General features: G+C 33.3%; 1 non-coding gene and 1 pseudogene across 1 annotated transcript; both read left to right on the forward strand.

Annotated features, from left to right (window-relative positions):
* Positions 1-15,159: 15,159 nt before the first annotated feature.
* Positions 15,160-15,299, forward strand: LOC120883853 (U4 spliceosomal RNA). Its single transcript, XR_005726034.1, has one exon. It is a non-coding gene; the product is annotated as a U4 spliceosomal RNA (small nuclear RNA).
* Positions 15,300-28,777: 13,478 nt separating this feature from the next.
* LOC101967229 (cell death-inducing p53-target protein 1 pseudogene) lies at positions 28,778-183,198 on the forward strand (annotated as a pseudogene).
* The last annotated feature ends 105,160 nt before the right edge of the window (positions 183,199-288,358 follow it).

The raw sequence follows: 288,358 nt of genomic DNA on the forward strand, positions 1-288,358 counted from the left end.
TAAAACACCCAACAATATGCTGCCTCCAAGAGACTCATCTCATAGAAAAAGACATCCACAGACTGAAGGTGAAAAGTTGGGGAAAATCATACCACTCACATGGACTGCAGAATGAAGCAGGGGTTTCCATCATTATATCAAATAAAGTAGACTTCAAACTAAAGTCAATCAAATAAGCTAAAGAAGGATTCCACATACTGATCATGGGAACCATATACCAACAAGACTTAAAAATCATAAATAGATATGCTCCAAACAATGAAGCATCTACATTCATCAAACAAACTCTTCTCAAGTTCAAGAGTCAAACAGACCACAACACAATAATTTGGGGTGACTTTAACACATCTCTTTCATCACTAGATAGATCTTCCAAACAAAAGCTGAACAAAGAAACAATAAAACTCAATACTACAATCAATAACTTAGACTTAACTGACATATATAGAATATTTCATCCTTCAACGAGAGAATACACTTTTTCTCAGCAGCACATGGAAAATTCTCTAAAATAGACCATATACTATGCCACAAAGCAACTCTTACAAATATAAAAATTCAGCGATATTACCCTGTATTCTATGAGATCATAATGGAATAAAATTAAAAATCAATGACAAAATAATAAGAAATAAAATGCACTCTAACATTTGGAGACTAAATAATATGCTATTAAATAAACAATAGGTTTCATAAAGTTCACTTTTGAAATTCAAACTGTAAGGGTATACTTGAAATATTGTCAAAATCCAAAAATTCAAAACCAGAAATATTTTCTACAAAAAAATCCATTGAATTAAATGCAAATTAAAAACCTCCCATTTTTTCACTGTATTTTGTCAATCTGGGTGAAACCTTCTGTGGAATGACATGTAAAAGGGCAAATTTTATCTGTATCATAATCCTAAGCCTTGATCCCAATTTGGGGTGACTTTAACACATCTCTTTTTCTGTAAACACTTGGCCCAACATATCACTTAAAATTTACACTGCACTTGATGGGTTTGGTTATTTATCTCACTATTTGTCTGTACTTTGGTTTTTTTTTGGGGGGGGGTTCCAATATTTAAATTGTTTTTAAGTAAAGAGTAGACATCGTTTTATTTATCTTTTTCATTATTTCATTTGTTTTTACTTGGCTTTTTTTGGTGTACTCTTTCAAATTGAGGAGGTCATCTTTATGCAATGGGAAATTTTCAACTTCTCACCTTGTTCTATAGTTTTTAGAATATCTTTGAGTGGCTGTCATTCACATACAGATCACCTTTCCATTGGTCTTTGAAGACTAAGATCACCAAAACTAGTTTGTTTTGTCAAAATATAAAGGTGTGGGGCTGGGGATGTAGGTCAGCATACTTACCTATCATGTGTGAGACCCTGAGTTCAAATCTCAGCACTGTAAAACAAAACAAACAAACAAAAAAATTGGAGATAAGCTTTACGAATAATGTTATTGATTTTGGCATCACCCAAATCCATGTAACTTTTTTTTTTCCTAGTCTTCACATTACTTTGACTAGACATATTGAGACCAGTTTTCCTATGCTCCCCAGCAACCACGCTGGATTGATATCTAGTGGAAACTAACTGTTATCATTATGTCTCTGAGCTCCCTTTTTGACTCCAAACCTCTCCATCATCTACACTCTAGTCCTTCAGAGGAACTATTAATTTATGATCTGGAGGGAAAACCTGCTTTATATCAATCAAAAATTCAAATTCATTTCTGTAATGATGACATGAGATACTTCACAGACCCATTCCCTAGGGAAACATCATAATTGATAAAAGTTAGTTTTAGAAGAAACTTCATTTTAAGTATATGGAAATTGTCCTAAGAACATATAGCAAAGGAAAAAAATAATTATTCAACAAAGTCTATTAGTAGCAGTGGGAATCTATGGCACTTGAGACTCAAATCTATTTTTTTTTCTTTCTCCTTAACCTGAGTCTACAGGTGCTGGAAGCTCCACTTTGGCAGACATGGCCAACAGACCGGGTCCTTCTTGCCCAAACATCTCCTTAGAAGGTTTAGGTCACTAGAATTTTTCACCCCATATTTCTCCATATTTTAGAGGCTATATTTTTTGATGTAGACAGCTAAGAAATTGGAGGCACCCTTCCTGTATGCAGAACAGAGTCTGCCTAAGGCTCTATCCCCAGCATGTGAAGCCAAGAATACTGAGGGCAATTATTACCCTGTTCCCTGACTGCTCATATATGAAAGCTTCATACTGGAGAGCAAAGTAGAAACCAGAAGCTCCTATCTCTGCTTCACATCCTGCTTGTAAAGGAAGCATGCACACTAAGAGAAGCAGAATATCATCTGCCCAGGTTGAGAGGCGGACCATAGAATTGACAGCTTGGAAGATCTCTGCAAGGGAACTGACTTTATTTGGAATAGAGTGTGGGTAATTTCAAGTTTAGAGTTATAATCACAAACAATTGAGATTTTCCTGGTAAGCATTCAAGGGGAAGCTGGGAGCTCCCAAACAACAAATTAACCCACATGCCAGCTATTTTAGCAGAGAAAATAAAGGAAGGGGAAGTGGGAAAAATCCTTGTGTACACAAATAACTTGTGTACATTGAATAACTTGTGTACATTGGTGGGGGGGTGGGGGGGTGACGAATAACTTGTGTACATTGATACAGCAGGAGTGGGTGCCGTTTATTGTAGGACAACAGAGGTATTTATACATTTTGCACAGCTTATCTTAATTAGCATAAACTAGATACATCAGTCAACCAATAAGGAATCTCCACACTTAATGGCTCGCTTTTGTTACTTCTCAAACCACTCTCTCTGGCATTTTGCCAGGCACCATCCAGACTTGTTTACAAACTCTAACATTCCCCTGGCAAAATACCAGGTGTTATTTTGACTTGTTTACAGACCTTAACAGGAACTCAGGCAGCAGGAATGCCCTATTCCCAGCAGCAATAAACTTAAACCTCGAACTTCCCTAAAACCACATTGTCTTAAACCGGGAATGCCTTAAACCCAAATTGTCTTAAACCTGGATACTTCCTAAAACCTGCAGGATACACCCTAATCCTGGATCCACCCTGGTCCTTGAGCAGGGTTACCTTTCTCAAAGACACATGCAATGTCCAAGGCAAGTCCATTTAACATGGGGTACGCTGGCAAGGAAATTTCGATGCATCATTCCTACTTGGCAATGGCCCTCAGCAGTTTGTCAAATGTCTATGTGAATGAGAGTAAGAAATTATTCTCTCCTCTCCCAGACAACACACAGAGGTTTTAACTAAAGAATAAGTTTCAGAAGGTTTTAACTAAAGAATAAGTTTCAGCACTTGTCTGAAGAAATGAGAAATAGAACCAGGCAGAACTCAAACCAAGCTAGGCATAAACTCTAACAAAATGTAATAGATAATGACAATAGGAATTCTATTTTTAGGAAATAGAAGCTGGCAAGAATAAGCTAAGGGTTTAATTCACTTTGCTATGACTTCATCAAGAATTGAATGAAGCTGTATAGCATCAAATCTATGCTACTCAAAGCAAGGTCTGCAGACAGTGCCTGTTTTCAGCAAATCTCAACCACAAAGCTCTTGGTCTCACAATGAGTGTTTGATAACTCTATGGAACAGTAGTGTAGCAACAATGTCTATTGAATTTAATAGTTGAAAACTTTTACATTTATGTCTTCTAAGAATCCTCTAGTTGTTTAATTTTGCAAAGGGATTAATGCATAAAACCAATATCCAAGACAAAAGGAAAAAGGAAAGAAAAGGCACAAATATTTTAACCATAGATTTCTTGTATAGCACCTACCTAAAATTTATTGGACTATCCTAGGAACAGATGGTCAAGAGAGAAAGGCAGTTTATTTGGTGTCATATGTTATTCCACATATATAAAGATTTAATTTCTTCTAGTATGGTTTATAAGTATTTTAAAAATGCATAATGATTTCCTCTAACAAAATGTAGATAAACATTTTCCAATCTCTATTCCTGAAAGTTCACCAAACAGAAACAATTGCCAATTCATCAAACACTAGAAATCATTTCAATCTGAACACCTTTGCTTCACACATTTTTAAATATTACCAAAAGTGAATACTTTTGAATTTTTCATTAAGGAGTGAAATCATTAGACTTTTTGCAAATGAACACGTGCTTTTATTCAGGAGTATGATCATCAGAATGACTTTAGATGGTACATGTTTTGTAACTATATAATAACAATTTATTTAGAAGTTCTTGAGAATCTGAGATGGTTTAAAATAGAGTAATTGAGTTAAACTGTAATCATCTTTCAGTCTAGAGTTTCAGATTAACTTATTCTTAATTATAGCCTTTCGAGCACCTCATTATTGCTTCATAATAATTTTGACAAGAAATGATGATTTAGTAGCTTTCAGCTAAAAATATGTGTGTGAATTTAATGTGCTTGTGAATGATAAACTTGCAAAGATTACTGGAGCTACACATTAAAGTAAGCTTCTATAAATAAATGCTGTCAGTGCATTGCTTTAAAGTCACACACAAATATTTTAAAATAATAAGATATTCAAAATTTCAAACCATTTTATTGAGTACTAAAATTCTTATCTCCTTCAAACTTTTTAACAACGAATGAGATTTAAAATAGAAAATAAAATACACCAGAGACAAGGATGTTTAATCAGTGGAGAAGTAGGTATCAAATCCAGTTAAAATAGCAGTCAGCTATCAAGAATACAAGTAACAATAAATGTTTTTAAGGATATAGGGGAAAAAGTTTCACTTATACACTACTGGTGGGATGGCAAATTGGTACAACCAATCTGGAAAGCAGTATGGAGATCCCTCAAAAAAATTGGAATGGAGCCACCATTTGATCCAATAATTCCATTCCTCAGCATATATCCAAAGGACTGAAAATCAGCATACTATAAGTGACACAGCCATAACAATGTTTATAGCAGCTCAATTCAGAATAGTGAAACTATGGAACCAACCTAGGTGCCCCTCAATAGATGATGGATAAAGAAGAGGTGGTATGTATACACAATGAAATATTACTCAGCCATTAAAAAGAAATTAAGGCATTTGCCAATAAATAGATGGAACTGGAGAGTATCCTGATAAATGAAATAAGCTAATCCCCAAAAGCAAATGCTAAGTGTTCTCTCTGCTGTGCAGTTGCTAGCCCACAATGTGAGGGGAGAGGATAATAGTGCATTACATTAGACAAAAGGAAATGAAGGGAAGGGAGGGGAGATGGGAATACAAAAGACAGCAGAATGAGTCAGATATAACTTTCCTATGTTCATATATCAACATATGACTAGTATAACTCCATAACATGTAAAGCCACAAGAATATACTCTATGTATATTTAATATGTCAAAATATGTCCTGTAAAAGTATGAAGAAAAAATTTAGAAAATAAAAATTAAAAAGAATGAAGCTTCAATTCAGAAATTTTATTCTAATTTTCTTGCTGCTAACACTTTGCATGAGCTTGAGATTCTTCACTCTATCTTTTAAATAAAGGATCTTGAGTCAAATAATTTGTTTGTAAAATTCAAGCCTAAAATTAGTCAATAGTAATGCCATATTTGTGATTAAAATTTTTACAAATGATGTTACATTTTTGTTACTTACTTAAGTTTAAAATATTTTTCCACATTCTTGGCAATGTTTTGAAGAATATAGATTTATCAATTTGTATAATACTGATGATCAGCAAAAAAAAGATAAGCAAATATAAAGGCAAACTATGTCATTCAAAAATCTCATATTCCTATTTGGTATTCAAAATAAATAAATTAACAGTTATTATACATAAATGTTGCATCATTATTTGATCAATTTTTAACTATTTTAATTATAAATTAGTTTTGTATGTTGTCATACAATTGTGAAAACTTAAAATTGGAAAAGATTGGCAAATCCCATTTATTTGTGCCTTTTAAATCTCTCTTACTTTATTCTAAGTTTAGAAAAGCTCTTTAACAAATGAGCCATTTGTAAAAGAATACCTTTTCAAAATATAGCTGTTTCTCTACTTATTTCTGCAAATAATTCTTCATGTGAAATGTTCCAAAATCTTTAAATTCCATTAGTTTCACAATTCTAATAAATATTAATATTTAGTGGAGATTTCCACTGAAAGCAATTGTGTAGAAATGTAAGTAGACTTCAGAATTATTTAATGCTATTTCCTTATGATGTTTTTTGGGGGGTTATTGATTTTGTCATTTGACCTTCAGTATAATTTCCCTATTTAGGCTCTCCTACTGCAGTGTCAAGAAGCCAGTTTTAAAACATTTGGGAATATGTTGATTTATAAGGTGTTAGATTTCAAAAGATATTTAAAAGGCCAAAATGTTTCATCAGAAGAGTTTTAGAGCTGATAAACCAATTCAGCAAAGTAGCAGGAAGCAAAATCAACATTCAAAAAAACAATAGCTTTTGTAAACTCAATAATGAATCTGCTAAGAAAGAAATCAGGAAAACAATTCCACTTACAATAACCTCAAGAAGAAAACAAAACAAACACCTTGGAATAGATCTAATCAAGGATATGAAAGACCTCAAGAATGAAAATTATAGAACCCTGAAGAAAGAAACCGAAGAAAATCTTAGAAGATGAAAACACCCAACATTGTTCTTGAATATGCAGAATTCATATTGTCCAAAGGTCCACATTACCAAAACTATTCTACAAATTTAATGACATCCCATTAATATGTCAATTACATTATTCATAGAATTAGAAAAAAAATCCTAAAATTTATGTGGAAGAATTAAAAGACCCAGAATAACCAAGCAGTTCTGAGCCGAAAGGCAATGCTGGATGTATAGCAATTCTTTTTTTTTTTTTTTTTAAGAGAGAGAGAGAGAGAGAGAGAGAGAGAGAGAATTTTTTAAATATATATATTCTTTTTTTTTTTTTTTTTTTTTTTTTTTTTTTAGTTTCTGGCGGACATAACATCTTTGTTTGTATGTGGTGCTGAGGATCAAACCCAGGCTGCACACATGCCAGGCGAGGGCACTACCGCTTGAGCCACATCCCCAGCCCAATACATCGAAATTCTTGATCTCAAATTGTACTACAGAGCTATGGTAAACCCAAACCGCATGATGTTGGCATAAAAACAGACACAAAGACCACTGAATAGATTAGAAGAACGGAGACAAATTCACATAAATAAAGTCATCTGGTCCCTGGCAAAGATGTCAAAAACATGTTGGAGACTAGGTAGCCTTTTTAACAAATGGTGCTGGGTAAACTGGATATCCAAATGTGGAAGAACAAAACCAGATACCTTCCATGGCCATTCTGCTCTCATACACGACCATTCATCAGAAAATCCAGTGATGGGTGATGGGAGAATGACAAAAGACAATCAGATACATACATAGAGAGAAAGCTGAGGTCAGGTGAGACATCACTCTCTGATGGAGGATGATGATCCAGATATAGTACACCATGTTTATTATATAGGCTTTATCAAAAGATTATTTGTGGAAAAGTTTCAGCAAAGCAGGCAATCTGAAGGACACAGGACTGGTGAGACATTAGGATTATCTCGTACTAAGATGTCTTTATCATTGGGAGCTGGTGCCTGAGCTCAAGGTCCCAACTGATAGCTCTGAGCTTTTGCGTACTCTCCTCAGACTGGTATTAGCATAGGAACCAGGACATCTTGACCTGCACCTTTGCACAGGAAGTTCTCAGTGCAAACACAGCTATGAAGCAATCAGAAGCCATGCTTGAAGTAACTGTTTTCACAGATACCTATCTCTCACCCTGCACAAAAATCAGTCCCCATTGGATCCAAGATCTGGGATTAGATCAGAAACATTGCAACTGCTAGAATAAAGCATAAGGTCAACGTTGCAACAATTTGGCACAGTCACTGACTTCCTCAATAAAATTCTTAAAACTCGAGACATAAAACTGAAAATCAATAAGTGGAATGGCATCAAGTTAAAGCAGCAAAGAAACAAGAGTGCTATGAGAAAACCTACAGAATGGGAGAAAATCTTTGCCAGCTGCTCTTCCAATAGGGGATTAATATTCAGAACACATAAAGACTTTAAAAAACTAACACCCCCCTCAAAAAAAATCAAATAACTCAATCAAGAAATAGGCAAATGATTCATACAGGCCTTTCCCAGAAGAAGAAATACAATGGCCACAAAATATATCAAAAAATTTTCAATATCCTTAGCAATCATAGAAATGCAAATCAAAACTACACCAAGATTTCATATCACTCCTGTTAGAATGACAATTATCAAGAATACAAATAAAATATTTTTGGCTTGGATATGGGGTAAAAGGTACATTTACACATTGCTGATGTGACTGCAGATTGGCACAAGCACTCTGGAAAGCAGTGTGAAGGTTCCTCAGAAGAATAGGAATGGAAGCACAATATGACCCAGGTATGGTATGTACAATGAGTATTTATCCAAAAGAACTAAAAGCAGAAAACTATAGTGATCATTACAGACCAAAGTTTATAGTAGTGCAACTCACAATAGCCAAGTTGTGACTCATCAGTGGATGAATGGACAAAGGAAATGTGATATATACCCACAATGGAGTTTTATTCAGCCACAAGAAGAATGAAATAATGTCATTTGCTGGTAATTGGAAGGAACTGGAAAACATCATGCTAAAAGAAATAAGCCAGACCCAGAAAATTGAATGTTATCTCTTACATATTCAAGAAGAGATCACATGAAAATAGAAGGGAGACAGGGCAGAGGAAGTAGATCAAGAGGAGGTAAGAGGGGTGAGTGAGAAGAAGGAAAGGGCAACAAGATCTACAGAATTTGCTATGTCTACGTATAAACATACTGCAATGAATTCTGATTCTATATGGATTGTATAACATTAATAAAAATAATAACAGTGACAGAAGGGAGATCAGTAAAGTAGTGTAGAGCATGTGGTTCAAGGAAGGGAGGTGGGTACGGAATGGAAATATAAGATCAATCAAATTATGTTCAGTGCATAATGAATCCCACTATTAAGTGTAATCATAATAAAACAAGAAAAAACGATTTAAAAAATAACCTACTAAGAGTAAAATAAAACTGAAAAAAGATTAGAAATAAGATTAATTTGGTAATTCAGTTTATATATGCCTATGTAACTAATATTCTATATAACTAATATTAGTATATTTTATACAGCTAATACATATTGTTGACTTAGTTTAAATTCTCTATAAATAAGCAACTGTCTTTTATATTTAAAGAACTTACTAAGTGGGGAGAACTGGAAACTGATTTTATGACTAATATCTTCTTTTCACTCAGATGATTCTTGTTGATAGATATTTCAGGCTAGAAAAAAATGAATTTTAATAATATTCATAGGTTGAAAATATTACATTCATTGTAGTTTTGAATTTTGAAATTTCACATTTTTAAGAAACCTTGCTAAAATCTATATATAGGACCTAATATGACTCTCCCATATCACCATTCTCTACACTTTTTTTTTTTTTTTTTTTTACAGAAACTCCTATTTCACAGAAGGTCAGGCTCAATCTGATAGAAAGTATAGTTTTGACAACACTCTTTGAGATGGAATTCTATATTTTTTCACATTAAATTTTTAGCCAAGGGAATTCTTTTGTTCAATATTCACCACTGCTTTGTTTGTTTTCTTTAATCTGTTGCACTGGATTTTGCCATTTTTATGCTTTTTTCAACCTTTATACCTCTACATATCCAATATTTGTGCATATCCAGAATAATTTGTATTTTTTTTAATTTTAGGGAAGAAAATTGATGGTATAACTTCTGTGGTGGTTATGTATCAGACAACATAACTGTATTGATATCTGCAAATGCATTATTTCTGAGTGAGGGCATTTGTATATGATATTAGCATTTGAACTGATAGACTGAATTACACACCTGGCCTCTCCAGTGTGGGCAGGCATCATCCAATGTGTTGAGAATATGAATAGAACAAAGTGGGAAAGAGAAGACAAATTTGGTCTCTTTGCCTGTGACATTAGTCTTCTCTAATGTTTATACTGGGATTTACAAAACTAGTATTCCAGTTCTCAGGTCTTTGAACTAGGACTTTAATTATACCATCTGCTTTCCTGGGACACCAGCTTGCATAATAGTGCGTCAGTTCTTCTACACTATATACTTCAATAAAGAATTGTACATAGTATGAAGAATGGATATAGACAGAAATATATTATATTCATTCTGTTTCTTTGGAGAACTTGAATACATCCTCTGAGGATGATTCTGCATTTTAATCAAATCTCTGTCTTTCAAATACTCTGAACATTTTCTGGACTATTTTCCCTTAAGCAACACTTACGACTGAATTTAAATATATTGTATCAAGCAGTGCAAGCAGAATACTTATTGAAAGTAATTCCTCCTCTTTGCCATTAATTTTTGCTTCTAACAACCTATTGATCGTCATTATGTAGAATTGCCTGGGAATGATCAGTAATCAGAGACGCATATTGCCAGTACAGGAAGGAGAATCCAACCTCCAAATTCTAAAATGTGAAGACTTAATTCAGTTCATGACCTGAAGTTACTTTCTCCAGCTGCTGTTTCCAGATATCTCCAGAGACCAGGAGGCAGAGAATGGTATACAAACCTGGACACCTGACCTATAAATAATTAGAATAAAACAGAAGTGTGAGCAAAAATTCTCAACATAAATTATTAACTGTTAACATAGTAAACAGCACCTGAGGCCTGCCCTTCCAACAGCTTAATTCTCCTGGCTCTCTGAACCATCCCTGTCCCCAACAAATGCCAGATGCTGCTTTCCTGAAGCACACTTGTGCTCTCTTTCAAGTGATTTAAACAAAGAAACAATAAAAAAGTCTCTAAATTAATATATCAGAGTAACTTGAATAAAGATGTTCTAAAAATCCTTGCCTGAATTTCAAAAGTTCTATTCTTAATTTCTTCTTATGATACTTACAATTTTTCTGAAATAGTGCTAAAAGTTAAAAAGTCTTCAAGAGAATATACATGCTATGTAATGGAACGCTGCATGTGCCAGAAGTGTAATTGTTAAACATACCTTTACATGTGTAACTTGGAATTTACTATAGCTGATTTTTTAAAAACTTCTTTTCTAAAACCAGACAAAATAACAGTAAGAAACATGACTATGCCAACGTATAAAATATTTTTGTGTTTATTTATTCTTCATAATATTTTTGTGGGATGTTATTACTATAATCTATAGGAAAATGAACTAGTATCTAGAGAATAGAGACTAACAAGGTCACAAAATATGATGTTTAATATTATGTGTGAATTTGACCAGGCCACAGGATGATCAGATACTTGAGACACTGTTCATAGTGTTTCTATGAGGGAGTTTATGGAAGAGATTAACATTTGAATGGTCCTCTCTAATGTGGGTGAACTTCATCCAAAATCAGCTGAAGGTCTGAGAAGGGCAGAAAGGTTAATCCTTCACTGAGCAAGAGAGAATTTATTCTGCCTCACTGATTTCAAATGGGAACATTTTATTCCTACCTTCAGACTAAAACTAATGCATCTGTACTTCCTGGGTCTAGATCCTGTTGGCCTTTTAACTAGAACCACAACCACCAGTTTCCCTGGTTCCTAGAGTGTATGAATTACTCTGCAGAACTTGGGACTTATCAACTTGTGAGAGCCAATTCCTTATAATATCTATGTGCCTACTACAACCTACCTTCTGTGGCCCTGCATTGAGCACTTTACCTCTGCCACCAGGGGATTGGAAAATGTACCAAACAGACATCTTGATTCATGCTCAAGACTGTCCTTCCTTCTCCCAGAGTCCCTTCATTTTCTCTTCCACCACCCTCCACCTGGGCCCAAGAGAAAAGGCTTTTGATTATATGACCATTGCATTGTATAACCAGTGTTGCAATAGCTATGTTGCTGTCTCACTCTTTCCACTTGTAAAATGAGTAATGATAGTATTGATAGGGTGTTTTGGGATTCCAGGAGGCAGAAATAGAAGTAAAGTCACACAAGAAATTTGTCATAGATTTTATAGGAGACCACTTGGGGAACAAACATACTTCTTTCTTGCTATTTTAATAAATGATAGTAATATATCACAGGCTATGAAGACTCCTCTCATTCTGTATCTGTGTCTTTCCTGTCTTTTATCTCCCCCCAATATATATATTTTTATATATAGTTTCCACATAGTAAGGATAAATTGGTACTAGAACAACACAAACTAAAGCTCATGTGTTTTGGTACCAAAACCCATGATTTCCCATCCTACCACTATTCCTTCAAAGTCACTGCTTCGCCTTTTATCAGGACATACAGAAGTACAAACAAATCCCAAGACCTGTCACAGAATCTTCTCCTACATGAATTATGTGATATTGATCTGACTGGAAAATATAATGATAAAAAGACCTTAAAATTTTATCATTTTCCTCCTAACTCAGATGGCCCAACTATTGTGACCCTTTTTATATTCTTCTAATATCCAAGCTCATTCCTGAATTCATTTTCATTAGCCATATCTGCTGCTTAAATTTCTCCATTGCTTGATATTAATTTGTTTGGCCCCATTGTACCATCTAGATTTCCTTGACCCTGTCACCTGTCTAGAGACATTATCCCAGATGTTTAAAAATCACCAGTAATTCTCTATGCAATAAGTGATTATAATTCACTACTTAGCTTTTTTAATATTTATTTTTAGTTATCGGTGGACACAACATCTTTGTATGTGGTGCTGAGGATCGAACCCAGGCTGCACACATGCCAGGCGAGCACGCTACCGCTTGAGTCACATCCCCAGCCCTTTAGATTTTATTATTATTTGAATTTTTGGTTTTATATGTTTAATTACTCCTGTAACTTCTAAATAACCCATACCTTTTGGTTTTGTTAACGACTTTCTTTTCTGCATTTAAATAAATTTTCAGTCCATACTTGCAAGGTCAGCAAATGCAACCTTTCCTATAATATTTCTCAGCAATTAAACCGACTCTTCATTTTTTTTCCTGTGTTGTGGATTGACTCCAGGACCTCAAGCATGCTAGGTAAGTACTCTGCCACTGAACTGCTCCCCCAACTCTGACTCCTCAATTATTCTAATAAGTTCATATTGTGAAAAATTAAACCATCTCATAAATCTTAGTATTACAATTTCTGTTTTAAAAAGAAGCTGCTCCCAACTCCACTTGAAAAATATAACATCTTCCTCAGAGGGGCAGAGGATGGAGCTAATCATGCTTCCTAATCTGGAGCTGTCTGCTTTAATGGCAAAATTAATTGTCTTAGAGGTTGGACGCTTCCTTCTACTAGCTTCCTTCTGTGGGCCAGTGGGAATAACTGTGGAACAATTTCTGGAAATTTTGGATTAATCTGTAGAAAGTTGATGTTATAAGGTGTTGTTAAAAAAATAGAATAACTACCTTGCAATTAAAGGTCAGAGAAAGATATTGTCAAAGAGAAACTCACTAAAGTGATTTTTATCCCAGGCTGTCTGTGGGATGCACAGGGCATTGATGTTTTAGGAACAACATCAGAAGCTTCAAATGTGAGCGATGGGGTATGGATATAGATATAGACTACATTAAAATAATCCATCAGTCACTAAAGGAATAATTATGTCAATTTCCAAAATTTGCTGCCCAAGAAGAAGGGAAGGTTTATTATAATAATTGTCTGAAACTTTTAGCTTTCCAAAAAGCTATTTATGAGACACGCAAAGAACAACAACGAAAAATATACAAGAATAAATTCAGGCAAAAGAAATTGCCTGTAAGGGTGCCTAGATGTTGGGTTTAACAGGTAATGACTTCAAAATACCCATTATAAATATGTTCAAATAAGTGAAGAAAATTATGTTGATAGAGTAGTAGAAGGAAGGTATGATGACGTCTCATCAAATAGAGAATGTGAAAAAAGGGATAGTGATCACAGAAATGACCAAGTGGAAATTCTGGAGGTGAAAAGCCTGATGACTTAAATGATTCACTTAAGTGGATCAACAGTGGATTCAAAGTTACAGGAAAAAAATTAAAACATTCAAAACATAGATTGATGGAAATTATGCAGTTAAAAGAATAGAGAAAAGAGAAGAAAAATGAACAGAGACTCAGAGAAATGTGGGGTGCCGTAAATCATACTAATTAATATACGTGTAATGAGATTCCTTTAGAAGAATGAAAAAAGGATCTAAGAACTATTTTAAACATGTTGAAAATTCCCCAACTTGATGAAATACATGAATATGTATATTCAAGAAGCTCAGGTAACACTGAGATAAAGAATGAAAAGGTGTTCTTGATAAATGTAAAGATATTCATGCCCAAGGGGTAGAAGACCTAATATTATTAAAACGGCAATTCTACCCACATTGGTCTATAGTGTAATGCAATCCCTGTCAGAATCCCTGCTTCCTTCTTTGTAGAAATTTCTAAGTGGGTTCTCAATTCATGTGGCAACTCAAGAGACATGGGATAGTAAAAAAATTGGAAAGAAGAACAAAGTTGGATTACTCACAGTTCCTAAGTTCAAAAGTTACTATAAAACTACAATAATAAAAAAACAGTGTGATGTTGAAATAAGAATAGATATTTTGATCAATGAAGTATAATTGGCAGTTAAGAAATAAAAATAATATGCCATATGTATTAATTGGGTAAGTGTGCATACATAATATACAAATAAAATGTTATATATGTAATATGTATTATATGTGTAATACATATAACAATATTAAATGGAATGTAATATATTATATACACACATATATAATTAATTGATTGGGGGGAAAGGGGTACCAGGGATTGAACTCAGGGCACTGAGTTCACTGAGCCACATCCCCAGACCTATTTTGTATTTTTTTTAGAGACAGAATCTCACTGAGTTGCTTGGCACCTCACCACTGATGAGGCTGGCTTTGAACTCACTATCCTCCTGTCTCAGCCTCCTGAGCCACTGGGATAACAGGTGTGTGCCACTACCCCCATTGATTAATTGATTTTAGACAAGAGTAGCAGATCTATTCAATGGGAAAAGAATGGTATTTTCAATAAATGGTGTTATGAAACTGGATAGACACATGCAAAAAAAAGAAAACTGGATATTCACTGGACCCTTACCTCATACATACAAAATAAACTCAAAATGGATCAAAGACAAAATTATGAGAACCAGTTTTGCACAGTGGCAGTATCATAGCTGGTGAGGTTTATCCAAGGCACAATTATTGCTAATCGAAAATTTTTCCAATACCCAGTCATGACGACTTGAAATATAGTTGGCATTGGCAATTTTTGCAAGTCTCTAAGGAGACTGAATTTTACAAAAAACATATGAAAACCAAAACTATAAATCCTTCAGAAGGAAATATAGTGGTAAATCTTTCAATATTTTTTTTTAGTTTTGACCACAATATAGGGATGAATAAAATAAAACCTGGAAAAACTGGTATCAACAAAATCAACACTGTAGACACCATGAACATGCTTCCCTACAGAACATACAAAAATGACCGATAAACATGTGGAAATAGGCTAAGCATCATTGGTCACCATGGCAATGCAAATCAAAACCACAAGGAACCACCTCATATAGTCCTATTAAATGTATCTAAAAATGTACAAATAATAAAAAATTCTTATTAATATGTAGAGAAAATTGAAATCTCATAAACTACTGATACAAATGTAAAGTGATACAGCCACTTCAAAAAACAGTCAGACAATTTTTCAAAAAAAGTTATACATAATGAGTTATCATTTGACCTAGCAATTGCACTTCTAAAAAAACCCATTTTGCTCAGGTTACACATGTGAGAAATTCAGGAAAGAAATACAGGTGTAATTGGTTGGGAATTTCAGTGTGGTAGTCAATTTCTTAGTTAAATTTAGTTAATTTCTTTCTGTGATAGTTTGTTCTGCTTCAAAACTTATTAAAATGTTGTTCCTTATTTCTTAATGTTGAAGGAAGATTAAAAATATTTTAAAATCCAAAACTCTAAATATACTTTATTTATCACTCACAGGCCAATTACAAATATTTTCCAAGATTTATAACCTAAGATCAAACTGTGTACTGAAAACTTGTATTAACTCTTGAGCATGCCAATATTCTATTAATAGGGGGAAAACAGGACAGGTAAATTTAACTCAGCTATGAGATTGTAGATATTTATATCTATCAAAAGCTTAATTCAAATTAAGAACATGAATAGGTATTCACTTAAATAAACACAGTTATATATCTTTGTTTATTTTTTTTGACAGACAAAATTTAAAAATCTAATTTCATGATGTTATAAGCTATTATAGTATAGATTAACAATGTAATATTTTTGCTAGCATTTCACATACAAGAGATAAGCGTCCTCCTATAATCTAGTCCCTTGAAAGAGAAAATAAACACCTCTCATCCTCTGCCTCTGGTTAGTTTTTCTTATACTCAGGCAGGACCTTACCATGTGGCTGTTCTTATACATTATACCTACAAAAATTTCCATGTAGATTTTCCTGGAATTTGTGCTTACTGGCATTTTATGATAAACTATAGAACCTTATCAATTTATAAACTGCTTGACTGTTTTTACATTATTTCAACTAACATTGAATTCCCCACATTTGCTTTTAGCCAGTAATACATCTATCTATCTATCTATCTATCTATCTATCTATCTATCTATCTATCTATCTATCTGTCTATCTATCATCTCTCACTGAGAAGTTTTTCCAGAGCCTTGGATCTTGGTTTTCAGGTTCTGACTAGTACCTTCCTAGAGTTTGAAAACAAATCTACCAATCTTAAGGTAAGGCACTGTGGTTCACACATACACTTGACTATTTCCTTAGTAGTTGCTCATCAAGTCAGAATCTTCTTGAACCTACTCATTAGATTCTAAGAATTTCCAAGTATAATTTAGTACAAATGCTACTAAGTACATCATGGTGCCTTCTTTGTATATTTTGTGCAGCTAGATTCCAATTTTTTCATTCAATGTTAGTCACTGTGCTAATAAAATAAATGCAGAGATGAATAAAACACTTCTGTGCCTTAGGGAGCTTAGAGTATATAATAGAGGAAGTTATGCAATTGTACTACAATGTGAAATACTGTACCCTAGTAACTATAGACTACCCACAGGGAAAAGCCTATATTATTTGCTTGCTAGCTGAGTGATTTTAAACAAATCAAACTCTATTCAAAATTACAAACTCATGGTAAGCTTTTGTTAATATTTATGGTTACCACAGTTAGAAAATGTCTTAATGGCACTGAAATCTCAAAATATGAGGGAATGGGGGTAGATTAAAATAAGTATATATAAAATTTATATATGCATATTAGATATAATTTATCACTAAATATAAATGAAAATAATTATATATATATAAGTATGTATGTTACAGATTTAATTATTTATAATTATTTTCAATCTACCTTTAATGACAAGATAATAAAATATATTAATAAAAGTTGTATTCTCAGTATAATCTAACTAGGTTTTCTTGGTGGCAGTAGTACTAGGGATTGAACTCAAGGGCACTTGACCACTGAGTCACATCCCCAGCCCTACTTTTTGTATTTTATTTAGAGACAGGGTCTTATTGAGTTGCTTAGTGCCTTGCTAAGTTACTAAGGCTGACTTTGAACTTGAGATCCTCCTGCCTTAGCCTCCTGAGTTCCTGGGATTATAGGCATGCACTGCCAGGTCTGGCTCTAACTAGGTTTTAATTGGTTGATTTCTCCTTATATTGAAACTGTTTTTCCATCTAGATTTAGCTTATAGACTAATATTGTTTTCCCTCTCATTTGATGTTTGTTTATTTTCTCTGACAGCTATTATGAATAAATCAGTTATAAATCAGTTACTTCCAAAAAATATTTTTAAATTTTGAAGTATAAGATATCTTCTCATAGTATTTATTATTATAACTCATATTTAATAACTTGTAAGTACTCTGAAAATGTTACTAAAATTATTTCAAAAAATAGAAAAGGATTATAAAGAACAGATTGAAGTTGAGAATTTCATTGAAGGTTTTTGACTTAAAAACAAAAAAATGAAAAAAATAGGTTTAAATGATATGATACAAACAATATTTATCTTAAGCTTCTGGGAAACAGACACATATTTAGGATTTATAGACATGGGTCAACATTGATATCAGGTTAGAATATTTCATATATTGTTTAATCTTTTCCTTTCCTTTGAAAAGAAAAGCAAGGTTTGGAGGACAGTGAAAATAGAATCCACCACTAAAATCTCCTCCTCCAGCAAAAAGAGAATGGGGAAAAAAAAAAAGAAAATCGTTGTACTTCAACTCAAGGTAATGCTTCCTTTTTATCACTTGTCTTTTTGGGGAAAAAATGTAATAACTGTTTCGATTTCTTTAGCTTTGAATAAAAGCTCAATCTTCTCTAATGTTCTTCCTGAAACTCTTGTGAAGATCAATAATACTCTTCTCCCAATCAAAACTCAAAGGTCAAGTTTCAGTTTTTATTTTTGTTAGAGTTCCACACTCAGGACACTTGAGTTGCACACTGTCATCACTTTTATTTTATGGTCTCCATGGTGACGTTCCTTCTATGTATTATTTTACCAACATGTTTGCCATTCTTTATTTCTTTTATGGATCAGCACAGTTCAGATACATAGAGCCACTCATACCTAGTAAGCCTTGCTTCTACTTCTTTTTTGGCAATGTACTTCTCTCTATGCCCTAACTCAAATGGCAGTTAAGTTTTTTTAAAATATTTTTTTAAAATTTTTTTTTAGGTGGACACAACATCTTTATTTCATTTTGATGTGGTGTTGAGGATGGAACCCAGTGCCCCGTGCATGCCAGGTGAGCACACTATCACTTGAGCCACATCCCCAGCCCAAGCAGTTAAGTTTTCACTACTTACTTTTTTTGTGTTTGTTTGCGTGCTTTGTTTCCTAGAATTCTGCAGCATTTAGAAATATTTCTGCAATAGCAGTTATAATGAAATTATAATACAATGATGTTTTTATATCTCCAGAATCTAATACAATTGCTGTCACATAAAATGTTATTTGAAGGTTGAGTCAGATTGACTAATGACTCAACTAGCTTACTGTGATGTACATCTTTTATCTGGTTCTCTAGATCTATTTTCTACCTGTCTCCACCTTACTAGGTAGCCATATGGTTTATATCAGTAGGCTCTCTTCACCTCTGACTTTCAGGTGGCGATTGGCAGATTAGAGGAAAAGAAGTGAGTATGATCAGGGTACTTATTCCATTTAACTGCTACTCAACTCAGTTTCCTTCTATAGAGTCACTGTAGTCTGGTGGTGACCTTTATTGGAAACCAGGTTCCTCCAGGAACCATTTCAGTATCCTTGGGCTGGGGGAATCATAAGCCATCTATGATTTTCTAATTGTCCTTACCCAAAGAGAAAGTACAATTTCTTGCATCTGTGTAACAGCAAGGAGTTTTACAACTTGAAACAAGGCTCCCAACAGAGTCTGGCTCCTATGCTCTCACACAGATTAAGAGATCAAAGATAAGGATGCTGTCTTCCTTGTTTGCTTATCAAAAAGTTGGCCCACAGGCCCTTAAAGTGGATAGTTCCCTCACTATTACATATAATCCACTAATAAATACATAATAAAAAGAAATTATTTTGCACGTTAAAAAAGCAAGTGTTCTAATGTATATGCCCTGAGAACATTGAATTTAGAAGAAAAGAAGATAAGGTATCTTTTTAATTAAACCATCTGGACCCTGTCAGGATCTATGTGAGCAGGAAGTCAGGGGCAGGAGGCAGGAAAAAGCCTGAGAGAAGTTTAGTCAAGCCAAGGGATATATTAGATCTGTCTTGGACAGCAGAATTTAGCCAGTAGGAAAGTAAAAAGGACTCACTCATTGGAGAGGATGCTTTATGCAAAGGCCATGAGGAAGCAAATGATAGAAGAGTGGTCAGTCTAAAGCACAGAGGGAGAAGAACGAGAATTTTGAGAAGTGAGGTCAATGGAAAATCATAAAGTCTACAAGGGTATTTAAATATAATCTAGTTTAGCTAATTAAAAGGTAATTTAAAAACTAATGGAGGCACATATGTGACACAGAAGCTAAACCAGAAAAAGAAAAGGTGTCATTGAAGCTAAGAAAAAAACATTTTATTAATAAAATAACCAGTACTAAGGTGATGGATTAGCAACCACTGTACATGTAGCAATTAAAAGTTTATACTGTGCCTTTAAGGCATGAATCTTAATAGAGTACAGCAGATAGAAATTAGATTGTAAAGAGTTGATGAAATGAGTGAGTGGGAGTTGACAATGTAAAAGCAGACCATTTTATGGAACGTTAAAGAGGTTCAGCAATAGAGAAAGATAAAACATTGTGAATCATTTTGTTGAGTGGAGATTTTAGAAATATTTCTGTACTGATACTCACTAGGTAGGTTTGGCTATTTGAGATTTTCTCTCTTCATTCAGTCTCGCCTGGTGAATAAAGGCAAAATTTCTCATAACACATAAGTTCACTTCACATGATTTTATGCTATCCTTATCCTGACTTATTGGTTGTATTTATAACATTTCTTCAGGAATCTATTTGAGCCAACCGAGAACTTCCCATCAAAACTATTACTCAAACTTCCAGAGGAAAATTTTAGTTATTTAACCCTCTATGTTTCTCAGAGCCGAAGAATGGATAAGGATAATATGCTAAGCTTCAAGTTCCCACTGGCAATCTGAAAATATCATTTCCACAAAACTACAATTATGGAACTAATGTCTTAACCTTTCAGTGGAGATGTGACTGACAGGTAAAAACACTAATTTGGAGGCACAAACAATATGTTGAGCTGTAGGATTTTAGAAAGTTAGTGGAACAGGGACTACCAGAGGGAGAAAGGAAATGAAATAGATGAGGATCCCTCTAAAGACGATCCTCTTTAGAGAGGGATTTTGTGACTATGCAATGCAGGCCATGGAAAACCCAGGGTCTTGTAGATGCTGCTGTTTGAAATGTTTCAAGGTGCTTCCAGAAGGTGTATAAATGATAAGTACATTAGTTATATAGATTTATTGAGATAAATAATTATCTTTTGTCTTTGGGATATGTTCTACAACCGCCATACATTTATGTTAGAGTACAGCATATATTTTTGAAAGAATTTTATACTGTTTTATCTCAGAAAGTCATTTTTTTCACTCTGTATATAGCTTTGAATTTTGTTTTTCAATGAAACATTTTATGTATATGTATTACTTTATCTCAAACCCTTTTATTAATTGACAACTAAGCTTAGTAATATTGATTATAATAGATTATAACTTGGTTAGATTGTAATAAAGTGAACAATAAAATTGTCTGTAAACATTTTTTTAAAAATTTTTAAATTTATATATGACAGCAGAATGCATTACAATTCTTAATATAGAGAGCACATTTTTTCATATCTCTGGTTGTATACATAGTATATTCTTAAAAATAAAGTACACTGAAGACTAATAAGTACCATACTATTTACTGATAACTAAAAACATATAAGTGGTAAAACTTGCTCATAAGACACTTTTTTTTTTAACCACGGATGATTAATGTGTTTCTCTTCAGTGAACAATTATAGTGTAGAATGAGTACTCAACATACTTGCAAATAGAACAAAATAATATGAACACTTAAAATCGTATGCAGACTATTTGTTATGAAATTGATAGGATAAGATTTAAAAGCCTTAAATGAATTTTGCATTTTGGGGGTTATAAAAAAAATAGCAAAATAAGTACTATATTTAAAGTTTCTCATATAGAATTTCTAGTTCATCAGTATTTCAATTTTCTAGTTCTATCACAAGGAAATAAACCCTTCCAAACTAAGCTCAGTGATGAAGTCAACATACACCAATTATATCTTAGAAATATATGCATATTTTGCATAAATATCTGCGTTACATGAACCAGGCTAGGATAACTACTTAAATGATCCCTCCAAATTTCTGAAGGTAGAAAAATAAAAATTTCTTCCTCATTTATGTGAAGGTCTGTACGTTTGTTTCTTCTTGGGTGGCCCTGATTGGCAACTTTTTGACTCCGAAGGATTCCACTCTATGTTATATCTGCTATCTTCTAGGGCCACAGGATAATAATAATGTGTTGAATATTGGTTTTTGGTTGGATCTGGGAGTGTACATAACACATTCCTTAAAACAGAAATTTATTTTGTCACTCTCACTAGCAAACACCATAAGGAATGTACTTAGGTATGTCTAGTAAGCAGGAGAAACTCAGATATTAATTCATTTAATCAACCTCCATCACAGTAAGAAAACACATCTTTCTTATTACCATTTTATAAATATGAATTATCTTTTGTTGAGACTCATATTCAATGTAAAAGAATTTTGAAGATATTATTTTTATTACACAGTGAGGAATTTAAAGTAAATAATTTAGCTGCAATAATATAATGAGTGGATTTATATTCAATATCTAAATGCATAAGTTCTGTGGTACATTCTACATTCCCATGTAGTAAAATGGAGTGGCACTAAAATACAAGAGTATGCATTTGGGTCACCAAATAAAGCATATTTATCATCTGTATTTATGCAGAATATTATATTTTAAAATCAGATGGTAAAAATAATCAGGGTCAACATAGATAAAGGTATTATAAAAGAAAGGAGAAATCAAAATTTGATCCACACTACTATTCAAATTTGTCTTCATTTTGTTGAAATTAAATTCCCATTAAGCAGTCTAGTAATGCATTAAAATATTCTTATTCATTTTTTCAATAAATATCCTTGGTACTAATCCCCAAAAATACTTTTTTTTTGATCCCTGCTTATCATTTAATGAAACTTTCATTGTTAGTAATATGTTGGCCCATCTTTCATGTTGAACTATTGTTATACCTATACTGTCTTTTCTTCTGCCCATGAAGTCTGTCAAAATGCAAATAGCTTTCTCTGACCATAAGTACAGTAACATTAGCCTGGCTCCTTTTTACACAAAACCACCAAAATATCTGTTGACAGCTATTCTTGGGGTCTGTGCACGGAATGGAAACTTCAGAACCTTTCAGGGCTCACAGTTTTTCTCTCTGTAGCACAGGAATCATTTAACAGTAGGTGACATTTTTGGCAATGTATAATTAAAGGGCCTGTTTTAGCAAAATTGCACCCTGTGTAACACATTAAAAGGTGTGTGTGTTGGGGGGTAGGTATAACAGGCATTGGTGTTCAATTTAGACCGTAGCATAGAATGAACACAATTGAGAGCTTGATTATTTTGGCTGTGGTTCATAGAGTCATATTAAGCAAAATAAATCACTATGTTTCTACATTTTCAGGTGATGGATCAATAAGCTAATTAAAAGTATCTTTCCTTTCTTCTTTGGCTAATTGAGAGTAGAGAAGAAAATAAATGGGTTCACCACAGGATAAAAACAGAGGTCACTACTTAATTTAGATTTGAGCATTACCTTTCCAAGGTTATTGATATTTGGTTCATAGGAGAATAAAAAATGGAGAAATTAAGTGAATCAGATTTTCACTCTTCTGAACACATATGCTATAATTCAGATTCATGGGATATAATGGATATTAAAAACAGGGTAACTTTAGATCAATGGGGCTTTCATGTTAGATCATATTTTTACAGAATCATGTTAAGAAAGTTATGCTCTTCTCCATTCTCCAGTACTGTATAAAGGCAATCCTTAGAAAACTTCATTTAAAAAAATAAATTAGAGATGACAGATGTGTTGCATTTCTGACAACTGTACATTCTATTATGCAATAAAAACATAACATGATACATTTGTTTCATGGTCATTGCCTCTACTATTAACTGTTATCTCTTATTCCTGTCTGAATTTCTATCACTATTGATTACCTTTGCCTACTCATGAAATGTATATAAAAGAAATTATACATACACATTTGGGAAAAGAATTTCTGTCTATGCTTTTCTTAGTGACAGTTATCAATTTTGTGACAAGCAACTGCACTTCAGTTATTTTCATTGATTTAAAGCATTTCATCATGTGGCTATATAAAGTATTTTGATAAACATATTAAGTATCTTGCTAGGTATAGTCATTCATAAGCAATCACTACCTTACAAAATATAAATCTGGTTAGCCTCAGTAAATAATGTTGATTTTCCAGAAGGATTATAGCAAGCCACATTCCTACCATAAGTATATCAGAGTTTTATATCTTCACTAACATTTTCAATTGTCATTATTTTATGTGTTAATAATTCCAGTAAGTGTATGGTATCATTTCATTGTTGTTTCAATTTGGGGGTTTTTGATAAGTGACATTGATTATCTTTCCATTTGTTTACACATCATTTCAATTGCCTTTATTTGAACTAACTGCCCCAGTCTTTAGCCAATATTTCTTTGTGTTATCTATCTTGATACTGTTGATCTGAAATACTTTTTTCTTGTTTTCTCAATAATTGCCATTTATATATGTGCATATACACACATATTTACATAGAATCTCTCCATGATTTGTCTTTCAAGTTATTAATGTTTTTTGAGATGCAGAAATTTAATTAATTAATTAAATTGAATAAGTTTCAATATGTTCAATTGACAATTTTGCTTTTGTGGGATTAATTTTTTGTGTAATATCATAACTGTGTGTATATGTGTGTGATTCTACACTCTATATTCTGTTCTGTGAATCACTTTATTTGTGTCAAAGTCTCAGTACTTACATTGAAATGAGATGAAGATGAAATACTTGGTGGTGTAAGTTATCTAACACCACACTTGTTTGATTATTACTGGTCTTTTGCATTTTCATGCATATTAGAAAATCATTGTGCTAATTTTCATAAAACTAGTGGGAATTTGTTTTTAATTACATTAAATCTTTACATCAGTATGCAGAAAATAAGCTTATTTATAATCTCTTCCCCTTTGAATCCATTATTATTCTATATTCCTAATTAGTCTCTGATTTCTTCCAAAAATTTTTGTAGGTTGTTTTGCTTCATTTTGTTCATAGACCTCTTGCAAGATTTTGTTTAATTTCTGGGTATTTGATGTATTTATTCTGTTGTAACTACTATCCTCTAATCTTTTTTTCAGTTTGTATCTGGTGTTTTTGATCTCTTCAATTTGTGTTATACATTTTTTCTCTTTGATTATTTTTGTAAGATATTACATGATTTTATTAACACAAAATCTCAAGTCTATAATTTGTGAACTGGTCTGCCTCATGTTTTTTATGATTTTAAATTTTTACTGCTGCTTTTTAAATGTTATTTCTATATTCACTATGTTTAATTTCTCTCCTTTGGTTCTAACTTCTCAAACTACTTTAGAAAACCCAATGTTTTTATATCATAATTTCTTTTATATAATTCTATAAATCCACTCCCTACTGTTTCAGTTGTTTTCTATACTTTTATGTATTATGCTTTCTTGATATTTTAGAATATTTTCTAATTTCCATTGTGATTTCTTCTTTGGCTAATGGCTTATTCAGAGTGTAGTCTCTAGGCAGTTGACAATGTTCTATTTATCATTTTGGATTTGTTTGTAATCTTTTAAATTTCATCTTTTTTGTTTGTTTTTATAGCTTTCTTGAAGTACAATTCATATACAGTAAATGGCACATATTTAAAACAGACAATTGCAAGTTATTACATATTTATACCTCTGTGAACAATGTACAATAAAGATAATAAATACATCAATAAATGAGAAAGTAAGTTGAATTAATTCATATCATAAAATACCATAAAGTATTGACCTCTCTGTTTCTGGACAGAGTCAGAATATGTCAATAGAAAATTGGATAGAGGGTTCTATATTTCTGTATAAGTATTCTTTGTTTCTCTTTTCTTTTATGAAAGTCATTCAGTTAGCAGATGATTAGTAGATGGAAGATTTAGATAGGGAGTAGACAAATTCTCAAAATGTCTGCTTTTTGCTTAGGATCATAAAATTTATTTTGTTATTTTTATTTCTCTTAAAAAAGATTTTTCAATTCCTTTACTTCTGTAAAGGATTGGATTCTTTTCTGACCTCTCCTCTCTCTTCTAATTCAATAATTTTAGAATTTGGTAAAAAATATGCTTATTTTGTTGTGTTTTCTCTCTGCAGGTAGTATAGAATAGCTGAGAGAACAATGTGTATTTTTTTATTTGTATATGACAGTGGAATGCACTACAATTCTTATTATACACATAGAGCACATTTTTTCATATCTCTGGTTGGATACAAAGTATATTCACACCACTTTGTGTCTTCATACCTGTACTTTGGATAATAATGATCATCACATTCCACCATCATTTCTAACCCCATGCCCCCTCCCTTTCCCTCCCACCCCTCTGCCGGTTCCTCTATTCCTCCCACGCAGGTAAATGGATGGAATTAGAGAAGATAGTGCTAAGTGAAGTTAGCTAATCCCAAAACACCAAATGCCCAAATGTTTTATTTGATATAAGGAAGCTGATTCATAGTGGGATAGGAAGAGGGAACATGGGAGGAATAATGTGTATTTCATAAACATGTTTTATTTAACATGTAATTTATACTTCCACAACTCACTTCTCTCACCTCTGTCACCAGTGGTCTCTAAACCATGTCTCTAGAGATGAACTTGGACTTGTGACTGCAGCAGGTCAACTCTTTCCCCCTCCCCAGCTCTCTCCCACATGGTCTGTGCTGCATCTTCCTTTGTGCTCCTCTGTTCAGTATTCGCCCTCTTCTCTATTACCTTTCCTTCTTTCTCTGTAGGTTATCATCTCTCATCTGATGATTTCCCCTTCTATCTTCTTAATTCCAAGATAAAGCCATTTTATTACCTCATTATCAAGGTTCTGAAAGGAAGATTAAACTCCTACATGTTGTCCACTATATTCAACAACAACAACAAAAAAACTTGACTTTAGTTAAGAATTCAATAAACTGTCATCTAATACTGAACTGCCAATGAACCCTGTTTCCTAATTACTCTATCTTCTTCAAAAGAAGCATCTCCTACCTGAACGTTTTTTTTTTTTCTGACCAAATGTTCAGTGCTTCCATGTGTTTTTTAATCTGACCAAGTTTCCTCAATGCACTCAAACTTATTTTTTTTTCTTTACAGTGGGTGAGTCAGGTTCATAAAATACTTCTTTCCTTTGAAAACACCTGAACCTCTTAACATTGGTCTTTAAAAAAACTGGAGAGCTTTACTATTTTTATATATTTCTTTAGGAGAGAATTCATGGTTAATTATCTGTTGTCTTAGCTTTTCATCACTGTGACTAAAATACCCGATGAAAAAACATCTTAGAGGAGGAAAAATTGACTTTGTGCTCATGGTTTCAGAGGTCAGTGTGTGGTGTGCTGACTCCCTGGTTCTGAATCTGAAGTGAAAAAAAAGAAACAACCTTATGGTGGAAAGATACAACAGAGGAAAGCAGTTTCATTTCATACCAGGAAACAGAGAGGGAAGAAGCCAGGAAAGATGTAAGTCACCTTCACACCCCAATGACTCACTTCCTCTAGCCACACCCAACAGGCTGAGAGTTAGCCCATTCAAACTACTAATCCATCAACTTGATTAATTCATTATGAGTTTGCAGTTCTCATAATCCAATCTTTTCACCTCTGAACATTGTTACATTGCCTAACTCCTGAGATCTTTGGAAGACTTTTTTTTTTAGACACAAACAATAACGCCTACATAATATTTATATTTTAAGTGAACATTTGTTAAGTAATAAATTTTTAATGGCATAGAAAAGCAATTTTCAGCTTTAAAATCCCGTGTGATTTAGTTAAATTCTCCAAGGATTACTAGTTTATCACATTTTACACAGATGTAAGCACACTAAAAAATATGTTGATTTATCTTAGAGCTTCATTCAACTTCTGTCAGTGTTTAACATAGAAGTAGATAGCAAAATATGGGAAGCTAGTAAAGTGAAAGGCATAAGTGGTGAGATGTGCAAGGTATTAAGCCTGATGACTAGACAGTATGGCTTATAACACACTGTAGTTGTGCTTCAGAATTTTCTCAGTGTGTGACGAATTAAAATAATTTTTAAAGACTTGAAAATAAATAAACAAAAGTAAATATGGACTTTAAGATAACTTTGACAAAAATCTTCAATCCTAGATCACACATGCTAAAATTGAGATAGTGATCGCTATTTCTTATGCTTTGGAATAAAAAGAACATTTGTTTGTTTAGACTCAGCTCTGTATACTTGTTTTAGCTAGCTTTTTCACAAGAACAATGTTAGAGGAGGAAAAGTTTATTTGGGGGTGCTAGTTTTCAGAGGTCTCAATCCAGCCTGCACCATTCCTTGGGCTCAAAAGTGAGGCAGAACATCATGATGGAAGTTTATGGCAGAGGAAAGCAGCTCACATGATGATCACGAAGCAGAGAGGTACTCCACTCAGTAGATACAAAGATATATATATACCAAGGGAACACCCACAATGACCCACCTCTTCCAGCTGCACCCTAGGGACCTTCAATTGCCATCTAATTAATCCCATCAGAGGCTTGGCTCACGATTGAGTTAAGGCTCTCAAAATCCTATCATTTTTTCCTCTAAACTTTATTGCATTGTCTTACATGTAAGCTTCTGGGGGATACCTGATATGTAAATTGTAACAACACTTGATCAAATTACATTTGAAATTGATAGAAGAGGCTCCAAACAGGTTTTAATGAGTCAAAATAACAACATGGTAATTAAAAATCAGTTCTAGCGAATACTGGAGTTATTCATTCTACTTAATTGTTGTATAATACTCGAATTAGAGGACTCTGAAGATGGCGGCAAATGGAGTGCATCACCCCCATGTACCGCATCACTGTGCGGGTGAATGATGAATTAGAACACCCAAAAGCTATCTTGTTAGGAATTTCCAGCGAGATTGGGGTACACCAGAACCTAGAGGAAGGATTTCCATTGCCCGAGGATCAGTTACTGGGGCTCAACTGTGAGTGATGTGTCCTCATGGAGGGTCAAGCTGCTTATTCAGTGACTTGCCCCTCTGCTAGAGACTTCCAAATTCATTCTATGAGGCCAACATCACCCTGATCCCAAAACCAGACAAAGACACTTCAAAGAAAGAAAACTACAGACCAATATCTCTAATGAACATAGATGCAAAAATCCTCAATAAAATCCTGGCGAATCGAATACAAAAGCATATCAAAAAAATGGTGCACCAAGATCAAGTAGGATTCATCCCTGGGATGCAAGGATGGTTCAATATACGGAAATCAATAAATGTTATTCACCACATCAATAGACTTAAAGATAAGAACCATATGATCATCTCGATAGACACAGAAAAAGCATTCAACAAAGTACAGCATCCCTTTATGTTCAAAACATTAGAAAAACTAGGGATAACAGGAACTTACCTTGACATTTTAAAAGCTGTCTATGCTAAACCTCAGGCTAGCATTATTCTGAATGGAGAAAAACTGAAGGCATTCCCTCTAAAATCTGGAACAAGACAGGGATACCCTCTATCACCACTTCTATTCAATATAGTTCTTGAAACACTGGCCAGAGCAATTAGACAGACAAATGAAATTAAAGGCATAAAAATAGAAAAAGAAGAACTTAAATTATCACTATTTGCAGAAGACATGATTCTATACCTAGAAGACCCAAAAGGGTCTACAAAGAAACTACTAGAACTAATAAATGAATTCAGCAAAGTGGCAGGATATCAAATCAACACACATAAATCAAAGGCATTCCTGTATATCAGCGACAAATCTTCTGAAATGGAAATGAGGACAACCACCCCATTCACAATATCCTCAAAAAAAAAAAATACTTGGGAATCAACCTAACAAAAGAGGTGAAAGATTTATACAATGAAAACTACAGAACCCTAAAGAGAGAAATAGAAGAAGGCCTTAGAAGATGGAAAAATATACCCTGTTCATGGATAGGAAGAACTAACATCATCAAAATGACAATATTACCCAAAGTTCTCTATAGGTTCAATGCAATGTCAATCAATAGGAAAGGTAGCAGAATACAACAGTTACTAATAGGGCATTATGTAAAATTGAGGATGTGTAACCGACGTGATTCTGCAATTTGCATTTGGGGTAAAAATTGGGAGTTCATAACCCACTTCAATCTAATGTATGAAATATGATATGTCAAGAGCTTTGTAATGTTGTGAACAACCAATAAAAAACAAAGAAAAAAATCCCAAGGGCATTTCTTGTAGAAATAGATAAAGCAATTATGAAATTCATATGGAAAAACAAAAGACCCAGAATAGCAAAAGGAATTCTAAGCAGGAAGTATGAGTCAGGTGGTATAGCGATACCAGATTTCAAACTATACTACAGATCAATAGTAACAAAAACAGCATGGTACTGGTACCAAAACAGGCGGGTGGACCAATGGTACAGAATAGAAGACACAGAGACCAATCCACAAAATTACAACTATCTTATATTTGATAAAGGGGCCAAAAGCATGCAATGGAGAAAGGATAGCATCTTCAACAAATGGTACTGGGAAAACTGGAAATCCATATGCAACAAAATGAAACTGAAACCCCTCCTCTCGTCATGCACAAAAGTTAACACAAAATGGATCAAAGAGCTTGATATCAAATCAGAGACTCTGCGCCTGATAGAAGAAAAAGTTGGCTCCTATCTACATATTGTTGGGTTGGGCTCCAAATTCCTTAATAGGACACCCATAGCACAAGAGTTAATAATTAGAATCAACAAATGGGACTTACTCAAACTAAAATGTTTTTCTCAGCAAGAGAAACAATGAGAGAGGTAAATAGGGAGCCTACATCATGGGAACAAATTTTTACTCCTCACACTTCAGATAGAGCCCTAATATCCAGAGTATACAAAGAACTCAAAAAACTAGACAATAAGTTAACAAATAACCCAATCAACAAATGGGCCAAAGACCTGAACAGACACTTCTCAGAGGAGGACATATAATCAATCAACAAGTACATGAAAAAAATGCTCACCATCTCTAGCAGTCAGAGAAATGCAAATCAAAACCACCCTAAGATAACATCTCACTCCAGTAAGATTGGCAGCCATTATAAAGTCAAACAACAACAAGTGCTGGCGAGGATGTGGGGAAAAGGGTACTCTTGTACATTGCTGGTGGGACTGCAAATTGGTGTGGCCAATTTGGAAAGCTGTATGGAGATTCCTGGGAAAGCTGGGAACGGAACCACCATTTGACCCAGCTATTGCCCTTCTTGGACTATTCCCTGAAGACCTTAAAAGAGCATTCTACAGGGATACTGCCACATCGATGTTCATAGCAGCACAATTCACAATAGCTAGACTGTGGAACCAACCCAGATGCCCTTCAATAGATGAATGGATAAAAAAAATGTGGCATTTATACACAATGGAGTACTATGCAGCACTAAAAAATGACAAAATCATGGAATTTGCAGGGAAATGGATGGCATTAGAACAGATTATGCTAAGTGAAGCTAGCCAATCCCTAAAAAACAAATGCCAAATGTCTTCTTTGATATAAAGAGAGCAACTAAGAACAGAGCAGGGAGGAAGAGCAAGAGGAAAAGACTAACATTAAACAGAGACATGAGGTGGGAGGAAAAGGAAGAGACAAGGGAAATTGCATGGAAATGGAAGGAGACCCTCATTGTTATACAAAATTACATATATGAGGTTGTGAGGGGAATGGGGAACAAAACAAGGAGAGAAATATAATACTCACATTAAATGAAAAAGGCTTTCAAAATTTTATGATTTATCATAGTAAGGCTTATAAAGCACTGTTAGGAAAAATAAATTTTAAAAAATATTATTTAAGTTCACATATGTATAATGATCTATTGAGAATATAATTTGTGAATTATATGTACATATTTAAAATATAATTTTATGTACTATGATTTAAATTAATCAAATTATATTATGTACATGTACAAATATGCCATGATGAAACACACCATCCTGTATCATTAACATGTACCAATCAAAACTAAAATAAATAAAAAATAATTCTAATTTTTAATGATTATTTTTATTAAAATAAATTAGAATTATTGGGAAATTATTTGATCTCATTGTTAGGATACATCTAATTATAAATTATAATAATTTTAATACTTAACTATTAGTAAACTACCATGCAAACTCTGTGTTAGAAACACTTTGAATGCAAAATTGTATTTAGTTCTTGTGAACAAGTATTTTAACATGTCCATTTTTCACATAAGAAAGCTGAGTTTTTGATCTACTAAAGTGCTCTTATGAGATCACTAAACTAGTAAATGAGCAGTTGGAAATTTGGTTGTAAATGTCCTGAGAATGAGTACAAGATGTACCAATTCAGGTAAAAGTTTTTTAAGAAGAATTCACTTTTTTTTCTCAGCATTTAAAACTTTATTTTACAAATATATATTTCACAACCATAATTGTCATCCTTTTCTTTTAAAATCTCTAGGTCTTAGTAATATAGTTTTCCAAATACAGAACCTGACATTGCTTTCAAAGCATAGGGGTGCCTGGATCTAAGAGGCTGCATATTATTAGATCGAATCCTCAGGAACAAATTTTATTTTAGATTTTATGTTACCTATGTGTTAAGAGTTGCATTTGAATCCTGATATCCAAGGTATCGTGTTCATGTTAAAGGATTGCTACTGTTAATATTCTGAAAGTGTTGTTTCTCTCTGTTCTAATTATGAACCTTTATTTTTTTTCTTCTGTTAAATATAGAGGCTAAACCTGTTTTAAGAGTAGGCTATATCCAAGTGAGATGTTATGGAATATCCCTTAATTCTTGCCATTCTTTTTTCCTGTGTCCTTCCACTAGGTTGCCCATAATCCAAGTAAAATTCTTGTTTCACCACTAAAGAATATTCACACTACTGCTCATTATCTAGTATATTGCTTTCAATTTACTCAGTACTTGTACATCCTTGGTATTGCTACATAGATGGCTTGTTAATTCATACCACTGCCCGTCAAAAGCCTTCAGAAAACATTTGGGCTACTATACTCACAATGCTAGCATAATATAAAGAGTGATTTTGTGTGTTGATTTCCAAGAACTCTAACATGTTAACAGAAAATTGGAGACCTTCAAATGCTATCAGTTTCACCTGAATAAAAATGAAAGGATTGAATTGATTACACCGACTGTACTAATTATTATCTTAAATTTTAAAATTCTTGGGACTGTGAGATTTTAAGATATATTTTTCTGTTAAGAAATTACTTATATGATAATTCTCAACTATTTCCTCTATCCTCTATCTGTGAATCTTCTCTTTCACTGATACAATTTCTTGTACCTTACAATTGATACTTCTCTCTCTTTGCAAACACATGTTTGGAATATGATAAGGGTTGGAGGAAGATATAAGTGCTGTGAATAGCAACTCCATCACTGTTCAAAACTTCTTTGATGATTCACCTAAAAAAAACAGTCTCTGAGACTGGGTTGGTAGCCAAGAGTTTATTTGGTAGTGTTTTGGAGGAAAACACTTATGTGAGAAAGGGGAATTGAAACAATCATTTTTTTTTTTCAGAGCTTCTGAGCTGTGACATCATTTGGTCTTTGACATCAGAGGGTATGTACCTATTAAAACCTCCATAAGATCAGTCAGTAAGCTAGTTGCCCTGGGAGGCCCATTCCTTTTGCTCCAGAAAATTTCTGGAGAGGAACAAAGCCCAAAAATCTCAGTGAGGCCTTCATTCTAAGGAGAATCTGAACAGCACACTTCAGTGTTCACCACAATCTTTAAAGGGCATATTTGAAAGCAATAAGTATGCATATGCTTACTTATATATCTTTGATTAGGGCTTTCACATTGTTTTAAAAGTCAAACTTCTCAGATCTTTCTCTAAGCTTCAGTGTTCATTATTTACTCTCAAAACACATGGGAGAATTTTGCTTATTCCTAATATGTATTTATATGCTTTTAGTCAATCAGGAGGCTAGACAAATGTGAAGAAAAATGGAACACTGAATAAATAAATAACAAAATATATTCAAGACTTGGCTAAGATGAATGTCAATTTTAAATTTTAATAATCCTTTAAATATAAAAAAATAATATAAATTATCTGAAACGTTAAGCAAGTCTTTTCTCAAGTATCTCTTCATCTTCTAACACATATGTAGATGAAAAAGAATATAGATGGAACTTTATAATCAAGAACAATGACTAAATAACATTATATAAAATAGATACTCTCTTTTTAACTATTAAAATCTAGTTGAATTTTGACTAAGAATTTAGGCAAAATAAATTAACATGTCATAAAGGAAATATTTACAAACCTCTATTTTTTCCATATGAAACAAGTTTGGGTCCAAAATATTGAATTCTATGATCTATTCAGAAATAATTTAAACAAGTTCTCCCAGAGCAACAAGAACTTTAAAAAGCATTCAGAAGCACCTGTTAGTAACTGTGATCATTCATTGAATGTTTGTCAGAAACTGCTGTGTACTCAAAAAATGTATCATATCATTTAATTCTCACTACAGGTCACAAAAGCAACTCTATTAAACTTACTTATCAGATGAGAAATCAGAGATTTAAGAGAGTGTGATGGAGTTTCTCAAATTAAAAAGATGAAAAGAAGAAAGATTAAGAAACAACTTTTAATTTGGATGGATCTTCCTACTAACATCATGCTATGGAGTTGAACAAAATTGGTAGTCTCTCAGATGGAATTTGAGTACTAAACAGTCAGCATTTATGTAGTGATGATCATTCCTAAGTATTAGATATATGATTAACATATACTCCCAGGAAAGGAAAAGAACAACAAAGTTGATGCAAAAAATATTTCAAGTATGTTTGGATTATAATTGTTTAAAGAAATATGTATTTTTAAACTGTAGGACATTAATAGAGTAATATGCATTGTAAACACATTAGAGACTCTGGAATGAAAGGTGACTACTAATAATTATGGCCAATTTTGTTTTTAATTGGCCAACCCTCCGTACTCATTTCTTTAGGATACATTTCAGATTATTCTGTGATGTTTTATTAGAGATAAATATCCACCTCAGAAGATCAAGTACACTCAAGTCCTAACTAAAAAATGACAGTATTTTCATTATGTATCACTGCAAAGAGTAAAAGGCACAAAGCAAAGAAAATAATTAAAAAATTAGGAAGTTTAACTGCATTTAATTAGGAAACTCAACATATACTGAATTCAGTATAAATAAAATTATTCCACTTGGACACATCCCAATATCTTGCTACTTGTCACACCAACTGTATTCGTTTTCAAAGGCTGCCATATAAAATGCTTAATTCATTTTGTCTCATCATCCCAGATGTGTGAAACCCAAAATCTTAAATTAAGCAACATCCATACTATTTATGTTAACTTTGAATTTCACTGATTATTATGTTTACAGGATTTATAATTTGGGAATTAGTGGGTAAAACAAAAAAAAATGTATTTTCTTACTGTCCTACAGACCAGCATGACAAGATCAAAATGTCACATCAAAATGTCAAGAGGGCCCCTCTTGACTTAGAGATGACTGCCTCCTTGTGTAATCACAGAGATCTTTTCTTTGTGCTCATGCATCTTGATACTCTTTCTCTTTATAATAAAGACATCAAACCTTATGATTAGGGGCCCACTCCCATGACCTCATTGAAACTTAACTGTCTCTTTAAAGCTTTCTGTCATCAAAAGTAGTCATGTAGGGAGCTAGAACTATAATTCAATTCAATCTATAATACCAGTGAATCCAACAATCTAAGACTCTTCACTAAAATAATCTGCAGATTTCGTCAAGGTGAGACTTTGGAAGGCTATAAGGATTTTAGGGAAGAAGATGAAATTACAGCACAAGATCAGCATAAGAGACGTGAGTAGCAGTCCCTTAAGATAGGAGAAACAGGAAAGTAGTAACGTAAAGTCAAGTCAAAAGAAGGATGTGCCGATGATCTTACATAACTAGATAAGAAAATGGTAAGGTCTAAGATTTTAGCCAAACCACTCATCACTGGCACAGATCATGGTATGGACACCATGTAACTGATACTCATAGGAAAAAAAAAAAAAAACAATAGTCTGAATAGAATCTAAGGTATAATTCTTGTTAGTTGAATTCATGACTCTGGCAAAGGGCACTAGCAACAACTTAATACCTATTCAGTGCCTTTCTGAGAAGGGTAGTTTTTCTAAGTTCTTTCCTGCCAGATCAGCTTTCCTAAGGTGCCATCAAAATGGAATCTTGCTGAGGGAGTGAAATGGGAATAAAAAGCAAATAATTGCACAAATTGTCTGTTATGTTTTCAAAATGATGTGTCCCCTAGAATCTCATGTGTGATGCAATGCAAGAACGTTTACATGAATGTTTGGATTATAAAAGGTTTAACATAATCAGTGCATTAATCCCCTAATAGGGATTAATTTGGTGGAAACTGTAGGCAGGTAGGATGTGACTAGATGAGGTAGGTCCCTGGGAGTATGCCTTTGGGGTTTGGATTTTGTACTTGAGGGGAGTGTGCTTGCTTGTTTCTCTCTCTCTCTCTCCCTCTCCCTCTCCCTCTCCCTCTCCTTCTCCCTCTCCCTCTCCCTCTCTCCAAAGTCCTGAACCACTTTCCTCCAACACACTTCTGCCATGAGGTTCTGCCTCACTTTGAGCCCAAAGGAATGGACCCAGCTATCTGGATTGAGCATTCTGAAACCATCCCCCCCCCCAATAACTTTTTCTACTCTAATTGTTCTTCTCAGGTATTTTGGTCACAGCAGTGAAAAAGCTGACTAAAACACTGACTTTGAAGGATATCTTAAATTATGAAATGGGGTGGGTAGAAGGTCTAAAATGAAGAACGAAGAGGAAAAATGCAGATCATATTATTCTAAACAACTACCAGGATTAAATTCTGATTTCCACACACATTCAGTTTCCTTTATACTTTGCTGATAACTCCTGGAGATTGTTTCCATATTACTTTCTATTTTCCTATTTCCGAAAAGAATGATTATCACATTTACATGGAAAAATCATCATTGAAAGCATGTACTAGCCTTTTTCAAAAATATATAATCATAAGTAAGGGATGTTTGCATATTAGATAGTCTCCATTAGTCTAATTACTTTTTCAAACAAAATCACTGCAAAAGATATGTTAGCTAATAGAGATAAACACTCTGAAAAAAAATCAAGATGTTCTTGTGAGCAAATATCATATTACTATTAGAAGCAGTTTTTCAGTTAACTTCATTAAGAGTATTTTCAGTTAACATAAATATTTTTGAGTTTCAAAGTCTGGTCAAAATTATGTGAATTTTCCTAAAGTTGAAAGCGTATGTAAGGTTATTTTGTAGGAAACTATTTAGGTTAAAACTACAAAACTATGACTACTGGCTATGCACAAAGATTAGTGAAAATATAATTCACTAAATATCCCTGGGGAACAAAGCTACCCTAGTTAATTTCACATCTCATTGCTATTTTTAGTCTGACATTTTGATTATTAAACATTTCTTTTCAGCATAGGAAAAGAATAAATTATTTTATCTTTATATTAAAGTAGACTGATCATAAGCATTTGATAAATCACAGTATCTCTTCAAACAGGAACCAATGATATAGTATAGTGAGAAAATTTTGAGACAATTTAATATTAAGATACATAAAAGTGATACTTTTATTATTTTTAGAATCTTATTAAAATTCCTATTTAGTTTTCTTGGGCTTTGATCATCTTCTTATTTTCATAAAATATTACAGAAAATGTAGCCTTAATGGAAATACATTGCTTAAAGGCTCAATGAATTTGAAAATTTTTAAATCATATGTAGATCATAATATATATTTAACTAGATTCTTATTATTTTATTCCAATTTGTCAACTCCAAAGCATTTTAGCCATATATCTTTGTCATCTGAAAAGCTTCTCATGCACTAGTCATACACATTTTTCAATCTTTCATACTTCACAATCCCTTCAGCATTTAAAATTCTCTTTAAATACATTGATGCTTCTTGATATTCATTTTTACATTTTAATTTTGTGTGAATCAAATTTTTAAATTAAAATGTTAGATTGATTTAAAAGCTATGATCATTTTGTACTATTTCTGCCTTTTTTCCTCATTCTAAATGACAGTCAACAGTTATCATTATCAAATCTGACTTTTTGAGGATGTTCTGTTCATTGCTTTCTTCTCATTTAATCTTATTACATAGCAGACATTCATTTTTAGAGCAACTAGATTTAAAATAATAATGGAATTCCATTCAAGGCTTCCATTTTCAATAAAAAAGGAATCATTCTCCTAGAAATGTTTTTCATGCAAACAGGAATTCCATTTATAGCCTATGCAGTCACAATTCAGTTAAAAGTTGCTCAAAAAGTTGCACTTCCACTTTGAATTTTATTAACAAACATATTGCTTTACCAAGTGGTCTTCAGAAATTTAATTTAGAGGAACCTGTGCTTTCAAAAACCCAAAAGAAAAAAAATATTGTAACAAAAATATATAAATACATTTATGAAGATACATTGCTTTTTATAAAATATTTTTATCTCACTTATAATATTTTTATGCTGAGATACCTAACTCATTCAAATTCTCTGCCATATACCCCAATTCATACAGCTCTGCCTAGATGCATACAGACAGACACACATACACACACAACCACACACACATGCACCCCAAAAGAGGTTCATGTATACATGTAGGTAAATGCACACACCTTTTTCCAAGTATTTATATTTGGCTACAAATTTTATTACTCCTTCTACTAACTGTTATGGATATGAAGAATTTATGTTTGCTTTTTATGTATACTTCAACCCCTTCCATAAAAAAATCTTTTATAAAAAATACATTAAAAACGCCTAGAAAAGTGCCTCTCATGTGATGGGCAAGATCTTTACAATAAAAACAACAAAATAAATTCTATTAGCAAAAAACTCAAAATAAATGGAAGAACATACCATTTCAATGAATTGAAAGAGTAAGATTACAAATGTCAATTCTCTCCAATTTTATACATGCATGTGTGGGTGTGCAAAATGACATCCAAAAAAAAGATTGATTTTCTTTTTTTTCTGAAATTGACAAAGTGATTATAAAATTTGTATGTAAATATAGAGTCAAGAATAGTTACAAAAAAACTACCAAATAATTAAAATGGTATGTTAATCCTGTTGTAGACATAATTGCTAAAGAGCAGACTAAGAGTCCAGAAAAGGACTCATGTACACATATATGACTACAAGTTTTATGAAAAAGTGGCAGTGTGAATGAATAAACAATCTTTTCAATAAAATGTGCTGTGCTGAATCACTGACCAAGCATATGGGGAAAAAGTATATAATGACTCTTAAACTTATCATCGTACACAAAATTAAATTTCAAGTGGATTGTAGATACTCATGGGAAAATAAAACAATACAGGTTACATAGAGAAAATAACACACACACACACACACACACACAGCTATGTTCAGAGTTAGTAAGATTTTCTTAATCAAGACACAGAAAGTGCTAATTATCCAAAGGAACACTTATAAACAGGATTTTATTAAAATTAAAATTTTCTATTTTACAAAAAATCTCAAGCAAAAGAAAATAATTTCACATAATTTTATAGAGAAGACATTTGCATTATAAATATATAACAAAGAAACTGTATCTAAAATGTATAAAGAACTACTATCAATCATTACAAAACATGCTTACACCAAGATCCATGCACACTGATCCACATCTGCAATGGTAAAGCTTGGCACAACTTACTTATAGAGGAGGCAGTATCTGAAAAAAGATGTTAGGTAGCAGTTAGACATGAGCAGTGAGTCAGAAGAGAAAATACTTAGTACAGAACAAGTCAGTCAACCACCCTGTCTCAGTTGTACCTCAACCGAGGTACAAGATGGTCTGACAAGATGGCTATTTCAGGAATCTTGCTTCATCTCAGACCTATAAACCATGTCTCTTACAATAGGAAGAAAGATAAATTCAGAGGGGTAAAATCAAAGGAAAAGGATATGCTTACTCAAAAGGGCCTACATGCAAAGTCGTCTTAAGTAAGGTGCTTAACAACTTAAAGATTCCCAGACCTAAGAAACTGAGATGATTAAGATCAGAGTCCACTGACCATAAATTCTGCAAAACCAGTTTCAGTTAGGACCTGTCATCCAGGCTGAGATACCCAAGAATTGTCTTTAGGTTGTTAGCTAACAGTCTGTCAATCCAGAGCCTAGAGGTTATACGTCAGTGAGATCCTTCAACTGTCTCCCTCCTGTTACATTACTCACCAAATGACCTTTGGTCTGCAGGGAAAATTTAGGCCTGAAATGCCAATTAAAAAATGAACACAAAGTACTCTGAGGGGGCTTGCTGATTTTTGTGACTCTTACATAGTCCAGATACCAGAACTCAGGAAGATAAGGATAATTCTTCCTATCCATAAAATCTGTAAAAGCAGATTTTGGTTAGAACAGGTCAGCATGGGACAAAGTAACCTAGAATTCTCTTGAACTCTAGGAACTTAAAAATCTGATATCATCCCGCTGCCAGTCAAAATCAAGGGAAAGACTTGAGAAAGACTCTCTGGAAACTTTCCTGGGACCCCCTAATAAAACGAGAAGGTCAGAGAGGCACACTGTCCTTCTCCTTTCTGAGTGGACACCATTCCTCACTGGCTTCCTTGAGAGTGTCCCTTTTACCCCTTTCCTGCCCCTTCTTATAAACTCATACCTGTCACTCTGAGCAAAATCTTTCTGGTATGATTGCAAGAATCAGAGTTTGAAGGGGTTCTCTGCACTGCCTCAGTTTCATGTACTGCCACAGCCCTCTATCACTTCCTACTCCAACTCTTTTTGTTAAAAGCTGGGACACAAAGTGAGTAGTTGTCCTCTCCAGAGGACCCACTATCTTCCTTGTATGGCAGTGTTTTCTCTCCCTTCTTATTTCTTGTTTAATAATAAACTTTATTATAATCTTACTATGTCTTGTATCTTGCTTGAAATCATCTCATGTAAAGACACAGAGCCCAGAACACAATGCAGTTTCTGCTAAGATCTTATCATGGTATTATTCTTTCTGTAATCAGAAAGGAGCATTGCCAAGAATACAAGTGAGTGATAAAAATCACATAAAACAACATGGGGCATTTACTCAGAGTCAATTTATTAGACAAATGCTCATAGCAATATGACACAAATTGTAATTATTTGCATGCTTGCTAGCTTGCTAATTAGCCAATGCCAGGTGTGGCTTTTGTGGTATTCTCCTTGGGGCTCCACCCACAAACCTTGTGAAAATTGTGATAGTATTCCAGATGTCACCAGTCCCACCCTGGGGGAAGAGGCTAGACTGCAATGCACTTACTCCTCCAGAAATATTCAAACTCAAATTGGTGGAAATACAGATTTTATTCAAACTCAGCTTTGAAGAAATATAGAAAAAACTTGTTTTGCTTCAAAAGTTCCATCCTTCAAACTCCTTGAAGTTAAGTAGAAATATTGAAGGAGAAAAAGCAACACAGAGAAGGGCAGGGAGCAATTTTCACTTTTGGCTTCTTTGGTGCTTATTAGAGTGGGGGACTGCAACCCCTCCCCCCAGCCTCTACTCTTCATATAAGAAAGCTATTCCCAACTTCAAAGGGAGGGAGAGAATTCAGAATGTTTCACCAGGACACTTAGTAAAGTTTAATATATTTGCAGGGAAGAAAAGAAAAGCAGGTATTAATACAGATCTTATTGCATCTTCAAAATTCCAATTTCTTTGTTCTCTGATTCTATTTAAAAAAACTATATTCACAGAGATATTTGAAATTGAAATACTTCAATGTGATATAACCTAAAAAAGAAGATTTGTACACATCAGAGAAGAACACAAACAAAGCATATGAAACATATTCAACAACATTAGTCATCAGAGAAATTCAAATTAATATTACAAGGCACTTTTACCATGAACTCACTAGAAATATTATAATATTTAAAAGGCTCACAATATGAAGTCTTCTCAAGGATGAGAATGACTGCAATTCTTATGTGTCTCTGATGGGAGAAAAGTGTGGTGCTATCCACTAAGAAAAATCACATGAACAGTGTTGAATATCCACATTCCTTATATCTCAACAATTGTATTTCTAGGTATATACTCTACAGAATGGGTACTGACCTTTCCTAAAGACAGGTATCAAAATGACCACCTTAGCATTATTTGTAATAGCCCCAAACTGTAATAACTTGAATGTTCATTAATAGATGAATGAATAAACAAATACATTTTAAGGTATTCATACTATTAAAAATTGAATACTTTTATTTCGTAAGGTTGAAAATATTGAAAATGAATATATGCTTTTAGAAACAAAAATAGCCCTTACATTTATACTGTGGGTAGTCACTAGTGATGAAAGAGAGTGTGAGCATGCCTCATGGGCGTCTAGTTGCATAATGTTTCTTGATTAAGTGTTGTGTTTAAGATAATTCATCTCTCTTTATATTAGAGTTGGCTCAGTTTGTATATATGTGCAAACCTCAATAAAAATAAACAAAAAAATTTGATACTCAATTTGTACTCTGTAACCTTTTCAAAGTAGAAGTTGGGATTTGAAGAGTACAACTTGGACCTCTTTTCTTTTATAAACCTCTCAATATTTATTTTAAATTATATTACATATATATGAGTACAATATGACATTTTGATATATGTATTATTATGATTTGGGTCTGGAATGTCCACTAAAAAACTCATTGGTTGAGAGCATAATGTCCCAATGCAGTAAGGTTCAGAAACGGTGCTTACTTACTTGTGCTAAAACTAGATCTTGAACCTGGTTTCATCTTAAGCCATGTAAACATGGTTGCTTTTCTCAACCATATCAAAAAAGACACATTTACACCTAACTGTGTAACACAATGTTTGATTGTTATGATACATTCTTTAAATCCAGATGCTTCATAATTTCAGTAATACTGAAATAATCTAAACTTTCTTGATTGCTGAATGCTTTACAAATACGAAAGTATGCATTAATTCAATTAACAAATAAAAATGGTACAAAATATCTAGAGCTTTCAGAAAAAACAGAAGGAGCATGGGGTATATTTAAATATAGGTTTATTAATAATTGGAAAATAGAATGAAAACTAAATATAGAATATTAGAATTTTTCTTCCTTTTCTCTGAGATATACTGTTTGCCTACAGGTGCTAATTTTAAAAAAATAAATTGTATTGGGAGCTCAGAGTGTAGCTCAGTGATAGAGAATATACATAGCATTCATGAGGTTCAGGGTTCTAACTCCAGCATGAAAGTAAGGAAGGAAGGAAGGAAGGAAAGAAGGAAGAAAGGAAAGGAGGTAAAAGGTAGAGAGAGAGAAAGTGGTTGTGTATACTTGAGGTTTACAACATGATATGATGGGATAGAGGAAGATATAGGTCAAAGAATACACACACTAATTGGAGTTTTCATATAGTGCAATATTAGAGATGTATGACAAAAAGTTGCCTAACTTAAAATCTTAAGAGAATTATGAAAATGCACATATATTACTATGTTTACTAGGACATTACCTGAAATATCAATGTCATTTTGTTTGATGGTAATAATTTCAGTGTACTTGTTAAAGAGACTAAATCTGGTAAGAGTAGGAACACTGACAATTTCATTGACACGAGGAAATTTCTTTATAATAGATTTTTATGACATTAATGCCAATTTTGTGGAGGACTTGCTTTTGAAAACATTTTCCAAGGTTTTCTTTGCCTGTAACACACAATTAATTAAGAATTCAAGACAGTGCACTGCCCTTGTGTATTCGACATATGCTGTACATGGTTCCTGGGTGACTTTGCTGAACAAGTTTTATAAAGTTGTTGCAGTGTATTTTCTTTGCCAAAAGAAAAAACATAATGCTTCAGTAGTGTTATTTTAAGGACATCATTTTAAAGTTAGTCCCATTCCTAATGGAAAAACCTTTCACAATGCAACAGTAGCCTCATTGAGATAAGGCTAAAAATATCAAGTGCAAAGTACCAAGATGAATCCGGCTCTGTGAAGCATTTAATAACATGAAAAATGTAAAATGTATTTTTGGAAATAGCTTTATAAAATGTACCCTGAGGGGAAATGACCAGATGGCAAGAAGATGAAGGGATATAATTAACAGATGTCATATACTATTATCCCATGTAGGGTTAGATAATATTTGCATAAATCAAGGGTCTTCTAAATCAAGCCAAATATCAAAAATTTAAATTAATACAATGTCCTGACAAATGTAGAAAGGCAAAAAATTTCTTTCCTTTTATGTACTATCATACGGAAATCTTTCTGTACTCTCTTCCCTACTAATAAATGTAGGGGACTTCTCTATATATTGCATTTCTCTTTATATTGCCTTTGGCCCATGAAGAGAAGACAAACTCAGGCAAGGCAATCAACATTTCAAAATATGCCCAAACCCTGAAAAAAGTGGTACCAATATCTGTCTTTAATTTATAGAGTTGAATATAGAGGAACTATTGTAAACAAATTGAGACTATATATATATATATATATATATATATATATATATATGAGACTACATATATATATATATATGTGTGTGTGTGTGTGTGTGTGTGTGTGTGTGTGTGTGTGTGTGTGTGTGTATCTGAAAATGCTTGCAGTAAACTGCTATAAAAAATTAAGAATTATCTGGATATGTTGGTGCCTGCCTATAGAACCAGCAGCTTGGGAGGCTGAAGCAGGAAAACAGCCAGGATGATGCCAGTCTCAGCAACTTAACAAGGCCATAAGCAATTTAGCAAGAGATCTTGTCTCAAAAAATAAAAAGGGTTAGGGATGATTGCTCAGTGGTAAAAGCATTCCCCTAGGTTTGATTCCCCAGTATCTAAATAAATAAACAAATAAAGAATAGCAGGAAAATAACTAGGATTCAGATCTTGGGAAGATATATTCTCTTAGGGCTTAAAAAAATCACTGTATTAAGTAGTAGTTACAATACATTTCCCAGATGTAAGTCACCCCACTCAAATCAAAATATAGGAATCCCATCTCTGTAGTTGGTGAGCTTACCTCACCCTTGTCCTAGGCAATCACAGATATATCACCATCAGTTCATTTTGCCTGTTCAAGAATTTTATATAAAGAAAACCACACAGTATTGACCTTGTAGCTAGCTTCTTTTACTCAACATAATATTAATGACAATACAATGGCATGGATATGTTTGAACTACAGGTTACAGATGCTGCCTTGTCATAAAAGTCTAAAGTCAACTATCTAAATTTTAGGAAACTAGAAAAATAACAAACTAAACCCAAAGTGAGCAGAGAAAATACATATTTTTAAACCCCCAAATTAATGAGACACAAAAAAGAAATCCAGTAACATTACTGAAGCTAAAATTTTTTTAAATGTCTGGGAGTGAAAAGTGGGGCTACTCTTGCCTTAATCCCTTGGCTTCCAGATCCATGAACTTTTCTTGTTGGCAAGGCAGAGGCAAATAGAAGTCTACAGTTTACTGAATGTAACATGACGTAAAGCACATCACTACAGAATATTGTCCTGGAGTAAGTGTTTCGATTGTGCCTTTTTTAGGCCATTCCAATGCTTCATTAAAACAAATGTCTAATTTTTCCCTTAAAAAAAGCATAATGCTAATGAGATTCACCATACTATGATATAGTAATTGTTCATTTTTATTTATGAGTTGATTTCTACTGTATGTCTACAACACATTTTTAAAAATCCATTTCTTGTTAAGGAATATTTATGTTGTTTTTAGGTTATTTTAAATTGTGTTTTAGTAAAACTTCATGAACATTCATACAGAAAAAAGTATTTCTGCAGATACATTTGTGTTTCTCTTGGATAAATACTTAGGAATAAAAAGACTGTGTCTTCTACCTTACATTTATTTATGATAAATGAAAATATAAAGCCACACAAAAAAACATTCCCATGCTAATATTCATAGTGGCTTATTTTTTTAAATTTTCTTTGATCTTGAGGATGAGACTGAATACTAATGGATGGGGCAGGTGTTGTCTTTCCTTGTGTAGAAGATTGATGATTCCATGGTGGAATATCCATGAACAAGTTTACCATGGTGAGAGAAGTGAGAGTGAGAAGATAGAGGGAGGATTTATGCCTGCTTCTGTGGTTTTCATGTGTCAACTTAGGTTCTGAGACCCACAAATCTGAAGTGCCTATGGGGTGGGGCTGGGGGAAGAAACTATGCCCTTTAGGTCTGTTCTGATGTGGAGGCTGGCTAGGCACAATCAGCCTCAGCTGTTCCTAGAGTGGCAGTGGCAGTGATAGAGTCAGATCAGGTGTTAATCTGGAGAAGTAGAAGCAAAGGAATCTGCTGATCTGCAAAGGACAAATCTGCTCAACAGTCATGCAGCAAGGGTCAGCAAATATCAAGGAGTGATGGAAAAAAGAAATCTCTTTGGAGCCTTGCATTTAGAGAAAGCCTCACAGACAACTGGAGAAACAATTCTTTTTTTAGATTTCTGATATGTTAGCCTTGGAGGCTCATAATTTAATAATTTTAAAATAAAAATTATATATATTCTCATTTTGTTGTCACCAATTAAGGACTGCTATAGGAATTAATTTGTTCTTGTTGATTTAAGTACTTCATATAATCTGGACCCATAATACAAGAACTTACCAATATTAATCTAAAACTAATCTACTCGGAACATATTCCTATTGCATAATTCTGTTAGATCTGTTCAGCTTGGGAACGTCTGAGAATATTAATAGTGAATATCTGTTGAAATATTTTTACAATGCAGTCATATTTAGTTATATGAGGCTATAACCACAATTTTCAAATTTTATTTTTTTTCCATATATTACTCTATTATAATAATAAAAAATACTGAGGTGTCCTGTGTGTCAGTGGGACTAATGTTTCATCTGGAAATTCTCTTTTCTTGTCTTAGGGGATCTTACTACGTTTCTTCATTAAGAATTCCTGTTAGAATAATTGCTTATTATTTCAGCAGAATTGAAGTCAAATATTGCAGACAGACATTACAGTTAAAAATTTTGAGTAGGACTTAACCATGCTATTACACCCACAAGGTAACTGAGAAAAAGAAATCCATTCCAGTCCTATCTGAATTGGCACACTAAATTACAGATGTAGAATGTAAAAAATAATATGGTTCCATCCTTTTTCTTTAAGCAGGTATAATTTAATTTTAATTTTGGCTCTTCCTCTGTCATACAAAGATCACCACACCTTAGAATAGCAGTGTCTCCTCCATAATTATAACTGGTACATTTCAAATCACAAAACCGTAACAAAGGGTGTCCTTGTACATGTCTCTGTAGAGTATAGGTTATCGCTGGCCATGCAGGCTTACCTCCCACTCTTAACACTGAGCCATGGATAACTAAAAATGCTCCTTTAATATCTGGCTGCCATAATAGCTTTACAGACAAGGTATTTTTGAGGTTTGAGAACTGGCCAGAAGTCTTTATTTAAACCAAAGTACCTTCCTTCTAATTGCTGCTTGCCAGGGAGCAATTGTCTGCATCTCTTTATCAATGTCTGCTTACTTCAGTGCTGCATTTGAAATATGCTAAAAACTTCCTCTCTTATTTATACATGTGTCTCTTCCATTGTTGTTATATAACTTCCTTGAACATTGGTCTTTCCTATAGTGTGTCTTTACTAGACACACATCACAAAATGTGCCACACTTAATATGAATTATTCAATAATTTGCATTTGATTTTACATCATTGTCTCTATTGAAAGTAGACGTCACATCAAAACTAAGGATGCAATTCATTATTTACATTTGTTAAATGATGTTTGCTCCTTATTCTCATTTCAATTTTAGAAGGAGATTTGAATTTTCTAATAATATATTGAAGTGAAAGGGGGAAAAAAAAACTCAATTATAGATGTTACATTTGGATCACCGAGAACAATGATGGAAACAGAACAATGCTCCGTATTGTAGAGAGGCACAGTCAGATCTTTGGAGAAAAAGAGAACATGAGAAATATATGACACTCCCAAACCTTTCTCCTGGAGATCAGCTGTGGTCTTTGCATAGTTTTCTTTCTAAAAGAAAGAAAATAAGCTACAATATTTAGGTCATTTCAGATATCCTTAGTATTATGATTATCTTGACGAGAATTGAGAAGGCTAGACATTTTACTTACAGTAAATTGTGTCATCTCAAAAATTAAATCCTTATGAACTCTAATATACTTTTGAAAGCCTGTTGAAAACAAAACACCCATCAAACTCAAAGTCCTGTGGGAGACTCTTTGTGGTCTCATCTGACTTAGATTTCCTCTGTTTCATTTTTAGCATCATGAAAATGGACTCTTTTTCCCTCTGAGCCAGCAATGCTTGACACATAGGAGCTCGGTTCCTCCCATGCCTCCACCTTCCCATTCCTCCACTGAGTGCCAGGCCAGCTGTGGCCAGCCCACCCACTTCAATGCCCTCAGTTCTAACATGGCTTCTGGGCTGTTTCCACCCTGGGTGTACTATTTTCCTTCCTTCCATTTCCTTACTTCATTCCTCTGTCTTTCCTCTTTTGGTTTTCTTATAAATTCTCAGGTAAAGATCTACCATGGCATGTTTTACATTGTAGGATAACTGTTCTTTTGAAAGAGCTAAAAGAAACTTTGAGACATAATTGGATCTTATTTGAATATTAATCTCCCATTCCTTTCATATTCCCGACACACAGCTGAAAACTAGAAATCACTTGTTGAATAAATGGGATTATATCCAAAAGGCTAGTAGTTCAATTTTATGTTGTTATACCAAGACTTTTCAATCTGAAAAACACTCTATAGTGTTCCTGTGATGTTGCTAAACTATAAGCTATTAATTTAATATTAAATTGGAACAAGGTGACATGCTGTCATCTGTAAATGTGAAACATTGCTTAACAACATTATGAAGGAAAGGGAGAAGGGGTGAGATTTCACACTGTACCATGATATTATACCATCTCGAATCTTCCTATCAAAGAATTTGTCATACTTGATGCTGTCCCCTTTTTTTCTGATAACACATTAGAGAAGCTTAGTGAATCCTTAAGAATACCTGTTCCTTTAGAACCCAGGTGGAATGCCTGAACTTCTAAATTGGTAGAACTTAAAATGTGAATCATAGAATAATATCTAAAAATCTATAGTTTTAGGCAATGTATTCAAAATATAAAGTTTAAAAATACTATAATATTTGGGTAATGGAGAGGAAATAATATCAAATGTAATCAAGATTCTTAAACTTGGCATCTTTTACCTTGCAAAGCAATAGTCCTTTGTATGTAACTGAATATCACTTGAAAATATTTTGGCATAATTTGACTTATAAAACAAAAAGTATCATGATTTCTAGAATTAAATGTAATAAAACTTTTGTGATTTGGTGTTCATTTATTCATAAGATATTCACAGAAAAATAAAGTCATGTCTTTGTAGCTGAGAAATACTGAGCTTAGACTATAGCTGGGAAATGCATAAGTAAAAAAATGAGTATACAAGTTAAAATAGTTAAACATATATATTAGTTAACATATGTGAAACAAAGATCTTCAAAAGGAAGACTCTATTAGGAAATTCAAAAACTCTTTCATTTTCCCCAAAATCAGCTTATTTACATTTGTTTTACACTAAACACAGATTTATTTTGCCTACATAGCGATAGGATAATCGGAACAAATAAAATATTTAAATAAGTCAATATGTTCTGCTCTTGTTGAAATATTTGGAAAAACACCTGTTGTTTATAGAGAAGGTGTGATTAAAATCAATTACTAAATAATTAAGTGAAATTAACTCAAGATTATTAACTCCTGTTTCAAATAGAAAGATAAATTGCCTTCAAAATGAAAGAGAAATTGGCAATAAAATAATTGTATTATGTCAAGTTTAGAGGAGCCAGCTGAATACATAATTCAAAATGTTGTGTGTTGTACAAGTTAGCCCTAATTGGAAATACAAAATGAAGATAAATCCCAGTGGTAGTGAAAAGCATTCAGTGCTTTGATCCTCTTGTTTCTCTCTGATGTGGCTGTTAATTAAGGACCTACTAGTCAAGGTGCGATAGGATGAAGAAAAGATAATCAGAAACACATAGAAAAAGGTGGGGCCAGGCAAGACACTACTCTCTCATGGAGAAGCAGTGACCCAGAGCTAGCTCAGCACATTTATTATATAGGTTTTGTCATCAAAAAGATATTTGTGAGAATGTTTCAGAAAAGCAGACAGACTTGAAGGTCACAGTGAAACTTGTGAGACATTGAAGTCATCTTGTTATGGCCAGAATTCTCTATTCCCAAGTGTGGATGCCTGAACTCAAGTTCCTGACTGATAACTCGGAGCCTTTGCACAGAGTTTCCTTGGGCCAGTGTCAACACAGCAACTGGGCCATCTTGATCTGCACTTTTGCACAGGCAGTGACCAGCACAAACACAGCCACAAGAAATTCAGAAAGACCACAATTAATTCAAATCACATCTCTCCACAGTTCAGGATATAGGCATGACATCTTATAGGGAAAAAAAAATCTTAGGCTTACATCAAAGGCAAAATTCAAAAAAGAAGGTAGAAAGAAAGGGCAAAGCATGAGAGAAATTTGCTTCACCAAAATAGACATATCTCAGCCCTAAAACATGAAGAAAAGAGGAAGATGAAAACAGTACCAGAAATCCTGGTGACTAGAAAAGTCACATAGCACTGGGCTATCCTTTTCAACTCTGCACACAGCATAACTATCTGGTCTGCAACAGATTCTGCAAGGAAACAAGAAATTATGAAAAATATTTGTGTTTATGCTCTGGTATTACTACAGTAAGAAAGGGGTGGGAAATACACATTTCTATAGGTTTAAACTACACAGGCACCCCTGGAGATGGGTAACTGACTAAATTCCCTCATTCAATGAAATTTTAAGGATAGAAAATTTGGCCAAAGAGTCAAGAATCAAATGTATTTTCACCTTTAAGGAAACAATTAAATTGTTATCATTTGAAGTAAATTCACTATGAATATATTTTTCAAATGAAATGCTGCTCTCTAAGAATGCGACTACCATGAACAAATATGCATGATTTTCCCTTGTCAACCATTGAAACCTAACATAAAATCAAGCAGCTGTTAATCTTGTTTTTGTGATTTTACTTCTTTCTATTTCATTTATTTCTGGGTAATTAACTTCACTGCAACTGTAACCCTCATTTTGTATAAAAATTTTGTGGAAAATAAATCAAGTTCAGAGTTTCTTGATTCCAGAGGTACCATTTCAGTTCCTGAACTTTTGGTCCATTACGTCACCATGATTATTCTAACCAAGGTTACCTACAGCTTCCAGGTCACTAAAGGCAAAGAACACAATATGTTCTTTGAAGAACTTGAACTTTTTAAAGCACCTTTACTGAGGTCCAGTTTTCCTGTTCATATTTTTGGGCACATGGGGAAATGTTCTCCTATGTATTGTTACCTGCTTTCTAATCTATTAAATATCCTTGTCCATTGGTATGCCATAATGAGTATCTTCTCTCTTCATATTCTCTGGTTAGCTTCCTATGGACCAAATTTTCTGATTGTTTAAAATGTTACTGATTAAACCCAGCATTTATTTTAGAATGAAAGTCAGCTATCAATATTTGTGCTTTGCATTTGTAAGTCATTATGTTATGGGTCAGTCTATATGGACAATGACCAAACAGACTCCATTTTGCCCTGAGACTCATCATGTAAGAAATGCTTCTCCCATGGGAAAGCCTGGTCTCTGTACCCATTAATAGTTACCTAGCATAACATGCTTGACAACACAAAATAGCAATTCTTATACAATGTAAAAATGTTCTCTCTTTGGTTCCCATTTTTCTTGGACAATGTACCCTGTCAGAATTGATTGTCTAGACGTTAGTAACCATTCTTTCACTTGTACTCAACTAGGGACATTTTGGTCCACTCTCTTTTCTGCTTATGATCTTAGGTCTCATGACATTTATTTATGGTTTTGAATCATAGCAACAGCCACTTATGCTTTAAAATGATTTTGGACTACAAAAGGTGTACTCAAACCTTGGGAGGGGGTTGAAGGGTGTAGACTGGAGCCTACCCCTTGTTTTTGTGATTTTATCACAAAAACAAGGGGTAGGCCTGCCAGCTAGTGAATCCAGACCTCCAGCAGGTGAATAAAGTTTCCATCTCCTGCTTTTAGATGCATTTGGTGATTTATTGCAATCTTGCTTTAAAAATTACAATCCATATATGAGAAAAATCGTAATTTAAGTGTATGAAAAATTGACTGTTTAATATATAAAGCAATTTGCAACACGTTAAAAATAATAAACACAGGCCTTAAATAAAACTGGATTTAAAATTTAAAATGCTATTAATGAGTCATTTAAAGAACACACTTGGTTTAAATTAGCAATTTTAAAGCTCTGAAACAAATATAATGCCATCCTTTACAATATTGAAACATATTTATAATTTAAAATGTGTTAATATTCATCATTTGAATGATATTTTCAATAGAATCATGTCCATCTTATTTTTATAAAACAGGTTTGACTGGCTAATTGTTACTTTTAAGCATTTGAAGAAAAAGTAATTACAACATTTATAGATAAAATATGTAGTAAGTGCTTTAATGTCACATCAATAATAATCAAACCTTTAGAAAATATGAATGCCCTACAAATAAGATTATTTAATAAATAACCATGCTCAATTTATATATAAATACATAATTGGAAATAAAATACTTCTCCAGAGTAGAATAGTTTCAAACACTTTTAACCTTAAACCTTTTCTAGAAAACAATCTTAATTAGAGCAATTAAGAAAACGAAAGTTTAATTGCTTTTGTTCAAGCTTTATTTAAGAATTAGATATCCCTAAATGTGAAATAATATGCAAAGCATATGTGCAGAAACACTGAGCTCTGCAGAGACAGTTTCATTTTGTAAATGATTAGTTAATATCCAAAATTAATCATATGCTAATATTTTTGTAACAGACCCACTAGTTATTTTTACCTATTGCACTAATTGCTTCAATGATGTACCTCTTCTTTGAATAAATATTTTCATGAATTCACATTAAATAATATTTTGTTTTTCACTGAGTGGAATATACCAATTTAAGTAATGTGCATTAATAATTTTAATATTATATTTATGTGTTAATTGTATTTTATAGTTTTATAATGAAATAATGTATACTAAATACAGTATGAGGTCATATTTTAATAATATGATTGGAAAAGAAATCATCCCTCAGGGGCAAATTTGTAATTGAGACAAAATGATGAATGTCCTAGGGGTTCATCAAAAATGAAATAATCTTTTCAGAGTTGTTGATCCAACTGCCATCAACATTTTTAATATGAAACTTTATTACTTTTTTGATCTAAAGTCTATCTGCCTTTTTGTCTCACCATCTATTCTGTCTTGAGTTTTTTCTACTTTATTTTCAAAATTAGAAAATAAAACTAGACTTCTAGAGTCAGATAAAATTAAGTGAAGCTAGATAATGCATTTCATTTGTTGTAGAACATGAAGTGCAAGTACAAACGAAGATATTTGATTATATCTTCATACTGAACATTTACCTACAGATTTCAATGGTGTTAAATTTTAACATGTTGGAGATGTGTGTTCTTAACATTGCCACTGTTTCAAGGATTTTTTGAAGAATGTTCTGAAATGAAAATATGCCAATGCTTCCATTTTGCTTATAAAAATGTCTGTTCTTGTGAATCTTTTCCTCATTCACACTGAAAGAAATTTCTGGTAATATGATTAATGAGTATTAATCATAAGTACATTGAGAATATAAAGCATAACAATAACTGACACCATAACCAAAAAAAAACTTTCAAAAGTTTAAGTTTTCTATAAATACTTTTCTTTTTCTTATAGAGAGTAAATCTTAAACATATTAATGTAGTTTGATTTTTCCACTAAATACAGTGACTCCCCCTTCCTTATTGCATGTCTGTTTCTTTATTACACTAACATCCTTGGCAATATTTTCAATTAATTGCTTGGATAATTTCTTATTCATAGCATTGGAGAACCAAAGAAAGTGCATATTTTAAAGTTTTTCATGTACTTTGTTCTGTTGAAAGCTTGTTACCTTTCTCAGAGTCATCAGCCATGGATAAGAACACATGGTACCATATTGAATTCCAAAATATGTACTGTCAGATTTTTAATATTATTTAACTAGTCTATTTGCTTTATTAATATGCAATAAACTGCTGAGTAAAGACTATTTTTTCCTGGCTTTATTGGTATAGCTAATTCAATGACTTTTCCCTACATCAATTGTTTTCTCAATATACAGTCACCTAATATTCTGGTAATAAGCCTCATATTTTATTATATGTAGTTATTTTTGAAGCCAAAATTTTATTTAGAAATTTTTGCATTTATCATCATTCTTGATATTAGTATGTAGATTTTGTAAATTGATCTATTTCCTTATCTAGAATTTTGGGCTGTGCTTGTATTAGACAAAAACCATAGTAGCCATCTATAAAAAGACAACCTCAGAACATCCAGAACTTAGTCTCTGAGTTAGTGAAAGTCAACATGCAGATGTTTCTGGTTTAAAGGCTGTACAGGGCAGTTCCTTTAAACTCATGAATTCAATCTTCTTTTATTCTGTGAAGTTACTCTCTTCTAAACTTGGCCTTCATGTTTGACATATCAGGGTGCAGAGCAGCATGGGTTATTGTGCAAAGAAGTTTTGGCAAGCCCGAGAAAACATAGACTTGTCCTAACATTGTTGACTGAAACAAGAACATGACCACAGCAAAACTTTAAGAGATTGGTAGAATCAAATGTTTCTGTGGCCAGGGGAAAGGAGACTGGATGAATCAGCATCTAAATAATTTCTAGGGTTTTTTTTTAACATTGTTTCATATATTGAATTGGGAACCATTTAGCTGAAGAGTTCACATACTGTGATAATTATCTACTAGTAGGTATGAAATATTTCAATTCATTGAATTTTTATTGGACCAAGACTTTGTTAAGAAAATTTTTTTTCCTGTATCTATTTTTCTTCATTCCCCTAAGGAAATATTGAAAGTTCTTATCTTCTATAAGAATGAAGCATTTTTCACATAGGAATTGATTTTTAAATGTTAAAGATTCACTGTATATTGTTATTTCCTCTTCCTTTTAACTTTTAATGTTAGTGCTTTTTAATCTGACTTTCTATGCTTATATTAAAATTAGATTAAGAATGATTATTCTGACTTTCAATTTTTCAATTCTTTAATTGTATCATATATTTATAACTTTTTGTTCACATGAATAATTTGAATGAGTTAATTGATATCAAAATCAGAGTAATTTTAGATACAGGAGCTTAGAAATATAAAGACCAACCATATGAGTTTGTAGATAAGAATAATGAGACTTAAATAATCTCAGCCTGTACTCAGATCATGAAGGTAATAGCTGAGAGGGCTGTTAATAGCTTCCTTCCATTGCAATTTGAACTCTTAACATGTTGACATTTGTTTCAACATCTAAAATATTGATGATACTATTTCAATATAAATTATCTTAAAAATAACTCTATTTCTTCATGGAATTTTTAACATCCTACATAGAGTTTAACATTTTAGTTTTCTATATGATAATGTATAGTTTTGCTGTCTGCCTTAACAGTGAGGTCTTTTTTCCTTTCCCACTGGGAGAAAGTAAAAGTCTACAATCTTCTTTGTGACCTGTGGTCAAATTTGAAGCAGTTTCTGGCTCATAGCCTAAAGTCATTCATGGCCATAAAATATACATTTAAATAATTGTACTTTTAAATATGTATTTTACATGTCATATGATGATAAAACCCTTGTAGTGTACCTATTTTTTAATCACAAAAACAAGAGGCTGGATCTATTTCCTGATGGTGTTCAAGCATTTTGATCAATGAATTAATGAAGTATATTAATAAATTGGTTTTTCTGGAATTTGATAAATATGTGAACACGAGTTTGTTAAGTCACTGACAATTCATTTTTAGTATACTATGGTAGTAGTTTTACTTTTTTTTTTTTGATGGTACTAGGGGTCAAGTCCAGGGACTCACATATACTAGGTGAATGCTCTACCATTGAAGTACATCCTCAGTCCTGTGACAGTAGTTTTAAATAGGCTCAAATAGCCTTAGACAGTGTATAAATCCCTCAAGAAATATTTCTAAATATATTTATTTGCATTTTAAAAATTCTGTAAAAAGTTAAGATCAAGTAATGTATATTACTTTACAATTACACTTTCAAGTTTTTATGTCTATCATCACAAAGGAAATTCATTAATGCAATGTTACTAGTTGAATGATGGTGTTTATTTATGAATAATATGGAACTTATTATATACATATTAAAGAGGAAAACCCAATGTCTCCTAACATCAATTTAATGGAATTAATGAATAGAATACAGTTAGACATTCTAAAGTAGAAGAAAGATATTACTCAAATGACAAATAATAAATTATTTCTTCGGTATGCAGATATAAAGTTAATGCTTCAAATGACTAAATATAAGTACAACTAAAATAAATTCTGTCTGAAAACAGCATTTATGCAACTAGAAAATATATCAAATTTAATAAAAAATGATACAATTAAGGAGAGTAAAATTCAAATTTACACATTAAGTCATATGACAAGTATTGTTTTGATAAACTTGAACCTCTGTGCACAATAATTACAACACTGACAGCTTTTGCAGATGTGCTTTGGAGTTGTCTTGCACATCAGCATGGGCTGTGTAAAACTTCAATTTCCTTCTACTTTTCACTTATTTCAGCTACCCAGGTGTCATGGACCTCAATTACAGGAATAAAGCAGAAAGAGTCACAATTTCAACATGTATAAAAGGAGATATTTTGCTACTGCAAGGAAAATGGATGCGGGTGGTAGCAGTAATACCACAGTGGGATTTAATTTTACTTTGATTTTTAGCACTTGAATAGATTTGCCTATGCTGGCACATGTGGTAAGTCTAATAAGTTGTTTAATAAATAAGTGTTCCTCATATTTGGGGTAAATACAAAATTTAAAACAATTGATAAACTGAGAAATTATGTGTTTAAACTCTGTGATAAAAACTTTAAATCAGTTCATTAAAATAACGACATATTAGGTTTAATATAAAAGTGGTTATTGGCTCTGGATTTGAATAAGTATGGAAATACTTCAATATTTTTTTTAAAGAGAGAGTGAGAGAAGAGAGAGAGAGAGAGAATTTTTTAATATTTATTTTTTAGTTCTTGGCAGACACAACATCTTTGTTGGTATGTGGTGCTGAGGATAGAACCCGGGCCGCACGCACGCCAGGCGAGCGCGCTACCGCTTGAGCCACATCCCCAGCCCAATACTTCAATATTTTATCTGAGTGAAGTTTAAAAATCAGCGCTTTAATTATACAAGTAGCTATTTGAAAAAAAGATTGCAGGAGACCTCAAAACAAAGCAGAAATCAGACAGAGCTTAATAGGTTTTTCTGTATATAGAAAATTTATCCAAGTTAAAAGAAAATTGCCTTCTAAAAGGCTATCTATAGCATGGAGTTTTTTGTAAATTCCAAGAGAATCTAAGTGGTAAGAGCTGGCTGGCAGAATCTAGACATCCAAATGACTTTTTTCTCTTCTTGATTTTTCTCAAAAGTTTGTAAAAAGAGAAACTCAGTAGATTAAAGAAACAGAAATTCATATTTTTTCACCTTGAATCTCATTACTTTGGGATGATCTAAGTTGCAAAGGTACTCATTAAAAGGTTAATATAAAATAAATTTATATACTTGCCTATATAAATATACACTTAGATGCTATGTAAATATATGAATGCATTGATTTATGAATATATTTATTGTTTCCCAAAATTTTATCATAGAAAAGTTTCAAAAATTAATGTTAAAGGAACTTAGTTATCGAAGAACACAAATTAGCTTTGCTACAATAATTACTTAGTTTGTAACCTTCTTTATTATATGTAACTCTTATCTATAATGAGGAAGCATTCCCATATTATTTTTTTTTAAGTATATTTTCCTGGAGCCCCTGTTTATTGTCATGTTGTAGGTGCATGAAAATACATGTTACATGGAAACAGAGAGTGCACAGAACTCTGAATTCAGAGACTGGTAGTCTGAAGTTTAATTCAGTTTTATACTTGTTTACTCCAAGATGCTGGCCTTTTAGATTCTTCATCTCTTCTACTTTACTGGGCTAATGTAAGAATTCATGGAAAATATAAATTTCCTTTTGTGAGTTGTGGCTGGTATTGAAACATAACATGTACTCTGGGGCCCATATTACTTAAAAGTATTCTTTCAATGGTATACAGGACAACTCTTATCTTAAAAAGCTTAGAAATGAAGGTGATTAATAAAAATCAATGTCAATCAAACTTAAGCACATTAATTATTTTAAAGAAAGTAAAATTACTAATTTCATAAATTCTAGAAATTATATCTCAGTAAATAACTACTCTATATTTCTTATGTTGTAGGGATAGATGAGGCAAGACACCCAAGACAGCAGAAAACAGTTTTATTTGGCTGTAGCCGGGTTCAGAGAGCACAGCTTTTGCTGTAATCAATTAATCTCCTGAACCCCGAGTTCAGGTAGTTTCAGAGTTTTATACCTAGTATGTAAGGGGAGGGGCTCAGAAGTTCACAGTCTGCAGAAGTTCACATAAAACCTGCTTTTCTTCTTCTTTTTTTTTTTTTTTCTTTCACTGTTTTGGGCAAGTTAACCATTCAAGGAGAACATACCATGAAGTCCAATTGGCAACTTCTTTTATCTTAAAAATGTAGACATCTCTGTGAAGCCCAGTTCAAGGCCAGAGGCCTTGTTTGCACATTTTTGCAAACTACTATACTGGATACATTTGTGAAAAACTAGTAAGGAAGTGTCCAGCACCTGGAGTGCTGATTTCTTTCCGGCCAGTGGCAAAGTAAGACAAGGAAGTTTATCTACATTGAACTCTTTTGCAGAGACTCTTTTGCTGACAGTCCTAAAATCAGTCATGGTGAAGATTTCTGGAGAAGACCCAGTTAAGACTTTCTTGTGGAGAAAGGGGGTGCCACTACACTTAAGAATTAATTTCTCTGGCCAAGTCCTCTGTTTTTCTTTTTGTGTCTCAAAAGCCCCACTTCAGACAGTAGTTTTGCTTTTCACTGACTCCTTGTATTTAAATGATTTTAGGATGGCAGTTCTTTTTAGTGTTTTTTCACAACCTCAGGGAAATTTTATTGAGTATTAATTGCTGCTAGATGATTATCTGATCAGCAGATTGTCTGATGAATAGTTAGACAATATTAAATGCCCATCTATATTAATTTTCCCAAAAGATTAAAAGAAAATATCTTTTACTTACTATATATTAAAAATGTTTCCAGATTGGCCTTAGGACAAAACTACATTTCGAGGTTCAGACAATAGTGACTTACCTCTTTAAAACCTCAATTTTAAGATATATTAATACCTACTTCCCAGCATCATTTCAAAGATTAAAGATAACTATGTGAAATATCTTTGCCAAAGTTTAGATGCTATAGAAGAACAAATATTCCCAAAATACAAAGATTAAATCTGACATTTGTGTGTTAAATAAATTCAATGCCTGGAAAATTCAAGCAGAAATAATAAACCAAAATTTCCCATGTATAACACTTTCTTTTTGTACATAGATCATATTGTAAGAAAGATAGAGTAGGTATTTTAGGTTCAGTTTTTTAATCTTTGTTTTGATATTAAGTTAAGTATCACAGGTCACAAGGTAAGTGCAGGGGCTAGAGTCTTGACATGGTTCTTTTTTTATGACATGGTTATTAATAGCACATCAGAATTTCTTTCTATTTCTCAAAGAGATTTTTGATAGATTTTTTTGTATCTAGAATAACATTTAAATAAACCAAAATAAGGATGGAGTCTGTAATAAAAATAATTTTATTCTACTTTCTTTTTTTAAGTCCCACCAAAAAAAAGAGCAAAAAATATTCCATGTTTACAGAAATAATTAAACCATTACTGCAAATCACAATGTGAAGAATACCCACAATATGCTGTAAAATAAATACACACAAGAAAAAAAGAAATTTAGAAGAAATTCATGGCTCTACAATCTCTGAAAGTGACCCAGAACTCAAAGTCATATTTCTGATACCCTTTTAGTATGATGGGACATAGTGACACAGGGAAAGCCATGGAGGAGTAAGAGTGCCCCCTCCCCCTCAACCCCCAGTCTCATCATGCAGGACAGAGGAAAATACAGAACTGAGAGAGTGAACATGTGCTGTCACCTGGAGCCCAGATAGGTTACAATATTTCCAAGTCCACAAAGTTAGTAATTGAAGATGGCAAGATTGGAACCTAGACAGGCTGGTTCCTGAATCAGAGCATTTCTCCTTATGTACTTTTGATCTCTGAAAGGTGTACCTCTCTGTTTTAAGTGACCCAGAACAGTGTTTACCATTTTTATGCCACCACCTGTGCACAATATGACACATTGTACATTTTGCCTAGGCATAATTACCCTCTGCTGAAGACAGATCATTTATCTTCTCTAGCATTGCTACTTTACTTCTCTCATCTTTGCACTGAGTTTTGTCCTACTGCAAACTGTAAATTCAAGCCTCCTCTACTAAAAACAGCAAAAAAGACAAACAAAACAAAACAAAAACAACCAAGCAAGCAAAACCCTTCCTATTATGTTTTCATTCCATGCATAGCTGTTTGTTTTTTTTTCCTCTTACACTCTAAATCACAATCCCTACCAATTCTCTTTCTAAGTTCAGTCTTTGTGACTAGTCACACTGTCACTGCCTACAACATTCCTTGTTTTAATTATTTCTGCATAGTGCATCATTTTTATTGTTAATGGACCTTTATTTTATGTATGAATTTATTTATATGTGGTGCTGAGAATCAAACCCAGTGTCTCACACATGCTAGGCAAGTGCTTTACCATGGAGCCACAACACTAGCCCTGCACAGTGCATCTTGAAGCATAATCATATACATTCTTGACATTTCCTTGGTCTATCTTTATATCTATCCAGTCAAAACAACAACAACAACAAATTACTTCCAGAAGAATTAGGTTTTATAACAAAGATGCAAAGAAAGCAAAACTTCAGACTTGAATTTTAAATTAGTTTCCTGATACTGATAGATATGAAATTTAAATTTTGGAAAAAGAAATATTTTAAAGACATTGATTTAAAAACAACAACAACAACAATACTTTGAAGAACACAGAAAAAGTTTGTTTAACAGACTGAATAAATTGGTCTTATTAAAAATAAATAGAGAAAGTTGCAGTTGATTTTCTTAAGGAAAAAATTGAGATTGTGCAGTGGCTACTTTGTGTCTTCGGATTAATTTTGTGTTGTAGTCGACTTTGACAGATGTAGACTATGACAGTCCTGCTTATTTTCAGGCTCCATTACATGCTGTATCAATTTTCATTCTTTTGCTTTAAGCCAATGGTTGTCTCTGCCTCTAAAGTGGAATTTCTTGTAAAAAATATAAAGTTGGTTTTGTTTTTCAATTCATTCTACCAACCTATGTCATTTAATGAAGAGTTGAAGGCATTTATATTCTATTTTATTGTAGAAAGATATTTATTAATTCCTGCCATTTTTATGTATTTATAATGTTAATTTGGTTCTATTTTGCATTTACTTAGCTACCCTTCAAAGGAGATTTGTGTATTTCTGAGCTCAATTTTTTTTTTCTTCTTCTCTGTGTTGAATTTCCTTAAGTATTTTCCGTAGTGCTGACTTTGTAGTCATGGATTCTATCCAGTTCTGCTTATTTTGGAAGGTTTTTATTTCTCCTTTGATTCTGATGTGTAGTAGTACTTGATAAAGCAAATATTTTCTTTCAGGCCTTGGTACACATCATTCCAAGCCATCCTGGACTTTAGAGTCTGTGTTGAAATACTGAAAATAATTCTGATGGGAGCTTGATTCTAACTCTCATCTGACATTTTTTTTTCTCTTAAAACTTTTAAAATTCTACCCTTGATATGTACGTTAGGCATTTTACTTATAATGTATCATGAATAAATTCTTTTTTGATCTTTTGTATTTGAGATTCTGAAGGCATCCTGCATGTGGATGTTTATCTCATTCTTATGGTTTAATTTTTTTTTTCTGTCATTATGTCATTATTTCCCTGGAGAGGTTATTCATGCCCTTAGCCTACATCTCACAACCCTCTTCAATTTCCAAATTCTTAAATTTGGTCTCTTAAGGTTGTCCCAGAGTGTGTGTATATTCTGGTCATGATTATTTATTTTCTCTAACACTCTCTGCATGTTCACCTTGTCTTCCACTATGAGATTCTGTCTTCAGCATGGCCTACTCTATACAAACACTTTCAATTGAAACATTTATTTGATTTGTTGTGTCTTTCATTTCAGAAATTTGTGTTTGGCTCTTTTTTAATATCTTTATTTCCTGATTGAATTTCTCATTCATATCATGTACTGGCTTTCTTATTTCATTCACGTGTGTTTCCCTGTGTTCTCTTGGAATTCATTGATCATTTTAAAATCATTCCTCTGAATTCTTTATCTGACATTTCACTTACTTCAATATCTTTGGGTTCAGTTGCTGCTGTATTACAAACTTAGGAAGTATCGTGTAACTCTTTTTTTTCATATTACTTGTATTCCTGTATTGAGTTTTATGCATTTGTTAGAATGGATTTCTCTTCCTCTGTTATATTTGGCCTTTTTATGGCAAAGACTTCTCTTGCAAATGTAGTCTAGAGTAACCTAAATTGAGACCCTTCAGAAATGTGATATCCACAGTCCTTATGATAATTTTTTTCGATTTTACTACATATAGAAGTGGATTTGCTACATATAGAAGTGGATGTCTAGGTCATTCCTATGGCCTTTTTTTTTAATCTTTAGAACTCTTTTTATTAATGTATTTCTGAAGTGTGACTTTGTATGGTTAGTTTTTATGTGGAACAAATTGCCCTCTGTCTTGGCTAGATTTAGTTCAACAGCAGTCTCTACCCTGTGAACTTTTAGTGATCCTATAAATTCTCAGCATCTCACAGAAAAGGAGGAAAAAAACAATAGTAACAACTGAAGCAAATAATATGCAGTATTATAATCAATATCTGGTGTCTACTATGATATCTACCACACTGACATAAAAAAAAATGTTGGTCCACAAGTACCAACAGCAGAAACAAGCAGTCCTGAGATAGATTTGGCATAAAAGTAAATAGCTGTGTCAACTATTTCATTCACAGTACTAAAACTTTAGTAAAATGAATGGTGGATACAGGAGTTACATAAACTAAATAGTTCTAAAATGTGATAAAAATACAGTTCATTAACAGAAAAGAAAATGTGATACGAAGGAAAAGGTAATACAGAATGTTTAAAATGTGAACAGACAGAATGCACAAGACATATAACCAGTGATGACTACAAAGAAGAAGTAAAAAAATAGAAAAAAAATACAGGGGTAAAAAGAGAAGAAGAAAATTTGGCTCTTATTGGGAGAAGAAAGAAGAGTAAGAGAAATCAGAGAAAGAAAGTAGAACAAAATAAAACCAAAATAAACTAACAAAAACCCCTTAATCCTTAACAGATAAGACATAGAAACATAACTATTAAAAAAAGAAAAAAGAAACTATTAAGCCAAGGAGTGGGATAGTTGTTTCAAATGGTGGTTCCATTACAAGTTTTCTAAGGAAGCTCCATACTGCTTTCCATATTGGCTGCACCATTTTGCAGTCCCACCAGCAATGTATGAGTATGCCTTTTTCCCCACATCCTCGCCGACATTTGTTGTTCTCTGTACTCTTAATAGCTGACATTCTGACTAGAGTGAGATGAAATCTTCGAGTAGTTTTGATTTGCATTTCTCTAATAGCTAGAAATGTTGAACACTTTTTCATATATTTGTTGATTGATTGTATATCATCTTCTGAGAAGTGTCTGTTCAGTTCCTTGCCCCATTTATTGATTGAGTTATTCATTATTTTGGTGTTTAGCTTTTTGAGTTATTTTATACCCTAGAGATTAGTGTTCTATCTGATGTACAAGTGGAAAACAATTGCTCCCAAGCTGTGGGCTATCTATTTACCTCATTGATTGTTTACCCAAAGGACATAAAACAGCATACTACAGGAACACAGCCACATCAATGTTTATTGAAGCACAATTCAAAATAGCTAAACTGTTGAGCCAACCTAGATGCCCATCAGTAAATGAATGATGGGCAGAGTGAGATAGAGAGAGAACATGAACTTGCAAGTGCAAGGACTGAGGATAGTTAACCTCTTCTTTTTTGTTGCCCATCAAATTTCCAGATGGAGTATCCAAAAACTGAAACTTCTTAAAATTGCTCTCAGATTCCTGTCTTACCAGTACAAGGTAGGACAGAATGGAAAGTACCCACAATTGAAGTTTTGTCTGAACATGCCAGATCAATCAATGTTCTCCCAGGGTGGGGATGGTGCAAGGTTCAAAGAGGAGAATTCTGATGGCTGGGGCTCAGGCCTTAGGGACTTTGTTAGGTGGTATTTTTTTCTGGAGAGATTAGATAATACAATCCTGGTACTAGGCAGATAGAGATCTCTGTTGAGAGTCTGGATGTCAGGGACCTCCCAAGAATTCTAATTGCAGAGAATGGGAACCAATCCACCACAGATCTCACACACTCCTTTCTGCCCACAAATACAACCTTCTCAGGCTTGGTTCCTGAGTTATATTCACATTCACCTATTCAGTTTCTGGACCCCCTTCAGCTAACCATGTGAGTCATCATACTCAAAGGGAAAGTGAGTTGTAGTCCCCTCTATATTTCTGACTTTAATATCCCTGGATACAGTTTTCTCTGTGCCTCTTTACTCATGTTCTGCTAGGTACACTCTAGGCCAAACAATAGGCCCTTATTCAGAAAGCATGGCAATGTTTGCTGTCATCTTCTGGGTTTCTGCAGCAGAAAATTGCAGCCATGGCCTCTTTAACATGGCTTCTCTCTCTGCTTTCTGCTTCCCAATTGGGAAGCTCAGAGCTCTTTTCAGATGCCAGTCTGCTGTGCAGCCTCTGAGTCAGCTAATTTCTGGCTGCTTTTCTGACCTGCAGATTTTTCAAGGCCAAATTTGCCTCTTATATTTTTGTAGGTAACATCACTCCCTTCTGTGTTGAATCAGTGCCACTGATGCTGTTGCAACTGGCATGGCTCCAATGACCTCTTTCTTGTTCTTTGTTCAATGCACCCAAATTTCTGAATCTCTAAGAGACTCTGAGTGTCCTATATTGCGTTTCAGTGAATTCCCTCTTTCACTCACTGACCTGGCTAAGAAGCAGTACTCCCACTGCCTGAATCTTAAGTCATGGAGCAACTGGAAATGCAGTCTTTGTTTAACCTGCCATCTTAAATCTCCTAACATAAACTTCTTTTAGAAAAATGATAATAAAAAATGAAATTCAGCATCAGGCAATTTTATTTAAAATCAGAATATTTATTGTTAAATGACTTTTTTCTGGTTATTAATTTGATATTTGATATGCGTTTTTTGGTCCATATTCTTTCTGTAAAAGAACAATTTTATCTGAAAATTTAAATAAAAATTAAACAACCATATAATTTTTCTTCTAAATTATAAGCTTGTTGTGTTCCTATTTTTTTTTTAAGATTTTAAATTGCTATCCTGCTTCAATTTAAAACTTTGAGGTATATTTGTGAGTAAATAATCTCTACTGGGAGTTTTGAATATATCTATATATCTATATATCCACACCTCTCTCTCTCTCTCTCTCTCTCTCTCTCTCTCTCTCTTTATATATATATATATATATATATATACATATATATATATAAAAATCCAGTTTTAGCATTATTATACTATATATTTTATAATGCTGCTCTCAATAAAAAAAATGGTAATTTCAGGCAAATATTTGCTTACATTTCTTCAAACTAAACAAGCTATGAGAGCAGAAAATAGAACATTTGTGTAAAGAGTGGTGAGTATGAAGGAAGTTTGAAAGATAATCAGTAGCCTCCAAACCTATTTTTACTGTGCAGATAATGAATTTAATGGTCCACAGTGTTACTGGTTTGGCATGTTGGCTTCTTTCTCCTACTCATTTATTATTAATCAATTCAACAAATATTTTCTTAGTGAATACCAAGCAAAGATCCCTGTTAGAAGTCTAAAATGCACTATTATGGAAAAGCAGTTTTTTCCAGCTTTTGCTGGCATTTAAAATCTCAGGGACACTGGTTAAATATGACAGATTTGGTCTTTATAATCAAGAATCAGACAGAGTTGTGATTGATAGGTAGAGACAAACCATTAAGAATCATCTAATTAGTAATTGTGAAAATGACAATGCAGAAGAAATATGTAGACATACACACTCATCACAGAGATGCCTCTTTTAGAGGGGGCTTCTTTGAGAAAATGATATTTGAATAGAGATCTGAAGGATGACTAGAGATTGTTAATTGGAATCATGAGGTAGCCAGCCTTAAAGATGAAATAGCTTAGTGAAAAGCATCAGGCAGAAAAAAAAGGCATAATGTTGCTTGAAATTATAATAGGTTATTGTTGAAGAATACCAAGGTCAGACTCTGTGGAGTTGTATAGGACATGTGAAGAATTTTTATTTTTGTCAATTTAATTTAGAAGACACTGAGAGTTTAAGGAGGGAAATTATATGATGTATTTTAAAAATTGTGTTTGTATTCATGAATGATCATTCTGACTACACTGTGAAAAATAATTGGGCTGTTGAAAACATGATAGGACTCATAAACAGCATCTGAGTGAGATACTTAAGTATCAGGTAAGAGATGGTGTGTTCGAATTAAATTGTAACATGATAATTGTGGACTCAAAGTTAGGAAAAAAGGCTAGAGTGTGTTGCTGATTGACACAGCATGCTAAGACCTGAACTCTGAAATTATTTCTACTTTTCACACACACACACACACACACACACACACACACACACACACACACAAAAGACTTAATCCAATGTTTAACTTTTTCTAAGCTGTTAGATCTCACCTGCTGGACATATTTGCATTTTCTAGGGAATTTACTGAAACAGTTTCTCAAAATCAGGTCCATGTTAGACTTGTTCAAATCATAACTTTATATCACTACTTAATTTGGTCTTCTGAAAATTAACTTACCTCAAATATCTTTTTTCTGGCTATGAAATACCTCATAACATATGACTTTAGTCGTTTTTCATTTCTATCCACATAAATAGACTGAATTTTTTATGAAATAATTTAATAAAAACATACAACTTCCCATGTTAGGAGAGTATTTTCCTACACATATGTAGAAAACAATGGACACCATAGTTGGTTGTTAGTCTTAATCATGAACCTAGTGTCTCATTTCTCCTAATAAACTTAATGGTAGTAAATTCACAATTCAGAATTGCTCCCCGCAAATATGATAGATTACCATGTTATGGGCATAGAGAATTACTCAGAATGATTATCCTTACAATCCAATCTTGGTGACCTGTTCTTCCAGTGACCTTGCACAATCTGCTCTTACTGAATGTTTTCTCTGATATAAGGTGACTGACTCATAGTGGGGTAGGGAGGGGGAGCATGGAAGGAATAGACAAACTCTAGATAGGGCATAGGGGTGGGAGGGGAAGAGAGAAGGAAGGGAATTAGCAATGATGGTGGAATGCGATGGACATCATTATCCAAAGTACATGTATGAAGACATGAATTGGCATGAACATACTTTATATACAAAGATATGAAAAATTGTGCTCTATATGTGTAATAAGAATTGTAATGCATTAGGCTGTTGTGTATTTAAAAATAAAATCAATTAAAAAGTAAAAATAAACACATTTCTATATTGAAAAAAATAAAAAAAAAGAATGATTGCCTTTACAATTCAGTCTTGGTGACCTGTTCTTCCAATGACCATGTACAATCTGCTCCTCCTGGTGATTCCTGAACATACAAAACTTGTTCTTGACTTAGAACTTCTGAACCAGCTGTTTCCTCTGCCACAATGCACTTTTGCCAGATCCTCTTTTGCTTCTTTGTTTTGTTATATTCAAATTTCCATTTAAGATCACCCCACCATGCATCTGATAATATCTTTATTATCTGACATCACTCTGTAACTACTCATTTACTTTTTAATCTATAGCATTAATCAGAACGTGATATTATTGAAAATTTTCACATTTTACTTGCTTACTATAAAATGGTGAATAATTCAGCCCTGCTCCCTTTCTATGTCCTAATCCCTGAAATCTCTTACTCTTACCTTACCTGGTAAGGGAATTTTGCAATGGTGATTAGGTAATATTTTAAGCTGATGTTATTCTAAATTATTCATGTGGACATTGTGTAGTCACAAGGGTTCCTATAAGATAGAGGTGGGAAGACCAGTGGTGGTAGTAGCAGATGTGATAATGGAGCCAAAGGTTGAAATGATATGTGGAGGATCCTAAGCTCACTTATTCAGCTTCAAAACCAAGGTTCTACCTTGATGTTAGACTTCTAATCTCAAAACTTATAAAAGCATAAATGTATGTTAAGTCAATAAATTTGTAGTAATTTGTTATAACAGTGATAGGAAACTAACACACTTATTTATACCTCCTCAACAAGAATATAGACTTGAAGAAATTAAGGATTTTGTCTTGTTTACCACTACCTTAATGTTCAAAGTGAATAACTAATAACCATTTTCAAAATTATATAAGAATTAAAATCCTAAATACATTGAATCTAGTATACTTCAAACACAAACATGCCCATACATACACACATACATCATGGATAGATAGATAGATAGATAGATAGATAGATAGATAGATAGATAGATATAGATAGATAGACAGACATTACACTTGGTTAATTAAATGCAAGTCTAAAATATATTTAAAAAACAGTTAAGCCTCTTATAGTCCTTAGAATTGTCCCAAGAATGAGTCAAGGTAAGAAATATTAATTTAGTATAATAAATATACCCTAGTCCATTGAATGTGTCATTCAAGTTGATGAACCTCTACACCAGCATCTATTGCTCCATGTTGCAGTATGGTTGAAATAAAGGCAAAATGGCTATTTTGAAGATGAAAGCATGCTTTACTTCTTGAAAGAAAATAGAAAAAAGAAAAGAAAAGAAAAGCCCTTTGTAACTTAGCTAGTGTTGTAATAAGCAATAGGTGACTCAGCATTTGTCAGCCTCTGACTTTTAGGGTGAAACAGCAAATAATCCTAAATCACTGATGAGCAGGCAAATGTTATCTCACCATGATTGCATGATGAGCAGGATTACAATTGTAGCCAGCCAGGAGCTCAACTATTGTGGTCTGCCCTGGCCTGCCACCTACAATGGTATCCTGGCAACCCTGAATGTTTCATTCAAGCCAGAAGGCTTGTAATAGTCCTACTTTGGATTTTAGAGTGAGATTGTGATGTGGGATTTGTTTGGAATTGAAATAAAAAGGCCATTATCAAATGTAATTCAGATGCTCATATCACTAAGTGGTTTTATCTTGCTAGTTACACACTGCAGTTCCCTTTGTGCACTTGTTATATAAAGAGGATAATCTTCAGCTTCTCCCCTTGCCAAATGAATTCCTTACCTACACTGATGATGAGATTTCCTAGTCCTCCAATGTATTCAGCTATTAAAATAGAATAGCAAATGCTGGAAATTTACATAGAAGCTGATCAGCAGTGTTCATTTTTAGAATAGCTAGGATTCCAAAAAGAGATGCTGGGGAGTTGCAATCTGCCATTTTTGTACTTGAAAGAAAGGCCCACTCATTCAACCAGTAGAAATGAGAAATCATGGAACAATCATGTTCTTTAAATCTCATGGTCAAAAATTTTATGTGTGTTTTATTTTATGGAAAAATAACACTCATGAGCAATTAAAATCCCTTTGTTGTTTATTTAGTTATAACATTTTAAACAAAGTTTGTACAGATAAAACTCATGCCAGGCACGGTGGCACATTCCTGTAATCCCAGAGGCTCAGGAGGCTAAGGCAGGAGGATCACGAGTTCAAAAACAGCCTCAGCAAAAGTGAGGCACTAAGCAACTCAGTGAGACCCTGTCTCTAAATAAAATATAAAAAAGGACTGAGGATGTGCCTTAGTGGTCTAGTGATCCTGAGATCATCCCAAGTAACCAAAAACAAACAAAAAACAAAACAAAAAACACCTCATCACATTTAGTTTAAACATCTAGGAGAGATCAAACAATAATTTGTAAAGAGAACATTGCCAAGAAATCTGAAAATCATAGTATGGTTAATAAGCATTTTGGGAAATATGACAATCAGATCTTGAGACTGATTTAACACTTGGGTTGATTTAGGATATTTCCAACTTTATTCAAGGTTACTTCTAAAAATGAAGCTTCTCTCAACTTGGAAACTATCATATAACAACCAAATTACTTGTAATTATAGTAACCATTTCTATGTTTAGTTCCATTTCTCTCTTTAGATTTAAATATTGGATTCAAACTTTTATGTAGTAAACACTTTTCCAAATTAAATTTAAATACACACTTAAGATGAGAATTCTTTTTTACTTGTTTTTCTTATCTGATTTTTAGGAAGTGCTAGTTGTTTATGGTCAATTGGATTTGAACATTTTCATAAACTTATTTAAGCTGGGAATGATGGTAATAATGGTATAGGTCTATAATCTCAGCTTCTTGGGAGACTGAGGCAATAGAATCTCAAATTCAGCCTAGGCAACTTAATGAGATCTTCTGTCAAAATAATTTTTTTTAAAAGGACTGAGGGTGTAGCTCAGTAGTAACACACCTGCACCTGCATACTTTGTACAATACCCTGGATTCAATTCAAGGAGCTGTAACTAAATAAAAATATTTAAATGCGTTGAATATAATTTCTACTTTATAGCTTAAAAAACTGAGACAGCAAGTTTTCTAAACATGGTGGGATAAAGACTTTTGAAATCCTCTTATAAAAGCAGGAAGGACACCACTGAGGGTTTTCTAAATCAGATTATTCGGAACTTTGCAATGGATCAGAGGGTCAAAACAATCTGGTGAAATTTTAAGTAAGAATGAATAAAAAAAAATCTTGACTAGAGCAGCAAGGTTTGCTTTATTTTATGAGTTATTTCCATACCCTGTCTGCAATATCATAGAAGCTTAAAAACAGTTCCATAATCATGATGAAAACCCAAGTCCATCAGCCACTATAGGTGGCAGAACAGAATTGGAGCTCCAGGATAATGCTATTCCCAGATAGTAGCCTTTAATTTACCTAATAGTTTCCTAAAAATTCTCACTTGTGAGTCATGTTTTAATTTAATTTGACTCACATCAAGTTTGTCCAGTATATCCTCTTCTGGGGATGACCATTGAAAACAAATATCCACAATAACATAACATTACAAGTTTATGAGGTGGCAATATGAATTGTAGCAGATAAGAAGCTGATAAAAACAGTTAAAAGGAAAACTTGGAGAATGAGAAGACTTTGTGGGGCTTAGCAAAATTCTAAGATAGTCTTTGCATTTAGGGAGTCATTAACATGCAGAACCCTGTGTATAAACACTGCTTTGCAAATGCTCACAAAAAACAAAATGCTGGAGAAGACTTTTTCCTTTCACTTCTGGTCAACATGAAGGGTGAACATAAATGAGAAAGGCAGACTCATGTCTTTATAGCAAGTACTAAATGCATTTACTTAGGCATGAAAAACTTATCCCAGCATGTAAATAGAGCCCATGGGCAAGGATTATTTGATGAAAAATAATAATTTTGCAAAGACTGACTATAGTAATAGAAGAAAATCTTTTCTAATTATTATTTGATTAAGATACTTGAGACAAAAGTGGATCATTTACAATGGTGAAAGGATCAATTCATTGAGATCTCATAATAATTATGACAATCTAATTAGTTAACAATTAAACTCAAACGCACATGAAGCAAAAATGGTGGATATAAAAAGAGAACTAGTTCAATAATAATAGTTGTTTATTTCAATACCCCACCATCAATAATAAATGGAAAAAAGAACCCAGACATAGAATCAGTAAGCAAATAGATTACACAACTTCAATAATACTACAAGACAACATGTACAAGCAAAGCCTTTAAAACTCCTAGAAAAAAATAGATATAAATTTTCAGAACCTTGAATTAGTTTCCTAAATACAACATCCAAGATAACACGAAAATAATTTAATTGATAAAATAAAAATATAGGTCAAATGAACTTCATCAAAATTAAACTTTTGTACATCAAAAGACACTATTAACAATGTAGAGACAACCCACATAATATAAGAAAATATTTGTACAATATTTATCTAATAAGAGAGTGGTATCAATAATGGGTAAAAAATTTAGTGATAAAAAGAAAAACAACTTAATCAAAATTGGGCAAAATATCAGGGGTGTTTCATCAAAAAGATAACAAGTAACCAATAAGTTCATGAAAATGTTCTCAACAATAGTCAAAACTATAATGAGATACCATTTCCCATCACCCAGGATAGCTATAACAGAAATCATAAACAATAACAAATGTTGGAAAGGATGTGGAATAATTGGAATACTAGTAGGTTCCACATGAGAATTTAACAATCTACAATGCTATGGAATAGTTTGTTGGATTCTTAATGAGATAAACATAGAAATATCATATGACTCAACCAATTTCATTATTGTGAATCTGTACAAGTTAATTGAGAACATAAATTTATATCTAAAATAATGAATATTCTAATGTTCATTGAATCATTATTTATAATAGCCATAAAATAGGAATGACCCAAATGTCTGTAAAATACTAAATGGAAAAACAAAATGTAGTGTATCCATACAACATATTAAAAGGTACTACCTATCAATATATGCTACAACATGGAAGAGCATTTGAAATTACATGCTCCTTGAAAGAAACCATACACAAGACAGCATGCATTACATCATCCTATTCATGAAATGTCCAGGACAGGCAAATGCATGAGGACATGTATCTGATTAGTAGTTCTCACTACTGTGGGGATGAAGAAAAAGGGGTTTTGTACTGAGTACTAATAAGTACAGTACCTCTTTTGAATTATTAAAAATGTTCTAGAATTATGCATGTGAGGCTTTTACAACTTTGTAAATATACTAAAACTACTCAATTTTATACTTGGAAGGATGAATTTCATAGTATGCAAATTTTATCAATCTTGTTTTAAAGAAACCAAGCCTGTGATTATAACCTTAAAATAGCTCTTTTTTTTTCCAGCAGTAAAATTTAATTTCAAAATTGAAAAGGGAGAAAAAAGAATTTAAGTTCAAAATTATACCTATTAGCACAAAAAAAGATAAACCCAATGCAATATAATCAAGTTTTTATTTGTCTTTACAGCTGCTACATTAGGAATAAATAGAGAAAGTTTTGGCACCAGATAAAATTGAACATGTCATCTGATATCACTTCTTCTCAATTTCCTCATTTGTAAAAGGGAAGCTGTTTTACTTGACAGAGTTTATTTGTTTTTAGATATGGAAAAATGCACTTATTGCACTTAACATGCGATATAGAATAAACTCAAAATTAGTTACTATTATTGTTATAATCATTGCTTTTGTTTTAGTACCTAAATATTTTTAAAACTTTGCTTGACTAATTCCTTGGTGGATTAGAAACCTTGTTTTAATTGATTTTAGACACTTATGTTGGATTAGTCCTGTAACACAATATTGTAATACTTATAGTTGAAGAGAAATATGCCATGTTTTCAATTCCATTCTCAAAAAATTAAAAGAAATAAAAAAGAGAGGCAATAAAAAGTGGTCTACTTCACACTTCAATAGAGACACTTCACAATAATAAATGGAAGTGGTTTGGGGTTCAGAGTACTCTTCTGAAGTACCCATTTAAAATTTAATAACACTGCTGCATTTCTCTAGTTAATTTACAGAAGTATAAAGTCATGACACATGTTTGGTGTTTCCTGTTGCAGTGGAGCTTCCAAAATTAAAAATAGATATTGTAAGCTGATTCTAATTGACAGTGTCTTCATTGTACTTTCAAACTTTTCCAACTATGGACATATTTTTCTCAAATACCAGTGATACTTTCTCCAAAAAAAATAGTGAATAAATACATTAAAAATGACAATAATAATTTCTTTCTGATTAAGTAGACTTATCGATGTGCAGGGTCGTCAGTTGGAGATCATGGAACATCAAAACATTCAGGTAGAAAGTACAGGCAACTAATAGATAATAAGTACAGTACTTCTTTTTCAATTATAAGAATGTTCTGGAACATCGCATGAAAAATAAATCTATAAAGTTGCATGAAAAAATGAAGGCTTGGACATGTTTTAAAAATGCACTTCATACATTTAGGTCAAAAAATTTGGCACAATTGTTTATTTCTCACCTTAATTGTACATTTTTCCTATGTCTATATTATAGTTTTATGAACATACTTACCTACATATCAGAAGTTGATACCAAACATTTGTCGAAATTTTTCGTTCTGCATAGGTGGACTGTATTTCAATTTTTGTGGAAAACTAGATTAGATAATCATTTAACCCACTTGTGTGAAAGGTACTGATATTGACCTTTAAATTTTCTATTTGACAATTTGAATGTTATTATTTATAGTAGTATTGGTTTATTTGTGATGAGTGTTAAGCAGCTATACTCATAATAGACTCTTAAGACATAACAAAATATTTACAAATTTGCAGTCTGACAAAAGTACTCTAATGTAATTTTCCAGAGGAATTGTTTTGAAGAAAGCTGTTATTGAAAAGTTAAGTTTATTAACATCAACCATTTTTTTTTAGTTCAAATTCAGCTGCACCAATTGTACTTTTACAAGATTCACTCATTGCAACTCAGGCAGTCCAATAGTTAGAAAACTTCATAAAAACAGAAGTGATTAAGTCCCTGCCAGCCTCAAGCATCCCTGTCTAACAGATACACCCGAATCGAATTTCTCTCACGGATATGGACTGTTAATTAGACTCTAGAAGGAAATGGAACTCATACTATTACAAAAAGTCATAGACACAAATCTGTGCTAAATGCAGACAAATTTATTACTGACCGATGCAAATATAACAAATCCTAATTATTTGAAGTTTAGGCCTATTTAATCATAGAACAGATGATCAAATGTTCTCTCTCCCTCTCTCTCTCTCTCTCTCTCTCTCTCTCTCTCTCTCTCTCTCTTTCTCTCTATTTCACACACACACACACACACACACACACACACATCATCTTCATAGAAAACTAACTTTTATAGTAATATTCAAATATCAATTTCTGGTCTGGGTAAAGTGGCAGACAGTTCATATCCAAATTTAGCTATAGTGGTATTATACAATTGCAATTTTTTATTTTGTTCTTTTGTAAAACATCAAAAGCTTGTTCAACTTCCTCCTTTAACCTACCACACTTTACTTTAGAAAAATGATTTCATATATCAGCAACTAGAGTGGCCAGATTTGTGTGAGTGTGCTGAAGTCCTACAATCAAAGAACCAATTAAATGACACCTGGGTTGGTCCCACACATTTTATTACTTATCTTCTACTTACTCTTCAGCAATATATGTTTTCTAGAAATTACTGCATGCACCTTCATGCTCCTAGACTTTCTTTTAAACCAGTTACTTTTGCTTTTCATTTCTTCTTTAAAGTGCTATCCACTTGCAACTGAGTAGTTCCTGACCTGTTAGTTTATTAACTGTTAATAATTGCTTTTCTTCTTTGAATTAACATATATTGTTAAAGTTGTTTTTTATGTGCACAATTTCTGTCAAAATTTATCTTTTACAAATAATACGTGAAAAGGAACAGCATGTGACATTTCTATGAATACTGCTAGAATCTGTGAAATATTATTAGTGAAGATACACACTCTGAGTGTAGGCCATGAATTGAAAAGCAAAACTGTCAGTGTGAAACATCATTACCACTAGAAAACTTAGAAAACATGGCATACCACTCTTTGGCACTCAAGCTCAGCCTTAGATGTCCACAAATTAAGCTTTTTGATGTGATTTATATGTCTTTGATTTGTCACTCAGATTATGTAGCTATGGTATATTTTGTTTCTTTGGCCAAGGAGATGAAATTCTTCCTTTCATTAACTGAGTTAACTAATATACAATTATTGATCACATATTGTATGCCAGTCACTATATTTGACTAAGGGAAAGTATTTGAATAAGATCCATATTCTAAACTTTTGAAATTCAAAATCTTTCTGGAGTGGACTGAGATGTGAACATATAACTTTCATATAAAACAATTTTTAAAGTGCTGCCATTGAAGGAAGCCCAAGGGTCAGAGGTTTACATAGAAGTATGTGTTTTTGAATACGCAATGTTATATGTCAGAGATTTCTTTTTTGTGGGGAAGGTCCATAACCTCTCTTTTTTTGGAGAGATGGTTACCATGGATTGAACTCAGGGACACTCAACCATTGAGCCACATCCTCAGCCCTATTTTGCAGGGGTCTCAGTGCATTGCTTAGTGCCTTGCTTTTGCTGAGGCTGGCTTTGAACTCAGGATCCTCCTGCCTCAGTCTCCTGAGCCTGTAGGATTACAGTTGTATGCCACCATGCACAAGCTAAAACCTCTTGTTTAGTAGAAAAATACAGATTAGAAGATCACAGGTAAAGAGGAAAGGAGGAAAGCGGGAAGGCTACTGTTTAATGCAAAAAGAGTTTTGGTTTGAAAAGTGAAGAAGTCGTGGAGATGAATGTGGTGATGGTTGTACAACAATGTAGATCTATTAAATGTCACTAACTGTGACTTACAAATGGTTAATATGGATCATCTGATATTGTGCAAAAATTTGATCAAAATAAAAACATGAAATAATAATTTGTTTAAAAAACGTGAAACTGGGGTAACTATACTGTTCTGCAATATTGTGAAAATAACTTTCCTACAAAGTTTTATACTTCTGATAGGCTAAGCACTAGAGGCAAGAAATTAAATAGCCAGAAGCCACAGATTTAATCATTAAAAGTAATGTAATGAAATAGTAATGTAATGAAATAATGATTCTCACAAAATTACATATTCTGAAAATACAATGTTATAATTATATCGATTTTCATATGAAAGCGTATTTAAACCTCAAGAGAAATGAAAGATTTCTTTAAGCTTAGATAAATGAGCAAGCCACGTGGAGCACAGGGTTCGTCAGTTTTAATAATTGCAAAGTTTAATGTTAATTATTTTAATCCAACAATTAGAAAGTATAAATGTAAATATTGTGGCAAATATAAAATGTAAGTAACAACATTGAAATAGTTATTGCTTTTGTTGGTCACTAAATTTTGACCATTTTTTAATTTTTAGAATTATACTACAGAATTTTAATTCTGAAAAGTCCACAGCTATCCAAAGAGTCCTTGTAAATGGAAGTCATTAACCATAGGAAGAAAAATATTATTTTAATATGGCTTTGCCATTTAACTTTTTTTTTTTTGACACAACCAAGGCAGTTTTAATATCTAGGCAGGTCTTTGGCAGTCTGATTTTGAAGATCTGAAACACAGTAGAATAATAAAAACTCAACATTTTTTTAAAAAATATATTTTACTACAAATATATAAGAGATCATGGCCATTTGTTTCTTTAATCCATTCAAGTTCTGGCTGACTGTGATTTCTTGGTGATCATGCATACTTGAAAAATTATAATCCTAGGACTAAAGAAGAGTAACCAAGAAAGAACAAACTTGAAAGGATAGACTCCTGCCCAAAGCTCAGTGAAAAGGCACCATTTCAGCTCAGCATGTCATTGCCAACGTCAGAACTGGTGTAGGTCCCTGGGAAAGCAGGAAACAATCCTTGAGGGAACAGACAAGCTGCTGCCAGAGCAGAAGGGCAGTGTAGCTGTGCCCCCACAAAGAAAGTGATCACCAGACTGGCTAGGGCTGTAAGTTTTTCTCTGAGGGGTCTTGTATTTCCATGTTGTTAATCGGGGTAAATCACCTCCCCAAATCCCCACACTCAAAGCAAGAGCTCCTCTTCTTAAATGTTCCTGTGTACCTTCTCCTGAGAGGGTTTGCATCATGGTCATTGGATACACTAATGTCCATTATTGCAGATCAAGTATTGAACAGTGAATTTGCAGCCAAGAAGTAACGCAATGACAACAGGTGCAGTTTTTTTTCCTCTTAGTGTTTTACAATCAATCCTACAGATCTGTCAGATCTCAAAAAATGTATATGTCTCAGGTTCAGGTTTAATAACAACCATGTAAATCATGATTATTATAAATCATCATTTCTCAAATTTTACCTTGCATTGAAATCACCTGGAAGAAGTATTTTTTCAAAAACAAATGATCCTGGCCTGTGTATTTATCTAAAAATGAATATGAATCCAACTTCCTTTATTCCCTACTATAACACTTATTTATATTTTTGCTTCTACATATTCTGGTGCAAAAGAAACAAATTATGAAATAAAATGGCAATGTTCTTATAAAGCCGGTCTCTTTAATTTCTGTTGATTTCCTTTTACTCATTTATTAACTGACTTCGATGATCCTGGGATTATGCTAGGGAATGGAGACAAAATGATAGGAAAATAGGAACATGCTCTGCCCTTAAGTAGTTTTTATTGTGGCAAAAGCATTCATCATGGAGGGAGAATATTGTTTTTAGATTGCTTGGCTATGGCACCTTTGCTTTCAGGACAAAAACACATCAGGAGATGAATATGCCAAAAGGCTATTTTTTTTGATTCAAGAAGGGAAGAGGTAGATAAAAAGAGAAAGAAGAGAGATGATAATTATGAAAAAGAGAGGTAATTCCAAAGTACAACCTAATTCAGAAATGAACAAAGGACTTGAATAGATATTTCTCCAAAGAAGCTGTATAAATGGCCAATTAGCACATGGAGTGATGTTCAGCTGCACTAATAATTAGGGAAATGCAAATCAAAGTACAATGAGAAACCACTTAACACATATTAGAATTGCTATTCACAACACACAGAAAATAGCAAGTGTATGCAAGGTTGTGGAGAAACTAGAACACTTACATACTTCTGAAGAGAAAGTCAAACGGTGCAACCACTAATGGAAAATATTATGGCAGTCCCTCAAAATATTAAAATGTCATTACCTTATGATCCCATGATGTTCTTTATTTGCAGGGGCTGAAACAAGAGAACCATGCGATTGTCTACCAGTGAATGAGTGGATAAGAAAAATGTATTGTGTGTTCATACATAGAAGTATCAATGTAAATTTTTTAAAAAAGAGGAATTTTCCTTAACTTTGCACTTTTAGGAAGGGATGAAGCCAGGATTTGCTTGTAGGGCTGTCTGGGTCCAGAACCTGCTTCCTCATGTCTCTGTTGCACTGCATAAATAAATTAATACTATTAGTGTAACATTCAGATTAACTAGAGACAGATTTTTCAGATTCTCCCAAATGAATTACTTTGTGGTTTAATAGTTCTTACAGGAGAGAGAGAGAGAGAGAGAGAGAGAGAGAGAGAGAGAGAGAGAGAGAGAGAGAGAGATAACATAGTGAAGATTAGGCAAGTTAAGGAGGTTTGCTCCAAAGAAAAATCCCCTATTTAAAGAAAAGTTTTCAAAATCAAAAGGTTCAGATATTAACTACAGCTCCAAATGATGGGCAAAAGTCATGATGCATACATAACTCCTTCTAGAATCATCCTGCTTATTTACTGAATCAAAATGGGACATTCCTTCATTCATAGAAGGATTATGCCATTAATATATAAAGTTGGGGCATCTACTAGTAAAGGTGCCTGTTGGCCACTTACTAAGGTAGAGTGGTGGTGAACAAAACAGATCAGATTCTTGCTTTCATGAGACTTTCAGTGTAGATAATGTGGTATTAGAGTTAATACTAGTGTTATGGGCATTGGATCCTGGAGGCCCTTATCATAAAGAGAGGGACCTATAAATGTAGAAGGTTTTATGTACCTTCCCTGAGAAATTTGAACAATTTTTACAATGCTTCAAAGTCTTTGATTCTTTATCTATGAATCTACTAATAAATATTGTTTATTGTTATTATTTTTCAGATATACAAATACCTTGAATAAGGTATACCCAGTTGTAACTCAAGTGTAAATCATGGTTATTATAAATTATTATTTTTGGAGCTTTATCTTGCATTGGAATTACCTAGAAGAAGTGTTTTTCAAAAACAAAACAAAAACAGATGGCAGTGTCTCACCTGATTCAGAGAAAGACCTGAGAATTTTCATTTTAACAGTTGCATCTCATGCTAATGCTGATCAAGAGATCACACTGTGCACTACTGTTCTAATAACAATTGCATTCCTTTGTTAAAGATCAATTTAACCATGAGAATGCAGATTCTGGTCAGGAGGAGGGATCATATAATGGGAGACTACAAGGAACAATTTCTTTACTGTTAAGTTTGACACCCAAGAACACAAACACATTGTTTTGCTTGTCTTTGTAGCCATCTTCTTGTAAGGACGTGAATCAAAGCCTGAATGACATGCCAGTAAGCCAGGAATGGTAGAGTAGAAAGATTACACTAATCTTGGAGATTTTCTACATTTGTACTCCTTGTTTTAAATGTACTTATTGTTAAAAAAAAAAAAGAGAGAGAGAGAGAGTGATAGAAAAAGAGAAACAATTCCAGTGTAATATTTTAAGACTATTTGAGACCAAGAGACAGATTCAGCAATTGCCACAGAAGAGATAATTTTAGATGTTTTTGAGAGACACTAAATAATTTAAGTACAATTTACTATATATGAATGCTTTTATTCTGAAAGGTTTAAAATTTTCATTTTTTAAAAAATTACTGAGTTATTCTAGAAAGATGGATTAATTTGAGTTCACTCAAGTATAGTCTAGTTGCCTAATATAAGGACAAAAAGTTATGCAAATAAATTCATAAGAAGAATGATTATTATTACAAAGAAGTGTATGGAACACTATGAAACAACACAAAGACTTTGCCTAGTTTGAATAATCAGAAAAACATTTCCTGGAGTCTTTATTCAGCTAGATTAATTTGGAATTAACTTTGGCAAAGGCATGGTAGATCAGCTATTTAGGGAAGAGAATTCTGGTTATAGAAAAGAGTTAGATGAAGAGAAAATATCTTTTCTGAATAGAAATTTTAACTGGTAGATTTTTATCCTCAATTAGTTTGCCCTCCCGCATCATAAAAAATAATATACATACAGATAATTGTGTACCTCCTATACAAATATGATAATAGAGCAGGGTCTCAAATCTACAGTTTACTCTTTGTACACTTAATTCTCCTTTTGTCTGTGTAATTTGTTTTTATTTACATCATTATTATTTTAGATGTTAAATATTTAAAATTGAATTTTTCCCATAGCAAGTTAAATTTAAAATGCACTAATAATCTACTTATCTCACATCATATGCATATAACTACTAATTCTTGAAATTCATTGTTTTTCTATATTATGTGCTAATATAGAATAAATTCAATTTTTGTTAGTATTTTAATTTTAAAAATAAGGTCACTATATTCTAACAAGTTTTTCTTTTTTCATTTTTCTGTTTAATTTTCTTCAGGCAATTATTGCCAGAATATGTTGAAATGTTTCATCACTGAAGGTAAAATTTTGGCTTCATAAACATGTAACATGGATGGAAGAAAGAAAAGAAAAGAAAAGGGTAGGAAAGACAGGGAAAGGAAGAAAAGGAAGGAAGGAAGGAAGGAAGGAAGGAAGGAAGGAAGGAAGGAAGGAAGGAAGGGAGGAAGGAAGGAAGGAAGGAAGAAAAGGAGGGAACAAAAAATAGCTGGGCATGCTGGTACATGCCTGTAATCCAGAGGCTCCAGAGGCTGAGAAAGGAGTATCAGAGGATCACAAGTTCAAAGCCAGCCTCAGCAAATTATCAAGGCACTAAGCAATTCAGTGAGACCCTGCGTCTAAATAAAATACAAAATAGGGATGGGGATGTAGCTTAGTGGTTGAGTGTCCCTGAGTTCAATTCCTGGTACCAAAATAAATAAATAAATAAATAAAAATTAGCAAATATGGTTGTCGCATCAAAGATATTGGTGTCATTATCTTTAATAAAAGAAAAAGCAATAAATTTGCACACACGAAAAGGGAAATTTTTCCTTTAGTCCTTGTGCATATATATAAATACATAATTACATTTAAAAATCTTACCTTTCCATTTAAACATTTATTTAAATTGTTTTTGGCAGGCATTTAAAAGAACATGAAAAATGAATAAAATTTATAAAACTGGCACATGGGATGAATATGTTGTTCACATGATTATAAGACAAAATGTCTTTTTTTTTTCTCTTAAAGGTAAACAGTAAAGCTTTTGAAATAAGGTTACTGGTAGACACATCTGTCCACTCCAGTCTATATTTCTTCAGAGAAACAGAGCATAGCTTATTGCTTAATCAGATGCCAGAAGAAAATCTTTATATTAAGACTTTTATACAAGATAAAAATGGATAATTTTAGCTTTTGTTAGAAAGCAATTTTTTATTGCATTGACATGTTCCATTTATTTTTATGGTCTAAAAATGTCCCCAACTCTAATTTAAAACAAATCCCATTAAATAACTATGACACAATCTTATGAGAAGTAATGAGAAAAAAAATTATTCAAGGCTCTTAAACACTGATGATAACACATTTTTGAATGACAACTTGCAGACTATTTGACTTGAAAATTTTACATATATTCCTTTGTATTTATCTGTATAACTTCAAGGTCAAATAATATGACTTAAAAATTTGAGGTCTAGTTTATTTTTTCCTGCAGGTAATCCATGAATGTAAACATACAAAGGTTCTTACCTTAGTACGTAGAAATGGAAGAGGTGATAAATTCAGAGGGTTTCTGGATCTTTTGTGTTTACACTGCATATTTATTTTAAAATTGTCTAGTATATTTAGTTTATTTTTCTTCTATTGGGAATTCCTTATAAAATAAATTGCTAATATCAATTTATTTTAGAAAATGCAACCTAAATACAGTTTTTGTAAAATTTATTTATTTATTCTAGTTTGTTATATATGACAGCAGAGTGCATTTCAATTCATAGTACACATATAGAGCACTATTTGTGTGTGTGTGTGTTTCTGGTTGTACACAAAGTAGAGTCACACCATTCATGTCTTCATACATGAACTTGGGGTAATGATGTCCATCTCATTCCACCATATTTCCTACCCTCTCTGCCTCCTCCTAAATACAGTTTTATTATTTCACATTTTAATTATAAAAAGTGAATGAATTCATGATATTATATAAAAACTCCCAAACACTTAAGAAATCCATCAAAATGCCTTCCTACTTTAGAACATAATTAAACATATGCAAAATTTGCCATTATATTTATCAACACTGCTTATCATTTTACTATATCTAAGAAGCAAACTTCAACATTTTAATTCCTATAATTAGAGAAAATTTTTTACATAGTTTCAAAATATATTTCATATGATAAAGAATGATTTGTGGAAAATAATGCCTGTGTTTTTTTTCCTTCCTTCCTTTCTTTCTTTGTTTTTCTTTTTTTGTTTATTTGTTTTTGTACCAAGAATTTAATCCAGAGTGGCTTAACCACTGAATCACATCCCAAGCCGTTTAAAATACTTTATTTTGAGACAGGGTCTTTCTGGATTCTTTAGAGCTTCACTAAGTTGGTGAAGCGGGCTTCGAACTTGTGATGCACCTACCACAGCCTCCCAAACCTCTGGTATTGTAAGTATACATCACCATGCTCAGCTGAATTTCTATAATTTTGAAGACTAATAAATTAGAGCATTTATTTTGTTTTAGCAAAATTCCTGTTACTGTAAACAAGCTATGAATCAAGGCTAACCATTGTAATAGACTATTATTCAAAAGAATTAAACCTATTATCTAATATTACTGTGAAAGAAGGCCATATTACATAGACCTTAGATTTTTATCTCCATTTTTAGGGCATCCATTTTAATTTAATGCATAAAGATACAAACATTTTGGGCATGTTAGAAATTTTCCTTCAAATGCCTCTCTAACTCATATTTCATATGTAGCTCATTTTTTGTTTGCCCTATCATCAGAAGTTAAATTTATAAAAGTAATGACTTTTATTCATGAATATGGATTACTATACTCTAACTCATTATTCAGATACATAATAAGTAAATTGTGATTGTCTTTGTGAAGCATAACTTCATTCATATATTATACTTGAAAATAAACTTAACACTTATGTATTATGCATTTTGTTGGACACTAAGGCTACTTTCTAAAACTTGCTCATTTGTTTCTTAAGTCAGAAATAATAGTAATGAAGCAAGAGGGAAGAGGAAATAACTGTATTCAAATATATTTAAATACTTTTACTTTCCAGACATACTCTTTTAGTCTATGATATTTTACAAATAAAATTCAAGCCAAAGTTCCCCTTAGATTATTCACATTATATTATCTGTATATCACCTGGATCTCACAGCCTTGTAAAGGTGATGCTTATTCTCCCAGTGGAAAAACTAAAAGCAACATCTAAGGCAATAATTCTCATTGGAGGCAATTATAGATCATAGGGGACACTGGTTAATATCTAGAGACATTTTTGGTCTCAACTGGGGTTGCTACTGGTATTTAGTGGGCAGAGAAGCACAATGTTGATAAATACCCTAAACTGCCCAGACGTACCCCATAGCAAAGAATTTTCTGGCTCAAAATAAATATTAGTAACCTTGATCAAAATGTCTTGATCTAGAAGTCATTTAGTGAATTTAAATATACTTATTGTTGAATCTGACTTAAGTATTTTTCTGTAAGTTCCTAATTTGAAAAGTGTATATGTGTTTTTATACTTGGCAAACTCATCAGATACAGTAAAATTTTCAATGTCACCAAATTGGTAAATTAAATTAATGATTTCTAGTTAAAATATCTAATCAATAATTTAATTTTCCTTAAATAGATCATAAAGATTGGCAGAGAAAATATCTGAAAAGATCAAGCTCTCATCTCTAAGGAAATGAGTGGAATTTCTTAACTGTATTAAGAAACAGCAGTAATGGCTTCCCCCAGACCTGGACTGACACAAGCAGTATAGTTTGAACCAAACTGAAGGAAGATATCAGACATTAACAGAAATTCCCTGTCATGATACCAGAGAGAATAAATGGAGGCATGTTGTGGAAATTTTGGAAAACCAAAGCCCCGAGTCCTGTTTGCAAGACAATTCTGGAGAGCCAGAGTTGGAGTTTGCAGCATACTTGTTGTTCAAAACTGTCCATCATCCTACCACACCGCCCTCTCCCATAGCTTCTACCTTCCTGTTCTGTAAAAATTAGAAAGCAAAGAAACATGTTGTGAGTTCACTATAGTTAGAGTTCTAGGTGTGATTTAAGTTTTATCATCAGATGTTTTAATGTGAGATCGGAATTGGAATCTTAGTTAAAATAAGGGGGAAAAAGAGAGGTAGGGAGAGGAAAGAGGAAGAGGAGGAAGGAGGAGAAGAAAGTGGAACGGAGAAGAGAGATGAGCTAAGGAAAGGACAGGAGAGGAGAGAAATAATACAAGAGGCAATTCATCCACTTCTCTGGCAAGTGAGTGTGTAGAGATTCCAAAGCCAGCATTTCTTGTGGTTATTTCCTGATGCTTTGATTTCAGAGTATAATTAAACTGATGGGAACCTGTGGCTGCCAGTTGGTGCACCAGATCAGTCAACCTCAATTTTGGGTTTTCACGTGGTAGAGTATATTAATGTATTGTGTATTACCATGTTTTTATGAAAGGTAGACAAAATATGGAAACAACCTAAATGCTCAAGAGTAGGTCACTTTAATAAATAAATATGCATACATAGAATTTATTTATGTTCACTCATTGAAATAATTTAGATCTGTACTCATTGTCCATGAGAGATGAGTATTCAGATATTCAGGCATTCATTCAGTTAACAAATATTCATTAAACACATACTGTGTACTTGACAATATTAATGGCAAAATAAAAATATCTCCATTCATCACATAAATTACTGTTTATTAAACCAGGACATACACTTAAATGGAAAAAAATGTTATAAAATATGAATAACAAGGATCTAGTTTTAAAAACATGAATTTTCATATTCATGGTAAAAATATCTAGGAGGTTTTTATTAAATATTAATAGAGGATGTTTTTGTACAATGTGGAAAAACGTTACTACTTTATAGCAATATTCTGCTTGATTTTTGTAGGATTTCTTGCGTCATATTTTTTATTGCTTTTATAAGTAGCAGAATAAATGAGTTCCATGTTTAAAATGAAATAATTTAGGTATTGTGAAATATAAATCTTTCACCTCATGTCTAACTTGATAGATACTTTAATGACAATTCTTATTTTATATTTAATGCATGCAAAATCTCTCTCCTTACATGTATATCATGTTTTACATATTTATTACTGATGAAATGAATATGATGTCTTTCTAAGTTGCAAAGGAATCAAAAAGAATCAGCCAAACACAACCAGGAACATGTCATGAAAATGCGATTTCTTCCAAATGGTTAATATTTGTGGAACATTTACAATATGCAAAAATTGATACCAATTAAATAGCCATCAACACAATACATTAGATCCAAAACTTCTTATCACTTTACACATCTATATTGTCCAGAGAACATAAGTACTTTATCTAGCATGTATAGCTACAAGCATGATAGAGATAAATTTGAAAGTTTTATAAGCCATTAATCCATGTTTAAAATACCCTTTTACTTATCTATTACTTTTATGTAACTTGGTCCTTCAAAATTATCTTCTAAAAATTTTTCCTTAAAAATGGGAGAATACTAATAAAATTCTTTCAATGCTCTCAATACTAATTAGAACCCTAAAGAGAGAAGTAGAAGAAGATCTTAGAAGATGGAAAAATATACCCTGTTCATCCATAGGCATAGCTAACATCATCAAAATGTCGATATTACCAAAAGTTCTCTATAGGTTTAATGCGATGCCAATCAAAATCCCAACAGCATTTCTTGTAGAAATAGATAAAGCAATCATGAAATTCATATGGAAAAATAAAAGACCCAGAATAGCAAAAGCAATTCTAAGCAGGAAGTGTGAATCACACGGTATAGCTATACCAGATTTCAAACTATATTACAGAGCAATAGTAACAAAAACAGCATGGTACTGGTACCAAAACAGGCAGGTAGACCAATGGTACAGAATAGAGGACACAGAGACTAATCCACAAAGTTACAACTATCTTATATTTGATAAAGGGGCTTAAAAGCATGCAATGGAGGAAGGATAGCATCTTCAACAAATGGTGCTGGGAAAACTGGAAACCCATTTGCAACAAAATGAAACTGAATCCCCTCCTCTCACCATGCACAAAAGTTAACTCAAAATGGATCAAGGAGCTTGATATCAAATCAGAGACTCTGCGTCTGATAGAAGAAAAAGTTGGCTCCGATCTACATATTGTGGGGTTGGGCTCCAAATTCCTTAATAGAACACCCATAGCACAAGAGTTGATAACAAGAATCAACAAATGGGACCTACTTAAACTAAAAAGTTTTTTCTCAGCAAGAGAAACAATAAGAGAGGTAAATAGGAAGCCTACATCCTGGGAACAAATTTTTACTCCTCACACTTCAGATAGAGCCCTAATATCCAGAGTATACAAAGAACTCAAAAAATTAGACAATAAGATAACAAATAACCCAATCAACAAATGGGCCAAGTACCTGAACAGACACTTCTCAGAGGAGGACATACAATCAATCAACAAGTACATGAAAAAATGCTCACCATCTCTAGGAGTCAGAGAAATGCAAATCAAAACCACCCTAAGATACCATCTCATTCCAGTAAGATTGGCAGCCACTATGAAGTCAAACAACAACAAGTGCTGGCGAGGATGTGGGGAAAAGGGTACTCTTGTACATTGCTGGTGGGACTGCAAATTGGTGCGGCCAATTTGGAAAGCTGTATGGAGATTCCTGGGAAAGCTGGGAATGGAACCACCATTTGACCCAGCTATTGCTCTTCTCGGACTATTCCCTGAAGACCTTAAAAGAGCGTACTACAGGGATACTGCCACATCGATGTTCATAGCAACACAATTCACAATAGCTAGACTGTGGAACCAACCCAGATGCCCTTCAATAGATGAATGGATAAAAAATATGTGGCATTTATACAGCATGGAGTATTATGCAGCACTAAAAAATGACAAAATCATGGAATTTGCAGGGAAATGGATGGCACTAGAACAGATTATGCTAAGTGAAGCAAGCCAATCCCTAAAAAACAAATGCCAAATGTCTTCTTTAATATAATGAGAGCAACTAAGAACAGAGCAGGGAGGAAGAGTAGGAGGAAATGATTAACATTAAACAGAGACATGAGGTAGGAGGGAAAGGGAGAGAAAAGGGAAATAGCATGGAAATGGAAGGTGACCCTCATTGTTATACAAAATTACATATAGGAGGTTGTGAGGGGAATGGGAAAATAAACAAAGAGAGAAATGAATTACAGTAGATGGGGTAGAGAGAGAAGATGGGAGGGGAGGGGAGGGGGGATAGTAGAGGATAGGAAAGGTAGCAGAATACAACAGTCACTAATATGGCATTATGTAAAAATGTGGATGTGTAACCTATGTGATTCTGCAATCTGTATTTGGGGTAAAAATGGGAGTTCATAACCCACTTGAATCTAATGTATGAAATATGATATGTCAAGAGCTTTGTAATGTTTTGAACAACCAATAAAAAAAAGAAAAAAAGATTTACATTAGAACTTGATTTGTCTGGCCACAGTATATTGAAGAGGCATAAACTGACTTTAGACATATTTGTTTGTATTGTGTTTCACACCTGAATTTAGTGGATTTGATGCATGATAATCTACAGCTGGCTGGGAAATCTTTCTGCTTGCCATTAACAAAGTCATATAATCACATCTGTTTTATAGATAATTATTTCTTTCCTCCATAGAAAAACATTCTTGTTTTGGAACTTCTATTTTACCACTTTGGTAGTAAAAAAGAATAATAAACAAAGAGGTATCCGGTAATAATATCTGAAGGCTACTATATAACTTTAGCAATATCTTGTGATGAATAAAGAATAAATTTGTCTTTTCTCCATAACTTCTAAGTAGCTTCTTGCTTATAATTGCTGTGTAGTTCTTATCCTTTGAAGGAAAGTTAATGATTGAAAGTTACCATCCTATTAGCCAAGTGATTGATGTTAGATAATTATATTGTGAAAGACATCTGTTACAAATAAAAGCCTTCGTATTTTCACCAGTTTAGCACTCATTCAAAATAATGCAATAGAATGTTACATCCCAAATGATATTATTCACACTTTGTTTTATCACGAAAACACCATGTAAGAGAGCAAAGGTGGCAGGGAGATAATGAAGAATGCTAGTGTTAAACATGAATGTGGTCATATTTTGCAGAATTTAGAATAATACTAAATAGATATCATGTAGCTCTAAAGCGAAGGCAACCAGTAAGCTTCAAGCATAAGATACAGAGAAGATGAATCATTATGAGTTCCAAACATATATATACCATTCTCCAATGTAGAAATATGCCATATATGAGAAGTAAGAGAGAATAAATAGAATGGGTTGTATCCCTGTGTCAAATATTTTTCACACAGTTGGAATAAAGAAGTATGAGAGAAGGTGTTATATGAGCTAAACTTTATGGATTCATAGGGTTTTGTCAAACTAAGGATGAAAAATGGATAATTCCAGAAGGAGGAACTCAAGTAAAGTATGCAAAGGTGATGTGACCATTTGACAAATTCTCAGAAAACTTTGTATTCTGGTGAAGCTAACATGAAGAGTATTTGGCAGTCATAGGTAAGAGATATGCTATAAAATTCAAATAATCAGATACACTTTAGAAAGATATCCAGGCAGTGGTTTGGAGGGAGGAATAAGAACAAAGGATCAAGGAACATTTGAGTCAATGCAGGAATCGAAGTGACAGATGAGTGTGTGCAGTGTGCCAAGGAGGCTGAGTTGGGAGCATAGGTAAAAGGAAAGGTATGAGGGTAAATCATCATCAAAGGTCCACAACTGGTGGGGAGAGATATGGAAACAAGCAAATTCAGCTTTGAAAAGGGAGTTCTGCTTAAAACTTTGTTGTGCTTCGAACTTTCATCCACACGTCTTTATGAGATAGCATCATTCCTGACTTTTAGGTTATATGACCGAAAACGCAGACATTGAGAAGTTTAGGCTCCCTCTAGAATCAAATTCAAAAACAATATACATCATTTTACTTTGCTTCCTTTTTCTAAAAATATAGAATAGCTTAGATAGATTTAATATAGCCATAAAAATTCTAGAAAATTCTTTTTCTTCATTCTAATTTATATCTATAATTATTAATTATCCTTCTTAACTATTTATATTTTATCTGTTTATATCTTTAGCATAACTCTAAAAGTGAGATAAATTATGACCTTAGCTTTTGCATAGAATTTATTCAATGTAGCAGTTTTATTGTTTTATACCTGATATACAAAGAGACATCTAATCTGTTCCATTTTCCAATCCAGTTTCTATTGGCTCTATATGACTCCTTGTCTAGTTTGGACACCAATGTTGAAAACTTCTGAAATACCCTAACAAACATTCTGTATATCCTGGTTCCAACATAAACTATTGCTACTCCCCAAATTACCAAAACTATACCCCTGCTTCTCTCCTCATGTTTCATAGAATGTATAATATACATAATAATTATGTATAATTATTTGCTTCCTCCATAGAAAAACATTCTTATTTTGGAACTTCTATTTTACTACTTTGGTAGTAAAAAATAATAATAAACAAAGAGGAACCTGGTGATAATATCTGAAGGCTATTATATAACTTTAGCAATAACTTATATAACTTATTATATTATATTATATTATATAACTTAAGCAACAAAGGGCAGTTTAGAGTCAATCTATTAAAAGCTCATAACATTTCATCTTGATTATAGCCTTGTTATAGCTTGAAATGTTGATAGTTTTCAATCTATCTAAAAGATTCTTAGCCTTGAATATATAAAGTAATATCTCAGTTATTAAATTGCTATTATCAATGTCAATAATAATTAATGTTTGGTATTTGTTAGGTGTCAAAGAGTGTTCTAAATGCTTTGTATGCATTATGCTATTTAACCACACAGTGAGTACATTATTACTATGCTTATCATGCAGCTGGAGCCACAGAGATTTAGACATTAAACAAATAGAACTTAAAATCATACATACCTGAAACTACAATTAATGGTTATATTATCCTATAATTATCTTATAGCCAAGGATCCCATAAAAAGCCCTTACCACAGAGCATAGTAAAAAGTAGGAAATAATTTTGTTTTAACGGGATATCATAGTTGCTTACATATAAAAGTCAATACAAAGATTTTGAAGAAAAATACAAGAAATTTTAAAAATTGGATTATTACTTGAAGGATACATGTATAATTGTGCTTTTAAAAAATAAAAGCCAATGGTTATAATTATTTGTATTTTCCTTTATTTACCCAAGAAGACCTTAAAGTGATATAATAGATTTTGCATGTCTATAAAGGATTACCTCTTAAGTAAGGTAGAAAACAAACCTTTTAAGCAGCAGATTCTATAGTTCATCAAAACCTAGAAAATAGGGGGGCAATGTGGCGTGATTAATTCATAAGAAAGAGTAGAAGAAACTATAAAGAGAGCTGTGTCACAGAAGATGGTGTGGTACTCTCCAATGTGAATGAATAATCAAAAGCAAGAGCATCTGCAAGGAGCCAGGGCCTATGGAACTTTGAAGATCTTCGTTCTGACAAGCCTTGCAATATGAACAGTCTTCCCTCTTATATTTTCAAACAGAATGAACTATCTGCCCGGAGAGACCCTACTGCAATAAATCAGGCTGACAATTTGTAGGAATAAAGTAAACTCTAGGCCCCCTTCAGGACTACTGGGAGGGGGAAAAAAGAGATAAATATTTGATTCAGTTGCCATATTGAAGCAGTGACTAGAGAACAAGGCAGGCTCCCCCTAGAAGAAAGATATTAGGGAAACAGCAATAACCCTTGAGCTCAGGAGAGAAGGGGAACTGTCAGACTGAACTAGAAACTAACTGGGCACTCTTCTTCCTAATCACTCAGTTTTTGGTTCTAAAAAAAGCACAAGTTCAATGATAAGGAAACATCAGGAGGAAAATAAAATTGGGAAGAAACAACATTGGATGGATGGACATTTCACAAAATCAGTTTTCATGTAAAGATAGGATTTCTTTCAATAAGACCACATGGATGTAATTTAGTTCAAGGAAATCACACAATATACCAATATCCTCAGTAAAAATGAGCAAATCACACTGAAAATTTTGTTTCTTTCTTTTTTGGGGGTGGGGTTAGGAGGGGTTGAATTCAGGGGCACTTGACCACTGAGCCACATTCCCAGTCCTATTTTCTATTTTATTTGGAGAAAGGGTCTCACTGAGTTGCTTAGTGCCTCACTTTTGCTGAAGGTGTCTTTGAACTCACCATCTTCCTGCCTCAGTCCCACAAGCCGCTGAGATTACAGGCATGTGCCACCATGCCCCAATGCACCAGGCAAGAAAAAAAATTTAAAAATATTTAATAGAAAAAATAAAATGAACATGGCTGAATATCAGCTTAGTAAATTGGAAGGTTTGAGAGTTTTACCTGAATGATAAGTCACAGGTGAAGTGACAGAATGCATGAGAAGTAAATGAAGAAAAATGAAAAGATGTATCCACATGTCCCAAGTTTCATCTACAAAATTTATCAAGGAGAAATTTATCAAAAGGAGGGTACAGAGAGAATGAGAAGAGTAAGATAAAATCACAGCTTAATAAATTTCCCTGAATTGCAAAAAGATAATTTTCAGGTTGAAAGGGTTCATAAGTCTCTAATAAAAAAATAAATAAAACAGGAAAAAAACTACTTATCATGTTTTAATGAAACAAATGTAGAATATCTTTGTCAAGTTTCAAGCTTTAAAAAGAAAAAAGCAACAAAAATTCTTGATATAATATTTTATCAGTGCTAAAAAACAATGACAACCTGCAAAAAAAAAAAATTTTAAACCTATCATTCTGGATAGGAAAGGTAGCAGAATACAACAATTACTAATTGGGCATTATGTAAAATTGTGGATGTATAACCGACGTGATTCTGCAATCTGCATTTGGGGTAAAATTGGGAGTTCATAACCCACTTCAATCTAATGTATGAAATATGATATGTCAAGAGCTTTGTAATGTTGTGAACAACCAATAAAAAAATAAAAAAAAAATAAACAAAAAAAACCCTATCATTCTATGCCCCAAACACTATCATTACAGTATAAACTCCAAAATATCCTTGATAAATTCCTGATATAATTCATAGATGATAAATTGATAGAAGCAGAAGCCAATTCTAAAGAAATTGTGATATATAAAACATTGTTGGGGTAAATAAGGCAAAACATAATTGTATCTAAGCAACTATTTTTAAAGTTACACATTAAATATAAAACAATATCGGGGCTTGTCATGAGAAAGGAACAACTTAAAAGAGGAATATTAACAGTATAATAGATAAATGAAAGTAGACTTGATGACACAATTCTTTAAATGAAAACGAGAAATACTTTAGTTAATTAAAGTTTAAATACTTTCAGTAAATCAGACAATAATAAAGACTATTTGCATTTTTGTGGGGGTGGGGGGGACTACTAGGGATTGAACCCAGGGACATTTGACCACTGAGCCACATCTCCAGTCCTATTTTGTATTTTATTTAGAAACAGGGTCTCACTGAATTGCTTAGCACCTGGTTTTTGATGAGGCTAGCTTTGAATGCGCCTCCTGAGCCATTGGGATTACAGGCATGGGCTCATCATTTGCATTTTAAAGTAAAATAATGAAATGAATAAGGAACATTTTGAGAAGTAAAAGAGAAAATGTAAAATTTCATATTCATCCTGATAGACTTAATTTAGTTTCTCTCCAATAATGACAAATCAAGCATTCAATAAACAAGAAAAATAGCCCATAATTAATAAACACCCTCAAAGAAACAGTATTTTCAAACTTCACATATTAGGCAACACAAGAAATCCCAACTATTTTTGGTAACTTAAGAATTCTGCATACCACATTACTTAACAAAAATGGAATAATTCACAATATAAAATAAAATATAGTATAAAAGTATATTCACTAATAAATTCTCTTGTATTTTTTAAATTAACATGACATTTATGATAATTTAGAACTAAAAGCAATTGTAATTTTTTTCTTAGCATAGCTATGAAATATAGTCAAAATAGCTCTAAGGTAAAATGATGAAAATAAGTCAAAATTAATAAATTTAAAATAAAAGTTTAGGTTTGATCGGGTAATTTAAAAACAATTTTGTCTACAAAACATAATTAAATACACAAGGCTAGGTGAAACAAGCCAGGTATAGAGAGATATGTACTGCATCATCTTACTCATATGAAGAATCTAAAATAGTCACACTTATAGAATAGGGAGAACCATCGCCACCAAGGCCTAGCAGGGAGCTGGAAGGTAGACTGTTGTACATAATCTTCAAATTAAAAAAAAAAAAAAAAAAAAGAACCTGAGGAATTTAAGATACAAGTGTTTTTAAACTTATTTGCAGACACTATTAGAAATTACATTTAGCTGAAATAAATTAATTAATAAGCTTTTTCCCATTAGACCCAAACAGCAGATTTAAAGCACTGGATTTATTCTATTACTCAGTATGTGCTGAATGTCTGTTATGTACATACATACTAACATGCTAAGCTCATTTTGTGCCAGAATCCTTGATTGACTTTCATGTGGTTGAAATCACAAACTGAAACAAACACTTCACTGATTTTTAACATGCACTAGTAAAGATCTGGATTGCAGTGCTTGTGATCTCTTAATAAGCTGTTAATGTAGCAGTCAGACATTTTGACTGTCTTCTAAGACAAAGAGAAAACAAATAAATGATGGAAAACTTCTGCTTAATAGTGTTTTTATTACCCTGCATCCAGTGTGTTGAAAGATATATTTTCTTGAGAACAATATTCTTTAGAAAACATTCCCCTTTATGCCTTATTGGTCAAATGATTCCAAAACATGTTTTTATAACTAGATTAAAAAGTTTCAAAAATTGTTAGCCTGTTGGATAGCATCATATCAGAAAATATATACCATATACAGCAGTATATATATATATATATATGAAAGTTTTGATCTTATTAGAAATTTTGAATCAAGTTAGATAACTCAGAAGAAGAGTCTGAGAAATATATGAGCACTGGATTTGAGAAAAAAAATTTAGTGGATATTATTGAAAACAAGATAAAGATTCAATTGTTCTCCTCTGTGTATCTCCGTAGAACAGGAAAACTTATCAAGAAACTTCAAGGAAAAAACAAAAAATTCCATTGAGAATTTAGTTGTCCTATTCCCATCATGCCCTTTTCATCTAGAGTAGCTCACAATGCATCCAATTGTTCAAATTTATTTATGAAAATAAAAATATTTGCACAAATTAATTGAAAACCAGTAACAGAAGAAAACTTATTTTCCCTTTGAACAGTATAATATATATGTTATCTATATAAAGTATAAATATACACATATATAAACTGAAAAAAAAATTTGGAAAATGTCATTACAATTTTATGTATTAATTAGAGTACTAAATACTGGGATATAAAATTCAATAAGCTATAAATCACCTCTGCCTTTAAGATGTAAACAGCTTAAAGCAAGTTAAAAGTAAAAATAAAATTTAATATTAACTAAATGTTAAAATATGAGCTGCTAAGTTAGATTCACGGAGGGCTCATGAAACTATGGGGAAACCTGAAGGATAAGTAGAAGTTATCCAGGATAAGAGAAATGGGGAAGGTGTAGAATGTAAACAGGACAGGTTAGAGAACTACTTCCTGGAAAGTTTTATCAGATATGCAGGGATTGCATATCTTAATATCTCAACTAAAAAGTCATCCAAGAATTCTGTAGGTTTGATCTCCATGATCTGAATGAAAAACAGCCCAATCATTAAAAAGCCTTAATTTGGACACTTCCCATCCTCCGTTGATTGCAATGGCTGCTATCTTCTCACGCCACTGCAATACAGATCTTTTTCCAGGGCATCTTTTTCAGTGCAAATTAATCTTGCCTTAGAAGGCCACACAGACCATTTAATATCTGTCCTTAAGAAAGTGTCTTGGCTTCAACATTAACATTCTTACTGTGATATACACAACGGGCCAGGCCATTACTTCATGGTATCCAATATTTTGTGTTTTGTTTTGTTTTGCATTAAAGGGCATTAAATCCAAGACCTCTGGCACTCTGGGCAAATGTTCTACCACTAAGCTTCATACCCAGCCCAGCTTTATCTGATTTTTCAGTTATTTTTTTTTCTAAGCTTTGCACGAAACCTGCATTACAATTACAGTGGAAAGAGAATGTATTACTATGTCACTTTACTGGCAATGTTTTTCCACCCTTATATTCTTTCCCAGATTTTCCATCATTTACTCATTTGTTCAAATGTGAACTTAGTGACTCTCTACACTAGGCCGGGTACTGTATTTATTATTGAGGATATCAAATGCTGGGCAAGGTGACACATACCTGTAATCCTAGTGGCTTGGGAGACTGAGACAGGAGGATCAAGAGTTCAAAGCCAGACTTAGCAACAATGAGGCACTAAGCAACTCAGTGAGACTCTGTCTCTAAATAAAATACAAAATAGGGCTAGGGATGTGGCTCAGTGGTTGAGTGCCCCTGAGTTCAATCCCCAGTAACAACAACAACAAAAAAGATATCAAATATTAGGATTGGCCAAAGACATAGAACAAACAGGGTCAAATGAGAACAATAGACAAGTGAACTAAAACCTATAATGCAATATAGTATTTCAACAATTTTTCATGCTTAAAACTTTGTAAATTTCCTACGAAATAAAACTTTTCTTGAAATATTGCATTGAACTGAAATCCTGTTTCCCTTTTTCTGCTACAATACTTTGTTAGTATCTCCATTAGGATACTTATTTCTTTTTTACATTAAAATATATTATTATTATTATTTTTTTTTTATTCAGTGAATGGTTCACTGTCTCATGTGTGCTAGATGTTTCCTGTATGCCCCCTACTGGCTTACAAATTCTTCAAGGATAAAATTCTGTGTCCTATCTTTATGTCACCAGAGGCTAGAATAAGTGTAATACTGTTTTCTGATTCTATAAATACATACTGTAAGTACAGCATTAGAAAAGGATGACATAAGAATATTAGTCAACAAAGTTATATAAGAACAAATACTAGGTTAAATTTCCTGTTACAAATATCATGTTCAGAAAAACAGATGACATTCACATACTAGTCTCTGAATGAAACTGTACCTAATATATTGTGTCTAATTTTGGGTTTTATAACTTAGGAGCCAAGTTGAAAAAATGAAGTATGTGCAAAAGTACATAAAATCCTGAAGCTTTGTGATAGGTAATGGGAGAAGAGTTGGAAAACTAGAAAAGTAGAAAATGTTTATCTATAGACAAAGAAGCTTGATGGGAGAGAGACGGGAGACATTACATTTTTAAATTTTACATATTAATTGGGAATGAAATTCTACTTTTAATGAAAAATACATAATGGAGAGGTAAAGTGAGATTTTGATTTTTAAAAAAAAATACATAGAATCTATCTGCTGAAGAAGAGTTCTTTGAAAGTATTCCTACAGAGGTTGGATAAACTTTGAACTGGAATTCTACAATTGCAGTGTTGTTGGAGAAGCAAGATACTGGACTGGATGTTTTATTTCTAGGACTCCTTTTCAAGTTAGAAGCCTAGAATAATTAATATATCAAGCTATACTCTAATTTTCTATTGTTCTTTTCATTCTTTTCTACAATTTTATTGTTTTCACTAGAAAGAATATATGAGCAAATATATATTTAATGTTTGTGCTAACTAATATTTTACAATGTATATTTTTGAAGCATAGATTTTCAAAGGTAAAAATATTTTCTAGTACCATTCATAAAATTAACAAGTAATTAACAAGTACTTTTTATGAGTAGTTATAATAAATTGCAGTAATGCCTAAATTTTTAAAATCAGTCATAGTTGAAAGTACAATTTGATTTCACATATAATTTCTTTCTTAATATAAGTACAAGTCTAATTGTAGAGATTAGGTACAAAATTAAATAACAAATCTGTGTATGACCTCAAATACTGCATTTATTTGTTGATCTCCTTGATATTCTTTCTACTCTTAGTGATGATATTTATCACATTTATATGATGTCAAGACACAGTAATTTTAAACAGGACTAGAAATATTTTAAATATTCCATATATTTTTATTTTTGTGATACAGGACATTAACATATTTGGTGGACAGAATGAATAGAAAGCCATGAAGAGCAAAGAAAAATCAGAGATAATGAGAGAAACGGCATAATAAAGACATCTGCAAGAGTGTTTCAAAACTCCACAGGAGGAGAAACCCACTGAGTGATTATGATAATTGCTGTAGGCCAGGTACCAGCCTTGAGCCCCAATTTTTTTCTCTCTATAGCAAGGATATTGGTAAATTATCTGAAAGTTCTCTTTGAACTCTAAACAAGAATTTTATAAAATTTCCTATGTATTCACCATCAAATAAAAAGCATCTTAAATGCTTTGAGAAATAGGCATACTTTCCTGAAATGAAAGGAAAGATCCAGCTGCTGTGGCTTTGAGAATATACATCAGCTCTCAATTATGCAGTTTGGGGAATATCCATTACTTTTATTTATCTCTAGTCTTTCCCTTGCCCACTTTTCAGTCATTTCACTGCTTATTAAGACCAAAGGGCTTGTAAGGCATAAACCATGTGGGAAATTGAAATCAGCAACTGTTGCTTTATTCAGTTCTTCTAAAAACATAAGACTATAAAATAAATTAAAACGAAGCTTTAGAATGAACCAAAGGATTCTTCTTCTCATTACTGTAGATAATTAAGATTTTGCCATTAAAACTGAAGAACATTTTAGTGAGAGTTTCCTTTTTGATACCTAATGACACCCATTAAAATTTTGAAATACAGCAATAATTATAATTATTATCAATGCATTTAATCATTAGAATTGTGTATAATATTAGTATTAGTCCCTAAAGAAAGCCATGCATTAAAGATTGATTATATTTGAATCTTTAAGAAGTTGGATCAAGGTAATCAAACAAAGAATTCATTGTAAAAAAACCTGATTTCATCTGAATGTTATAGTATATTATAGGGAGATAAGTTATCTAAATAAATATACAGATATAATAGTGAGTGATAAAAGTAGTTAGTGATGAGTCCAATTATTTTGCAAGTGTATTTCAGGAGTATAGTAACAAACTCAACAAAGAAATGAAATATGCTAATATTATTCATGAGCTTGTATGTATAGGAAGCCATAATATAATTTTGTTATATTTTGTTTTTTATAAAGTAAACTTTGGATTGGTGAAACATTTTATGTTGATATAATTCAAATGTTCTTTAATAGCACTTAAGGAATAATAAGTGTTATTGTTATTAACAATAATTAAGAAATACTTAATAATAAGTGTTATTGTTATTAACAATAATTAAGAAATACTTAAGTGCAATAAGAATAATAATGTTTTAAAATGAGAAGTCATTAAACTTTTTGAATGATCTTTGTATGATACCAGTAACATCTAAAATATCTGTATATATAATATTTCTAAACTTCTACTTCCTACAATGATCACATAATGTCTGAATATCCTCTACATAAGTCTATTCTTCTTCTCTTTGTATTCCATGAGATTTCTTTTTATCTTGAGTAGTATTGAATTTTGACACATACATTCTCTGTATTATGGTAGATTGCATTTTACAAAAATGGTAGCAAAAATATTTCATATCCAGACTATTTTTTCTGGTGACAAATTCCTTCAGCTCTTGTTGATATGACAAATATATTTATGTTACCTTCATTTTTTTTACCATTATATATCTTTATTTATTTTTTTATTGGTGCATCTGAAATATACAGAATGGTGGGTTTCATTGTATCATATTTGTACATACGTCAAAAGGACTGTATTAGAATGAATTATATTTCATGCCTTTACAAATATGTAATAGTATATTCTATTGTCAGGCATAACTAAAAATAACCAATAAAATTTCAGTAAAAGAAATGAGCCACCTAAATGCTCAGTGATAAAATATTTTCTATATACAGATCCATATGAGGAGAGAATATACCATCATAAAAATGATGCTGTGAAAGATAACATCTTCTAGGAAAATACTCAAGATAAATTGCTAAGTACTAAGATGGAGGTCACTGAACATGTTGAATCTAATACTGCTCTTGTAAAAATTACATTTTTATGTATGTATTAAAATAGACTGAAATAAAAAAGAAATGCACCATGAATACAAACATACTAAATGTAAGAAAATCATCAATGAAATATCATCGTTAATAAAAAACACATTATGATCAATTTCACTGTCCTTGTCCTCTCCATCTTCCTTGTCATCTCCAATTCTTCCCGTCCCTCACCCTCATGGTCTCCCTTCCACTTTCATCCTTTTTACTTTCTCTCTAGCTTCCACAAATAAGAAAACACATAATACATTTCTCTCTGTGTCTGACTTATAATACACAAAATCATGATTTCCAGTTCCATGCATTTTCCTGCAGCAAATGATATAATTTCATTCTTCTTGATGACTAAGTAAAACTGCATTGTGTATATAAACCACATTTTCTTTATCTATTTGTCTCTTGATAGAGATCTATTCATCTCGTGATAGACATGGAGGCTTATTTCATAACTTTGCTATTGTGAATTATGCTAAAATAAACAAGGATATGCATGTATATCTAAAGAATGCTGACTTGAGGAGCTAGGTTATGGCTCAGTGATTGAGCACTTGCCTACCATGTGTGAAGCACTGGATTCAATTTACTCATATAAATAAATGAGTAAAGAGATCCATCCACAACTAATATATTTTAAAAATTTAAAAAATAAAAGAATGATGACTTAAGTTCTTTTTGATAAGTACCAAAGAATGGTATACCTGTGTTATATGCTATTTCTATTTTTAGTTCTTTTGAGGTAGCTTCATACTGATTCCATAGAATTATTTACATTCCCACCAAAAGTGTTTAAGAATTGCTCCCTCCAACCCTGCATCTTTGCCAGAATTTATTGTTATCTGCATTCTTGGTGATTGCCATTCTAATTGGAATAAGATGAAATCTCAAAATAATTTTGATCTACATTTGCATCATGGCTAAATATGTTGAAAATTGTTCATGTAATTATTGGCCTTCTTTACCTTTATTCATCAGGATTATCTTTCTAGCTAATTGTTTTGGCGTTGTTTGAGTGACTATTTTCTTTCATCATTAAAATACATTGTGTTGCCATCTTTTAATCTTTGCTATTTCTAATAAGAAACTAATAATCACTTTGAACATTGCACCTTTTTATTAATGTTTTTACCTCTTGCTACTCTAAAGACTTCTTTTACCTTTGAATTTAGTCATTTGATTACAATGTGCCTATGTGTAAGTTTTCTTTACATTTATTCTTTTTTGTAGTTTACCAAGCTTATTTGATTTGAAGTTTGTGTTTTGCATAATGGATATGGCATTTTGTCCATTATTTCCTCAAATAGGTTATTCTTCCCAAATCACATTCACTTTTCTTTGTAGGATTCTTCATATCTGTCTTCAATCTTTTATTTTTGTCTTCATTGTTTAGAATGGATAATTGATTTGTATTTAGGACTAAAGACCTTTCTTCCACAATGACTAATTTTATCTTGTATTTCTCTAGTAAATGTTTTATTTTAGTTATTTTATTTTCCAGGTCTAGAATTTTTTTTTACATACTTAATTCCTATTTTTCTGCTGAAGATCACTTTCTGTAGACTCAGTAAGTAATAGTGCCCTTTAATTCTTATGACATATTTTTAAAACTTTTTCATGTATGCATAATGAAAGTTTTTGTCTTTTACATCCAAAATGGACAATCTTGTTTTTATTATTTATTTTGTTTGATGATTTTTTCTTAATTATGGATCATTTTTCATTTATATGTTTTTAAAATAGTTTTAATAGAATATTAGGCATTATAAATATGTTATTATCTCTAGATTATTTCATTTTTCAACAAAATATTTTGATTGTGGTTTATCAGAAAGTAAAATTATTGTGTATCTTCAAGTACTTGTTAGGGATTATTTTTATGCTTTGTTAGTATGTCTATGGAAAATCAAAATTGGGAGAAACTCAGACTCCACATGCTATCTTTTCTGGAGATTTTGTCAGAGCTTGGTTTTATATTCTGTTTTGGACAGATTACTACGAATATATTGTGTTAGTGTGTGGTGCTTACTCTTAAGACATGTATGGTGTCTTAGAAGTATGGTGTCTCAATTAGATATCATAATAGTAAAATGTTAATGAGTTCTTTCTACTCTGACATAGACAAAACTATATTTCCTAGCATTTTTCCCCCTGCACTGCTCTACTGCTAAAATATCCATTTTAGGCTCAATCCTATAGCAGAAGACCATCCTATAGTGGTGTTATCCTGTATATATGTGATTCAGGATCCAACCATGGAATCATCTACTTCAAAATGACTACTGAGCTCCATCTCTGTGGATTTTCCTGATATTCCTATAGGTTCTAGACACTTGAACTGCTCTTAATTCTAATCTTGGTTGCTTGAGTTTAGCTGGACAACTTGTTTTGCATTAACTCCAGCTTTCTGTAGTATGGTCAAGAAACTGTCCACAAGAGGAAAGCTGATTGATCAGGTGGATTATTTCTTGAATTTCTCTCTCAAAGATTACAGGTTTTTGCTGTTTTTACTGCATGAAAACCATTGTCTTATTTATTATTGTCCCAGTTTTAGGTGTATTTGAGCTTATAGAAACTGTCTGCTACAAATTTGTTCATCGTGGACAAAACAGGGAGGGCATTTTTCCTTTGTCCAGCAGCTTTAGATGGACTCCATTATAGGCTCAAATATTAGTGTCAAAAATATCATGTCTGGCATCTACAATCGATTTTGAATATCTACAATTGAAATTAAGCAAAGGGTTGTTGAAGAGAACCAGAGCTAAAAAAAATACTTAAAATATCAAGGACAAATATTATTATTCAGAAACTGTTGCAATGGAAGAAAAGAGACCTCAGTTTAGAATTGTGCTCCATTCTAAGAAAGAAAAGCGGGGGCGGGGAGGTGAGGGGGAGGGAACAGTGGAACTTTATAAAAAAGAAGCAGGGTTGGAATAGGGTTGGATTAAGGATGTCAAGAATACAAATTTTCTTTTTTTATTCTTTGTACTTTTTCTCTTGCTGGGTTTAAAAATTTTGCTTCGTGGACTTAACAGCATTCTTGCCGAATGCATGCCTGACAAGGGTGGATGATTTTGTTTTAACTGATTTAACAGAATTCTTATAGCAACTGTGCTATGCACACCCAGCAAAGATGGGGTCAAGATCCAGAAGAGATCTCAATACGTTAATATTTGCTCAAGGAGAGAGTCATTGTCAGGCTCTAGACTTTAGAAATGTATTACAAGAATGAACATTATGCTTTCATTTTGATTTAATTTTCTAGAGTATTATTGCCTTTTGAGCATTAACATTTCTGAAATAAGGTTACAACTAAATACAGAAGTGTATATTTAATGTTACAGGCTTTTGTTTCCTGAAAAATGAAATATCTCAATATATTATAAAATTGATATTTTTTATAATGTGATACTTTTCAATTCATGTCTCTTTTATTGTGCTTAACATAATATCCTCAGACTCATTTATATTATAGAAAATAGTAATATCTACTTCACTAAAAATTAAACCCCTATCTCTCACCATGTATAAAATTGATATTTTTATAGGATTATGAAAATGTGGTATTTATCCAGTATCATAAACTTTTTTTTTACTCCACTGATATTGTATGTAATGCTTAGACGTCACAAAGGTTCTCATCATGTAATATAATAAATACTTGTCTATTGAGGAAAATAAACATTTAACTCATTTTATAAATGTGTCCTTTTTATCAAGTGAGAATAGTAAACACAGTAAACAGTTAATGACACTGTCATTAGAGTGATGGAGAACAACCTTTACATCTTTTATCTGATGAGTCTCTCTTAAGGCATATATTACCATCTTACAAAGATTATTCAATAATTCTAAGTACTATAAGTGATGCATGAATAATCTTGTTCTTTCTAAGATTATGATTAGAATAGAATATAATATTATTTGGGCAAAATAGTAGTTGATACTCAAAAGCTCAATATATATTTAATTGCAATGTTAAGAACAAGCTTTGATAGTATTATTCAACAATGTATAAAAGTGTATTTTAAATTTTTTAAGAATCACAGCAGTATAGATGTTTATTAATGCTTCATGCCTGCATCCATGGAAAAATACATAAGATAATCTGTACCTTAAAATAGTACAATTCCCTGAAAGCATGACTTGTCATCACTTCTCCCTCTGTAATCTACTTATTAAAAGATGTCCCTCTGTCCAGAAATATTTTTGTCTCTGCACTTTTAGATGCTTACCTGGACCAGTACTTTCTTTCTACTGTGTTTGCAATATATCTGATACCTTCTTATAAGTGAGAATGTTTCTGGGCAGAGGACTAGGAACACCAGTATCTGGTCTAGGTGCTGTACTGCAGAGGTGGAGTTTGCCTAGAAAAGAAAAAAAAAAAAGAAAGGAGCATATGAATAATAGAACTCACAAAGGATTAAAGACAAGTTCAGCAACTAGCAACTAGAAATCAGTTCTAAAGAAAAGTGAGGGCTAGAAAAACTCCTGAGACAATGTAACAAGTTATAGACTGGAGAGCCTTTTATAAATCGCCAGTGGCCGAGCTCTAGGTCAGGTAGAGGGATGAGAAGGGCCCTGAGCTAGCCAGACAACTCAAGCATGTGGTAGATTTAGGAAAAGGGTAAAATGATTAGCAGTACAAGGTACTGAGGAATGTTTCACTCATTTCTTAGTAAGAGACACATTAAAGAACAGGACACAAATGAAAAATTAAACTTTGTGGGTCTTGAGAGAACACAAAGGGAAATGCTTCAAGGGAATGCATTCTGTTTTGAGCAAAAAAAAAAAAAGAAAGAAAAGCTTAATTGCTGTTAACTAATAAGACTGGGACTGAAAAAGAAAAGATTAAACTTAGTGGAGCATATTTATAATTTATAACAATGTATTATATGCTTTTGGCCTAAAAGACGTTGGTTTGGTTTTGGTTTTAAAATTTTAAATATGTACCTCACCATTCTCTTCAATATTCATTCTAGTTTATGAATTAGCTAGTCAATGAATGGGCCTCACTTTACTTCTAATCCTGTAGCTCATGTTAATGTGGATTTCCAGTTTGACACACGCTAATTTCAGTAGCTGCAAATATCCTGATACCTTCCTCCCTACCCTAAATGCTCCATTTCCTACCCCACTCCTCATAAGCATTTACTTCTCTTCTATCCTCTTCTAGGATCCTTGAACATCATTTTCTCAATTACTTCTGTCCCTATAAACTAAAACAAGAAACATTTTTATTCATTTGTTATAATTTTTTAATTTGATTTTTGTTTTCCTTAGACAATTTTTGCTTTAGGCATTACTACACAGACCATCCTGGGCTAAGATAAATTAACATGGAAATGGAGAGGAAAAAAAAGAGAGAGAAAGAAAAAAAACCTGGAAAATAGAACACAAATAGATTTCTCAGTAAATTTTTCTGGCCTTCCTATTTGCTTTGGTTTCTGAAAGCAAATCTCCTCTTTCTTCTCTATTACTACAAACACCTCTTCACTACAGATGCTATGATGTGTGCGGTCTTTTCACAACAAACAGTTTAATTCTCCAGTAGACGTTACGGGGTATCCAATGACTTAATCAAAATCTGACACTAATTTGAGTTAGCACTGACTCCACAGATTAAGGGCTCAGTCCCACAAGATTCTGCTTCCCTGCCCTTCAGATACCAGTTGTAAACCCAGATTGTTTGTAATTTATGTTCCTGATCCACTGGCTGTAATTTGGAGGTTCCCCTTGCCCCTCCTCAGGATCTATATTTTGCTAAAACAACTCAAATAAATCAGAAAAATGGTATACTTACTAGATTACTGGTTTACTTACTATAAAAGATTAAAATTTAGGGGCAGCCAATATGAGAGGCATAAGACAAAGAATGGGAGAGTGAACCCAACTTCCTTGTCCCCTCTGAACACACTAACCTCCCAGAATCTCCATGCATCAGTAACTGGAAGCTCTCCAAATCTCACCCTTTTGGGTTTCTGTGGAGGCCTCAATAGGCCATGGGTGATTATGTCATTGGTCTTTAGTAATTAAGTCAATCTCCTGCCCCTCTCCTCACCCCAGATGTAGAGGAAGGATGATGCCAGAAGTTCCATCCCTCCAATCACATAGTTCCTTCCCCTGGCAACAAGCTCCCAGTCCATCCTGGCTTTCCAAACATCATTTCATCAACATATACTCAGGTGTGGTTGAAAGGGATGGATCAATGAAGGACTAACACCACATTTCCTGCTCTTCTGTTCATCACAAATTTTATTTGCCTTTCTCTTTTCATTCTTGGGGAATTCCTCAATCTGGACTTTTGAAAATGAAAATGGAGTCATGTTCTCTGTTTTCTGTTATTTACTCTGTTAAGTGATTTTTTTTAAAAAAAAATAAATGCATCAATAAGAATTTTCAATAGTGATTTTTTTTTCCTCCCAAAATTTTTAGTGGATTCACCGACATCTGGAAATTTGTTGAGATGATACAAACAACTATAGAAATCTTTCCCCTGTTTATTTCTGTTTCTTTATGAGGATAATCTTTAGTTGTTCTTATAACTTACTCTCTTTAGAATGTTTATATATGACTGATATTTTTTTGTCTGTGCTTATTCTTTCAGAGGGAAGTGTCTCTCATAATTAAGAAAGTACTTTAAGAGTTACTATGGTTGTAGTTTAAAACTTAGAGAAAGAGGAAGGAGGAAGGGAAGGGTTACATTGTCAGCATTCTCTTGTTGGTAATTGGAACTATGCTTTCTGTGAAGCACAGAGGCATAGAGAAAGAATTCCTCAGAGAAGAGTGTGGTGATGGAAGAACAGTCACTGTTTGGGAGATTTAGTGTGAGAGCTGAAGCTGTGCTTGGGGCAACACTCTCCTCCAGCCTGGCACATCTGATCTTGTGGAGAGCCTGCCTGAGCAATAACCCCATTCCCTAGGGCTCCCTGTGCCTCTGAAGAGAGAGGTTCAGTGAAAACACATTGCAGCCTCTTTTTGGTGCCAACATGCACTCTGCATTCATCTGCCCTAATTTGATTTATAGCCAGTGGATGAGGCTCACAGGTGACAAACAACCTAGGTTGGTGATTGGAATCTAAAGCGGAGGCTCACAGAATCTCATGGGATGAAGCCCTTAATCTGTGAGGTCTGTGCTAACTCAAGTTAGTGTCGCAATTGATTTAAAATCATCAGAGACCCAGTCAGTGTCTACCAGACACTGAGCTAAATTCTTGTTGAATAAATCCCTCCTGCCTGACTTTGCCATGGCCACCCTTTAATTCTGGTGCCTGACTCTCTAATCTGGGACATTTTTCAGATTCTATTAAACCAATTCCAAGTGAGCTTTTCCATTGAAATCATGCCACAGACTTACTAGTATTTCCAATTCCTTCCTCCTACATCCAATTCCTCTGTATTATATATTGAGAATAACTTCATATATTTTGTGATTTCAATGAGAATTTTAAAGAAAGGGAACTTAAATACATTGGTTGAAGTCATCAACTTGAAATGGTGGCTTTTCCTTTATTCCAGCAGAGCATATCTCTCACTTACAAAAAGTAAGAAATTGAAGTTTGACAGCACCTTTGAATTTCTTATCATGTTCTCTGGAATAATGAAATGGCTTCACAGAGCTGTGGAGTGTGTGTGTGTGTGTGTGTGTGTGTGTGTGTGTGTGTGTGTTAAAATCCCACATAAATGCAAAGACCAAGTATTCATCAAATTGAAATATTCTCTTTTGCATAACTTGCATAATGATTTGCAGTTTTCAGGAGATATCTACATACTCAAAAAATAGGAGAAGACAGAAAAATGAAAAACTCCTCATTAGAACTGTATTTCTGATTTCTGTTTTCATATTCAAGTATATAAAAAGAAAAAATACTTAAATTATTTATAAAACTATATATTTATATTGATTAAACCCTGTTATTTATAGTAAACCACTTAAACTTAATGTGTTGATTAATATTCTTTCCTCACAGAATAATTAACAATTATGGCTAATTTAAAACTCCACATGGGGCTGGGGATGTGGCTCAAGCGGTAGCGCGCTCCCCTGGCATGCGTGCGGCCCGGGTTCGATCCTCAGCACCACATACCAACAAAGATGTTGTGTCCGCCGAGAACTAAAAAATAAATATTAAAAATTCTCTCTCTCTCTCTCTCTCTCTCTCTCTCTCTCTCTCTCTCTCTCTCCCCTCTCTCACTCTCTAAAAAATAAAAATAAAAAATAAAACTCCACAGTTTCAGCATACTACTTGGAAATAAAATATATATGGGGTCTTACATGCTTGAATGTCTTGTTTAAATACATAGTTGGGTTGAACTGACTAGCTGATGTCTGTTTTTGATTGTCTATAGCAGTAGAGTGTTTGAAGTTAGTGACTATTCTTTACTTCCCTTTTCTATAGTTGAATAAGCAAGATTCAATTTATTGCTCAACTGTGTTTAAAGATCGTCAATTTTTTAGATGACATTTGCACCTTACTTTTATAAATCATCTATTGTTCTTGCTTTGGGGCATTTATGCAGACTTACCACCATATTATTACCAATCTATATTTTGGTAAATAAACATCGATGCCACTATGTTACCAGAAAATTGCAAGAATAATTGATTGTGTATTTGCTTATAATTTCAAGTACATTTTATTTTTCTCAATATCATATATTTCTACAAAGAAAACAAAGAGGAGCAATTTGGTATAGATTTGTCTGTAAGATAAATGTATTGAATATCTAGTATATATTAGGTACATTTATAGTTGAAATGTTGGAGAGTCATTTATTGTTTGGCCCCTGCCTTCAGAAAATTCATTTTGTTCTTATATAGAAAGACTATAGTGTGTTGATTAAAAGAGGCACTAACATTAAGCATGATACTATAAACAGTGAAGTTGTTTTATGGAAATTGTAAAGGACATGAAAAAACAAATGTAACAGGTGCAGTAAGTCTTTTATATTAAGATAGCTTCAAGAATCAAACTAAGGGGAAGAGAAGATGAAATACTGGGGAACAAATGATATTGGTCAAATCATATTGTCACATGTGTGTTATATGAGTATGTAACAAGGAATTCCACTATTTGTACAACTATAATGCACCAATAAAAAATATGAAAAGAAAAAAAAATATATATATATCTTCACAGTAAGGATAAAAATTCTGTTTGTTTTTACAAGTATAATGAGTTTCAAATGGATAAAAGGTTGAAGGAGGGATATTCAAGAGTAAGGATAATCAACTTGAAAAAACAAAGGCAAGAGAGAACTCAGTGAGAGATTGCCCACAAAAGGGAATATATGATAATGAAAAAATTAAAGGAATGCAAAAATTCTCAATTAAGAAGGGAAAATGTGGTTTAATTTTTATAAACATAAACACTACTTATAAATCTGTTTATTAAATAATTTCTTATATTCAGTGTTCCACTATTAAAATAAACTTTCTATACTGAAAAACTAAAGCTACAGAGATTTTAAAATATATCTTAAATATAATTCTGATTTGAATAAAGGCAAATTTGTAGATGACCTCTCAGTCAGAGGTAGCAGTGGATGAAGCACAAAGTATTGATATATGAATACAGATGAACTAGCAAAATAGAAAGTCCACCAATAAATTTGCTAACATAGGGAAACTCATTAAGTAAAAATGGGTTATTTCAAATAACTGGGGCAAAGATTGATTTAATAAATGAAAGGAAAGGGCTATGGATGTGGCTCAGTGCTAAAGTACTTGCCTGTCATGTATGAGGCCCTGGTTTTGATTCCCAGCACCAAAAATAAAAAATACAAAATAAAAATAGACTGTGCATCAAGCCGGGGGGCACGGAGAAGGCGGGCATGGAGGTTTTGCTTGTGGGTCACCAGACCGAGCTCTGGACACAGCACAAGGTCACCCCAGCATCCCCCACCTCACCAAACATCTGACCCAGGAAATAGAATCCATCTTGGAAAAACTTACTTGCCACCTATTGGTGAGCATGGCTATCAGCGCGGTTCTGCGGCTGATCAGGTCCTGGTTTCCAACTCCCTCACCCCCAGATGTGATAATTCAAAACTTTTCTAACAATCTTTTAGGGGTGTGTGGCTATCAACACGGAACTGCAACTGTACAGGCACCTGGTTTCCAACTCAGAGAAAATAAGAGCAGGGAGGCTCCAGGTAGAAGTTCAAGCCCTCTCACACTGGCTACCTCCACCATCCTGAGGGCAGAGACTCAAGTTTGGAATAGACAACACCACCTACTGGAAGAAAAGAAAAGAGATTTTTGAGAGATTTTTGTTGTTGTTGTTGTTTTGTTTTTTTCTCTCTTCTCACTTTCTTCTCAGCAGCACATGGATTCTTCTCAAAAATAGAGCATATATTATACCACAGGGCAACTCTTAGCAAATACAAAGGAGTAGAGATACTACCATGCATTTTATCTGATCATAATGGAATGAAATTGGAAATCAATAATAAAAGAACGAAAATAAATTCCTACATCACATGGATAATGAACAATATACTAGTGAATGAACAACCAAAACTAAAAGTTGGTTCTTTGAAAAAATAAATAAAATTGACAGACCCTTAGCCATGCTAACAAAGAGAAGAAGAGAGAGAAGCCAAATTACGAGCATATGTGATGAAAAAGACAATATCACAACAGACACTTCAGAAATACAGAAGATAATTTGAAATTATTTTGAAACATTACACTCTAATAAAATAGAAGATAGTAAAGCCATTGATAAATTCCTAAAGTCATATGACCTGCCCAGATTGAGTCAGGAAGATATACACAACTTAAACAGACCAATATCAAGTGAGAAAATAGAAGAAGCCATCAAAAGAATACCAACCAAGAAAAGTCCAGGGCCAGACAGATATAGAGCTGAGTTTTACAAGACCTTCAAAGAAGAACTAATACCAGTACTCTTCAATGTATTTCAGGAAATAGAAAAAGAGGGAGTACTTCCAAAATAAAAATAAATAAATAGCATTGGGACAAATGATAGCCACTTAAACAAAATGCAATTGAATCCATAAATCACACCACAAATAATAATAAATTCCAAACAGATCACATATAAAATGGATAATATAAAACCATAAAAACTGGATTAATTCTTTTAAAACCTAGGAATAGGAATTTTTCTAATAATAACTCAATATTAAATGCAACAAAACAAAAAAAATTGGTAAATTTAAATAAATAATATCAAATACTTTTTATATGGCAATAAACACAATAAGCAACCTCAAAAGATAAATAAGGGCAAGGTTCACCAGTGCACTCCTGTAATTCCAAACTATTTGGGAGGTTTACGCAAAAGGACTACAAATTCAAGGCCAGCCTAGATAACTCAACAAAACTCTGTTTCAAAACAAAAAATAAAAAGGGCTCGTTTGTGGCTCAGTGATAGCAAAACCCTGAGGTCAATTCCTAGAGCCAAAAGGAAAAATAAAAAGAAAAAATTAAGTAAGGGGAAATACACACCATATACCTCACTAACAAAGGGCTTGATTAAAAAGGAACACTTAAATTGCATGGCAAAAACACTGGATATCCAACAATCCAATAGAAAAATAGGCAAAATACCTGAATAGACAAATTTTTACATAATTCATATTTATAGGTACTTAAATGTAAGTACAAATGTCCAAATTTACACACTAGAAGAGAAAGGCAGAGAAAAGTTATAATTACATACCATTTCTTACATCCTGTTGGCATAAATGAAAACTAATAGCATGTTAAGTTAGTGAGTATAAGGGAACTAGCACGTGTTGTATATTGCAATGTGTTTAAAGATCCACTTAGGCATGTGAACTTTTTAGAGTTTGAGGTTTCAGCAACTCATGAGGGGGGCATCACAGGACCATAGGCAGTTCATTGTTCTGCTGAGCAAGTGAGGGTAAAGCATTTTATAAGGTTGCTGTGGGATCAAGACAAAGAAAAGATATTTCATTAAACCGTAAGATCCCTGATTAGAGATTAGTTTGGTGGTTTCCTTTTACTATTTACATTGAGTTGACATCAGATGATTTATGTAAGCACCAAAGACACTTGAGCTATTTCAGTTTAATAGTTTCCCAATTAATTTTTTAAAGAGTGCTCTCCTTTTGATCAACCTCTCATTTATGAGAGATTAATCAAAACTTGGGTGTAACCTATCATGATCCATCATGGCTTGTCTCAGTATAGAACTCATAATTTATGACATCAGGCTCATTGAAGAAATTTTACTTCTCCTTTTTGTCATTATAAGTGTAATGAGACCCTCTAACATATTATTGAAGGTTGCAAATATGCAGTATAGACCCTTGAGAAATGGTGGCACATCCAGGAGAATACAATGACGATATCAGGAAGATAGTGATATGGATAAATGTGCATGTGTATGCACTGTGTGTATGTGTGTGTGTGTGTGTGTGTGTGTGTGTGTGTGTGTGTTCTCAAGTTTTATTTGATGAGCAAAGCTGAAAGAAATAACAATCTAGTAGTACACATGTAAATAATATCTGGCATTAGGAGAAAAATCCATAGAAAAATAGTTAATTTATTGTCTGAAACAGGAGAAAAAAATCCTAGATCACTTTTTTATGCCAAAAACATAAGAAAAAAAATTACAGGAGTTATCTCAAAAGGGGTGAGCTTGAATGAACTTCCACTGACCCAATCTGGACTCTTTGAGTTGTAAATTCAAAAGAAAGTAGTAAATTGAAAGTAGTACTGTTGAATAAAATAAAGTATAAAATCAAATAAAGTATCAGTCTATACTGAAAATCAGACAGACAGACACACCATGAAGGAAAATGTTCTCTTATAAGATAATATTAGCTAATACACATAATAAATGACAGAAAATTGCTATTTGAAACTGTATGGCATTGTTTAATTCAAACAAGCAAGATTATTGGATTCAAAATGTGTGATCAAAATTTTGATGATGGACAATATATTACTGTAGTCATAAATTATCTTTCCATAAATTAGTTATTAAGTATAAGAAGAAAAATAGTAGCTTGACTATAGCAACCCTGATTGGATCCTAGTTATCCAAATGTTCAAAGTTAATATTATCAATATCCAAACAAAACTTTATCTTATCTTGGCTAATTTGATGTACTGAGGAGGACATATTACTCCAGTGGTATTTCATCCCAAATGCATTATCTGAATCTCATCATGAGACAAAAATTGAGAGACGGTATTTGCTTCCTGTTGTTGTTATAACAATCTACCACATTCTTAGTGATTTAAAACAATATAAATTTATTACCTCATGGTTTTGAGATATAAAATCTGAAATGTGTCTAATGGAGATAAAATCAAGGTATCAGCAGAGCTGTGTTCCCCTGAAAGTTATAGTGGAGAATCTGCTTGCTTCTCTTTTCCAGCTTTTAGAGACTGCCTGTATTTCTTGATATATAACACTTTCTTCTCTTTTCAAACTAGTAGTGTATCTTGAAACCCTTCTCTCACCCATCTTCATCCTTTTCTTCCTCTTCCATCTCTCTTCCTATTAACAAATATCCTGTTTTGACAATTATATTCTTGCATCCTTTTATAAGTTTCTTTGTGGATATGTTGAGCTTACTCAGGTAATATCAAATAATCTTCCTTTTTGTGATTCTAAATTTAACTTCATCTGCAAAATCACATTTTCTCTGTAGGAGAACACAGTCATGTTTTTTCAAGAATAAGTAGGTAGAAATCTCCATGAGGCTATTTTTTTATGTCTGCAAAAGGCACATTTCAAAACACCCCATTTTACCTAAACAAATGTCAATGTCATGTAACTGAAATAAGTCTGACAGTTCAAATTATATATATTAAAATAGATTACAAATTCACAAAAACTAAAATCAGCTCATGATCCTGGACCAGATAAAAATTACTATAAAATGTTACTAGGATAATTAATAGAGGTTAAATAATGAAACTGAGTCTTTAAGCAAATGTCATTCTTCTCAAGAAAAAAAATATCATTGATATGTTTAGAAATACACCTTTTTGTCATATAATTTAAGTATCTAGCATAGGCTAATTATGAAGTAAAGAGAATATTATTTCGCTCACAGTTTTGGAGGTTCAGTGTCCAAGTCAGGTGGCCCTATCAGTTTGCCGCTGGTGATGGCAGCAGATGGCAGAATTTCATGTAGAATCAAATGTTCACATCTCAAATTGGAGCAGGGAGAAATGAGGTGGAGCCAAACTCAGTGTTTTATAGCAATCTTCTCATAGAAACCACCAAGGATGCCAGAAAAACTACCTTTCAAGGGTACACACCAGGTTATCTGAAGACCTGCCACAAGGCTGCTGTCCTGAAGGCTCCACATATAAAGGTAGAACATGAGCACAAATGTGGCCAAATATCAACAACTGACAAATCTACTAAGTGGAGGCAAAAGGTATTTGATAGGTTCTAGTTATTTTTTTTTTTGTATATTTAAAGTCATATCCAAAGAGGACAATATAAAATGTAGTTCCCAAAAGATCTCTCACATTGTGATCTTATTGTCTAAGCTCTTCATTATAAGCACATACATTAACAGGAAAATGAGTAGCAGAATGAATGAATGAATGAATAAATAAATAAATAAATAAATAAGGCTCGGGTAGTAAGAAATTAGAGCCAATGATCTCACTGTAAATATCTTTAAAAAAAGTTACATTCAAGTACAAGGAGATGTTGTTAATTAGGAATTTAAACTCAGTGATAAAATTGAGCTTCTTTCAGGGCTCCAGAGTATTTAAGATTTTTTTTTCTTTTTTAGCAGTAGTGGGTAACATGATCAGCAAGTAATGACTAAGACATCAGAGTACATGAGAAATTGGAAGAAAATTAACTTGGGAATTTGGTAGCTAAGGGAACTTGAAACATTTTGTGTGGCTTTTATAACATTCTAATTTTGAGATTTTTGAGAATTAAAACTGGGATATTAGCTTGGAGAGGAAGAGATACAGACTTTCTCCAACAAAGGAGCCTATAGAAATTGATAACAAGCATACAGAAAGGCAAAGAGAAAGATGAAAACAAAGAGTAATAGAACATTTCTATTTGATTTTTTTTTCAGTTGGATAACTAAGGATATAATGAATACTATGACAAGGAAATTGGCATATGAATATGTGAAGACTCTGGCATAATAAATCTGACTAAGTAATAAGATAAACAATGATGATTGTAGATTTAATACTAGATCTCAGTAGTCAGACACAAAAAAATTTGAGTTATGAAACTTCTTTATCAGAAGAAACCTACTAACTCTGGTACCCCACAGTAACACTGAACTAAGAGCTTTTTTATGTTATGGAAATATGGAAAAATCTAATATGGTAAGTAGAGAGAGATATCTATTTTAACTTAATCTATTTCCATACTTACGCAGCAGTAAACTGTGTGACTTTCCAATTTCCATTTCCTTTCAAGATAAAATGGATTTTTGTATGTGTAATCTTTTTCTAATTTTATCAGATACTGTTATTTTAAGGCAATGTAACAGATCTATTTTAGTGATGATATAATTGTAATTTTAGAACTTGTGTGAAAATTCACTTCTAAATCATAAAAATCACATTCAAATCATCATCAGTAATTCCTCTGGGTACTTTTAAGAAAAAAAAATCATTCATTCCATTCTTCAAATATACAGTACAAATCTTCTTATGTTAATGGGTTTTGCAAAACTGATGTTTATAACTCACAAGTATTCTACAGCATTTTATCTTCTTTTTTATATTGTCAAGATGTACAACTCTTTTAAAGTGCTTCCAGTTAAAAAATTCCCTTCTTTCCTACATCATCTACACTTACACTACCTAAAGACAATGAACTGTACTTCACTGGATCCTGTATTTGTGTAGCCTGCTTTTGAAAAATAGCCCTCATTATCACAGAAAATATTTATGAATCCCCTTGTAAAACATTCAATATTACATGAAGTAGACAGTCATCTAAGAGATTAAGTATGGTATATTTGTTTCCTTTTCTTTCTATAACAAATAACAACAAAATTAAGGCCTTGAGACATTGAAAATTTATACATTTACAGTTCTAGAAACTAGAAATCTAAAAACAAGTTGTTGGTCTGAGCCTGCAGCATGGTGGTAAAGTACTTGCTTGGTATATATGACGTCCAAGGTTCAATATTCAGCACCCCTCAAAGAATTGAAAACAAAAAATAAATTAAAAAATTAGATGTGACAACAAGACTGTATTTCTCTTATGAGCTTTACAAACAATCTGTTATCTTATGTTTTCCAGCTTCTAGAATCACTCAAAATCTTTGGCTCATAGCCCTCTCTATTCTCAAAGCCCATCCTTCTGACTTCTGCTTCCTTTATTCCCACTCCTACTTATGCCTTTGATCTTCTTAATTCCTTCCTATGAGTAGCTGGTAATGACATTGAGCCCTTTTAGATAATTCAAAATAATTGCTACATCTCAGTACTCTAATATAATCACATAATCAATGTCCCTTTTGCCATGAAAGTAACTTAGTCACAAATTCTGAGGTTTAGAAGGTGGACACCTTCAAGAGGCCATTATTCTGTTTATTACAGAGCAAATGAGAAAAATATCTTGCCACTGCCCCACAAATTTGTTAGGTGGCTGTCATGAGAATAAACTGAGAATTTTATGACTCCAAAATTAATCCCTACACTATGTTACCTTCCCAAGTTGGCCTTATGTCCTTATCCTTATTAAAAATTTCACTGCATTAAAACTTCCAATGTAAGTGCCATGAATTATACATACTTAACATACTGGAGGCTACAGAAATAGAAACAGCATAAGGATACCTGTTTTACTCCTTCAAAGTAATTTAGGCATATACTATTTCTCTATAAAACTTGGTAAGTGTTCATATTTTTACTTTTTTTTTCCAGACATATCAAATATAGACTACAGAACTGGATTGTTTGAGAAGGTTCCTGAAGATGGCAAATGGCAGCTAGGTAGCAATTTCTGATCTCCTTATAACACAGAAAGAAGGAAGTGAAAGGAGAACTTATCTGAAAGTTAGATGACCAAAAAATGTTCTAAAATGCAATATTACAATATCTGAGACCTGAAGATTGGTTACTGGAGTAGAAAATAGGTGGTTACTGGAGTAGAAAATGAGCACAACCCTCCCAAAACAGGGTTGGGGAGGGGGCCAGGGAAAGAGAGGGGGGCAGGGGAGAAAGAAATCATATAAGCTCACCCCCTTAACAACATCTGGAATGAAAGGCAGAAAAAAATAAAGCATAACAGGAACTGTGGTGTCCTTGAAGTGGATCAAGCAGCTTAAAACCAAAAGGAAAGCAGAAAAGGATATCGGGCTCTGCAGCCATTTTGTGGACCCCACAGTTGACCAGTTACCCCTTAAATCAATACAGACTTCTTTCTATCTCCAGCAGCAAATTAAACAAGAGGGCGAACCCCTGCAGTGAGATATCTTAATAAAATCTATCTAAAAAGAACTTTTAGAGGGATCCCTATTAGACAAAATTCACCAAAACCTTCTCCCCCTCATCACAAACAAGGGGAGCAGGGTGGAACAAACCCACAATGGGAAGTGCTCACCAATTCAGCTATATAGGACATCTGAGGAAAGAGACAGTGAAAATACTGCAGTTCTTAGCATTAGAAGTAAGAGCTCATATCCAAATGGCAATGCATTTTGGCCCCTCGCAGAGGAAAGGGAAAAGGGGAGCTACCAGCACTGCTGCTGCCATCTACTGATGCTGGGGTGAGTCAAGGCAGGAAGCTACATGATTCCTAAGAAAACTAGAGGATCTGTCACCCGATCATGGCTTTGGTCCATGTGAGGTCCCTAGGGCCTATCCCAGAGGTATGTGCCCTGGATATACAGTAGTATAGAGGGAGAGTTCCCAGATCACAGCAGCAGCTGGAATAAGGCCATGATGAGAAATTGTCTGAGACCCTGGTTAGCTTAACAGGAACATGCCCAGATCTTTACCATAGCCAGCAGGCAGTCAGTCAAGGTGGAAAATTGCTTGGGTCCAAGGCAGTAGACAGCAATAACCCCTAGCCTCATCCAGCTCCCAACCTGACACTTGTTCGTAACTGTTGAGTGTTAGGACACTGTTTGGATACTGACTAGACCCTCCTTCAATCACAGTCAGTAGAGGAAGTTGGCACCCACCATTCATAACCTGTGGCAGTGGGAGCTAGAACTCAGATGAACCAGCTGAGCCTTTTTACTCAGTAGTAAGGACAATATCTCAGTGAGCTGCATCAGCCAAAGATAACATTCCTGCAACACAGATCACACACAGAGAATCCACACCCACAGGTTCTGTGTTTTTTGACAGCCATTAGATTCTACACCACTGTGAAAATGATCCTGTACAGGAGAATGGTTACACAGTTACCCATAGCAATCACAATGACAATTCAGAACCCTGCATCCTAAACTCCGAAACACAACAGAAACAACCAACAGGCACAATAAGAAGCCAACCACAAGGTTCTGAGCTGACAAACCAGAACCGGCAGGTGAGATGTCCATAGTAGCTGAGGGAGTGACTACTATGTCCCAGCATCTCTGGAGGAAATCAAAGCCAATGAATGATGAATATCTTCTAAATGTTTCAAATCCTAATGAAATCCAAGTCAAGAATTGACAAGAAGTTTTGTTACTTTGAAATGGTTTACTATAAATAACTATCATCAATTTTGAGTGTATGTATCACTCTTTATCTTGATTGATCGTTGTTAAAAAGTAGACAATATTGTACCTTCAATACATTTGAATATATTGCTTCTAATAATTTAAAACATTGATTGACATCATTCTATCTTTTTTTTACCTTCAGTTTATACTAGCTTTCTTTATTCCCCCTATTATATCCTCTGTTACTATTTCAAATTCCTATCCATCTTTTTCTTCTTTTTACATTGGTATACATTATTTTTCTATATTTTTCTTTTTTCTTTCTTTTATCTGATCTTTCTTCTCTCTTCTTTCTGCCCTCATATAATGTTATAGCAAATTGCTATATTTAGTAACTAGTTGATTTACCTGTTCCAGAACTTTACTATAAGTTTATACCTGGAATAGAGAAGCTGTAAAGAATAATATCAACAAGTTTTTCGTTTTTTTCATAAGGTTGAATAGTATAATGATTGGCTCTGAAGTGATTGTAGTAAATATGGTTGAGTAGCTTCTCTTAAAGTGCTGTTGATACCAGGATTGGCAGTATACTTCAGATAAAGTATCAATATCTGAATATTTGATCAATATAGGTATCTCCCTATAATAGAATAGCACTAAATATAAATAATCTAATCTCTTTAATTTAAAGAGATAGGTTGGCAGATGGGATGGAAAAATACAAGACCCAAAAATATGTTTTTTGAAAGAGACTCACTTTACAAAAACAACCACAGTATAAACTTTAAAAATGGAAAGATATTACCATGCAAATGGTACCTGTAAAGAAACAGGAGTAACTATTTTCATATCAGATAAAGTGGACTTCAAACCAAAATTAAACAGAACAAAGAAGGGCACATCATACTGGTTAATGTAATTATCCAACAGTAAGATATAATAATAGTAAATATTTATGTCCCAAACAACTGTGCACCTATGCACATAAAAAAAAACTCTTCTCAATTTTAATGATCAAATATAACACAACTTCACACACCTCTCTCACCACTAGATACATCATCCAGACACAAAGTAGAGGATTCATCAGAATAAAAAAAATACTATTAATCAAATGGATCTAACAGATATCTATAGACTATTTCATCCATCAATGATTGAGTTAACTTTCTACCCAGTAGTATATTCAACATTGTCTAAAATGTATCATATTTTATTTCATAAAGCAAATATGAACAAAAAAGGAGATAATTCCTTTATCCCATCAGATCCTAATAGCATTAAATTAGAAACCAATGACAGGTTAAAAAAAAAAAACAAAAACGGGCTGGGGAATGTGGCTCAAGTGGTAGCATGCTCGCCTAGCATGCACGAGGCACTGAGTTCAATTCTCAGCACCACATAAAAATAAAATAAAAATATTGTGTCCATCTAAAACTAAAAAATAAATATTTTAAAAAAACCACTAACACATGGAGTTTAACAATACACACTTGAATATGAAGAGATAGCAGAAGAAATCAAGGGAGAAACAAAACATTCCTCAAAACAAATGAGATTAATGACACAACTTATCAAAATCTCTATACAGTAAGAAGGCAATTTTAAGAGAAAAGGGTATAGCATTGAGTTTATACATTCAAAAAGAGGTAAAAAAAACTAAAATGAGGATCAAAATCAATGAAGTTAAAAATTTAAAAAAATACATAGGATCAAGGAAATAAAGAGTTGGTATTTTTGAAAGAATAAATATAATTGATGAATTATTAGCCAAACTAACCAAAAGAAAGAAAAACTCAAATTAACAAAATTAGGAATGAAATGGAAAATATCATTAGAGATACTAAATACCAGAAACCCACCAGAAACTGTTTTGAAATTTATGCTTCAATGGTTAGAAAATCTTGATGATATTGACAAATCCCTATTGACATAGGCCCTATACAAATTGAATGATGAAGATATAGAAAACTTAAAAGGATCAATATCAAGTAATGAAAGTGAAGCAGATATCTACAGCTTTCCAACAAAGAAAATCCAAGAATTAGTTGGATTGTCAGCTGAGTTCTACTGGGTTTTTAAAGAAGTACTAATACCAATCCTCCTCAAAATATATCATAAAATAGAAAAAAAAGAGAACATTCCCAAATTCTCTCTATTAAGCCAGTATCACCTTAAAACTAAAATCAGACAAAGACATGTCAAGGAAAGAAATCTTTAAATCAATATCCTTAATGAAAATAGATGCAAAATATCTTGATAAAATACTGGCAAACTGCATATAAAAACACATTAAGAAGATTGTGTACTGTGGTCAATTGAGTTTCATCCCAGGGATGCAAGGTAGGTTCAACATGGAAATCAATAAATGTAATTCACACATAAACACTGTTAGGGACAGATTACATCAATAGATATAGAAAAGGCATTTTATAAAGTCCAAGACCCATTCATGATAAAAAATCCAGAGAAACTAGGGATAAAAGGAACTTACCTCAACATTTTAAGGGTTATATATGACAAACACAAGATCAACATCATAATGAATAGAGAAAAATGCAAATCGTTTCCTCTAAAAACAGTAATACAACAAAATGTCATTACCATACTATTCCACATTGCCCTTGAAACTCTAGCAAGAGCCATCAGGCAAGAGAAAAAAAATTACAGGAATACAAACAGGAAAAGAAGAGCTCAAATTATGTTTTCTGATGACATGATTGTATACTTAAAATACCCCCCAAAACTCCACCTGACTTATAGATGAGTTGATAAATTTAGTAAAGTAGAAAACAAAATTGATATGCATAAATCAATTTCTTTCCTATACTTTAATAATGATTCTGTTAGAAATGCGATTAGGAAAACTATTTCTTTCACAATAATTTAAAAATTAATTATTAATCTAACAAAGGAGGTGAAGGACCTCTACAATAAAAATTATATAATGCTGAAGAAAGAAATTGAAGAAGACCTTAGAAGATGGAAACACCCTCATGTTCTTGGACAGGTAGAATTAATATTGCCAAAGTGGTATGCTACCAAAAGCATTATAGAGACTCAATGTGAACCCCATCAAAATCCAATGACAAATCCTTTGACAAAATAGAAAGAGCAGTTGTAGAATTCATTTGGAAAAACAAGAGACCTAGAATACCTAAAACAATCCTGAAGAGAAAGAGGGATGCTGAAGGCATCACAACTCCAGACCTGAAATTACACTATAGAGCTGTAGGAACAAAAATAGCATGGTACTGGCACCAAAACAGACATGAAGACAACTGGCATATAGAACAGAAGATACAAAGGCAAACCCACATGAATACAGTTATCTGATACTAGACAAAGGTGCCAAAATAGTCATTGGAAAAAAAAAGACAGCTTTTTTAAAAAATGGTGCTGAAAAACTGGAAATTCCTTTGTAGAAGAATAAAACTTGACCTGTATTTCTCACCTTGCATAAAGTCAAGTCAAAATGGACCAAAGACCTTAGAATTAGAATACAAACTCTGCAACTGCTAGAAAAAAATGTAGACCCAACATTCCAGTGTGTAGGCATAGGAACCAACTTCCTTAACAAGACTCCTAAAGTGTAAGGAATAAAGTAAAAAATCAGTAAGTGGGATGTGATCAAATTGTAAAGGTTTATCAAAGGAAAGGAAACAAAAAAATATGAATAGATTCTACACTTACTCTTTAGGGCATTAATATCAAGAATATATAAAGAACTAAAAAAATTAACATGGAAAAAACAAATAACCCAATTAATAAATGAGCAAAAGAACCAAACAGACACTTTTCAAAACAATAAATAAAAAATGAAGAACAAATATATCAAAATATGTTCAACATCTCTAGCAATTAGGGAAATGCAAATTAAGACCACATTGAGATTTCAAGCCACTCCCATCAGACTGGCATGTTCTTGGACAGGCAGAATTAAAAAAGTACACTCGTACCTTGCTGGTGGGACTGCACATCAGTGCAACCATTAGAATAATGAAAGTATTTGCTGTTAAATACATGGACCTGGAGACTATAATGCTAAATGAAATAAGCCAAACCCTAAAATTCAAAGATTGACTGTATTGTCTGAGATGCAGTATCTAGTCCAAAATAAGAAAAAAGAGAGAGGAAATGAGGCAGAGAGGGAGAAAAAGGAGTTGATTTCACCAATACAGAACAAAATCTATGGAGCAGACAATGGGAATTGAGGGGGGAGAGAGGAGGGAAAGGATAAGAAAAGAACATTAGAATCAATCTCACCTAAATTTTCTAAGTACACATATGAATATGCCAGAATGAATTTCAACATCATGTATATCCACAAGACATTGCTTTAAAAAGATACCGTAAGTAAACAGCAGAAAGATCAGTAGAGTAGATGGAATGGAACAGGAGGACAGAGGAAGAGAGGAAAGGGGGATGTATTGGGGACTTAATTAGGGAAAATTATATTTCATGCTTTTATAAATATGTCAAAATGATTGCAGAATCACGTCGGTTACACATCCACAATTTTACATAATGCCCTATTAGTAATTGTTGTATTCTGCTACCTTTCCATTTGGGGTAAAATTGGGAGTTCATAACCCACTTCAATCTAATGTATGAAATATGATATGTCAAGAGCTTTGTAATGTTGTGAACAACCAATAAAAAAAATAATTAAATAAATAAATATGTCAAAATGAGTCTTAATGTTATGTATAACTAAAAATACTCAATTAAAAAGTAGATAATGTTTTTAAGAAATGAAGGAATGGAGATGCAGTTCAGTGTAGAACACTTGCCTAATATGTGCAAAGTCTTAGCTTTGGTCCCCAGCACCACAAACACACAAATAAAAATACCAAATACTTCCTTTATCATATTTTTCCTCACTTATATTTTCATTTATAGGCTGTATGCTGTGAACTTCTACAGCCTATATTCATGTGAAAACCTTAAAAATATATTCAAAATATAAGATATATTTCAGAGCAATGTGTACCCACTTCAAAGTTTTTTTATGAGCTATCTTAAAGAACTGTTTTATCTGATATGTAAATCATATAAAATTTACATAAATAACTGATGTAAATAACAAAGCCAATGCAATGGACTATGAAACTCTTCCAAAATAGAGTAGTTGGTAATTGTCATGAATTTCTTAGTCATTGTGTCTATGTACTTTTGCTGCTATTAAAATTTCTGCATGTTTAGTTGAATTTCAGTTCTAAAAATCAAGAATCTCAATATAATAATGATTTTAAAAACATAAGCAAAACTGATATCTATAAAAGAAGGGGATTTCCAAATACTTTTTAGAATAGCCACAAAACACCTCCAAATAATATTTATTGGAAATTTAAGTTAGAAATTAATCTTTATAAAGAAGAAATATTTTACTTTATAGAGAAGTTAATAAAATTGAGCTTTTAGTTCTCAGCTTCTAGCATTTTGTTCTTTGTTTTGATATGCTCACCTAAAACATTCTAATCTTATTTAATAAAAAAGTAGGTCCCTACCATAGTCTATATGCTATGTTGCACTTGATAATTATAAATTTGTGATTGATAATAGTGCCTTCTAAAATGTCAGGATATTTCTTGGTACCAAGCCCAATCTTTCATTTTCAATACTGGTTGTGGAAAGAACCCTTTAATTGCCAGTGAGAATTTATTCCATGAATTGATGAATGCACATGTGTTCTGATATTTTATGTCCTAGTAGAATCATTGCTAAACATGGTTTGCCAACACAGACCTGTTTCAAATAAATGGAAGCAGTTTTAAAGGCTCACTTATTTTTCCTTTGTCATCATTTAAAAAAAAATTTCTTACAGCAACAAATTCCTAGTACTTCGTTTCTATTTTCTAATTGTTTTTATGAAGACATGCCAATGTGAACTGACATGGTATGATATTGAAGGTTCTTGATGGCTTCTTTAATAAAAAAATTAGAAGTAGATGAAATCCTGTAATTAATTTTGAATAGGAGAAAATGCTTATCATTTTATCTGCAAGAATAAGAAGTAAGTTGAAAATATCTCTTGGATTTGATACAAATAATCTCAATTGAACATCATGTTATAGTAGCTCTGTTCTGTATTATTTTAACAATGTTATAATTCAGCTTCCCACCATTTTTCAAATAAGTTTAGTGCATCAAAATAATCAGATATAATATGGAGCTTTCCTGAATACGAACAGAAAATAGCTATGCAATATGATACTTAATTTGCTCACATTTTCTATAGTTGTTGAGTTCTTAGACATTATGTTCCATATATAGATAAACATGGCTCTTATTAGAGTCTGAATCAGGACAAACCAGAAAACTTTTTTTCTGCATTGAGTAAACACTTCCAGGCTATTTTTAAACTTTAACTTACTATATTTTTATTTTCTAGAAAAAGGTTTGAGTAAAATAACTATCAGAAGCATGTGCTCAAATATAGTACAGTTACAAATTAATTTGTTTCATAATATGGTAATCAAAGGACAATACAATAATTCTTAGGAAAAATTCTTACATTGCTTCTACATGCATTTACAGAATTAAGTAATTTCTAGGTGTGGATGCATTGTAAAAAATACTCCAGTTAATTTTTCTAACACATGATTTTTTCCCATACATAATATTTACTGATAAAGCACTCTAAGTAACTCACTTTTTATGTTTAAATAATTTAAATATGATTCAGATACTCTATAATAGTTTTTGCCAGGAGATCAATTGACAATTTCTGAGTGAATATATTATAAGGACATTTAATAAAAATTATATTTTTAATAATAACAGCTAGTTACTAATAATCAGCAGTTTCTATGTGCTCAATATTATAATAAATACTGATATTTTCCAATAAAGCTTTAATGTTTTCTTCATCTTCTAGATTCATATATTGAAGAGTGAGGAATTTAACCTGACTAGTCAGATTACATAGGTTACTTAATTGTGTACATATTTTTGACTAGTTGTTACAATTGTAGCAATTTTTTTAGGTACACTAGAGCATGCCTGTAATCCCAGGGATTTGGGAAGATGAGGCAGGACAACTGCAAGTATGAAGACAGCCTGAGCAACATGGTAACACTCCCTCTCAAAATAAATATATTTTTTTAAACTTAGCCATTCAAAGAGTGGTGACTGTGATGAAAACAGGGTTCATAAACTCTCATCCTAAACTCATCAATTAAAGGCTTCATGATATTTAAAGGGAACCACATTTCACAAGGTTAATATCTTTTTTCTGTGAGACTCAAAACAAAACCTCATTTTAACAGATATTTATGGACTAGTTTGTTAGTCACTATGCTGGCTATTTTGTGTCTAAGTGAGTTTGAACTGATATAATCAAGTACCACAGAACGTGTCACTCATAAACAACAGAAATCTCTCACGGTTCCACAGAGCAGAAGTCTGAGATCAGGATGCCAGTCACCCTTGAGACAGTTTCTAGTTCTACATTACATCCAAAATGGCTGAAGCTTGTGGTGAGTGATAGCTTCATTGAGTGACAGCATTTTTCCTATCTAGGAAAATGGACTCCCCACATTCCCGTGACTTCTTTATTATTATTATTATTATTTGTTCTAATTAGTTATACATTATAGTAGAATGCATTTTGACACATTGTATACAAATGGAGCATAACTCCTCTGTCTGTACTTGGTTCTGAGTCAGACCAGTAGTGTAATCATACATGTTATAGGGCAATAGTGTCTGTCTGATTTTACCATCCTTCCCATCCCAACTGCCCCACCCCTTCCCTCACTCCACTCTGCAGAATCCAATGTTCCTTCATTCTTTCCAAACCCACCCCACCCACCCACACTATGCATCTGCCTCTGCTTATCAAAGAAAACATTTGGCCTTTGGTTTGGGGGTTTGTCTTATTTCCCTTAGCATGATATTCTCTAGTTCTATCTATTTATCTGAAAATGCCATAATTTCATTCTCCTTTAAGGCTGAATAATATTCCATTGTATATGCATACCACATTATCTTTATCCACTCATCTGTTGAAGGGCTAGGTTGGTTCCATATTTAGCTAATGTGAATTGTGCTATAAACATTGATGTAGCTGCGTCACTGTAGTATGCTTATTTTAAGTTCTCTAATTATAAACTGAGGAGTGGGATAGCTGGGTCAAATTGTGGTTCCATTTTCAGTTTCTCAAAGAGTCTCCATATTGCTTTCCACAGTGTTTGCATCAATTTGCAGTCCCACCAGAAATGTATGAGTACACTTTTTTCCCCACATCCTTGCTAACACTTATTGTTGCTTGAATTATTAATAATTGTAATTCTGACTAGAATTCGATGAAATCTTAGAGAAGTTTTGATTTGCATTTCTCAAATTACTGGAGATGTTCAACTTTTTTTCATATATTTGTTAGTCAATTGCATTTTTTCTTCTGTAAAGTGTCTGTTAAGATCCTCACACCATTTATTGTTTGGATTGTTTGTTTTTTGGGTGTTAGTTTTTTTGAGTTTTTTTTTTTAATATATACTGGAGATTAGTGCTTGCTATCTGATGTGTGTGGGGTAAAGATTTTCTCCCATTCTATATGCTCTCTCTTCACATTATTGATTGTTTCTTTTTTTAGTTTGAATCCTGGAAAAATCAGAAATCCATATGTAGCAAAATAAAATTAAACCCCTATCTCTCACTCTGTGCAAAATTCAACTCAAAGTAGATCACAGACTTAGGCACTAGAACAGAGACCCTGTGCCTAACAGAAAATAAAGTAGGCTAATTTTTATCATGTTGGCTTAGTACCTAACTTCTATAACAAGACTCCTAAAGTGAAAGATATGAAATTAAGAATCAATGTAATTTTGATTTTCATTTCTCTGATTGCTAGGGATATTGAAATTTTTTAAATATATTTTTGGACATTTGTATTTCTTACTTTGAGAAGTCTCTCTTTAGTTCTGTTTCCAATTTGTTGATTTCCTTTTCTATTTTTCTTTTTTTTTTGGTGTAATCATTTTGGGGGTTTCTTTATATTTTCTGGATATTTATACCCTGTCAGAGAAGCAAGTAGCAACAATCTTTTCCTATTCCACAAGCCCTCTCCTCATCCTCTCATTTGCTTTCCTGTGCACAAGCTTTTTAATTTAATGGCATTCCACTTATTGATTCTTGGTGTTATTTCTTGAGTTTTTAGGGTCTTATTAAGGCAATTGGTGCCTGCACCAATTTGTTGGAGTTTTGTGCCTTTGTTTTCTTCCAGTAATTAGAAAGTTTCTGGTCCAATTCCAAGACTTTGAACCACTTTTAGTTGATTTTTGTGCAGCATGAAAGATAGGAATCTAGTTTTATTCTTCTACGAATGAATATTCAGTTTTCACAGTATCAGTTTATTCTTTTAAAAAAGGTCATCCTAATCCAATGTAAATATTTGGCACCTTTGTCAAGTTGCAGTGACTGTATCTGTTGGATTTATCTCTTTGTCTTATAGTCTAGTCCATTCAGTTTCACATCTGTTTTAGTTACAACATCTGATATTTTTGTTACTATAGTTGTGTACTATAATTTGAGATCAGGTATTGTAATGCCTCTAGCATCACTCTTCTTGCTCATACATAAAAATTCTTAAGAGTTAAATGAGAGCTTAGATAAAACATACCAAAGTCTCTGGAACACTATGAAGGCAGTGCTAAGTGGAAAGTGGAAAGTTCATTACATTGAGCTCATTCATTAAAAAAAGAAAAGTCAACAAATAAATGACCTGACATTACATCTCAAAGCCCTAGAAAAAGAAGAAAAGATCAACACCAAAATTAATACAAGAAAGTAATTAAAATCAAGGCTGAAATCAGTGAAATTGAAACAAACAAATGAACAAAAAAAGCAATTGAAAAAATTAACAAAACAAAAAGCTACTTCTTTAAACTTAAAGTTGGTAAACCCTTAGCCACCTGAACAAAAAGAAGGAGAGAGAAAACTCAAATTACTAGAATTCATGATAAAAAAGGAAATATCAGTACAGATACCACTGAAATACAGAAGATAATTAGAAACTGCTTTGAAAATTTATACTCCAGGGCTGGGTTGTGGTTCACTGCGAGCGCACTCACCTAGCACATTCGAGGGCCTGGGTTTGATCCTCAGCACTACATAATAGTAAATAAATAAATAAATATATTGTGTCCGACTACAACTAAAAAAAAATAAATATTAAAAAAAAGAAATCTGGGTGGGAGATGGGGCTCAAGTGGTAGCGCGCTCGCCTGGCATGAGTACGGCCTGGGTTCGATCCTCAGCACCACATACAAACAAAGATGTTGTGTTGGCCTGAAACTAAAAAATTAATGTTAAAAAAATTCCCCCCCTCTCTCTTTCTCTCTTTAAAAAAAAAGAAAATCTTACTCCAATAAAATAGAAAATATCAAAGACACCAATAAATCTCAAGAGGAATATGAGCTGTCCAAACTGAATCATGAGGACATAAACAATTTAAGCAGACCTATTTTGAGCAATGAAATAGAAGATGCCATCAAAAGCCTATCAACCAAGAAAAGCTCTGAACCAGAATGATTCTCAGCTGAGTTCTAGAAGACCTACAAAGAAGAATTAATACCAATACTCCTCAAATTATTCCATGAAACAAAAAAGGAGGGAACACTTCCAAACTCATTCAATGAGGCTAGTATCATTCTGATGCCTAAGCCAGACAAAGACAAATCAAGGAAAGAAAACTTCAGACTAATGTCCCTGATGAACATAGATGCAAAAATTCCCAATAACATTCTGGCAAATCACATACAAAAACATATTGAAAAGATATTGTATCATGATCAAGTGGGGTACATTCCAGGGATTGAACATCCAGGGATTGGGTCAACATACAGAAATCAATAAACATAATTAATCACATCAATAAACATAAAGATAAAAATCATATGATTATCTCAATAGAAGCAGAAAAAGTATTTTATAAAATATAATACCCTTTTATGTTCAGAACACTAGAAAAACTAGGGATAGGAGGAAAATAACTCAACATTGTAAAAGCTTTCTTTGCTCAGCCCAAGGACAAAATTATTAAAAATGAAGAAAGACTGGAGGCATTCCCTCTAAGTACTGGCACAAGACAGGGATGCCCTCTCTTACCACTCCTATTTAACATAGTCCTTTAAACTCTGGCCAGATCAATTAAAGAGATGAAAGGAATTAAAAGGATATGAGCAGGAAAAGAAGAATTCAAACTATCACTATTTGCCAAAGACATGCCTCTATACTTAGAGGCTATAAAAAACTCCACCAGAAAATTTCTAGAATTAATAAATGAATTCAGAAAAAAGCAGGATATAAAATCAAGACCCATAAATCAAATTAATTCCTTTACATAAAAAACACTTGGAAATAAATCTAACAAAAAAGGAGAAAGATCTATACAATGAAAACTACAGAACCCTGAAGAAAGGCATTGGAGAAGATCTTAGAAGATGGAAAGATCTCCCGTGTTCTTGGATAGTAAGAATTAATAATGTCAAAATGGCCATACTACCAAAAACATTTAATGAATACAATCAACCTTCCTCATTAAACTAGAAAAAGCAATCATGAAATTCTTTTGGAAAAATAAGAGACCCTCTACTATCTCCTGTAATTCATTTCTCCCCCTTGTAATTTTTTCCCTTTCCCCTCACTTCCTCTTGTATGTAATTTTGTATACCCCTGAGGGTCTCCTTCCATTTCCATGCAATTTCCCTTCTCTCTCCCTTTCCCTCCCACCTCTCATCCCTGTTTAATGTTAATCTTCTTCTCATGCTCTTCCTCCCTTCTCTGTTCTTAGTTACTCTGTTATATCAAAGAAGACATTTGGCATTTGTTTTTTAGGGATTGACTAGCTTCACTTAGCATAATCTGCCCTAATGCCATCCATTTCCCTGCAAATTCTATAGGAAAGGCAGCAGAATACAACAGACACCAGTATGGCAATATGTAAATCAATGGATGTGTAACCGATGTGATTCTGCAATATGTATACGGGGTAAAAATGGGAGTTCATAACCCACTTGAATCAAAGTGTGAAATATGATATATCAAGAACTATGTAATGTTTTGGACAACCAACAATAAAAATTAAAAAAAAAAAAAGAAAAATAAGAGACCCAGAATAGCCAAAACAATTCTTAGCAAGATAGTAAAGCAATGAACTAAAGATAGTATCACAACAGCAGACCTTAAACTATAGTACAGAGATATAGTAACAAAAATGGCTTGTATTGGCACCAAAATAGACATGTAGACCAATGATACAGAATAGGAGATATGGAAAAAATCCACATAAATACAGTTATCTCATACTAGAGAAAGGCACCTACAACATACATTGGAGCAAAGATAGCCTCTACAACAAATGGTGCTGGGAAAACGGGAAATCCATACACAGCAAAATGAAATTAAACCACTCTCTCTCACCATGCAGAAAGCTCAACTCAAAGTGGATCAAGAATCTACAAATTAGACCAGAGTCCTACACCTAATAGAAGAAAAATTAGGCCCAAATTTTCCTGATGTTGGATTAGGTCCTGACTCCCTTAACCATATTACTAAAGCACAAAAATAAAATCAAGAATTAATAAATGGGATAGATTTGAACTAAAAAGCTTCTTCTCAGCAAAGGAAACAATCAATAACATGAAGACGGTGCCCACAGAGTGGGAGAACATCTTTATTACACACACTTCAGATAGAGCACAAGTCTCCAGGGTATATAGATAACTCAAAAAACTTAGCACAAAATAAATAGGTAAATAAATAACCCAATCAATAAATGGGCTAAGGAACTTAGCAGACACTTCTCAGAAGAAGAAATACAATTGATCAACAAGCATATAAAAATTTTCATCATCTCTAGCAATTAGAGAAATGCAAATCAAACTACTCTAAGATTTCACCTCACTCCAGTCAGAATGGGAATTATCAAGAATACAAGCAATAATAAGTGTTGAAAAGTATGTGGCGAAAAAGGTATACTCCTACATTGCTCATGGGACTTCAAATTGGTGCAACCATTATGGAAAGCAGTATGGAGATTCCTTAGAAAACTTGAAATGAACCACCATTTGCCCAGCTATCCCACTCCTCCAGGTATACATAAAGGACTTAAAATTAGCATACTATAGTGACACAGCCACATCAATGTTCATAGCAGCTCTATTCATAATAGTTAAACTGTGGAACCAACCCAGATGCCCTTCAACAGATGAATGAATAAAGAAACTGTGGTACATATACACAATGGAATGCCATATTATTTAGCCTTTAAGGAGAATAAAATTATGTCATTTGCAGGTAAATGGATGGAGTTGGAGAATATCATGATAAGCAAAATAAACCAATCCCCCCAAAAAACAAAGGTCAAATATTTTCTCTGATTAGTGGATTCTGACCCATAATGGTGTGTGTGTTGAGGGGTGGGGAGAGGTGGGCGAATGGAGAAACTTTGATTGAGCAAAGGCGAGGGAGGGAAAAGAATGGGGAATGGGGATAGAAATGATGGAGATAGGAGATGAACAATTTTACCCTAGGTACATATATGACTGTACCTGTGGTATGATTCTACATAGTGTACAAGCAGAGAAATTAAAAGCTGTGCTCCATTTGTGTATAATGAATTGAAATACATTCTGCTATCATGTATAACTAATTAGAACCAATAAAAAATAATTCATATGGAATTCAAGCATATAAAAGAATGTTCAAACTCTCTCATAATTAGAAAAAATATATGAATTCATTTTAATATCATTACTCTCATTACTCACCTATTGGCCAGGCAGAAAAGTAAAAGCACAACTTCCTATTGTATTGGAAAAGCTATGATAACACAGTCATGTTCTTATATTGTTGGTGAAAATGAAAACTACTAAAATTGGAGATATCTGGCAAAAATACAAATGCACTTATCTTTTGAATCAGTAGCCTGATTGCTCAGAAATGGTACTATGATATGCCTAGAAATATATATATATATATATATATATATCCAATAGGTTTTTCACTGAATTGCTTTTAATTGAAAACTTTTTAAAAGTCTAAATACACTTTTCTAGAAGAGTAGTTGAATAAATTGTGGTTTACCTATATAAAAGAGTATCACCTGATTGTAAAAATAATGAGGGGTTCTCTATCAATTAATTTGGCATTTCTTTCAGATTCTATGACTGGATGCAGAAGAGTATATATAATATGTTATCATTTGTGTAAGAAGAAATAGAACATAAGGAAAAAATGTTAATACACATATATAAACTCATTTGTGCAAAGCAAGCCCAGGAAAGTTGAACAAGAAATGAGATTGGTTATTTACTGGGGCTATAAGGGATAATCATGTAAAAAAGAAAAAAATTAGGAATTGAGTAGCAGGAATGAGAAGAGGTTACCACTATGATGTACTTCATGTAGCCAATACTATATGAAAGAGGAAATATGTTACATCCTCTCTAATAAGTAGTTTAAGTCAATCAGGATGTGGTGAGAAACTAAAATGGAACACACAGCAAAAAATTCAACTTGTGTTTAAAATAGATTATATCATAAAACTGCAGGAGATAAAGAATACATCATAGTAAAAAGCAAATGAATTTTGTCCCCAAGGGATTTATAGTTTTATAAAATTAAGCTTCTCAATAAAGGCTTCAAAAAATGAAATGATTAGTTCTTTCTTATTCAAAGTAGCCTTAGACCATGTTTGATACAGAGAATATGCTCAACAAATGGATGAATAAACGAACAATTTAAAATAAAGGTTATTATATCTTCATGTTAGCATGGTTTTTAATGGTATGTAATTTTGCTCCCCAGGACAAAGGTTTTGGTTGTTTCAGCTGCTGCCATCTGATGAGATGCTTCTGACATCTAGAGTGTGCTACTTTGTCTACTGATAAACATCTCAGAAAATATTATGTAAAATTATCCATCAAACAAAGAATTATCCATCCCCAAATGTCAAAACTTCCAATGCTGAGAAGCTCTGATTTAAATCAAGTACAATTGTGATAACTAATTATCCATTAATGAAAATCAAAACTTTTCAAAAGTATATGAAAAATGAGTATTCAATATAGTCCTTTAACTAATATAAACAGATGCAAGTGTTATCTTAAAATAATGTATATGAAATCTAAGAGAGCAAGGATAATTGCACTGATCTTGAATACTGTGAACTAAACAATCCTTTCTATTATTTCACTATTGTGGGGAAAATCATAGATATTAAGTCAGGTTTGCCCAACATCTGATCAGAGAACTATATATTCTCTTTTTAGAAGTGAAAATATCTTTTAAAAGCTCATCAAACACTCTAATTATTCTTTGTTCTACACAAAAATTACCCACAGCTTCCTACAGAAAACAAGGATGCAGATGTTGCTTTTACACTTAGCCAGATGATTTTGTTAAACCAAATTGTACATTCAAATGTATGTTTCAGTCTCTTCCCTTCCTTATGGCTACAGCTTTTTAAGTTCTAGATTAACAATTTTGTATAAAATATAAGCTAAGAAATGAGCTTGGAATATTACATTAAAATCAACTCAAGGAAAGCATTATAATTTTTATGAAGAGTAGTCATGTCTCCTAAAGTCTATTTTTCTGGTTTTCTTTCTTTTTTTTTAACATATACACGATACTAACTATCTTTCTCAAATGAAATTTCTGGAAGTTCAGAAGATATTGAATTCAGAGTGTACAGCATTTCACCACCTTTAATGTCTTCTAATGTAAAGAAGACTTCATTATTCCCTAGCAGAATAATTTCTAACAGAATAATTATTCCCTACCACCTGATCATGTCAGTTATCCATGGGAATTAAGGGACTCACTGAACCTCAGATATAGTCTCTATGATTACATGCCAACAAAATATTCTATATCATTTTCCAAGTAACACAAAAATAGTTTATCATTTCACTTTTAAGCATAAAATAATTTTTGAGTTTTTCATAATTCTCAAGTAGCTTAGTTATAAGTAGAATGGTCCGAAAAGCATTCACCTAGGTAATTCATAGGACTTGAAGGCAAATAGATTGTTTACTTACTAGTATACTCCTGTACGATGACAAAAGGGGCATTCTAAAAAACAATCCTTAAAAATTTTTTTTTTTCTGACTAATTAAATTACTGAAAGTCTTCCTCAAGATAAGCACACTTAACCTAAGGTTATAGTTTATGACATTTTAACTCTCAGGCATAGGAGAAAGAATGGAAATGAAAGATTAGTCCATGTGGGGCTAATGGTTATAAAAATAAATAAAAGGAGCAATGATTTATTGACCACAGACTTTGCACTGTGCTTGAAACTTTGCAGATACGGTTACTTTGTGTTAGGGTGTAGATATGTGGTGGCTCCTTGAAGTTCATGTGCAAGACAACCAAAGGGTTTGCAGGCGAGACGATTCTGTTATGAGGACCGTTACCTGGACAATGTTTTGTTCCCCTGATGGGGATTAATAGATGACTATAGGCAGATAGGGTGTGGCTGGAAGAGGTGGGTTCCTAAGGGCAACATTTGGGATGCATGTTTGTCCTTGTTGAGCAGAGTTCTCTCTGCTCCTTGGTGGCCATGTTCTGACTTACTTTCTTCTGCCACAGTATTTCACCATGATGTTCTACCTTATCCTGAGGAATGGAGCTCGCTGTCTAGGGATTGAGACCTCTGAAGCTGAGTCCCTCAGAAAAGTTTTCCTCCTCTAATTGTTTTGGTGGTCACAGTCATGAAAAAGCTGACTAAAACAGGGCCTCATCAATATCAAAATAATTTTAAGAAGGAGGTTTGAATAATTGTATTTTACATATTAGAACATTGAGGTTCAAATATGGAACAGAATTCTCCTACATTTATATCAAGTATAAAAGATAGCAGAAAAATACAATACAAGCCTTCCAAATAGTAAATTCATATTATTGCCATTGGAGTACAACCTTTGTTTCATTCTCTATCTTTAAGCCATTTAATATCGCTTGAAAGAAAGGGAAACATGTTCATACTTTTAAACAATTCGGCTTAGGACAAATCAGGGGGCTATATTATTTACTTCAAATTTTTTTCTTATCCAAAATAGAATTAGTATTTGTAAGGTTCTCTGAAATCACATTTGTTAGGTGTAAATTCCTGTTTTACCTCTTCCTATCTTTGCCATCATTGGAAAATTATTTAGCGTCTTTTTTTTCCCCCTCAAGTTTATCCACCTCACATTTACTTCAGGCTAGCATAGAAGATAAATACTTCCATGTAACGTTCTTTAGGCACATCACTAAATATAATGCTCAATTTATTTTGTTAAGGGCATTTGTCTCTTCAGTTTTCACATTTGATCATTCTCAGAAAAAATTCTTTTCACTTTCTAGCATACTGTATAGGTTAAGAATTCTGATGTTATTAGAAGAATCATGTTTTACTAATAACTTGCCCAATACTTTTTTAAGGAAGCAGGGAAGAAAAATATCAGAAAATTATCAACTGAGATTGCTGAAGCTTCCAACATTGTGAAATAAGGACAAACTACACTAGCTATCCTGCCTGAATGTCTGACAACACCCTTAGCCCCCTGAATTTTCTGTGAGAAAAATAAATGCTTGCACTGATGCTGTTGGTAAAAGCCCTAAAAGGGAGTCAATTTTATGAGTAAACACCCAACTTTTTTTTAAAGAGAGAGAGAGAGAGAGAGAGAGAGAGAGAGAGAGAGAGAGAATTTTTTAATATTTATTTTTCATGTTTTGGTTGACACAATATCTTTATTTTTATGTGGTGCTGAGGATCGAACACAGCGCTCTGCGCATACCAGGTGAGCACGTTACCGCTTGAGCCACTTCTCCAGCCCAGTAAATATCCAATTTTGCTTTTATAAAATCAAAACTCTATTATAAAGTTTTCGATTATTCAGAATATAGAATTGTATGAATATGTATCACTTACCTTATTACTTTGGAAGCACAAGGGATATTTTCTCATAAGAAATTATTACATAATTTAGATCTATTTTTTTAAGATTTAAATCTAATTATAACATTGTATATTGCTATTCTAAAGATGTCTATCAAATTACATAATTTCTAATGTAACTTTGTGAGTCAGGGAAAATTAATTTTTATATTTAATTGACTTCATGATTTATTTTTAAAAGGTAAAATTGCTAATAATTTTCAGATTATAAAAGTGCATCAATTAGTGCTTGAAATTCATACACAAGAGATTATATAGCAGAATGTATTCACAATTGGACTATTAACTTGAGCAATTAATCATTACAGAAAATTCACATTCTTTACCTTACTTTCTTAAAAACTTGTATAATCATAAATCTTAAAACAATAATGAAATTTAATATCAAACCAAAATAAGACAAGGACACATCAAGGAAAGAAAATCACAGATGAATATTCCTAATATTGAGGGCAAGAGGAAGAAACAACGTGGATACAAATAGTAGGAAAGAAGACAAAATATCACATACCCTTTACAAAGGAAATGATCATACAGTAAGAAGATCCAAAAACTCTATCAGAAGATTTCTATAGCTGAGAAATAAATGCAGCAAAGTAGTTGGATATAAAATCAGCGTACAAAAATCAATAGCTTTCTATATACAGATAATAAATCAATTGAAAAAGAAATCAAGAAAGCAATCCTATTCATAATAGCCTCAAAAAAATAGCTGGGAATAAATCTCACCAAGAAGGTGAAAGTCCTCTAGAGTGACAAAAATTATAAAACACTGAAAAAAGAAATTAAAGAAGAACTTAGGTGATGAAAACATACTCCATGTTTTTGGATAGGCAGATTTAATAGTTTAAATGGCCATATTACCAAAAACAATCTACAGATTGAATGAAAGTTTTATCATGATACTAATGGCATTACTCACAGCACTAGAAAACACAACCATAAAATACATTAGCCAAACTAATTCTGAGCAAAAAGGGCAATGCTAGAGGCATTACAATAATAACCAATAATAACCATTACAACAAATGGTTCAAATTATACTACAGGTCTGTAGTAACAAAAACAGAATGGTACTGGCATAAAATCAGACAGGTAGATTGATGGAATATAACAAAAGACAGAGAAAAACCCAAACAGAATCATCATATCTTTGGCAAAAGTACCAAAATATACAATGGAGAAAAAAAAAATAAACACCTTTTAAACCGATAGTGCTGGGCAAACTGGACATCCATATGAAGAAGGATAAAACTAGATCACTCTTATCTTGCACAAGTCTTCTCACAGTAGATAAAGACCTATGAATTATATGAGAAACTTTGCAATTGCTAGAGGAAAACATAAGATCAATGTTCTAATATATAGTTACAGGCAAAGATCTCTTCAGTAAGACTCCTAAAGCTCAGGAAATAATACTAAGTATTAATAAGCTTATGGTATCAAATTAAAATTTTAGTAGAACAAAGGAAAAAGCTAAGAGCATGCAGACAGCATACAGAATGGGAGAAAATATTTTCTGGCTACTTTTACGATGGAAAATTAATATCCAGAATATATTAAGAATTCCAAAAGCTTAGCAGCAAAACCCAAATAACCCAAACAAATGGGTAATGATATAAACAGTTATTTTTTCAAAAGAAGAAATGCAATTGGTCAACAAATGTAAGAAAATTAGTTCAACATCTTTAGCAATCAGAGAAATGCAAATCAAAACTAGCCTGAGATGCCATCTCAGTCTACTTAGAATAGAAATTATCAAGAACACAAATAGTAATAAATGCTGGTACAAATGCATGGAGGAAAAGTGTGCTAATTTATTGTTGGTGTGCTTGTAAATAGTACCACCTCTATAGAAATTGGCACGGCGATTGTTCCAAATACTGGGAATGGAACCAACTTGGGACTTCTTGTTGTTTATCTGAAAGGAAAAAATTCAGCATTCTATAGTAATATAGGTACACTCATAGTTACAATGGTATGATTCACAAGAGTGAATAAAATCAGCAGAGTCATAGAGCCAGAAACTGATAAATGGATTAAGAAGAAGTGGTTTATATAAATAATGGAGTTTCACTCACTCATTAGGAAGAACAAAATAAAGTAGTTTTCAGGAAAAAACAATGAAACTGGATAACATCATGTTAAGTTAATTATGCCAGACACAGAAAGTTGAGTCACAAGTTTTTTACACTTTGTAGAAGCTAGAGAGAAAAAAGGAAGAAAAAGATCTCATGAAAATAGAAGGGAGACCAATAGAGCAGAGAGGATAGAGATCAGAGGAAGGCAGGAGGGGAGAGAAAGCAAAAGGGTCAAGAAATTAACCAAATTATAGTATCTCCATGTATAAACACATCACAACAAATTCCACAATTATGTATAATTGTAATTCAACAATAACATTTTCTAAATTTAATATTATAAAACATTTAGAACATGCAAAATTTATATGCCATACTTAGGTTTAAATTTAAACTTGAATTCCTAACATTAATTTAAAAAGTAAATCTTAACTTTTTTATTCAGCATTTTCAAGATTCATGAGCTGTTTCAGCAAGTTATAGTTCACCTGACTCTCAGCATTATTAGCCCATAACTCTTTACTGTCAATCTGTAACCACAAGATATGCTCTCTTCCATACATCTCTGTCATCTTAAAAGAAAAATACGCTGACTTAGATTGAATTTCTTATACGTTGGTACTTCTTTTCTCTCTGTGTCCTATTCTAGCCTCATAACATTTTTCATATATACATAACAACTTGGAATAGTAAAGGAGAGTAATATCTTCTTTGAGAAATTTAATAATGTAGATCTTAGCACAAGAAGAGGTGCAAGAAATCTTTTTCACATATGCAGTGATTTCAAGAATGTTGGTATTAATAATAAAATTAGCATTTAAAGAGTGTTTACACCTCTGAGACATCATTCTAGCACCAGACATCTATTGCTCTTTTAGTCCTTGTACTTGGAGGCATGGCCTTGAATTAGGATTCAAGTATCTGTGAAACTCATGGGAGACAATTTTTCTTTTATGCACACAGATAGCAGACATAAAAGAATATTAAAAGAATACAATTATATTCATAAAGACAGTCAAATATATAGATGGACCTGAAACTTAAAAAAAAAAAGAAACCAAACAACTATTATACACCAAAGATCTGTGGGTATTGCTCACACTGAAGTTTTGCTTAATTATGAGTCCAGGTGAATACAGAGATGGCAGAAGTTAGCTCTTTGGATAATGTGCATACTTATTTTTTTCCTTTAATGTGGAAGACCAAAGTCAGCCTTAAATGGAGACATATATCCTCCAAGGAGAGAAGAATAAGCTAGGGAGCTAGTTAGTCTTAATTCATGAAAGGAACCAGAGTGAAACAAACAACAAAAACAATTTCTAGCAACTTGTTAGAAAGTCTAACACTAGAGTGCTATCTTCAAGAATATATAATCACACATCGGGATTTAAAGAAAAAATGTTTCTGTTTGCTTTTCAAAATTCCTAAATGGAGATGAAGAAGGCTCAAATCATTGATGTAACATACAGTTCTGGTCTAAATGTGCAGAGGTATAGTGAGGACAACACAAAGCCACTTGGAAGGTTAGCAGTGAATGTACCTGAGGTGAAGAGGCTACCAAAATAGCCAGTAAATCACAATTCCAAATGACAGAAGAAATCTAACGCTAAGAAGCACAGCAAAGAAAGTAGTTTACTCTAAACTTACTTAAATATTGAGCAGTCTAAACATGTAATAAATGTACTCAGGATGCTTATAGGATAGAAATATTAAGGATGAAAACAAAAATAATAAGGGCATGCTCTGACCAACTTTATGCTTATAAGTTTTTTTTTTTAAGGATTAAAAAAAAAATTGAACCCAGGACCTCATATGTGCAAGGCAAACGCTCTACCACTGAGCTACAACCCTAACCCCTAGGCTTATACATTTGATAGCAGATTAAAAACACAAATTCTTTAAGAACAGAAATTGACAGTGTTAAAGCCAGAAGAATAAATGAAATCAAGCATATGTCCATGCAAATGTCTAAAGTTGACCTATTTTAATCACAAAAACCTACAATGACATTTGTCCTTCACTGTTAATGGATTAATCAACTATTTATATTTACACAATGGAATACTAACTTAGTAAAAAGAAACAAAGTGTTGATGCAGTTCATGATGTAAACCTCAAATGCATTATGCTGACTAAAAATGCCAAACTCAAAATCTAGGCGCTATATATATATATATATATATATATATATATATATATATATATATAAATAAATATATAACATTCTGGGAAAACTAAAAATTAAAATTCAGAAGTAAGTCAGTGGCTGTCAGAAGATAGCTCTAGGGGTAATGAATTGATTACAAAATGGGACCAAGGAATTTTGGGGGTGATGGAAATGTTTTATATCTTGGTTGAGGTGGTATTTAAACAAAAGCCTGATTTTTTTTTTCTGCTAAGATTTTCAGCACTATGATGACTAACAGTGGGCAAAGTGGGCATCTTGTCTGGTTTTGATCTTAGGGAAAGACTTTCAATCTCCTGCCACTGAGGACTTTTGGTAAATGTCCTTCAAGATGTCAAGTAAGTTCCCATCTAGTCCTAGTTTGCTGAGTGCTTTCATCATTAAAGAGTATTGAATTTTTTTTCAGATACTTTTCTGTGTATTGAGATGATGCCGTGTGTGTGTGTGTGTGTGTGTGTGTGTGTGTGTGTGTGTGCGTGTGTGTGTGTGTGTGTTTGTGTGTGTTTGCCTCAATCTACAAATGTAGTGCATGATATTGACTGATTTCATATTAAAACAACCTTGCATGCCTGATGTGAATCCCACTTGGTCATAGTTTGTACTCATTTCAGTGTGCTATCTGATTACATTTGCCATTGTTCTGTAGAGTATTTTTCATTTATATTAATCAGTTTTATTGATCTGTTGTTTTCTTATGAAAAGATTAAAGGGATTAAGTATCAGGGTAATGTTACCCTTATAAATGTGTCAAGAAATGTGCCCTTATTTTCTGTTTTCTGGAAGAGTTTGAGAATATTTGTTGTTAATTCCTCTTTAGATATGTGGTAGAGTTCGCCAGCAAAGCTGTCCGGAGCTAACTGTTCTTTTTTTTTTTATCTTTGGACACTTAGATCATGATTTTTTTGGTGTGAATACCTTTGTGTTTATTATACTTGGACTACTCTGTGATTCTTGAGTTTATAGATTCATGTATTCATCAATTTAGGAAGATTTCAGCCATTATTTCTTTTTTTAAATTGTTTTTAAAAATTCTGTACTCATAGATGAACAGAATGACTTTATTTATTTTTATGTGGTGCTAAGGATCGAACCCAGTGCCTCACACATGCCAGGCAAGGGCTCAGTCACTGAGCTACAGCCCCAGCCCCAGCCATTATTTCTTAAAATATTTTTTTTCTGCTTTTACTCTGTCTCCTCTCCTTCTGGGACTTACACCACTCATATTTGATTTTGTTTGGTGTTCCTTAGGTTTTATTCTTTTTTCATTATTCTTTTTATTCTCCAACCCTGAAGCCACATAACTTTGATTGCCTTATATTTAGGTTCACATTGTCTTTCTTTTGCTTACTGAAATCTGCTGTTGCATTCCTCTAGTGAACTTTTTATTTCACTGTTTTAGTAAAAGAAGATGGATATAAAAATATATTCACTTCATGATTCCTCTTAGCTATATCTTAATAATAGGCATATCTAATGACAATGGTCTGCACTAGTTATTAATACCTAATAGCCTACAGAACTATGAGAAAATAAATTTGTTTAAGTCAAAAACAAAAGAAGAAAGGAAAATAAAACAAAGAAAAAAGAATAGGAAAAAAAAGAATAACCAAACAATAGTAAAGCAGTATTTTTTAAAGCAAAAAGTTGAGAAAGGTTTGTAACCTTGGGACAAGGAGAAGTCTACGGTAAACAAGCACATGAGTAAGGGCTTTAAGTGCCAACCCATTCTACTTCTTGGCCTGGGAAGTATTACCTGAGTATTTACTTTATATTAAGCAATTACATTGGACATTTCTATATTGTGTACCTTTTTGATATATCTGACATACTTCAACATTTTTAAAAATGCATAAGATGTTAAATCACTATAGAATGTGAATTATTCTCCTCAAAAAATATTAAAAGTTGAGGGAAAAATTTATTAGGCCAAATGTGAAAGTTTACAAATACTAATCAATACCAATAAGGAAAACAAAATTAAATGAGGCCTCTTGAATTCTCTCAAAAAATTTAAAATAAATCTGCATATTTAGCTCAATAAATTATTTCACTTTTGGTCTCACAGAGTTAAATTTAAAAGACAGATGACCGATGAATATCTAGTGCCCCTTTTCCTTTTTATATATTTTTCACTAGAAAGATTTGCATTTCTACTAGATCAGTTAATAGACAACCACATCAAACTCTAATGCTCACTTTCCTCTCTTGATAGCATTTCTTTGATTTATAGTTCCTTTTATTAAAAGTTATTCATGAACACTGGTTTCTTCCAAAGCTGATTCTCATAAAAGATGACCTTTTATGTTTTTTCTTTGTTGTTGTAGTGTGATGCAACATACTTGGTAGAATATTAGTATTCATATGAGTCACAAATCTACTCACCATTATCCGTTTTATTCAATCATCAACCAGAATTACCCGTTTTATTCTAAATATGAGGTGATTTGTCTATTCAAGAAAAAAAAAGGCAGCCTTCTTCTTTCCTGTACTGACTCTCATTTTCCAGTTTCTTCAGGTTAAGACCATAGATGGTAACCAGCTACATGGGCTATGGAAATTTCTGAGCCAATTATGCCACAAGCAAGAGGAGTACATGCAGCTCTAGCCCAGTGAGACGGGTCTCTTGGTAGCAATTTTGACAATCTTTCACCAAATTCAGACTTGGCAAATCCAACAGGAATAAGCTATGAAAATGCTGAGAATGGATCATTCAAGTTTTAGCAGTTAGATTCTTATGAGTGTTAACTCTTCTTTATACTGTATGAGTCACACTCAGGAAATGGTCACTCTCTGACTCATATTCCCTAATAATAACCACAGAATCTACTTAACTCCTAGAGCAACCACCCTTCTTTAATGAGGTGGAACCGTCTCTTTTCTCCACCTCATTCACTCCTGGAAGTCCTGATACTTGTGAAGAGTTTTTCAAGGATGACTTCCTCTTACTCAGCTTTCAAGGATCTTTGGCTCTTTGGATGCCCTGCCATTCTCTTCCATCTTGTTTCACTGACCATTGACAGTTGACAGAATCATGCTTATATCCACTACATTGTGTGGACACTGCTTCAGTCTGTGCAGTTCTTCTCAACAGGATGTTAACTAAAATCCAAATACAATCCTCATTGCTCATTCTGTCCTAATGAGTGACACCAGAACCCGTTTTTTTATTGTTTTAACTGAAGGAGAACCCAATATATTAAGACCTCCAAACATCAGATAATTATAGCAAGTTTTAAAAAACTGAGGAAGATAATTTAGGAAATAGATATGAGAAAACATGCTCTCAAAACTCTAAATTCAGCTGTATGGGTCAATGTAGCCAAATATGTAAACTAAATTGGTTTAAATTTATAATTTAAAAAAATTTTTTTTTGTTGTAGGTGGACAAAATACCTTTACTTTTATCTATTTATTTTTATGTTGTACTGAGGATTGAACCCAGTGCCTCATAAATCCTATGCAAGTACTCAACCACTGAGCTACCAGCCCTATTTACAACTTCTTGATGAAACCTTATATTGCCAAGTTAACATACCATTTTAGACAAGCCAGTATTGAATATGGCCCTTCCATAATTGTAAAATAGAAAATTTGGAAATATATATATGTATGCATTTATATTATATATAAATAAGTATATATAAAATACATATAAATATATAATATATATTTCAAAATATATATGCAAATATATATATATACAAATAGATATATACATATGTAAATATATACATTTATACATATAATACATATGTATTAAGATTAATATATATATGAAATAAGTACACATTTCTCCTTGGAAATATATACACATATATTTTATATGTACTCATATAATACGTATATATATATACTTATTACTGGGTTTTGGTGCAAATTTTTCTCATAGTTCTTAGTGTTAAAAATTTGCAATTAAAATCAGGATTCAAAAATTTATGAAATCTAGGTAGTGACAAAATTTTAAATGATTTAATATTATGTGATTAAACAATAATTGTTATTTTTAGTGCTAAAATGTAAACAACCTAGGGGCAGGGATTGTGGCTCAGTGGTAGAGTCCTCGTCTGGCACGGGTGGGACCTGGGTTCGATCCTCAGCATCACATAAAAATAAAGGCATTGTGTTGTGTCCATCTACACCTATAAAAATAAATATTTTTTTAAAATAATAAAATAAAAAGTAAGCAACCCAATGGGTGAGTTTGAATAGTTTTTCTAATACATACTGCACATATAAAATCATCTTTAATAATTGGATTATAAGCCTCTATTTATCTGTAAACAACAACTGATGTCTACCATTTGAAGATTTAAGTAAATCGAAACAAGAAGTAATCTAAGTCATCAGATATAGAAAAAAATAAATGAATAAATGAAAGATAAGTTTATAGTCCACCTTTAAAAAACTTAGGGTAAGTGTATAATCCAGTGATTGAGTTCACAGAGCTAACACTACATGCAAATTAGGTAGGCATGTAGGATAGCAAAAGGAGTTCCAACCCCAGCAGTACACTGATATAGTCTGTAGAGTTTGGGATCATCTTGTTTATCAAACAATGAGAACAGATGTGTTTTCTTGCATAAATAAATAAATGTGACTTTCTACTATGTTTTATTAGGAAAACTGCAACCAAAACGAAACAGAGTTCTCAACCTGACTTTACTTTGGGAATGTCATTAATTCTAAAACTCTTTCTGCCTTTGAGTGACTTTTTTTTAAAAAAAATTGTTTTAATTAGTTACACATGACAGTACATTGATATTGACATATCATACATTTGTATCAGATGGGTATAATTTCTCATATTTCTGAGAGTACAGGTTGCAGAATCACATTGGTCATGCAGTCACATATATACATACAGCAATAATAATGTCTATTTTATTCTGCTGTCCTTCCTTTCCCCCTTCTTTGAGTGACTCTTGAAGGGAATTTTACATTTCTGGAGACTATTCCTTAGTTGTACTTTTGTTGTTGTCGTTGTTGTTGTTTTTAACATTCAGGCTTTCTTCGGCTTAGAATGCTTCTTTATTCAATGTTTTACTTTATTGAAATTCTACTTATCTTTGAGGACCATTTCAATTTTTGTATTTATTGTGTAATCCTTCTATATAATTTTTTATCTACTTCTCATAGTTCTTGATTCCTTTCTTGCTTATGGCATTTAAGTTAGTTGTGCTTTTCTGACTCCTGTTATAAATTGTAAATTTGTTGGCTAAAAGGTATTTATTGAAACTCTTCTGTTTCAACCTGACCTGCAACTCAGTTCTGATAGTAACCACCCACAGTGAGCACATACTCTGCAAGTCTGACAATGAGTCTTCCACAGAACCTTCTCACTTCCTGTATTGCCATACATTGACATCCTGTTCTGAAAGTCCACCTCTGATTCTAGTCAACAGGCCACAAATTCAGGGACTCTGACACCCCTCAGCATTAATGATTTGATAGAATGACTCACAGAACTTAAGGAAAAACACCACACTTACAATTTGAGTTTTAAGTAGTCAAAACCAACCAAATGAAGTGACAAAGTGACACATTGAGTGGAATCTGTGAACAGTCAATTGAAGTGACACATTGAGGGGAATCTATGAGGGATGTGAATGCAGAACTTCCCTGCCCTCACCATGTGGAGTCAGGTTGCAGCGGCTTCCCGATCCATGGGCGTGCCCATCAATCAGGAAGGTCTCCTGAGGTTGGGTGCCCAGAGACTTCAATGAGCTTTCATTACATAGCCAAGACTGATTTGATGATTGATGCAGTGATTTAGCTCAATCCGCCGTCCTTCTCCCCTCACCAGAGGCTAGACAGGCTCAAAGACCAAGTCCTTTAGTCATGTAGTCTCAATGGTGACCCGTCCATATCTTGAGTCATCTCATTCATTAATAATAACTAAAATGTGGCCTAAGCGATTCATAAATAATAAATACATTTTTATTACTTGAGAAATCCTAAGAAGTCAGGGTCTCTATTCCAGGAACCTGAGACAAAGAGTAGTCAAAGTATTTTATTATACAAGAAGTATCTTTGTTTATATGTGGGAACTAGAGTGCATTCATTTTGATATACTCAAATACAACCACCACGGCTGCCTGCTCTTGATACAGATCAAGAGTGTTCTTCAAGGGTTCGTGTGTTGGAAACTTGTCCTCAGTGTGGTGATGTTGAAAGTGAGTGGAGCTTTTTAAGAGATGGAGCCTAGAGCAGAGTAATTAGGTCATTGGAGAAGCTGTCCTTGAAAAGGGCTAATGTAGTTCTCCTGGAACCCCAATTAGTTTCCTCTAGAGAATACAGTTATAAAAGAGCAAGACCGTCCTCCCCAACTCTCTGACCTTCTCTCTTGCTCTGTGGTCCCCCAGCCATGCACTCCTGCCATAATGTCATCTGTCATGTGGTGACTCAGTCAAGGAAACCCTTACTAGGTGTCAAATCATGGAACTTCCTGATCTTGGACTTTCAGCTTCCAAAATTAAGAGTCAAATAAATTTCTTTACTTCACAAAGTGCTCAGACTTGGGTTTTTTATAATAATGGAAAATGCACTGCTATAGTACCACACAAAGAACTCAGTAAAAGACTATTGACTTATCTCTTCTTGCTTCTTCCTCAGCAGAATATAATTATTTCTTTAATTTTCCTCCTTTCCCTTATTATTTGTTTGTTTTCTTTGTTTTGTTTATTTGTAGAAGGATTGAACCCATGCTGCTTAACCATTGAGCCATATCTCGAGCCCTTTTTATTTTTTTATTTTGGGACAGGCCATGACTAAGTTGCTTATGGCCACACTAAATTGCTGAGGCTGGCTTTGAACTTGTGATCCTCCTGTCTCAGCCTCCCAAGCTACTGAATTTATAGTCATGAACCACCATGCCCAGCTTTCCTCATTCTTGAAGAAAAAATTATAACTCCTTTATAAGTCTCTCTGGCATTATTCTCACTACCTTTTTTATTAAATAATAAACTTTTGTCCTTGCAGATTCTTTTCATAGTCAAAATATGTCTTCCTATTACTTTTCAAGATAGTGCAAAGATGCCCTAATTTAAAAGTCAAAACAAAACCCTTTCAATCTATCACCACTTTTTGATGCCTTTCTGTTTTGCTCCCTTTGATTCATAGCTTCTTGATGAATTTCTTTTTTCATGTCTGATAGACTTCTGCCTCACTCAATCCATTTTTAATCAAGTTCAACCTTGGTTTTATCCTTAATGAAACAATGTTCTCCAGAGTATCACAGGCAAATTTGTAATGACCAATTTATTGCTCTGTTCTTAACTTCTCTTTCTACAACCTCTTCAGATCACCAATTTTCAAATTCTTCTTTCTATAAATTCTGTGACACTTAAAACATTTACATTTGAACAGTTTCCCATTCAGTTGCTGTTCTTTTTCTGTCAGCTTCCAGTGTAGGAATTCTAACCTCAATTCTAATCTATAATACACCTGTGCCTTGAGGAGTTATTGAAGTTTTATTTTTTCAGTTCAATATTTTCAATTCAAATTTTCAAATGACTTATGTTTTATTACTACTATTATCATAAAAATAACTAACATGTATATAGCATTAGTTGTTTTACTTACATCTCGTGATGGTTAATTTTATGTGTCAACTTAACAGCATGGATAGCTGATGTGATATTATTTCAGTTTCTGAACATGCTTCTGGAAGAGATTAGCATTGAAATCAGTAGAATGAAGATCTGCCCTCCCTAATCTATTAAGTGACACCCACATAGAATGAAAATACATTGAAAAGGTGATTTGTATCCTTCTTAACTACCTTCTTATCTACCTTTTCCTGCCTAGACATCGGAGCTCCTTTTACTCTGGCCCTTGGACTCTTTTTCTTAAAGCAGTAGCTGCCTAAGTGCTAAGACCTGGGAAACAGACTAAATTACATCATTGGCTGTCCTGGTCCCTCTGCTTGCAGACCCTGTGTAATGTGGTTTCTCAGTCTCCATAATCATGTGAATCAATTCCCACAGTAAATGCCCTCTACATATCTATAGTAACCTAATGATTCCATTTCTCTGAAGAACTCTGAAGAACAGACATATTACCTAGATATGCTATTATTATCTAATCTGCACAATGAGAAACTGGGGGACAGAGAAATTTGGCAAATTGTCCAAAGTTATCATTTTAGAAATTTTGAGGTTGGGATTTAAAGCCTGGAATTCTGGATCTGTGATCTATGTTCTCAATCATATTTCCAACTTGTAAATACTTCTCCCTCTGGAAGGCAGAAGAGGTAAAAGAGATAAATATTTGTTATCTAATAACCAAAATGCTTATAATTTTTATTAATTAGGCTTTATTATTTATTCTGGTATTTGGAGATGATATGCCCAAGAAATGCAAAGGGGAGATAATGGGATGATTTGCTGGAAATAAAGGTTTTTGTTCAGAATGTGTGTGTGTGTGGGGGGGTGTGTGTGTGTGTGTGTGTGTGTGTGTGTGTGAGAGAGAGAGAGAGAGAGAGAGAGAGAGAGAGAGAAGGAAATGGAAGGAATAGGAAAATTAGAAGAGGTGAGGAGAGACCTTCCTCTCTTTCTAATTTTGTGCAATAGTATGTGAGGCTAATTTGAACAATCACAGCTGTTATGGTTTAGATTAGATGTTCCCCAAAAGCTCTTGTGTGAGACAATGCCAAAAGGTTAAAAGGTGAAATAATTGGGTTATGAGAGGCTTAACCCAATCAATGTTTCAATCCCCTGATAGGAATTAATTTGTTGGTAATTGTAAGTGGGTAGGGTGTGGCTAGAGGAGTTGGGTCCCTGCAGGTGGGCCTTGGGGTATGTATTTTGTCTTTGTTGGGCAGAGCTCTTTTTCTCTGCTTCCTGTGTGATGTCTTGAGCTAAATCTCTCCACTACACTCTTCCCCCTTCTCATCTCCAACCCCAAGGAATGGAGCCAGCTGTCTACGAACTGAGATCTCTGAAACCATGAGCCCAAAATAAACTTTTCGTCCTTGAAAACTGTTCTTGTCAGGTCTTTTTTGTCCCAGAAGTGTAAAAGCTAATTAAAACAATAGCCATTTGGTGTGAACACAAACAGAGATGATCGTGACACATGGAAGCAGGTAGAAAATTTAGAAAAGACTTGGATTCATTCACAGAATCAATTACTCTAGACTTTCTACAGCATGAAAAAAATAGGCCTCTATTTTTTTAGCACCCTCTGTCAAGTGTTCTCTTACTCAGTTGGAAACATTCTAATATATCGGGGATGGCCTGGGCTTGCATTTTGCCATCTGATGCTGTGTTCTAGCGTGTAGCCAGATGGCATTTGAAAGGTGTGTGCCTCTTAACACACTCTTGTCAAAGCATGAGTTTCTTCCACTACAAAATGAGGATTTTCATAGTAAATATTTTTTTAGTTATTACTACCCTTACATTATTACCTTTATTTTTGTTGTCATAACTATCTTCCAGTGGGCTAAGTTTCAAATATTCCTTTCTAGCTGTGATGTGTCATCTACTTATATCTAAGTACTTTCACAGTGTATGTAACAGATTTCTGTTACATTTTCTTTTTCCTTTCATATACACATGAAATATGGAGACAAGATTGGGTTAAGAGCCTCACACAATCTTTCAAATACAATCTGGTTCTGCAAACAGTGTTCTTAACTATGTCTATCATGCAGATTATGGATACCTGAATGAAGGCACCTGAATGAAAAAAATAAAAAGGCATATGGAGATTGAACCTAAAAAGTGGTTAATATGTGATGGAATTCTGCAAAGTAGCTTTGAAGTCAAAAGACAAATACTCATCCCTGCTGAGTAGGGACGTACTTTCCTCAAACAGTGAGAATCAAGTAGCAGAGGCCCCAGTGCTGATATGAGCAACTGCATTAATTGAGCCCATGCATAATTACTCTGAAATCATTCAAGTATCTTAAGAGCCTTGACATTTCTATTTCTTGTGACAATAGATGCTTACCCTTTATATATGCTAATTGGTGATAAAATTTGCTGGTAAGAAATATGTCAAACAATAAAGTCTGGATGTGGATTACTCTCTTTTAAACAGTTTTACATAACATCTTGCATTTATCATACACTTTAAATGGTTTAAAACAAATATTTTTTTTCCCTTAAAGAACAAAATACTGATATTACTTGTCTTACAAAAGATTCATTTGGCCTCAATTCCTTGGAATCATGATTTAGTTTTTTTCTGTCCTCTATATTTTCTATCAAAATCATTGTCAGAACCTTTATTTTACCTTCCAGTCTCTCTTGATAACTTTCTCATTTCATTCCTCCAAAGGCCATTCTTGCCCTGATCTGTATTATTCAGTTTATGGATCTGCTGCAAGAGCTGCCAGCTGGTGTCCCTTTTTCTAAAGCCTATTCTCTCCAACTCAGTCTTCCCATCCTACTGTCATTCCCTCCCCTTACCAGTTTGTTTTAACTTCAACCCCAGTATTTATTAAAGTTCTGTAACCCTTCAAGTTAGCAAGTAAATATCACCATCTCCACCCTGACAGGTGACCTCAACCTGAAATTATTTTTTGTTCCTTTAAAATGATATGATATGTAACAGTGGAACTCTGCACACAGTACCCATGATGGTTAGTGATGAACATCTAGATAGTATTATGGTTTTATAGTACAACAGCATAGTACCCAGCATAATCAAGGGCAAACTCAAATACCCTTTGCAAATATTAACAAATTATGAACAATACAAACAATTAACTTCTAGTAAAAGAAGTTGAAGAGAAATAACAGAGGCTCCATGTTTTAAAAGTGGTGTGATACTAATTTTATACTAATTTATTTAACTGTACAAATGTAGGCAAAATAAGGCTAAAATTTTAAATGAAATTTGTAGTTTTATGTCATTTTTTTCTTCATAATGTCAGAGAAGCTAGTTCAAACAACTAAGAGAAATGTGATTCTTTGGTATGAGCCTGTTCTCTGGTGAATCTGTCATAGAAGTCTGCCCTTTCAGAAAGGAGCAAAGACACCATTACATTTCTTGGCTAATTAGCAATCATTAACAAACATTGATTATCGTAGGTTTTTGATGGTCTCAATCTTTTTCTATGATATTGGTGATTATAGAATTTTATGTAGATATCAGTTTTCAATGTAAAGACAATAATAATTTAAATGAAAGTACAATTATAATTAAAATGAAAGTACTCCCCAGGTAATACTATATGCCTCATTTTCCTTCATCCCATGTAAACATATGCATCAGTACTAATGATAGCCATACTGTGACTGATCTACTTATTTCTATAACCATTGAAGACTGAATGCTACAGATTTCACTGAAATCAGTCTTGCTAAAGTCATTCATAATCTTCCAATTATTAATTTTAATAACCATTTTAATGCATCTTCAATTTATTCTCGATTTGACATTGATGATTTAATGTCAGCTTTTTATGATTTTCTTTCTACTTAATGGCACACTCCATTCTGAGCTATTACTTCCCTGCTGAATTTTAAAGTAGGACAATCTTAGCTATATACTCTTGGTTTCATTATGTCCCAGAAACTGATGACCCACAAATATATATCCATCTAAAAGAGCATTTTCTTATTTCTTCTATTTTTCTGAATTTCTATTAAATCTTTGCAAAGAACTATATTCAAAATCCGAAACACTTAATAATTTCCCGAAATTATTCCGTAAGTGTTTGCAGGAGACATGAGAAAGCATGCTCCTAGAAAGATAATTTGGGACCCAGTGAATATGACCAGGCAAATGATGTCTTCTGTCACACTCCAGTGTCTGAAGCCTGAACCCTGTCCTGAGCCCCAACTTTCCTCAATCCCAGTATATATAGAAACTAGAGGATTTGATAATTCCACTTATAAATATTATCCAAATCTGTATGGACTTCTGAGCTCTGAGCTGTATCATTTCTTGCCTGGATTTTTTTTTGATACTTATCTCCTTTCCTGCCTTATTTCCTTCCTTTTTTCTTATTCTTCACTCTGTCACTAGAGTAGTATTTCTATATTAAAATATAATCAGTGCCTCACTTGAAATTTGTTAATGTATCTTCATCATCTTCAAGATCAAATTCTATCTGCCATATACAGAGCTTCACAGTTCATGTCCTCTGCTAATCTTTCTTTTGCTCTGCCATGGGCTCTATTTAATAATTATGCTGAGTTGCTTTAAAATTTTTAATAATACTTGTGTTTAGTTCTACTCTTCCTTGGCTAATTATTTTCTTTCAACTTCTGCTTTTATACTACCTCCACCTGCAATGTTCTTATTTATTTATCAAATATCTACTCAGTAATAAACTTTCAAAAGCTTTTCTGACATATTACATATATTTTCACATACTTATTTGATTTAATGTTTTCATTTTTTGTTTTGTTTTGTTCATGCTTTGTTTTTGTTTTTCAGTACTCAAGATAGAATATAGAGAGCTCTAAGACTGATCTACATTCTACATTCCCAACACTTTTTTATTTTATTTTATGATGCTGCCTTGTTAAATGTTCCAGGAGGGTCTTGAATATTTGATTGTCTGCCTCAGCCTCCCAAGTAATTAGGATTACAAGCCTGAGCCACTACACCTGGCTTTAATTCAATTTTTATGTTGATGAAATATTATATTGCATTTTCTTCTAGTTTGTTGTTTTAAAGTCTCTTTTTTAGTATCCAATTGAGAGATTCTAGAGAAAATTACCATTTTAGAAACATCAGTAAAATTTAGTTTTTGATAAATAAGATGGACTAAGTGTAGTTTTTTTAAAAAAATTGAATTGTACACTAACTAAAGTAGAACAGAGGGGTGGGAAGGAAAGTGAGGGGTCAGGGGATTCGTAAAGATGGTGGAATGTGATGGACATCATTATCCAAAGTACATGTATGAAGACATGAATTGGTGTCAACATACTTTATATACAACCAGAGATATGAAAATTTGTGCTGTATATGTGTAATAAGAATTGTAATGCAGTTCACTGTCATTTGTTAAATGACATCCAATTTAAAAAAAAAGAAAGAAAAGAAAACCAGTGAGCATATATTGTCTTTGGATAAAATGCAATATGATTATCCAAACATTTTGTTTTCCTTCCATTTCCCAATTTCCTCACATCTAACTGGTACTTTGTAATTAATTCTGCCCAAAGTAATCTGGACCCCAGCACTCTGACATGACTCAGAAAATGCTCCACTAGATATGAAACTTACTTTCTTTCCCATTCTCAGAACAACACATAATTTTACATATAAATATTCCCCAAGTCAAAAATTGATACCATAGAGATGGCATTAGAGGATCACAGGAAATTAAAGTGAAAAAAATTGGTACATCTAAAACAGCCATTCGTGTATTATAATGAGTCACTTGAGAACTGTTGGCTTTTAGAAGGCTCAAGATTCCTCTTTACAGTAGTCCCCCCTCATCTGTGGTTCCGCTCTCTGAAGTTTCAGTTATTTCTTCTATCCTGTCTACAGCATGAATCACCCCTTTATTAAGTGCGTTCCTGTGATACTATATGTGTGTATAAGAAAGAGTGAGTGTGTAAGAAAGAGCACGTATATAGGGTTTGGTAACTATCCTGGCTTCAGGCAGTCACTGAGGGATTTTTAGCTTTTCTGCCATGTTTCCTTTGCTTCCAGAACAGAAGTAACTAAGTCAAACACAGATATTTTTATTCTACTTCCATATTGCTTTATATGGAGCTTTATCTTTGAAGATGATGGGTTCAGTGTACATGATTTCATGAAATAGGTTATTTTGTTATGTGTATTTATTTTCTTTTTCTTCAGTATTGGCTTCTGGTGATAGGCCTCCTCACTTTCTTTTAGAATACAGGTTTTATTTATAGGTATTAGTGAAAGGAAAACTGTTCTTCAACCTCATCCTCACTATCCTGAGAAGTCAAGGAAAAGACAGAGGTGCCTTTAGGACAAAGAAAGTATGGGGCAAATAGATTAAATCATATATGTTAGATCTATTATAGAGACACAAATTTTGAATTCACTATTCCATGCCAGACACATGGTAAATTATACAGAACAAACTACCAAAGGAATTCCTTGCTATTCCTGTAGATCATAGGTTTTTGTTGTTCTTTGAAAAAATAATAAGTCAATTGTGCTTCTATGTGTACTAGTCCATTACTTTAGAAGACTATCTACCAGGTGAGAGGAAAAAAAAATCTCATTGCAATAGAGTGGACAGGAGAATCTTTTGTGCTCTTTTCTTTTATGAATCTGTGAAGTTGATATCCAGGTAATTGGAGCCAGGAATCTTGAATTCTAGGTAACTGTCTTATGACATGATTCATCAAAACACAATTAAACAAAATTTGATGGATTTGTTAACTTTTAATTTTCTCATATACTTAAATGTAAAGATAAAGTATTTTTGACAAGTCCAACTAAAAATAAGAAAAAGAAATTTTGAGGCTGGGATGTAGCTTAATGGTAGAGTACTTATCAAACATGTGAATCTTGAAAAAAAAAAAAAAAACAAGTCCAGACCCTGAAAATTATGTACCACTAACTTGAAATCATTTTATTTTCCTTAAAGTTTCCAATGTTGTGAAAAGGGAAAGCTAAAAACTAAGCCACACAATGATTTGTGAGAGAATGACCAAGACACTTCTTTCTTCTTTCATGATAGAGTACAGAATATATACTTCAGTTAACAAATTATTTTATTCTGAAACCTTCAGATTATCCTTACATTTATAAGAAAAACAGAAATTGTGGAATTATGAAATGTTTTTTCTTAGCATCAATTTATATTTTAAAATAATTAGAAAAAATGTGCTCTATATGTGTACTATTAATTGAAGTGTATTCTGGTTATGTATAACAAATTAAAATAAATTAATAAATTTAAACATATATAAAAAAGAAAAATCTGAAGTTTTCGAACAAAAATTATAAACATTTGAGGAAATGGAAATGCTTATTACCCTGATTTGACCATTAAACCTTGTATACTTGTACCAAGTTATCATGCTGTTCCTCATAAATATGTAAATATTAGGCATCAATGAAAAGAAAAATCTCCTTCTCCCCCCAATCAGGCATATGAAAATCATCCTTTATAAAAAATGCCAACATAAGCTACGTGTGTCACACTGCTGTAATTCTGCACTCTACTGCCTAATTCACTCTCCGTAGTTTCTAGTACTTTCTGTTTGGAGATACCCTCTATAACCCCTAGTTCACTGCAGCCCCTATGTGTTTTTTTTCTTGCTTTTTTGCTTGAATGCTATTTAAATACAGTTCCTTGCTTGGTCTTACCTGTAGTACAGCTACAACAGCCTGCTCCACACCTCCACTTCAACAACTACAGTTCCAGTGACCCACAAGATATGCCTACATTTTTTTTTTAAAGATGACCAAGATGTATACATCTACTTCTTAAAAATTTCTTTTACAGTGGATTTCCTTCTTACATTCCCAATATAACACTTTATGAACCATAAACTATATTAGAGGGGAAAAGGAATGATGAATGTTCCAAAAAAACATTACTAAGCTTCAGTTTGACAATAAAACTTTTAAGTTCCATATTTTCTTGGATCATACCATTTCTGTTTGATAGGTATATTTGATAAATGACATTTATCAGGCACAATTCTAGTTCTGGGAATACAAAAGAGAATAAGGCACCGTCTCCTGACCTAGACTGGTATTCAAATAAAATATAATGTACTCTTTGCAGCAGAGTATGTGTGTGTGTTAGAAATACCATGAAATTTAAACTAATGCTCTTAGAAAGCTGTGATCCTCAAAGAAGCATCATAAAATAAGTGACTACAAAACAGAATTGTGAAAGATCACGGTAATGCCCAAATTTATGTAACTTTGGAAACTCAAGAAATAAAAATAATAAGAGTCAACATAAGCATGTAAATGACTGACTCTTCTGTTTTTGCCTCATTTAGCATTCACTGACAAAAGTGGACAAATTGTGTGTCTATGGGGAGGGTGAAAGAGAGAAAGAAAGGATAAAGAAAGAAACAGTAATATAATAGCTGTGACCAAAATGATCAAAATATATTGTACATTATAAAAATGATATTTTATTAATCACCATATTTTATCATCAAGCTTATTTTGTATTGAGGCATAATATCATTATATTTCCAGTAATTGTCAACATTGTATTCTTCATTTAAGTTCAAAGAGTACATTCTCTGAATGCAGCTGATGGGGATGAATGTGGCTACTTTCTAAAACCACATTTTTGTTCATATTTGGCATAAAAAATATGGCTTACCTCTTTTTTATGTTTTCAGTTGATTGGTATTGGAAAGCTACATAAGATCACAGAGCCATGTTGTAAGAGGTGCTAAGACCCCCCAAACTATAGAACAAACATCTCTCCTCAAAATAGGTTTGAAAAATATCTGTTCTAATAGGTTATGACAAAGTGACTAGACTCTTTATTATCACATCTTCTTCTTACTTTCTTTTAAGTAATGCAGCCGAAATAAATATCACTTCTGACCTCTATATGTTCATCTTTATTAATAACCCAAATATTTGATGACTACTCAATTAGTCATCAAAGAAGAGGTACCACAGAAAAGAGAAATAATTTTTCTAGACATTTTTCTAATTGAATACAAAAACTTTGATAGTATAATTTTGATTTAAGACATGAAATATACATGCTGCATATAAAAATTCTCAATTCCTTTGTGTGATATTCCATGTCTAGGGCATCATTGAACCATTGTATCAGGTATCCAAAAGTCAGGAGAAAAGACCAAAGACAGACATGGCTCCTCCACTGAGCTGGGCATTCTCTAGAAAAGGAACACAATCTAAGTCAAGTTTTCCAGGAAAAAAAATCAATAACTTTGAAAACTCCATCTCCAAAGTATAGTATCTCTCTTACTCTCAAAAACAGAATAAAGATCTACAAATTTTGTGTTGCTTGATATCAAGTGCTGTCTATGGAAGAGACTTTAGATAGGAATTATACAGGGTTTCTATACTGAAAAATTTTAGTATCATTTAATATTCAAAATAGAGAAAAATAAAATTATATTATTTTTATATAGACATTAACATTAACTGTGTGTTTGATACATACACCTAGTTATCACATGTTGAAAAAATAGAGTGTGACAAAAATATATATATATATATACATATATATGTGTGTGTGGGGGGGGGGGTGTGTGTGTGTGTATACATATATAAATTTCACCCCCCCAGGTACAGACTCAGGCTTGTTTCATATTTATCTGATCATATCTATTAAATATATAAATTTATATAATACATTCTAAGATGAACTAATTCAAGGTTAGAATAGGAGAGTTCTAAAACATTGGTGAGCTCAGACATGAATCTACAAAACTGCCTTTGTTCAAAACATATTTTCATGAAATTTTAAGTGTCATATAAAAATGACTCTTAAAATGAATATAACTGATTCATTCATAGTTGGAGGAAAAACAGCATAGCAAGACAGTTTTTACAAAATCAATTATTATACTATGTTCAGTTTATGTTCATGATACTGAATAGTTACCATATTATTTATAATCATAAAATAGCTAGTTTATAGAAATCATACAACAAAAATTAATTTGGTAGACTAATAAAGCTAATGGAATAAAAGTTCTAAAGCAAAACCATAATTAATCATATGAAGATAAAGGTAAAGGAAGAGAATATGAAAAAAAGTACGCAAATGATCAATTGCATCAAGTTTTATAAAGTCTTCACCAGCCTTCCCCTCTTTCTTGGAGTGGAGTAGAATTCTGTCTTGAGTACATTGAACTTGGCTCTGTGATTTACCATGGCTACTGGAAGGTGATGGTATTTCTATAATCAAAGACGGCTTGGACACTATGATTTTCCACGAGATAGATAGACTGGGCTTTAGGGTGGAACATGTAAAAGACAGAATATGCCTTATAGATGCTGGTTCAACGATGATGACATAAACATGGAACAAGCCTGAGTCCAAACCTGGAGCCTGGGGTCTGGAACTTGGGGCCAGACACTGTGGCTTCAAGTCTAGTTTAGATCAATTAATTTGCAGCTATCCCTGAGTATCAAAATAAATATTGTGAATATCAAAATAAACTATGATTGTTTCAACTCAAAATAATTTTTCTCTTGGGAGCTAACAGGAAAGAACAAACTACAAAGCCAAATCTCCTCAAAGAGAAAATGAATTTTGACCTTATGCACAAATTTTTTTATATTCTTTTTATGTTCTTTTTCTTAAACAGGTTTATTTTTGCTCATGGACTATTCTGCATATGGTAGGTGAAAAATTATATGTTAATATGATTTATTATCTATTTGTGAGTTGAAGGAATCATGATTTTGCACGGAAAAAAAGGCAAAAGCTATGGGAATGTGAATAGTAATGCATAATGACCTTCTGAGTTCTTAGGAATTAATAATCCTGATATTTTGAAGATCTTCAGACCTAGTAGTAATATTTATGAGTAAGCTGTTTAAGAAAATGTAACATTTTAGGAATAAGTGACAAAGAGAGTAAAAGCATTCCTTAAATAAAAGTGTCAGTGGCTGGTTTAGACACATGCAATTGAATATAAAAACCAACCATCCGTTTGTGGCTTTGTTTCTTCAAATATATTTCTGACATATAAGACTGGCGAATATGATAGTCAATGAAATATTATGTAAAATCCATTTTGTTTAGGAACAGTGTACTTTTTTTCCTAAATTAATGAAACATTTCCAGGTGAGATAATAGGAGAGGGAAATGTATCATGACTATCTCCTCATCAAATCCAAAGAGATTTGGTTGTCTTTCACACACATAGCATTGTATTTTGAGTTACATTCTATAATTAAATCCAGAGGGAATAAATTGTAATTCTCCCTGATAACCCATCTTTCAATGATTCCACATACATTTTGGGAATGTCTTGGTTTAATAAAGCTAATTGGTCTCTGTGGGAAATACAAAAGTGCATTTTGAAGACATTAGTTTTCATTGTAGTTAGTGAGTTTTATTTGGTATATTATTAACGTGTAAAATTAATAAATGGATATTAAACATATGTAAAATAATTTCTATACTCCATATAATTGATTGTATTTCATAAAGCCTGTTTTAAGTCAATTCTTTCAAACATACATTGGACATTTTTAGAACAATAGTGGTATACCTAAAGATGAGGATTCTAGATACGCCTGGAAAAAAATGACCTATACTCCTAACATAATTTAAATCATTTTGCAGAAACAAGGCAGAATATATTAAATAAATAAGAGAAAATAGATACAGTCTGATGTAATTAACTTATAGACTGACAACATCAGCATGGAAAATTATAAGCCAGAATTTCACATTTGTTTCCAGGAAAATAATTAACATGTGGTCTAATCCAGGCATAAAAACAGGGACTCGAATTTGAGAAGAGTTAAACAACACAAGCAGGGTATTAGATTGCATAGTTTTAGGAATGTTAGAGGAACAGGATTCCACAGAATAAAGTTGCTTGTGCTGGAAAACAGGAGTAGGATTCATGGAGTGTGGTCCTGTTCAATGGCAGAATGTTATAAGCTAGGACATCTATTAGATGTGGTAAAATATAAAAATTACATATAATATGCATTATTGATAATAATATATATCCATATATATGCAATTATGTACTAAATATGCTATATATTTTATATAATAATGCATATTTTAATTTTATTTAGCAAAACATTATTTGGGGCATGCCTATCATGGGAGGAAAAGATACTGATAGCAAAATTGTTTTGTCTGCAGTGGTTTCAAAATGCGACTCATGAGTAAATTGAAGCAAGGAATAAAACTATTGAGAGTCATGGAGTTAGTAGTAAATTTAGAGGTTATAAGTGTCCAGAAAGATAATAAATGCCCAGCAGCAATAAATGGATAAGTAGCCTCAGCTGAGAATGTCCTGCATACATGCCTGCTGAGAAAGAGAATTAATTTTGCTTTTTTATGTGAGTTAGTAGCTCATTCTCTGTAGTTAAATATAGGTTATTCTCTTGATAAAATTAGCACAACACATTTTTTTACCACAAAAAATATATCTTAAAACTGGTAGTTCTGTTCAGTGAATTGTGTAAAACTGTTTCATAGGTTTTTGCAGTGTTAAAATCCAGTATGTTGAGAAGATTATGATACATCATAATAAATGTAAGATGAAAAATTTATTTATGTTTTGGGACAAAATTAGAAGATTGAACAGAACTTCAGTGTTTGCCCCAGAATAAAATAAACAAATATTGATTGAGCCTGTATTTATGTAAAAGTAACTTTAAATGATGAACTTATATCAGCTCTGATATTTTTGTGAGCCATCCAGTCAACCACGCTGCATATTCTCTTTCCTTTCTGGGGGTGTTGGAAAGATCCTTACTTAGATATGCATCAGTAGGAAAAGCAGGGATGTAAAACCTGGAGTTTCGTCAGGAATCATTTTCACTGAAGGCCTGGTTGTGAGAGAAGTCAGAGTTTAGCACTGAATCCTGAAGAGATATCGAGTGTGAGAACTGGAGTTTAGTTTTCACATCCAGTTGCTATTTAAGGGTCTTGGTGACAATATCCAGAATCAAAGTGTGGTAAGCAACCTGTGAGCAGGACTTTTTAATCTGTCTGAATCTCCACTGTACACCAAGGGATTAACACAGAGCAGGTTCCTCATAAATACTTGTTGGTTTAATGAAACCAAGGAAGACAATGGAATGAATTCAAGGACATGAACACAGATAAGCCCATGAAACAAAAAATTTTGAGCTATAATTGAGTGCCTGTCTGTAGCTGCCTTAATTGGAGGTTGGCTTTCTGTTATCTGTTAGAGCATATCAAATGAAAGGCAAAACAATGATTTGCATGGCAATATTCTTCAGTGGATCTCAATCTTGGTACTTTACCATAGGGTTGAGGATTGAGACAATGATTTCCATTTGCCCTAGCTCTCAAAGCCACTATATTGATTTGCTGCAGATTTAAATGCATGTTTGAGTAGCCCTAGGAAAAATGGATTCATTCAAGAATAAATTTAATTATTTTGGGTTATCAATTAAGCAGTATTATATCTTTCAGTATTCGTAATTTAGTATTTTAGACACCATTTGATCACTTTTATGTTCAATTAACTTGATGTTAAAGTAAGACCTTGAGATTCAGTTTTAAGGTTTTTATAATATGAATTTAAAAGATAGTACCGAAATTAATCCAAAATTATCTGAAGTATAGTTGTTATCTCAATGGAAAGAAAGCAATAAATAATTGGAGATTGGCATATTAGTTTTCTACAGTTGCCAGAATGAAATATCACAAACTGGGTGGCTTAAAACAACACAAATTTATTGTTTCTTTTTAGTTTCTGCTGGTTGCCGACAATCTTTGACATTCCTAGGCTAGCAGCTATAGGACTCCACTCCACTCTCAACATCGTCAACATCACATAGCATACTTCCCATGAAAGTGTCTCCACATGCCTACCTTTATATTGAATCACAGGCCAACTCTACCCAAGTCTGAGCTTATCCTATTAATTGCATTGATGTGATGCCTGTCTCCAAATAGGGCTACATTTCAAGGTAGGGGGAATTGGGACTTCAATATATCTCTTTTCAGGGGGATATATTTCAACAACTAATAACAGCAGACACAAATCATTAAGCTTCCATATTCTAGCATTGTGATTGGCTAATGGTAAAAAAGAAAAAATATTTCACACTCAAAAAATTTCATGATTAGCAGGCTAAATACCCTGATATTTTTTTGGGAAACAAAAAGGTACAAATCTGTGATGAATCATCCTCTTACTTTCAAATGGTAGAATTTGTACACTGTTATTTCACCTTTTGTGTCTTTGGCCAGAGGTATTTCCTTTACATGTTTTGATGGATAAACCACTGACCTAAACTGGGAAATGGAAGACATGATTTTTCTCCCTGTTCTCTAATGATTTTTTAATGAAAATAATAAAAGCTAAAGATGTTTTAGGCTATTTTTAAATTTTATTTCATTTATTTGCTGTCCAATGCATAAATGATCATCATACTTTGAGGAATAGTCTTTAGTAATTTTGAGTTGCCATAATAAATGTTTTATTAACCTGAAATTGTTTTAAAAAATAGTTAACTTTTTACTTAATAAAGACTTTGTGTGTGAAGGTGAATGTAGCCCAAATTTTTTGTATAACATGAACAGTGCCATTCTGTTCTTTCATGGTCTCTAAGCCCTATTATAAAAGAAACCCTATTTGATCTCATATGACCATATTTAAATGTATCCATATTTTATATCAAATGTGATTTTTCTATAGTAATTTTGAAAGAATTTTATGAATTTTTTCATTTAAGCTATTTAATTATGTGAGTAACTCATTTAGTTGACAATGGGACATAATCTCCCAGCAGTTAATATGTACTTGGAAATTCTTACAGAATGGGAAAAAAAACCTCACAAATTAATTTTAATGTTGTTACTCTCAAAACATTTCTGTAAAAATTCACTTATCAATTAAACAATATTTTGTTTTATAGATATTAGTTTAAATATTATCCAATTTTAGTTTTTCTTGCCTCAAGGTCAAAATCATTTTTGAGGTTTCAACATTACTTGAGCATGAAAAACACAATGCCTGTAGGTATAGTGCCTTTAGTGACAGCTGGAAAACTATACTCTACAATTTTACTCTAATTCAGCTAGTCTGCTATGGTCAATGCTGAGCCATTGTGCAGTCCACACATTACCTAGAAGTATAACATTTAACTATATTATTTGGTCAATAGTATTATTGTGTTCCCTTTTCATCTCTTAATTGTTATCTAGGTTAAAACACAGAAGACCAGTGAAACCATGTTTATATTATCAAACATCAAATTTACATTGTAAGCAATGATAGATGATGAGTTCAAGGTATTTTGTATGAATTTTGAATGATTTATTCAGTATTTCTATATGGTGGATACTAAAGTTAGCCCCGACATACAAATGAATATACTGAGATGCAGTGTAATTTGTTCAAGACTACACAGCTACTAGAGGATAGAGAAGACATTAAATTTACACCTGATCCAGAACTTCCTCTTATAGATTACATGCCATATATATATTTTAAAAAATGCATTAGTCTCCAAATTTCTCAACCAGGTTTCAGCCTTGTCTGTTTATGACCTAGAAAAATGATAGGTTCTTTGAATGTCAGTTTTTATGAAGAGGAGAATGAGAGTTTTGATTAGCTAGGGGGTTAATGGAATTGTCCTCCAAGAAAGTGTTGTTCAAAGATCCTTGCAAAGAACTAATGTAGTCACACTAGAAAGGGATTTTTAGGGTAGAGTTTAATTATCTGCTTTTTTTAGAATTATGAAAAACATAGAAACAGAGGATCATACTTTGGTTGTGCCATAGATTTGGTGACTCAGGAAATTGACTCTGAGATGGAGATTTGTACACAGGCGGTATATTGGGATATTGTGTCCCCACCCCATGCCTCAGGGAGAGAGTGCACTGACATGAAGGGTTGGAATACATATAAAAGACAATAAGGGAATAGTCCAAGAAGGGCAATAGCAGGGTCAAATGGTGGTTCCATTCCCAGCTTTCCCAGGAATCTCCAAACTGCTTTCCAAATTGGCTGCACCAATTTGCAGTCCCACCAGCAATGCACAAGTGTACCCTTTTCTCCACATCCTCGCCAGCACTTGTTGTTGTTTGACTTCATAATAGCTGCCAATCTTACTGGAGTTAGATGGTATCTTAGGGTGGTTTTGATTTGCATTTCTCTGACTGCTAGAGATGGTGAGCATTTTTTCATGTACTTGTTGATTGATTGTATATCCTCCTCTGAGAAGTGTCTGTTCAGGTCCTTGGCCCATTTGTTGATTGGGTTATTTGTTATCTTATTGTCTAATTTTTTGAGTTCTTTGTATACTCTGGATATTAGGGCTCTATCTGAAGTGTGAGGAGTAAAAATTTGTTCCCAGGATGTAGGCTCCCTATTTACCTCTCTTATTGTTTCTCTTGCTGAGAAAAAACTTTTCAGTTTAAGTAAGTCCCATTTGTTGATTCTTGTTATTAACTCTTGTGCTATGGGTGTCCTATTAAGGAATTTGGAGCCCGACCCCACAATATGTAGATCGGAGCCAACTTTTTCTTCTATCAGACGCAGAGTCTCTGATTTGATATCAAGCTCCTTGATCCATTTTGAGTTAACTTTTGTGCATGGCGAGAGAAAGGGATTCAGTTTCATTTTGTTGCATATGGATTTCCAGTTTTCCCAACACCATTTGTTGAAGATGCTATCCTTCTTCCATTGCATGCTTTTAGCCCCTTTATCAAATATAAGATAGTTGTAACTTTGTGGATTAGTCTCTGTGTCCTCTATTCTGTACTATTGGTCCACCCGCCTGTTTTGGTACCAGTACCATGCTGTTTTTGTCACTATTGCTCTGTAATATAGAGAATAAGGAAAAAAAAATCTGGTAAAAGTGAAATTTTATAATCTATACCTACCAATATTCACTTCTTGTGGACTACCACCAAAAATTATCATATAGGCTTGGGCCTACAGATTTTCAGGGAGGAATTCAGGGTGTTCTCAACAGCAACACTTGTAGAAAATAAAGGAATCAGTAGTTCTATCCCGAGGGGGAGATCTACAGCACTACAAGTACACCCACAGCAGGAATATGGACTTTTCCCTGTAACTTCCAAAACTCTAATATGGTTCTGCAGTGAATTTGTTGCAAAAGCACCAAGGCTTAACTTCCTATTAACTATTATCCATTCTAGCTGTAGGAGGAACATGATTCTTCATATTTCTTTGATCCTCACAGTCCACAATTTTAAAATGCTACAATTCCTGATGGTACAGAAAAAAAAAATAGAGAAGAATATTTTGCTTCTGGCTTTAGAATGTGATTTTGTTAACCCTTCCATTAGAAGGAAGCAGTCTTCTCCTACAAACCTTAACATGAGCCAGACTCTGCCTAGGTTATCAGAAAACAATCCCTTTTAAGGGAATATTCCACCAGAAGACATTTGCCAGAATTGTTGAAGTTTTTCCAACAGTTCAGATAAAGTAGAATTGCAGAAATTCAGAGCTTTAATCTTACAAGCAAAGTATACATAGATCCTAGAGGCATACTAAAACACAAGCCAAATTTTAGAGATGCTTGTCATGTTCATTAATGGGCAAGGAAAGTACTAGAATAAGTACGATGCCATAGGGCATTTTTGTGAATGAAAAAAGAGAAAATATCTATAAATAGAAATAAAAGCTGCCTTTGAATAAGATGTCAAAGTGGGCAAGCTATCTCAAGTGATATTTATAGATTTTTATTTCCACTCCATCTCCACTTTCATTGTTTTGATTTTGTCTTTTTCATGTTTTCATTATGGAATTCTCTCAGAGATCTTCAGGCCAAACTCTACTGTGCAACCATTCATTCTTTCCTCTTATAAGTGACCATGCATTCACTAATAATAACAACTGACCATACAATCAGTAGTATGCATGGAAAGTCATTTTGAAAAAGAAATGTTATGAAATAGAAATAGAAATCATCATGACTGATTGCCCTTGGTATAGACTTGAATGAAAAAGTCAGGCAGTATCCTCAAGTAGATTTATGGGCAGATTCATGGACACTTGTATTCTAGCTAGTCTCTAAAACATATTTTAATACAAAACTGCTAATAATAATACCAAAATATATTGTTTTCTTTTATTTCTTGTTTTGCCTTTAGAATCACTTTTTTTTAAATCATGTGATATGACAAATAGCATGATAAAACTGAAAGGAGGATCAGCACTAAAATTTTCTGGTATTCATGTGTCTTCCAATATTATATTAAAATTAGCCTAAAGCTGGCCATGGTGGCTCACACCTGTAATCCCAGCAGTTTGAGAGGCTGAGGCAGGAGGATCATGAGTTCAAAGCCAGTCTCAGCAATTTAGCAAGGCCCTAAGCAACTCAGTGAGACCCTGTCTCTAAATAAAATACAAAAACAGGGCTGGGGATATGGCTCAATGGTTTAGTGCCCCTGGGTTCAATTCTGGCACAAAAACAAACAAACAACAACAACAACAACAACAACAACAACAAAAGACCTTAAATTTCAAGCTAATCAGTAGGAATTATTTTGAAATAAATACTACAATAGTTAATAAACTCCTATTACTTACTTCCTACCCACAAAGTAACACAAATTGTAAAAACACACATCCATTTACACTGACAGTCTTTGTTTTTTGGAATGCCCCTCATATCACGTGTTCTCTACATGATATACGATCATGTGTTACACAAAATGACTAAGACTCTAGGGCTGAAGGTTGCTATGAGTATTGAAAACAGGTCAAGTTTAATTTAGACTTCTAAATTTTAGGATAGAACAAATTTAAAAAGACTCTATAAATGCAATAGACAAAAGACAATGACAAATATTCCAAGCTAAAAATTCTTGATAAATTACAGGAAAAGAACATTACTTAAATTCATAGATGGATTAGCAAGAAAAATGGGTAACCCAAGCCTAGAAACTATTATTTAGCACAATATAATTTTCTGAATCTTTTCAATTAAATAAGACAAGAAGAAAGAAAATGAAACAAAGCAAATGGACAAAGATTATGCTGTGGTGAAATTGTGTAATGAAATGAAAAAACATCTGTTTTAAGACAGGTTTTTCAATGTTTGTATGAAATAATGTAAGATACATAAAGGTCTAGAAAATTTGCATAGGTTGCTACATTTTATCTAAGAAAGGAAGAAAGTATATTTTTATGTTGGCTTTTACTTACATTTGAAAAAAACAATGAAATAATACAACCATGGAAAATTTACCAATATAGAGAAGAGACACAGGGTGATAAACAGAAAGACAATAGCAAGGTATTAAGGTAATTTAATTGATAATCTTTAGTTTGTTTTCACTTTGAATGTAAACATATGAACAACTCATAACATTAATATTATGTTTTAAAGGAATAAAGAGAAATTACAATGATTAAAAATGTCTTTAGTTACAATAAATTTAAATTGTTAGATATTTCATTTAAGTGACTAATAGGTTATAAAAGATTACAAGAACATGTATCTGTATCCTATCTGTCAGAAATAGAGTTTGAACCTAAAGACCTACAAGCCAAAGTGAAATAATGAATTAGGTGTTCCTAGAAATTACTAACAGGGGCAACAGAAAAAGCTGAAATTCAAAACTGATGTTGGACAAAATGGGTTTTAAGGGGAAAATATTGATGGAAATAAATAAATTCTCTAAACAATGATAAAACTATTAATTCACCAACTATATAGAATAGCTCTAAATATCTAGAGTATTTATCTTAGTCTTAACATATGTAAAATGAAAATAATTATAAGTAAGGGACATATTCACCATAAAAGTGTAGTTTTTATAAGTTAAAAAAAAATTGGTAAGTACTTAGCTTTATTAATAAATGCACCTAAAGAGGACTGCATTCCACAATGCAGAGACTCATTCTATTGAGACACAAAAAGCAGTTCTATAAACTAATAACATAGTGGGAAATAAAACAAAATTCAATACATTTGAAACTTCAATATTATGGACAACCCATTTTCTGATTTAAATATTTGCAATTAAGATACAAATTATTATATGAAGAAATACATTACAAAATGACTCCTATGTTTAAAAAAGGGATAGTAGAAATTAGAAAATATTTCAAACTAAATTAAAATTTAGAAAAAAACATACAAGTGCATATATGAAAAAAATAAAGAAACTTAGAACTTGATAGCTTTAAATGCATACATATGTATTTATAAAGACTAGAATTGATGAGTTAAGAAACAAACTTAAAGCTGGGCACAGTGGAGCATACCTGTAATACCAGTGGCTCAAGAGGCGGAGGCAGGAGGATTGCCACTACAAAGCTAGTCACACTAACTTAGTGAGGCCCTAACTGACTTAATGAGACTCTGTCTCTAAAAATATAAAATATAAAATGAGCTGGAGATGTGGTTCAGTGGTTAAGCACTGCTAGGTTTAATTCTTGGTGCTAAACAAACAAACAAGAAAAGACCAAAACCCAACAAACTTAAGAACTTAGAAGAAGAAACAGATGTTTTAAATAAAAGAGGGAAAATAATACATTAAAATTAATAATGAAATGTCTCAAGAATCCAATGAGAAGTTTAGGAAAAAGAATTAAAAGTGATAATCCTCAGGCAATTTTGCTTAGACCCAAAGAAAATGCACACACACAGAACTGTAACAGGATTGAAAAAAAGTTACATAACTACATAAGTGAGATGCAACATCAAAAAGCATTATAAAAATAACCCTAAACTTTGGAATAAAAATTTTAAAGCTTATGATTTACTAATATTGACTGGATACTGAAGAAAAAAAATCTGAGAGAAAAATGACTAAGAAAATGAAATAAACCAAATTGTTACTACAATAAAAAAAATGATTCTCTGCAGAAAACTCAAAAGAACATAAATATAGCAATTAAAGTCAAAGTTAGTTTAACAAGGATACCAGACTGAAATGCTTATGTGTGTATATGTATATGTATATGTATATGTCTATATATACACATATGCATAAACTTTTTATGTGCTTTTATGTGTTTGTATTTTGTATTGATAGTCTGATTTTTTAAATGCATTTAAAAATTAGAATTAAAAAATTTTAACTATTTTATATTATTGTAAATATAAAATATTTAGGAAGAAATATAATATAAAACATTATATTTTAAAATATATATATTTGAAAAAACTATAAAACTTTATTGAAAGTCATTTAAGAGAACCCAAATAAAGAAAACTAAAATTAATATACTATGTTTATGGATTGGAAAATTGCATGCTTAAAGAAAATACATTTTCTTAATTGTAGATTTAGTGCAACTGAAAACAAAACAGATGGATTTTTGTAGGAATTCATGAAACAAAGAACCTATAATAACTGAAGTACTTATGAAGAAAAGAACAATATGATTGAAAGTGCTTTACCAGACACTAAGTGGCATTATAAATGTGCTATAATACTGTCCTAGTGAAACAAATTCATTGGTTCAAAATAAAGATCATTAATAGATATTTGGAAACATATACTTGGGAACTTGTTTAAAACAGAGTTGATTTTGCATTTGACTGTGCAGTGCATTAACTCTTTAATATCCACTGCTGGAATGATTTTTCCATATAGAAAAAAATTAAGTTATGCTATTACATCACCTGAAAGAGAGAAATAAATACCATCTTGGCTACAATGTATATGTAAACAATAAAAGTATAAGCCTTTGAGAATGTAGACTATGCAGCACTAAGAAATGACAAAATCATAGAATTTACAGGGAAATGAATGGCATTAGAGCAGATTATGCTAAGTGAAGCTAGCCAAGCCCTAAAAAACAAATGCCAAATGTCTTCTTTGATATAAAGAGAGCAACTAAGAACAGAACAGGAAGGAAGAGCATGAGGAAAAGACTAACAGTAAACAAAGACGAAGGGGGGGAGAGAAAGGGAGAGAGAAGGGAAAACATATGGAAATGGTAGGAGACCTTCAATGATACACAAAATTGTAAGAGGTTATGAGGGGCAAGGGGGAGGGAATGAAAAAGGGGAGAGAATTGAACAACAGCAGAGGAGGTAGAGAGGGAAGATGGGAGGGGAGGGGAGGGGAGGGGGGATAGTAGGGGATAGGAAAGGTAGCAGAATACAACAGTCACTAATATGCCATTATGTGAAAATGTGAGTGTATAACCGATGTGATTCTGCAATCTGTATTTGGGGTAAAAAATGGGAGTTCAAAACCCAATTGAGTCAAATGTATGAAAGATGATATATCATGAGCTCTGTAATGTTTTGAACAATCAATAAAAAAGAATATAAACTATGTCTTTGTGATCCCAAGACCTAGAAGGAATTCTTTTAAAAAAGTCTAAAACAAAAATCCAGTTCATGTTGCAAAATTGTAGCTCAAAGGAACAAAAGAAAGAAAAAAGAAAAAAAGAAAGAAAAGCAACAAAACAGAAAGACATGATATATTCAGTTACATAAACATGTAAATTGTGTGTGTGTTTGCATGCACACAGGTTTGCATGTGTATATCAGTAGTCATGTATAACATATCAGAAATAAGAATGTCCTTAACTAAATAAGAAAGAGATAAGCAACCCAAAAGCACCCAAGACATTTCAACACAATTAAAAATTATGCAAGACTTGCAGAGATACTACATAAGTAGAAACAACTGACAAACCTCTAAGTTTTTGCTGAATCAAATTAAAAATCAGAGGAATAAAAGATTTCATCTTATACATACATGAGATAGGCAAGAATATTAAAATCTGAAAATGTCAATTATTGGAAAAGACACAGAACAGCCAGAGCCTAATAAATAAACCATTTGTGTTGATGTAATAGAGTACAGAAAGCCGAGAAAACAATATGGCATTATCTAATAAATTTGAAGGTACACAAAGCACTTAGAAATTTCAATCCTGAGAATCTAGCCTAGAGAAGTTCTTGATTTTATGTATTTCAGGAATTCTGTTCAAGATTATTGATGACCTTCCATTTGAAGAAAATTGGAAAGAACATTATTATTCATTAAAGGAAGAATGAGTTAAAACTTCCACCTACATTCATAGACTAGAGTATGATAAAACATTAAAAATGAATGTCTTATCACTAAATGCACACAAAAACATAGTGGACTCTAAAAACTTGGTTAAGAGTGGGTTATAATTTACAGTACAATACAGGAAGCATAATTCCATCATAGACATATAAAATTGAATTATATATAGTTTAGGAACAAAATATGTAAAATTATGATAAAGAACAATGGAATCACGAACGAAAAATTTAGGGTAAATGTTTTCTATCAGAAAAGAATGTCAGGAACTAGTCAAGAAACAGAAGGGACTATAAGATTAGGTAATATTTTATTTCTAAACCCAGATTATATTCATTGAATCACTCTACTTTATGCTACTTATATTTTATAGTCTTTTGTATGTACAAAAAATTTAAGAAAAACAGAAATTCTAACACTTTCATCTCACATGTCTCGGGATTATCTGAGGCTCCTACTAGAGAAAAAGGGGGAGATGTTTACCCATCTGCACCAGAATTCCTGATGGTTCCCTGAGGGAATATTTTTAAACAAGATGTAAAATTTTGTTGCACCATATCCTTTCTTTTTCTACTGTTTTCTATAATTAATTCATTCTGATTAATTCCCCTTCAAAGATTTTTTGAAATTCTTTTCCTTCTTTTTAGTCCTCCTAAAGGACACAAGCTGGCATGAGACACACAAATGTTCTCTTGGCCCTGATCCACTTCCCTTTATTTCTCTCTGATAAATCCCTAACACTTTATTTTTTTCTGTTTCATATGTTCTTCTTATAATTACCAGTTCCTTTAAACATTATGTATTAAAAAGTACATGCTGAAAAACGTTTCAGTACAGGATAGCCTTTCAACACATGGTGCTGAAGTAATTGACAGAAACAAATATCCACAGAAACAAAATTCACAGAAAGAAAAGGAACACAACCTAAGTCTCACCTCCTGGAAAAACACTAATTCAAAATGGTAATGGACTTATGTAAAAAAGCATAAAACTATAAAACTTTCACAGAAAGATTTTTAAAGAGTTGAAGTTCTTCATGTTCTGAAGCTTCACAGAGTTCTTAAATTTCAAACTCCAAACAAAATCTGTAAAAGAAAAATGGATAAATGGGGCTTCTTCAAAGTTAAAAACTTTTGCTCTGAATGAGACAGTAAAGAGAGTGAAAAGGTAATTTACACTGTGATAAAAAAATATTTTCACAGATTATGTATATACATGTATGTGTGTGTGTGTGTGTGTGTGTGTGTGTGTGTGTGTAGAGAAAGAGATTGAGAGAGAGAGAATTCTTAGAACTCAACAATAGAAAACAAACAAGCCAATTAAAACATGGGTAAAGGACATATAAAAATTTCACACACACACACACACAAAAAAAAAACAAAAAACAAAAAACCAACAAACCCACAATGGACAAATCAGCACATTAAAATGCTAACAACATAATTAACCATTAGGAAAATGGAAATTATCATAGCACATCTCTGAGAATGTCTAAAATTAAAAACAAAACAAAAAAAATGTGACAGCACCAACTGCTGTCAAGGATGCAGAAAGATCAAATAAAAAATACATTGTTAGTGGGAGTATAGAATAGTATTGTTACTTTGGAAAATAGTTTGGTAATTTCTTTAAAATAATAAACATATGATTTCTATGTGACCTAATAATTACACTCAGGGTCAAAGAACCCCAAAATATGAAGATGAATTCACACACAAAATCATGTGCATAAAACGCAGCAACTTCCTTAATAATCATCCCAAATGGGAAAAAAAAAATTAGAGAGGTCAGCATGTGAATAATAGGTCCAATATTATTTTTTAATAATATCTATGTAAAACAAACACTGAAACTTACATGGATTTTACTGAGTGAAAAAAGTCAGGAATGATTCCACTTATGTAACGGTCTTTGAATGAAAAAAAAAAATTGTAGAAGCGGAAAAAGTCTAGTGATTTCAAGGGGATAAGATCTGAGGGCAAGAAAGAAGTGGGCCTGGCTATTAAAGGCAGCAAGAGGGATCTTGTGGTGAAGGTAACATTCTTCATCTTTACTGCATCAATGTCAATATTCTGATTGTGATTTTGCATTATGGTTTTTTTGTGATGCTACCCTTGGGCAAAACAGAATAAAGGGCATAGGGTCTCTCTACATTATTTCTTACAACTTGGGAAATCTACATTTACTTGTAAAAGAAGAAAGTTAAATTTAAAAAAGATGAAATCATGTGCTGATAGATAATAATTGAATTAGGTCCAGCAAAATATCTACATCTGACATTAGAACATCTACTTATTGAAAGGATAGTTTTATTCCCTTTATGTTTTTGAAGAAGCATAACTCATCAAACTTATTTAATTAATAAAATTACATTTATTTTCTTTTATTCATCATCATTATTCCTTCCTTATTCACTTTCAATTAATGGTTTATCTTAACTGCTATAAGAGACTTTAGTCAGTAATGTAGTCTATTTCCCTGGGAAATCTAAGGCACATCTCCCCAAACTTTAGTGAACATAAGAATTAACTGGAGAGTTTGTGAAATCATAGACTACTGGGTCCTACCCCTGGACTGTCTGAATCAGAAGTTGTGGGCTTTGCCTGAGAATTTGAATGTCTAATATGTTTCCAGGTGTTGGTGATTGTGATGCATGCAAGGTGTTAGTCAGTAGACAACGTTTTAAGTTGGACTCTTTCTTAGTCCTGAATTATGAATGTTCCATAAGACTCACACAGTTCATGGTAGGTAAGCACTGTTTCCAATAATTACATTCTCTATCATTACTGCACCCAGAATTCTGATGCTGTTCTCTTATTGTTGCTTTGCAATAATTATTATATAATGCTTTTTATCTCCACTGAGTGGAATAATATACTATAAACTAGAATTTCCACTTCTATAGCACACATCACTCCAGGAGCTAGCCAAAGTTTATGAAAAATTCCAGGGCTGAGTTTACCATTTGAATTTTAGTTTAAAAACATAAAAGCACTTGAAGCCTTTCATAAGGAGTATTGCTTGTCATAAGATGACTTTCAAACCCAGCATATGCACACCCACACAGGAACATTCTCTTGCACAAAATCACCCTTAACTATAAGGAAGCATATAAGTCTTGTGCTTAGAATTATGAAAATAAAAAGGTAATATTATTTTCCCATTATTCCATAGCAGTAGATTCAAAATTCCAAATATATAACATTGCCATCTAATGGGTAATCTGCAAAGAAAATATAGAAATAATAATTAAAATATGCTTTTGCTATTCTACTTATGCTATGAATCAAAAGTAAAAAAAATATTAGATCTAAAAATTGCTCAAGAATAGGATATTAACTTTTCTTATATAAAAAATGGTGATACATCACAAATGAATGATATATCACAAACGAATGGGTTTTCCAAATATTCTCCTTTTTTCAGTAAACCTATTTTTTCTCTTTTTAAGAAAACCAAAGGGGACAAAAGTTTACCTTTTAAATGATTCCTTAAACTAAAAATTCATTGTCAAGAAAAATATTTAATCATTAATAGCATATTAATCAAATAAAGTTTATAGAAATTTTTTAAAAATAAAGAAATACTCTTGTACAGAGATTTTATTAAAATAAAATTTAAAAAATGAAGATGATATCCCATTAATAATCACAGTATCAGTTGATGGATGTTGTAAGCAAATATATCAGTTTTATTCTCAAAACTTTGATTTCAACAATGTTTTAGTTACTTTTCCAATTTAACAGTCATAGTTGAACGCTTTTCTCTAAATTGGAGTTTCCTTCCTTAATGAGGACAAAAGTTGGTTTCAGCTGGAAATTTCTTTCAATCAAAACAACCCACAATTCAAGGTTTCTCAGAAATTTCCTCACTTATTTCTAATGTACTGAGTTTAAATCATTCTTTTATTTTTCACAGTCTCAATTTTGTGTAATGTATTTCATGAAAATATATTTTTTGCAGTAATTCTTCCACCACACCCAGATTCCCTTCAGCCTTAGAAAATAAATTCTTCAGAATGTTCATATTTCTTGGTATGTATTTTTTAGCAGTGTATATAAATATAAAGGAATATCTAAAATTGTATTGAATTTAAGCTTGCTGGGTAATTACCAAATCTTATATGCTTTAAAATATTTTGGGTTTCATTTTTCCTTTATCAATAGGAAAAGAAATGCAGAACAATGTTATAAGATGGAAGTGGGAAGAAAAAGGGGGAAAAGGAAAACTATTTTTAAAACACTGTAAATGCAATTTAATAACTGGGACTAACTTGGCTCTCTCTCTCTCTCTCTCTCTCTCTCTCTCTCTCTCTCTCTCTCTCTCTCTCTCTCACACACACACACACACACACACACACACACTTTCTTTCTTCCCTAGCTTTCTCTCTCTCTCTCTCACTTTTATTACCTCTCTCACTCTCTTTCTCACTTTGCTCTTGCTCTCTCTCACTTTGCTCTCTCCCTCTCTCTCTCTTTGCTCTCTCCCTTTCTTTCTCTCTTCTTTCTTTCCCTTCTCTCTCTGTCTCTCTCTCTTTTTTACCTTCCTTCCCTGTTAATCAGACACTGTCACTATAAAGATCTCTTGGTTGCAAAAAACAAACAAACAAACAAAAAACTGGGAATAACTTGGAACAATTTGATTGGCATGTACCCTATGTCAAGTCACACCTTCCATAATTTTTATATGTATATTCCTAGTGTATGTTCCCAGAAGTGAAATTGCCAATTTGAAGACCATGCTTTTTTTTTTTAAGTTTGATTGATACTGCAAAAAACATCTATTGAAAAAAAACAAAAACCAATAATGTAATGTTGGTTGATGTTGCAGAAAATGGGAAACCCAGAAACCACAGTGCCTATATTGCCCTTGTTATGAGAAAGTCCATATTTTGATATTTATGTATCATCCCCATCTCTACCTCAACAACCATTACATACAGGTACCCATCATGACATTTCTGGCATGGCCAATGATGAGGGTTTGCAAGCTTCAAGTAACAAAGTCAAAATTTTTCTATTTGGTTGTTCAGTGAACTTGTCCTGGAGGATGCTTTCTGATAGGTGATAAAATCTTTACACTTCACATCTATGCCTATGTATTTAAAGATATACTTCTTTTTGTATCAGATCCACTAATCCTTTTGCTATCTGGTTCCCGAGAACATGGCCAAGCTATAGGCCATTTCTCAAGCATCTGCATACATTCTCACCTCAGAGACATTTCTTTTTCCATCCTAAGTGGATGACCAGTTATCTCAACTCATCTGTTTTGGTGCACATCTACATACGAAGTGAAGTACTTCCAAGACAAACTTGGGCTTTTCTGTTTTCAGCATGATAAGTGACTCTCATATGACCATAACTGTAAGCTGAGGAAAGAAAACCATGGAGTAATACATGGGTTTGATCCACCTGATCATGCAACTTACTTGTGATATATAGTCCTTTCTAGGTTCAATCATGGGTATTCCATTTTAAATACATGACAGACTGCTGCTAGGCATGTACAAATTTAGGACTTGGTGGGCTGACAGAACCCAGCACATGACTATGAGTTCTCTTTACATAGTTACTTAGTATACTTTGGTTAAGATTTTAATCTCTATCATTGGCCTCAGGCTCAATGCTTAACTTACAGCTTACTGCTTTTAGTTGTGAGATATATTATCTCGAGGACCTAAAGAGGCTCATGTGGAACAGTGATTCCTTCATTGTGTTAAAGGATGCAAGATGCAACTATTTATCTTTGACTCTGGAGTGTTTATATCAGAATATTCTTGATCACTGGATGTCTAAAATCTACTAATGTTGCAAGTGCCTGTATCTTCATAAAGTGTATCTTCCACTGTGAAATGCACATATTTCATAGTGACCCCAGTACACTAGCCACATTATTTCTCATCCTGTCTAATTAGCATAATGGGACCAATAAGATGAATCTATGGAAATGGTAATTTGGTTCATACCACTTTAGATAAAATTATAAAAATGAAAGTAGGACAGTTAACCCTAGAAAAAACTGAAAATGAATACTTATGTCTATCCTATGTGAAGGTGAACAGTTTCTGCTATCTTTTTATACTTTAAATGGAAAAGACTCCATTCACCAAAGTATAGAAATGTACCACAGAGTAGAGACCTTACAAATCTGCTCTAGGAATGATACTACGTCTGGCATGTTACCAGCATTGGAAGTCTTGATTGAGTTGAGGAAGGAGTAGGACAGCAATTACCCAAGAAATAACTAGCTATTTCTTCAGAAGCCACACTGGAGAATTAATTAGAGATATGACAGCAACCCTTCATCCTATGATATTTTTAATGATATCACTGAAATCTACCATTCCCATCCTTCAGAATATGATGTGGCCTTTTTTTTGTTTCTGTCTGGGCTGGCAGAGAGAAATTTCAGAGGTTTCCATGAACTTCTTTATCAAGTGCCATAATAACTCTTACTCTATTATCAGGGGAACCTAAAAAATTCCCATGCTCTAACTGACACTAAAACCCCTGTGAATCTCTGAACCATAGAATGTAAGTTCTTTCTTTGCTTAGTCTCTAGAATATAGGGTCTTATCTCTTCTAGCAAGGAGAGCTGCTATCTTATTATATCAGAGAATTCAAGAACTCAAGATATCTTTCAAATGACTAATCACAAACCTCAGGATTACTCTTCTTTCCTATCAAAGACCAGAGTAAAGTCAGGTCCTGACTAAAGAATAGAACAGGAATCAGCAAACTTTTTTTTCAAAGTGTTAGATAATTAGTGTTTTCAACTTTGCAGTCTGTTTGATTTCTGTGGTATCTGTTCAACTCTGCCAGTGTAGCATGAAAACAGCCATGAAAACCATGCTAATGAATGGTAAAGCTTGAATTCCAAAAAAGTAGGTTGTTGGATGGTTTTGACCACTGGACTACAACTTAATGAGCCTTAAAAAATATTCTTGCCAGGGATGTGAATTAAATTTTACCTTAGTAAATTTCACACATTATTAAATATTGGACTTTATTACTAGTGTAAATAAAGCTTCCAGCTACAAAAAAAAGAGAGAGAAAGAGAGAGAGAGTTTCTTTACACACTGCTGTGAGATCATTCTGTCCTTATAGTGTGTTTTAAATTGATAGTTGACTAAACAAAATCTCTCCTTATTTTTTTTTCTTGAAGATGCCTTTTGTGGATAAGAAAAAATCAATCAAATCTTCTATTGTTATGATTATCATTGCCCTCTTACCTTTCAAGTTTTAGAGCTATTCCCTAAGGCATTGGTGAAGGCGATCGATCCCCCACTCACTGTCTTGACAGGGTCACAGTGAGGATGAATGCTGGCAAAGCCACGCTGGTTGGTGGGTAACCGAAACCATGAGACCCTTTTTTTTTTGTAATTGGGACTTTGCATTTTCATGCTTATGTTTCTCACAGGAGGCATGAGTATGTTAAATGCCAAACAAATTAAATTTCAGATGGCTAGAACATAACAGGTAGTTCATGCCTTGGAGGCTGTTCTACTACCCCTCAGCATATCTAGGACAAAGTAAAAGGCTATTCTTCTATCTTAGTACATTGTGGACAAACCTAATAACGGACAAAAATAATCCTCTGATAGGTCATGAGAACTAGTGCACCTTGACTGAGAAACAAACTCTTTGAGAACTAGTGCACCTTAACTGAGAAACAAACTCTTTGAGAAAGCAGCTCAACCAGTTTTATGAGAATAAATTTAGGAATTAATTAAAATAGCTTTATAAGACACAGTTTTAGAAAAATGTTAGAAATATCATTTTATTTAGATTCTTAAGTTTAGAAATTCTTAAGTCTTTAGTTGTATAGGTTTCTGATATGTTTTAAGGATGATTCATAAACTTTAGGATATTTTAAATATAAGATTTAAAGGGACTTTTTTAGATGGGAATTTTAAATTAGAAATAAAGTACAAGTGTACTTTAGGTTAATGATTGGTTAGGAGACTTAGAGTCTGGCTACGTAGTTTGGCATTAGTTAATAAGAAAATAACATATCTTGGGAAAAATAGTAAATCTTGGGAAAATCTGAAGGGTGTAAATTGGTGACATGTTTTATTGATGATTCTGTACTTTTGATGATTATATGGCTGGGGGTCATATCCTGGAAGGATGTAGATTGGTGTGCCCTCAATCATGGTTAAGGAAATGTCATGTCTTGGCAAAGTTTTAAATTATATAATTAATGACGTATTGTGAATCTATAATGATGAGAAAAATTGTAATAAAAGGGGACCCAGAGAAAGCTGCTTTAGCTCTCTCTCTCTGGAGATTGCTCGAACGGAACGACTCCTGTCTCATCTTTTCGCCGACGCCACTCATCCTTCAGGACTCCCTGGACCCCGCTGGGGCAGGACCCCGGCAAAGCATGTTCCTTTTCCAGTATTCTGCAAGTACAAAAAGTTTTGTAATCTTAGTGCTGTATCAAGCTAAGGAATCCACCAGCAGGTTTCTTGATCAATTCCAGATTTCTTATCAGAGTGTCTGTTCAATATTCCTCCAAAAGTGTTTAGCTGCATGGAATTTATTCAGGTAGTAGTAATAGAAAGCTTGTGAGGTGAACCAAGGAGGAAGTGAGACAAAAGTAAGAAGATCATTGAAGATAGCAATAATGACCAACATGTGGTTATTATAGCTTAATTTTGATAGATGCCACTGAAGACTAAGTGGAACACATTTCAGAATTGCCTCAATCATGGGACCAGAAGCTGGGATACTCTCCACCAGCTGCAGTCTCTCATTGGTGGAAGGTTAGTTGTGGTTATTAAAGTAGCTCCTCCAGGAATCTCTGCAGTATTCCCTAATGGAAAGAGAACACCCTGGGCAGGGAGATGCAGGGAGCTATTGATCTGTGTAGAAACCATATGCTGCATCTCCTGGGAAGCTGAGCTGATAGCCCATTGACTGAGAATCGCTCACGGGAACCACTATGTGAAGGTAACATGTGAGATGAACTGATCCTTGGAAACACATGGAAGGAACAATAAATTAATGTTAAAGGGATAGTTGCAAGCACCGTTTCAGTAATATAAAATATGTAGTGAATAAATTAAAATGTCATGGTGGGAGGCTAAATAGATGGATATTGGGCTCTCTGCCTGGATACCTTTATTTTGGTGATCTAGGCAGGAAGTCATATCCTCCAAAGACCACCAGGAGAACATTTGCATTTGAACAAGCTGTGTTTATTGTTCATTTCAGCAAAGGAGACCATACAACATGGAAAACCATAGGCCATCTCAGCAAGAGGGAGTTCAAAATGACTTATGCTAGGATGTGGGCTTGTATTTGGTAGTTTGAGAAGGGATTTAAAATAGCAACTTTTCTCTGGATGAAATGTTAACACAAAGCAGGAGCCACACTATGATTAAATATCTTAATAAATCTTATATAAGAATGTGGAAGATTAGACTTGAGCTAAACTGTAATTGATAAAGAAGCACCAGCCACTCATATTGCCTAGGAGAGGGAATATATAGTATTTTGTGGCTTGTACAATGTTCATGTACAGTTTGTTCAGATATGAATAGATATTAGTTTCCCATCATCTAAAATGCTTACTTTCCTTTCAAAACAAAATAATATTTTATGAAAATAATGCTTGACCTTCTCTTATTCAATAGCATTAAAATGTAAAAGAAAAATAATAGATAAAAATAAATTATATTAGTCATTAACTTATCCCATTAATAAAATGAGATTGTTTTACTCCTACATTTAAATTAGAAGAGATTATTGAAAAGACAAGTAAGAATTTTCATTGTCTAAAGTTTAATTTTCTAAATGAAGAGTTGATCAGAGATAACAAATCATAATTTCTAAATCATTTAATAAAAATCAATCATGTTTTTACTTTATTCACTAAATACATTAGTAAATAAAATGCACCTAATAATACACTAATATATTTTGGATACAGTTTAAATTTCAAATATACCTTTAGAATTTCTGGAAAACTTAATACTTGACATGTTTTTTAAACTAAACAGATTAGCCCATTCCTCAACTAATTCAGTTACTTGATATTGGGTTTTATAATAAGAAGCCAAATCCAAGGTAGAGGTTAGTAATAGAGGAAGGTAAGTGGAAATCATATATCAGTTTTTTTTTTTTAATGAAATGTCAACAGCAGAATGCAACTCAGAAGGGAACACCACCTTGACATTCACCCCAGCCCAGCTAACACTCTGAAAGTTTCATATAAACATGTTCCCTTCCTTCCATTGATGCTTCAGACATAAGAGTGAAGTGGTACAGCTATGGGTCTTCTCTGCGACAGTCACTTACTACTGCACTGGCTGCTAGACCTGGCCAGGGAAGACCTTTCTTCATTGATCACTGCTACATAATGAGATTTAGTGCCCAATGGAGATCTGTTGTGAAAAATAAATAATGGTAAATAATAAGCAATGCAGATTACACAGAAGTACATTTCACTGCTTTTCAGTAAAAAAAAAAAATGATCAACAGGAACTTAGAGTTTTAGTAGTTCTACCAATCACACATTTATGTGATCCAATGGCAAAATCTTGGTGTTGATATACCCATGTTATCTATTTATTGCAGAAAAAGCTAAAGCCTTTTGTTTTACGTGGCATTCTGGGTTGAGGACATTTGAAATCATTTCTAGGCCTACCGTTGTATAAGTCTAAAAGAACAAGAATGGCTTCTGGTAGAGGACACCAGGCATGTGGGAGGCTCCAGGTCCTACAGGCCGTCAGGCACATGGGGGCAGCTGTGCGCAGAACCTGCTGGCTGGGAAGTTCCTCCAAAGACCAGGTCCAATCCGGGCCATCACTGTGACCCATGACCTTGGGCGCCAGGTTTCAGAGCTCCCCAGAGCCCTGTCCATCCTGGCCAGTAGCTGAAGGACCTTTACCCACTTCCTTTCTCTGAGTTTCAGGGATTTGAGGTCCATGATAAGCAGCAAAGTTGTTTAATAAGCCACCCCTTCCTTATCCTGGGGACCCTACAATCCAGCTTCTGGAGGAGAAGAGTGGAGCCCCAGCCACCCCAGGCTGTACTTCCCTAGCTGTTATGCAGCCCCTACCAGGCATGCCACTGCTCCCTGAAGACATTGGCCTCCCATCTTATGATGCATCCGTGCAGACTACATGTCCCCACTGCTAGCAGGCCATCACCACCAAGATCTCCTATGAGGTTGGCCTGCTAAACCTCAGCCTGGGTTTCTTCTGCTGCTTCATGGGCTGTGATCTGGGCTGCTGCATGATCCCCTGCCTCATCCGTGACTTCAAGGATGTGAAACACAGGTATTCTAGCTGTAAAATCTACATTGACACATACAAGTGCTTGTGCTAACAGAGCTGAACTCCAACTCCCCAACCTATCAGTGGCCCCTCCCTATGCCTCACTCCCTGTGCTCAGTGGTCTTTTCTCCTCCACTTGGGGTTGCAAGCTGTGCCGCCATGCCCTCGAAGTCCTGTCCTCTTCTTGCCCTACCTTAAGCATCTGACTCTTTCAGCAAAAATTCTGTGAGTTTTAAAGGCCAAGGACAAGCAGTGGCAGAGGAATAGTACTGAGCTTCTGTGTTGCTGGTTTGCTTGGTGTTTTCTGATTCAGAATATAAGCTAGAAAGGGTCTCTTACTTGGATCCTCACTTGTCTATTTCCATCCAAGGTCCAGGCTGGGTCCTGACTCTCTCTGAGGCCAAAAGCAGCTGAAACAATTCCCATCCTGGGGGCCTGCAGTAGAGACTCTGCAGTGGAGTGTCTGACCTGCTGGGCTGGAAGTAGGGCATCATCTGGACCCAAGCAGAACAGGGTCATAAGGCCTGGGTTTGTTGTGGGGTATGCTGCACCTCTGGTGTGCCAGACAGGCATGTCAGAATCAATGATTGCCAACTCTGACCCTCAGCACTCAGATATGGAATCCCAGGACATCCCTCTGTCCAAATGCCCAAAGTAGGAAGGATGCTGGGTACGTCGTGGCCCTGGTAACCAAGAGCAGCTCATCCTTTTGCCACCCTCTTTGAGTTGGTGTGCAGACCCCCTTTCTGGCCATGACTCTGTGAACCCCTATTTTTCTGGGGCTAGAAGGAACATTCATGAGTCTAGCCTATCCTCTCTAACCTGTGTCCTCACTGTGTGTGGTTGCCACCTCTATTCAGTGGCTGCTGTGTTGCAGCTAGGACAGAGGCAGGTAGGAAGTGCTTATAGAAGTGCTGGGATTTACAGCACCTTCAGCCTTGGTTCTCTTCCTGGAAAGCACTAGGCCCTTTGCCCCAGCTGACTTACTGTTTCTCTACCTACACCCTCTTTGGGTGGGATGTGGCAATGGGCTAGGATGAGGAAGGCGCAGGCACAAGTGGTGGGAGTGCCCTAGTGGATAACAGTCCTGCACAGTGTGCAGGCCCAAACCTGTCTTCATTTCCAGAATAATTTGTCTATGAACTTGCCCACATGGACAATGTACCCTGCTGCTTTGCTCTTCTTGCACTGCTACTGCATGGCTTCCAGTCATTGTGAATTGTGGCCTGGTCTCAGTTGGTAGTTTCTCATTAAACTGATGCTTTCACTAGCCCCCAATCCACCCCCCAAAAAAAAATAAATAAAAAGATTGGTGACGGGGGAAGAAGTTTATAGGAAGAGGGATCCGCCCCCACATCTCAGCTGTATACACAGATCATTCTGTACCTCTCAGTGAGAAATCCCAGAGTCATGGGACTAACAGAGCACACAAGATCAATCCTAAATATTCTACAAAGAAACTACCATAAAGCTCCCCAACTTACACCCCTGAGAAATAGAGAAAATATGTATGACAACATTTAAATACAGTAAAAGGGAAACTATTTTAGCAATTTTTATTCTAGACATTGCCATAATTATAATTTTTAGCCTTTTTTCTATATTCTATGTACAAGTCAGAGTAACATAATGATCACTAGTAATCATATCAGTATAGGAATAAATTACATATACTGAAATTTCATTTTTTAAAATTCCACTACCCAATTTGAGTCTTTTCTCTTATTTGAGCTTCATTTCATAGGTCATGAGATTTCCCCTCTTTAGAAGTTTTTTTGCAAACCTCGTGTTTAAAGAGTACACTAAAGTGGCCCCCCATTTCCCTGGGACCAAAATATTAATTACAAAGTAACATTTTCTCTTTCTTTCAAGCTTATGTTATAAAGTAATCATTACCAAGTAAATGAAATTCCTGCTCTCAGGAAATAATTTATCTACTTTTGAAAAAAAAAAGTACTCTTTGAGTCAATATAATGCATTCCTTTGCTAAGCATGTATTTTTTTTAATTTTTTTCAGTTGTAGATGGACACAATAAATATTTATTTATTGCATGTATTTTCTGTAGTGTAGCATCTGTGTCAGTTAGCTATTGCAGTACAACAGACCACCTCAAACATCACATATGAACAAGTTGTTTGGTCAGCTTTTCCAATCTTGATGGTCTTATACATGCCTCTGATGTGAGATCCGGGTCTGTTGCACAGCTCTACTGAAGTGGCTGAGAGTGGGCTGATGGATATTTTCCCTAAGATGATTTCATCATAAGTGTGGTGGTGACTTGTTTCTCTACCTAGTGGTCTCTCTTCAAACAGCAGGCTGTCTGGCTTCTCCTCAGAGGGTGGCAGGTATCTAATTGACACAGAAGCAACAAACAAGGGCCCTTGAGACCCAGGTATGGAACTCCTTATACTTAAACCACCAAATGAATTCACCAGGGCAGCCATGCATATTCTATTGGCCAAAACAATTCCCATAGTCAGTCAAGATGGGGAAGTAGATTCTACTTTTTGAAAGAAGGAGCTGTAAGATCACACTTCTTTAGAAGGAGTGGGTGAGAAATAGGGACGTTTTTGTTATGAATCGACCATATTTTTATTAACATATATCATAAAATTTATTTTTGTTCACCATTGTATGTGAGCACCTAGAAACTACCTGGGACATACTCAATATTCAAATATAGTCAAATGAATTAATGTAGAACCCATCTCTGTGGGAGGAAAACTACTTATATGGGAAATAATATTAATTGCCTGGCTCACTGTTTATTCCAACAGGTTTCCAGGATGCTTTTCTAGAATACAAAGTTTCAAAAGCTAAGCCCTTTATTTCACAGTTAACTTTGTAGTAGATTTTTTTTTAAAGAGAGAGTGAGAGAGGAGAAAGAGAGAGAGAGAGAGAGAGAGAATTTTCAACATTTATTTTTCAGTTCTCGCCGGACACAACATCTCCGCTGGTATGTGGTGCTGAGGATGGAACCCGGGTCGCACGCATGCCAGGCGAGCGCGCCACCGCTTGAGCCACATCTCCAGCCCATGTAGTAGATTTTTTTGATGTAGACTCAGTTTTTCAAAATAAGCATTTCAGATATTTGAAAGAAGGAAATTAGTATGGGGCAGTGCCCACTTTGGGAGATGATTCCTCTTTCAGGAATAGTGATGGATGTCTATCTGGAGACTTATCTGGAAGTTTCTAGTATCTGTTTCTTGGGATCATATTGAAGCAGCAGCAGTTAGCTTTCTACATTTTAATCTCTAATTTTTTTGTCTTCTTCCCTTTTCAAATAAAAGACTAAAAATCAATTTTAAGCTTGTGTGCCAATATATCATTCACTTCTACATTTTATATTTTTAGGGACTTTAAAAATTCACTGTAGGTTACTTTTGATTGTTTATTCCAACATGAATCACCAGGAGTAGGTAGCAATTAGTGAACATTGAGAGTTTCTTCATAACATCTGACACAAGAGCTTCAAGAAGACAGAATATACCTAATTAGTATTGTCAGTTTTGTTTTGTTTTATTTTTTGGTTCTGGGGATTGAACTCAGGGGCACTCAACCTTTGAACCACATCCCCAGCCCCATTTTTGTATTTTATTTATAGACAGTGTCTCACTGAGTTGCTAAGCCCTTCACCGTTTCTGAGGCTGGCTTTGAACTCACAAGCCTCCCGTCTCAGCCTCAGGAGCCCCTGGGATTATAGGCTTGAGCCACTTTGCCCAGGAGTCTTGTCCAGTTAAGGAGGACTTTCTTATTGCACCTCCAGAGACAGTCACTCAGCACTGCTCAGTGTCTAGGCTTCTGTACTAACAGTAGGAAGAATAGTGAGGAGTTTCTTCACTTTCAATTGCTAATGAGGAATCTGAATTTTCCTTCAGGATACATTGTTTATAACACTATTCTCTAACTCCAATTCTCCAAGTGTAGAATCTGTTTAGTAGGCTCAAAGATATTTACCTAGTATTGGATCCACAGAATGTGTTGAGTTATATTTCATGATTGCATGTACATTTTTCAAAAGAAAAAGGTCTCAGTCCACATCCACAACAAAAAAACAGGGTTCTTATAAATTTTAGGCAGACAATAACAAATTAACTATGGAAATAAATAGTAATTAATGAGAGGAATGCTTTATTAAAAATTTATATCCTGTGTCTTTTTGCAAATTTGCTTAGAAAGCCAGAAATTAATTTTCCAAAATATTGCATTATTCATGTAATATTTCTCCAACTTCCAAACTGGAAAAGTCTATTTGAAGTTCCATTGTTATAAATGAAATTTTAATTTTTAAAATTATTTTTAAGTAGGTAAGTTAAAATTCAGCTCTGTTTTCATTCTAACAGTGCCTTTTAAGCAAAAAACAAGTCTCATTTTAAATTTATGTTGCTTTTAAATATTGACATTTTAATACTCAAATGTCATTAAGAAGCTAAAATCTTTTGATAATTGTTATTTATCTAGGATTTTAATGTTTTTTATAAATATATAAATACACAGAGAGATTTAAACATAAGTTCTTGGCATAAGCTTTCTAAAAACAATTGGGTTTATTTTCCAATATATATATAACTTTAAAACTACTGTATTTTTAAAATATATCAGGTGAAAAGTGTAAGAATAACAGTAAATTATTGGTGTGAAAGGAGTAGAATCATTGCACTGTAGAGACCAAATTGCCTTGGAAATAATTTTGTCATAATACAGAGCAAAAAGATACAGGGTCATTCAGGGTAAAAACAATTTATTAGCTGGACTAGAACTCAAACTTTGATTAAAATAAATTATATTTATGATAGAAAAGTTATAGTAGAGTTCTTGTTTATTTATGTGTTAATGTTTGTTTCAGGGTCCTTATAGGAATTTTTTCCTCAAGACTGATATCTTTATAGTTTTGTGTAATAATCATCCATTCCCACTTCAGAATGCCCAAAGCTACAGAAAATTTGTGAGATAAGAGTAAAATAGTGACCATCCTTGTGAATTTATGGAAGACCATATTTCTCAGCTTTCCAAAGGATAAATCTAAAAAGTAAAGTTTTAAAATAAATTCTAAACTTCTTCATAGTAAAGGGAGAGAAGAACCAGAGCTTACAAATTATATTGTCTATGTTAGCGCTCCCTCTAGTGGCCATAGTTTAAATTTCATGTGGCACCTATATGGGAGTCTTAATATATACATATATATATATGTATATAGCTCTATAAATATTTAACTATACAAATAAAGTAGGAAGACTTACTTCAGTACTCTGAGAGATATTGATGTGCAATTACTCAGATTTATTTTGCATATCTGAAAAATTCTAAACCCAAGCTACTTAGAATAGTATGAATTTCTTTAAATTAGCAGGACATGGTCACAGTCTTCTCTTCAGAGATACAAAAACAAAGATTTTAGAAAAAAACTGTTTTAAAGATGAAATTTGAAATTCCCCTTAAGAGAGTACAGTCAGACTATCATATTAATAGAAAATGTAGAGATAGAGGTCAAGCCCAGCAGTCTAGATCCAGCCACAACCACCTGTGCAGGTCTGAAGCATACAGCAGGCTTGGTCCACCTCTACCCCCGGGGAGGCACACACCTCGGCCAGAGCTTAGCCTCTGGTGCAGGACCACCCCTTCTGACCAACAGACTACAGCTGGAAGTCAAGCCCTGAGACTCAGATCCACTCCACACAGGCCTGTGCAGGTCCCAGGTACACAGCAGGCTTCAGCAGGGCAGACACCCACCAGAGCCTAGCCCCTGGCAAAGGACCACTCACTCTTTTTGACCAGCAGACCACCTAGGAAGGACAAGACCAAGAGCCCAGGTCCACCCACACCAATTTGTACAGGACCCAGATCCAGGATTCAGTAGCATCCATTGAGGGACACCAGCAGGGTCTGGAAGCCTAACATCAAGATGAGGTACATACAATCTTCACAGGTAGTATAAGAATACAGGGAATAAACTGTAACATCTCAGATCCACACTACAAGAAAGGAAGACACATACACAACATGAAAAAACAAGGGAGGAAAGTGCCCCAAACAAACCAGGACATTATAATAACAGAACCCACGGACAGCAAAGTTGATGAAAAGTCAGAGAAGGAGTGCAATAAGCTCTGCTGTCATGTATAATAAATTATAATAGGACACCCATAGCACAAGAGTTAAAAACAAGAATCAACAAATGGGACTCACTCAAACTAAAAAGTTTTTTCTCAGCAAGAGAAACAATAAGAGAGGTAAATAGGGAGCCTACATCAAGGGAACAAATCTTTACTCCTCACCCTTCAGATAGAGCCCTAATATCCAGAGTATATAAAGAACTCAGAAAATTAGACAATAAGAAAACAAATAACCCAATCAACAAATGGGCCAAGGACCTGAACAGACACTTCACAGAGGAGGACATACAATCAATCAACAAGTACATGAAAAAATGCTCACCATCTCTAGCAGTCAGAGAAATGCAAATCAAAACCACCCTAAGATACCACCTAACTCCAGTAAGATTGGCAGCCATTATGAAGTCAGACAACAACAAGTGTTGGCGAGGATGTGGGGAAAAGTGTAAACTTGTTCATTGCTGGTGGGACTGCAAATTGGTGGGGCCAATTTGGAAAACAGTATGGAGATTCCTGGGAAAGCTGGGAATGGAACCACCATTTGACCCAGCTATACCCCTTCTCAGACTATTCCCTAAACACCTTAAAAGAGCATACTATAGGGATACTGCTACATTGATGTTCATAGCAGCACAATTCACAATAGCTAGACTGTGGAACAAACCTAGATGCCCTTCAATAGATGAATGGATAAAAAATGTGGCATTTATACACAATGAAGTATTACTCAGCACTAAAAAATGACAAAATCATGGCATTTGCAGGGAAATGGATGGCACTAGAGCAGATTATGCTAAGTGAAGCTGGCCAATTCCTAAAAAACAAATGCCAAATGTCATCTGTGATATAAGGATAGCAACTAAGAACAGAGCAGAGAGGAAGAGCATGAGAAAAAGATTAACATTAAACAGGGACGAGAGGTGGGAGGGAAAGGAAGAGAGAAGGGAAATTGCGTGGAAATGGAAGGAGGCCCTCATCTTTATACAAAATTACATATAAGAGGAAGTGAGGGGAAAGTGGAAAAAGAAAAACAAGGGAGATAAATGAATTACAGTAGATGGGGTAGAGAGAGAAGATGGGAGGGGAGGGAAGAGGAGGGGAGATAGTAGAGGATAGGAAAGGCAGCAGAATACAACAGACACTAGTATGGCAGTATGTAAAAACATGGATGTGTAACCAATATGATTCTGCAATCTGTTTACGGGTGAAAAATGGGAATTCATAACCCATTTGAATCAAATGTATGAAATATGATATGTCAAGAGCTATGTAATGTTTTGAACAACCAATAATAAAATAAATAAATAAATAAGTAAAAATTCTACATTCCCCAGTGGGACTGCTGTAAAATAAATAAATAAATAGATAGATAGATAGATAGATAAATAAAATCATCTGTAAATTAAAGAATGACCTAAATGAGCACATACACTCAAAAATTGATCACTCCAACAATGAGAAAAGAGAGAAAATCAGGTAGCAAAAGATTACTTCAAGAGAGAGATAGAGACTCAGAAAAAAAAACAGTGAGAAATTTTTGAAATGAAGGATATGACAAATCAAATAAAAAACTCAATAGGGACCATAACCAACAGACTAGATCACTTGGAAGAAAGAACATCAGAAAATGAAAACAAAGTATACAATCTGCAAAATAAAGTTGATCACACAGTGAAATAAGCTAGAAATCATGAACAGAACATCCAAGAATTATAGGACAGCATCAAAAGACTAAATCTAAGAGTTATTGGGATAGAGGAAGGCACAGAGTTTCAAACTAACAGAATGCACAATCTCTTCAATGAGATAATATCAGAAAATTTCCCAAGTATGAAAAACAAATTGGAAAACCAAATACAAGAGGCTTACAGGACACCAAATGTACAAAATCACAACAGATCTATGCCAAGGCACATTTTAATGAAAATGCCTAGTGTATAGAATAAGGATAGAATCTTAAAAGCTGCAAGAGAGAGGAATGAGATCACTTATAGGAGGAGACCAATTTGTATCTCAGCAGATTTTTCAACTCAGACCCTCAAAGCTGGGAGATCGTAAAACAACATGTAACAAGTCCTGAAAACAATGGATGACAACCAAGAATTTTACATTTAGCAAAACTAAATGTAAAATTTAAATTTAAAATAAAACAAAGTTTTATATTTGAAGATGAAATAAAAACCTTCCATGATAAACAAAAGTTAAAAGAATTTACAAATAGAAAGTCTGCACTATAGAACATCCTCAGCAAAATATTCCAAGAACAAGAAATGAAAAACAATGATGAACACCAGCAGAAGGAGATTTACACTAAAGGAAAATTTAATCAGAAGAAACACCAAGTCATCTTAAATACCAAAACTAAACAAAAATGGCTGGGAATACAAATCATGTCTCAATAATAACCCTGAATTTTAATAGCCTAAACTCATTAATCAAAAGACATACTAGCAGATTGGATCACACACACACACAAAATGAACCAACAAATATGCTTCCTCCAAGAGACTCATCTCATAGAAAAAGACATCCACAGACAGAAGGTGAAGGGTTGGAAAAAATCATACCACTCACATGGACTGCAGAACCAAGCAGGGATTTTCATCCTCACATCTAATAAAGCCAACTTCAAACTAAAGTCAATCAAAAAGGATAAAGAAGAACACTACATACTGCTCAAAGGAACCATACACCAACAAGTCAACCGTTATAAATATATATGTCCCAAACAATGGAGCATCTACGTTCATCAAACAAACTCTTCTCAAGTTCAAGAGTCAAATAAATCACAACACAATAATTTTGGGTGACTTTAACACACCTCTTGCATCACTAGATAGATCTTTCAAACAAAAGCTAAACACGTAAACTATAGAACTCAATAACACAATCAATGACTTAGACTTAACTGACATATTTAGAATATTTCATCCTTCAACGAGAGAATACACTTTCTTTTCAGCAGCACGTGGATCCTTCTCTAAAATAAGCCATATACATTCCACAAAGCAATTCTTAGCAAATATAAAAAGTAGAGATACTACCCTGAATTCTATCAGATCATAATGGAATGAAATTAGAAATTAATGATAAAATAAGAAATAAAATCCACTCCAACACCTGGAGACTAAATAATATGCTACTGAATGAACAATGGGTTACAGAAGACATCATTCTATGAGGCCAACATCACTCTGATTACAAAAACAGGCAAAGACACATCAAAACAAGAAAACTTTTTCAGACCAATATCTCTAATGAACATAGATGCAAAATTTCTCAATAAAATTCTGGTGAATCGAATACAAAAACATATCAAAAAGATACTGCACCTCGATTAAGTGGGATTCATCCTAGGGATTCAAGATTGATTCAACATCCAGAATCAATAAATGTAATTCATCACATCAATAGACTTAAAAATAAGAATCATATGATCATCTCAATAGATGCAGAAAAAGCATTTGACAAAATACAGCACCTCTTTATATTAAAAACACTAGAAAAACTAGGGATAACAGGAACATATCTCTACATCATAAAGGCTATCTATGCTAAATCCAAGGCCAACATCATTCTAAATGGAGAAAAATTGAAGGCATTCCCTCTAAAAACTGGAACAAGACAAGGATGTCTTCTTTCACCACTTCTATTTAACCCAGTTCTTGAAAACATTGGCCAGAGCAATTAGACAGACAAAAGAAATTAAAGGGATACATGCAGGAAAAGAACTCAAATTGGCACTATTTGCTGATGATATGATTTTATAACTAGAAGCCCCTAAAAGTTTCACCAGAAGACTTCAAGAACTAGTAAATGAATTCAGCAATGTAGCAGGATATAAAATCAACATCCATAAATCAAAGGCATTTCTGTATATCAGTGACAAATTCTCAGAAGTTGAAATGAGGAAAACCATCCCATTTACAATAGTCTTAAAATTAAAATAAAATATTTGGGAATCAACTTTAAAAAGAGGTGAAAGATCTATATCATGAAAACTACAGAACCCTAAAGAAAGAAATCAAATAAGACCTTAGAAGATGGAAATATCTACCTTGCTCTTGGATAGGCAGAATTAATATCATCAAAATGACCATACTTCCAAAAGCACTATACAGATGTAACGCAATTCCGATCAAAATCCCAATGACATTCTTCATAGAAACAGAAAAAGCTATCATGAAATTCATCTGGAAAAATAAGAGACCCAGAACAGCTAAAGCAATCCTTAGCAGGGAGAGTGAAGCAGGTGCCATCACTATACCAGACCTTTAACTATACTACAGAGCAATAGTAACAAAAATAGTTCCAGCTGCTGTGAGATCAACCTATCTTCCATGTAGCAGGTGCACCAGTGTATTGAGTGTTGCTATGCACCACTGGCTCAAGTCCAGGTTTTCATGACTAATGAGTTGGAGAAGATTCTGGTCCATCTGGCAGGGTGTATCATGGGTTGCAATGACAAAGCCAAAGACTCAATGGTTGCTGGGCATGAGGTGCTTCAGGTGAATCAGCAGCTAAGCCAATTGAGTAAGCAAGCCTGTGCATGACCACATGAACCACATCCTAACTATCACCAACAAAATGAAAAAACCTCTCATCCAGAGGGAAATAAAACTCTTTGCCAGTGGCCACCAGGGATGACAGCAGAAAAAAAAGAAGAAAAGGAATTTTAGTCTTTTAAGCAGTTTAGGGATGAAGAAACTAAGGATGGCAACAAGTGAATGCATATGTCACGTGACTGTAGACAGTGGTTCTTTTATGTTTTGATATTAGAAAGTGAAATGGAAAAGAACTGGTGCTAAAATTTGAGCGGAAAAAAAAAAAAAAACCAGGAGACTTTTAGAGTCTGAATTTCACATAGCAAGGGCCTTTTCTCACAATAAAGAAGTCCCCCTGTGCCAAGTCAGAGCCTTCCAAGGTACCAGATTCTTGCAATACAGGTACCTACAGGATGGCAGTTTCTTCCAACCTGCCAATGATCTGGTGGAATTAGAAGTAAGGTGTTTCTGTTTGTTGCCAATCTCTTCTTTATCAGAATTATCACCTATATCATTTTCAATAAGCAATAAAACAAAATCTAGGAGATCACTATTTTAGAAATGGGAAAAGTTCTCCAGGTCTTTATTTTGCTTGGTGTTATTTTCTATACAAGGGGTGGAGTGAATTTAAGATGTAGTGTTGGGAGAGTAGTTTGGATAAGAACTTTTAAAGGTTCCTTACATATGTCCTTTATGGCCATAAAAATGTGCATTTCTTGAAGTTTGTATATTTCATCTCTCAGCTGGGAGAGATCATTGCAAAAAGCATAAGAGACAACAGCATTTTGAGTATGGAAAGCAAAGCTTCCTCCACTGGCATGTCAGCCCTCAGGTTTTCTGCTGCTTTAACAGGAAGATCTTGTAGTGACACTTTCCCCTTGAGGAGAAAGGGGGTTTGATTGTGATACATATACCAGCATCTGAGAATAGACAGTAAGATGGGGCTGTTTGCTGGTTAAAAGTTGTGAAGTATGGGACTTGGGGGAAAAATTGATTTTCTCAAAAGATAATGGAATAGAACCCTAAATACAGCACTGGTAATTTAGTCCCTGAGTTAACAGAGCCTTATGGAGATAATTCCCTGGCAACAGGAAGCCCCCAAAATATACAGCGTGGACTAGGACAAGCTGTGACTCCTTCATAGCCAAGGAGGGGCACCCCACATAAACCTTTTACAAGTACTACTTTGACTTGGGGTTTTGCAACATGTGGCGTTCCAGCACCAGAATGTCATCTTTTGATAAGGGGTCTTTTCACCAGGTTATTATTTGAAATTATAATATAACCTGTTTCCTGTGTCAAGATTTTGATATACATTCCTAGTGGTTTGGTTTTAAAACAAATAGTCTTTTTCCCACTCCCCCAAAAAAGAAAAACTGCTGAATGCCAGCCTCTAAAACTTCAGGAACAATTTCGCTGAGGTGTCCAGGAGTGTAGTCAGTGGTCTTTGTTTCAACAGGGAGTAGACCGATTTGAACACTGGTAAACATATATGGCAAGTGTCTCAGGAATGTTCAGGGTGGCACTGGTAAAACTTAAGGTTTGCTTTGCAGATATCGCTTGAAACTGAAAAGAAAAATAATCAAAACATATTTCTTTTGTAACTTCTTGTAACTTGCTATTTTACAATTTATTGTAAAATTCATTCTTTTTCAAGTCTATTCTTAAATACATAGCTTATCATTTACCATCTAAACTAAGAAGTTAAAATTTGTGTTATTTATGTTCAACCTTATTTCACGTTAGAAGCTTAAATTAACTTTCTTTTAAGATTTACAATCAGTATACCAAACAATGGAAATAGAAATGATCACAAGATATGAAGATTTAAAACTCTCACAATGATTTTAACCCAAAAGTACCATCCTTCAAGCACTGAGTTAAGTTGTGACCATATTTGATGATAAAGTAAAAAGTCACAGTGTGTAGCTTCCAGTAATGTATTGCCCAAGGAAGCAGCAAAACCATCATGATTTATATCAAATGTACATATACATGTAATAAAATAATAAAAATAAAGAGAACAAATTGTGAAAGAAAAACTATAATTTTAAGAGCTCCCTTCAGAGTTGCATTTTAGGTGCCTAAGATGTAAAATACTATGTACAATTGCTGACAAAGTAGTGGAAAAGACTATAATTAAAACCCCACAAAAGCAAGTGCTGATGAGGATGTGGGGTTATCAGTTCTCATACACTGCAAATTTGAATGTAAAACCTTCAGAATATGATTTAATAGTTTCTTAGAAATTAGAACATACACTTATCATGTAACATAGCTATTCCACTCCTAAGAAATGAAAGCACATATCTTCACAAAGGCTTATACACAAATCTTTCTAGCAGTCTTGATTGCAATGACCAAAAACTTAAATTGCCATAACCAGATGAATGGATATACTGTGTACTATTGCACATCTATAAAGTGAAATCCTAGCCCTCAATTAAAAAAAAAAAAACAAAGGATGAACAAGATGGGTACGATACAGGAAAATCTCAAAACCAGTATTCTGGGTAAAATGAGCCAGGAAAAAGGAATAAATGCTGTGTGAGTCCATAGACCAAAGTCAAACTAAAATGTCCATATGAAATCCTTGAGTTTAATAAATGGAAAAGTAGCTAGATTTTTCTATTCATCTTAGTACAACAGACACAGAGACTAATTCTTCTGTAAGGAAAGGTTCCATCTAGCCATCTCAAAATACCATTTCTCTCTTAGACATCCTGAGCTCTTGACTAATTCTAAGTCTAGGATGGAAAATATAAAAGATAATCCAATAATACTTTGTCATGCTAGATTGTGAGGAAACTATTAGCTATCAAAAAATGCTACCAACTTTTACAAGAAAATGAGTAGGTAAGTTAGAAAGGCTCCCACTGTTAAAAGTTGAATAACTTGAGCTTCAATATTGATAATGATTACAATGGATTGTAACCCATCAAATATGTTTAAACATGTGAGTCCATAATATTTTATGAAAAAACAAAATATTCAGCTTCAGAACATAAAATAAGGCATTCATTCTTCTCCCTGAAAACTCAGGGGGAAAAAATCAAGCATTTAACCTCTCTTTCTTTCCTGAATTTTATAAATGAATGACAAAATAAGAGTGCCTCTTTATAAAAATCATGATAATCATTAGAAAATAAATGGTAGAATAATAATATCAAAATTTCGCAACATCTTCCATAATCAATTAATAAGTCTAGACATTAAGCCTCAACATTACAAATACAGAGGTGACCAGACACTTTATGTTTTCTATGGTCTTGCTCAACATGAACTTTCAGTCTTCAAGAAAGGAAGAATGTGAGTCTGAATAAAATTCTGGATTTAGTTGATAACATTCACAAAACAGAAGAGACAGAGAACTATGCTGAATGCACTGTTGAGCTTTCACGCAGCAAAATCCAGTCTTTGGAAAACTCTCTAGGTTGAACACCAGGAACCTTGAAGAGATAAATTGTGAGACAAAGATATACAGGACAGATATTTTGAATAAGACTTCTAAAAGGTAATTTTAAAAACTGCATATGATTACACTCTATTGCCTAACATTTTTTATAAGAAAACAACTATTAAAACAGCAAAGGATCATAGATGCTTTGGAAGGAAGGAGGGATTCACTAAGGGATATGATAATACCCTTAGATGGTATATTACCTTTAGATGGTAATACCTCTAAAAGGTTGGCCAAAATTTTGCTTAATGAGCTGGTGGTGGATATTTGCCTTATAACAATTCTTCAAGCTATGTACTTGCATTGGGAATTTTTTTTCTTTTACAATGATAAGATTTTTTTAAAGACAAAGAATAAAGAAAATATATATATGTAGGAAATTTATGGATATAGAAATCATCTCTTTCATCAAATATTGATTTGTAATTAATATTAAAAATGAAATTATTAAACTGGCTGCTGATGAAGTATTGAGGATGAATTTTGAAACTATATACTTTCTTCCTTTTGAAGAAAAATAATGCCAAACACTTGGAGGTCAACAAAACACTCGCGTCTCTCTTTGCAAACCTTAAAACACACTCCTGTAAGATTGGTTTCTCTATTCGTCCATTAAAATAAAATGAAAAGCCTATTACTTAAGCATATTTGCAGTGCATCTATCTAGCTTACACTAGAAAACAAATGATACCACCAAAAATCTCATTTAATACACGAAAAACTTTAGATATTGATGTAATATCATTCAAAATATCTTATATAAACATCTAACTTGAGCAATTGTTACATCACTCATATTTTATTTAGTGGTAGAGGTGAAACAATAAAAGTTAGAATATAACATGAACTATGTTAATAACCTAAGCAAGACTCTGAGCACATAATAGGTATAGTTTTATTTATATGACTATGTAATAAAAAATTTTATGTATATCTAATAATGAAAGTTTAACTTGCACTTCATATGTTTTAGATTTTCATTTCATTTTTAGTAATTTATTTTATGTTATTTAAAGAATATTGATCTGTAACAAATTAGAAAATAAAAAGCCTACTTCCTTTATAATAGGTCATTTGAGAAATGTTGCCTTTCAACACTTAGTAGAACATGTTTTATTTAATTTTTAATTTTTTAAAAAATTATTTTTTATTATAGTTATACATAGTAGTTGGTTTCATACTGACAAAATCATACATGCATGGAATTTGATTTCAATCCCATTTCACCTCAGTTTCCCTCCTCTCTTCCTTTACCTTATTCTCCTTCTTCTACTCTGTCAATCTTCCTTTTGCTCATTTATTTGTTTATTTTTATTGGTACTTTCTACATATACATAAAGGTGAAATTCCTGTGGAATATTTATACATACATGTTACATGATTTCTTCCCCTTTCCCATCTCTCCTCCCTTCTTCTTGATCTCCTTCTTCTACTCCATTGAACTTTTCTATATATATCTTTTTTTTTGCTTTGTTTTAATTGGTTCTTTTTAGTTTTATGTGACAGTAGAATCCATTTTGATGAAATTATACAATCATGGAATATCTGTTATTCTAATTTGTATCCCATTCTTATGGATGTACACATTGGAGGATTCACTTAGGTATTTTCATATATATATATATATATATATATATATATATATATATATATATATATATATATAAATTACATTAGATTCATTCCACTGTCTTTCCTATTTCTACCCCCTTCCCTTTTCTCCATTCCCTTTTGTTTAATCCACTAAACTTCTATTCTTCCCCTCCCAAACCTTGTGGTATGTTAGCATCCACATATCAGTGAAAATCTTCGACCATTTAGGAATTGGCTTATTTTACTTAGTGTGATAGTCTCCAGATCCATCATTTTTCTAGTTAATATCACAAATTCATTATTCTTTATGGTTGAGTAATAAACCATTGTGTATATATACACCATAATTTCTTTATCCATTTATCTGTTTTAAGGTACCTAGATTGGCTCCATAGCTTAACTATTGTGAATTGTGCTGCTATAAACATTGATGTCACATACTTATTTCTTACTGAGTATATAGGTTGAGTTTTAAATTTAACTCACCAGATCATATTGCTTTACAGTGCTTCTAAAATCTTCAACAGAGATGAAAAATGCAAAAATAAATCAACAAAAAATATAACAAAAGATAATCAGAATATTATGATCAATTTTATGATTCAAATCCTAAAGTCTGTGGGAGTAAAGATAAAAATATCTTCCCTCAAGCTTTGATTTGGGGGATGAAACATGAATAAGAGAAAACTGGACAAAGCAGAAAAAAAGAATATTATAGGTTTGGGGAAGATCTTCATTTAATCTGTTATATATTTAGCATCATTAAATTCCTACCATTAGGCTTTTTGCTACTTACAACTTTATATATAGACAGAAACCTATAGTACATAATTTTTTTTTGTAACATTAAACCCAGGATGCTTATCCACTGAGCCACATCCCTAGCCTTTTTTTTTTTTTTTTTGGCAATTTTTAGGAACAGATTCTCACTGAGTTGCTTAGGTCCTCATTAAATTGCTGAGTCTAGTTTTGCTTTGAACTTGCAATCCTCCTGTCTCAGCCTCCCGAGCCACTGGCATTAAAGGCATGTGCCACTGCGCCTGGCAGTACATGATCTTTTGCACTGTACTTGATATTATATTGGTGAAACTCATCAATTTATGACATGGAGGTGTAGTTTGTTTCCACCAATGCATAGTATTCTTTTGTGCAAATATACTACAATGTATTTATCCTTTCTACCACCAATGATCCTTGGTGCTATGACTAGTACTAGAATAAAGATTGCTTAATTTCTTTTGTTACATATTTCCATGATTTTCTGTTGGGTATCAGAATGTAATCCTGAATGAAAATTTCTGCATGGTGCAAATGCAATTTTATTTGGTAAAATCAAACTGCTTTCCAAGTAAATCAGTATATGCTTTCACCAGCTCAGAGAGTTTTCATTATTCCTTGCTCAATCACACTTTGTTTTTTTTTTTTTTTTTTCATTCTGCTTAAATTAAGCCATTTCCACAGGTGGCTACTGAGCTATCACTGTGATTTTACTCACATTTTACAGATTATTAGTAATATGATTGGGCACTGTTTATTAGTTATTTGGATACCTGTGGCTATTTCACTAATGCCATTGTCAGAAAGAGAAAAATCTAGTAAAATTGTAGGTTGAGGTTGTGAGACAGATAGTGAGCTCTGTTTGAAAGATCCAATTTGAGTGGCTAATGGAACACAGGGGTGGAGATTTCCAGCAGAGAGTTGGAATTGGATGCAAAAATAGGGAGGGAAGAGAAAAGACATAAGGAAAAGAGAAAATACAACAAAAGCACTATTTTTTTTCACAAAGATAAAAATAAAGGAAGATGCCACAGACAGATTTTGAGATAGAAAAGTTATTGACAGAGTAAACGTTAAATGACCTCTGTCCCCTCAAGAGAGGACACTGGTGTGGACTCAGCTAGGGCTGCATTGTTTTCAGTGTTCTAAAACCCCTGCAAACAAAATCATTTCTTTGTTACTCTATCTGCCAGAGGTTACTTAATTTCTTCCAGATTTCTTTCTCTGAAATCTTGTAGTCCAGAGTCTTTTTCACTTGTTACAAGTCTAATCCTTTCTGAGGCAGTCTCTCTCTGCAGCTGATTTATATCTGCCACTTCCTAGATCCCTGTCAAGATCTTTGTGACCTCTAAAGTCCCCAAATTCTATGAACTATTAAATAATTTCCTCCAGTGATATAATCTTTCCTCACATGGATTTTGAGGACTCATCCTGTCTTCCAGTCCTTTTCTTTACATATTCTATGTAGCAAAACTCTTGAAAAATGTCTCCTGTGCTTTAACCAATGTACCCTGCAAAAGGCTTTTGTAAAAATAAATGGTGTAGAACTCAAATTTATGACTATCTCTCTTAGATATGTAACTTTAATCTGTTTCTCAATTATTATAAGATAATGGACTGTAGAATAGGCAAACAAAATGGAATATTCCCAGGAAAATGGAATATTTTCAGAATTTTTTTTTCTCTAAATTTTCAATGGCTTCTCAATTCTTTATCTCTAAAATAGCTGGAGGTATTTCTATTGCTTCTTTCTTTTTTAAAAATTTTTTCTATCTAAAATATATTATGATTATGATGTAAACTTTAGCTTAAAATGAGTAAACTTAAAGTGTCCCAGCTTATAGAAAAGGATAAAGGAAAACATAACCCAAAATTTGATATGGTGCAAGGGTAAAGTTATAAGTGAATGTTCCATATATATATTTGGCTTCCATGTAAATATACCAACATATTCTGTATGAATAAAAATAAATCTCCTAATTCTAAATCTAAGCAAACACTCAACCTTAACATTTTAGAGTTAAAAATGTGAATAATTTTTAAAAATAAGAGTCATCAGGATATCCATAGAAACCATATTCTGTCCTACTCCTCCTCCTCATCATCCCATACTTTCATATAATAGTCTGGGTAAATTTTTTTTAAAAATGCTGTTATTATCTAATTTGATGTTATGATGTTTTATTTCTGACACCTCATTCTTTCTGCTATAATACTTCTATAGTCATGAATTTTAATTTGTGAATGTAGAAAAAATAAGAAAGTGTACGTTTACCCTAAGTGCCCTATTTGAGTAACACGAATATATGGCTGTAGTAAGGGTTTTATTGTCAGAATAATCATTAACTATTAGTATAGCTTAATTCTTTCTTATTTTCAGACCATAAAATTAATAAAAAATGAAGGCCTATTTTTCCCATTTCTGTATTATCTTTTACACTAACTGGATTTCTTTAAACAATTCAGAATTTTCTGTATTTAATAGAAACACCATGACTTGGTAAAATGAAATCTTATTGATAGGTCTTAAATTTTCTTTCTTTATTGTGATAGATATTTGTTATTGAATATTTTAAAGAACTATCCCAAAAAGGGAAGTAGAGGCAACTGTAAGAATTGGTCCTACCCTGGTATTACAACCTTGCCCCTTCTCAAATAAACCAAGTAATAAAGAAGAGTGCTTGATGCAGATGCCAAATAATCACCTCAGAATTTGGTAACAGATGGATGAATGTCATGGCTATTATTCTGAGGGGGGGGGGGAATCAGTTCTTTTGAAACAGCCCAATGTCTAAAATCATTTTATAAATTCCCTTGTTGAGAACTCCATAATGTAAAATGTGAGCTGCCATGCCCAGCTCTTCCCATATTTTATAATTATTCTTTGTTTTTCTTTTTTTTCTTGTTACATTTTGCTTATTTTACTGTTTTAAAGCAGGGTAATAATATTGACTTCTGAAGTAGTTTTTTAGTATTGTTTAAAGCCATTATTTTAAAAAAGTATAAAATATAGAACTGTACTTTTTTTTTTTTTGGTGGAGCATTTCAACATAAATTGAATGGTTATTTATGTTCTCCCTGGTTGTTGTATACTACAAAAAATCTTGACAGGGCAATAAATTTTTTTTTAACCAATCTTTCAAAAAGGGTATTTTTTCCCTACTATTTCATGATCCTGTGATTACCTTACTGTAAGATTCTTAAAGGTTTTCTCTCTCTCTCTCTCTCTCTCTCTCTCTCTCTCTCTCTCTCTCTCTCTCTGTGTGTGTGTGTGTGTGTGTTTTCTGAAGGACAGAAAAGAAAGAAAGCTAAACAGAAGATTAGATGGTCACCCTCCCCCACTGAGGGATAAAGGAAGACTTCATTTTTGACATTATGTACCTGATCCTTTAATGAATCCTTTAATGGATCTTAATTTGGTTTCCTAAAATAATGAATTCTAATTGATTTCTGCTATGAACACTGGGTGTTTTTTGTACATCTCCACTGATGATGTCTCTTGGTTTCCCTTGGCACAAGAAAAAAAATCAAAGGGGAAAAAACAACTCCACAAACAGAGAGGATGAGAACTCCACTCAGTTATTCATTAATTCACAAGGAAAAATAAATTTATTATAAGTAAGGCAAGATAAATAGAAGTATACTGAAATTGACACAGCAGTCTTCTAGGAACAATTTATTCATCTTCTAGTAACAATGTATTCCAATCTCTTTGCTGTCTCTTGGCCTAAATTTGCTATATTTACTCTCTATTTTCCATAATTTTCACATATTGTTCTCTATTTTTTAATATTTTATTGAAAAGTTATAGTACAGGTAAATATTTAAAATAATTGAGTGTATAGTCAATAAATTACTTCAAAATTAATATACCTATGTATTCACTTCAGAGTTGTAATGAATACTGTATATTCCCATGACATTCACTTCTCAATCGTGAGACATTCATTCCCTCTATAGCCAAGAATATTTAATTCCCATAGGTCAATTAAGTACTTCTACAGAAGTTTCCCAAAAGTTGCTTCATTCTTGCAAATTCACAATTTCTTCCTAGGACAGAACTCATTCAATTACTCTTTGGCAGGTGACTACAACTGTCCAACACCACCATCTTGCAGAAGACAAATTTTGAAGGCAATCTGAACTCTAGAGCTCACCAACAAGTTAACTGAGGCTTCTACATCTTTGCAGTTTTCTTTTTCTCTTCAACTGTACTTCGCAAAGTTACAGATATACCAGTATTCTTCCTAGGAGCATCCAGGTACAAAAATAAAAATTTCTGTCTTAAAGCTTTTTCCTGAGAAACCTGAACTAATAGAACTTATAAATATGAATAATTTAAAGCAGAATTTAAAATGGGATTTTGGAAATGGACTATTCATAGGCCTCCTAGCAAGGAGGACCCTAATTACAGTAGCCAGCAGAATCCTGACAGCTTGTTGCATGCTGTGGAAGTGTAATTGTTAAGCTTGTGCAGATGTTGAACTGGGATGGAACAATAATCAAAGGATACATTGGTAGATGCACTGTCTCAACCTGATGGGACATTCGGTAAAGATAGTGTTGTAAGTACTATGGAATTAGATGGGGCTGCCCAGTCATTGAAGAAAAACAATGAAAATCTTACATTGATTAATCAATAACTTAAGGTGTGAAGTCTGAAAGCCAGAGGGCTTCTTTGGGAGTATATAAAGAGACTCGTTTGTTGCAGTAAGAAGGAAGAAAAAAAAAAGATCATTCAGATCCAGGACCTAACGTGGTAGCAGAGCTCTAGTAAATGATATTAGTACCAGCATCTGCTATGCTTAGTCAGTGCCTTCATTGGCAAGACTCAGAATAGGGACACTGAGTTAATGTACTTAAAGTTTCCAAATCCAAGACTACCCTGAATTCTCTGCACCTGTGTAATTATCCCACTCCTTATTATATTTGGTGCTCCACTTGGCTTGAACATGGTGCAGAAGCTTATAGAAATCTTAGAAGAAATCATGTGTCCAATTTCAGGATAAACTATCTTCTCCCATTCTGGACATGAGAATAGTAACTACCATGAAGTTACAGCATAATATAGCTGGAAAATGCTGACAGTATGAAAGATAAAAATGGAAGTTGCACAAGCTGCCACAGAACCTAGGCATATAAATATGTAGGAGACACAGGAACATTTGTAATGGGATCCTGATGGTGAGGAGTGATCTGAGGGCATGGATTAGGATAAGGGAAAGCTTATCAGTAGGAAAGTCTGACTCATGAGGAAAAGTTTAAACCTTGACAAGGATCTTAGAAACTATCACTGATGTATTGCTAGTATAATTCTTGGAAACTCAGGAAAGATGAGGAAGCACACTGTGGGAGAAAGACATCAAAAATTATCAAGGAAGACTGAAGAGAAAAAACAAAAAGCCTCAAATAAGTGGCCATGCTCTAAAAATCATCCTGTGCTACAGAATATTAACAAAGTAATAGAAACTACAATTTTGAGGAGGGGGATGCACGAGAATTGTTGAAAAGGCTCACATTGTCTGTTCTTTGGGCCCAAGGCTGATGGTAAGACAAGTATATCTGACTTACATGCTGATCTTTCCATAAGCAATGATGATTTAATGGGAAATTCCAAGTTAGGGCAAAAGCCTGACTCATTCTGAGCTCCACAGATGACTACAGGATACTCAGGCACAGTATTCCTAATGATAAAACAGGTGGGCATTAACAATAGTATTGCTTAGTTTATGCAAACAACATAAGCCAAAGATGAATATTACAGATGCAGAGGACACCATGCTAACAAAAATTGATGGCATTATTTTGCTTAGTTTCTACAACCAAGCTAGTTCTCAAGTATGCAATGATTAAGTCTTTATGAGAAAGGATTCACAATATTGCAGCAAATACTGATAAGACTGATTCTCTTTGTCCTTCTTGAATTGATCATAAGATCAAATTCTCAGATTATTGTATACCTAATAAAGGAGAATACACAAACTTTTTGAGGACTGTTGCATGTAAGGTCTGAGATGACACTGACACTGGTTCCTAAATATCTTCTCATACTCCAATTAGATTGAGATCACCATGGAAATTTGTAATAGTCCGGATGGAACACACTAAATTCATGAGGTCCAAGGATCCACATGATGGTAATTTTTCTGAACCATAAATAGGTAATTAGAATAAACATACTAAATAATTGGCTCAATGACCACATTGGTTCCTTTGCCTGTAAGTTACGATCCATTGTAATAAGGAAAAATTTAGTGGTAGATTCTGAAATAACTCATCACTGGCCAAGAGAGTAGATAAAAATAAAAAAAAAAAAACATTATCATATCTCCAGAGAAAGACATGGCTATGATAGTGCCACGTTTAAAAATAATGTAGAGATGGTGTCCTGTGCAGGGAGGGAAATCAGTAACCACACAGAGGTTGGGTTGGCTGGAAATAACAGGCTGAAAAAGTAGTATAAAAAATAAAGACAAAAGACCCAAGAAATGTAATTTAAGTGGGGACTTTATGGGTGGAAAAGATCTGATGGGGCTCTGATCCTAACAAAGTGAAAAAGCCTGCCAACCTTTATTTTATAGGGGAACACATCAAAAAAAAATATTGTTAAGAAGGATTCTTTAAGATAAACAAGAGGAGAGAGGCTGGGGAAATTGGCTTGGTTGGAGACTTATCACTAACACAGTAATTCTTTCCCCTCCAGGCAGCTGGCTGGCGGCTCTAGGCTGCTTAGGCACACTGGCTGTCATATCTTTTACCCAAGGCTAGCAGGCATCTAACTTCAAAACTACTGAACTCATAAATTCCATGCCAAACATGGAATCAGCCCTAGTAACAGCAACTACCTGCAAATGGGCATGTCTTTCTATACCCTCGCATAGAAAGATTCCCAGATGTGACAGTCAAGCTGTCTAATGATACGAAGTTCAAAGCAATAATTTATTTGCCAATCTTGACAGTCAACTCCATAATACCCCCAATTAATTCACCAGTGTGTCATATGTACCTGACAAAAGCCAGAGAATGCCAGTAAATGACAATGAACTACCCAAAACTCAATGACAGAGAAGTCTTATTTGTACCTATCAGAGTAGATGAACACAGTCGAGTACATGGCATGAGACCATGGATCAGGCAAATGTGTTCTTTTGTACCGTCATCAGAATGATGGGAAAAAGCAGTTATCTTTCATGTTGGAGAACAATAATTTGTATTAATATACTGTCCTGATCTAAGGATATGTTAAATTATTTGCTCTTTGTCAAACATAATCCTGATGGGTTGGGTTATTGAGACTTTCTGCAAAAATCTTTGGTTCACTGTATCACTGACATTACAATATTTAAAACAGAAGAGTAAGAGTTGGCAGATAGGTTAGTGACCTTTGTAAGGAACGTACACTGCAAATGGTGGGAAATAAAGTCCATGAAAAATCACAACATAATACATGAGTGAAATGTTTAGGAGTTCAGTAGTCTCAGACTTTCCAGGAGAGTTCTTATAAATTATTGTCTTTCATTCTTATTTCTTCAAAGAAGGGAGCGCAATGTCTGGTAGACTCTTCATGTTTTAGAAGCAGGATATTACATGTGTGTGCATCTTTCTCTAGTCTACAGATCTAGTGACATGGAAGGCTACTAATTTTAAGTGGAGCTTAAAATTAAGGAGGTCTAGGTTGCAATGAAACACAGTGAAACAGCTCTACTACTTGAAACTAAGGATCCATCAGTCCTTATTTTACTGGAGGTATCTATCATGAGAAAATGTATTACTTGGAGTCTTGGCCAGCCACAAAAGAAGAACTGCTTGGGGCCATACTTTTTTTTCAGCAGAGAACTATTCAGCATTCAGAAAATCCTCAACCCAGGAATTGGACCCTTGTATAGACAGACCATGTGATCCTGGGACATCAAATGATTATGAAAGTATAACTGTCCATTATGAACTGGCATCTTCCTGATCTACCCAAATCATAAAGCTTGCTAGGCTCTACCAAATCAAGTGCAAAAGTGATATATTGTTAATTAGGCACAAGCCAAGCCAAAGGCACAAATAATATGTAAGATCATTTGGAATTCCAAAGTCCCATTTTAGCCACTACGGTTCTATTCATTCATCTTAGCTCTTATATATTGTCGTATAGATTGGGAATGTGCCTTATTGCCAGCATAAGGAGGAGAAAAGTCCTAATTTGATTCATAGATGAGTTGGCTCATTCTGTGGTCCAGGAATGCTGTGTTTTTTTGTACTCTCATCAGTGTACCTCAACACATTCAGGGTACACTGGAAATACAGTGGTGAGAAAAAATCCTTCAGTAAGAGCTTCAGTGTATGGGAAAAAGTGATTTAAGTTTATAACACACATGAGCTAAACTTTGTGAACTTTATAAATACATAATAATAGATTTTCTAGGACCCTATAGGTGGAACATTAGAAGTCAAGAATGAGAAAATCTCAGTAAGGGGTCATATTGATCAACTCATGAGGGTTGGGACAAAATGTCAAGATCTTTATATTAAAAAGATAAAATAAAAAAATCATCCACCATAAAGAATGATATCAGTTTAACTTCCCCAACCACTGGACTTCTGCAAGCATCACTGTCTGGGGTTGGGCATAATATTACCTCTGAAAAAGAATGCACTCTACAGTAAAGGGGGTGTGGTGATGGATACATGGCGCCGAGGTACTGCTTCATCACACGCTGAATCACTCAGAGCTATCACTAAGAGTTTTGGAAAACCTTTTCAATGGTGTAGTGAAGAAAGTTGTTTGGATTTGTATATTACTAGGAGGGGGTGCCACAATCTATAACAAAGATATATACTAAATCAGTAAATATTTTATGGTACAGTGAGTGTCCCAATAGATTGAATATCTTGGACATGGAAACAAAAATATGGAAATAGGAGTAAACCCAATTATCATTTACAGTGAGAACCTTGAACAAATTGTACTTCTTGTTGTGTCCACAGTCCTTTGCTATTTGGAGCTACAAATCCTTGTTTTCAGGGAGAGAACATTTCCACCAGAGGATGCAGGGACATTACTAAATTCCTGTTAATTTTAAGCTGTGATTGCAGTTCTGTCTTTGCCCCAAAACACAGTTAAAGAAATAAGTCAATGTATTGGTAAGCTGAAGGGTCCCAATTATCAGGTGGAAAAAGGGTCACTGCCACCATAGGAAGAGAAAGCCTATGCTTAATAACCATGCAGCTCCACATGCTGCCTCTTGATACTTCCTGCATCATTTTGATTGTAAATAGACAAACCTGCAACAGCATCCTCAGAAGCCATGGTGATGAAAGGCTCAGATCGCTGACCATATAAGCCTTGTAGACCAGAAAAAAAAAATGCTAGCTAAGGATGAGGAGAATCTAAAACAGTTATAGAGAGGAAAGACGGTGAAACCAATGGAGGCCTGCAGATTGGCTGCAACCAGGACCTGTAGTTAATCTCATTAACTTAAGTCTTTTAAATTTGCCCAAGGGAAAAGACCAGCTAGAGACTCTGAGAAGCTATTTAAAGTTGTTTACAGTTGTGAAAACTTTCTTTCTTTTTTTTTTAAAGAGAGAGAATTTTTTTAAATATTTTTTAATATTTATTTTTTAGTTTTTGGTGGACACAACATCTTTATTTTATTTTTATGTGGTGCTGAGGATGGAACCCAGCGCCCAGTGCATGCCAGGCGAGCACATTACCACTTGAGCCACATCCCCAGCCCTGAAAATTTTCTTCTAGCCATATTTCCTTCTCATGCTTGTACAATTACCTAGAGCTCTCATAATAAGATACCACAAACTATGTGGCTTGAACAATAGAAACTTGTCTTCTAATACTTCTAGAGGACAGGAGCCCAAAATTAAGGTGTCAGCAGGTCTGGCTGTTTCTGAGGCCTCTCTCCTTGGTCTCCAGATGTCTTCCTTGTTGCTGTGTCCTCACATGGTCTTTCTTGTGTTTGTGCAGGCTGTGGTGTCTCTTTCTAAATTTAAACTTCCTCTGTTTATAACAACACATTGGATTTGGGCCCACCCTCTCAGCCTCTGCTTCATAGAGCCCATCTCAAAGCACAGTCACTGGGGATCAAGGTTTCAACACAGGGTTTTGAGGAACACAACTCAGCCCATCATCATGACTGAAATTCCCCTAAGTTAAAGGGAATGTAGTTAGATGAAATCTGATACAAAATGACCTGGACTGAAAAGACACCCCTCTCAAAGTTATGCCTCTTTGGACCTCCAGCAGGCAGTCACTTGTCCTTTCCAAGATACAGAGGCCTGGTACTCTGACCTCAATTTGATAAATGCGAAAGGGTCATCCTAGCTTCTAAATGACCCATGTGTGCAGTTTAGGCTGAGGCCTTTCTGTAAATATACTACAGCAATTACCCTTTTTCCAATTAGGCTTTTGTCAGTTCCCTTAATGGTGAAGTTCCTGAGCCCCTGCCCCAAAGTGCCTACATTTAGTGAACTGAAAATACAGGATCAATGTTAAAAACAAAACAAAACAAAACCAGCACCTCAGAGCTGACCATAATTTCTATTCCTAGCCAATCACCATCTTCATAGATAACTTCTATTAGTTTTTGAACTTTATAAATACATAATAATTTGAATGAATATATTCTTTTTGCCTGAATATCATATATTCAACATTCTAATTTGAAATTTATCTATGTAAAGAGTATGACAGCAGTTTAAATTAATACGTAATCTTCAATGTATGAATAAACCATGATACATTCTCTACTGTTGGTAAATATTTGAATTGTTTTCAGTTTGGGCCTATTATGAATGATGCTTCCCTGAAAATAAATCTTTTAAGTGTCTTGGGGTGTAAATATTCATGAATGAGCTTTTATTAGGTATACACAGAAATGTAAGGCACTTATATTAAGTGTGTAACTAAGAATATATTTTCTGAGCCAGAGGATATTAATTTGCTTAGTGATAGAAAATACTGTCAAAGAATGCAAATGTTCACCACCACACTGGCACTGGTACTGCAAGGGAGTTCATCTCTAACCTTGACAGAACTTGCTATAATGAATCTGAATTTTACACATTCTGATGTATGAAGGGAAAATTTATTAGAGTTTTAACATTCCCTTTACTGTGGAGTGCCTATAGCAGTTTTAGCACTTTTTAAGGTTTTCTATATTATTGAATTTCATACTACTTTATATAATCTAGATACATGATCTTTATCACACAAACTATATGTACTAAATTTCTCTTAGTGATATCTTTAGATAATCAGAAATTCCTGAAAATAGTTCAATTTATCTGTTATTTCATTTGTGGTTAGTTGTTTTTGTAGCCTAGTTGATTCCTCTTATTTATGAAGAAAAAAATATCTATCTATCTATCTATCTATCTATCTATCTATATATATATATATATAGTTTTTATGAGAGATTTTTCCTGGTATATCTTAGAAATTTAAATTTCTAATCCACCAGGTATTGATGTCTTTGTTTATGTAAATCGGGTAATGAAGAGTCACCTTTATCCATATATATGTTTAGTGGACCCTGAGGCATTTATATAAAGAAATGTCTATTCTTCACTGTAATACAATTCCAACTTTGTCACAAATAAGTATTATATATATGTGAATCTGTTTCTCACCTATGTTTTCTTCCATTGGTCTATTCATCTCTACTTAATACCTATATCAAGGTGTGTTAATTATTATAGTTTATAATAGCATATAATATATATTTTTGTTGTTTTACTATTAAAATGTCACTTCATGTACCTGGAAACTTTCAGTGAGTCCATATCCCTTTTCCTACTATTGTACTATTATTGCCTTAAATTTTACTCTCACACAGCTTACAAACCACCACATTGTTATCATTTTTTGTTTTAAACAAATGTTTATCTTTTATAAAAATTAAAACAACCTCAGCACCACATACAAACAAAATGTTGTGTCCACTGAAAACTAAAAAATAAATATATTTAAAAAAAGAGATTTTGGGGGGATGGGGATGTGGCTCAGGTGGTAGCGTGCTCGCCTGGCGTGCGTGCGGCCCGGGTTCGATCCTCAGCACCACATACAAACAAAGTGTCCGCCGATAACTAAAAGAATAAATAAATAAATATTAAAATTCTCTCTCTCTCTCTCTCTCTCTCTCTCTCTCTCTCTCTCTCTCTCTCTCTCTTAAAAAACTAAAACAAGACAATATTTATCTATGTAGGGTTTCTCATGTAAGGTGCTTGGAAGTCACCACTACATCATAACAAGAAGGAAAAAAAAAACAGACTAAAAAAGTCAGTAGCTCTCCTTGGACCCATAGAGACATAGAAAAAAGATCACCCTGACTCTTGGGACTGGGGAGACAGATGGATGAACAGAGTCACAAGTTACCAGAGCAGACTCAGCAGCAAAATCTGCCATAGAACCAATACCATGATGGCCAAAACTTCTGGGGGCACAGTGTAGGCTCATCTGAGAGTTAAAAAATGCAGTGCAGTCCAATCATGAAGGACCCCAAAATTTTGTGGATTTTACTTCCAGGTGCTCAGTCAGGTTCTCACAGTAAATACAGAATTAAAATTCCATGCAGCCTCTTTTTAGCAGGGAAATGGGCAACGAAACTGTTTTGAAATTCGGCAGAACATGCTGTTCTTCTCACTAAGGCCTGCCGTTGGACCAATTAACCAGACCCATATACCAGAGTCTAACCCACTGGGGTGTTACCAGCACCTAGCAGACCTGGGAGAGAGGAATTATTCAATTCCATCCAGCTGTTGGCTTTCCAGTGACTGAAGGGAAACACTCAACCCCATTTTACTTCAGCTATCCTGTCCCAGCTAGGAAGGGAGAAAATAACCGAGAAACACCTGTGAAGTGAACAGCCTGGAGACACAGACAGCCTTAATCATAGGACTATAAATGATCTTCCTTCTCAAAATCGTACCATTACATTATTAAAGGTTGCACCTGTTCCTTTTATCTAGTCTATCTTGAATGACTATCAAGAAAAAAATTAGAAGACATACTATAAGGCAAGAAATATAATGTGAAGAGATAGAAAAAGCATTAACCTCACACATGATAGGGACAGTAGAATGATCAGACTGAGAATTTTAAAAACGGTCACTAGTATGCTAAAGGGCTCTAATAGATAAAGTTGGTTGTGAGGACATGTAGGTAATATAAACAGAAATTGCAGTATTAAGAAAGACCTGAAAACAAAGCAAAAGAACATCTCTGCTGGGTATACTTGACTGGACAAGGCTGAGAAAAGAATCTCTGAACACGATAAAATATCACATAAATGTATAAAACTAAAACACAAAGAGAACAAACATTGGAAAAAAGAAATACAATGTCCAAGAAAGCAGGAGAACTATAATATGTGTGTAGAAGACTAGAAATAAAGAGAGGGATAGAAGAAATATGTGAACCAATAATGAAAACACTTCCTCAAATTGTCAAATACCAAACCCCATGTTTGGGAAGCTCAGAGGAAACCAAACAGGACTAATGCAAAAATAACTACAATAAAGTGTATTAAGTCACAAATACAGAAAATCAAAGAAAAAGTCCTGAAATACATAAGAAGTAAAAATCAACTTGCCTACACAGGAGCAAAGATAAAAATTACAATTTGCTTATCCTAAAAATTATGCAAGCAAGAAGAGCTAGCAGCTGAAATCAACCTTAATTAACTACAATTTATCACCCAATTCTTTTCCTAGACATTGAAGCCTTTACTATACTCCAGTATTCCAAAATATTTGTATGTCAGACAGATTTTGCTAATGCAATCCTCTAGATGGGAAAATAGGTTCTCAGTGCTTCCTGCTCTGCCATTTTCCCAGAATCCACTCCTTTTTCTAATTCACTCTGGGGAAATGTTTTCACCAGATAAGAATTTGACCTTTTTGTTTGTTTTGTTTTGTTTTTTCTCTTTCAGTACTACAAAGATGATGTTTCATTTTTTTCTAGGTTACATTTTTTTCCCCAGGGTGTGGGGATGGTTCTTGGCTATTTTTATATTTCCTTACTAAATATAATGTGATTTTTTTCTCTTTCTGCTTTTATGACTTTATGATTTTCAACAAGTTGAATATAATGACTCTTGGTACCTTTAAATTTTTCTTGTATGCTTTATGAAATTTAAGTCTCTTGAGACTTTCAGTTTGTTTTCCATGAAATTGGAAACATGTTAGTCAAGATTTTGTCAAATATTGTGTGCCCTTCTCCTTTTATAGGACTCTATTTTGAGACTTTTTAAAACTCTGTCAGTTTTCACAGATTTTTAAAATTGGTTATTATTTTGTTATTTGTAAGTCTATATACCTCTATTTATGCAATATCTGATTTGCTCTCAATGATGTCCAGTGAAATTTTTTCTTTCAATATTAATTCATTAGCTTGAAAATTTGCATTTCTTTCTTTTCACAATTTCTACTTGTTTCCTTATAATATTCACATTTTTCTTTAAATTGGTGAAAAAATTGTTACAGTTGTTGCAAAGTGCTATTCTTTAAATACTCTAGTCACTATCATTTCAAAATATCCTTCCACCGTTTGCTTTTTTTCCTCATGATAGGTCACATGTTTTTGATTCTTTCCATTTCTAATCATTTTTATTAGATTACATAGTCATTATATAGGTTTATTTTCTTTTAAACAGTTTTGAAAAGTAACTTTAAAAGCAAATCTTATAAGATTTTATTTCACATGAGAGTTAATTTACCACTTCATTAGCTTGATCCTTTCAAGGCAGCTGCATGCCACGGTGGGTGATCCTAGAAGAGTGTGGGAGTGTATCAGTATGGCATTTAGTTCCGGTGAAATTCAGAGATTCTTATTATTAGAATGATAATGAAAACCAAAAGTTGAATGTCCTAGCACCAAACACTTAGTGTCTTGGTAGGTTAAGGGGTCATACCCCTCCACAGGGGTCTAGGTGAAAAAGTGCACAATGATATCAGCAAGTGCAGAATCCAGCACCTTCAAATACACAGTATGAGCAAACTAGAAACTTGGGATGTGTGTAGCTGAGTGGGTACTAGAGAAAAAGACCTTGGCATTCTCCAGTGTATTCTCCAGTGTATTGACACAGTGCAGTACCAGAGCCATCTTGAGAAGGGTCTTATAGTCTGAGTTCAGTGCTGTGGGGTTGGAAGCCCCTGCATTTTTCTGTCTCCTGGACCCAGCAGCCTCTTCTCTGCATTGTTACTCCTTGTAAAACAGTTGGTCCAGGGGAGAGATAAATCCACTGAGCATTTAGTTTAGTAGGAAGTACAGGCTGTGACAAGGAGAGAAAGGCAAGGCACTTTCCTTTAAAATTGATTAGTTGAGAGACTTGCTATCAGAACCCAGGGGAGTGAAAAGTTCCATTGATGTCTCACATGAATCATGGGTGGTAAAATTGCCCAGAAACCACCTTTGCAGTGTCCCTGTGGTCTTCCCTACCTGTGGGGCACTCAGGGACTCACTCCTTGCCCAGTCCTTGGAGTGCAGCCCAGGGATCTCGGAAAGACTCTCTGCATTTTCTGCTGGCTCATTTATAAACTGAAGTACCAGCCCTTTGGGCTCCAGGCCCAAAGAGCTGCAAGAGAATCTTTGTTTAAGGAACTCAGCATTTCACGCTATCTCAGTATTACACCTCAGCCCCAGTGTTGGTACTGCTCTTAGAAAACACAACTCCAAATAATTCAAAGAGAATCATGACCTAATGAGCTCCCTATTCCACACTAGCACATTCCAATGTGCAAAACAGCTGAGAGGAATCCCATCTGATTTCATCCACAAATCACTCCTGCTAGTCACCTGATGAACACCATAATGGACAAAATTGGGAGCTGAGCGAATATCCTCTAGCTTTTGCTCTACTTTTTTTCCCTTAATTCTCTTTTACTTTTCTCCTGCTTTCTTTTTCTTTTATCATATTTTATATCTCCTTATTCTATTTCCATCCTATTTTATATTTTTATTGCTGATGCTGCTGTTACTTTCTTTTTCTTTTTTTGTTGTTATTATTTGTTCCCCACCCCCACCATGGTGAAGAGGATGGATCTTGGGACTTTTCACGTTGGGTGGGTGCTCTGCCATCGAGCTGCACTCCCAGTTGAGCTGATAGAAATTTCACCCCACCATGATCCAGTACTACTCAAGCTTTGGTTTACAATCCAACTTTAAGAATAGGAAGGACAGAAGCCCCTAGCCAATGATATGTCCACAAGTGGGCACAACATAGGTAGAGTGGGGTCTAATATCCTGTTCTTTGATAGTCATCCACATATTAACAATAAAGAGAAATAATATAACTGTTGTGTAAATAAATAACATAACCCATATCAATGTGGGTTCTCAGTATCTATTGCTCCCGCAACCTGTCAGATTGCATATCTCTGACAAGACTATGTGAGTATCACAGAGAGTGAACTGATTCTGACCCTCAGTTCTGTATGGGAAACACCAGTAAGTTCACTAGTGTCTAAACACGACAAATACTTAGCCCTTTCATCATGGTAGGAATAACCAATATCAAAGTTGCTTTCAAGTAATGGAAACAATATTAATGTTATCAATATCAATGTGCCCCCAGCACCTGATTGTGTTACTGTCTATGGGTGCTGGGTTCATTGTCTCCTTCAGAAAAGAATTAAAGAACAGGAAACAGAGAGATAGCAAGTAAGCAGAAGATTTATTACAAAAGCAATAGAGATAGACTTTTCCAAAGGGAAGGGGCTATGGAGCCAGGAATACAGTGGAGGAGTTTTGGCATGTGCTTTTTATGGTTTCTGAATATTCCTCCTTTTCTTATCTCCTCCCCTATTCACACTCTCCTCACTATTATTGATTAATGACCCCTCTGTTTATGTATCAGTTTAATTTTTTCTGTAGGAGTCTATACTTAGGAGCCAAGTACAGAAGTGTCTGTCTGATTGGGTCCCCCACTTGTGTTCATAAGCACTTTGATCAAGCAGACAGTTGACCTCATTATATGACCCTCTTCATGTTCCTCTGTTCTGACCCTGTCTATGACTTCCTTACTTGCCATCTTGCCCTGACTGCCTAAGCCCTTGTACATCTCTCTCAATCCCCATCATTCACAGGATAACTTCATTACCACTGGGAGTTTGGGTGATGACAACTCTAGCTACTTTAAGCTGATAAGGACCACCATCAGAGTAACTGTGATATCCTTCTGAGGAAGGTCTAGGGCAAGTGGGAAGCAGACAGCTGGTCCAGATGATATACACTGATGACACACCTCAGTGGGTCTGTGGATGGGTACATGATAGAAGTCTGGAGGGATGTCCATTGGGGTATTCATTTGTAACACATCTGAAGTTTTATTGTCTCTACATGAGAGGAAACAAAGCAAATAAGCAAACTGATGACATAAAGACCAAAAAGAAGAAGAAGCACCAGTGCTGCCAGAGGCCCAAGGAAAGGTAAAAAAAAAAAAAAAAAAAAAAACATGAGGCAGATATTACAGTGTTGAATAATCTGTCCAACTGGGTCCTTAAAGCCCTTTGCTTTCTTTTTTTTTTAAGATAGAGAAGTGGGGGGAGGGAGGGAGGGAGGAAAGAGAGAGAGAGAGAGAATTTTTTAATATTTATTTTTCAGTTTTCAGTGGACACAATATTTTTATTTTATGTGGTGCTGAGGATCGAACCCAGTGCACTGAGCATGCCAGGCGAGCACGTTACCACTTGAGCCACATTCCCAGCCCTCTTAAAGCCCTTTTCTTGACAACATTTTCTGCATTAGGGTGAGAGTATTATCTCTTCACAAATGGTAGAGATGATGGAAAGACTTTTAAAACTTTCATTGAGATGTTTGGATAAGTAATGGAATAGCTTTAGGAGGAACCCATCGTCTTCTATGATCTAGTTGATATCCTTGAGTTGCAGACTATTGAGCATCTTCCATCAAGTACTGGGGGATCTTCAGAGGACAGAAAATAATTTTTCCCATAGAAGTGGAGCAACTATGGAACCCTGTAAAGAAGATGCCTTGTCTGCTACTCCTGCAGCCCCAATTTCCTTTAGTTATTGTGTCTTCTCCCTTCTAATGTCCAGGCACATGAATAACTGCTCTCCGAGAGGGCAGGGAGATCATCTCTAGGAAGCAAAGAGTCTCCTTGGAAAGTTTAACAGGATTGTCTGTAGTAGTAAACGATTCTCACACTTTCAGATAACTGCATGAGCATGAAGTATAAGAATAACACGCATATATATTGACTCTCTTATCTTTAGAAAGCTCTAGTGCCCAGGTGAGGACAACTAATTCTGCCATCTGAGCACTGGTATTAGTAGGAAAGGGTCCTGATTCAAGAACCTCAAAATCTGTCACTACTGCGTATGTGGGTCCAAAGAATTCCCATCAGTAAATAGCATTAGATCAGGATTCTCTACAGGATGATCAAATAAATCTGGCCTGCCAGCAAAAGTTTCCATTAACACTTCTTCACAGGAATAGAGAGGCTTTTCCTGTATCTCAGGTCTTTCCAGCAAAAAGGGCCTGATATTTGAGTATATAGCTGTTTGCTAACCAAAGCCTACCTTTAGAATTTAGCATCCCTCCTATGACATGGGAGGTAAGTACAGTTAGGGACCTTCCCAGAGTAACTTTATTTGCCTCAGGGACCAATATTTCCTCCTGCAGCTACAACTCTAAAAGATCCAGGCTAGTTCTTGGCCACTTTCTCTAATTCTTTACTTAGGTATCCCACTGGCTGGAGAGTGGCCTCTAATGATTTAGTAATCATTCCCAGTGCCACTGTATTCCTTTCTGTAGCATATAATTGAAAACTTGACTTAGTTGACAAACTCAGAGCAGGGGCCTGGGTAAGAGCTGTTTTTAATGTATTGAAGGCTTTCCTCACCTTGGAGTCTAATTAATAATTGCCTATGAATGTCCCCATACTTCCTTAAGGCATTCATAGAAGGGCTTTACTTTCTTAGCATATCCAGGGATCCAAATTCTACAATACTCACTCATTCCCAGAAAGACCTGGAATTGTTTTACTCTCTGAGGAAGGGGATATAAGAGTATGGGTTGAGTTCTATCTGGGCCCAACTTTGGAGTTTCATCTTCCAGTATCATGCCTAAGTAAGTAAGCTGGGATAGGCACAACTGAGCCCTTTCTTAGGAGACTTCATATCCCCTAGTGGTTAATAAATTGAGAAAAGAGCCAGTGCTCTCAGAAATTATTCTTCAAAAGGCCTACACAAAAGGTGGTCATCTACAGATTGAAGAAACACTATTTCTGGGTATGAATAATCCATGAGTTCTTGGGCCAGTGCGTATCTAAACTGATGGAGATTGTCTCTAAATCCCTGGGAAAGATATATCTAGGGTAATTTGTCCTACCTTACAAGTAGGATCCTCAAAGGCAAATAGAAGTTGGCTTTTTTGATATAGAGGAATTCATAAAAAGGCATCCTTTAAGTGTAAGTCAGTATATGAGTAGTTTCCTTTGGAATCTGGGAAAGGAGACTACATGGATTTGGATTCATAGGGTGCTAAGGGACTACTGCCACACTGATTATACAAAGATTCTGAATTATTCTCCATTCATTTGGAAACTTTAGGACCTCCAACATAGGAATATTATAAGGGCTAGAGTACCTACCAAAAGCCCCTCTCATTTCAAACTCAATAAAATAGATGTCAGTCCCTTCCTACCTTCGGGTTTTAAGAAATACTGTTTTGGGGGGGCTGGGGTTGTGGTTCAGTGGTAGAGTGCCCACCTAGTATGTATGAGGCACTGGGTTTGATGCTCAGCACCACATAAATGTGAAATAAAAATATTATGTTCACTTAAACCTAAAAAATAAATATTTAAAAAAAAGAAATACTGTTTTGGGTGAGGAAAGTTGGAAGGATCCTTAAGATGAATTTCAACAGGGGTTGAAGTTCATGCCTTTCAAACTGTATTGTTATATGACCAAACTGTGGAGTCCACCTGTGTTTCTGTTAAAGGTAAGCAGCTATATTCTCCAGGCAACAATTTGACCATTGATTGACATAATAGGTATCTCCCTAAGATAAGGATTAGGGTCTCCGGCATAATAACAAAGAAGTTAAATCACCCCAGGATCCAGTAAGAGGTCTAGTAAAATATCCACTCAAGGGGCCAGCTTGATATTCCTTGAACAGTTAGTTTATCTTGAGATCGAAGTCTAGAAGAGAAGGACAGGTCTGAGAATTGAGCTCCAGTATTCAGAGGATTTTATCTGGTACCTGTCTGTGGGCAAGATTACCAGGGTCTTATACTTCAGTCATGGGAGCCATGGAGAAAGCCCCTGGGACCCAACATAGAGAAAGCCCCTGGGACCCATCATTTTGAATTGGTGGGTGACACCCTCAATCCCCTCAGTTTCTGAGGATATCTAGCCTTACGATGGTTCCTCTGACACACGACAAAGCCCAGGAGGTGGTCCAATAGGTGGCTGACACCTCTGGGGACAATCCATTTGGAAAGGACCTTCTTTCCCACAAGAGAAACAGGAAGTAAATGAGTACCCTGGGAACCTGCTGGCAATGATGCCATCAATCCTCCATGTTGTTTGCCCCTTTTTTTCTCCTTTTCTAGGTCCCAATTAAAGAAGACTTTTTTAGCAGCCTGGACCAATTGGTTCAGTCTTTCCCAGTTCCACAGCCGGTTTTTGTAGTTTCTTCCATATATCTAGAGTGGGTGGATTGGGCCAAGAATTTACCTTTAAAAATGATTTTCTCCATCTGTGACCTTGGCAATTGATAATGTCCAAATGGAGCTTTCTGTACTGGTAGCTCTGTTACTGGCGGCTCCTTTCCCCCCTTGAATCACAGTGGCCAGCGGGGCATAACGGAAAGGCTTAACCTGGGCCCTCCTCAACCTTTCTAACACATAATATATAAGGTGTTGTCTGTCCCTCTCATCTCTCTCTGTCAGCATTCCAGTTTAGATCAGTGAGGGGAACTGCCTGACTCTCCACGGGGATGTTTCAACTCTTGCCTGCGATGGCTACTTTCCCTTCCCCTGCTGTATATTAATTGTCTCCTATTTCAGTAGTCTTTTGTTTCCCCAAAGAAGTAAAATTTTGACTCAAAAGCAACATAACATCCTTCCAAGCTAAGTCATAAAGATTTGATAATTGGTGTAAGGTTTGAAGATATTGCTCTGGATTTTCAGTGTAGTTCCCTAGGCCTTTCTCTATGTCCTTTAATTTGGTTAATGAAAAGGGGACAGGTACCATCTCAGATCCAAATCCTCCCCCCAACACACTATTCCTGGAGGGAAGATATGCCCTAAGTAGCAAATTTCCTAGCAACACTGGGACCAGAGATAAAGTTTGTCCCTGGATAAGAAGAACTGGGCTTCAATCCTTTTAAATTGGGATATAAAAGATACAGTTTTGAATCTATTTTTCCTTTGGATGATGCTGAGGAAACTTCCTATTTAAGTGGTAAAAATCCCTTTTCCTAGGCCAGTAAGTTTTTCTGTTCTGAATATTTGGTGTCTGGCAAAGCAGCACACTGCTGCTAGGGTCTGAATGTCAAGCTTGCAATCCTTTGCTTGTTCAGGACGATGTCTCAAATAAAAGAATAATTGTACATAAAGAACTTCACCCCATTTACACTCCCATTTACAGAAAGGTCTAATTGCTGAAAAGTAATTTAGTGTTCCTGCAGGTGACCATTTTTTTCACCTCCTAATGGGTGCTAAGGCTAGGCCTCAATGCAAAAGAAGATCAAAGATTTTCTCTTTAATTGGGGGTTCAAATTTAATTAGTTTTTTTTTTTTTTTTTTGAGTAGACGGGAGAGAGGTAAGACTCATGGAGTTTTGGAAGAATTGGAATTTTGGATGAATTCCATCTGGACACAAAAAGAAAGAAGTGATCTTGATGGATATCACCCAATCCCCATCTCATCCTTTTAAAAATCTTGAGGGTTGGCTCTGGCTTGAGAAGGTCCCAATTAAAGAAGACTTTTGTAGCAGCCAGGGTCACTGTGTCCAGATATGGATGAGCCAAGCTCACCCATGGTCTGTGTTTCAGATCCCTGATATTTTTTTTTGTAACACAGATATATCTGATGCTTCCATTTCCTTAAAACATGCAATTATTACCCTACCTTGTTCCTGTCAAAAAGGGATCCAAAATTCTCAAGAGAACAAGAATCTGGAGAAGAGGCAGCTGCCTATAAAAAGATTTGTGCTGAAGTCTGGATGGGGAGAGTCCACTGAACTGGTAACACAATCCCTCAGCCTACATGTATGGTCTTTTTCCTGTGCAAGGGGATTCCCAGCAGCCACTATAAATCAACTGCAGGAGATGTCCTGTGAGGTTTATGATAATATCCCTTTTTAAAATAATATCCCTTATCCCTCTTTTTTTTCTTCCTTTTGGAGGATCCTTAAAGCCACACAGGAGGGAGATAAGTAGTTTTTCAAATGTCTAAAAAAGATAGGGAGTTCCTCTATTACACAGCCTTTTGATCAGGGGTAACTATCCTGACAAAAAGGAGGTCTCTGTAAAAGATAAAGATAAGTTAAGAATTAGCCTCAACTGACAAACTGTATTCCCATAAAAAAAAAAAAATGGTGCTGATCTGTTGTGGACTATGGGGCCTATTACTCATGTTTTTGATCCAGAGGAGAGAAAGAGAAAGAAAAAGAAACAAAGAAAAGGGGGAAGTCAGCCATGATTCTTGTGGCTGGGGGTTTCCCCAGGTTTATAGAGCCATAGAATACCTGGACGATCACCAGTCACTTTCCAGGTATCATCCGCTGTTTAACATGACTGTCATTAACCACTGAGTTGCTGGTTTCTATCCTGGAGGGGCCCCCAATTCTGTTACCATCTAGGGATGCTTGGTCCGTCTGTTGTATTCATTCAGCAAAGAATTGATGAATGGGACATAGAGATAGTAAGTAAGTGCCAGGTTTATTGCAAAGGAAACAAGACAGACTTCTCCAAAGACAAGGGGCCCCACCCAGAGCCAGGAATCTGATGAGGGAGTTTCGGCTTGTTCTTTTTATGGTCTCTAGAATTTTCTCCTTTCTTATCTCCTCCCCTGTTCTTACTCCCCTCACTATTATTGATTGGTGCCCCCTCTGTCGATGCCTCTGTTTTAGCTTTTCTATTGGATCCTTTGTTTAGGAGCATGCGTACAGAAGTGTCTTGACTGATTTGGTCCCTCACGTGTGTTCATGAGCACTTTCAAGCAGAAAGTTGACCTCACTAGAAGACCTTCTCCAGGATCCTTGTTCTGGCCCTGACTCCAAATTCCTCACTCAACATTTTGGCTTCCCAAGTCCTGTTCCATCTCTCTTAATGGGACTTCAATTCCTATTGTAGGAGTAACCACAGGCCACATACTCCACGTCCATACCACAACATCTTGAAGTAGCTCACTCTTGCAAGACCTATAGAGAAAATGTTTCTCAGGCTCTGATAGACTATGTAGCATGTCAATATCCACTAATTATAGCCAAAGACACCACAAGGAGACTAAACTATGAAGTCCAGTTGAAATTAAACTCCATACTACAAACAAATTGATACCCTAAGATACATCATCAAGGCAAAGTCATTTATAAAAAAAACACTCACATAAGAGTAGGAAAAAAAATCTATGTCCATACATGTGCAAATTTCAGCACAGAAACAGGCTAAATTTTAAAAACCACATGATAGTTCCCAAAGTTTGAAATTCTATAATAACAAATCCCTAAACTATCAAAGTAAATGAAATGCTGAATAAAGAATTAAAATAATAATGTTTCAAAACCTCAATGAATTCCAGGAAAGTGTAGAAAAATAATTCAACATGGAAAAATAATTTATCACTCAGATATGAGTGAAAAAGTCAGTAAAGAGATAGATTTTTGAAAAACAAAAAACATAATATTGGTAATAAAAAGTTCAATAAGTCAGATAAAAATAATCTTGATTGAAAGTTTCACCAAAAGACTAGATAAAATGGAAAACAGAATATCAAGATTTGGAGACAAGTTTGATAAAATATTACATTCAAATAGTAATAAAGAAAAAATAAGAAAGAATAAACAGAACATAAATGATCTTTGGGATACCATTAAAATATCAATCATACATATAATCAGAATAGCCAGGGAAGAATAACCACAGGATGAAGGTATAGAAAACATGTTCATGAAATAACCACAGAAAAATGTCCATGTCTTGGGAAAGACATGGAAATCCAGATATGGGAGGCATATAGAACCCCAAATAGACATGACTAAAAATCTACCTTCCTACAATATATCATCATTAAATTTCCAAAAGTACCAATAAAAGAAATGATATTAAAATTTGCAACAGAGAAGTGCCAAGTCACATTTAAAGGCCAGTCCATTTCTCAGCAAAAATTTTTAAAAAAGGAGAGCATTTCACAATGTATTTCAAATGTAATAAAAAAAACCTTAATAACTACTAACCAACATTGCTATACCCAGAAAAGTTATCCTTCAGAATCAGTGTTCCAAGAAAAGAATACACTATAGAGAACTAAGGTGACTCATAACCACTAGACCAGCATTAGGGATGATACTTAAGAAAATCCTGTTCCTGAAAGAGGAAGAAGATAAGCACAATCATGAGAGCAGCCAGGCAAATGAGAACTAGGAAAGGAACAAATATTATCAATATGGTAAACTATCAAGCTTCTATGATGAGTAAGAGGAAGATACAAGCATAGGATATTCAAAACAATTTAAGAAAGACAACAAAATGGTAGCAATAAGTAAAAAATATCACAATACTAACAATGAATACAAATGACCTCAATTCTCCAAGAAAAAATATACAATGCAGAAACTGGCTGAGTAGATTAAAAAACAACAACAATATACCGCCTACAAGAAACTCATTTCACAAGACACACACACAGATTGAAAATGATATTTCAAACAAGTTGAATTTGAAAGTAAGCAGAAGTAGCTGCACTTAGAGCTGACAAAAACTTAAACCAAAATAAGCTAGGAGAGACAAAGAAGTCCACTATATATTGATCAAAAGAACAATTCATCAAGAAGAGTTTATGATCAAAAAGCTATGTGCACCAAATATTGTTGCACACAATTTTATTAAAAACAAACACTCTTAGACATAAAGGGAGTGATAGGAACTAAAACAATAATAGTATGTGATTAAATACCTCAATCCAACTAATACATTATCTATACAAAAAAATAAACAAAGCAAATTAGAGCTAAATTGTTGGACAGATCAAATGGACTTGGATATCTATAGAATAATCCATCCAATAGCTAGAGTATATACATTCTCTTCATCAGCACATAAAATATTTTCCCAAATTGACCATATATTAGGCCAAAACCCAATTTTTAGCAAATTTTAAGAAATGGAATAATTAATTGAACTTATCTGATCACGATAGAATGAAACTAGAAATTATCAGAAAGAAACTACAGAAATTATACAAACAGATGGAGGTTAAACAACATGCTTGGGAAGAAATAGTGGATCATGGGAGATATCAGAGGATATATTTAAAAACTTCCCTGAATTAAGCAAAAATGGAAACACAGCAAACCAGAACCTTTGGTATCCAGTAGGAGCTATTATAAGAGATAGGTTTTTACCAATGAGTGCTACATTTTTTTTAAAAAAAAATTGAAATCCCAAATATAGAACCTAATGATGCATACCAAATCTAAGGGGGAAAATAAGAACAAGCCAATTGCAAAATAAATTGAAGGAAAATCAACAGAAGAATATAAAGCAGGAATGAAACAGTTGATTCTCTGAAAAGTTAAACACAAGTGACAAACCTTCAGCTAAATTAATCAAAAGTCCTAATGTAAGTCCTGAAAACTGGAAATTACAAGAATAAAACCAAAGGAAAACACTTTAAGATATTGGCATAGTCAATGATTTCCTCGGTAGGACCTCAATAGCTCAGAAAACAAAAATAAGAATTGACAAATGAGAATATAACAAATTAAGAAGCTTCTCTACAACTAAGGAAACAACCTAAAGAAACTATGTTGCTAAAGATACAAGATAAGAATAAGGGACCATCTTTCCCAGCTTTAATGGGACAGGGATTAATATCTGGAATATCCAAAGAATTAACAAACAAATAAACAAACAAAACAAAAAACTTAACCACAATAGAAACAAGAAATCTAGTTAAAAAAGATGTATATGTGTGTATAATATATTTATATGTATATACACATATATATATATATATATAAAATACTCTATTGGTGATATATATATATATATTTACATTTTTTAAACACTTGGATACATTGTTCTGATAAATGTAGTCATGAGACAGAGCTGCACTCTTACTTGCAATGGCTTTATTCTATATATATCATTGTTGGGCTATCAGATATCATTGATATATACAGATATATTTGTGTGTGTATATATATATATTTCCCCAACAGAGTATTATTCAGCCCTAAAGAAGAATGAAATCATGTAACTTTCTTATATAAACTTTAAAATCAGTTTAACTAATTTCTGGTAAATGGAGTTCATATATTATTTAGGTGTCAAAATAATCATAATGTAAGTATATATAATTAATGAAATGTATAAGCATGTACATTAATTAATATACCTATAAAATGCATGAAAATCAAAATGGTAGGGATTTTGTAAAAATATACTTCTCAGGGATTGAAAAGCAACAAAAACAAAAACCACAAGTGTAATTATTCAGGTAGTAAGTCAATACACATTTTAGTTGACTCAAGGAACATGTTATGCGGTATTGCTCCCAATCACAGTAAATATACATTCCTTTCAAATTTATTTAAAACATTTCAGATGAAATAACTACTTATTAGGTGTTATAAAGCCATCAAATAATCTTCTGAAACATCACTGTCATGCTGAGTAAACTAAACAAATAATGGTTTTAGAAAATTTATATGCTGGAAAAAGATGTGTTATACATGTATAAACAACAAAAGGTTACTATCATATATATATATAACCTTAAAATTAATAAGAAAGAAAAATCTATGCAATGCTACAATGAGAAAAAACATAAACATTTTAAAGAAGAGGAAATATATAGAGATTCCATAACATAAAATTTAGCTACATTGATTATTAATCATTAAAATAAAAATATAAACAACAAGATATGCTTTCACTCTCAAAAATTAAAGAGAAAGAAAATCAATTATAGTGGTAATTTAAAAAATTGTGAATGTTCTAATATACCTCTGGGAAAACAACCACTTCAGAAATAGTTCAGTATTAACTATAACAGGATATACTTATCCTGTTATTGAGCATCTTATACATGCATGACAAGAGACATGTACAAGAATTTTAGTAATGGATTTGCTAAAAAATGTAGCAAAATAGGAATTAACCAAAATTCCTTAATAGAAGAAGAAATAAACATTTGAATATATGTACAGTACAGTAGTCTTTATTTTGCCAGAAAAAAGGAAATAATGAATTCCTGCTACTAGCTTCACATTTAAGTAATTCAAAGTATAAAAATATAAGGAAAACAAAATATACAAGTTATAGAACACAGTTTTATTATGTATTAAACTACATACATATATTCACCTTAAAACTAGCAAAACTAAATAATATATCATATTAACTATGTGTGGTGTGCATGTGTTTTGTAGAATTATAGGGCAAAAGAATGAGTAACCCAAAGCTCAAAACAGTAGTTAAGGCCAGAAAGAAGAGGAGGTGATATGACCAGTTTGATGAACACTGGGTGTCAGCTTTAGTTCTTGTACTTTTTTTTTAAGTTGAGTAATAAGTGTATGGATTCTTTAGGTTTTTTTTCTTTATTATGTAACATGTACTTGCACATAAAACTATAGAGGCTTGCTTATATGATATAAATGTGAAGATATAGGTTGCATAATCAAAACAATATTCCAACTCCCTTAAAATTTTTATCTCATTTTAATTAATTTTGACATTCTTACTTGATATAAAAATTGAGTTATAGATATGGTGATTTTACATCTTGAAAATGTTAAAGAGCCACTTGAAAATATGTATATGTTCCTTTGTTGAAAGTAAAATGCCTGCCAGTTCAAATAAATTTGAATGTTTTTAGCTATATTGGTATTAAACATTTCCCTTCACACCAATATGTAAAGTTGTTCTAAATCTGCTTTCATGAACATGCTATTTGAGCTAATTACTTTATAGTAAATGCAGCTCTTAAATAATTGCTAAACCTTGGGAAATGCTTTCAATAATTGACTTAGTTTTCATAAGCAAAATTTGTGTTATTAAATCTAAATTAAATACACATTTGAGACACTTAAAGTGTTAGCATATGAAGCATTTTAATAGTGTGATGGAAATAACTCATAGAATTAATACCCAAAATAATTCTTGCACTTATTCACAATATTTTTATTATTTTCTCACATCTGAAAAATTTGTAGGACTTTTTCATGTGAATTATGTCATCTATAATGAGCTTTTCATATTTAATGGTACAATCTAACTTTTATTTAGAAATTGCAGTTTCTGTGAATTACTAGAAATGAGATAAAAGGGCTTATTTAGAAATTATTTGACTAAAAATTAATGCAAAAACAAAATACTTCAGAACTCAAGGAATGTTACATTATTCATATTTGCAATTCATTGATAATTTTAATGAAATTTTATTCTTTTGATTTTGTATAACTTTGATCCAATTGTTAGGAAAAGCATTCAGATCTAGTGTCTCTTTAAAAAAAATTGTCTATTGTTTATTTCTTATTGCATGTGCATATGTGCAAATTGGAAGCATTCATTCTTTTTTTATCTTATTCCAAAAATAATTTAAGGGATGGATAGGTTGACTTATAGATTGATGGATAGGTGGCCTTAATCTCATAAACATATTTCCCCTTGACCAATCTTAGCTTCTGCTAAAAATGAAAAATTGGATTGTGTCTCATGTTCAAAGAGATTAAACTCTCTAGAGTATTATGAATAAAAAGTATATTTTCAGGAAGAAATGCATGGTGCTTGCATTATGTTTCATGCATCCACATACATAAACATCCATTTTAAATGTTTCTTTTCTTCTAAGTTTTCCCTATTTAACCATCTTGCTTTTTTTGTTGTTGTTGTTTTCCACTAGTAGTACAGGAAGGTCATTCTATATAACAATTACAAATTATAACTAAAAGTTACAACTAAGTAAGTCCTTACATAAAGAGATGCCACATAGCATGTATAAGTTATGCATTTTGTTTCCCACTTTAAAAATGTTATTTAAAGTGCTTACAAACTATTAAAGAGATATTTTTGGTGTTATTCAAAAACATTGAGTTATGAGATTAAGACTCCTGCATACATATCATAAATTGATACTACTCAACAATTTTGTTTCCTAAAACTTGTACTCTCTTATACATAAGAAATATTAGCCTTATAGCTACATGAAGGCAATTTCAGCAAATTAGACTTGGCAAACATGTATGTTTCAAATAAATATGAAATATGAGGAAGACAAAAATGAGCCTCTGGCTGTGATTACTTTTAGACGATGATACAAAAAAGAATGTGAAAGATGTTTGGCTCAAATAAAAGGGCGTAGGTCATCCATCCTGGAAAAGAATGAAGTCTTTCCCAGGTTTGGAGCAGAACAAACTGAGAGACATGGTTTATTATTTTAATTTCACCATTTAAACCCTGCTCCCCCAAATTCACTTAATTCTTTTTTCTCCCTACTTCCTCTTTTATCTCTACACCATTTATTCACCGTCTTTCTTCTCTCATCAAAATTTTACTCTCTTGGATTTGATAAGTGCATAATAGGAAATATCATACTGAATCTAATAACACATACATTTAATATAATTTAATCAAAAATTGAAATAATTTAATAATAAGAAGAAATCATTCCTCTCTCCAAAATTTCCTCCGTTGTTCTAAAAGGTATGCTTTTGATTTTTCAAACTTGAAAGCTATATTTCAGAATTGTACTATAGATTATTTCTTTATTTCCTTTAATGAGAAGATGGCAATTCTACCTATATAGTTATGTTCTGGCAACATAAATGAACTGGCAATATATAGGTGAAGTGGTACACATATTTATGTGCTATAATATGCAGGATGATTTCTCTATAGAGAAGAGTAAATTTAAATGTACTTTGGAATCTTTTGCTTTTATTTCTCTAGTATTTTCTATTTTGAAAATACAGCTAATTCAGTGAAAATTTGTGCATAATTTGGAGCCTATGTTACAATATACTTACCACCATTCCACAGAAAATAGAAGGTTTGAATTCATTAGATGAGTAAAAATAATCCAAAGGAAAAGAAGCTTCAATAGCTTCCAATCTCTTTTGAAGCTAATATAGGGCATAATGACTACCAGGGTTTCCTTAGGGATAGGAAAGGGAAGGTGCAGTGATCAGACTAGACTTTTTATGTTCTAATCTATCTCTTTGCCACTCATAACTTCTGCTATCTAAATTGGTATCTTATATAAAAAATTGAGGAAAGTTTTCCATCACTTCTTAAGTTTGAAAACCCTGAGTTAAGGGGTAAAAGAAATTTGCAGTGGGTAGAGAATTTACAGAGTGGCGAAGCCTGGATCTTCCTCTGTAGCCTCAACTCCATACCTCATGCCCAGCATTGGTCTGGGGCATAGGGAGCAGGCATTTGTGGAATACTACTAGCTCAGCAGTAGGACTCTGCTTCTTGCCACTTAGTCTGGTAAAAACTTTGTTCTCAAGATCCTATTTTTGTTTCCTTTTGTTTTTATTTAACACTCCACATTCAAACACAGTTAGAATCCTACAATCATATTCTTGCCATGTAACTCTGTTTTCTGACCATAAATGAATGCACCATGAGTAAACAACTAAGTTAAATAGGATCAAAGAGGATACATCCACGGAGTAGAATCAAGTAAGTGTCATTGCATGTCACTGGTTGTGAGAAATAGAAAAATACATTTATTAGCAAACAGGGCTGTCTTCATGTGCACATCCCTCTAAGGGCTAAATTTCCTAGTTGGCTAAGCTCTGTTTAGAACAGATCCAGAATGTAATACTCACATGTTATAATCACTTTAGAATTCCAGAGTTATTATAACCTTGTGCCAGCAGATGGCAGTAAAATATTTTATTTTTTTAAAAGGCACCATATTCTAATTAGCACAAGTTGCATAGGGTGCATCCCTACCGCCAAGCACAGTATGGACCGATTGAAAAATGAAAGTTCATAATTGTTCATTAATGAATGGATGCACTACATGTCTATTCAAAACAACTGAAAAATTGTCACAGACAAAATAGAGTGAATGATTCTAAATTTAATATTAAGATAAGAATGTGGTTGCCTAAATTTTTCAAATCCTTGTTTCAGTCCATTTTCCCTTGCCTGTGAAAGCCTGAAATCATTCTATATCTATACCTTGGCAAAATACTCTGAGAAGTGGGAAGCTGGCACATGTTGGCATGGATACCTAACATCCACACCGTTCCCTTCTGACAAGTTATTAACAGAAATGCTTCACTGAAACTGATGGGCTTTGCTTTGCTGAAGAAAGCATTTCCTGCCAAAATATCTCTTTTCTGTAACAGGGCCAACTGAAATGGTCGATTTTGGTTCTTGCTTCAGTTTCCTTTACTTCCTTTATTCAATTAGATGAAGACTTCACATAATTTGCTTTAAAAATTATTTTACATTTAATTTGTTTATCTATTTTTTTTCTTCCCTATTTCCCCTGCTCCTAACCTAATCCAGTTATCACTGTTTTAAACATCTTGCTGAAAAAATTCTAAACTGACCTCTGTCTCTCCATCTCTTGTATTTTCATACAGTTAGTCAATTGCTTAAAAAATAATTTTTCTGAGTTATGGTCTTGTGACTGTTGGTGATTTGTTCCATTAATTAATTAGTTGTGGTGGGAGGATGGTTCTGGGAAAATCTTTTTTTTTTTTTTTTAATGACCAGAGGTATAGTTTTTTCCTCCAAATATTCTTTTTTTTCTCTGCATTTGTAAAATCAGAACAATTCAACCACTGCCACCATCTTCACAGAATCTTCTCAAAGTTCTTTCAATTGAATTAAACTATGCATGCATTCTACTTTTGAAAACAGCTTATATAATGTAAACTCCTTATATTCGTTGACTTTTTCTTTCTTTCTTTTTGGTACTGGGGATTGAACTCAGGGGCACTCAACCACTGAGCCAAATACCCAGCCTTATTTTGAATTTTATTTAGAGACAGGATCTCACTGAGTTGCTTAGCACCTCGCTTTTGCTGAGGCTGGCTTTGAACTTGTGATCCTCCTGCCTCAGACTCCCAAGCCACTGGGACTAAAGACATGGGCCACTGTTCCCAGCTTGATATTTGATACCTATCTATTGACATTTCTATACCAATATCTATCCTTCATTCTCAGCATATGCATCAGAATATTTGGAGATATATATATATATATATATATATATATATATACAGTAACATGAGTTATGATTGACAGTAATTTATAATGAATAAAATTGTAGATGATGTTTTCACATTTTTCCTGAACTTTTTTTTAATAAATGGAGAGAGACACAGATATAGGTATAAGAAAAACTAATGCAAATTAACATCAAAATTTGATTTTTTTATTTTGCAAAATTCTGTATTATGATGTTTTTCATATATGCATGTATTATTTTCATAGTGCCAAAAGAATTGTTTATTGGTGATCATCAGTTTTGAGTTCTAAGTCAATTATATCAGGATGGTTTATTATTTTTAGCATTTCTTTTAAAATGTCTTTTCTCTTCCATTCTAATATGGTTCAGAGGTACTTTTTTACTTAGTTTTTGTGAAATATATAAAGGAAGACTACTGAAAATATAAATGACTTGAGCATTCTTACAAGTTATATTGTCCAAAAAACAACAACAAAAAAAGTCTTCATAAACTATGACTTATAGAAAGTTGGGTGGTATCTAAACCTACAAAGAGTACATGAATGCTGAAAAAAAGTCAGGCATGGTGGCACATACCTATAATCCCAGCTACTAGGAAGGCTGATGCAAAAAGATCATGAGATTGGAGCTAGTCTAAACAACTTAGCAAGATTCTGTCTCAAAGATTGTAAAAACAAAAACAAAACAGAGGAAGTAGCTGGATAGGTAGCTCAGTTGTAGAGTACTTACATAGGATATTGAAGCCCAGGGTTCAATCATCAGAACTGCAGAAGAAACAAAAACCATACAAACCATCGACAAATTAAAAGAACCCTTTTCATAAAATGCAATCTCATGATTCCAATTAATCAATTTTTAAATAACATTGAACAAATTTTAAAAATGAAACTATTATTTAGAAAAAAATATTAATTATAAAAATTCAATGTAGTTTTAAATTTCTGTAACACTCACTTTGGTTTACTATTTTACAATAAGTAGTGTTTACTTCTTATAGTTATATAACCTAGAATACAAATTGAATAACATGAGTATCCATGAATCCATAATGATAGAAAGGATGTAATTAAAAACCATGGTGGAGAATGGGCGAATCTCCCATGAAGAATTCACAGTTATTTGTAAATATATTCCATCATCAAACTTTCCAACTATTAAGTCTGGGCTCCACAGAGTAAGAGTAACTTCGTAACAAAGAGTACAGCATGGAAAGGAAAGGAGGGAAGAGCAGCTTTAGAGTGAAGAAAACTGACAAATGATTTCTCAGCAAGATGTTAATGCTGATGTTATCATCGACAGTGGTAAGTTCTCTTGATAGTAAGTAACCTCAATAAGGGGTATTGAAAATAGCACTTGACCTGTCCAGTCTTCCTCATAAGAACACACCTTCCCAATCTAATCACAAGTAAAAAATAAATACATAAATCAATCTCAAGTGAGGCACATTCTATAAACTACCTCACTAGACTGTCTTAAAGCTGTTAAGGTCCTCTTCCCAAGGAAAGTCTGTGAAACTTTCATAACCAAGACATGCCTAAAGGAGACAGGATGACTAAATGTCATCTTGTAACAGAAAAAAAAGGAAATCATAGCAAAAACTAATAAAATCTGAAAAAAGTATGGACTTTTGCTAATAAAAATGTATCACTATTGGTTCACTAATTACAATATGTGTGCCATACTAATAATATACAATAGTGAAACTTGGGTGTGAAATATAGCAGGGGACACTTTCTACACATTTGTTGTTGTTGTTAACCTAAATCTATTCTAACATAAAAGATTTATTTTAAATTTTTTTAAAATTAAAATGAAATGGTAGGACATTATGTAGACACTATAGTTTTCAAAGTTTTCCTTTCAAAAGAAATGACCTTCTCTCTATTCAGGAGAATGCATTGCAATTTAAATAGTCAAATCGGTTGACTAGTCACATCTCTGATATTCACTAGGATTCCCACCAATAAGCAAAGTATGGCCATATGTATAGGCAGGCACTAACCAGCTGGACCATTTCAGGGTGTTCCAATCACTTTAGCCATCTTGAAATCAATGGCTGCTCGTGACAAAACTGATTGAGTGGCAATGATCAGTGCTGATGGTAGAAGTGCCAGCAATGATTGAATCAGCTTTATTGCAGGTGAGTTTAGCTGCCCATGTGGAAAGTTTATTTCAGGAAGTAAGTCTGCAGAGGCTTTCTTATTGGCAATTACATTTGAAGCAGCACAACCAACATTGTCATTTCTAATAGCTACTTTAAATTATCCATTTCTTTACAACCTTAAGGTTGTTGTTTGTTAAACACTACATGTTCTGGGAAAAAAATAAATAGTTTTCTGTTTAGATTGAGTGATCATTTTTATTAGAGCACTGGTGTTTACCTGTTTAAAGCAATTATAGAAAACATATATCCTGTTGCAGCTATTGTACTCTTACCATTCAAGAAACTACAGTGACCTTCAGAAAGGAAAAAAAAAGGAAAGAAAAAAAGGAAAGAAAAAAATTTATATGAGACTCTAAAGGCTAGTAAAGTACTGCTAATTTAAAAACAAGGTCAAAAACTCTGATTGCCCATCATTAAAATTCAGTGGATACCTGCTCCTCATCCAAAGTGAACTATACACCAACTTCAGTGTTTCCTATATACACACTGCACCTGTGATTTGGAAATATAGTAAAAGTATTTTCACCCATCTGTCCTGAGTCAGGTTGATTCCACCCTGTTATAAAACTAGAACCTGGTACGAGGAAGTAATATAGCAAGATTTTAAAACATTTTATCCTTGCAAAATTGTAGAGGGCCAAATCCTGAATTTGCTAAAGTAGTAAAAATTCATTAACTCTAGAAAAAGAGCATATACCCGAAAAAAATAGCAATTTATATTTTCAAATAGTTAGCTGTATTATGTTAAATATATTTATTTGCAATCATTTCTTTTATTTTTTTCATTACCATGAAATGCATTTCACCATATAATAGAAATCACATCTTCAAGTAATTTCTTCAGTTTCTACTAGATGGAGCCAAAGTATAAAAAATATATCCCTGCTAGGTGACAAAATCAAAGGATTCCTAAGCCCCAAGAGTTTATTAGATAATAAAGTCATGAAAAATTTTAAGAAACTGAAAGTTAATTCAAATCATTTGGATTTGAGTCATGGTCCATTCACATACTTCTTTCAGAAAATATTTACACCTTTTAAACTACACTCTAATAAAGTTTCTATAATTTTTCTTTAGCTAAAATATTATTATTTTCCTACAAAATGCTTTAAAGTCATTACTAATATATAGCCATTTTTGAAAATTATACAATAAAACCTATTTTACTATTAATATTTTTAAAATTTATTTTTGTAGGAAAAGAAGAGAAAATAATCAAGGAGAAAAACAGTGAGGTATGTCATACAAAAAGTAGTTCATAATAAGGTAAAAGATTAAAAATAAAAAAGAAATGCTAACATAATTTAACTACTTATTTAAATGTTTTTATATAAAAAAATGTTACTTGTATCACATCATTGAACTTTCCATGTCATGATTGGTTGACAATGTAGATGTGCCATTTTTCAAATTTTGGTTAGCTGAATAGTCAATTCAGTAGAAAGCAAGAAAGAAAGCAAGAAAGAAAGAAAGAAAGAGAGGAAGGAAGGAAATTAAAGAAAAAGAAAATGAGCTAATGTTACTGTCATTGCTTTTTTACGTATAATCTTATTTCAACATCTTATATAATCACAAGAATTTTTAATATACAAACAAAACTGAAACTAAAATATCTTTATTTCCTTGAGAATTTTAAAAAAATATTTCCTAAAGATTCAAACTGTCAATCACAAAGAAAATGAATGCTAAGAAAACCTTTAAATAGTAAAATCTATTATTTAAGAAATTATAGATTTTTAGCATAGAAAACATTTATAACTTCATATCATTCCTTTTTATTAAATTTATTTCATGTAAATGAAGGAAACACTCTTGATATTTTTAACTGCTTATTGGATCTTGAGATGATGATGATGATAAAAAATTTCTTGGACTAAGTAGTTAACATTTATACAACTCGTTTTGTAAGTTATTTTAGCAACACTTTTTGCCCTGTTTATTTATTCCCAAACTTTTCAGACAATATAAAGAACAACAACAAAACCTAGTTAAAAACACATTTGCCATTAAAAACCAACCTTCGCCATTCTCTAAAACAAACAAATTAGATGTATTATTCTCTTCTCTGTTAATTATACTGAAATAACTTGAGTGATTTAATAATATAGAAGAATACTCTTTATAGAAAAGCTAGGCCTATGGCTTCAGTCCCATGGTGAGGAGTGTGTAACATACAGATTCTGTTCACTTCCAGGAAACTCCAACTAACCAATGTTATCAGTTCAGTCAAATAACAGCTGAGATCTCCTTAAAAACAAACAAACTACAAAGTTAAATATGTTTTGGAAAAAAACCCAACAAAACAACAACCTTGTTGTTTCACTGATTCTTTCTATTTTTATACTTTCTAATTGGTTAAAAAAAGGTTGTATTATCATAACCATAGAAAAGTTTAGGTGAAATAATAGTAAATTTAGTATTGATTATATACCATTTCAACAAACCAGCAAAAGGAAGGCAGTGCCTCTTTAAAACATCACAATATATAATGTAATTTATATTAGATTTTAGAATATGAACTTGAATACAGAAAATATTTATAAAGTAGGTTAGTAGAAAAATTAGCCAGTTTTTCATTTTTGTGAATTAAACAGACATATATGGAGCAAAAAGAAATTCTGACAAGTTAAAAAATACATATGAAAATAAGACTTTCTAAAAAGCTGGCAAGTTATCAGAATAATATCTACTGACACCTTGAGTAAATGAATTTTCTTCCAAGAAAGTTAAATTTTTTTACATAATATTATTTTATTATGTAAAAGCCTTATGAATCTAAAGCTTTTATTGCAGCTCCAGCAAAAAAAAAAAATAGTGAAGTCAATAAACTCACAAAACCAGACAAAATTACGATAAAATTACATATTTTTCTTAGAATTATAAAGAAGTAACCAGTGCAAAGAAAGAGAGGGGGGAAACCAGCAAGCAGAAGTAAAATCGAAGAAAAGAGAAAAAAGTTGAGAGCAGTATTTGAATTGTAAAAGTAGCTTTGATTTAAACTAAAGATGACTTAATGTAGGTTCCTCAAAATATACAATTGTTATTAATATATTTTAAGAAAATATCATAAAATACAAAAGTTATGCTCATAACACTGTTTTTAGATTATAATGCATACTCCTTTTTTATTATAATTTGTCTTTGTCTTTTAACTGTGATGAGAACAATAATTCCTCAAGTTCCACTCTCTCTCCAGGGTGTTGTTAGGGAAAGATTATGCCTATTTTATTTTTAATTTATTCCAGTCGCTATTTCTTTTTAAAAATTGTACAATCTAGTGTAGCCTTTTATCTATGATAAATAAATTTGACTCTTTGTTATTCTTGACTAATAATGTTGAATCAGAATATGCAACTAGTAGAAATAAATAAATAATCACAATGTACATTACTAAAAATAATTTTAGCAATTGTTAAGAAGAAAAATTGCAATTTATTTTTATACAGTGTAGTTATTATTTTTAGGAAGATGAGTGATACATTGTAAAGTGTCCATTAAAAAAAACCTTTTATTATATATACAGAATGACTTTTAGGTTATTTACATAATTTTAATTTCTTAATTCATTTATCAGAAAGGAAGAGAAGTCACTATCAGTTTATTGTTATTGAAAGATGAATATTTCAATTTTTATACATATAAAGTAAAAATATATGTAGGTTACCATGGCAGCAAGCAACACCTTTTTCTGTTCAAAAAATCTGATGTATTAAACAGTTGACAAAAATTTGGAATATCATCTAAAATTTAAGAACCAGAATGTACTATTTCTGTTTCCCAGAAAAGGCCAGAAAGGATACAATGTAATTACTGAGTATAAAGTGGGGAGAAGGGAGGACAGGCCACATCTTTTTACTATAACTTGTTGTCATTTGGGGGGGGGGTTATATGTCAACATAAAGCCCACTAGAATGTAGCTGCTATATAACTTGACATGCAGCAATATTTTGAATGCTGTATGTTCTATCGTGCAGTAGGATATCTCCCCTTCCTCTGCTTTCTGCCAATATAAATGATATTATGGATAATCTGTCAAACCCCATTTTGTGAATTATCTAATGAAGAAGAATTAATTGGCCTGCAGAGCACCTAGGGAGATCAATCAGTGGAACAAGTTTACCTCTTCCTGTTTTTTTTCATCCTTTTGGCAATTTTATTTATCAACTACTTAAGTCCCAGATGTTTATAGTCGGAAAGGGTTTCAGGAATGTTTTCATCTAATTTACACATTTTCTAGAGGAAGCTGAGACCCAAGAAGTTGTGTCTGAAATTTAAGCTTGTGCAATAACTTGTACCATAGATGATCCTATAATGTATTACCATTGATTCCAGGGCTTGTTACTAATTGTGCAATTGTGCAGATTTCAGGCAAGCAATTACAACGGAAATGCATATTCCTGTAGATTCATATTTCTCTCAACAATGTTATAAGATACTTTGGAGCTGTTGCAGGATTATGTGGTAAGTTACAAGTACTATAGAACAAGATAAATTACTGTTGTGAAGAACTCCAACATACATTCAGAGGAGCGGCCTTTATGCTGCAAGCAGAAAGCTGAAAAGGGCCAGAGAAGGAAGAAGGTATGACAGTTTTGTTAGCTATAGTTTTATGAAGACTATTTTTGAAAAGAAAAGATTAAATAAAAGATATGCTTTCAGTACAAATGATTGTAAAGATCTATTGAATGAGCAAATATCAGAGATTCTATAAACTCAGGTCACAGACTGATGGAGACTCACAGAATGTTTTACTATTGAACATGAATTTCCCATGTAAGAAGGATGCTGTATAAAATCGACCAGAAAAAGTGAATTCATTTTCTTCTCTGTGTTACCTTGTATGGATAATTTATCTAAAACTAAAAGGGATATTGGGAGTGCTCTACTATTTCATAGAATATTGTTAAAGTGCTATATAAGAGCCAAAGACTTGCCTTCTCACCTTAGCCAGAATTCAAGTGAGTGTAGAGAGAGTGTAGAGTCTCATCACTAGATGGCATTGTTACACTTGAATATAGTTTAAATAATACAATGACCAAATGAGCTAGTTAAATTAGTAGACAATTATCCCTGTTCTACTCTTCCTTTTATGTGATGAAAGTGGTTACTTATAGCCTGCAGGATAAGTCCTATAGGATGCCCCACTCAGTCAGGGCTGTTTTTTTCACAAGCTCTCTCTTCCCAGCTTTCACCTCAATCTGTCATACAGATTTGACACCGCATCGTTCCAACAGTACTCAGAAATGACATGTATATAATGTGGAATATTGTGCACATTTACAGCCGGGGCTCTTTCTTTTAAACATTGCTTTCCGTATCTTGGCATCGCTGTTCTGCCTAGCTGGGTGTTCTTCACTTTTCCCATGGAAAGAGATGACTAATCCCAACTTTTGTTGTTGTTGTTATTATTATTATTATTTTAATTCAAAACCAGAGAACAGCATAACTGATTTCTGCAACTTTTCTGTTAGCATTTTCAAATTTCCAAGGAGTTTCCTATAAGCTGATGAAGGCCATAGGACAGGCAAGGCAATGCTAACACCTGATATTTTTATGAATTTGGTTCCATTAATGCTGCACCTTATAAATCATGTTAAGTGGCGTTTCTATGGAAAGAGGTTCTTCTTACTTTTTTTAAATTTATTTCCTTAGGATCAACAAGACCAGTTCAATAAGCTTAGCAACCCATTTTCTTCCCTGCAATAGGCCTTAGCTTTGTTTTCTTATGTTATCATAATCTAGCACTTTTCCTGTTCCAAATGAAAACCCACTGAGGAAGCAAAATCATTCCATTATGAGTGTTATCAAAAAGCAATAGCAAACTATTTTTAAATGAATACAAATCCAAAATGCATTGTAAATGGTACCCCGCCCATGTTTGGGTGATATCACCCAAATACTCTGTGTGTGATTACTGTACATCACATTTACATATTTCAGAAGACAATGTATTGTGGGTGGTAGTTTCTATTTAGAAGAAGGGATGCTGGAAATACCCACATTACAGAATGATATTTTTGTTTTATTAACGTAATAGGGCACGGTTGTTTGGACAAATTTTAATAGAGCTGTAGTATACACCTTCTAACTGAGATTGCTACTTTGTTCTTTTTTCAAATGCCACCCCCATCTGCAACTCAGTACTTTCCCATGAATCTGGAAAATTAACTCTTTATATCCTTCCAGCATGAACCTTCTGAACATACTTTTCCAGTTTATACTAAGAGAACATTGAAACCACAAAGCTGAGTGTGCAGCAAGATGACACCCAATTAATTAATGCTTCAGTACAAACTATTAATTAATTAAGTAAATGTAAACATTAAATCATTTAAAAATCCAATAAGCTAGAAGTACACATGAAAATTTGATTAGGCTATGAATAGTTACTAAGTATAAAAGAAGTTCTGAAGGGATGTAGAGAGTAATGCTAACTTCTGTTAGAGGGCTGTTACAAGAAGCAAGAAGAAACCTGCTAACTTAGGTCCACAATGATCAGTTACCTGAAGAAGAAGGCAAATCCACTAGTTAAAATTCTCATCACTCATAGTACTGAAATTTACTGTAACATGATTACATGTTTAACAGCTTTTAGATAAACTTCTTGACAAAGTGTCTAGGATCAAAAATTTTAAACTCAAATTTGACTATGTCATTTACCTTGTAAAATAATGTTATTAATTTATGCAGAAATCTGTTAATATATCACACAGGCTTACTAAGATATTCAAAGCAAAAAATTTTTATTCAGGCTAACATTTTCAAATAATTCCTTCGGTTTACATTCATCTCAGATTCCTTTGAGTACATCTGAGAGTCACAAAATAAAATATCGATGACTCAGAATTTATCTGTATTCAAGTTTATATTTCACATTTGACTACTGAACTCCTAAATGAAAGAAGGAACCACTTTGATCTTCCTTGTTTGTATGGTTTTGTAACTTACAGCGTAGCCTGATGAATTTTGACACTGAAGCTGAAACCTTGCTTTTATTTTACCACTGTTCTGATGTACTCCTTGATTTAAATTATACATGCAGCAAATTAGAGACTTTAATGCATTATATCAAAATCAACATATTTGAATGTTACTTATTAATATAATTTATGATATATAAAATCTTATTCTTTGAGGAAAAAATAATCTGAACTAAAATACTGGTCTGTTGAGGAATATTTCTATTGTTCTCTCATTAATACCTTTAAAAATGATATGATAATGTGGGTGGAACTTAAAATCCTTACAATGTAGATATTCTATATTTTGATTCTTGGTGGTTATCTCCTGCACCTCCTCATTAGTGTGTCCTCTGTTTCTATATCTCCTTCTCTCTCTTCCTCCCCCTGCCTCTTTCTTCCCTCCTTACTCCCCCCCACACACACTAGCTCTTTATTCCTCCAGCATCAATTTTAGATTTATGTGTGATGTTTAAAAGAGATAAATGCTGCATCAAAACTAGTGAATACAGCTATTTATATCAACACTCAAAGGACAAATAAAATGCCTTTGCATGATGTACACTTAGGAAAAGTTTACATGTAATAAAAAATTTAAGTACAATTATCAGTATCTGTGAAACTTAACAAATTTTGTTAAGCACTCTGACACGACTTTAATTTTTAAAATACATTTTAAAATGAGAAACCAACTTAACCTACCAAAGTCACCATGAGTATTAAGTCTGTATTACTTTGAGAGTTTTAAAAATAATTTCTTGGCTACAAATATTTGTTATTATCATTATAATATAGAGTAATCTTGTTTGCAGTCTGCATGTTCACATCTGTTTTAAAATTGCCCAAAGTAAAATACTGTTCTTTAACACAAGCTCAGAAAGAACTAGAATGACATTAGGAACTTAGTTTTGTTAGTCTGATTGTAAATTTTTTAAATGTACTTTCTCATAAATTATAGGGGTTCATTCATAACCATTGTTCAATTTTATTTGTATAAATTTCCTTGATTTTTCCTGTCATAAAGAACTGGTTAAGATAACAATAATCTTTAATTATAAAGCTTATAGTTCCTTTCACTAAAATGTCTACAATTTATTATTAGTGTTATCGATTTTATGAAATGAGATCATTTTGTCTTAACATGAGCTCTCTCGAGGAATAATAGGTAAGAAGAAACTAATTATTTTGTAATCAAAAATATGAGATGGCAAAGTGGCATACTGAAAGAATACTGAACCACAATTGGGTAACTTAATTTTTATTTCTACCATTTTATTAGTTATGCCACCTTTAGCAAGTTTTTAATATCACAAAATTCTGTTTTTCGGATATAAAATTATCTTACCTAAAGTTACTTGGACTCTCCTCATGCATAAGGGAATAATGAAGTATATTGATAACTAAATTGTTATAAATTTAAGGCAATATTACCCTGCACATTTTTATGGTGAGATAAATACTTCTCATGCATTTAGGAAGTTGGGTTGTCTGCTTTTAAAATTTGGCAGTCTTTAACAATCAGGTATTCAATCTGGCAGTTTACAGGGAGTACCTTCTTTTTACACCAAAAATAATTTGACATTTTGGTAAAAATGGAAAGCATTTAGAATCTAAAGATCAAGTTGACAGTAATTAAAGAGATTTTGCTCTCATAGTACCTCACACAGACGCTTATAGAAATGTTTGCTAATATCATTGTATTTCTACAGAAAAAGAGATCGGTCTCCCTCTATATATCTTTATGAGTATGTGCGTGTGTGCATGTGCGTGTGTGTGTGTGTGTGTGTGTGTGTGTGTGTGTGAGCCATATATACAGACACAATAAAGCAGACATACACAGTCACACAAAATCATTCATCTCTTCCAGATGGAGAAAACTGAAAATGACTGCTTTGGGCTCAGATACTTATTCTTCATTTTATTTCATTTTAAATATCAGATTTGAAATAAATCCAAGGGCCACCATAGAACAGAAAAATGTGTGTGTCAACATCATCTTTGAAAACTAAACTTGGCCAGGCACAAGCCCTATTTTAGTCCTCAATTCAATTTGATGCAGATAACGAGATTAATTTGCAGGCTTCATTTTAATATTGTCTTTATTTTTAAAATGCCCATTGATGGTGTCAAAGATTTTGATTAGATAATTTGATCACATTTCTCAATCCAGATACAAATTAAAGTTGGAGCTAAAACAGAAAATCTTACTGTTTACTATTCAGAACAATCTTCCTATTTCAGGAAATGGCAGTGCTCCAAAAGCCACATGTGTACAAATGAAAATTCATAACATGTTATTCAAACTCCTGTTGTATTTGTGCAATTTACTAATTAGATATGGTAAGTATCAGCATTGAAATATTATAGTAATAGTATTAAAAGGCAAAAAAATCTACTTTTCTCATTTTGCTTCTCTTTATGAATGACATAAAAGCCTGTTTTGCACCATAATTATTCTGTATATCAAATATAAAATAAAACCTTAAAAATGCAGTGCATGTTTCAACAAGAGATCCATTTTGTGTGTAAGAAATGGAAAGAATTTGATGTAAGAATACTTTAATTAAGATTAGTAATATCTGGAATAAATCAACATAATACTCATGTATGCAAACTAATTTCTTCTTCAAATCATGTGCATTATATGATAAAAATGCCAAATTATTAGACTACATTGGAGCTCAACAAGTAACCTTAAAAAGCAATTATTTATTCTCAGGGTTTTCTTCCTACTTTTCAAAATGTCTTTATCTTATTTGTAGGATTCCTTAGAAATGGATCCATCATTAAACACATTAGCTATACATAGTTATATACTGATACGGTATTAAAATCCAGGTTAAGTGTCCTAAAACTCGGAGAGGGTATATATGTGTATCTTTATAATTTTTGACAGGTATAAAATCATTGACTCTCCAGTTACCACAATTACCTTATTTAGGTGTAATCCACATTAAGCCCTTTCTTGACACAGCATTTTGTTAATATTGAATGTTTACTATGCCAGACATTGTGATAAGCGTTTACATCAAGTTTCTCATTGAACCTCTTCCTTTGTGCAATGAGACCATCCTATTTTGACAATCCATTTTGCTGAATTAGGAAGTCACGTTTTAGAGAAGTAAAATAACTTGTTTGAATCATATTTTATGATAGTGTTAGAATTTGAATCCAGTAGGTTTGGTTTTAGAATCTATCTTCTTATGATACATACACTTCCTGCTAATTTTAACCTCAGCTCTTTATCATTAACAGAAGAAATTGACTACTGACAGGCATCATATTTGTGTAAATATTTATTAATAACCAAGATTTGCTAGTATGATTTTCAAGGTTGACACTGTTAGGAGCATCTTGAATGTGCAAATTTTAGGACTCTGGAGTCAAGACACATTTTTCCTGCCAACCTAAACAGAAAACACTTAATTCATTTTCAAAAAGGGATGAAAGGGAATAAATGTAATGGGCGCCTACTGTCTCCTGCAGGTTCCCATGGCAGCATAGCAGGCTCAAGAGCCATCAGACAGTGAAGAGAAAAAAAAAAAGAGACACAGAATCGAGGTGCTGGATCTCTTACATGGAATCACATCAGAGAGAAAATAGGAGCTGAGGCAGCGTGATGTCTGGGGATCGAGACTGAAGGACAGATCAAGGGAGAACTGGGTAGGCTTTCTCAGCACACTCCACTGTCTGCACTTCTCATCTTCTTGACCCCACTTTGATGATCTAGGGACAAACCTTCCTTCTGTCCTACACTTGCTACCCCCTTCTCAATTTATTTCATTATCCTTTTCCGGACTTCATTCCTCACTCACTCCATGCATGTGGAGATGGTCCTATAAGAGCCTGTGCACACCAGTGAGCACATTCTCCTTTGTAATCTCACCACGCCTTCTCAATGCCTTCTGTTATACAAACTGAGAAAATCTCTACTACCGTGTTAACATATCATTATTTCAAAAAGAAAAATCTTCTAGATTTCTCAGAGACTATAGATTTATAATGAGTTCATGCAGATGAAGCAAACATGTTGCAAATTATTTCCATTGACAATGTTTCTACAAATCAATGGTCAAATATATGCACATATACACACATGGTTGTAAACAGGTCCTATGATTTATGAACTAATGCTTCAAGTACTTATCAAAATAATCAACTCTTCAGTCATTTTTTATCTTTGCTGAGTCTTTCTCTCACCAATCTGACAGCTTACTACTAGAAGACCAAAGCTACCTAGTGTGGATGATACTGTGCTGCTGAGCATCCAGATTGGCTCAGAGGCTAGTTTTCAAAATATCTTTCACTAGTCATATAACTGGACCTGCTTTGCTTTGCTTTGCTCTTCTTGACATGAATAACAGCTCAGAAAATAAAGGGCTAAATAAGATAACTAAACTAGCATATAAATTTTTATGATTTGCATCCTCACTATTCATTTCTTCTTTCATTCATTCCGTTTCACATACATTCTTAACTCCTTCCTGTTTTTTTAGTAAATAAATAGTAGCACAATGGAAGACACTTGGTTATTCCACTCCTGAGGAACTTATACTCTTGTTCATTTGTTATCTGGGTAGCCTGTTTATAATAAACACATAGGATGCTGGCTAAAAAGAAAGAGTATTTTTTGTGTTTCCCCCAGAGAAATTGAAATGGTATCAGATTATCCTTATGGTAAAATATATTCTGACATCATAGTATACTGATAAATGATTATTTGCTCAAATTAATTCAGGCTATTGTGTTTCTAAATAGAGGTGCAGGGGCTATGTTACTCAGTGAGAGAACACTTGCTAGCATGAATAAGACCCTGTGTTAGAGGCCCAGCATCATCAAATAAATACATAATAAATAAATGAAACTAAAATCAAGCTATAAAATAATTCCTATAGCAAACTAATTTGAATGATTATTTCCCTGTCTTTAATAGGATCAATCTAACATATCACAATGCTCATTTAAACATAAATGGGTTCTGATACCTACACAGTGATTTCAGGGAAAAAATTAACCCTTCTGTGCAACAATGACAACTTAGATATTAACTAATTAATTCATTGAACAAAATGTTTGTGTAATAGCTTGAACACTGGGAAAAAAAGATAATAGACAAAGCTTAAAGATATTTTTAAGTAATAATGAACTCATAATTCCAAAACATTGTTAGATTTTTCTCCTTGGTGATTCAAAACTATGGGCATGTGTGAAAATCATCCTATTATCAAAATATGCAATTCAAGACCCTTTCCCAGGCTTACTAAATCACAACCCCTAATGATAGAGAACAGAAATATGTATAAACAGGGATTTTGTAATGCCCTCACCACCCTGCTACTGACATTCCAGTTAAAAATCAATGTTCTCCTTGGGCAGTAAGCCACAGCAGTCCAGGGCAAAGAAGTTAAGTCCTGACTGACTGAACAGAACAATATTGAATTATGAGAAAATGAGAATAGCTATTACTTTCTCTACCCATCATAATTCATATTCATTTTCATAGTATTGATGGAAAGGGGTAACCGATGGCCTCATCACCATGAGTAAACGTTGTGTGAGCCACCCTCTGGGAGAGGAGTTCTGGTCATGTAAAACAATGACTAATTAATATATTTTATAGCACATTTTGGAACATGTTAAGATGTTTATCCTTTAAGCAGATAACTCTCCTTAGCTGAGTCACACACTAATAATAGATATGTTTAATATTATAATGAGTTTTGCCTCTCCCCAGCCCCAGTATCTACCATCTGGAAACAGAAGAGACAACTTTAGAGAAAGCCAAATACAACATTTTTTAATATGCTATAAACCTATTGCCAAATTGTAGTAGAAGCAAATTTACTTAAAAAAGAGAGATAAATCTAATTATAATCACATTTTATTCATATCATCCACAAGGAGAAAATTTTAGTCAGATAGTATGCTTCCCTTTGATTGAAAGCACAAATAAAATTGAACTGCATTTATACAGATTAATTTATGAAAAACCATTGTGAAATATTTTTCTTACACATAGTTTACAACCTGGACAATTCAGAATTGTTAAGAGCTTTCTAAGTCTTAATATCATTAAGCCAGTTAAATATAGTATTATATTCATTTTGCAAGTGTGAGTTATACAATCTCTTTATGTTAGTGTCCCCCAAAACTAAAAATAAAATTGGAAAAGATGATCTCCAAAGATTATTTTGGGTTGGAAAACAAAAAGACCAAAAACAAACCTATGGCTATATTTTGGGAGGTAGAAAAATGATAGAGAGACAGACAGACAGACAAATCTCTAATCAGACAGCTGGTTGTGACTGAGGTAGCTTAGCCTAACACCATTAGATAGAGCTGTTAAACAAATGAAATTTACTTTCCACATTCTTGTTGAGCACCAGTCAGTTGGGTGTTTTTAATCATCTGTGAATTTTCAGAGTCCTCCTAAAACCATTACTAGGATGTGAGAGGTTAATCCCACCTCCTGACCTCATAGAGCTGTGGGCCAGACCTTTGGAATTCTAAAAGGCAGTGAGGCCTCCTTCCTTCTGATTTAGTTTCACAGGCTCCTGGGACATCAATTTTTAAAGGCCCAGTCAACAGATTACAGAAATCACTCAAGTTAAATTTTTATTAGGAAAAAAAATTACTTCACAAATACCTTTCCCTGTGAAAATACAGACTTAAATATATTTAGCTGGGGGAGAGATAGCAGAAGGGGTCCAATAAAGAATTTGAAAGATTACTTGCAATGTGGATATGCAGCTCCATGATTAAATACTTTTTCTAGTGTTTCTGCCAAATAATTAGTATCAATTACTATTTCCAAAGGCACCAAAATGCATAAGATAATTAGCCAGGACTTAAATAAATGAAAACAGTGTTTGAGAGACAACTACTGAGACAAAATCCAGGCACACTTTAAAACCAGGAATCCTCTAATTAACTTCAGTTTTTGAGAATAAGTCATAATGTGTATTGGGACTCCAGTCTGTTTCTGAAGAGGTTACCAACTTTCCTGCCAAATGTTCTTAGAATCTTCAACTAAAAATTAAATATATGGAATTTATTTGAACTTCAAACCTGTATTCTGGAAGTTATACCGTGATGTACTGGAAGGCACATGCTATCTGTATGGGATATCTTGTTGCTTACCCAGGAAACTTCCAGTTCAGTAATCTGGGCTGCATTCTTTCATTTCCCATCCATTCCTGGATGCCCTGGTTATAAATGGCAATGTTCAAAGAATTACTGCACTGACTGGTTGCTGGTATTACAGTCTTGCCAGGATCAGAGTTGTAGGGCAATGGAAGAAACCACTTAGGTGTGCTATTCTTGGTAAGTAAACACCCAAAAAAAACCTGTATGTTTTGTTTTTTCTGATTGTGGTAAAGGATTTGCAGTGCTCTGTTGGCATTTGTAAGAAAGCTGGTTAGAGCCAATGTTTTAGTCTCTGACTCTGGACCAAAATAAAGCAAAATAACCTCTAAAGTTGTCATACACTCAACCTTGGCATCACTATGAGCAGACTTCAAAACCTAGTGCACTGACCGAGCCTCTAATGTCACAAGATGCCAGCTGAACCTAATACTCAGTTCAGCAAATTAAAGCAATCCTTGCTTATATACCACACTGGTTTGAGAATCTTTCAGAATTTATGACAATAGAATTATCATTCTCTAGAATTGAAGTGGAAAGAATTGTGATCCTCCTGAAACCTTACAAAACTCCAAGTTTACCTGTCATTCTTTAATACTAGAACCGTGAAAAGGGTCCAACTTGCCAGCTCAGGAAGCGGGTTGAATTGATGGCCATGAACACTGTTTAGGCACTGAAGTAGTCTAATGAATCTAACAACAGTAATTATCAATGACACACAAAATGCATATGCATGACACAATAGGCAAATGCATGAAGCAACACAGTGCAGTGATAGATTAAAAGATAATCCATTTCAAGAAATTAAGACCATGGTTTCTATCCTCAGCACCACATTAGAAAAAAACCTAAATAAATAAAATAAAGGTATTATGTCCACCTACAACTATAAATAATATTTTTTTTAAAAAAATGAACACTAAATATGATTCCCTGGTTGGGCCCTCCTGCCACCTGCTCTTTTTCCAGACTTCTCTACCAAATTAAATGCCAATGACATTCTTCCTTTAAGCCACAGAAGAATTGGAGTCATCTTTGTCTCTTCATTTGACAAACCACATTGGATCCACTGGCAAATTCTTTAATACAACCAGTTCCAAGCTTCTATATAGTACCAATTATCTCTCTCCTGGATGACTTTGCACTTAAGTCTATATTTAGCTATTATATCACACAATACATATGCCAGGTCCAGTCACACATTTATTCAAACTTCTCCAAAATTTCTTCTTTCTCTAAGAAACATAACTCAGAATAATTCTCATGACTGAATAGTGTCTATATCATCTTACCCATTGACCTCATCTCTAGACACTCTTCCCATTCATCACTATTTTCCTACCTTGCCTCACTGAATTCCTTGCTGTTTCTTGTATACTCAGGCATACTCCTGTCTCAGAGAATTTCTCTTAGTGTCACTTCTGTTTTGAACTGCTCTCAAATATGCTATGGCTTGATATCTTACTTTCTTTATGTCTCTTTTTCAATGTCAACTTATCTGAGAATCTTTTGTTTATGACATTATCTGAAGCAGCAATTAAACCTTCTGACTATCCTGTTATCCTTATCTATTTTATTTCATAACATTTAGCATTATCCAGCAGAGTATACACTTCTTTATTTGCTTATTTTCTATCTCATTAGAATTTTATCTTGCTCACTTCTATATTTTCAGTACCTAAAAACTGAATGAATGAAAGGATAGAATGAATATAGACATACTAAAGGAAAGAAAGGGATGATCCGGTGGATTATAATACTAATAACCTGGAACTCACCACAGTATTTAATTTAACTCCTATAACAAAATTCCAACAAAGACATTTTTTAACACATTCTGTAGGTAGGGGGAGAGGGGGACTGGCTCAAAGAGATTTCTAGTACTGATTAGTCATACATTTTGTTAATTCAGATTCTTGATATGACCACCTACTGTATGCTGATCCCTGAGATAAGATCTATTTACACAAAACTAGTCTCTGCCCTCATGGAGCTTAATGTCTAGTGGGATAGACCATTAACAAGTTAAATAAACAAACATATACCCATATAGTTACCTATGACAGTATCATAAAAAAATACATTAGATGTTGAAATAGTTTACAGGTTTTACATGATACACCCAGGGAAGCAAAATGTTAAGTAAAAAATATGCCCTGAAAAATGACAAGAAACCAGCAAACAAAAGGAGGAGAGGGATAGTAGTGTTGGTAAGACAATTCCAAACACTTAAAAAATAGCATATATATCCAAGACCAGAGATCAAGAAAACGATTGATTTGTCAAAGGACCAGAAAGACCATTTAGCCATAGCACAATTACGTAGGAAAAGAGGTACTTGGAAACAGCAGGGAAAGCATACAAGGAACCCATCATGAAGAATTATGATAAAGAGTCTGGATTTTATTTTATGAATATGAATGGTTATAGTTCAGGTGCTGCATGGAGGCAAAGTGAATACTGGAAATGATGGCTGAATGGTATATGGACAACTGAGTTAAGAGGAATCAAGAGAGGCAGTAGTGAAACTGTTTTGAAGACATATTTGGACTTAAGTATGAGCTTCTTCTGAAAGTTCCACTAATTTTATTCAATTGTACTGTGCAATAATTACTGTCTCTTAAGGATCCTTTCAATATGAAGCTATCCTGGGCATTTTCAGTGGTGTACATTTATTTTTTAAAATAAACTTGTGAAAATACTTTATTTCCAGAGTTCAAAATGGAAATTATTATGGTTCAAAATGTTAATATTGAAGTTTCTGTCTATGTACCCAATACAATAAATGTCACATTCCAAAGGAATGGTAATAAATAAATAAATAAATAAATGCTAATCTGTTGCAGGTCTGTTATTCTCACTAATCCAAGGGGAAAGAGGTGGAAATACATAACTTCCATCTCAAGTCTGTCAAGAGAGGCTACAGAGACCACACTGGAGTTGATTGTGTCTCCTTTGCAGTAATGTTTATTTGGAAATGAGGCAGAGTGAGGAAAAAGATGTTTTTGTTATCTATGGGTATATCTTGAGGATAAGAGATGGGTTGCTTTACTACTTAAATGGCAGCTCCATTTTAAGAGAGGTGGTGCTAGATTGAAATTTGCTTTGAAGTTCCATTTTACTCAGGTAAAAAATATGGTATCTTTCCCATGGAAAGGATTGGGATCAGACACTGGTCTACTAAAAGTCTTTCATTTTACATAAGTGGTAAGATGCCATGTCCATATGGAATGTCATATAATTTTAAATTTTAGAATTTAGAAGCACAATATGCAGCAAAATTTAATTTTCTTTACTTTCATTATCCAAGTTAGAAACTTGTATTTTATTGCCTTTTTACCTGTCTAGAGACCTTTATATATCCTAATAAGAGATAAAGGGTTCTTAATAATTCTTTCTCTCTAGGTTGTATAAGCATTATGGTAAAAATACTGTAAACGCTATTGTATTCTGTGGCATATGGAGAGGATCATGGTCCCTGAGAACAATGTTAGATACACAGAAACTGAAACCTGCTAGAACATGAGTAAAGTAACATTGTTATTGATCATAATTATGTTTTTTTAAATTTAGTATATTGGTAGACAATCGAGAAAATAAATGAAAAATTTTTCCACTTGCAAAATCTATGTATTCCAACTATACACAAATTGTTAAAAGCAATTAACATGAGTGTGTTTGTGAATACTATGAAACTACTATAAATAAGTCTTGATACAATTCCACTTCTAGCTAACTATTAAAGTTACTATTTATCTTTCACAGTCAGTGTCTGGCTCTCTAGAAATTAGAGGTAACTTAAAACCATATGTCTGAGTATTCCCCTTCTTTAGTGGTAACTTACCTAATAAATCATCATAGATACCTTCTAGTAATGCTATTTTAGAATCATTTTTCTAGATTGTCCTTCATTTAGGTTACTTTTGCCTTTGAATCTGACTCAGGTCTTGGAACTGAATACACTCTACTTGGTAGACTCATACATCTGTACTGAATTCAGGAAATAATTTTCTAGCCTACAGACAGAATTTATTAAAGTGTTTTGTAAAACTCATGTCTTGGAAGTCTCCCCCTCTGGAGGTAGCCAATATTCTCTCTTGAATGTGTATTTCTTGCTTTACCCCAAAGGCATATCTCTTGGTATTGCTCTTATTTCCCTTTACTATGCATGTACTTTCCTAAACAAACCTCTTTCCTTGCCTTTGAGTGATGCATTCTGGAATTCTTCTTCATCTGATATGCCAAGAACCCCACCAGTTTTGAATGAAGTTCCCCTTTCTCTCCGGGAACTCTTAGGACCCTTCTTTAGAGACATGTCTTCTTCCATGACATCTCTCATTGGCCCATGTAAGTTACTTCAGAAGCATCAAGTTTGACTGGTAAAACTGGCCTGATGGATGCTTAAAAGCCATCGGTATTTTGGCCCTTGCCTTCTAAGGTCTGGCAGAACCCATAGAATTAAGGGACCTCAGAGCCTTGAAATTTCAGTCACCCAACCTCCAGATAAGGGGGATTGTGAGAATCCTTGAGAATGGAAAGCCAACCAGTGTACATTCTGCAAACAGGAGGGTCATCATAGAGGGAAATGTCCCTTCCAACAGAAACCATGTGTGGTCACCAAGATCCTGACCCATCCTGGCAGATGACACAAGTGGCAGAGGAAAGCTAAAGGAACCAAGAAGCTTCTCACAAGTTCCAAGAGTAACCCTGAAAAATCTCAGCTGACCCTAATAGTAGATGGGAACAAGGTCAATTGTTGACCAACTTTGTCTTAAACACCTGGCATCACTATATAACCGAAGAACAGTCATATGTGGACATTTAAATAAAAAGATGTTTGTTCTTTTAAATACTACGTATGCCTTTGTGTTAGCCCTACCAGGAGTAAAACAGAACTTATAGAGAAAGGGGTCTTATGTCTCATAACTATCAAGAGATTCTGCTAAAATCGTGTACCAGGCAAATCAAAACTATTAAAGCTTACTTGCTTAGCCTCACCTGGCCATAACCACTGTTAGAACCTTTGGTAATTATATTTCTTCTATTGATCAGCTCTTGCCTTTTTAATCTGCTAATAAAGTTTGTACCTTCCATATCATAACAATCCGTGTTAAGGGGATGGCAACATAAAATTCCAATCCATCACCACAACAGTGACCAGTGTGTATCTCCTTTAGGATAGTTAGGATAAGACTTTAGAAGATCCCTAGGTTGGCAGGGTTATTTGTCCTTGATAGTCTGAATCAGCCATAGAAGATGGATCTTCATTCCTCACCAATCCCTAACATTAGTGAATCAATGTGTGTGTGGGGGGGAGGGGTGAGATAGGGATTTAGAATAAAGAGATAAATACTGAGTCTTGAAGGAGGTCCAGATGAGCCATTAAAATACAAAAAGCACCCAGGAAAAATTGCAAGCCCTGAGCAACATGCCCTTCCTTGATCCATTCCCTTAATCCATGTCCTTGTGACATGGGGGCAATGTATAAGCACAGGTAAAACAAACATGAAATTGTGTAGCTCCATCCTGCCTCCACCCTGGTTCAGCCACTAACACCAGCCCACTAAGAAATATTAACACCACATTATTGGCTGTTGTCTTTCCCTCTGGAGATTGCCCTCATTCTCCCTTGGAACTATATCGACTTTGCTAAATAAACTTCTGCTTATTCCTTTGAAAAAATAAATAATAAAGCCCATGTCTTTTCTCTAATTAGGACTATGTTCTTTAAAACATATTTTTGGGCCCTCTTGTCATTGATGGGGGGGTGACTGGTTTTAAAAAAAATGGAAAGTCATTAAATTATTCCCATTTCATTTTTTTCTGTAATTTTTAAAAAGAAATTTTCATGATTTCAATCTGGTTTATCATAGATCAATTACTATTAAGTCTAGATTTTTGATAATTTGATCAAATATTTAGAACCACTCTTAGCTGCTCAAACTATATTATAGAATCTACAATACCTAAAGAGTATAATTTAATGTTAAATTCATCAAATTATAAAATTATGTTCTTACCTTAGTGTAGCATTAAATCAGAACATAATACCCAAGTTTTCTAAGATCTTGAAAATATTTTGTTGTTTAATCCTTCTCCCCTGGATTTTACATTATTATTTGTCCTCTACAATTTACTGGGATTTGAATATTTCTCTAAAAAAATGGTAATACTGTGGGAATAAAATACAGCTGCTTCACCTGGTACTTTCTTCCTACAAGTGACATCTTTACCAGATCTTTAAGATATGTAATAAATGCTGCCTTGGTCAGAGGAGGCTTGTTTCATTTGGCAAGAGCTGCAGATTCAGATTACTGTGAAGTGTGCTAATGTTCTAATGCATCTTATTTCAATTCATAATCAATGCCATATAATAAAAAAGACCTGGCACTGTAATTTAGCAACAAAAGACTCAAATCTAGTGTTTTATTATTGACCATCCCACTTCTTCAGTTTAAATTAGTTTTTTTAAAAAATATTCATAGAAAATTTATGGGTTTCAGTCTATGCCATAAACTGAACATTTAGATACATGAGTTTGCTTTTAATTTCTTCAAACTGTTTAATTAGGCATAACTTTTAATATCTAATATTTAAAAGACTTGTGTACAATTCTATAGCAATAAAAGATGAAGTCAGTATCAGCCCAGAAAGAACTGTTGTGTCTTATTTATCTCAACCATTCAGGGCCAGGTTCAGTGGTGCGTACCTGAAATCCCAGTTACTGAGGAGGCTAAGGCAGGAGGATAACAAGTTCAATGCCATCTTAGGCAATTCAGTGGAATTCTCACTCAAATAAAATAAGCAGGGCTGGGGATATAGCTCTGTGGCAGAGTAATTGCCTAGCAGTCCTGGGTTTGATTCCCACTACTGCAAAACCAACAACAAAACCACATTAGTCAAATGATGACAAAGATTTCTCCTACTTCACACTTCTTGGTAATAATTATTTTGGCTGTTCTGGGTCTCTTATTTTTCCAAGTGAATTTCATTATTGCTTTTTTCTATATCATAAAGAATGATATTGGGATTTTAAATGAAATCTCATTGAATCTCCACAGAGCTTTGGATAGAATGGCCATTTTGACAATATTAATTCTGCCTACCCAGAAGCATGGGAGCTCTTTATATCTTCTAAGGTCTCCTTCAATTTCTTTCTTTACTGATTTGTAGTTTTCATTATAGATCTCTTTCACTTCTTTTGTTAAATTGATTCCCAAGAGTCATTCATTGGATAGATATCTGCAGTAGTATTTGCCCTTTTTCTCTTTTGTTAACAATATATAACAAGAACTTAGAGCAAGTTGAAAATAAAATTGGTGTATACACATGTATGTAAATGATTTGAAGATGCTATTTCATATAGGAACAATGAGTGATCCTATGAGAAACATTACTTATAAAATGCAAGAATCTTATGCATATTAATATATAACATATGTATAATCTTTGAATTTTTCAACTTTATATGATATACAGTATTTTTCTTCACATCACTAAATATTCCTCTAACATATCATGTACTTTTTTGCATGGTATTTTATGGTACCAGTATTTCATATTGACTTTACACATCACTTATTGATAAAACATTCAAATTTTTTCTCAATTTTCAATATTATAAAGTAAATATAATGTAACTGTGACCATGCTTAGGTTTTTCCATATCTGTACATATAAAAAAATTTTATAGATTTTGAGCCATGGATCAACTGATTACCACATAGTGCTCAACACACTGGAGGGTCCACCGTCTAGATCAGGAAATGAAAGACTTTCCACGTAGGCATTATCCAATTCTCCCATCAAGAGTAAATTTTCTTAAATTTTAACTGTGTATTATGGTATCACTTTGCTCACTTTTTACTTTGGTTTAAATAAAATAATGAGGTACAATTATTAAACAAACAAACAAAAAGATTTCTCCTTCCGCTTTCTTTTTTGTAACTTTTAGTTCTCTAATGCATAAAATGATCTTCTTTTACTCCTTTGGAATCCTAGAGAAACTTGCTGACATCTCCAAGTTTTCTCTATCACAGCTTTCTTTTTTTGTTTGTTTGTTGTTCGTGTTGTGCTTTGTTTTGTTTTGGTTTTACCTGTCCATTGGATGGGACCATATATAACCATCTGCCTACTCTCTTTCTAATGTAGACAACAGCTAGTCCATGAGAAACTCATACACACAACTTTTTGTTTTTAAAGCCTGGTCATAATAAGTCACATAAATTTGTCTATCTCATTTTGATTTGTCTGTCAAAATCAAGGATTAGATAGCTAATCTTTTGTCTTTGATATTTATTAAAAGGAGTTCTGTACCAGTCCACCCTATCATTTTCAATACCTACAGGGATTCAAATTAAGCTATTCAAGAAGTTTCACTGAATTCTCTCTGTTAGGATCAAGGTGATAACTAAGTACACTTGCTCCCCTCTGAGAGAGGGAAACTCAAAACTCATGCGAAGTTCTTTAAAATCATCTCTACAAATATCAACTCTATAATATCTTCAAAGAAACTGAAAACTTAAGAACACCTTCCCAATTTTATACAAGTTCCTTGAAACTCTCTTTTGTTCAGTATCTCACTTTGGTTTCTTATCATTTGAATCAAAATTTCCACTTTGACATCTTATTATTCTTTGAAGACAATTCACATAATGGGCAACTAACAATGATATCTTTCTATTGTAGTAACTCTTCTCTAAATCTGCAGTTTCAGTTGTCAATTTTCCTTTTAAAAAGGGGCACAATATGCCAGTTGCATTTTGAGCACAGAAGAAAATGATAAGAAGTCAACTGGCATTTACCAAGAATACACCATAAGAGAGGTATCCTTCTGGGTGCTTTCACATAAGAAAGGTGATAAATTTAGAAAAAAAAAATGTGTCTGTCTGTGTGTGTGGGGGGGGTGATGCACTATTATTAGGGAAATTTTTATAATGTCCTAAGTGAGAGAGTAGAGTTTCTTATGTCCACTAACAATTGGCTTTTGTCATTATTGCTTATTTCCTGTCAGTTTTTGTGATTTCTATCCAAATGTATTAAATATTTTCTTCATTCAGCTGGACAGTCTGTGATAGAGTTCCTATAATTCAACCTTCTTTCCTCTCTCCAGTTGTCATTAGTTCTTAGCTGGTCCATGGTACATGTCTAATGTTTGGTCTCTGAACTAATTTGAGGATATTCTAGAAAAGTAAATATAAAATCATTAGAGTAATCCAACATAAATGTATTCTTTCAAACCCTTAAACATGTGCCATTCTTCATATATAAAATAAATACTAAACACTGGGTAAATTCAATTTTTATTGATGGACAAAAAAGAAATTCTGATACCTATACTTATTTTTTGGAGCGTATTTTCCTGTCCATCAAATACATCTTTCACTTTATATATGAAATGTTGTTCCCCACAAATACACCTGAGATGATGTCTTGGAAAAGCGTAGGAATAGACTATTTTTAAGGCACTGTTGTTCTCACATATTTAGATCATGTATAAATTTTATTCAATAATTTAAATATGTTTACTTATGCATCACTCTCTTTGGTGAGCTCAAATCTGAAAGGTTAGGTTCTTTATCCACATTTGCTTTGGTCATGGTTTTCAATCAGAAAAATGAGTTACAGTTAGATTCTAAGACAAGTCTTGTCCTGTATTATACTAATTTTAGAAAGTACACAGGACCAATCTTAAAATGGAGTATGTGCAAACACCATATTATTTACAGCAAACTAAATATAATGCCTTGATTTGGCACTGCCTGCTTGATATTTCTCTTGAAAACTGTTACATATGTTTGTTTTGAGTTTCTGCCAAAATAGCAAAATTGTTAAATATCCTTCATGTACTTCTTGTTAAATGCAAAGAAAGAATTATAGATTACCTTAGTTTCACTTTTTTTATATTAGTCCAATGGGCACTAAATCATATGGAAGGGAAAATAAATAATATTCAAATTATATGGAAAAAGGAACTCTCTGAAGCATAAATGTATTGTATAATCATACATGCCAATATTCAGTTTTATACCTAAACCAACTCTACACACAATAATGTGACTCATTTCTCAATTACATGTAGAATACAGTAAGATTGTAATTATGCAGGGGGTGATTATCTGGCTTGTCAATTATTCAAGGCTTCTGCTTCCCTTCTTCTCCCTGCTGTCCACCTTTCGGACAGTTATCACCTTGTTAGTATTTCTCCTCTCTGCTTGTTAGTGAGATTGGCAGGGGAAGGGAAAAGGTGTGAAAACTTAAATCAGTAGATATTATTACTTGCAAGAATTTCCCATAAAAATTGGTAAAGGAGTTTGAAGCTAACAGCTAAAATCATGCTGGGGATATGTGTATTTCACTTATTCTTGTTTATCTAGAGTGATTTTTTAAGTAAAAATGCAAACCTGGAGATGATCAGAAAATTATTTTTGATGGAAATTTCTGAGAAAATTATTTTAAATAGAAACCCTCTGTAAAACCTTATATAATTCAGTCAACCTAATAATTCAAATTTTTATATTTTGGATATTTAGATTAGAAAATATTATCATTGGCTTCCCAATAGAACTATTCAAGTATATAATTAATTAAAATTTTATAAAATATATTTGATGACTCTCTTTAATTAGGAAAGATTAACACTAAGGCGAGTATTTTACCTATTTATATTTTTCAGGTATCATAGCATACAGCATACAAATTTTATTATTTCTTTATAAGTGATTTTATTTATTTTTTTAATTTCTACTTTCAGGAAATCTGGGTGTTTTTAAAAATACTTCCTAATACTCATTTTTTAAATGTGAAATTTATTTTGTTTATTTTAAACACCCATTTTATTTTTTTTCACTGTCCTTAAATGTCAAAACTTCATATAAATATTCCCTTTCCAATTAATAACTCAACCAGAAAATATGTATTGAGCATTAACTTCAGACCAGCACAGAATAGATGTTGGAAATAAAGGGGTAAAAATTCAGATGATGTTTTGTCCTCACAATACTCAGAGTCCAATAGCAAAGACAGACATTAATCGGATAATCCCATGAACTAACTCTTTTTGCATCCCTATTCAAGGAGATCCCAATAACCAAAGAAGGTTGTAAAGAACAAAAGGGTTTATCAAAAGCTTTCTAATTTTTTAGACCCATGCAATTTCAGACCAATTCTAAACACTTCATGAATGAGACTTTCCATCTTTCCCTAGAATTTAATATTATTCCAGAAAAATCACCAATATGCATGTCCGATTATATATATTTATTTAAATCCTGACAGCATCCTTCCTTAGTTTTCTCCTTTGTTTTTTGAAGATGATCCATATTAGTCCCACTTCCTGTTCCCCTGCTGACAGTTCTCAAAATACCATTTCTTTCAATGCCCATATTTTACCTTAATGCCCATGTCATGAAATTATGAAAGTAGTTTATTGTTTTAAGCTTTCATATCTGTGGTATATAGGTTTTCTGAGGTATAAGTGTTAAGAAAAATTTATCTTAAATTTCTATACTAAAAAGAGTTGAAGAATAGCATTCTACCTCTCTGTCATAGCACCAGTTAATAGTTGAGAATAACAAAAAAAAACTACTTTTAAATACTCCTTACTTTAATAAATGGTGAGTGGTCCAGATAGTGTCATTTAAAATGGTAGAGACATTGTCATATTGGTACAATACTTCTGCTGAAAATACTTCTCCACTGACTGACCTTCTTTGAAAAGGTAGCCTAAATGAAAAATAACTATTTATGTCTCAAGACATTGAACATTTGCCTTGCTTTATACTGGATTTGAAAATGTTCACATGAGGCTGTATTTGCATTTCTGACATTAACAATGAGAGTGTTGGCCACTCTCCCCATTACAGGAAAGAAGCCATGAAATATCTCCCTCTTTTCCAACATCAACAAAAAGTTTGGGAAGTCCCCCAAATGACTCTGAGTTGTGATCATCACCAGAAGGACACTGAAACTCATTTAAAGTTACTATACTTAAAGATTTATTGCACAGAAAGGATACAGATTAAATCAGTCAAATGAAAAGGAGCAAAGGATGGAATACATGAAATACTAAATGCAGAATTTCCTTTGATCTTTCTTCCAGAAATCGTTTCTTTATGAGCATCAATAATTGATAGCACAAATAAAGTAGTGTCAACCATGGATACTTACCTGAGCCTCACAGAGTTTTCACTGGGGTTCAAATACATAAGCATGATTGACTGATTGATTGCTTATGTTGTTGATCTCCATCTCCACATAATTTGACACTGCATGGCCCAAAAGTTTCACCCTAAATCATTTTGTTACTCTCTGTCTAGCAGGGGAAAAGGCAGACTTGATTTGAGGTGATGTTATTTTTATTTTTTGGAATGTCATTTCATGTAGCAGCAAATATTTAAAGAGTGATTTTGTACATTTTATTACTTTTTTCTTTTTGCCTAATATCAATACCTTTTCCTTCTTAAATACAGAAATGTTTCTAAGATATTTCTAGGAATTCCTAAAAAAATCCTTAAATTCTTTGTCATGTAAAAGACATTAACACTTTTTCCCATGTAATCTTTATTATAATTTTACTTCTAAAAGTGAATACTGACCAACTGTAATTTAATGAGGTTAGGGAAGACATTTTATGATCAAATGATGGAAACTCTAAACAGGTCTTTGGGTCAAGCCACATGGATTTAATCTCATCATGTTATATGGAAAGAAGGGATTTTATATTGTTGTCTTTTTAAAAATTGTAAAATGTATAATCAAATTATTATTAAAGAAATAGAAATTACCTATTTAGCAACAAGTCTATTTTCTGATAGTATATAAATATATTTATATACTTTAAATAATAAATTTTATTTAAAAATGCCTTAGGTAATATAGCTATACTTTTAAAAATATTGACTGTGATTCGAATTTCTATACATAATACTTTCTATTTCTTAAATTAGTCCAAAATTATTATGTGAAGGATGTCAAAGGGAAACATTTTACAAACTGGTCATATGTACATAAAGGTAAGGTTTATAAGCTAGAAACCAAATAAGGGAATCATATTTATATATCCTTAACACATTGAGCTTCTTAATCTAAACTGAAGAATTGGACACATAAGCAAAGTTAGAATCATTTTGTGTCTTTTCATAAAAAAATTATAGAACTACTATGGTGTTTTCAAGACTCTTTCCTTTAGTGCTTGTCCATAAGTGAAAGAAATAGGTAGGGAAATTATTACCAGTCCTAACAGTTAGGTAAGAAGTACTTTTGAATTCTTATTGAATTTTAATAAATAATTTCAAGTTTTTATGTTTTTTATCAGGACAAATAAAGATAATTCCATATTATGCTAAACTGCTGACACAAACAGACAAAAAGAACAGAACAAAGGTGCTCCTTACTTTTTTAAAGCAAGTGAGAAATAGCAGTCTCTCCTTCCCTATCCTGCCATCTCCTTAGAAAGGTTTTTCCTTGCAGTATGAGAGTCACTGACGTGTTCCCAGGCCTGTGACATGACTAATGAACAATGTGCCCTACTGTGCTCCTCATCCTCATCCTCCTCTCCATTCTGTCACAATGCCTTCATTTTTATTTTCAGTCTCCTATCTTTTTAAGTATGTTATTATGTTCTTAATGTCTATTTTTTAATTGAAAAATGACCTATCAGTTTGCAGAGATATAGTTTTTGTTTAAAGCAGGGTAGGAAGAAGTATAAATTGTGATAGCCCTTATTTGACTAATGAAGACAAACAGAAAGATGCCATCAGAAGCATTATGAAATTTTGCTTTAACATAACTTTATATATTTTAATGTAATTGTCATATTTGATGGTCATGGAGGCCAAGTATCACAATATTAGTTATTAGTAAAACACACAGCATTAAAAATTAACACAGTATATTAGAGTCTTAATTTTTGTCAGGCATTTATAAAACATAAATGTTCCACAGCTATTCTATATTACTGCATTCTACATTTCCCCACTATATGGTCATAAGATACTTATAAGGCAGTGAATAAAATGTTAAAAATACTGCTATATTTTTCATAGACTTTGATTATGCTACTGTATTTTGTGAAAAATGGAGCGAGTGCTTGAGTGATTTAGGAGACAGCATTTTCCTAAGGTTTTTACTATAAAACCTAAGCTTCTTTTAGGTGTTCCTGGGGCATCTAAAAATTATTTGGTGGACCTACAAAGTAATTTATCATTTTTAAAATGTTAATACCTAGGATGTATTTTATCATTCCACTAGCTAAAAATATTTTAGGCTCTGCCTTTTGGATCCATAAATGCCTTAGCTTACACAAAAACAATCATATAGTAGTGAAGGAAGCATTAATATCACAAGAAACCATCTTGTACTTGTGTATAAATGTTAATGTATATTTTGTTTATGTTTATTAAAATGCCATTAATTGAAGATTTTGACGAAATTTGTAGGACTCATGAAAAAAAAATCTTGGACACTAATGTCTACAGAATTGTAAAATGAAATTGACAATGATGGAAAGGGACTGTAACACAGACAAACCTGGAGTAATTTTCAGAAGAGTAATGAATAGTCCCATATCTTATCCTAATTGTACTCTAAATATGAGAAAATCTCCAGGAACTAGTATTTCCCAAGTCAATAAATATTGTGAAGATAAGTCAGGAATTATAAAGAACATAACAAGTGTGAATAATAAACAATAGTATCATATGGTATTAAAAGCCAATGTATAGCATGTAGCTTGTTACCCTTTAAGTTGTAAGCACTTTTATATCTTCAGTTAAATTTGGAATATGCTTTATGGTAAATTGGTTGTAATTTATAGCTGATAAAGATAGGGTTCTGTGAAGTTTTATATGTCAGAACTCATTTGTAACATAAATCTACATGATTTCTGTCACTTTAGTTTGCATTAATTTTTTCTAACATTATAATCAACTATTCAGTATGAGAGCTACAGTCAACTTGTGAAAAATTGACACTGATGAAATGAAAAGAAAAAATAACCATATAAATATTTGTATTAAATTTGGGTAGGGCCTTATTTATGACATTTATACAGTGAAGTATTAGAAATATCTAAAATTTAAGATTATATTTTTGTTGGAAACATCTGCATGTAGATTTCATTGATTTTTATTTGTTTCTGAAATAGTCTTGAAGTTACTTTTTTTTTTTTAATTTAGAAAGACTGATATTAACATAGCTTTATAGAACTGGCCCTAAATTCTATGTACTCTTTTTGTTACTAAGCCTTCCTGAGTGATCATGAATAATTTTAAGTTATATTTTAGTGTACTGAGGTTCTGGGACTAAAATGTCAAATTAGAAAGAGAAATGTGGACTGAGCAACTTCCCTTGTGTCTACTCCAACATAGAACCCTGAAAATGAGAATTCTCAAATGTTTGAGTCAGAATCCATAAATGCTTGAGCAAAAAGTCTGAGGTTTTGCTATTACTAATGGACATTGTTCACAAATTGAAACAAAATTTCAAAATTTTCCATGGAAAAATAGTGTAAAATTTTGCATCTTCAAAATTCTAACATAAATGTTCAACTAACTTTATTATCTCTGTAGTTGGTTGGCACCAGTTAACATAAATGACTGCTAAATCTGTAGCAAAGGAAGATGTTCAAAAATCTCCAGACTTGAGAGACATTTTTCTACTATGTATCTGGTGTTGGAATAACTTCGTGAAGGATACACAGGAAATCCTTCTCATGGATGGAGTTTACAGCCTTAACATGAAGAGATTTGGTAAAATATCTTGAAAATACAGTTTAAAAAATACATAAAAATCCATTTAGGATAATTATTAGATGTTTGACCATTAAAATTTATTTATGATATAAATATGCAAATATACATATAAATATTACTTATATGCCTGTGTGTATATGTATATATGCATGTGTATGTCTTTATTTGTATATAAGTATCTATATTTATCTATCTCCATATATCTATCATCTGTGTGCATTTCCTTTGTTTGTCTTGCTGTTACCTCTCACAGTGTCTATTCACTGAGATGCTTCAGCATTGTTATTTTGTTTGTTTGTTTTGTTTTGTTGTTTGTCCTTCTGTCAATCCTCTTCTGACCCTTCTCCACCATCATACTTGGAAAACAGCATGATTTGGGGATTTCTCTCAGCCATTTTGAACCCTGGGGTTAAGCTTATATCTTAGAGAAAATGCCCTGAGAATGTTAGGAGGGACACAAGAAGCAGTCAGCTTCTACAGGAATTGTGTAAAACTCACTGAGGGACTAAAGAGATAGTCTAAAAAATACTAACAAGGACCTGGTTGCCTGATGCTTTGTGAAGCCTTGTGAGGATAACAAATATGCCCTGGCCTGTCTACCTACGGATACAACTGACATGAAGAAGAAGCAAATTCTTATGTTATTTAAGAGAATTATCTGAATGTTTCAAGCATTACATTTTTAGAAGCTCTTTCTTCCATCCTTTTACTAAAAAAAAGAGAAAGTTATTCTTAGAACTGCACATTTAACTATTCAAATTATATAAAGGCAAGAATTTGCAAAAAGTAATTCATAATAGAAGATGAGTATGTAGTGGTAAGGGAGTTGTGGAAGGATGAAGGAACACTGGTATGTGTTGATGGTTCTTGAAGCTGTGAGATTGGGTTGCAAGAGATGTTAGGATTCATTATGCTGTTTTGCCTACTGTTGTATATGTTAGAGAGTATTAATAATTATAAATAAAAGTATATATTGAACACATCCAAAGGTGGAAGATGTGAAGGAGAAAGGAAGGAAAGATAAAAGAGAGGGGAGGATGAAATAGAAGAAAAAAAGACAGAGAAAGATAACTTCATACACAGAAAAACGGAAATAAAAATGAAAAAGCATCTAACTTCTCTAAAGTAACCTTATTGCTAGTACACCATAAAGAAATGCTTTCAAAATTATGAAAAAATTTAACCCAGAACTCTATTTTCAATTTTAATTCAAAATTGTATATTGCTCAACAGGTATAAGGTTAGAATTAAGACTTTTTTTAAAATTCAAGGTGTGTTCTTTTTCTTGATATTAGGGAATCATTCAAAAATTAAAAGCAAACATCAAGAAAGACATCAGATCCAGATTTGAGAAAAAGAAGAGCCAAGAGAGGGAAGATGGGAGGGGAGGGGAGGGGAGGGGGATAGTAGGGGATAGGAAAGGTAGCAGAATACAACAGTCACTAATATGCCATTATGTAAAAATGTGAGTATGTAATGGATGTGATTCTGCAATCTGTATTTGGGGTAAAAATGGGAATTCAAAACCCAATTGAGTCAAATGTATGAAAGATGATATATCATGAGCTCTATAATGTTTTGAACAATCAATCAATTAAAAAAAAAAAAAAAGAAGAAGAGCCAATGCAAAGCATAGCAAAGTGTCAAGATGTCAGCTATGGTCTGGATCTAGAAAACACCCAGGCCAGGTTTGAACATGTGTCCTCTGAGAAATAGTTGATCAAAAAAAGCTGCTTGAGCTTTTGAAAAGTATTATTGCTCATCGGACTTATCTGCTGGAGCATTTCTTAAAATTAATAATATACATAGAAAATGAGGCAAAATGAAAAACAATGCTGGTATTAATTCAATACAAACAACATCAATCTGAGAAGAGTACAACACTGTTTAGGAATGTTCAATATTACACAGCCATAAAATATAAACAGTGACTTACTTGATCCCACATTATGGTAATTCTACTACGAGAATAATGAAGAGAAAGTAGGATAAAATATTGGAACTACCACAATATGAAGCTAATTTATTTTTTAAATATATAAATCAAGAATAACTCACAATTTTATTATTTAAAAACATATAAGTGAAGTTTATAAAACAACTGGAAATTAGAAGTTGTAAAAAACTATTTTTTTCTTTTTTTGCAACATAAATTTTTAAGTACTGTGAAAGAAATTTTTGCTAGAATTGTCATTTAGTTCAAGGGATTTTTTTAACAGTGAATATATGTATACATATCCCAATACACCTAAAAGCATTTTGTATATTTATGCTTAATATAAAATATGCATATACATATGCACATGTACATACATATACATAAACACACTTATGTATTTAATCCACATACATAGATGAGTACTTAAAGCAATTGTTTTTTTACTCTTGCAAATATTATAGTTGTTTTATTTCAAATTTACTCAGATAAATTCTCAGCTGCTCTTTGAATTTGCATAAATGGAAGGTCATCTTGGGCACAGATCTTTTTTGTCCAGGCCTGAGTCATTTGTGTGACCCTTTCACTTATGTAAACAAGGGAAAGTAGAAACTCATTGTAATGGGATTAGGGTGTGCTCCTTTTTCCCTCCCTGTGATTTAACAAGATGGAGCTCAGAGTTAGAGACTCAGCTTACCTGCATAAAGACCCTATGGGCATTTTGACTAAGGTATCAGGAAAAAATTATAATGAGTTTGTGAAATAAAAAAATTGGTTGAAGACAGAAAGAATCTAAACAGATGACATAGAAGAAATAAGTTGAGAGTGTTGGAGGAGATTTTTACCCAATTTATGGCTAATTCTAGAAACTCTTCCATACCACTTGCTCAAAGGGAACTGTGCCTAAAGGTAAACACAAATAAACAAAATAACCTGTAAACTAAGAGAGGCTGTTCAGCTTGGTTTCCCAATTAGGAGTTCTAAAATGTGAAACAATGTTATGCAAACAGTATTTTCTTGTGTGCAGGAAAAATCTGCAGAAGTTCCCTTTGGAAGAACTTTTGTGGCTGTGAGAAAAAAATAGCAATGGTAAACTATCCAAGATCCTACTTCTTCTGTAGGTGGGCCATGCCTGCAATCCCAGCAATTTGAGAGGTTGAGGCAGAAGGATTCCAAGTTTGAGAGTAGCCTTGTCAACTTAAGGAGGCCATATCTCAAAAATAAAAAAATAAAAATAAAAAGGACTGGGATATAACTCAGTGGTAACTGCTCTTGAGTTCAATCAAAGGTATTACCAGTAAATACATAATAAAAAAAAAATTAAAAGGCCTACTTCTCTCTGGCAAAGAGAATAGGAATGGTTCTCTATCTTGAATAAGCTGTTGAGATCTTTGCCCAATTTCAGATGGAGAAAAATGTCAAGAAGGAGATTGTGAAGTTGCTAAAAGGCTAGGTGGGTTGTAGAATTAAGAATTAAAAGAATAAAAGTTAATTTCTCTTTTGAAGATAATATTCTTAAAACAGAAAACACTTGGAAAAAAAAACATGATGAAAGTGATTACATATAAATTCCAACTTGACACTGTAGGTTTCACTGTCCACAGACATGAAAACATGTGTATAGGTTCCCATGCCCTTTACATCAATTTTTCCTATGCTGCTTTTGCAACTCAGGTGTATAGCCATACAACAGATATTGTTACCAAATCATAAATCTGAAACATCTCCTGTAAGACCATTCTTCTTTCTACCTCTAATCACAATAGGTGGCTTTTAAGCCTCTTTTACATTCCTAAATTGACAAACTTTTTTTGGAGAGTCATGCAGTAAATATTTCATGCTTTGTCTCCACACACTACTCAACAAGTCATTGTAGCCATAAATATTTGCCAATAACCAGGTATTGCTATTTTCCAAGATAACTGAAATTACAAAACACATCCAGTCAGTTCAGATTATTTCCTGTGAATCATTGTTTGTAGAACTTTGGAGCATATGTCATTTTTAACCATTTTCTACTGGCCGGAAGTCACTCTCATGACCCACGCTGATCACAAGAGAGGTGAAGAAATGGATTCTTCTGGTGTGCCAATAGCAGGAAACAAAGTTACTGAGTGTCTAGAAATCTCTGCCCCAAACTAAATTTAGCTGAAATTGCATATCTCCACTACCAGCCTGCCTTATATCTATTTAGAATTTTCAATAATCTTTAGTGTTTGTATAAAATTTTTTTGTTGTTGAACCTAACAGGAATTTAATTAGAAATTTATTTTAGATCTAATTTAATATTTTAAATTTAATCAGAAATAAATAACAAGAATTTAATTAGAAAGACTAATTTTTCCTGAAAGTATAAGCATGTATTTATAGCAAGCTTGATTTGAATATACATAAGAAAATTTTAACTTGAGACTTTAAATATATTACAAAAACAAAGCATAAACTATAAGTTTAGAAGATCTGGAATTAATTAACAAAGCATGATGAAATTCTTTACAACTAACTTCTTTTAAGGAAAGATGGGCAATGAGGATGCTGATTAACACTTTTAGCATTTACAAGGGTATAATTAAACCTGAGGACCACATTGCATGAATTGATGGATTGCTTGTATACCTTGGAAGAAAAGTTCTAATCCTTAGGTCGCCTCAAACTTTCCTGTACACATCTGGATCCTGCATATGCCCATTTGGATCAAAAGATGTTGCTGCTTAAAAAAGTGTGTGATATATCTTGAATAGCAGCCATAGATGTCTGAGATCTATTCTAGTGAGGCAGCTTCCCTCAAAAATAAAACATCGGGTGAGAGCATCTCACTAAGCACTCATTAAAAGGTAAACTTTCTTGGGCTTGGAGTCATGTCAATCATCGTTTTCTTGCAAACCCAAAGCTGCCTTTTTCTCTGTTAGAAGCTGTTACCATCTTCAAAGCCATATCAAAACACTGTTTGTTCTATCCTTTGATTTCACCCACATGGTGAATTCAAAGAAGACTTGAGAGTGGAGAGAGAGCATTTCAGATGTTTGAGCATTTGTCTTTCCATGTTTGTAAACGTGATTTAAGTGCCTTATGCCTAATAAAAAAACCCTTTAAATGTAGTGGAATTTTTTTATTGCAACATTCCATCTTCTATGTTTCAAAAATGTTTATGACTGAGATCTCATAATCTTAAGTACAAAGCCCCAAAAGATTTGTATAATGGCAATTTAATGGTAATTCACCTCACAGAGTTCATTTTCCTTTTTTTTCTGTGATACAATACAATAAAAACAAACAAGACCAACAAAAAGCTCTTTTTCAATGGCAATTTCTAAATACCTGGCACAAATAACCAATTTTTCTTTGGGAAAAGAAAAGCCTTCAGGAAGATAATGTTACTTAAGGTGCATTTTGCATTGAGGATATTTGACACCATTCAGAGAGATAAACAGATGCATGTGATTTACATATGAAAACCTATCAGATAATGCAAAAATTTGTATGTGAAATGCTTCATTCACTGAATTAGCCTATGGTAATCTCTCATTATATGAAAAAGAAAATGATTACTAAAAATGTCTAAATAAATATTAATGTGGTTATATTGTTTTAAAATAAATAAAATATTTAAAAAGAACAATATTCAGGGAGAATCATTTAAAGGCGCAGGTGCTATTTGGGTTTTGTTTATCTAAAGAGAAAAATAAAGAAGAGGTTAAAAATTAAATCTAAATTTAATTTGGTGATGAACTGAAAAGTATGATCTTTAAATTTCCTCTCTGGTTGGATCATTTTAAATAATGAAAGAGAAGGAAAATAAATAAATTAACATGAAAAACATAAGAAGATTTTAAAATCCTGAGTTAAGTCAACTGTAAATGATGACATTTTGATTATGATATTCCCTATCCACTGAACTCAAACTGATAACAAGTATCTGGTCAGATGGTTATCCTTTTTAGATACTACCTGACCCCTGAGCTTGTTTTCTACCTCTAGTAGGTAGCAATTTTCTGAAATCTTTTAAAAAAAAGTTGGGTAATAGAAAAACCAAAACAATTTTGAACACATTTTGTTCAGATCTCATTCTTCAAAACCAGAGGAAAATTAGTATCGCTGAGCATGTCTTAAGTGAAAGAGGTTACTGCCCTTTACACTGAGGTGACAGAGCAAAGACACATAGGGAATAGATTGGGATGATAAAGAGGATTTTTTTTTTAACTGTCATTTGTGATAAACTTTCAATGTATATTTTTTAATGTATAACAAAAGATGTCACTAAAAGACAATCTCAGATTTACTCTTTGTTATTCATCAAAAGAGAACAAGGCAGAAATCAAGAGAAAAAGAGAGAGCAAGAGAGCATAGCTCGAGAAGAAATTAGGTAGAAAGTAATGTGGGCAAAAATTGGATTCAAATCTGATCTGGTGCTTGGTAAAGGGTATTCATTTATTCCTCTCTTTGATTTCGCACAATTTGAAACTTTTATGTAACAAATATTTTTTTAAAGATTGAGTTGTCATTATCTATCAAATATACCAATGTGTGGGTGAGCAATCTCTCTTGAGTTATTTTGAAGAGAAATATTTAGCCCTCATTATGAGCCTCTCTCTAGGAGTAAAGTCCACAACCTTTAGTGTGTCACATATTTTTATGAAGGACAATAAACTAGTAAGGTTGATGAAAAGCACGGTCAGTTCTTGAACTCACTCTATGCTGCCCTCCACCTTGTACCCATCCTCCTTCCCCAGTAAAAATGGGCTCTAGAGATGTGTAAATTATCTGGGTCCCCACCTTGCTCTTGCTGTAATGTTAATTTTTCAATATTTGTGGGTGAAAAAGAAGGAGATGTACAAACACCTGTGCAGCTACCAGAGTAGATATTCACTTTTACTTAAGTGATCTCTTTGTACATTAAAAGTTGTCTTATGTCCTCCCAAGTGGTGCACCTCTGTAATCCCAGTGACTAGAGAGGCTGAAGCAGTAGTATTGCAAGTTCCAGGCCACCATCAACAACTTAGTGAAACCTTGTCTCAAAAGTTAAAAAATAAAAATAAAAAAGGGTTGGGGATGTAGCTCTGTGGTAGAGTGTTCCTGGATTCAATGTTTCAATCCCCAGTAAAACAAACAAACAAACACACACACACACACACACACACACACACACACACACACCCCAAATTACCAATGACTTTATTTGGGATCATATCTAGATTTATCATTGTCAGTTGTTTGATTGTGTTTGGAAGTACCATTTCAATGGGAAGATGGTTAAAAGTCTCAACTCTACAATATACTTTCCCTAAATCTAAAGCTCTTCTATGACAAAAGTTGGTCATGGAAGGATTGGCAATACCTCTTTGATTCCTAAATATTGACTCCGGTAAAATCTCATTAATCTGTTTTAATTGGAGGAAACTTAGCCTCAATTAAGGAAAAAAGTCTGAAAATATATTATTTCAGAAAGGAATGAAGTTCTGTTCTTTCAAGTGCCTACATTAACTCACATTAAACTAACAAAGTGTTATCCAATACACATCCTTGACTTGATTTAATGGTTTGTAATTAGCATATCAATTGTGTGGAAATGGATCCTTCTAAAGTGCTTGAGGGTGCTTAGAAAGTTTGTTCTACTAAGTATTTTCAAGGATCCTCTTGCAATCTTATTTACATTATTAATTTACTCTCTAAAAAGAAAGACATTAATCGAGGCAAAAAGAACATTCAAATCAGCTTCTTGCCAAATGAATTGTAGTTAGTGAAACAAAATTTATTAAAATGTTCTCTAGTATTTATACCCTAATTACAATATCAAAGTTTTGCTTGAGTTTTGATATGTTTTTCTTTAATCTATAAAGGTAATTCTACTTATAGGAGAGAGAATACCTCCCACTGATCTTCTGTTCTTTTCCCAGCAGAGAAAGAGAATGGCTTCATGTGGTTTCCTTGCAAACCATTGCACATTATTTATTTGAGAGATAGTTAGTCCTTAAATTATTTATATACAAACACAGACACATACATATTTATTTATGTACATATATAGCTCAAAATCTAATGTATATCTATGTATCTAGTATATATGTGCATATATATATGCATATGTAAATACTATCAAAGATTTTGAAAGAAAGGAAACCATATTTGGATTCCAATCTATTTCTATTAGTGCATAATACAGTGCCTGATATATATTAAATCAATTCATACATATTTTTAAAATTTCATTTTTAGCTTCATAATCAGTAAAAAAATAAATTTATTTTCCATTATGACTTTTTAAGTTAATCCTATCTTCAATTTAGTTTCAAGGTGATATGCATTCTTTTCATTTGCTTCTGTACTTCATTCTATTTTAAAATTAAAAATTTAAATATTTCCCAAATCCGAGGTAGAAGGTTTAAGTCTGACAATTCTCAGTAAGAGAGAGAGTGAAGCAAATTAAATTTTAACTTTGGAAGGAATATCTTGGTTTATATCTGTTATTCCTTTGTAGTAAGGTAGAATTAACTTCATTATTTATGAGCATTTCTTAACAAGCATCAAACATCAATCTTGACTTTTTGATAATGACATATACTCTAGCCATAAGAGTTGCCTATTCTTTTGATTTATATCCTTTATTGTTTCAAGCTGTTTTTTTTTAATCCTTGTCCACTAATGAGGATAATTGATCCCTGTCTTCTTTCTATCATCTCTCTAGATTTGTAGATAAACACCGTATTTCCTTCCCTTTAGTGTACTCATTTGTCAGAATATACTTTGTTCTTTTAACCTTTCCTCATAGATACTATTTGGCATATCTTTGGTCAAAATCTTCTGAATTCTTCATTTTGTGTCTGTTCTTTCCCAAATGTTTCATATAGCCTACATCGACATGCCTGTATACAATCATGATTGACACCCTGATGTAAGCACTGTTTCATCTGAGCTTTCTTTCTAGTGAATGTGTTTATGTGTATTGATTATTTGTTCCTTTTAGTTTTCTATGTTTTTCCCATAATTTGTCTATTTTTTTCTCATTGAAACACACTTAGGTTAACAAATTTACTTACGGAAATAGAGATAAACAAATAGTGTGTGAAGTAAGGTGAATCCAATGTATATATCTTTCTTCTCTTGTTGATCTTCTTAATAGTAATAAACATTAATTTTGGACAAAAAATGCCTATTTGTGGACTTTTTCCTGTTTTGAATTTACATGCTAACAACTGATAGAATTTGATAATCCTTATTTACTCTTTACAGCCATAAAGCAATTCTCAGCATTTTTAATAATTCATTGAATGTTTTGCTGCAGGGCTGCTATGTTCTCAAAATTATATAAATCATATGATTGAGAGGTAGAATGCATGGATTTAGTTTTTCTAAAGGAAATTCATATGCATATGGTGTATCACAGAGGTGTTACAGCAAGCTGATATGAACAACAATTTTATTGAGTATATAGTTAAATCAGAGAAAGAAAAGAGCTTCACATTTAATCTTATTTTTTTCTTGCATTTGTTTTTATTGCACACAGTGAAGTTTGAAACTAGCAATGTATTTTGATTAACACTATTTGTTCTGACAAAAAGCAGTGAGGGAAAAATAGCATTATAATCGACAACTAGTTTTATTTTAATTGCACTGCTTCCATGGCAAAAAGTATTGATTTTCTAAATATGTTGCTTCTTTTCTGGGATGTTTTAAAAAAAAATCTAGGGCAGGGAATGTATCTTAGTGATGGAGTGCTTGCCTTCCCTGTGTGAGATCCTGGGTTCAATCCCCGGCACTCAAAAAAAGAAATTAAAAAGTGTTTAAGAAATATTGATGTTCTGAAAACTGAGATGATATACAATTATCCCTCCAGGAGAATCCTGTACTCAGAATCATGATGACAACAAACAAAACAAAACAAACAATAACAAATAAAAGAGTCTATTGTGGAATATCCATACAATCTTTAATGGGGTAATGCAATTCTTCAAAAAGTTATAGATTCAGGTTCTTTAATCATCCAGTGTATATTTAAATTTGTAATCTAATAGATGAACTCTCTAAGGTTGTCTTCCTATCCATCTGTATCATAACATACTCATATATTCTTAGCATATTTTCTCATATAAAGATTGTGTTAAAGTAGAAACTTTGGTGAAAGTAATAGTAAGACACTTGTCTTAAGTTTTTTGGTCTTACTATAATGAAATACCATAAACTGATTAACTTATGAACAACAAAAAATTTATTAGTTCTGTAGAGGTTGGGAAGTTCAAGACTCAGGTATCAAAAGATTCAGTAACAGGTGAGAATTTATCTTCCCATAAATGTCACGTTTTCACTCTGTCCTTACACAGTGAAATGGAGAAGGTGATTTCTGGGGCCTCTTTTGTAAGGATTCTCATCATATTGGTGAGAACTCTATTGTTAAGACAAAATCACCTCCCTGGAAGTCCTATCTATTATTTCCATTAGCCTGGGGATAAAGGTTTCAGCATTTGCTTTTGGTAGGACAAAAATATTCAAACCAAAGTAACTCTGATATAACTATACCATTAACACAAAGAAAAGACTCGACCCAACTTTCATTAATGAAGGAAATTATAAACTGTCAAAGACAGTTTAAAGATTTTTGGGGTTATACATTTGTGTATATATTGCATGTGTGATAAGAAATACTAAAATTAATTTGCTAATAGATGCAAAACTAATATTTTAAATTTCTATTAAATGTTAAATTTGGGATCATAATTTTTCACGTCAATTTTATCTCAAATGACAATATTCATTTCCATTTCCATGACCAAAATCCACTTTCACTATCATCAGCTTTTTATAATTTAGGCTAGCCCCACAGAGCTATAAACTAATAACAGAAAGCTATTCATAACCAAATATGCACATGTCTGTGGAATAATGTATCTCTTAAAGAAATTCAGTACACAATACCAGGTGCTCCACTAAAGAGGTATTTAGTTCTTTTTTTCCTCCTTCTTTATTAAGAGAGAGACAGGAGAGTTAAAGATGCAACTGTTAAGGAAGAAAAAAACAAAAAAAACCCTCCTTTGTATCCTTAGAGTATCCAGCTGGCCCTAAAAACTAAACAGATATAAAATCGATTAACAGACTAAAATCACACAAATTTTGTTAGGTTTTAGCATGCATATGGGGGCCTTTGTAAGAGAGTAAGACCTGAAAAAAATGACTAGTACAGAATTTTTTGTATTTTTTTTCTTTTTAATATTTTTTAGTTGTTGATGCACTTTTTTAAAAAAATTCATATGTGGTGCTGAGAATCAAATGTAGTGCCTCACACATGCCAGGCAAGCAAGCACATGTCCACTGTACTACTACAGTAGCCCTCTTTTGTAATTTTTAGAAAAAGAAATTATAAATTTGTGAAAATTCACAAAACAAATAACTTTGGGCTATAGGTGGTATATTGTGAAGAATTGACTGAAAAATATATGATGGAATCTAAAGTAAAATAGCTTATCCCTTAACATATTTGTATAAGTCCATTTCAGCATCAACTCTGGATCTCAGATGATAAGCTCTACCTCTCTTCTTTAGAGGAGGGCATCTTTTTCAAGGTAAGTTTTATGGACCATTCTTTGATAGCAATGATAGGTTAAAGAGTGTTTCCTGAATCTGCTATTTCTCAAGTGGCTTCGGCTTAAAACATCAAAACCATATATTTTGGGGGACATGCCCTTAATTCTTTATTTACCTTACCCCTGCTTGTCCTAAGGATGGGCCCTAAGTCAGGGACTGCAAGCAGACTCTAAGAAACAGGAAAAGGCAAGAGAACAGATGCCCCTGCCCCATAAGCTCCAGAATGACACACAATCCTTCCCCTAGTGACTATTGTTTAAAGCACCAAGTTCGTTATAATTTATTACAGTAGCAAAAAAAAATATTAATAGTGATAAAAGTTTGACCTCATAGTAACAGGAAATCATCATTTTCTAAAGTTGTCTACTCCATTCCTTAAAGACTACATGTTCAGAAAATCTTTTCAATGGAGCTGAATTCTGACATAGATTCCAACAATTACCCCAGTGAGCATCTTCTCCTCACTCTCAAAGGTCCACAGGTCATGCTTCCACTTTTTCATGTTATGTCTTGACATCACTTTCTATTTTCCAACCCAAACAGATTGAAGAAAAACCACCACCTTTTAATCATCTTTCCTTTCTTATTTTTCTATCATGTGTTACAGTCAAATTTTCTTTTCTTCTTCTTTGTCTTCACCACCACCATTCTGGCAAGCCTCTACCTCAGTCTGTGGCTATATTCTCTGAACTATTCTCCATGTCTTTAGTCGTAGGTCTGCCCAATTCTGTCTATATACTACAGCCAGGAAAAACTTAAATCACTAGTTCCAATCAGCCCCTTGCTTCAAAGTCTGCTTTTTCCTGTTGCTTATCAAACCTCAATCTCTTGTACCTAGCAAGAGGTGCTCCTCAACAGGGCCGGCTTCAGGGGCATGTGGCTAGCTCAGTGCTCAAGGCTCCACATTTAGAAAGGGTCCATGATTCCTTCATACTCAGTAGACACTGTTATGAAATTCTTAATAAATTTTGAAAAAATATCTGGTCTTTTCATCTTATACTGTACCCCACAAAGTACAGGATCTGTTCTGTCCTCTAGTTGATTCACATTTTATTTTGCAATTCCGTTCTTTCTTAATCAGCCTTGTTTTGGAAAGGTAAATGCTCTTCTTCTCTCTAGAATCTGTCCTCTGTAGGCCAACTCTTATATATTAACTGTTACTATTTCGCTTTTCTGGAATGTGCTTATTTCTTTGTTTCATGCCTCTGAGCCCAGCTCAGAGACTATGATTCTGGCAAGAATAGTACTTTTGTACATAATCTATGCTTGTTGTACATCATTTCTTCTTGTTGCATGCCTTCTTTCTTTCCTTCTAGTCAACTTTGTCCAAAAATTAAAAATGAAATCTTATCTATTTCTTCAGCTTTTGCTAAGTTTTTATTCTACAAATTTATTTTGCTCTTGTCTGCCCTGTAACAAGTTCATATACATTAGCCTTCACCTTCTTTGTATCTACCAACTGTGAAACGACACTAAACTTGTCTAGCCCTGTTATGTGTTTATTCACCTCCGAATTAGGATAGTAATTGTATAGTTGTGTACATTTGCTAGTGCATTAATTATGTAACTTAATTATATAGGGAAATGCTTTAAAACCTTTGTTTATGTTGGTCAGTTCCAAGAAAGGCACTTACATGGTAATTCTTAGGAAGATGATATTAATTTTCTAATTTCTTCTGCAGTAAAAAGAACAAATTGAGTGTTTTTTAAGGATGCTATAGTTAAACAATAATGGAAATTTTTACTTGAAGTTAAAGTACCCCAAATTCATTTTAAATTTAAATTTATATATTATTTTGAATATGAAGAATTACATTTATCTCCTTAGTAGATATGAAAAAGCAAATTACAAGTTTATATAAAAGCTTAAACATAGTGTATTCACATATTTATACACACATACTGCACAACTGTGACTGTGGCAACAGAATGTGGGTTTGGATAGTTTTTCACCTCCCCCACATTTCCTATAAATTCTAATAATACTTCCCCTCTTGGATACTACTGTATGTGTGAAGTGGAAGATTTTTACTTGTAATTTGACCTCTTCTATACTTCATAATAGAGAAGGGCCGTTGGTTAAAGAGAGAATCAAACTTGAGAAGCTGTGCTTTGGAAAGAACTTACCTTCCAAAATAATGGATATAGAAACGAAAAACTGAAGAGTAACAAGAAGGAGAGTCACCTAGGAATTTTCAATTTTCTTCGGTGAATAGATTTTTTCTTCTGATGCTAACCATTCCTATTGTAAAAGATCTGATCATGTAAGTGAGATTGAGTAAAAGGCCAGGCTAAGAACATTTGAAAAATAAGAAAATGAAAATAAAAGGTCAAAAAAAAAAAACCCCTTGGGATTAAAAAAAAAAAACTATACAGAGGAGGTAAAAATAAAAATGTTGGTCTCATATTCAAAACACTCGCATGCTTTAAAGAACATTCTAATCTCATTACAGAAATAATTTTCCTCAGTGTTCAAAGTTTTCACATCTTTTTTGGTATTAAAGGAGATATGATATTAATTTTTCAGATTGTAATTTATATAGTTAAGATTGAACTCTAGGAACAAGCTGGTTATAGTTGGCTCTTTCTTGGGTAAAATGAACTCTCACCATTGTGACTATGGTATGTTTGGTAATCAGAAAAAAAAATTAAAAAAAAAACCTTTTAGGATGGATAGGGAGGAAACTATCCATAAGAAAGAAAATGGAGAAGAAAAAATGTTGGTGAGTTTTATTTTTATGTCAGAAATAGGGAAATACTGAACAGTACTTTACAATCTCTGAAAAAGTTCATCTCCAATACAATTTTCCAACAATATTACTACTTTTTATAACTGAGAAAACCAAAGCTTAGGAAAGATATTTCTCAAAGTCTCAGTGGAATGATTGACTTCATACTTGAAACTAGGTATGCTTGTACCCAAGGGTGACTCTATTTTACCAGTTTAAATTATTGAATACTACTCTCATTCCAATCAAAATTATCCATGTATCACTCCTGTTTCCCATCTCAACACCTCACCTATGAAATAAGACTTTTTTTTAAAAAAAAAAGAGAGTGAGAGAGGAGAGAGAGAGAATTTTTAATATTTATTTTTTAGTTCTTGGCGGACACAACATCTTTGTTGGTATGTGGTGCTGGGGATCGAACCCGGGTCACACGCATGCCAGGCGAGCACGCTACTGCTTGAGCCACATCCCCAGCCCAGAAATAAGACTTTTAAAATATATCTCTTATTTAGTCTTTAAAAGAAAGTGCCCAGGAAGGTTACAGAGAGACTTACAAAGAAAATTATTCAAGATCATCAATTTGAATATCAGTTCTGGAAAGCAAAATAATTCTTCTGATTCCAAGTTTAGTGACTTTGACATTGATTAAAGAACAAGGAGAGAAATAACATCACAGTCTAAGAAAAAATTCTTACATCGATAAATTTATTCTTTATATATTAGTATTTATATTCAATGTTTGAGGTATATTCATGCACCAATCTTTAGTTACCAACATTCTGAAGTATAGCCTTGCTATTTATAAGCTATTTAGTGTCCTGGGTTTCTAATTATACAAAATCTACCTCTCTCTTTTCTCTAGAAGGCCTTTTAACAGTTGATTATTGCATAGATCAATAATGACAACACATAAAAGGCTATTTTAAGTGATCAGGCTAAAAATTAAAAGATGCTAAATTACAGAAATCTCACTGCAAATAAATCAACAAGGCCTACTAGCTAGCTTCATCTCAACTACATGCTTTCAAAATAAGAAATACTGATCCCCAAAATGAATATATTTGCATGTGATAGTTACACAGAATGTAGAGTGTGAAGAACTAAGACCTGCTCATATATAATGATATTTTTTACTTTCTTGAATTAGGGTGAGGGACTTTTGTTAACATAGGACACAGTATAAAAATGTGAAGTTATGAAGGGGGCCAAAATACTTGTAGTTGAGGTTGGACATTTATTTCTAAAAGAATTGGTCAGTAAGAGGAAGCTTGTCTTCATATTCAGGATGAATCATAATCTAGTGAAGTAACAATTCAGAACTAGGCCAAAAAAGGGCTTAGTCCTTTAGATATCTATGCAGGCACCAGTGTCTACCACTCAATGTTGTATTTCCCCCAATACATTACATACTTAAATATAGTATGTAATTTACAAGAATTTTAGAATTATTTCTGTTTTCTAATGTGTAGAGAATCATTTGCAACACTATTAAACCCAGGTCTTAGTCCTGAATGTTCTGTCAAGAGAAGGTGCTGAAGAGGAATTGCACTGTGGGGAAGGAAAATGGAATTTTTATAAAGCTTTGCTAGGGAGGGGTTAACCAAGGATCAACTAGTTTTGGAAATAGTTGGCTTAAAATACTCCTTGGAATAGGAAATAGCAGTTCCTTTATATTGAGAGACATTGATTGGGCAGTTTTGTTTTATCAAGAGTTGGATAGGGCTGGACCTGTAATCCCAGCAGCTCAGAAGGATGAGGCAGGAAGACCACAAGTTCAAAGCTAGCCTCAGCAATTTGGTAAGGTTCTGCAACTTAGTGAGACCCTGCTTAAAATAAAAGGTAAAAAACAGATAGAGATGTGGTTCAGTCTCTGGTACCAAAAAATGTTGGGTAAAATAGGGATCCTGTGTAAGACAGAAAAGGGTGAAGCAGCTGCCAGTCTGAGGACACAAGGACTGTGGACATGCAGGGGTCTGGGGCATGTGAGACCACTCTAGAAAATGTTGTTCAATCTTTTTATATTTCTTGCAATAGGATGTTTTGAAATTCTCTCTTTCTCTCTCTCTTATCTTTCTTTTCTAATTTCAGGTTTCCCTAAGGTTTAGACCATCTTATTCTAGAAAGTTCAAGTTAAGAATAGGGGGGTGGGGCATAAATTAAGCCATTACACTTGAAGATGGAGTGTCTGTCAGCCATTCCTGCTTCCCTGTGGTGAGAAACCCAAGACAGTCCAGAGAAAGAGAACGTCATTCTTTTTCAGAAGCACTCATCTCACTTACACTAAGTTCCTTGACATAAGTTGATTTATTTAATAAAAAATATCTATCACGTGTTTCCTCCCCTTTTTTGTCTAGGCAGCCAATGCTTGGCTCTTGGGTGTCTTGAACTCAGAGATGAGGTTGGTAAGCAAAGTGGTCAAGAGGTAGAAGATTGAGGAGGGAAGCTGTTCTTTGCAATGTTTCCACCTCATTCTTTTAACTCTCATGCTTCTTGCTCTTGTCTGTCCAAGTTTTTTGCTCATTTCTTGTTTATTCCTATTGTTTTTTCCTATGCTCTTTATGTTTGTTTTGCTATTAGAGAGAATCCTTCTAATGTACTTACTAAATGTTTCAAACAGGAAAGCTATTGTGTACTAATTTTTATTTGTGTACTAATTTTATATTTGGCTCTCTTTATGAGTTATTTTATTGTTTGCAATAAAAAGCAAACTCTGATCTTGGTTTGCAGAAACAAGCATAAAACAATGTGCAAAGAGAGATTCTTTTAGAATGGTCACAAAAAGGATGTACATTTCACTCCCTACTTTAAACTAAGAACTGTTCGCATTAAGCTTATTTCTGTCTTTGAAATTACCCATGCCCGTTTCCAGTAACTCTCTAAAGACACAAAGCCAATATTCCTTATGAGCTTAAAATTATTTTATACAAAATATTATGCTCTATATGTGCAATAAGAATTATAATGCATTCCACTGCTGTCATATATTTAAAAAAATCAAATCAATAAAATATATAAAAGATCAATAAAAAAGAAAAAAATTATTTTATAGTAGCTGTTGTCTAGTTATCTAGAATTTCACTACTGGTGGGGTACTCAGAATATGAGAAGAATTATGAAACTCCATAGTCTCTTCAACACTATACAGCAAGGACTCTGCATTTTTCTACTTTGCAATTTATTTTCCTGACTTTGGCTTTTAAATCTCCTTCTAATAACACCCATTTCCCCAAAGTTATTCTTCCACTTAATTCCCTGGAACCACGTTTATGAATCAGGGTGCTTTGCCAATAATTAAAATGAACTTGAATTATATTAAAACCAAAAGCTTTTTGTTGAACAGATGCTAGATATCTCAGTAAAATAAAGGGTCATGATATAATCCACAGAAAGCAGGGTAAGCAAAGGAAATTTGGAAATCCTTTGTCTCTTCCCCTCTTCTTTTTCTCCTCCCTTCTTTTTTCTTTTGTATTTACCTCCCTCCTTCCATTCCATCTCTTTCTTTTCACTCTCCATTTTGAAAGTTAAATATTTTGAATAGGTGTAAAATCATATGACCACCAGTATCATAAATGTGTATGTTAATTTTAAAATTCATCATTAAAAAATGTAAACTAAAAACCACAGTGAGATTCCACTAGCATACATTTGAGTGTCTAAGACTGAAGAAGACAAATAAAACAAGTGTTTACCATGATGTCAAGCAAAATGTAACTTCCATCTATTGCTAACAGGATTAAAAACACGATATGATTGCTTTTATAATTAGTAAAGCAATTAGTTTTACAGGTAAAAACATAATTAACTTAACATATAGCATCTAAGTTTCAGATGTTCCATAAAATGATATACAAAATGTTTGTCACTGCAGAAACATTCCTGATGCAACATTGTAGTCATTAAGCTGCCCCTACTGCTGGGATTCCTGGAAACACTCATCTACATTCTAACACTGTGGTGTTGCATATTCTAGACAATCAAGTGAAAACAATCATATAGTGTGGGGACTTAGGTCTGGAGTCTTTCATTTAGCATAATTTTTTGAGATTAATTCATGTTGTTGCATATATTAGTACTTGATTTGTTTTAATTGTTGAATAGCATTTCTTTATGTAGAGGTACCACAATTTGTTTATCTGATTAATTCATATTTGGATTACTTCCAGTTTTTAGTCATTATGAAGAAATCTGTTAGGAACTTTTGAGCAACATCACTTTTGTGGGGATGTGTTTTCAATCTTCTAGGTAAATACTTAAAATTTAGATGCTCTATATTAATTCAATTATATTTTTACCTGTATAAATGCTTATCTAAATATGAAAACAATCATATCACTTCTTAATCCTGTTAGCAATAGATGGAAGTTCCATTTTGCTTAACATCTTTGTAAGCACTTGATTTTGTTTGTCTTCTTCAGTTTTAACCACATAAGTATATGCTAGTGGTATCTCACTATGGTTTCAGTGTACATTTCTCTAACAATGAATAATATCAAACATCATCTATTTGCTTATTTGATATCTTTATATCAATTCTAATCTTTGTTCCATTCTTTCCTTAGTGGCTTATTACTCTTAAGTGTCAAATGGTAAGTGGTTTTTACACATTTTACATAAAGATCTTTTGTTAGATTGTCTGATTTCCAAATATTTTATCTTAAAATATGGCTTATCTTTTATTTTTGTGACTTTTATTTTTGGTGAATTTCTATTTATTATTCTTTTATTATACTTTTTGAGTTCTATTTAAAATAATTTGCCAGCTTCAAGTCATTTGGATTCTATCCCATATTTCTTCTAAGAAGGTTATAGTGATTTTGGTTTTTAGTTCTTTATTTACTTGAATTAATTTTACATATACTCTGAGGGTCAGAAGCATAATTTATTTTTGCTTGCACATTCAATTGTCCAGTGACGTATGTGGAAAATACCCATTACTCATTGAATTTCATATGGTTTTTGTTGAAATTTTAGTTATCAAATATAAGTGAATCTATTTCTGGATCATCCATTTTTTTTCCCAATTGATCTGTGTTGGAAGACAACACTGCACTGATTTTGATGGGTATCTTGTGTTTTTGCCCTTTCTTAAGAAGGCATACTGATGACTTTTCAGATTAAGAATGTTTATACATTGAACAGTTTGAGAGAGCAAAAGACAAGTTGGTTTGTTTAATATAAAGTCAATTTCCCCCTTCAGAAGTAAAGAATAAGCTAGTTTGTTACAGTGCAATATGGCTCATTGGGGTGCATAAGTTGGAGGTTTCTCAACAATAAAAATAGAGTATATGATTAGCATTTTTGAAGGCTCCCCTGCCTCCCCTCCATGGAGAATTGTGGAGCACGGTAAAACTTTAAAACAAAGCTCACACTGCTCTCTCATAAGTAATAAGGGCTCACATATTATGCCAACATCCTTATTTTTATCCCATATTTATTACTTATACATAAAAATGAGGTTCAAGTTTACGTATTTGTACATTCACAAGATAGAACAACATAATCTGGCCAGGATCATTTTCCAGTAGTTCCCTCTTTCTTCCCCTCCTCCTTCCCCTGATATCTTTCCTCTACTCCACTAATCATTCCTCAGTTTTCTTGGGATTCCCTTCACCTTTCTTTTCCTTTGTCCTCTCTAGCTTCCACCTATGAGAGAAAACATATGACCTTTGACTTTCTGAGTTCAGCATATTTTGCTTAGCATAATGTTCCTAAGTTCCATCCATTTTCTTCTTTATGGCTGAGTAAAACTCCCTTGTATATGTATATTATATTTTCTCTATCCATTCATCTATTGATGGACACTGAGCCTGGTTCCGTAGTTTGGCTATTGTGAATTGTGCTGCTATAAACATGCATATGTATGTATCACTGTCATAAGATGGCTTTACCTTTTGTTTTTCTTGTGAATTGTGTGGTTTTAAAATTAATTTTTTATTTATATATGACAGCAGAATGCATTATAATTCTTATTTCACATATAGAGCACAATTTTTCATATCTCTTGGTTGTATACAAATATATTCACACCAATTCGTGTCTTCATACATGTACTTTGGATAATAATGATCATCACATTCCACCATCATTTCTATGCCCCCTCCCTTCCCATCCAACCCCTCTGCCCTATATAGAGTTTGTCTATTCCTCCCATGCTTCCTCTCCCTACCCCACTATGAATCAGCCTCCTTATATCAGAGAAAATATTTGAATTTTGGTCTTTTGGGATTGGCTAACCTCACTTAGCATTATCTTCTCTAAATTTACCTGCAAATGCCAGGGTTTTATTCTCTTTTATTGCTGAGTAATATTCCATTGTGTATATATCCCGCATTTCTTAAATTCACTCATCTATTGGTATCTAGGTTTGAACTTAAAATAGTATACTACAGGGACACAGCCATATCAATGTTTATAAACATTGGGTATAGACCAAGGAGCGAGATGAGAAGAACAAATCAATTTAAAAAGCAGTAGAAGACAGAAAATAATTAAAACCAGATCTGAAATCAATGAAATTGAAATAAAAGAAACAATTGAAAAAATTGACAGAACAAAAAGTTTGTTCTTTGAATAAATAAAATTGACAGACCCTTAGCCATGATAACAAAGAGAAGGAGAGAGAAAACTCAAACTACTAACACACATGATGAAAAAGGAAATATCACAACAGACTCTACAGACATGGAAGATAATTAGAAATTATTTTAAAAACTTGTACTCTAATAAAATAGAAAATATCAAAGGCATTGACAAATTTCTAGTATCATACAATTTGCCTAAATTGAATCAGGATGATGTACACAATTTAAACAGATCAATTTCAAGTGATGAAATAGAAGACACCATCAAAAGCCTAACAACCAAGAAAAGCCCAGGACCAGATGGATACACAGCCAAGTTCTTCAAGACCTTGAAAGAAGAACTAATACTGATACTCTTCAATTTATTTCAGGAAATAGAAACAGAGGGAGCACTTCCCAACTCATTCTATGAGGCTAGTAACACCCTGATTTCAAAACCACACAAAGACACATCAAAAAAAAGAAAACTTCAGGCCATTATCTCTATTAAACATAGATGCAAAAATTCTCAGTAAAATTCTGGCAAATTGAATACATGTATCAAAACAATCATACCACAACCAAGTAGGATTCATATTAGAGATGCAAGCTTGATTCAACATACAGAAATCAATAAATATAATTCATCATATCAATAGGCTTAAAAATAAGAATCATATGATCATCTCAATAGACGCAGAAAAACCATTTAAAATACAGTGCTGTTTTATGTTCAAAACACTAGAAAGAGTATGGATAACAGGAACATATCTCAACATCATAAGGGCTAACTATGCTAAGCCCCAGGCCAACATCATTCTAAATGAAGAAAAAACTGGAACAAAACAGGAATGCCTTCTTTCACCACTTCTATTTACCATAGTTCTTGAAACACTGGCCAGAGCAATTAGAAGAAAAAAATTAAAGAGATACATATAGGAAAAGAAAAACTTGAATTGGCATTATTTGATGATGATATAATTCTGTACCTAGAAGACCCTAAAAGTTCCACCAGAAAACTTCTAGAACTAGTAAATGAATTCAGCAAAGTAGCAGGATATAAAATTAACACCTCAAAACCAAAGGCATTTCTGTATATCAGTGATAAATCCTCAGAAAGGAAAACTACTCCATTTACAATAGCCTTAAAAATATTTGAGAATCAACAAAATAGGTGAAAGATCTATATAATAAAAATTACAGAACCCTAAAGAAAGAAGGCTCTGCTTCCTTAAGATAAATACCAATGTTATATCTGGGACATATGGTGGTTCCATGCCTAGACTTTTGAGGAAACTATATGGATTTCACAGTGGTTGTACTCATTTACAGTGGACCCAACAGTGAAGTGTTCATTTTTTCCATATCCTCTCCAGCATTTATTATTGTGTTCTTGATGACTGCCATTTTTACTGCTGTGAGATGAAATCTCAGTGTAGTTTTGATTTACATTTTCCTAATTGCTAATGATAGTGAACATTTTTCCATATATTTGTTGCCATCTGAGTTTTTCTTTTGTGAAGTACCTATTTCATTCATTTTTCTGTTTATTGATTTTTCTGTTAAGATTTTAAGTTAGTTTTACATTCTGGATGTTAATCTCTGTCAGAAGAGTAGCTAGCAAGATTTCCTCTCATTCCATACGTATTTTCTTCACATTCTTGTTTTCATTGCTTTTCAGAATTTTTAATATGTTAATCCATTTATTAATTCTTGGCATTATTTCCTGAGTTTTGGAGGTTCTTATGAGAAAGTTGGTTAATGTGTTCATACGCTGGAATGTTGAGCCTACGTTTTCTAGTAGGAGTCACATATTTTCCAGTTTAGTTCCTAGGTCTTTGGTCAATTTTGAGTTGATTTTTGTGCATGGTAAGACAAAGATCTAGTTTCATTCTTCTACATTTAGATAACCAGTTTTCTCAACATTATTTGTTAAAAAGGTTGTCATTTCTCCAGTGTATGTTTTTGCAACTTGGTCAGGGAACAGATGGGAGTATAACTGTGTGGGTTTCTCTCTACTCTGTATCTTCTACTCTGTTCCATTGATCTTATGTATCTGTTTTTATGCCAGTACCATTCAATTTTTGTTGCTATAGCATTATAGTATAATTTGAAGTCAGGTATTGTGGTGCTTCCGCCCTGCCTTTTTAGCTAAGAACTGCTTTGATGTCAGCATTTGTGAAATTGTGGTGGACTAAGTTGTTAACCTCTCAATGGTGTAAAATTTCAGATTACTCATACTTCCAGACCATTTTTTTTTAATATATGAGTGATAACTACTATTGTAATAGAAGCAATAGTATGTAATATAAATTTGTGAAATTTAATTTCCTTTCTAAAAACATTTTGGCTATTCTAGATCCTTCTCATTTTCATGTACATTCTAGTCAGCTTATTAATTTTTACAAAAAAATCACATTTTTTTGAGTTTTTATTAAGATGTGGTTAAATCTATACAGAAATTTAAGGAGAATTGACATTAATATTGTGTTTTCCAATTCTTGAGCCCAGTATACCTCTATATTCAAGTCTTCTGAATTTTATATCATAAACATTTTATAGATTTCAGCATATGAATACTCAGTATTATTATAAACTTTACCCATAAATAAATGGGATGGCATCAATCTAAGAAGCTTCTGCAAAGCAATGAAAATAATTATAAATGTGAAGAGAGAACTTACTGAAGAAAATCTTTGCTAGTTCCTATTCTGATGAAAATTAATATTCAAATATATATGTATATATATTTTTGAGTATATTTTCTATATATATATATATTTCAAAAACTTTACACCAAAAATCCAATAGCTTGATTAATAAATGGGCAAATTAATGAAACAAACACTTCTCAAAAGAAAAAAAATTAAAAAACAGATGGTCAAACAAATACATGAAAAAATGTTCAAAATCATTAGCAGTTAGGGAAATGCAAATCAAAATTTTTTATTTTGCTGCTATTATAAATGATAGACTTCAAACTTTGTTTACTACTATACATACTAGTATATAGTCAAAGATGTGCACACATCTGTGTACACATGCAACACGCATAATTGTCTATGTAATTGCATACACATATGAACAATTAATTCTTGTATGTTTACCTTGTATCCTCATATTTAACTTGCTCATAAGTTTAGCAACTTTTCTCTAGAGTCCTCAAGCTGTTCTAAGTATATGATTATGGCAAATAGGAATTAAAATAGTTTTCTTTCAAACTGTATGTCACTTATTAGTTTTTCTTAACTTATTCCATTGCCTAGAACTTATAGAAAAACACAAAATAGAAGTGGAGTGAACAGGAATCTATAACTTCTTCCTGAATTAAGAGGACATCATTCAATATTCAATCATTAATTGTGATAGGTTAAAGTTTTTCATACATTTCTTTTCAGACTTCCTTATCTCTCTAGAATTGAGAATTTTTTTTTCTCCACAAAGAGCGAGTATGATTTATTCCCATTTTACTCAGAATAAATGTGATAACCATTTTAAGGGCC

This window comes from Ictidomys tridecemlineatus, chromosome 7 (assembly GCF_052094955.1).
Source record: "Ictidomys tridecemlineatus isolate mIctTri1 chromosome 7, mIctTri1.hap1, whole genome shotgun sequence".
Classification (NCBI taxonomy): Eukaryota; Metazoa; Chordata; class Mammalia; order Rodentia; family Sciuridae; genus Ictidomys; species Ictidomys tridecemlineatus.